Below are 266,391 nucleotides of genomic sequence, written 5' to 3' on the forward strand. Positions count from 1 at the left end.
TCTCATTTTCTGCCTCCACTTTCCACCGCTCAATTGTCAAAAAGCCGTTAAATTCAAATCTGAAATACCAGGCGAACAGAAATAAACAGAAGGTCGCTAGTTTTTTTTAATTTCTCGTTTTTTCTTGTTTCTCTTTGTATTTCGTTGCTCTCTGCTTTCGATCTAATTTCTCTCATTTTCCGCTTTGTTTTTCCACCGCTCAAATGGCAGAAAACCGTTAAATTCAAATCTGAGATACCAGGCGAACAGAAATAAGCAGAAGGTCGCTGGTTTTTTTAATTTCTCGTTTTTTCTTGTTTCTCTTTGTATTTCGTTGCTCTCTGTTTTCGATCTAATTTCTCTCATTTTCTGCCTCCACTTTCCACCGCTCAATTGGCAGAAAGCCGTTAAATTCAAATCTGAGATACCAGGCGAACAGAAATCAGCAGAAGGTCGCTAGTTTTTTTAATTTCTCGTTTTTTCTTGTTTCTCTTTGTATTTCGTTGCTCTCTGTTTTCGATCTAATTTCTCTCATTTTCTGCCTCCACTTTCCACCGCTCAATTGTCAAAAGCCGTTAAATTCATATCTGAAATACCAGGCGAACAGAAATAAGCAGAAGGTCGCTAGTTTTTTTTAATTTCTCGTTTTTTCTTGTTTCTCTTTGTATTTCGTTGCTCTCTGCTTTCGATCTAATTTCTCTCATTTTCTGCCTCCACTTTCCACCGCTCAATTGTCAGAAAGCCGTTAAATTCAAATCTGAGATACCAGGCGCACAGAAATCAGCAGAAGGTCGCTAGTTTTTTTTTTTAATTTCTCGTTTTTTCTTGTTTCTCTTTGTATTTCGTTGCTCTCTGCTTTCGATCTAATTTCTCTCATTTTCTGCCTCCACTTTCCACCGCTCAATTGTCAGAAAGCCGTTAAATTCAAATCTGAGATACCAGGCGCACAGAAATCAGCAGAAGGTCGCTAGTTTTTTTTTTAATTTCTCGTTTTTTCTTGTTTCTCTTTGTATTTCGTTGCTCTCTTTTTTCGATCTAATTTCTCTCATTTTCTGCTTTGTTTTTCCACCGCTCAAATGGCAGAAAACCGTTAAATTCAAATCTGAGATACCAGGCGAACAGAAATAAGCAGAAGGTCGCTGGTTTTTTTAATTTCTCGTTTTTTCTTGTTTCTCTTTGTATTTCGTTGCTCTCTGTTTTCGATCTAATTTCTCTCATTTTCTGCCTCCACTTTCCACCGCTCAATTGTCAGAAAGCCGTTAAATTCAAATCTGAAATACCAGGCGAACAGAAATAAGCAGAAGGTCGCTAGTTTTTTTTAATTTCTCGTTTTTTCTTGTTTCTCTTTGTATTTCGTTGCTCTCTGCTTTCGATCTAATTTCTCTCATTTTCTGCCTCCACTTTCCACCGCTCAATTGGCAGAAAGCCGTTAAATTCAAATCTGAGATACCAGGCGCACAGAAATCAGCAGAAGGTCGCTAGTTTTTTTTTAATTTCTCGTTTTTTCTTGTTTCTCTTTGTATTTCGTTGCTCTCTGTTTTCGATCTAATTTCTCTCATTTTCTGCCTCCACTTTCCACCGCTCAATTGTCAGAAAGCCGTTAAATTCAAATCTGAGATACCAGGCGAACAGAAATAAGCAGAAGGTCGCTGGTTTTTTTTAATTTCTCGTTTTTTCTTGTTTCTCTTTGTATTTCGTTGCTCTCTTTTTTCGATCTAATTTCTCTCATTTTCTGCCTCCACTTTCCACCGCTCAATTGTCAGAAAGCCGTTAAATTCAAATCTGAAATACCAGGCGAACAGAAATAAGCAGAAGGTCGCTAGTTTTTTTTAATTTCTCGTTTTTTCTTGTTTCTCTTTGTATTTCGTTGCTCTCTGCTTTCGATCTAATTTCTCTCATTTTCTGCCTCCACTTTCCACCGCTCAATTGGCAGAAAGCCGTTAAATTCAAATCTGAGATACCAGGCGCACAGAAATCAGCAGAAGGTCGCTAGTTTTTTTAATTTCTCGTTTTTTCTTGTTTCTCTTTGTATTTCGTTGCTCTCTGTTTTCGATCTAATTTCTCTCATTTTCTGCCTCCACTTTCCACCGCTCAATTGTCAGAAAGCCGTTAAATTCAAATCTGAGATACCAGGCGAACAGAAATAAGCAGAAGGTCGCTGGTTTTTTTAATTTCTCGTTTTTTCTTGTTTCTCTTTGTATTTCGTTGCTCTCTGCTTTCGATCTAATTTCTCTCATTTTCTGCCTCCACTTTCCACCGCTCAATTGTCAGAAAGCCGTTAAATTCAAATCTGAGATACCAGGCGCACAGAAATCAGCAGAAGGTCGCTAGTTTTTTTTTTAATTTCTCGTTTTTTCTTGTTTCTCTTTGTATTTCGTTGCTCTCTTTTTTCGATCTAATTTCTCTCATTTTCCGCTTTGTTTTTCCACCGCTCAATTGTCAGAAAGCCGTTAAATTGAAATCTGAGATACCAGGCGCACAGAAATCAGCAGAAGGTCGCTAGTTTTTTTAATTTCTCGTTTTTTCTTGTTTCTCTTTGTATTTCGTTGCTCTCTGCTTTCGATCTAGTTTCTCTCATTTTCTGCCTCCACTTTCCACCGCTCAATTGTCAGAAAGCCGTTAAATTCAAATCTGAGATACCAGGCGAACAGAAATAAGCAGAAGGTCGCTGGTTTTTTTAATTTCTCGTTTTTTCTTGTTTCTCTTTGTATTTCGTTGCTCTCTTTTTTCGATCTAATTTCTCTCATTTTCTGCCTCCACTTTCCACCGCTCAATTGTCAGAAAGCCGTTAAATTCAAATCTGAGATACCAGGCGCACAGAAATCAGCAGAAGGTCGCTAGTTTTTTTTTTAATTTCTCGTTTTTTCTTGTTTCTCTTTGTATTTCGTTGCTCTCTTTTTTCGATCTAATTTCTCTCATTTTCTGCCTCCACTTTCCACCGCTCAATTGTCAGAAAGCCGTTAAATTCAAATCTGAGATACCAGGCGAACAGAAATAAGCAGAAGGTCGCTAGTTTTTTTTAATTTCTCGTTTTTTCTTGTTTCTCTTTGTATTTCGTTGCTCTCTTTTTTCGATCTAATTTCTCTCATTTTCTGCTTCCACTTTCCACCGCTCAATTGGCAGAAAGCCGTTAATTTCAAATCTGAGATACCAGGCGAACAGAAATAAGCAGAAGGTCGCTGGTTTTTTTAATTTCTCGTTTTTTCTTGTTTCTCTTTGTATTTCGTTGCTCTCTGCTTTCGATCTAATTTCTCTCATTTTCTGCCTCCACTTTCCACCGCTCAATTGTCAGAAAGCCGTTAAATTCAAATCTGAGATACCAGGCGAACAGAAATAAGCAGAAGGTCGCTAGTTTTTTTTAATTTCTCGTTTTTTCTTGTTTCTCTTTGTATTTCGTTGCTCTCTGCTTTCGATCTAATTTCTCTCATTTTCTGCCTCCACTTTCCACCGCTCAATTGTCAGAAAGCCGTTAATTTCAAATCTGAGATACCAGGCGCACAGAAATCAGCAGAAGGTCGCTAGTTCTTTTTTTAATTTCTCGTTTTTTCTTGTTTCTCTTTGTATTTCGTTGCTCTCTTTTTATACCCGTACTCAAAAAAGAGTTAAGGGGTATTAGATTTGTATAAAAGTGGATGTGACAGAAACAGCAGAAGGGAAACGTTTCGCCCCATAAAGTATATATATTCTTGATCAGCATCAATAGCCGAGTCTATATAGCCGCGTCCTCCGTTTTTCGTTTGTTCCGTCCGTCTGATGAGCGCCTGATCCTCAGAGACTATAAGAGCTAGAGAAACCAAATTTGGTTTCCAGACTCATGTGTTATCACACTGCTACAAGTGTTTTTCAAAATTTCGCCCCGCCCCCTTCCGCCCACACAAAGGATGAAAATCTGTGGCAGGCACAGTTTTAAAGATACGTAAAACTAAAACGCAGTATCGTAGAAATGCCCATACACCAGATTGCCGAATCTGAATCAGATCGGATCATAATTATAGCCAGAATGAAGAAATTAATTTTCAGTTGCTTCCCCCCCCCTCCCGCCAACAATAACACAACTCATTTTCCTTCTCGCTCGCACACTCTGCCGCGTTCAGTGCGCAGCAACCTAGCGGAGGGAGAATCTAATTGGAACATGTAAAGTTACATGTTAGATGTAGAATATACATTGTATATGTAGATGTAGACATAGCAAAAAAATGTAAAATGTAAATTTTTTTTTTTTCTAAAATTCTTAAAAATCATAAGCTCAAAAATGTATATACTGACTGAGTACGGGTAAGTTCTCGTCCCCAGAAGCTCTTCGTTCCTTCTCGTTTCGATCTAATTTCTCTCATTTTCTGCCTCCACTTTCCACCGCTCAATTGTCAGAAAGCCGTTAAATTCAAATCTGAGATACCAGGCGAACAGAAATAAGCAGAAGGTCGCTGGTTTTTTTAATTTCTCGTTTTTTCTTGTTTCTCTTTGTATTTCGTTGCTCTCTGTTTTCGATCTAATTTTTTTCATTTTCTGCCTCCACTATCCACCGCTCAATTGTCAAAAAGCCGTTAAATTCAAATCTGAAATACCAGGCGAACAGAAATAAGGAGAAGGTCGCTAGTTTTTTTTAATTTCTCGTTTTTTCTTGTTTCTCTTTGTATTTCGTTGCTCTCTGCTTTCGATCTAATTTCTCTCATTTTCTGCCTCCACTTTCCACCGCTCAATTGTCAGAAAGCCGTTAAATTCAAATCTGAGATACCAGGCGCACAGAAATCAGCAGAAGGTCGCTAGTTTTTTTAATTTCTCGTTTTTTCTTGTTTCTCTTTGTATTTCGTTGCTCTCTGTTTTCGATCTAATTTCTCTCATTTTCTGCCTCCACTTTCCACCGCTCAATTGTCAAAAAGCCGTTAAATTCAAATCTGAAATACCAGGCGAACAGAAATAAGCAGAAGGTCGCTAGTTTTTTTAATTTCTCGTTTTTTCTTGTTTCTCTTTGTATTTCGTTGCTCTCTGCTTTCGATCTAATTTCTCTCATTTTCCGCTTTGTTTTTCCACCGCTCAAATGGCAGAAAACCGTTAAATTCAAATCTGAGATACCAGGCGAACAGAAATAAGCAGAAGGTCGCTGGTTTTTTTAATTTCTCGTTTTTTCTTGTTTCTCTTTGTATTTCGTTGCTCTCTGTTTTCGATCTAATTTCTCTCATTTTCTGCCTCCACTTTCCACCGCTCAATTGTCAAAAAGCCGTTAAATTCATATCTGAAATACCAGGCGAACAGAAATCAGCAGAAGGTCGCTAGTTTTTTTTTTAATTTCTCGTTTTTTCTTGTTTCTCTTTGTATTTCGTTGCTCTCTGTTTTCGATCTAATTTCTCTCATTTTCTTCCTCCACTTTCCACCGCTCAATTGTCAAAAAGCCGTTAAATTCATATCTGAAATACCAGGCGAACAGAAATAAGCAGGAGGTCGCTAGTTTTTTTTAATTTCTCGTTTTTTCTTGTTTCTTTTTGTATTTCGTTGCTCTCTGTTTTCGATCTAATTTCTCTCATTTTCTGCCTCCACTTTCCACCGCTCAATTGTCAGAAAGCCGTTAAATTCAAATCTGAAATACCAGGCGAACAGAAATAAGCAGAAGGTCGCTAGTTTTTTTTAATTTCTCGTTTTTTCTTGTTTCTCTTTGTATTTCGTTGCTCTCTGCTTTCGATCTAATTTCTCTCATTTTCTGCCTCCACTTTCCACCGCTCAATTGGCAGAAAGCCGTTAAATTCAAATCTGAGATACCAGGCGCACAGAAATCAGCAGAAGGTCGCTAGTTTTTTTAATTTCTCGTTTTTTCTTGTTTCTCTTTGTATTTCGTTGCTCTCTGTTTTCGATCTAATTTCTCTCATTTTCTGCCTCCACTTTCCACCGCTCAATTGTCAAAAAGCCGTTAAATTCATATCTGAAATACCAGGCGAACAGAAATAAGCAGAAGGTCGCTAGTTTTTTTTAATTTCTCGTTTTTTCTTGTTTCTCTTTGTATTTCGTTGCTCTCTTCTTTCGATCTAATTTCTCTCATTTTCTGCCTCCACTTTCCACCGCTCAATTGTCAGAAAGCCGTTAAATTCAAATCTGAGATACCAGGCGCACAGAAATCAGCAGAAGGTCGCTAGTTTTTTTTTAATTTCTCGTTTTTTCTTGTTTCTCTTTGTATTTCGTTGCTCTCTGTTTTCGATCTAATTTCTCTCATTTTCTGCCTCCACTTTCCACCGCTCAATTGTCAGAAAGCCGTTAAATTCAAATCTGAGATACCAGGCGCACAGAAATCAGCAGAAGGTCGCTAGTTTTTTTTTTAATTTCTCGTTTTTTCTTGTTTCTCTTTGTATTTCGTTGCTCTCTGTTTTCGATCTAATTTCTCTCATTTTCTGCCTCCACTTTCCACCGCTCAATTGTCAGAAAGCCGTTAAATTCAAATCTGAAATACCAGGCGAACAGAAATAAGCAGAAGGTCGCTAGTTTTTTTTAATTTCTCGTTTTTTCTTGTTTCTCTTTGTATTTCGTTGCTCTCTGCTTTCGATCTAATTTCTCTCATTTTCTGCCTCCACTTTCCACCGCTCAATTGGCAGAAAGCCGTTAAATTCAAATCTGAGATACCAGGCGCACAGAAATCAGCAGAAGGTCGCTAGTTTTTTTTAATTTCTCGTTTTTTCTTGTTTCTCTTTGTATTTCGTTGCTCTCTTTTTTCGATCTAATTTCTCTCATTTTCTGCCTCCACTTTCCACCGCTCAATTGTCAGAAAGCCGTTAAATTCAAATCTGAGATACCAGGCGAACAGAAATAAGCAGAAGGTCGCTGGTTTTTTTAATTTCTCGTTTTTTCTTGTTTCTCTTTGTATTTCGTTGCTCTCTGTTTTCGATCTAATTTCTCTCATTTTCTGCCTCCACTTTCCACCGCTCAATTGTCAGAAAGCCGTTAAATTCAAATCTGAAATACCAGGCGAACAGAAATAAGCAGAAGGTCGCTAGTTTTTTTTAATTTCTCGTTTTTTCTTGTTTCTCTTTGTATTTCGTTGCTCTCTGCTTTCGATCTAATTTCTCTCATTTTCTGCCTCCACTTTCCACCGCTCAATTGGCAGAAAGCCGTTAAATTCAAATCTGAGATACCAGGCGCACAGAAATCAGCAGAAGGTCGCTAGTTTTTTTTAATTTCTCGTTTTTTCTTGTTTCTCTTTGTATTTCGTTGCTCTCTGTTTTCGATCTAATTTCTCTCATTTTCTGCCTCCACTTTCCACCGCTCAATTGTCAGAAAGCCGTTAAATTCAAATCTGAGATACCAGGCGAACAGAAATAAGCAGAAGGTCGCTGGTTTTTTTAATTTCTCGTTTTTTCTTGTTTCTCTTTGTATTTCGTTGCTCTCTGCTTTCGATCTAATTTCTCTCATTTTCTGCCTCCACTTTCCACCGCTCAATTGTCAGAAAGCCGTTAAATTCAAATCTGAGATACCAGGCGCACAGAAATCAGCAGAAGGTCGCTAGTTTTTTTTTTAATTTCTCGTTTTTTCTTGTTTCTCTTTGTATTTCGTTGCTCTCTTTTTTCGATCTAATTTCTCTCATTTTCTGCTTTGTTTTTCCACCGCTCAAATGGCAGAAAACCGTTAAATTCAAATCTGAGATACCAGGCGAACAGAAATAAGCAGAAGGTCGCTGGTTTTTTTAATTTCTCGTTTTTTCTTGTTTCTCTTTGTATTTCGTTGCTCTCTGCTTTCGATCTAATTTCTCTCATTTTCTGCCTCCACTTTCCACCGCTCAATTGTCAGAAAGCCGTTAAATTCAAATCTGAGATACCAGGCGCACAGAAATCAGCAGAAGGTCGCTAGTTTTTTTTTTAATTTCTCGTTTTTTCTTGTTTCTCTTTGTATTTCGTTGCTCTCTGCTTTCGATCTAGTTTCTCTCATTTTCTGCCTCCACTTTCCACCGCTCAATTGTCAGAAAGCCGTTAAATTCAAATCTGAGATACCAGGCGCACAGAAATCAGCAGAAGGTCGCTAGTTTTTTTTTAATTTCTCGTTTTTTCTTGTTTCTCTTTGTATTTCGTTGCTCTCTGTTTTCGATCTAATTTCTCTCATTTTCTGCCTCCACTTTCCACCGCTCAATTGTCAGAAAGCCGTTAAATTCAAATCTGAAATACCAGGCGAACAGAAATAAGCAGAAGGTCGCTAGTTTTTTTTAATTTCTCGTTTTTTCTTGTTTCTCTTTGTATTTCGTTGCTCTCTGCTTTCGATCTAATTTCTCTCATTTTCTGCCTCCACTTTCCACCGCTCAATTGGCAGAAAGCCGTTAAATTCAAATCTGAGATACCAGGCGCACAGAAATCAGCAGAAGGTCGCTAGTTTTTTTAATTTCTCGTTTTTTCTTGTTTCTCTTTGTATTTCGTTGCTCTCTGTTTTCGATCTAATTTCTCTCATTTTCTGCCTCCACTTTCCACCGCTCAATTGTCAAAAAGCCGTTAAATTCATATCTGAAATACCAGGCGAACAGAAATAAGCAGAAGGTCGCTAGTTTTTTTTAATTTCTCGTTTTTTCTTGTTCGCTTTGTATTTCGTTGCTCTCTGCTTTCGATCTAATTTCTCTCATTTTCTGCCTCCACTTTCCACCGCTCAATTGTCAGAAAGCCGTTAAATTCAAATCTGAGATACCAGGCGCACAGAAATCAGCAGAAGGTCGCTAGTTTTTTTTTTAATTTCTCGTTTTTTCTTGTTTCTCTTTGTATTTCGTTGCTCTCTTTTTTCGATCTAATTTCTCTCATTTTCTGCCTCCACTTTCCACCGCTCAATTGTCAGAAAGCCGTTAAATTCAAATCTGAGATACCAGGCGAACAGAAATAAGCAGAAGGTCGCTGGTTTTTTTAATTTCTCGTTTTTTCTTGTTTCTCTTTGTATTTCGTTGCTCTCTTTTTTCGATCTAATTTCTCTCATTTTCTGCCTCCACTTTCCACCGCTCAATTGTCAGAAAGCCGTTAAATTCAAATCTGAGATACCAGGCGAACAGAAATAAGCAGAAGGTCGCTAGTTTTTTTTAATTTCTCGTTTTTTCTTGTTTCTCTTTGTATTTCGTTGCTCTCTTTTTTCGATCTAATTTCTCTCATTTTCTGCTTCCACTTTCCACCGCTCAATTGGCAGAAAGCCGTTAATTTCAAATCTGAGATACCAGGCGAACAGAAATAAGCAGAAGGTCGCTGGTTTTTTTAATTTCTCGTTTTTTCTTGTTTCTCTTTGTATTTCGTTGCTCTCTGCTTTCGATCTAATTTCTCTCATTTTCTGCCTCCACTTTCCACCGCTCAATTGTCAGAAAGCCGTTAAATTCAAATCTGAGATACCAGGCGAACAGAAATAAGCAGAAGGTCGCTAGTTTTTTTTAATTTCTCGTTTTTTCTTGTTTCTCTTTGTATTTCGTTGCTCTCTGCTTTCGATCTAATTTCTCTCATTTTCTGCCTCCACTTTCCACCGCTCAATTGTCAGAAAGCCGTTAATTTCAAATCTGAGATACCAGGCGCACAGAAATCAGCAGAAGGTCGCTAGTTCTTTTTTTAATTTCTCGTTTTTTCTTGTTTCTCTTTGTATTTCGTTGCTCTCTTTTTTCGATCTAATTTCTCTCATTTTCTGCCTCCACTTTCCACCGCTCAATTGTCAGAAAGCCGTTAAATTCAAATCTGAGATACCAGGCGAACAGAAATAAGCAGAAGGTCGCTGGTTTTTTTAATTTCTCGTTTTTTCTTGTTTCTCTTTGTATTTCGTTGCTCTCTGTTTTCGATCTAATTTATTTCATTTTCTGCCTCCACTATCCACCGCTCAATTGTCAAAAAGCCGTTAAATTCAAATCTGAAATACCAGGCGAACAGAAATAAGGAGAAGGTCGCTAGTTTTTTTTAATTTCTCGTTTTTTCTTGTTTCTCTTTGTATTTCGTTGCTCTCTGCTTTCGATCTAATTTCTCTCATTTTCTGCCTCCACTTTCCACCGCTCAATTGGCAGAAAGCCGTTAATTTCAAATCTGAGATACCAGGCGAACAGAAATAAGCAGAAGGTCGCTGGTTTTTTTAATTTCTCGTTTTTTCTTGTTTCTCTTTGTATTTCGTTGCTCTCTGTTTTCGATCTAATTTCTTTCATTTTCTGCCTCCACTATCCACCGCTCAATTGTCAAAAAGCCGTTAAATTCAAATCTGAAATACCAGGCGAACAGAAATCAGCAGAAGGTCGCTAGTTTTTTTTTTAATTTCTCGTTTTTTCTTGTTTCTCTTTGTATTTCGTTGCTCTCTGCTTTCGATCTAATTTCTCTCATTTTCTGCCTCCACTTTCCACCGCTCAATTGTCAGAAAGCCGTTAAATTCAAATCTGAGATACCAGGCGAACAGAAATAAGCAGAAGGTCGCTGGTTTTTTTAATTTCTCGTTTTTTCTTGTTTCTCTTTGTATTTCGTTGCTCTCTGCTTTCGATCTAATTTCTCTCATTTTCTGCCTCCACTTTCCACCGCTCAATTGTCAGAAAGCCGTTAAATTCAAATCTGAGATACCAGGCGAACAGAAATAAGCAGAAGGTCGCTGGTTTTTTTAATTTCTCGTTTTTTCTTGTTTCTCTTTGTATTTCGTTGCTCTCTTTTTTCGATCTAATTTCTTTCATTTTCTGCCTCCACTTTCCACCGCTCAATTGTCAAAAAGCCGTTAAATTCAAATCTGAGATACCAGGCGAACAGAAATAAGCAGAAGGTCGCTGGTTTTTTTAATTTCTCGTTTTTTCTTGTTTCTCTTTGTATTTCGTTGCTCTCTGTTTTCGATCTAATTTCTCTCATTTTCTGCCTCCACTTTCCACCGCTCAATTGTCAGAAAGCCGTTAAATTCAAATCTGAGATACCAGGCGAACAGAAATAAGCAGAAGGTCGCTAGTTTTTTTTAATTTCTCGTTTTTTCTTGTTTCTCTTTGTATTTCGTTGCTCTCTTTTTTCGATCTAATTTCTCTCATTTTCTGCTTCCACTTTCCACCGCTCAATTGGCAGAAAGCCGTTAATTTCAAATCTGAGATACCAGGCGAACAGAAATAAGCAGAAGGTCGCTGGTTTTTTTAATTTCTCGTTTTTTCTTGTTTCTCTTTGTATTTCGTTGCTCTCTGCTTTCGATCTAATTTCTCTCATTTTCTGCCTCCACTTTCCACCGCTCAATTGTCAGAAAGCCGTTAAATTCAAATCTGAGATACCAGGCGCACAGAAATCAGCAGAAGGTCGCTAGTTCTTTTTTTAATTTCTCGTTTTTTCTTGTTTCTCTTTGTATTTCGTTGCTCTCTTTTTTCGATCTAATTTCTCTCATTTTCTGCCTCCACTTTCCACCGCTTAAATGGCAGAAAACCGTTAAATTCAAATCTGAGATACCAGGCGCACAGAAATCAGCAGAAGGTCGCTAGTTTTTTTTTTAATTTCTCGTTTTTTCTTGTTTCTCTTTGTATTTCGTTGCTCTCTGCTTTCGATCTAATTTCTCTCATTTTCTGCCTCCACTTTCCACCGCTCAATTGGCAGAAAGCCGTTAATTTCAAATCTGAGATACCAGGCGAACAGAAATAAGCAGAAGGTCGCTGGTTTTTTTAATTTCTCGTTTTTTCTTGTTTCTCTTTGTATTTCGTTGCTCTCTGTTTTCGATCTAATTTCTTTCATTTTCTGCCTCCACTATCCACCGCTCAATTGTCAAAAAGCCGTTAAATTCAAATCTGAAATACCAGGCGAACAGAAATAAGGAGAAGGTCGCTAGTTTTTTTTTAATTTCTCGTTTTTTCTTGTTTCTCTTTGTATTTCGTTGCTCTCTGCTTTCGATCTAATTTCTCTCATTTTCTGCCTCCACTTTCCACCGCTCAATTGTCAGAAAGCCGTTAAATTCAAATCTGAGATACCAGGCGAACAGAAATAAGCAGAAGGTCGCTGGTTTTTTTAATTTCTCGTTTTTTCTTGTTTCTCTTTGTATTTCGTTGCTCTCTGCTTTCGATCTAATTTCTCTCATTTTCTGCCTCCACTTTCCACCGCTCAATTGTCAGAAAGCCGTTAAATTCAAATCTGAGATACCAGGCGAACAGAAATAAGCAGAAGGTCGCTAGTTTTTTTTAATTTCTCGTTTTTTCTTGTTTCTCTTTGTATTTCGTTGCTCTCTTTTTTCGATCTAATTTCTCTCATTTTCTGCTTCCACTTTCCACCGCTCAATTGGCAGAAAGCCGTTAATTTCAAATCTGAGATACCAGGCGAACAGAAATCAGCAGAAGTCGCTAGTTTTTTTTAATTTCTCGTTTTTTCTTGTTTCTCTTTGTATTTCGTTGCTCTCTTTTTTCGATCTAATTTCTCTCATTTTCTGCTTCCACTTTCCACCGCTCAATTGGCAGAAAGCCGTTAATTTCAAATCTGAGATACCAGGCGAACAGAAATCAGCAGAAAGTCGCTAGTTTTTTTAATTTCTCGTTTTTTCGGTGATCGGTCGTTGATATGATCGTTGGCGAAAGCATGAGAGCATTTTTTTTTTTTTATTATTATTACCGGGTTTTATTAACGAATCTTCCCTATTAGAGACTTACGACAAGTATACAAATCTTAGCCCAATATATTTATTTAATTATTTATTTATTTATTTATTATTTTTTATTATTTATTATTATTTTATTATTTATTATTTATTTATTTTTATTTATTTATTTATTTATTATTTTATTATTTATTTATTTAAGACTGCGCAGGTCTATTAGGATGGGCTTGAAGCTTGGCCTGGTACTTTGCTTTCACTTTGGCAATTTCATCTTTAACTGATCCTACATTTAAGTCTTTATGGATATTTTCATTTCTGTTTTTCCATGGGTGCCCAGTGAGTTGTATCTTCGATTGGCTCGACCGCTTCCTGCGGGCCGTATGTCCGATGGGTTTGCCTTGTACAAAAGTCGCCCAGGGGTTCCGTACGCCCGCCCCACCCGGCCGTGGGGTGATAGTTCAGACATAATGGAGGGCAAGTTTGTCTGTTTAACGTGAAGGTGACATGCTTGCACTTTTGCTCATTTACATGTATCCGCCAGTCTGCTAGCCATTTTTCTAAGGCCACGAGATGAGATGATAAGTGATCCGTGGCCCTTCTTGGGCACTTGGAGCGACTTAATATGGCAGTATCATCAGCAAATGTCGAAGTTGTTGTTAGGCTGTTTGTCGGTAGATCTGCTGTGAATATGATATACAGTGTCGGTCCAAGCACGCTGCCTTGCGGTACACCAGCTTCAACTGGATGATATTCAGAGAGGAAATCTTTGCATCGTACTGCGAAACTTCTTTGCTGTAGGTATGACTCCATTATTCCATGGATGTTCTGTGGAAGTAATATTTTGATTTTGTGGATTAAGCCATCTAACCAAACGCGGTCGAAAGCCTGTGCGACATCCAGAAAAACAGCGGAGCAATACTCCCGTCTTTCAAATGCATTTCGTATCTCAGAGTTTATACGGTTTACTTGTTCAATGGTTCCGTGTTTTTCGCGAAATCCAAATTGGTGAGTCGGGATGGCACCGTTGATGTGTAGGTGTTGTTTGATACGATTCAGGAGCAGCTTTTCAAATATCTTTGATAGGCAAGGCAGTAGGCTGATAGGTCTATATGATGATGGGTTGGACTTGTCTTTTCCGGCTTTATGAATCATTGTGATGACTGATTTCCTCCATTCTTGAGGATAATAGCCCCATTTCATCATGCTGTTGAATATCATAGTAAGGAAATACACTGCACAGCTCGGCAATTCTATGATCATTTTAGGAGAGATGAAATCGTGGCCCGGAGCTTTCTTTTGCTTTGAGATTTGGTCTTTAATGACCCTTGTGACTTCTCCTGATTGGAATATGATAGGCGGAGTAGCTTCGGGATTGTTGGTTGGTGGGAGCACAAAGCTATTCGTTGCTGGGTGCGGTTTGAAGACGTTTTCTAGATGGACGGCAAATGTATTTGCCTTCTCTTTGTTGCTGCGAGCCCACTCGTTTGCTAGTTGGGGAGAGTTGCTCCATATAGGATATTTGAGCTCGGTTTTTTTCATCTTCTAGGGCTCTGCGTAGTAGATGGTTGGCTATTTTTAGCCGCTCTTTCGATGCAGGTGATCTGTGTGCTTGCCACTCTCGGCGAAGCCTTCTTTTATCGCGTAGCAGCACTTCAATGTGCCTAGAAATACGACTGCTGTTGGAAAGTTTATTAGATGCTAATATTGGTGTTGAGTGTTTTGCCGCCAGTGACATTGAGGAAACCAATGCTTCGACTGACCTATCAATGTCATCTTTACAATTAATGTTTGGGCAGCTATCAATATGAGAGCTTATGTACTTCCTGTATTTGAGCCAATCTGTTTTGCTAGAAGTTAGAAAGTGTGGGCGTTCCGAAAGCTGTGGATGGTCGTAAAGGTGAAGTAGAATGGGCGAGTGATCCGATGATAGATCTGTTAAGTGATCTACATTAATCTGAGCTTGCAGCACCCTTCGTGTAACTGCAAAATCAATCAAGTCGGGTTGCTTGTTTGGATCTGTGGGCCAATATGTGGGCTTGCCCGGAGAGATAAAGTCTAGCTTGTTTCGTGGGGTTATTATAGCGTTATATAGTTGTCTTCCTTTCGGGTTGGTAAGTCTAGATCCCCAATGGGTGTGCTTGGCATTGTAGTCACCAGCTGCTATAAATCGGTCACCTAGTAGGTCGAAGTATGTTACAAATTCTGTTTCGGAAATGCAGAAACGTGGTGGGCAGTATACTGCGGCTATGTTTAGGTAGCCGCTCTGAATTTCAATATGAATTGCTGTTGCCTGTAGATAAGGTGTAGCAAATGAAGGCAATGGATAATGCCTAATGCGATTCTTGATCAGAACGCCAGTACCTCCATGTGCCTTACCATCGGGATGATTTGTCGCATAGAAGTTATAGCCATCGAGGTGAAAATAGTTTTTATTTGTTAGGTGAGTCTCTGATATGAGCATGGCGTCAATGTCGTGTTGAGCGAGGAACTGTAAGAGCTCGCATTTGTGCTGAGAAATGCCATTTGCATTCCAGAAACATATATTTAGACAGGACATTTAAACAGATTTCTGTTTGATTAGGAGCTCCAGGAGGAGATTTTGGTTGCGCATAAGCTCCTGCATCGTTTGTTGTATTGCTACCATTGTATTTGTTATAGTTACCAGCATTGACTCAATTCCACTAGGCAATTGGGATGGATTAGCAGGGGTATGTTGGGCAGAGATTTCTGGGATCTGATTTGATGCCTGATTCTGCATTATTCCAGCTGTGGTTGGTTGAAGTGTCGGCTTAGAGACTGAGGCGTACGACCCGTTGTTGTAACTTAACGCCTGAGCAAAAGAAACTCCTGGAGTCGTAGTTGATGGTATATATGTTAAGTTTTGTCGGACGACCGGGTTTCGAGCTGCAGTTATTTGTTGGTTTAGGCGATTTTTCAATTCTTTATAGACAGGACAACCTCTATAGTTGGCAGTATGGTTGTGGGGGAGTTGCTACATTTTTTGGCAGATGGGTCCTCCTTATTTACGGGGCAGGCCTCAGTGAGATGAACATCACCACAGGCAACGCAGACTGCCCGTAGAGTGCAATAGGTTTTCGTGTGTCCATATTCCTGGCAATTTGTGCATTGGACCGGTCCATTTCGTTTGTGTGGTTCCTCAACGGTAACGGTGCAGTAGGCTTAAGCTTGTATATTGGGTGACTTTAGCCCAAACTTTCAGGTGTCAGTTCTACTTTGAACATTGGCTGGGGAATTTTATTTCTATTAATGTATGCATTGCCATTTTGACTTCGAAGCCCTTATCGTTAAGTCCATCTATTACCTCATTGATTGGGACTGTTGGTTCGATTCCTTTGATAACCACTTGTAATCCTTTGCTACTTTTAAGTTGGTAGGTGTAGAATTCATTTTTTCATTTTCAGGTATTTCACAGATTGATAAGTTTTGTTCGTCATTGACATATTTAATTTTTTGCATTACCCCTTTATTACGTGACATAGAATGTGTTTGCGACAATTGTACAATAAATTTTTTGACCAGTTCAGCACAATTTGCGTGTAGAACAAAAATGGTGGCGGCCTTAATTTTTTGGCCTTGGGTGTTCCGGGTGATCCCCCATTTAGGATACTAGACCGCGCCCTATTGTTTGCTAGTTCCTTATGGGACAGGTTCGCGGTTATTTTAGTTATTTTAGCTGCATTGTTGTTCTTCACATTTTGTGGGCTCAATTTTCTTTTGATTTGAGAGCTAAACGCTGGTTTTCCATAACCAATAAGACTATTTTTAGTCCAAACGGTTCAACGAAACCGAGACATTTACGAATGACTTGCATCTGTAAGGATTGTATGGATGCCCGTTTGGCTATCCTGCCTTGAATTTATTACTTTACTGAAAAGAAAAACCAAATCCCGTTCACGTGCAAACATTACAGTTTGATAAACTTTAATTTTCATTTAATATTAATTTTTTGCATGTATCTTTGCCAAAATAAGCCTAAAGGCAACTAAAAATGAAAAAAAAAATTAAAAACGAAACGAAAAAGCGGTAAAAGGCAAAAAGTTGGTGACGAAGCCAACAACACGCGGTGTTCCCAAGCGGTCCCCCATCTAAGTACTAACCGCGCCCGACGCTGCTTAATTTCGGTGATCGGACGAGAACCGATGTATTCAGCGTAGTATGGTCGTTGGCGAAAGCATGAGAGCTAAACGCTGGTTTTCCATAACCAATAAGACTATTTTTAGTCCAAACGGTTCAACGAAACCGAGACATTTACGAATGACTTGCATCTGTAAGGATTGTATGGATGCCCGTTTGGCTATCCTGCCTTTAATTTATTACTTTACTGAAAAGAAAAACCAAATGCCGTTCACGTGCAAACATTGCAGTTTGATAAACTTTAATTTTCATTTAATGTTAATTTTTTGCATGTATCTTTGCCAAAATAAGCCTAAAGGCAACTAAAAATGAAAAAAAAAATTAAAAACGAAACGAAAAAGCGGTAAAAGGCAAAAAGTTGGTGACGAAGCCAACAACACGCGGTGTTCCCAAGCGGTCCCCCATCTAAGTACTAACCGCGCCCGACGCTGCTTAATTTCGGTGATCGGACGAGAACCGATGTATTCAGCGTAGTATGGTCGTTGGCGAAAGCATGAGAGCTAAACGTTGGTTTTCCATAACTAACAAGACTATTTTTAGCCCAAACGGTTCAACGAAACCGAGACATTTACGAATGACTTGCATCTGTAAGGATTGTATGGATGCCCGTTTGGCTATCCTGCCTTTAATTTATTACTTTACTGAAAAGAAAAACCAAATGCCGTTCACGTGCAAACATTACAGTTTGATAAACTTTAATTTTCATTTAATGTTAATTTTTTGCATGTAGCTTTGCCAAAATAAGCCTAAGGGCAACTAAAAATGAAAAAAAAAAAATTAAAAACGAAACGAAAAAGCGGTAAAAGGCAAAAAGTTGGTGACGAAGCCAACAACACGCGGTGTTCCCAAGCGGTCCCCCATCTAAGTACTAACCGCGCCCGACGCTGCTTAATTTCGGTGATCGGACGAGAACCGATGTATTCAGCGTAGTATGGTCGTTGGCGAAAGCATGAGAGCTAAACGTTGGTTTTCCAAAACTGACAAGACTATTTTTAGCCCAAACGGTTCAACGAAACCGAGACATTTACGAATGACTTGCATCTGTAAGGATTGTATGGATGCCCGTTTGGCTATCCTGCCTTTAATTTATTACTTTACTGAAAAGAAAAACCAAATGCCGTTCACGTGCAAACATTACAGTTTGATAAACTTTAATTTTCATTTAATATTAATTTTTTGCATGTAGCTTTGCCAAAATAAGCCTAAGGGCAACTAAAAATGAAAAAAAAAAAATTAAAAACGAAACGAAAAAGCGGTAAAAGGCAAAAAGTTGGTGACGAAGCCAACAACACGCGGTGTTCCCAAGCGGTCCCCCATCTAAGTACTAACCGCGCCCGACGCTGCTTAATTTCGGTGATCGGACGAGAACCGATGTATTCAGCGTAGTATGGTCGTTGGCGAAAGCATGAGAGCTAAACGTTGGTTTTCCATAACCAATAAGACTATTTTTAGTCCAAACGGTTCAACGGAAACCGAGACATTTACGAATTACTTGCATCTGTAAGGATTGTATGGATGCCCGTTTGGCTATCCTGCCTTTAATTTATTACTTTACTGAAAAGAAAAACCAAATGCCGTTCACGTGCAAACATTACAGTTTGATAAACTTTAATTTTCATTTAATATTAATTTTTTGCATGTAGCTTTGCCAAAATAAGCCTAAGGGCAACTAAAAATGAAAAAAAAAATTAAAAACGAAACGAAAAAGCGGTAAAAGGCAAAAAGTTGGTGACGAAGCCAACAACACGCGGTGTTCCCAAGCGGTCCCCCATCTAAGTACTAACCGCGCCCGACGCTGCTTAATTTCGGTGATCGGACGAGAACCGATGTATTCAGCGTAGTATGGTCGTTGGCGAAAGCCTGAGAGCTTAACGTTGGTTTTCCAAAACTGACAAGACTATTTTTAGTCCAAACGGTTCAACGAAACCGAGACATTTACGAATGACTTGCATCTGTAAGGATTGTATGGATGCCCGTTTGGCTATCCTGCCTTTAATTTATTACTTTACTGAAAAGAAAAACCAAATGCCGTTCACGTGCAAACATTACAGTTTGATAAACTTTAATTTTCATTTAATATTAATTTTTTGCATGTAGCTTTGCCAAAATAAGCCTAAGGGCAACTAAAAATGAAAAAAAAAAATTAAAAACGAAACGAAAAAGCGGTAAAAGGCAAAAAGTTGGTGACGAAGCCAACAACACGCGGTGTTCCCAAGCGGTCCCCCATCTAAGTACTAACCGCGCCCGACGCTGCTTAATTTCGGTGATCGGACGAGAACCGATGTATTCAGCGTAGTATGGTCGTTGGCGAAAGCATGAGAGCTTAACGTTGGTTTTCCAAAACTGACAAGACTATTTTTAGCCCAAACGGCTCTACGAAACCGAGACATTTACGAATTACTTGCATCTGTAAGGATTGTATGGATGCCCGTTTGGCTATCCTGCCTTTAATTTATTACTTTACTGAAAAGAAAAACCAAATGCCGTTCACGTGCAAACATTACAGTTTGATAAACTTTAATTTTCATTTAATATTAATTTTTTGCATGTAGCTTTGCCAAAATAAGCCTAAGGGCAACTAAAAATGAAAAAAAAAATTAAAAACGAAACGAAAAAGCGGTAAAAGGCAAAAAGTTGGTGACGAAGCCAACAACACGCGGTGTTCCCAAGCGGTCCCCCATCTAAGTACTAACCGCGCCCGACGCTGCTTAATTTCGGTGATCGGACGAGAACCGATGTATTCAGCGTAGTATGGTCGTTGGCGAAAGCATGAGAGCTTAACGTTGGTTTTCCAAAACTGACAAGACTATTTTTAGCCCAAACGGCTCTACGAAACCGAGACATTTACGAATTACTTGCATCTGTAAGGATTGTATGGATGCCCGTTTGGCTATCCTGCCTTTAATTTATTACTTTACTGAAAAGAAAAACCAAATGCCGTTCACGTGCAAACATTACAGTTTGATAAACTTTAATTTTCATTTAATATTAATTTTTTGCATGTAGCTTTGCCAAAATAAGCCTAAGGGCAACTAAAAATGAAAAAAAAAAATTAAAAACGAAACGAAAAAGCGGTAAAAGGCAAAAAGTTGGTGACGAAGCCAACAACACGCGGTGTTCCCAAGCGGTCCCCCATCTAAGTACTAACCGCGCCCGACGCTGCTTAATTTCGGTGATCGGACGAGAACCGATGTATTCAGCGTAGTATGGTCGTTGGCGAAAGCATGAGAGCTAAACGCTGGTTTTCCATAACCAATAAGACTATTTTTAGTCCAAACGGTTCAACGAAACCGAGACATTTACGAATGACTTGCATCTGTAAGGATTGTATGGATGCCCGTTTGGCTATCCTGCCTTTAATTTATTACTTTACTGAAAAGAAAAACCAAATGCCGTTCACGTGCAAACATTACAGTTTGATAAACTTTAATTTTCATTTAATATTAATTTTTTGCATGTAGCTTTGCCAAAATAAGCCTAAGGGCAACTAAAAATGAAAAAAAAAAATTAAAAACGAAACGAAAAAGCGGTAAAAGGCAAAAAGTTGGTGACGAAGCCAACAACACGCGGTGTTCCCAAGCGGTCCCCCATCTAAGTACTAACCGCGCCCGACGCTGCTTAATTTCGGTGATCGGACGAGAACCGATGTATTCAGCGTAGTATGGTCGTTGGCGAAAGCATGAGAGCTAACGTTGGTTTTCCAAAACTGACAAGACTATTTTTAGCCCAAACGGTTCAACGAAACCGAGACATTTACGAATGACTTGCATCTGTAAGGATTGTATGGATGCCCGTTTGGCTATCCTGCCTTTAATTTATTACTTTACTGAAAAGAAAAACCAAATGCCGTTCACGTGCAAACATTACAGTTTGATAAACTTTAATTTTCATTTAATATTAATTTTTTGCATGTAGCTTTGCCAAAATAAGCCTAAGGGCAACTAAAAATGAAAAAAAAAAATTAAAAACGAAACGAAAAAGCGGTAAAAGGCAAAAAGTTGGTGACGAAGCCAACAACACGCGGTGTTCCCAAGCGGTCCCCCATCTAAGTACTAACCGCGCCCGACGCTGCTTAATTTCGGTGATCGGACGAGAACCGATGTATTCAGCGTAGTATGGTCGTTGGCGAAAGCATGAGAGCTAAACGCTGGTTTTCCATAACCAATAAGACTATTTTTAGTCCAAACGGTTCAACGAAACCGAGACATTTACGAATGACTTGCATCTGTAAGGATTGTATGGATGCCCGTTTGGCTATCCTGCCTTTAATTTATTACTTTACTGAAAAGAAAAACCAAATGCCGTTCACGTGCAAACATTACAGTTTGATAAACTTTAATTTTCATTTAATATTAATTTTTTGCATGTAGCTTTGCCAAAATAAGCCTAAAGGGCAACTAAAAATGAAAAAAAAAAATTAAAAACGAAACGAAAAAGCGGTAAAAGGCAAAAAGTTGGTGACGAAGCCAACAACACGCGGTGTTCCCAAGCGGTCCCCCATCTAAGTACTAACCGCGCCCGACGCTGCTTAATTTCGGTGATCGGACGAGAACCGATGTATTCAGCGTAGTATGGTCGTTGGCGAAAGCATGAGAGCTAAACGCTGGTTTTCCATAACCAATAAGACTATTTTTAGTCCAAACGGTTCAACGAAACCGAGACATTTACGAATGACTTGCATCTGTAAGGATTGTATGGATGCCCGTTTGGCTATCCTGCCTTTAATTTATTACTTTACTGAAAAGAAAAACCAAATGCCGTTCACGTGCAAACATTACAGTTTGATAAACTTTAATTTTCATTTAATATTAATTTTTTGCATGTAGCTTTGCCAAAATAAGCCTAAGGGCAACTAAAAATGAAAAAAAAAATTAAAAACGAAACGAAAAAGCGGTAAAAGGCAAAAAGTTGGTGACGAAGCCAACAACACGCGGTGTTCCCAAGCGGTCCCCCATCTAAGTACTAACCGCGCCCGACGCTGCTTAATTTCGGTGATCGGACGAGAACCGATGTATTCAGCGTAGTATGGTCGTTGGCGAAAGCATGAGAGCTTAACGTTGGTTTTCCAAAACTGACAAGACTATTTTTAGCCCAAACGGTTCTACGAAACCGAGACATTTACGAATGACTTGCATCTGTAAGGATTGTATGGATGCCCGTTTGGCTATCCTGCCTTTAATTTATTACTTTACTGAAAAGAAAAACCAAATGCCGTTCACGTGCAAACATTACAGTTTGATAAACTTTAATTTTCATTTAATATTAATTTTTTGCATGTAGCTTTGCCAAAATAAGCCTAAGGGCAACTAAAAATGAAAAAAAAAAATTAAAAACGAAACGAAAAAGCGGTAAAAGGCAAAAAGTTGGTGACGAAGCCAACAACACGCGGTGTTCCCAAGCGGTCCCCCATCTAAGTACTAACCGCGCCCGACGCTGCTTAATTTCGGTGATCGGACGAGAACCGATGTATTCAGCGTAGTATGGTCGTTGGCGAAAGCATGAGAGCTAAACGCTGGTTTTCCATAACCAATAAGACTATTTTTAGTCCAAACGGTTCAACGAAACCGAGACATTTACGAATGACTTGCATCTGTAAGGATTGTATGGATGCCCGTTTGGCTATCCTGCCTTTAATTTATTACTTTACTGAAAAGAAAAACCAAATGCCGTTCACGTGCAAACATTACAGTTTGATAAACTTTAATTTTCATTTAATATTAATTTTTTGCATGTAGCTTTGCCAAAATAAGCCTAAGGGCAACTAAAAATGAAAAAAAAAAATTAAAAACGAAACGAAAAAGCGGTAAAAGGCAAAAAGTTGGTGACGAAGCCAACAACACGCGGTGTTCCCAAGCGGTCCCCCATCTAAGTACTAACCGCGCCCGACGCTGCTTAATTTCGGTGATCGGACGAGAACCGATGTATTCAGCGTAGTATGGTCGTTGGCGAAAGCCTGAGAGCTTAACGTTGGTTTTCCAAAACTGACAAGACTATTTTTAGCCCAAACGGCTCTACGAAACCGAGACATTTACGAATGACTTGCATCTGTAAGGATTGTATGGATGCCCGTTTGGCTATCCTGCCTTTAATTTATTACTTTACTGAAAAAAAAAACCAAATGCCGTTCACGTGCAAACATTACAGTTTGATAAACTTTAATTTTCATTTAATATTAATTTTTTGCATGTAGCTTTGCCAAAATAAGCCTAAGGGCAACTAAAAATGAAAAAAAAAAATTAAAAACGAAACGAAAAAGCGGTAAAAGGCAAAAAGTTGGTGACGAAGCCAACAACACGCGGTGTTCCCAAGCGGTCCCCCATCTAAGTACTAACCGCGCCCGACGCTGCTTAATTTCGGTGATCGGACGAGAACCGATGTATTCAGCGTAGTATGGTCGTTGGCGAAAGCCTGAGAGCTAAACGTTGGTTTTCCAATAACCGACAAGACTATTTTTAGCCCAAACGGCTCTACGAAACCGAGACATTTACGAATGACTTGCATCTGTAAGGATTGTATGGATGCCCGTTTGGCTATCCTGCCTTTAATTTATTACTTTACTGAAAAGAAAAACCAAATGCCGTTCACGTGCAAACATTACAGTTTGATAAACTTTAATTTTCATTTAATATTAATTTTTTGCATGTAGCTTTGCCAAAATAAGCCTAAGGGCAACTAAAAATGAAAAAAAAAAATTAAAAACGAAACGAAAAAGCGGTAAAAGGCAAAAAGTTGGTGACGAAGCCAACAACACGCGGTGTTCCCAAGCGGTCCCCCATCTAAGTACTAACCGCGCCCGACGCTGCTTAATTTCGGTGATCGGACGAGAACCGATGTATTCAGCGTAGTATGGTCGTTGGCGAAAGCATGAGAGCTAAACGTTGGTTTTCCATAACCAATAAGACTATTTTTAGTCCAAACGGTTCAACGAAACCGAGACATTTACGAATGACTTGCATCTGTAAGGATTGTATGGATGCCCGTTTGGCTATCCTGCCTTTAATTTATTACTTTACTGAAAAGAAAAACCAAATGCCGTTCACGTGCAAACATTACAGTTTGATAAACTTTAATTTTCATTTAATATTAATTTTTTGCATGTAGCTTTGCCAAAATAAGCCTAAGGGCAACTAAAAATGAAAAAAAAAATTAAAAACGAAACGAAAAAGCGGTAAAAGGCAAAAAGTTGGTGACGAAGCCAACAACACGCGGTGTTCCCAAGCGGTCCCCCATCTAAGTACTAACCGCGCCCGACGCTGCTTAATTTCGGTGATCGGACGAGAACCGATGTATTCAGCGTAGTATGGTCGTTGGCGAAAGCATGAGAGCTAAACGCTGGTTTTCCATAACCAATAAGACTATTTTTAGTCCAAACGGTTCAACGAAACCGAGACATTTACGAATGACTTGCATCTGTAAGGATTGTATGGATGCCCGTTTGGCTATCCTGCCTTTAATTTATTACTTTACTGAAAAGAAAAACCAAATGCCGTTCACGTGCAAACATTACAGTTTGATAAACTTTAATTTTCATTTAATATTAATTTTTTGCATGTAGCTTTGCCAAAATAAGCCTAAGGGCAACTAAAAATGAAAAAAAAAATTAAAAACGAAACGAAAAAGCGGTAAAAGGCAAAAAGTTGGTGACGAAGCCAACAACACGCGGTGTTCCCAAGCGGTCCCCCATCTAAGTACTAACCGCGCCCGACGCTGCTTAATTTCGGTGATCGGACGAGAACCGATGTATTCAGCGTAGTATGGTCGTTGGCGAAAGCATGAGAGCTTAACGTTGGTTTTCCAAAACTGACAAGACTATTTTTAGCCCAAACGGTTCAACGAAACCGAGACATTTACGAATGACTTGCATCTGTAAGGATTGTATGGATGCCCGTTTGGCTATCCTGCCTTTAATTTATTACTTTACTGAAAAGAAAAACCAAATGCCGTTCACGTGCAAACATTACAGTTTGATAAACTTTAATTTTCATTTAATATTAATTTTTTGCATGTAGCTTTGCCAAAATAAGCCTAAGGGCAACTAAAAATGAAAAAAAAAATTAAAAACGAAACGAAAAAGCGGTAAAAGGCAAAAAGTTGGTGACGAAGCCAACAACACGCGGTGTTCCCAAGCGGTCCCCCATCTAAGTACTAACCGCGCCCGACGCTGCTTAATTTCGGTGATCGGACGAGAACCGATGTATTCAGCGTAGTATGGTCGTTGGCGAAAGCATGAGAGCTAAACGCTGGTTTTCCATAACCAATAAGACTATTTTTAGTCCAAACGGTTCAACGAAACCGAGACATTTACGAATGACTTGCATCTGTAAGGATTGTATGGATGCCCGTTTGGCTATCCTGCCTTTAATTTATTACTTTACTGAAAAGAAAAACCAAATGCCGTTCACGTGCAAACATTACAGTTTGATAAACTTTAATTTTCATTTAATATTAATTTTTTGCATGTAGCTTTGCCAAAATAAGCCTAAGGGCAACTAAAAATGAAAAAAAAAAATTAAAAACGAAACGAAAAAGCGGTAAAAGGCAAAAAGTTGGTGACGAAGCCAACAACACGCGGTGTTCCCAAGCGGTCCCCCATCTAAGTACTAACCGCGCCCGACGCTGCTTAATTTCGGTGATCGGACGAGAACCGATGTATTCAGCGTAGTATGGTCGTTGGCGAAAGCCTGAGAGCTTAACGTTGGTTTTCCAAAACTGACAAGACTATTTTTAGCCCAAACGGTTCTACGAAACCGAGACATTTACGAATGACTTGCATCTGTAAGGATTGTATGGATGCCCTTTTGGCTATCCTGCCTTTAATTTATTACTTTACTGAAAAAAAAAACCAAATGCCGTTCACGTGCAAACATTACAGTTTGATAAACTTTAATTTTCATTTAATATTAATTTTTTGCATGTAGCTTTGCCAAAATAAGCCTAAGGGCAACTAAAAATGAAAAAAAAATTAAAAACGAAACGAAAAAGCGGTAAAAGGCAAAAAGTTGGTGACGAAGCCAACAACACGCGGTGTTCCCAAGCGGTCCCCCATCTAAGTACTAACCGCGCCCGACGCTGCTTAATTTCGGTGATCGGACGAGAACCGATGTATTCAGCGTAGTATGGTCGTTGGCGAAAGCCTGAGAGCTAAACGTTGGTTTTCCAAAACTGACAAGACTATTTTTAGCCCAAACGGTTCAACGAAACCGAGACATTTACGAATGACTTGCATCTGTAAGGATTGTATGGATGCCCGTTTGGCTATCCTGCCTTTAATTTATTACTTTACTGAAAAGAAAAACCAAATGCCGTTCACGTGCAAACATTACAGTTTGATAAACTTTAATTTTCATTTAATATTAATTTTTTGCATGTAGCTTTGCCAAAATAAGCCTAAGGGCAACTAAAAATGAAAAAAAAATTAAAAACGAAACGAAAAAGCGGTAAAAGGCAAAAAGTTGGTGACGAAGCCAACAACACGCGGTGTTCCCAAGCGGTCCCCCATCTAAGTACTAACCGCGCCCGACGCTGCTTAATTTCGGTGATCGGACGAGAACCGATGTATTCAGCGTAGTATGGTCGTTGGCGAAAGCATGAGAGCTTAACGTTGGTTTTCCAAAACTGACAAGACTATTTTTAGTCCAAACGGTTCAACGAAACCGAGACATTTACGAATGACTTGCATCTGTAAGGATTGTATGGATGCCCGTTTGGCTATCCTGCCTTTAATTTATTACTTTACTGAAAAGAAAAACCAAATGCCGTTCACGTGCAAACATTACAGTTTGATAAACTTTAATTTTCATTTAATATTAATTTTTTGCATGTAGCTTTGCCAAAATAAGCCTAAGGCCAACTAAAAATAAAAAAAAAAATTAAAAACGAAACGAAAAAGCGGTAAAAGGCAAAAAGTTGGTGACGAAGCCAACAACACGCGGTGTTCCCAAGCGGTCCCCCATCTAAGTACTAACCGCGCCCGACGCTGCTTAATTTCGGTGATCGGACGAGAACCGATGTATTCAGCGTAGTATGGTCGTTGGCGAAAGCCTGAGAGCTTAACGTTGGTTTTCCAAAACTGACAAGACTATTTTTAGCCCAAACGGCTCTACGAAACCGAGACATTTACGAATGACTTGCATCTGTAAGGATTGTATGGATGCCCGTTTGGCTATCCTGCCTTTAATTTATTACTTTACTGAAAAAAAAAACCAAATGCCGTTCACGTGCAAACATTACAGTTTGATAAACTTTAATTTTCATTTAATATTAATTTTTTGCATGTAGCTTTGCCAAAATAAGCCTAAGGGCAACTAAAAATGAAAAAAAAATTAAAAACGAAACGAAAAAGCGGTAAAAGGCAAAAAGTTGGTGACGAAGCCAACAACACGCGGTGTTCCCAAGCGGTCCCCATCTAAGTACTAACCGCGCCCGACGCTGCTTAATTTCGGTGATCGGACGAGAACCGATGTATTCAGCGTAGTATGGTCGTTGGCGAAAGCCTGAGAGCTTAACGTTGGTTTTCCAAAACTGACAAGACTATTTTTAGCCCAAACGGCTCTACGAAACCGAGACATTTACGAATGACTTGCATCTGTAAGGATTGTATGGATGCCCGTTTGGCTATCCTGCCTTTAATTTATTACTTTACTGAAAAAAAAAACCAAATGCCGTTCACGTGCAAACATTACAGTTTGATAAACTTTAATTTTCATTTAATATTAATTTTTTGCATGTAGCTTTGCCAAAATAAGCCTAAGGGCAACTAAAAATGAAAAAAAAATTAAAAACGAAACGAAAAAGCGGTAAAAGGCAAAAAGTTGGTGACGAAGCCAACAACACGCGGTGTTCCCAAGCGGTCCCCCATCTAAGTACTAACCGCGCCCGACGCTGCTTAATTTCGGTGATCGGACGAGAACCGATGTATTCAGCGTAGTATGGTCGTTGGCGAAAGCATGAGAGCTAAACGCTGGTTTTCCATAACCAATAAGACTATTTTTAGTCCAAACGGTTCAACGAAACCGAGACATTTACGAATGACTTGCATCTGTAAGGATTGTATGGATGCCCGTTTGGCTATCCTGCCTTTAATTTATTACTTTACTGAAAAGAAAAACCAAATGCCGTTCACGTGCAAACATTACAGTTTGATAAACTTTAATTTTCATTTAATATTAATTTTTTGCATGTAGCTTTGCCAAAATAAGCCTAAGGGCAACTAAAAATGAAAAAAAAATTAAAAACGAAACGAAAAAGCGGTAAAAGGCAAAAAGTTGGTGACGAAGCCAACAACACGCGGTGTTCCCAAGCGGTCCCCCATCTAAGTACTAACCGCGCCCGACGCTGCTTAATTTCGGTGATCGGACGAGAACCGATGTATTCAGCGTAGTATGGTCGTTGGCGAAAGCCTGAGAGCTTAACGTTGGTTTTCCAAAACTGACAAGACTATTTTTAGCCCAAACGGTTCAACGAAACCGAGACATTTACGAATGACTTGCATCTGTAAGGATTGTATGGATGCCCGTTTGGCTATCCTGCCTTTAATTTATTACTTTACTGAAAAAAAAAACCAAATGCCGTTCACGTGCAAACATTACAGTTTGATAAACTTTAATTTTCATTTAATATTAATTTTTTGCATGTAGCTTTGCCAAAATAAGCCTAAGGGCAACTAAAAATGAAAAAAAAATTAAAAACGAAACGAAAAAGCGGTAAAAGGCAAAAAGTTGGTGACGAAGCCAACAACACGCGGTGTTCCCAAGCGGTCCCCCATCTAAGTACTAACCGCGCCCGACGCTGCTTAATTTCGGTGATCGGACGAGAACCGATGTATTCAGCGTAGTATGGTCGTTGGCGAAAGCATGAGAGCTTAACGTTGGTTTTCCAAAACTGACAAGACTATTTTTAGCCCAAACGGCTCTACGAAACCGAGACATTTACGAATTACTTGCATCTGTAAGGATTGTATGGATGCCCGTTTGGCTATCCTGCCTTTAATTTATTACTTTACTGAAAAGAAAAACCAAATGCCGTTCACGTGCAAACATTACAGTTTGATAAACTTTAATTTTCATTTAATATTAATTTTTTGCATGTAGCTTTGCCAAAATAAGCCTAAGGGCAACTAAAAATGAAAAAAAAAAATTAAAAACGAAACGAAAAAGCGGTAAAAGGCAAAAAGTTGGTGACGAAGCCAACAACACGCGGTGTTCCCAAGCGGTCCCCCATCTAAGTACTAACCGCGCCCGACGCTGCTTAATTTCGGTGATCGGACGAGAACCGATGTATTCAGCGTAGTATGGTCGTTGGCGAAAGCATGAGAGCTAAACGTTGGTTTTCCATAACCAATAAGACTATTTTTAGTCCAAACGGTTCAACGAAACCGAGACATTTACGAATGACTTGCATCTGTAAGGATTGTATGGATGCCCGTTTGGCTATCCTGCCTTTAATTTATTACTTTACTGAAAAGAAAAACCAAATGCCGTTCACGTGCAAACATTACAGTTTGGTAAACTTTAATTTTCATTTAATATTAATTTTTTGCATGTAGCTTTGCCAAAATAAGCCTAAGGGCAACTAAAAATGAAAAAAAAAATTAAAAACGAAACGAAAAAGCGGTAAAAGGCAAAAAGTTGGTGACGAAGCCAACAACACGCGGTGTTCCCAAGCGGTCCCCCATCTAAGTACTAACCGCGCCCGACGCTGCTTAATTTCGGTGATCGGACGAGAACCGATGTATTCAGCGTAGTATGGTCGTTGGCGAAAGCCTGAGAGCTTAACGTTGGTTTTCCAAAACTGACAAGACTATTTTTAGCCCAAACGGCTCTACGAAACCGAGACATTTACGAATGACTTGCATCTGTAAGGATTGTATGGATGCCCGTTTGGCTATCCTGCCTTTAATTTATTACTTTACTGAAAAGAAAAACCAAATGCCGTTCACGTGCAAACATTACAGTTTGGTAAACTTTAATTTTCATTTAATATTAATTTTTTGCATGTAGCTTTGCCAAAATAAGCCTAAGGGCAACTAAAAATGAAAAAAAAAAATTAAAAACGAAACGAAAAAGCGGTAAAAGGCAAAAAGTTGGTGACGAAGCCAACAACACGCGGTGTTCCCAAGCGGTCCCCCATCTAAGTACTAACCGCGCCCGACGCTGCTTAATTTCGGTGATCGGACGAGAACCGATGTATTCAGCGTAGTATGGTCGTTGGCGAAAGCATGAGAGCTAAACGCTGGTTTTCCAAAACTAACAAGACTATTTTTAGCCCAAACGGTTCAACGAAACCGAGACATTTACGAATGACTTGCATCTGTAAGGATTGTATGGATGCCCGTTTGGCTATCCTGCCTTTAATTTATTACTTTACTGAAAAGAAAAACCAAATGCCGTTCACGTGCAAACATTACAGTTTGATAAACTTTAATTTTCATTTAATATTAATTTTTTGCATGTAGCTTTGCCAAAATAAGCCTAAGGGCAACTAAAAATGAAAAAAAAAATTAAAAACGAAACGAAAAAGCGGTAAAAGGCAAAAAGTTGGTGACGAAGCCAACAACACGCGGTGTTCCCAAGCGGTCCCCATCTAAGTACTAACCGCGCCCGACGCTGCTTAATTTCGGTGATCGGACGAGAACCGATGTATTCAGCGTAGTATGGTCGTTGGCGAAAGCATGAGAGCTAAACGTTGGTTTTCCAAAACCGACAAGACTATTTTTAGTCCAAACGGTTCAACGAAACCGAGACATTTACGAATGACTTGCATCTGTAAGGATTGTATGGATGCCCGTTTGGCTATCCTGCCTTTAATTTATTACTTTACTGAAAAGAAAAACCAAATGCCGTTCACGTGCAAACATTACAGTTTGATAAACTTTAATTTTCATTTAATATTAATTTTTTGCATGTAGCTTTGCCAAAATAAGCCTAAGGGCAACTAAAAATGAAAAAAAAATTAAAAACGAAACGAAAAAGCGGTAAAAGGCAAAAAGTTGGTGACGAAGCCAACAACACGCGGTGTTCCCAAGCGGTCCCCCATCTAAGTACTAACCGCGCCCGACGCTGCTTAATTTCGGTGATCGGACGAGAACCGATGTATTCAGCGTAGTATGGTCGTTGGCGAAAGCATGAGAGCTTAACGTTGGTTTTCCAAAACTGACAAGACTATTTTTAGCCCAAACGGCTCTACGAAACCGAGACATTTACGAATGACTTGCATCTGTAAGGATTGTATGGATGCCCGTTTGGCTATCCTGCCTTTAATTTATTACTTTACTGAAAAGAAAAACCAAATGCCGTTCACGTGCAAACATTACAGTTTGATAAACTTTAATTTTCATTTAATATTAATTTTTTGCATGTAGCTTTGCCAAAATAAGCCTAAGGGCAACTAAAAATGAAAAAAAAAAATTAAAAACGAAACGAAAAAGCGGTAAAAGGCAAAAAGTTGGTGACGAAGCCAACAACACGCGGTGTTCCCAAGCGGTCCCCCATCTAAGTACTAACCGCGCCCGACGCTGCTTAATTTCGGTGATCGGACGAGAACCGATGTATTCAGCGTAGTATGGTCGTTGGCGAAAGCATGAGAGCTAAACGCTGGTTTTCCATAACCGATAAGACTATTTTTAGTCCAAACGGTTCAACGAAACCGAGACATTTACGAATGACTTGCATCTGTAAGGATTGTATGGATGCCCGTTTGGCTATCCTGCCTTTAATTTATTACTTTACTGAAAAGAAAAACCAAATGCCGTTCACGTGCAAACATTACAGTTTGATAAACTTTAATTTTCATTTAATATTAATTTTTTGCATGTAGCTTTGCCAAAATAAGCCTAAGGGCAACTAAAAATGAAAAAAAAAAATTAAAAACGAAACGAAAAAGCGGTAAAAGGCAAAAAGTTGGTGACGAAGCCAACAACACGCGGTGTTCCCAAGCGGTCCCCATCTAAGTACTAACCGCGCCCGACGCTGCTTAATTTCGGTGATCGGACGAGAACCGATGTATTCAGCGTAGTATGGTCGTTGGCGAAAGCCTGAGAGCTTAACGTTGGTTTTCCAAAACTGACAAGACTATTTTTAGCCCAAACGGCTCTACGAAACCGAGACATTTACGAATGACTTGCATCTGTAAGGATTGTATGGATGCCCGTTTGGCTATCCTGCCTTTAATTTATTACTTTACTGAAAAAAAAAACCAAATGCCGTTCACGTGCAAACATTACAGTTTGATAAACTTTAATTTTCATTTAATATTAATTTTTTGCATGTAGCTTTGCCAAAATAAGCCTAAGGGCAACTAAAAATGAAAAAAAAAATTAAAAACGAAACGAAAAAGCGGTAAAAGGCAAAAAGTTGGTGACGAAGCCAACAACACGCGGTGTTCCCAAGCGGTCCCCCATCTAAGTACTAACCGCGCCCGACGCTGCTTAATTTCGGTGATCGGACGAGAACCGATGTATTCAGCGTAGTATGGTCGTTGGCGAAAGCCTGAGAGCTTAACGTTGGTTTTCCAAAACTGACAAGACTATTTTTAGCCCAAACGGCTCTACGAAACCGAGACATTTACGAATGACTTGCATCTGTAAGGATTGTATGGATGCCCGTTTGGCTATCCTGCCTTTAATTTATTACTTTACTGAAAAGAAAAACCAAATGCCGTTCACGTGCAAACATTACAGTTTGATAAACTTTAATTTTCATTTAATATTAATTTTTTGCATGTAGCTTTGCCAAAATAAGCCTAAGGGCAACTAAAAATGAAAAAAAAAAATTAAAAACGAAACGAAAAAGCGGTAAAAGGCAAAAAGTTGGTGACGAAGCCAACAACACGCGGTGTTCCCAAGCGGTCCCCCATCTAAGTACTAACCGCGCCCGACGCTGCTTAATTTCGGTGATCGGACGAGAACCGATGTATTCAGCGTAGTATGGTCGTTGGCGAAAGCATGAGAGCTAAACGCTGGTTTTCCATAACCAATAAGACTATTTTTAGTCCAAACGGTTCAACGAAACCGAGACATTTACGAATGACTTGCATCTGTAAGGATTGTATGGATGCCCGTTTGGCTATCCTGCCTTTAATTTATTACTTTACTGAAAAAAAAAACCAAATGCCGTTCACGTGCAAACATTACAGTTTGGTAAACTTTAATTTTCATTTAATATTAATTTTTTGCATGTAGCTTTGCCAAAATAAGCCTAAGGGCAACTAAAAATGAAAAAAAAAAATTAAAAACGAAACGAAAAAGCGGTAAAAGGCAAAAAGTTGGTGACGAAGCCAACAACACGCGGTGTTCCCAAGCGGTCCCCCATCTAAGTACTAACCGCGCCCGACGCTGCTTAATTTCGGTGATCGGACGAGAACCGATGTATTCAGCGTAGTATGGTCGTTGGCGAAAGCCTGAGAGCTAAACGCTGGTTTTCCAAAACTGACAAGACTATTTTTAGCCCAAACGGTTCAACGAAACCGAGACATTTACGAATGACTTGCATCTGTAAGGATTGTATGGATGCCCGTTTGGCTATCCTGCCTTTAATTTATTACTTTACTGAAAAGAAAAACCAAATGCCGTTCACGTGCAAACATTACAGTTTGATAAACTTTAATTTTCATTTAATATTAATTTTTTGCATGTAGCTTTGCCAAAATAAGCCTAAGGGCAACTAAAAATGAAAAAAAAAATTAAAAACGAAACGAAAAAGCGGTAAAAGGCAAAAAGTTGGTGACGAAGCCAACAACACGCGGTGTTCCCAAGCGGTCCCCCTTTAAGTACTAACCGCGCCCGACGCTGCTTAATTTCGGTGATCGGACGAGAACCGATGTATTCAGCGTAGTATGGTCGTTGGCGAAAGCCAAGAAAGCTTAACGTTGGTTTTCCAAAACTGACAAGACTATTTTTAGCCCAAACGGTTCTAACGAAACCGAGACATTTACGAATGACTTGCATCTGTAAGGATTGTATGGATGCCCGTTTGGCTATCCTGCCTTTAATTTATTACTTTACTGAAAAGAAAAACCAAATGCCGTTCACGTGCAAACATTACAGTTTGTAAACTTTAATTTTCATTTAAAAAGCTGACCACTTACAAATAAGCTAAGGGCAACTAAAAATGAAAAAAAAATTAAAAACGAAACGAAAAAGCGGTAAAAGGCAAAAAGTTGGTGACGAAGCCAACAACACGCGGTGGTCCCCATTTAACCGCGCCCGACGCTGCTTAATTTCGGTGATCGGAACGAGAACCGATGTATTCAGCGTAGTATGGTCGTTGGCGAAAGCATGAGAGCTTAACGTTGGTTTTCCAAAACCAATAAGACTTTTTAGCCCAAACGGTTCTAAACCGAGACATTTACGAATGACTTGCATCTGTAAGGATTGTATGGATGCCCGTTTGGCTATCCTGCCTTTAATTTATTACTTTACTGAAAAGAAAAACCAAATGCCGTTCACGTGCAAACATTACAGTTTGATAAACTTTAATTTTCATTTAATATTAATTTTTTGCATGTAGCTTTGCCAAAATAAGCCTAAGGGCAACTAAAAATGAAAAAAAAAATTAAAAACGAAACGAAAAAGCGGTAAAAGGCAAAAAGTTGGTGACGAAGCCAACAACACGCGGTGTTCCCAAGCGGTCCCCCATCTAAGTACTAACCGCGCCCGACGCTGCTTAATTTCGGTGATCGGACGAGAACCGATGTATTCAGCGTAGTATGGTCGTTGGCGAAAGCTTAATTAACGTTGGTTTTCCAAAACCGATAAGACTATTTTTAGCCCAAACGGCTCAACGAAACCGAGACATTTACGAATGACTTGCAACTGTAAGGATTGTATGGATGCCCGTTTGGCTATCCTGCCTTTAATTTATTACTTTACTGAAAAGAAAAACCAAATGCCGTTCACGTGCAAACATTACAGTTTGGTAAACTTTAATTTTCATTTAATATTAATTTTTTGCATGTAGCTTTGCCAAAATAAGCCTAAGGGCAACTAAAAATGAAAAAAAAAATTAAAAACGAAACGAAAAAGCGGTAAAAGGCAAAAAGTTGGTGACGAAGCCAACAACACGCGGTGTTCCCAAGCGGTCCCCATCTAAGTACTAACCGCGCCCGACGCTGCTTAATTTCGGTGATCGGACGAGAACCGATGTATTCAGCGTAGTATGGTCGTTGGCGAAAGCCTGAGAGCTTAACGTTGGTTTTCCAAAACTGACAAGACTATTTTTAGCCCAAACGGTTCAACGAAACCGAGACATTTACGAATGACTTGCATCTGTAAGGATTGTATGGATGCCCGTTTGGCTATCCTGCCTTTAATTTATTACTTTACTGAAAAGAAAAACCAAATGCCGTTCACGTGCAAACATTACAGTTTGGTAAACTTTAATTTTCATTTAATATTAATTTTTTGCATGTAGCTTTGCCAAAATAAGCCTAAGGGCAACTAAAAATGAAAAAAAAAAATTAAAAACGAAACGAAAAAGCGGTAAAAGGCAAAAAGTTGGTGACGAAGCCAACAACACGCGGTGTTCCCAAGCGGTCCCCCATCTAAGTACTAACCGCGCCCGACGCTGCTTAATTTCGGTGATCGGACGAGAACCGATGTATTCAGCGTAGTATGGTCGTTGGCGAAAGCCTGAGAGCTTAACGTTGGTTTTCCAAAACTGACAAGACTATTTTTAGCCCAAACGGTTCTACGAAACCGAGACATTTACGAATGACTTGCATCTGTAAGGATTGTATGGATGCCCGTTTGGCTATCCTGCCTTTAATTTATTACTTTACTGAAAAAAAAAACCAAATGCCGTTCACGTGCAAACATTACAGTTTGATAAACTTTAATTTTCATTTAATATTAATTTTTTGCATGTAGCTTTGCCAAAATAAGCCTAAGGGCAACTAAAAATGAAAAAAAAAATTAAAAACGAAACGAAAAAGCGGTAAAAGGCAAAAAGTTGGTGACGAAGCCAACAACACGCGGTGTTCCCAAGCGGTCCCCCATCTAAGTACTAACCGCGCCCGACGCTGCTTAATTTCGGTGATCGGACGAGAACCGATGTATTCAGCGTAGTATGGTCGTTGGCGAAAGCCTGAGAGCTTAACGTTGGTTTTCCAAAACTGACAAGACTATTTTTAGCCCAAACGGCTCTACGAAACCGAGACATTTACGAATGACTTGCATCTGTAAGGATTGTATGGATGCCCGTTTGGCTATCCTGCCTTTAATTTATTACTTTACTGAAAAGAAAAACCAAATGCCGTTCACGTGCAAACATTACAGTTTGATAAACTTTAATTTTCATTTAATATTAATTTTTTGCATGTAGCTTTGCCAAAATAAGCCTAAGGGCAACTAAAAATGAAAAAAAAAATTAAAAACGAAACGAAAAAGCGGTAAAAGGCAAAAAGTTGGTGACGAAGCCAACAACACGCGGTGTTCCCAAGCGGTCCCCCATCTAAGTACTAACCGCGCCCGACGCTGCTTAATTTCGGTGATCGGACGAGAACCGATGTATTCAGCGTAGTATGGTCGTTGGCGAAAGCATGAGAGCTAAACGCTGGTTTTCCATAACCAATAAGACTATTTTTAGTCCAAACGGTTCAACGAAACCGAGACATTTACGAATGACTTGCATCTGTAAGGATTGTATGGATGCCCGTTTGGCTATCCTGCCTTTAATTTATTACTTTACTGAAAAGAAAAACCAAATGCCGTTCACGTGCAAACATTACAGTTTGATAAACTTTAATTTTCATTTAATATTAATTTTTTGCATGTAGCTTTGCCAAAATAAGCCTAAGGGCAACTAAAAATGAAAAAAAAAATTAAAAACGAAACGAAAAAGCGGTAAAAGGCAAAAAGTTGGTGACGAAGCCAACAACACGCGGTGTTCCCAAGCGGTCCCCCATCTAAGTACTAACCGCGCCCGACGCTGCTTAATTTCGGTGATCGGACGAGAACCGATGTATTCAGCGTAGTATGGTCGTTGGCGAAAGCCTGAGAGCTTAACGTTGGTTTTCCATAACCAATAAGACTATTTTTAGTCCAAACGGTTCAACGAAACCGAGACATTTACGAATGACTTGCATCTGTAAGGATTGTATGGATGCCCGTTTGGCTATCCTGCCTTTAATTTATTACTTTACTGAAAAGAAAAACCAAATGCCGTTCACGTGCAAACATTACAGTTTGGTAAACTTTAATTTTCATTTAATATTAATTTTTTGCATGTAGCTTTGCCAAAATAAGCCTAAGGGCAACTAAAAATGAAAAAAAAAATTAAAAACGAAACGAAAAAGCGGTAAAAGGCAAAAAGTTGGTGACGAAGCCAACAACACGCGGTGTTCCCAAGCGGTCCCCCATCTAAGTACTAACCGCGCCCGACGCTGCTTAATTTCGGTGATCGGACGAGAACCGATGTATTCAGCGTAGTATGGTCGTTGGCGAAAGCCTGAGAGCTTAACGTTGGTTTTCCAAAACTGACAAGACTATTTTTAGCCCAAACGGCTCTACGAAACCGAGACATTTACGAATGACTTGCATCTGTAAGGATTGTATGGATGCCCTTTTGGCTATCCTGCCTTTAATTTATTACTTTACTGAAAAAAAAACCAAATGCCGTTCACGTGCAAACATTACAGTTTGATAAACTTTAATTTTCATTTAATATTAATTTTTTGCATGTAGCTTTGCCAAAATAAGCCTAAGGGCAACTAAAAATGAAAAAAAAATTAAAAACGAAACGAAAAAGCGGTAAAAGGCAAAAAGTTGGTGACGAAGCCAACAACACGCGGTGTTCCCAAGCGGTCCCCCATCTAAGTACTAACCGCGCCCGACGCTGCTTAATTTCGGTGATCGGACGAGAACCGATGTATTCAGCGTAGTATGGTCGTTGGCGAAAGCCTGAGAGCTTAACGTTGGTTTTCCAAAACTGACAAGACTATTTTTAGCCCAAACGGCTCTACGAAACCGAGACATTTACGAATGACTTGCATCTGTAAGGATTGTATGGATGCCCGTTTGGCTATCCTGCCTTTAATTTATTACTTTACTGAAAAGAAAAACCAAATGCCGTTCACGTGCAAACATTACAGTTTGATAAACTTTAATTTTCATTTAATATTAATTTTTTGCATGTAGCTTTGCCAAAATAAGCCTAAGGGCAACTAAAAATGAAAAAAAAAATTAAAAACGAAACGAAAAAGCGGTAAAAGGCAAAAAGTTGGTGACGAAGCCAACAACACGCGGTGTTCCCAAGCGGTCCCCCATCTAAGTACTAACCGCGCCCGACGCTGCTTAATTTCGGTGATCGGACGAGAACCGATGTATTCAGCGTAGTATGGTCGTTGGCGAAAGCCTTGAGAGCTTAACGTTGGTTTTCCAAAACTGACAAGACTATTTTTAGCCCAAACGGTTCAACGAAACCGAGACATTTACGAATGACTTGCATCTGTAAGGATTGTATGGATGCCCGTTTGGCTATCCTGCCTTTAATTTATTACTTTACTGAAAAGAAAAACCAAATGCCGTTCACGTGCAAACATTACAGTTTGATAAACTTTAATTTTCATTTAATATTAATTTTTTGCATGTAGCTTTGCCAAAATAAGCCTAAGGGCAACTAAAAATGAAAAAAAAAATTAAAAACGAAACGAAAAAGCGGTAAAAGGCAAAAAGTTGGTGACGAAGCCAACAACACGCGGTGTTCCCAAGCGGTCCCCCATCTAAGTACTAACCGCGCCCGACGCTGCTTAATTTCGGTGATCGGACGAGAACCGATGTATTCAGCGTAGTATGGTCGTTGGCGAAAGCTTGAGAGCTTAACGTTGGTTTTCCATAACCAATAAGACTATTTTTAGTCCAAACGGTTCAACGAAACCGAGACATTTACGAATGACTTGCATCTGTAAGGATTGTATGGATGCCCGTTTGGCTATCCTGCCTTTAATTTATTACTTTACTGAAAAGAAAAACCAAATGCCGTTCACGTGCAAACATTACAGTTTGATAAACTTTAATTTTCATTTAATATTAATTTTTTGCATGTAGCTTTGCCAAAATAAGCCTAAGGGCAACTAAAAATGAAAAAAAAAAATTAAAAACGAAACGAAAAAGCGGTAAAAGGCAAAAAGTTGGTGACGAAGCCAACAACACGCGGTGTTCCCAAGCGGTCCCCCATCTAAGTACTAACCGCGCCCGACGCTGCTTAATTTCGGTGATCGGACGAGAACCGATGTATTCAGCGTAGTATGGTCGTTGGCGAAAGCATGAGAGCTAAACGCTGGTTTTCCATAACCAATAAGACTATTTTTAGTCCAAACGGTTCAACGAAACCGAGACATTTACGAATGACTTGCATCTGTAAGGATTGTATGGATGCCCGTTTGGCTATCCTGCCTTTAATTTATTACTTTACTGAAAAGAAAAACCAAATGCCGTTCACGTGCAAACATTACAGTTTGGTAAACTTTAATTTTCATTTAATATTAATTTTTTGCATGTAGCTTTGCCAAAATAAGCCTAAGGGCAACTAAAAATGAAAAAAAAAATTAAAAACGAAACGAAAAAGCGGTAAAAGGCAAAAAGTTGGTGACGAAGCCAACAACACGCGGTGTTCCCAAGCGGTCCCCCATCTAAGTACTAACCGCGCCCGACGCTGCTTAATTTCGGTGATCGGACGAGAACCGATGTATTCAGCGTAGTATGGTCGTTGGCGAAAGCCTGAGAGCTTAACGTTGGTTTTCCAAAACTGACAAGACTATTTTTAGCCCAAACGGCTCTACGAAACCGAGACATTTACGAATGACTTGCATCTGTAAGGATTGTATGGATGCCCTTTTGGCTATCCTGCCTTTAATTTATTACTTTACTGAAAAAAAAAACCAAATGCCGTTCACGTGCAAACATTACAGTTTGATAAACTTTAATTTTCATTTAATATTAATTTTTTGCATGTAGCTTTGCCAAAATAAGCCTAAGGGCAACTAAAAATGAAAAAAAAAATTAAAAACGAAACGAAAAAGCGGTAAAAGGCAAAAAGTTGGTGACGAAGCCAACAACACGCGGTGTTCCCAAGCGGTCCCCCATCTAAGTACTAACCGCGCCCGACGCTGCTTAATTTCGGTGATCGGACGAGAACCGATGTATTCAGCGTAGTATGGTCGTTGGCGAAAGCATGAGAGCTTAACGTTGGTTTTCCAAAACTGACAAGACTATTTTTAGCCCAAACGGCTCTACGAAACCGAGACATTTACGAATGACTTGCATCTGTAAGGATTGTATGGATGCCCGTTTGGCTATCCTGCCTTTAATTTATTACTTTACTGAAAAGAAAAACCAAATGCCGTTCACGTGCAAACATTACAGTTTGATAAACTTTAATTTTCATTTAATATTAATTTTTTGCATGTAGCTTTGCCAAAATAAGCCTAAGGGCAACTAAAAATGAAAAAAAAAATTAAAAACGAAACGAAAAAGCGGTAAAAGGCAAAAAGTTGGTGACGAAGCCAACAACACGCGGTGTTCCCAAGCGGTCCCCCATCTAAGTACTAACCGCGCCCGACGCTGCTTAATTTCGGTGATCGGACGAGAACCGATGTATTCAGCGTAGTATGGTCGTTGGCGAAAGCCTGAGAGCTTAACGTTGGTTTTCCAAAACTGACAAGACTATGTTTAGTCCAAACGGTTCAACGAAACCGATACACTTACAATCGACTTGCATCCGTAAGGATTGTATGGATGCCCGTTTGGCTATCCTGCCTTTAATTTATTACTTTACTGAAAAGAAAAACCAAATGCCGTTCACGTGCAAACATTACAGTTTGATAAACTTTAATTTTCATTTAATATTAATTTTTTGCATGTAGCTTTGCCAAAATAAGCCTAAGGGCAACTAAAAATGAAAAAAAAATTAAAAACGAAACGAAAAAGCGGTAAAAGGCAAAAAGTTGGTGACGAAGCCAACAACACGCGGTGTTCCCAAGCGGTCCCCCATCTAAGTACTAACCGCGCCCGACGCTGCTTAATTTCGGTGATCGGACGAGAACCGATGTATTCAGCGTAGTATGGTCGTTGGCGAAAGCCTGAGAGCTTAACGTTGGTTTTCCAAAACTGACAAGACTATTTTTAGTCCAAACGGTTCAACGAAACCGAGACATTTACGAATGACTTGCATCTGTAAGGATTGTATGGATGCCCGTTTGGCTATCCTGCCTTTAATTTATTACTTTACTGAAAAGAAAAACCAAATGCCGTTCACGTGCAAACATTACAGTTTGATAAACTTTAATTTTCATTTAATATTAATTTTTTGCATGTAGCTTTGCCAAAATAAGCCTAAGGGCAACTAAAAATGAAAAAAAAAATTAAAAACGAAACGAAAAAGCGGTAAAAGGCAAAAAGTTGGTGACGAAGCCAACAACACGCGGTGTTCCCAAGCGGTCCCCCATCTAAGTACTAACCGCGCCCGACGCTGCTTAATTTCGGTGATCGGACGAGAACCGATGTATTCAGCGTAGTATGGTCGTTGGCGAAAGCCTGAGAGCTTAACGTTGGTTTTCCATAACCAATAAGACTATTTTTAGTCCAAACGGTTCAACGAAACCGAGACATTTACGAATGACTTGCATCTGTAAGGATTGTATGGATGCCCGTTTGGCTATCCTGCCTTTAATTTATTACTTTACTGAAAAGAAAAACCAAATGCCGTTCACGTGCAAACATTACAGTTTGATAAACTTTAATTTTCATTTAATATTAATTTTTTGCATGTAGCTTTGCCAAAATAAGCCTAAGGGCAACTAAAAATGAAAAAAAAAATTAAAAACGAAACGAAAAAGCGGTAAAAGGCAAAAAGTTGGTGACGAAGCCAACAACACGCGGTGTTCCCAAGCGGTCCCCCATCTAAGTACTAACCGCGCCCGACGCTGCTTAATTTCGGTGATCGGACGAGAACCGATGTATTCAGCGTAGTATGGTCGTTGGCGAAAGCCTGAGAGCTTAACGTTGGTTTTCCATAACCAATAAGACTATTTTTAGTCCAAACGGTTCAACGAAACCGAGACATTTACGAATGACTTGCATCTGTAAGGATTGTATGGATGCCCGTTTGGCTATCCTGCCTTTAATTTATTACTTTACTGAAAAGAAAAACCAAATGCCGTTCACGTGCAAACATTACAGTTTGGTAAACTTTAATTTTCATTTAATATTAATTTTTTGCATGTAGCTTTGCCAAAATAAGCCTAAGGGCAACTAAAAATGAAAAAAAAAATTAAAAACGAAACGAAAAAGCGGTAAAAGGCAAAAAGTTGGTGACGAAGCCAACAACACGCGGTGTTCCCAAGCGGTCCCCCATCTAAGTACTAACCGCGCCCGACGCTGCTTAATTTCGGTGATCGGACGAGAACCGATGTATTCAGCGTAGTATGGTCGTTGGCGAAAGCCTGAGAGCTTAACGTTGGTTTTGCAAAACTGACAAGACTATTTTTAGCCCAAACGGCTCTACGAAACCGAGACATTTACGAATGACTTGCATCTGTAAGGATTGTATGGATGCCCTTTTGGCTATCCTGCCTTTAATTTATTACTTTACTGAAAAAAAAAACCAAATGCCGTTCACGTGCAAACATTACAGTTTGATAAACTTTAATTTTCATTTAATATTAATTTTTTGCATGTAGCTTTGCCAAAATAAGCCTAAGGGCAACTAAAAATGAAAAAAAAAATTAAAAACGAAACGAAAAAGCGGTAAAAGGCAAAAAGTTGGTGACGAAGCCAACAACACGCGGTGTTCCCAAGCGGTCCCCCATCTAAGTACTAACCGCGCCCGACGCTGCTTAATTTCGGTGATCGGACGAGAACCGATGTATTCAGCGTAGTATGGTCGTTGGCGAAAGCATGAGAGCTTAACGTTGGTTTTGCAAAACTGACAAGACTATTTTTAGCCCAAACGGCTCTACGAAACCGAGACATTTACGAATGACTTGCATCTGTAAGGATTGTATGGATGCCCGTTTGGCTATCCTGCCTTTAATTTATTACTTTACTGAAAAGAAAAACCAAATGCCGTTCACGTGCAAACATTACAGTTTGATAAACTTTAATTTTCATTTAATATTAATTTTTTGCATGTAGCTTTGCCAAAATAAGCCTAAGGGCAACTAAAAATGAAAAAAAAAAATTAAAAACGAAACGAAAAAGCGGTAAAAGGCAAAAAGTTGGTGACGAAGCCAACAACACGCGGTGTTCCCAAGCGGTCCCCCATCTAAGTACTAACCGCGCCCGACGCTGCTTAATTTCGGTGATCGGACGAGAACCGATGTATTCAGCGTAGTATGGTCGTTGGCGAAAGCATGAGAGCTAAACGCTGGTTTTCCATAACCAATAAGACTATTTTTAGTCCAAACGGTTCAACGAAACCGAGACATTTACGAATGACTTGCATCTGTAAGGATTGTATGGATGCCCGTTTGGCTATCCTGCCTTTAATTTATTACTTTACTGAAAAGAAAAACCAAATGCCGTTCACGTGCAAACATTACAGTTTGGTAAACTTTAATTTTCATTTAATATTAATTTTTTGCATGTAGCTTTGCCAAAATAAGCCTAAGGGCAACTAAAAATGAAAAAAAAAATTAAAAACGAAACGAAAAAGCGGTAAAAGGCAAAAAGTTGGTGACGAAGCCAACAACACGCGGTGTTCCCAAGCGGTCCCCCATCTAAGTACTAACCGCGCCCGACGCTGCTTAATTTCGGTGATCGGACGAGAACCGATGTATTCAGCGTAGTATGGTCGTTGGCGAAAGCCTGAGAGCTTAACGTTGGTTTTCCATAACCAATAAGACTATTTTTAGTCCAAACGGTTCAACGAAACCGAGACATTTACGAATGACTTGCATCTGTAAGGATTGTATGGATGCCCGTTTGGCTATCCTGCCTTTAATTTATTACTTTACTGAAAAGAAAAACCAAATGCCGTTCACGTGCAAACATTACAGTTTGGTAAACTTTAATTTTCATTTAATATTAATTTTTTGCATGTAGCTTTGCCAAAATAAGCCTAAGGGCAACTAAAAATGAAAAAAAAAATTAAAAACGAAACGAAAAAGCGGTAAAAGGCAAAAAGTTGGTGACGAAGCCAACAACACGCGGTGTTCCCAAGCGGTCCCCCATCTAAGTACTAACCGCGCCCGACGCTGCTTAATTTCGGTGATCGGACGAGAACCGATGTATTCAGCGTAGTATGGTCGTTGGCGAAAGCCTGAGAGCTTAACGTTGGTTTTCCAAAACTGACAAGACTATTTTTAGCCCAAACGGTTCAACGAAACCGAGACATTTACGAATGACTTGCATCTGTAAGGATTGTATGGATGCCCTTTTGGCTATCCTGCCTTTAATTTATTACTTTACTGAAAAAAAAAACCAAATGCCGTTCACGTGCAAACATTACAGTTTGATAAACTTTAATTTTCATTTAATATTAATTTTTTGCATGTAGCTTTGCCAAAATAAGCCTAAGGGCAACTAAAAATGAAAAAAAAAAATTAAAAACGAAACGAAAAAGCGGTAAAAGGCAAAAAGTTGGTGACGAAGCCAACAACACGCGGTGTTCCCAAGCGGTCCCCCATCTAAGTACTAACCGCGCCCGACGCTGCTTAATTTCGGTGATCGGACGAGAACCGATGTATTCAGCGTAGTATGGTCGTTGGCGAAAGCATGAGAGCTAAACGTTGGTTTTCCAAAACCAACAAGACTATTTTTAGTCCAAACGGTTCAACGAAACCGAGACATTTACGAATGACTTGCATCTGTAAGGATTGTATGGATGCCCGTTTGGCTATCCTGCCTTTAATTTATTACTTTACTGAAAAGAAAAACCAAATGCCGTTCACGTGCAAACATTACAGTTTGATAAACTTTAATTTTCATTTAATATTAATTTTTTGCATGTAGCTTTGCCAAAATAAGCCTAAGGGCAACTAAAAATGAAAAAAAAAATTAAAAACGAAACGAAAAAGCGGTAAAAGGCAAAAAGTTGGTGACGAAGCCAACAACACGCGGTGTTCCCAAGCGGTCCCCCATCTAAGTACTAAAAGCGCCCGACGCTGCTTAATTTCGGTGATCGGACGAGAACCGATGTATTCAGCGTAGTATGGTCGTTGGCGAAAGCTTGAGAGCTTAACGTTGGTTTTGCAAAACTGACAAGACTATTTTTAGCCCAAACGGCTCTACGAAACCGAGACATTTACGAATGACTTGCATCTGTAAGGATTGTATGGATGCCCGTTTGGCTATCCTGCCTTTAATTTATTACTTTACTGAAAAGAAAAACCAAATGCCGTTCACGTGCAAACATTACAGTTTGATAAACTTTAATTTTCATTTAATATTAATTTTTTGCATGTAGCTTTGCCAAAATAAGCCTAAGGGCAACTAAAAATGAAAAAAAAAATTAAAAACGAAACGAAAAAGCGGTAAAAGGCAAAAAGTTGGTGACGAAGCCAACAACACGCGGTGTTCCCAAGCGGTCCCCCATCTAAGTACTAACCGCGCCCGACGCTGCTTAATTTCGGTGATCGGACGAGAACCGATGTATTCAGCGTAGTATGGTCGTTGGCGAAAGCATGAGAGCTAAACGCTGGTTTTCCATAACCAATAAGACTATTTTTAGTCCAAACGGTTCAACGAAACCGAGACATTTACGAATGACTTGCATCTGTAAGGATTGTATGGATGCCCGTTTGGCTATCCTGCCTTTAATTTATTACTTTACTGAAAAGAAAAACCAAATGCCGTTCACGTGCAAACATTACAGTTTGGTAAACTTTAATTTTCATTTAATATTAATTTTTTGCATGTAGCTTTGCCAAAATAAGCCTAAGGGCAACTAAAAATGAAAAAAAAAAATTAAAAACGAAACGAAAAAGCGGTAAAAGGCAAAAAGTTGGTGACGAAGCCAACAACACGCGGTGTTCCCAAGCGGTCCCCCATCTAAGTACTAACCGCGCCCGACGCTGCTTAATTTCGGTGATCGGACGAGAACCGATGTATTCAGCGTAGTATGGTCGTTGGCGAAAGCCTGAGAGCTTAACGTTGGTTTTCCAAAACTGACAAGACTATTTTTAGCCCAAACGGCTCTACGAAACCGAGACATTTACGAATGACTTGCATCTGTAAGGATTGTATGGATGCCCTTTTGGCTATCCTGCCTTTAATTTATTACTTTACTGAAAAAAAAAACCAAATGCCGTTCACGTGCAAACATTACAGTTTGATAAACTTTAATTTTCATTTAATATTAATTTTTTGCATGTAGCTTTGCCAAAATAAGCCTAAGGGCAACTAAAAATGAAAAAAAAAATTAAAAACGAAACGAAAAAGCGGTAAAAGGCAAAAAGTTGGTGACGAAGCCAACAACACGCGGTGTTCCCAAGCGGTCCCCCATCTAAGTACTAACCGCGCCCGACGCTGCTTAATTTCGGTGATCGGACGAGAACCGATGTATTCAGCGTAGTATGGTCGTTGGCGAAAGCCTGAGAGCTTAACGTTGGTTTTCCAAAACTGACAAGACTATTTTTAGCCCAAACGGCTCTACGAAACCGAGACATTTACGAATGACTTGCATCTGTAAGGATTGTATGGATGCCCTTTTGGCTATCCTGCCTTTAATTTATTACTTTACTGAAAAAAAAAACCAAATGCCGTTCACGTGCAAACATTACAGTTTGGTAAACTTTAATTTTCATTTAATATTAATTTTTTGCATGTAGCTTTGCCAAAATAAGCCTAAGGGCAACTAAAAATGAAAAAAAAATTAAAAACGAAACGAAAAAGCGGTAAAAGGCAAAAAGTTGGTGACGAAGCCAACAACACGCGGTGTTCCCAAGCGGTCCCCCATCTAAGTACTAACCGCGCCCGACGCTGCTTAATTTCGGTGATCGGACGAGAACCGATGTATTCAGCGTAGTATGGTCGTTGGCGAAAGCCTGAGAGCTTAACGTTGGTTTTCCAAAACTGACAAGACTATTTTTAGCCCAAACGGTTCAACGAAACCGAGACATTTACGAATGACTTGCATCTGTAAGGATTGTATGGATGCCCGTTTGGCTATCCTGCCTTTAATTTATTACTTTACTGAAAAGAAAAACCAAATGCCGTTCACGTGCAAACATTACAGTTTGATAAACTTTAATTTTCATTTAATATTAATTTTTTGCATGTAGCTTTGCCAAAATAAGCCTAAGGGCAACTAAAAATGAAAAAAAAAATTAAAAACGAAACGAAAAAGCGGTAAAAGGCAAAAAGTTGGTGACGAAGCCAACAACACGCGGTGTTCCCAAGCGGTCCCCCATCTAAGTACTAACCGCGCCCGACGCTGCTTAATTTCGGTGATCGGACGAGAACCGATGTATTCAGCGTAGTATGGTCGTTGGCGAAAGCTTGAGAGCTAAACGTTGGTTTTCCAAAACCAACAAGACTATTTTTAGCCCAAACGGTTCAACGAAACCGAGACATTTACGAATGACTTGCATCTGTAAGGATTGTATGGATGCCCGTTTGGCTATCCTGCCTTTAATTTATTACTTTACTGAAAAGAAAAACCAAATGCCGTTCACGTGCAAACATTACAGTTTGGTAAACTTTAATTTTCATTTAATATTAATTTTTTGCATGTAGCTTTGCCAAAATAAGCCTAAGGGCAACTAAAAATGAAAAAAAAAATTAAAAACGAAACGAAAAAGCGGTAAAAGGCAAAAAGTTGGTGACGAAGCCAACAACACGCGGTGTTCCCAAGCGGTCCCCCATCTAAGTACTAACCGCGCCCGACGCTGCTTAATTTCGGTGATCGGACGAGAACCGATGTATTCAGCGTAGTATGGTCGTTGGCGAAAGCCTGAGAGCTAAACGTTGGTTTTCCATAACCAATAAGACTATTTTTAGTCCAAACGGTTCAACGAAACCGAGACATTTACGAATGACTTGCATCTGTAAGGATTGTATGGATGCCCGTTTGGCTATCCTGCCTTTAATTTATTACTTTACTGAAAAGAAAAACCAAATGCCGTTCACGTGCAAACATTACAGTTTGGTAAACTTTAATTTTCATTTAATATTAATTTTTTGCATGTAGCTTTGCCAAAATAAGCCTAAGGGCAACTAAAAATGAAAAAAAAAAATTAAAAACGAAACGAAAAAGCGGTAAAAGGCAAAAAGTTGGTGACGAAGCCAACAACACGCGGTGTTCCCAAGCGGTCCCCCATCTAAGTACTAACCGCGCCCGACGCTGCTTAATTTCGGTGATCGGACGAGAACCGATGTATTCAGCGTAGTATGGTCGTTGGCGAAAGCCTGAGAGCTTAACGTTGGTTTTCCAAAACTGACAAGACTATTTTTAGCCCAAACGGCTCTACGAAACCGAGACATTTACGAATGACTTGCATCTGTAAGGATTGTATGGATGCCCTTTTGGCTATCCTGCCTTTAATTTATTACTTTACTGAAAAAAAAAACCAAATGCCGTTCACGTGCAAACACTACAGTTTGATAAACTTTAATTTTCATTTAATATTAATTTTTTGCATGTAGCTTTGCCAAAATAAGCCTAAGGGCAACTAAAAATGAAAAAAAAATTAAAAACGAAACGAAAAAGCGGTAAAAGGCAAAAAGTTGGTGACGAAGCCAACAACACGCGGTGTTCCCAAGCGGTCCCCCATCTAAGTACTAACCGCGCCCGACGCTGCTTAATTTCGGTGATCGGACGAGAACCGATGTATTCAGCGTAGTATGGTCGTTGGCGAAAGCATGAGAGCTAAACGTTGGTTTTCCATAACCAACAAGACTATTTTTAGTCCAAACGGTTCAACGAAACCGAGACATTTACGAATGACTTGCATCTGTAAGGATTGTATGGATGCCCGTTTGGCTATCCTGCCTTTAATTTATTACTTTACTGAAAAGAAAAACCAAATGCCGTTCACGTGCAAACATTACAGTTTGGTAAACTTTAATTTTCATTTAATATTAATTTTTTGTATGTAGCTTTGCCAAAATAAGCCTAAGGGCAACTAAAAATGAAAAAAAAATTAAAAACGAAACGAAAAAGCGGTAAAAGGCAAAAAGTTGGTGACGAAGCCAACAACACGCGGTGTTCCCAAGCGGTCCCCCATCTAAGTACTAACCGCGCCCGACGCTGCTTAATTTCGGTGATCGGACGAGAACCGATGTATTCAGCGTAGTATGGTCGTTGGCGAAAGCCTGAGAGCTTAACGTTGGTTTTCCAAAACCAATAAGACTATTTTTAGCCCAAACGGTTCAACGAAACCGAGACATTTACGAATGACTTGCATCTGTAAGGATTGTATGGATGCCCGTTTGGCTATCCTGCCTTTAATTTATTACTTTACTGAAAAAAAAAACCAAATGCCGTTCACGTGCAAACATTACAGTTTGATAAACTTTAATTTTCATTTAATATTAATTTTTTGCATGTAGCTTTGCCAAAATAAGCCTAAGGGCAACTAAAAATGAAAAAAAAAAATTAAAAACGAAACGAAAAAGCGGTAAAAGGCAAAAAGTTGGTGACGAAGCCAACAACACGCGGTGTTCCCAAGCGGTCCCCCATCTAAGTACTAACCGCGCCCGACGCTGCTTAATTTCGGTGATCGGACGAGAACCGATGTATTCAGCGTAGTATGGTCGTTGGCGAAAGCATGAGAGCTTAACGTTGGTTTTGCAAAACTGACAAGACTATTTTTAGCCCAAACGGCTCTACGAAACCGAGACATTTACGAATGACTTGCATCTGTAAGGATTGTATGGATGCCCGTTTGGCTATCCTGCCTTTAATTTATTACTTTACTGAAAAGAAAAACCAAATGCCAAAATAAGCCTAAGGGCAACTAAAAATGAAAAAAAAAATTAAAAACGAAACGAAAAAGCGGTAAAAGGCAAAAATTTGGTGACGAAGCCAACAACAAGCGGTGTTCCCAAGCGGTCCACCATCTAAGTACTAACCGCGCCCGACGCTGCTTAATTTCGGTGATCGGACGAGAACCGATGTATTCAGCGTAGTATGGTCGTTGGCGAAAGCATGAGAGCTAAACGCTGGTTTTCCATAACCAATAAGACTATTTTTAGTCCAAACGGTTCAACGAAACCGAGACATTTACGAATGACTTGCATCTGTAAGGATTGTATGGATGCCCGTTTGGCTATCCTGCCTTTAATTTATTACTTTACTGAAAAGAAAAACCAAATGCCAAAATAAGCCTAAGGGCAACTAAAAATGAAAAAAAAAATTAAAAACGAAACGAAAAAGCGGTAAAAGGCAAAAATTTGGTGACGAAGCCAACAACAAGCGGTGTTCCCAAGCGGTCCACCATCTAAGTACTAACCGCGCCCGACGCTGCTTAATTTCGGTGATCGGACGAGAACCGATGTATTCATCGTAGTATGGTCGTTGGCGAAAGCATGAGAGCTAAACGCTGGTTTTCCATAACCAATAGGACTATTTTTAGTCCAAACGGTTCAACGAAACCGATACACTTACAAATGACTTGCATCTACTGGCAAGGATTTTATGATCGCCTGTATGGCTATCCTGCTTCAAATTTATTAATCTATTGAAAAGAAAATAATTTCATGTTGTCATTAGTCAGCCAAGAAGGCGAGGACAACATTCACCTTTCTGAGGTCTTTGGCAGTGGTATCACAGTTTAGCCTGAGCTCTGGTTTTTTCTCCAGGATGACTGTGGAAATCGTAAAGGCTCTTTTAACGGAGAGTCACCTCATTAATTTTTCGATTAAAAAAAACGAGAAGGAACGTGCGAGTCGCTTCTGGGAACGTCAGTCAGTATGAACATTTTTGAGCTTATGATATTTTAGAATTTTTGAATTTAAAATAAAATTTTAAATTTGTTTGCTACATCTGTTATCTACATCTACGTCTACAATGCAGATTCTACATCTAACATGTAGATTCTACATGTACCATTTAGATTCTACATCTTTTTCGCTAGAGGGCGCTCGCGCACTGAACGCGGCAGAGTTTGCGAGCCAGGAAGAGAATGAGTAGCTGGTCTCTTGCAGGAGGAGGCGGGGGAAGTAACTGAAAATTATTTTCTTCATTCTGGCTATACGATACTGCGATACTGCGTTTTTAGTTTTATCGTATCTTTAAAATTGTGCATGCCACAGATTTTCGTCTTTTGTTTAAGCGGAAGGGCGAAATTTTGAAATACACTTGTAGCAGTGTGATATCACATGAGCCTGGAAACCAAATTTGGTTACCCTACCTCTTATAGTCTCTGAGATCTAGGCGCTCAACAAGACGTACAGACACACAGACAGACAGACGGACAGACAGACATGGCTTTATCGACTCGGCTATTGATGCTGATCAAGAATATATATACTTTATGGGGTCGGAAACGTTTCCTTCTCTGCGCTACACACATCCACTTTTACCACAAATCTAATATACCCCTTAACTCTTTTTTGAGTACGGGTATAACAAGAAATAAAAAAACCAGCGACCTTCAGCTGATTTCTGTTCGCCTGTTATCTCCGTTTTGAATTTAACGGTTTTCTGTCAATTGAGCGGGGGAAAAAGGAGGCAGAAAGTGAGAGAAATTAGATCAAAAACAGAGAGCAAAGAAATACAAAGAGAACCAAGAAAAAACGAGAAATTAAAAAACCAGCGACCTTCTGCTGATTTCTGTTCGCCTGGTATCTCAGATTTGAATTTAACGGTTTTCTGCCAATTGAGCGGTGGAAATTGGAGGCAGAAAATGAGAGAAATTATATCGAAAAAAGAGAGCAAAGAAATACAAAGAGAAACAAGAAAAAACGAGAAATTAAAAAAACCAGCGACTTCCTGCTGATTTCTGTTCGCCTGGTATCTCAGATTTGAATTTAACGGCTTTCTGCCAATTGAGCGGCGGAAAGTGGTGGCAGAAAATGAGAGAAATTATATCGAAACGAGAAGGAACGTGTGAGTCGCTTCTGGGGACGCGACTCTACTTATACCCGTACTCAGTCAGTATATACATTTTTGAGCTTATGATTTTTTTAGAATTTAAAAATTAAGAAAAAAATTTTACATTTTAAATTTTTTTGCTACATTTGTTATCTACATCTACATCTACAATGTATATTCCACATCTAACAGGTAGATTGTACATGTACCATTTATATTCTACATCTCCTCCGCTAGGGGTTGCTCGCGCACTGAACGCGGCAGAGTGTGCGAGCGAGAAAGAGAATCAGTAGCGTCAGCAGCGCTGGAGAAGGAGAGGGAACCAACAGAAAATTAATTTCTTCATTCTGGCTATAATTATGATCCGATCTAGTTCAGATTCGGCAATCTGGTAGATATGGGCATTCTCTACGATACTGCGTTTTTAGTTTTATCGTATCTTTAAAAATGTGCCTGCCACAGATTTTCGTCCTTTGTGGGGGCGGAAGGGGGCAGGGCGAAATTTTGAAATACACTTGTAGCAGTGTGATATCACATGAGTCTGGAAACCAAATTTGGTTTCTCTAGCTTTTATAGTCTCTCAGATCTAGGCGCTCATCAAGACGGACAGACGGACAGACGGACGGACGGACGGACAGACGGACATGGCTATATCGACTCGGCTATTGATGCTGATCAAGAATATATATACTTTATGGGGTCGGAAACGTTTCCTTCTCTGCGTTGCACACATCCACTTTTACCACAAATCTAATATACCCCTTAACTCTTTTTTGAGTACGGGTATAAAAAGAGAGCAACGAAATACAAAGAGAAACAAGAAAAAAGGAGAAATTAAAAAAACCAGCGACCTCCTGCTGATTTCTGTTCGCCTGGTATCTCAGATTTGAATTTAACGGCTTTCTGCCAATTGAGCGGTGGAAAGTGGAGGCAGAAAATGAGAGAAATTAGATCGATAAAAGAGAGCAACGAAATACAAAGAGAAACAAGAAAAAACGAGAAATTAAAAAAACCAGCGACCTTCTGCTGATTTCTGTTCGCCTGGTATCTCAGATTTGAATTTAACGGTTTTCTGCCAATTGAGTGGTGGAAGTTGGAGGCACAAAATGAGAGAAATTAGATCGATAAAAGAGAGCAAAGAAATACAAAGAGAAACAAGAAAAAACGAGAAATTAAAAAAACCAGCGACCTCCTGCTGATTTCTGTTCGCCTGGTATCTCAGATTTTAATTTAACGGCTTTCTGCCAATTGAGCGGTGGAAAGTGGAGGCAGAAAATGAGAGAAACTAGATCGAAAAAAGAGAGCAACGAAATACAAAAGAAAAACAAGAAATAAAAAAACCAGCGACCTTCAGCTGATTTCTGTTCGCCTGTTATCTCCGTTTTGAATTTAACGGTTTTCTTCCATTTGAGCTGTGGAAAGTGGAGGCACAAAATGAGAGAAATTAGATCAAAAAAGAGAGCAACGAAATACAAAGAGAAACAAGAAAAAACGAGAAATTAAAAAAGCCAGCGACTTCCTGCTGATTTCTGTTCGCCTGGTATCTCAGATTTGAATTTAACGGCTTTCTGCCAATTGAGCGGTGGAAAGTGGAGGCAGAAAATGAGAGAAATTAGATCGAAAAAAGAACAACCAAATACAAAGAGAAACAAGAAACGAGAAGGAACGTGTGGGTCGCTTCTGGGGACGCGACTCTACTTATACCCGTACTCAGTCAGTATATACATTGTTGAGCTTATAATTTTGTAGAACTTTTGAATTAAAAAAAAAAGTTTTACATTTTTTATTATACCCGTACTCAAAATAGAGTTAAGGGGTATATTAGATTTGTGGTAAAAGTGGATGTGTGTAACGCAGAGAAGGAAACGTTTCCGACCCCATGAAGTATATATATTCTTGATCAGCATCAATAGCCGAGTCGATATAGCCATGTCTGTCTGTCCGTCTGTCTGTCTGTCTGTCTGTCTGTCCGTCTGTCTGTCTGTCTGTCTGTCTGTCTGTCTGTCTGTCTGTCCGTCTTGTTGAGCGCCTAGATCTCAGAGACTATAAGAGCTAGGGCAACCAAATTTGGTTTCCAGACTCATGTGATATCACACTGCTACAAGTGTATTTCAAAATTTCGCCCCGCCCCCTTCCGCCCCCACAAAGGACGAAAATCTGTGGCAGGCACATTTTTAAAGATACGATAAAACTAAAAACGCATTATCGTAGAAAATGCTCATATCTACCAGACTGCCGAATCTGAATCAGATCGGATCATAATTATAGCCAGAATGAAGAAATTAATTTTCAGATGCTTCCCGTGCCCCCTACCGCAAACGACAACGCAACTCATTTTCCTTCTCGCTCGCACACTTGCCGCGTTCAGTGCGCGAGCAACCCCTAGCGTAGGAGATGTAGAATCTAAATGGAACATGTACATTTTACAATCTACATGTTAGATGTAGAATATACATTGTAGATGTAGATGTAGATATCAGATTTAGGAAAAAAATTTAAAATGTAAAATATTTTTTTTAATTCTAAAATTCTAAAAAATCATATGCTCAAAAATGTATATACTGACTGAGTACGGGTATAAGTAGAGTCGCGTCCCCAGAAGCGACTCGCACGTTCCTTCTCGTTTTTTTGCTCCATCTGGTATTTACATATACAGTTGTGTTCAATGAAATAGTAGTGCCGCACCTCATCACTTTCCAAACCCTTTTTGAGCTATTTCTAGTTCTTCAAATTGAACAAGTGATACCTTTACGGAAAGCTTGAAGAAACCCCGTTACATTTGCATTCCATATTCTTGTTTTTCATGACTTTAGACAACTACCCATGATATCTGCTGTTCAATGAAATAGTAGTGCTGGGTTAATTTAATTTTAAAAAATGAAAAAACTAACAAATTAAATTAAATTAGACGGTTGATTTCACATTATTTGAATGCAAGAAGTCCCAGAAAACTCCGCGTTTGGGTCTGAGAGTACATGGGTGCACGACTTCAGTTTGGAAAAACGCATGTGGAGTGGCCTGTGTCGCAGTGACAAAAATACTTTTGACTGATGATAGTAAAGTTGTATTATATGGTAAGATAGACTCAAAAGAATATGTTTGGCATTCACAGAAATCCGATTACCACCCAAAATCATGAAAAAAATATCATTGGGCATGCTAGGCTGAGCCTTATGGGACTCAGCTCATATGAGCTAGTACTTTTTAGCCTGGCGTTTGAGTATAGGAAGGGTTTGGACGAAACTGTGAATGTAGGCATACTTTAGAATATATTACATCCATATTACAGTTGAAAAATTCCTGCTAAAAGGAAATTTGAACCGGATAATGACTTGAAACACCCATAAAAGCTCGCTAGGAATTAATTGTTATCGGAAAAGATCGGCGTTTTGCCATGGCCAACTGTCTAGCAGGATATTAATCTCATCGAAATCTTATGGTAGAATACCAAATACATTGTTGCAACTGAAAATCCGTCAACCAGAGCCAAGTTTTAGCAAGTGGTTTAAGGATTATTGTCTCAAATCCTATTGAAGCGTTGGCAAGAGACTAATGACCCATGTTCGGCCGGTCAAAGTTCGCAATGAAAACCAAATTGATTAAAAACTAAATTTGAAAGCTCAGGAAACATGAAGAACATGAAATATATGTTTTTAATTGAGATTCGTTCTTTTTTTCAATGATCTAAAAAAACACTACTATTTCATTGAACAGCAAATTTCATGGGTATTCGGCTTATGTCATGTAAAACAAGAAAATGGAATTCAAATGTATTGATATTTCTTCGGTTTTCTAATGCTAACAGTCCAGTCTATTTAAAAAGATATCATTTGTTCAATTTGGATAACTGCAAGTGTCTCAAAAAGAGTTTTGTACGTGATGAGGTGCGGCACTACTATTTCATTGAACACAACTGTACATCTGCAATGTAAATTTTACATCTAACATGTAGATTATAGATGTACCATTCATATTCTACATCTCCTCCTCTAGGGGTTGTTCGCGCACTGAACGCGGCAGAGTTTGCGAGCGAGAAAGAGATAGGTAGCGGGTCTCTGTCAGGAGGGGGCGGAAGAACCAACAGAAAATAATCTTCATTCTGGCTATAATTATGATCCGATCTGATTCAGATTCGGCAGTCTGGTAGATATGGTCATTCTCTACGATAGTTTTATCGTATCTTTAAACATGTGCCTGCCACAGAGGACGAAAGTCCTTTGTGGGGCGGAAGGGGGCGGAGCGAAATTTTGAAATACACTTGTAGCAGTGTGAGTCACATGAGTCTGGAAACCAAAGCTCTTATTCTGGTTGCCCTAGCTCTTATAGTCTCTGAGATCCAGCCGACAAACAAGACGGACAGACAGACATGGCTATATCGACTCGGCTATTGATGCTGATATATACTTTATGGGGTCGGAAACGTTTCCTTCTCTGCATTACACACATCCACTTTTACCATAAATCTAATATACCCCTTAACTCTTTTTTGAGTACGGGTATAAAAAACCCCTAAAAGATACTTGCATACATATTTCACAGCTCAGCCTGAAGTATGCCATAGTAGTTTTTAAATAAATCTGACTAGCTTGGACATAACTCCTCCTTTTCACATCCGAACTGGGCGTGTCACGCCTTTTTATGACGGGGAGAGTCCTTTTACTCGACGCCATATCTCGGCTATTTGGCAGATCTACAGCTTTGCCCAACTCAGTGGAACAACAAGGAAACACTCATAATTTTAGATTTTTCTTATATAGGTATATTCTTGGTCTTTCATTTTCACAATCTTGCCGACACTTACACATAAAATACATATCAACATACATCAATCAAACAATCATTCATACTCGTACAATTTTATTGTCCACACATTATTCAGAATTCAAGCTCGTGTTTTTGAAACAGTTTACACTTTGTTTAAAAATTTCCATTATCTATTATCAGTGGATGTTCAACAATTATAATGGGGTAAAAGGGAATTCAGAATTCCGTTCGTATCATTTCACTTTCATTTCATTTTGTGTATGTATATGTAGTAGGTAAATATTATTTATTTATGTATAATGAGCTTTATAAACATTTTTCTAGTGGGCTAAGCTTACGAGGAAGTTGCAGCATTTTGGTTTCTGTGTCTCACATCGTTCTCTGCGGTAATATCAATGTTGTTTAGCTTAATTATAGTAAATTCAATACAACTAAAGCTATCATCAACGTAAATCATTCATCATCATCATTGGGCTATACATAGTACAATCGGGTTAGTTCTTTGGGAAGCAATCAAATTGCCTCCGCTTCAGCATGGGATGGGAGTCCGGGGTTAGGGGAAAGTTTCACAGCTGCAGCAGCTCTATGGCTTTGACGGGAATCATCTCGCTTAACCTATCTACTTTGAGTTAGAGTTAGAGGAGCCTACACTTAAATAGAATACAACATCGGGGGAGGGAGAGAGGCATGGGAAAGAGCTCTCCTTCCTCACTTCCCAATCTACTTGTAATAATATCAACATATGGAATCGATGGGCAGCTGATCCTGCTTGATGCTCAGGCGACGCGGATTCGACTTGCGGATGCTGCCATTGCTGGGACTCGTGACTGGGGCACTGCCACTGCCAGAGCCCGACCCTATGGCCATTGTGCTGAGGCTGTTGTTGTTGCTGTAGTTGCTGCTGTTTATGGAATTACCAGAATTGGTCTTCTCGTTAATACTTGAGAGGTTTGGTATGCTGGGCGCCGTCGTCGTTATGGTCAGTCCGCCCATGGTGAAGGAGGCCCCATGCTTGTTGTTGTTCAGCGGCTCCAGCTCGCTGGCCGCCAGCACGCCGTTGGGAATGGAATGGGAGCGTATCTGCAGGCGGCCCGAGTCCAGCGATTCGTCGCTCGCCGGATCCAGATGGTCCACCGATGCCGCGGAGGCAATGCGCTGGAATATGCTGGCGGAGAGGGCGCGATCCGGGAACGGAGCCGCGCCCAGACAGCTCTTGGCGCTCTTCGAGTACTCCGACTTGAGCTCGTCCAGCTGCTTGGCGCTGCACAGGGGCGTGTCCACGTCGTAGGTGTTGTTGAAGAGCGTGTAGTCCACCTCGTACTCGCCGGTCTCCTTGCGAAAGGACACCACATTGACGAACCGATGGCCCCACAGCACCTCCGAGGGCAGATAGCTGCTGCGCGCCTGCGTGGTCATGCCAGTGGACTCGATGACCCCCTCTGCAAGCGAATACGGATTAGTTTACTTTACGGCGAGACCAGATGAATGATCGACTTACCCAGCATAACGACCACTTCAAAGCGTTCCTTCAGCATATCCGAGGCGGAGAGCATGTACAGTGGGCTGTTCCGATCGATCTTGTGCACAATGGTGGTGGGCCAGATGAACATCAACCGATCCTCGCCACCATCGGCGCCTATGTGCAGCTCCTGCTGGTAGAACGGCAGCACTTCGCCCTCTTTGGTCACCTTCTTGCGGATGATCTGCGCCCGGATGTGCGCCTCGATGATGTGGGACTTGCGCATATCGCCCACGCGGAACATCAGACAGGGCACACCGTCCCGATGACAGATGACGGCATTCCGCGAGAAGAGCAGCGTCTGGGCGCGCTTCTTGGGGCGCGACAGCTTGGCAAACACAATGCCCACCATGAAGGCCTGAATGAAGACGCCCGTGATGCACTGGATGCACATGGTGAAGATGGCCTCCGGGCACTCTTCCGTCACGTAGCGATTGCCATAGCCAATGGTCGTCTGCGTCTCCACCGAGTAGAGGAAGGCAGTCATAATGCTCTTCACTTCTGTCACGCAAACCGTGTGCGTCATATTGGCCACCAGATCGGGTTGCTTGTTCCTCAGATTGATGTACTCCAGGTCGTTGTGGGCATAGGCGATGATCCACCAGATGAATCCAAAGAAGGCCCACGAAAAGACAAAGCTGGCGGCGAAAACGAGCAGCGTCCAGCGCCACTGAGCATCCACCAATGTCGTGAAGATGTCCTGTCGAAAGGAACAAACGAATACCATTGTCAATCACTGCTCAGTGAAAATCCCTTTACATAAGAAGTATTCTACTGTCCCTCCCTCTCTCTTTCTCGCTCTCTTCATCTGTTTGAGTTATGCAAACGGAAATGCAAGAGAAAGACCTGCTATATATAGACCCCACACACGAGTGGTACACGGCCAGATATAGCCACGCACTTGCCACACGCCTCCTCTCAGCCACTCACCTGCAGATATCGACGACGTCTTTTGGCCACATTGCCTTGCACCACGTTGCATTCGCCATGCTTGAACACCACACGTTTGCGGACACGCCGCGAGCTGAAACGTGTCTGCCGGTACCTGAAAGCAAACAACAGAGCAGATGTTAGAATCAGATTTAAATGTATATTTATATTCGGGGGGAAGTCTTAGATAAGAGTGGAATGGGGGACGGGGCTTTGTCTGGAAGAGGCAAAGCGCCTGCTTATCAGCAGAGCATTTACACAACGTTTCCCCCGAAACCCGAATGCTTTTGGAATGATTCTATTTTTGTCTTCCGCTTGATGTTTCAATTGAACAGTGAAAGCCCTTCTCAATAAATGTGTACGTCTTGTGGGCATAGAGCTGTCGCAAGTCTTAAAATTTATGAAAAAAAGGGTATTTATTTCCATATGGAGCGCTATCAGTGGGGAAGACGAAACACAAGGAATACACCATATAGCAACCGATTATAGCCGCTCTTTGTTCGGGAACTGAATAAATCGTGGCATAAACAGGAAATCACATCACAAAAGAGATTGTTTTTGAATGACACTCAACCATAAACACATTTCCAGATGGAACATCAATGGGAATGCTCGTATATATTATTATAGGATACTTTTTTCTGTTACCAAATCATGGCCTGTATCACAATGCTGGAGAAGCAGAGAACAAACACCAGACCGATAACGAACAGCATTAGGAGTCTTGAGTCCAAGAGGAAGCCCATTGGTTATTAATATTTTGGTTGTGTTCGAGGGATCTACAATTGGATCACTGCGATCATCACTGAAGTTTAATTAGCACTGAGGAGGAGGGCGACCCACTCCGGAGGTCTTTGAATGCTTCGCTTAGCTTTTTGCCGAAGTAACTGTAAGTGGAATCGCATTCGCATTCGCTAACTGTAAGTGCTCTCTCCTCCCTCAATTTCCAACTGGCACAGAAACAGAAATCAGTGCAGTTTCTGTTTTACTTTGCCATACATTTTCATTCCATTTGTCTTTTTCATTTGCACTCTTTATCAGCGCCCTCCCTCTCCTACACTCCCTCTCTCTTTCTCACCTCTTTGTACAGTCGATTCCATTCCAGTGGAATGCTCAAAACGCACGACAACGACTACTTAATGAAATTCTCTCTCGTTCTCTCTCTCCTAAGAACCGAAGCTTACAAATGGATCCCGGGGCGCGCTGATTATGGGTATTATTTATGTCATTCATAATTGTCTTTATATTGAAATTAATTAATTGAGAAAAGTTGGATTACAGAATAAACATTTATTACATTTATAATTTTCATAATGAATCATTTTCATTTGTTCAAATTTAAATATAGACAAATGCTTTAAGAACATCAGAGGAACATTCAGACAACTCAATAGAAATATTTGATGGTATGTATTAAAGGTTTTTAAAGGGAGCATTTACTCTACCTCTAATAAATATCACTATAAGATGTTCCATTCCATCTTTAAAATATTTAATTTATAAAAAAGTGGAATCCCAATCATGCCATATAATAAACCTTTTTAATGATAGAATTTCTGAGAATAAAGCATGATGATTCTCTTGATTTTAGAGCTGCGAATCAGGTACGCAGCTCCATCAAAATTCGCAGAATTTTCAGTGGGGGGGGATACGAGTAGCCGTGGCGTGGAGACGTCAAACTCAGATGCTGTTTGTTGCTGTGTTCTCATGCAAATAAACCGGCTTTAAGTTGTTTATTATTTCGATATGATTTTTTGGTTTGTTTGCCAAATGCAACAACAATACAATAATAATATTATAGGTAGTTTGTGTAAGTCTTCTGGGTGGTATCAGCTGATATCAGCTGGCATTTTAGATTCCAGTTTTCCAGAGATACGAAGAAAACACCTATCCTATGTACTACAATGCAGATTATATAATAGAGATAAGCCCCTGGGCCTTGGGATAATGGCTGGGATAATGACCTGCAATTAAAGCTCTGCCTTAGAGATAAACCTCTGAAATATACTAATAGAACCGAGCAACCGTAGAACGTTTGAAATCATAACAGAACTAACCTTCGACAAGACGAACTCAGCGCAATCGAAGGTGCAATTCTAGAGGTGCTTTTGAGGTTTTTTCGCTATGGAATTTCCCGACTCATTCCTCAGCTGCTGGCCAGGGGCCAACAAATTGTACGAGTAAGCAGCACTCTCTATTTCTCTCCTTGTCGATCGTGAAAATGCACTTTTAAAGGTGCAAATAAGTTGACCATGGTCGTGATCATAATCTACTATTGGGTTTGCTTTGGTTTGACGTCACTGACCCGAGGTTTTTGTTGCTTTTATGGTCGTTGGGGAATGTAAAATAATTGTTTCCTCTGTGGAGTGTTTTATGGCCATTGCATGTACCATAATATCTCTCTTATAAGATATTGTAAATCGGTGGCAAGTGCTGGCCATAAATCAAAGCCAAATCCAAATGTGAATACGAACAGAGTGCACAGAATAGTGCCAGACGTTTTTACAGCACGTTTCGAAATACTATCTATGATACATATGTATGTGTATTTTGAAGTGATCGATCATTTGTTGTGGATGTGGAAGTTTTGCAATAAATAAAGGCATGATGGGTCATAATAGCACGAATGGAAGGAAGCAAAGTGTTTTTAAAAGTAAGGGAGAGGGCCCGGTTGTGGCCATAGTTTTGTTTTTGCCTCATAACTTTTGACCGGTGCAGAAGGAGATAGAAAGGTGTGAGTTAGACAGAGAGATGGTGCTACATTGTCTTTATATATTCATACAGAGTTGCCTATAATTTTGAAACGTGCTGCACTTTAATGGGATATGTACAACCATTCCGTTTTCATTGCCAAAAATGTAAATGGCAAAAGCGAAAGATAATTATGGATCTGAATATAGCCACTCATAAGTTGTCAACATACATATAATGGACATTCGCAGAAACCGTGCACAAAGCTGCATAGAAAGAGGCACAAATTGTGGCACTGATGGGTATAAATGCTAGATAAAACAATCAGCTTGCATACATTTCAAATTAAATGAACTTTGAACTTAAAGGTGGATAGAAAACAATTTCAAAATACATACATAGACATATGTATATGCATGTACTACAAATGTACATTTCCTTTCAGTTAAAATCCAGATAAATATTTATGCGGCATTCAATTAAAAATAAATTTATAATTTCCAATTCTGAATACACAGATGCATATTCGTATTGTGCGAGTACGAGTATTTATGTGTGGTAAATATGGTATGTTTAGCAATGAGATCGAAGCTGTTTAAACAGACTTCAAGGGTGACTAGCGGCGCGACTATTGAGCATTCTACAACTATTATGAAACATCGTCTACCGTTAAGCTAACTAATACTGAAATTTGCACAACAAACTGCTTATAGAACCGGAATCGTAAGTAGATTGGTTATCATGTGCATTGCGCATAAAATGTGAGAAAAATCTACTAAGAAGTTGCTTTATAGAGCGGTTATGAACAGTACTAAATATATTTTACTGAGCTAAGCTCAGTAATGCTGTAATTTGTGTATAAATGTTTTTAATGGTATTTATTATGAAGTAAATAAATTTAAAAGTTGGTGAAGAAGTCTATTTAGATGTTGTAAAAATGGTGCTCATAGGATCTTCCAAGATGCTCAACATCTAAGCTGACCCACTCAACTGATCATTCCATCATGGATTGGATCATTAATCGTTCTCCATTTACCTTAGCAACTCCTCTGCCCAGGACTGCTCGCTGGAATGTGTGGCACGATACATGATCATCGACAAGCGACTGAGACTGCGGCGTATCTCTGACATTTTGAGTGCGTTGATCAATCCTTGATTTTTATCGAATCACAAGAGTGCGGAACGGAAAATACAGAATCTCTGTAGAGCAGAGAGCTTCTTGCTGCTTGTTTTTTATTCTTTTTTTGGCAAACAAAAGAACACTCAGATAAAACGTTTCTTCTTGTTCTAGTTTGTCATTGATATAAAAATAAAACACGGACAGTGTTTCAGCACGAGGCAACGATGGGCCGCCGCCGATGTCGAACTAGATGTCAGCATTTCAATGGGCAAACTCTCTTTGTGGGGTGACGGTAACTCTTCACTTCAGTCTTCACTTCATTTGTGGATCGCGTAAAATATATCGTATATCTTTTTTAATGGGCGAACTGTGCGGTCGCACAACTTTTGGCCAACTGTCGGGCGAGCAAAATTGAAAAGTTCGCCTTCGTCGCGTTGTTGATATTCATAGCCGAGGAGAGGCCCCGCCGTAATCCCCCAACCAACCGATCATACCAACGAATGCCACACACCACACACACACACAAAACAAAATGTTTTATCGAATATATTGTTGCTGTTGTTGTCTGACGCCTCATTTGCTCATTTCACCTAATTACACATGTACTCTGTTTGTACTGCTTGTAGGGGTATGTCTATATCGTCGTTTATACTTATATCTATCATATACACAAACACACACGTGAGGAGAGTATCTGTTTGGCTCATTAACTTGGGGGTTTTCTTGGGGATTGACACACGGCCCAGGTGCCAGGTGCCAGGTGCCAGATGCCAGGTATGGGGGAGAAGGTTCAAGGAATATGCTTTATTCCAGTAGATATATTTGCGGATTGACTGAGTCAATTATTATTTGTTTTGCTGCAGCAAGAACGAAAGACACAAAAATTATATTTATCTGCGATCTATATTATCTCTAGCATATCCCCCTCTAACCGGTTCATGCTGCCTTCTATCTGCCAGATATGTAGATTTTCCTCGAACTTTGGTCGTGTAAAAATAGACAGAATTTCCCTGTTGGCAGTATGTACCAGTTGTCTACCGAATTTTACAGTTGAATGACCCCCAGCCCGATCTAGAGCTACATTTTTTATGGGCCCATGATAATCCATCAACTATAAAAACTGACGCTTGGGGGTTTCCTATCTCAAGTGGCAGTCTCTCTGATCACGTCGCAGAAACTACTCAGAAAAATAACCAAACAAACAAACAGATTGTTGGCCCATAAAGCTTTTTGCAGCGGGAAGAACTGAAAAACTCGGCGGGACATGTCTGAGCCCATAATTCGCATTCCCATGAGTAATGTTACATATAAAGAGTGCAGACTAATACCTAGAGAGGAGCCAATACGTTTGATAACCCAAACATTGTGTGTGACGTCAACGCTGTGACGCATGAGCAGCAACAGCAGCAGAAGGTAATAATCAGGGCATTTGTAGTCAAGCATTGATATCTGTGTAAAGATATGGCAATCTTATGCCAATGATAATGTTATGCCCACTAAACACTATGACTAAACGTTTGACAGTCCAAAGACGGCCCTGATTACTAAGACGGTGGAAACGGACAGTAGTCAGAGGAAGATTTCAGAATAAGAGCTCATAAAAGTCCAACTGACTGCTTGGTTAATTTTAAGCCAACGAAAGATGAGATAGTAACTAAAAGCCTTGTACTTTGAACCAAAGTTTAGTGAACTTCAGAAGTTGTGTACAGGAGAAAATCTCTTAGATGATATACTATAGCTTCAGATTCTTCAAGCTTCTTTGATCGCCGGTCAATAATTGTCCCATAAATAAAGCTTTTGCTTAAACAATCTTCAAACATTTATAAACTTCATTACTCGCCGAATTTTCCCCTCATTTAAATTGCAAATGAATATATTAAAATTCGAGAGATATTATTAGCTTTGTAGTCACGCTGCGAACGTGTGTCGCTGGGGAAACCGGAGCACACAGAGCACACAAATTGAGCAACCAACCACTTAGCATGTCCGAGTATTTATCATCGATGTTTGCCGGAGATGTTAGAGCCGTTACCGATTGTGTCTAGGAAGTTTCCACCTTGAATTGCGATCGCAATTAGTGTGCGAATAAAGAAATTATAACCATAAATACCAGGCGGATGGCTCAATCCCCAAAATGAAATGGAGACGCGCCGATATTTGCATATGAAATTATCAGCGACAGCGACAGAGCTCTCGCCAGTTCGTCATTAACTGGAAAAGTATCTACAAACAAGCGGAGCGAATGTATCTGTATCTCTCATCTCGTGAGTCATTCCACACATCCGGAGATATGTACAGCCCCCAAAGCCAAAGCCAAGCCCAAGCCCAAGTTGGAACCCCGTTTCCAAGTGCTAACAAATGCGCAGTGTCTGTGGGGCCGCGGGACAGACTTTATCAACAGCGATTCGGTTTATCTGTCTTAATCGCGAACCGCTTGCGGCACACTTGTAAATAATACTCGCACTCGCACCAAGAAAGGTACACAGAGGAACAGGGGAGGAGCACTGGCAACGGCAGAAATAAACAGGGCAAATATTATGACCATGTGACAGTCGCCTGCGTCTTGTCAGCAGGTACGCAAAGGGTTGCACAAGAAGCATAAATCGCCCAGAGAGAGTGAGAGACAGAGAGGAAGGAGGCCAGGTCAACAGCTAGAGCTGAGGAGCATGCGCCGCTTGTTGAGCTAATGACTACACGCTTTCTGCACCCAAAAATTGAGTCTGAAGTACAGTCTCCACAAAAGTGTGCTGATCTTCAGCTTATGGCAGTGGAAAGTCATTTTTATTATGGTTAAAATGCGAAATTGGTAAAAGTTGTATTGCCAAGTTCAGTGGCATTTACTTTCTTTTAGGTACAGTGTTTACAAAAGGGTTACTTTTCTTGTAGATTGCTTGAAACAGGTACAGTGCTAACAAAATGTGTGAAGCAGAAGATACTTTTCCTAGGTACAGTCTGCTCAAAAGGTTGCCTCCTGCTTAAAGCTCTTAGAGCAAGTACAGTCTCAACAAAAAGTAGCACGTAAAATGGAAGCAAAAGATACTCTTTCTGATATTTAAACACTCTTGAAAGGCAATGGCTGCAGAAGACACTTTTCCTAGGTACAGCCTGCTCAAAAGGTTGCCTCTGGCTGAAAGCTGTTAGAGCAAGTACAGTCTCAACAAAAAGTAGCATGTAAAATGGAAGCAAAAGATACCCTTTCTGACATTTGAACACTCTTGAAAGGCAATGTTTACTTTGCTTACTTCCATCCAGGTAAGGTCTCAACCATTTTTCTGCCACTGCCACAAGGTTATCCTTAGTTTAATATTTGATCAGTAAATACGAACAGTAGCCGTCCTAAAACCTTGACCCTCTTTTCATTTTACAATTAAAAATCCCCAGATAAACACGCTATATACCCGTGCTGCTATCTCTTCCCGAATGTTGCTTATCTTTGAAATGGAAGCTCTAATAGTTGTAGAGCTATGGAAAATGCAAATATCGCCAGAGCTTTATGAGCCGCAAAGCAAATAAAAAAGCGTGCTGGCGATCGTTGATATCTTAAACTTGAGAAAATCCTTTCCAAAGCCTTAACGGTTTTTGTTTGATGCGTGCGTTGGTGGCATATCGCCAACATGGTAAGGCATTTCTCACCGGCCTCTAAATTATTTATAAAGGTAAAGGTGCCGGCATTTAAATTCAACCAATGTTCAACGATTGCTCTCTCTCTCTCTCTTTCTCTCTTTCGAAGAAGATCGAATGCGTTTCTCTTATACGCCAGCTGATGCATCTGGTATAAGAGTTGTTTTGCTGCTTTCTATGCTGCTGTTGCCATGCTCTCGTACATATTATATTTTATTTTGGCTTGATGAAACGGTACAGTGTACGCTCTTCAAAGGGATCACTATATGCTTCACTGTACCTAAGTCCCCAGTGTAATGTTCACTTTTGTTGCCCCGAGTTCATTGGAATTTAAACAAGTTTGAGGCAAGCACGTGACGCCGAGAGATGCCGATGCCTCTGCTCTTCAAAACAATGCAATTGAAAACCTGAACTACTTGAATGTTATCCACTGTACGAGTACGAGTACGAGTATATACATAATGCTTATATGATTGATGAAATCGTTTTGTCTTTCCCACTTACTCATACATGGCATCCACCAGATCACGCTCCCAGGTCATCAGACGCTTCATGTTGCCCACAAGGAATTGCGTACAAATGTTGAGGCGTTCAAATATTTCAGTCCAAACACGTGTGTGTGGCTGCCCTCTCCCTTACAGTTGTGTAACACAATGTATATAAATTTTTAGGTAATGTAACGGATCAGTAGCAAAATTTGCGGCGTTTGACAGCCACAACAAAAGCTCTCGCTTTCTGTTAGAGCTGCTCCTGTGGGGTAGCGTTGTTCTTGTTCTTTCAGTTGGAACAGTGGTAACAGCAGAGCGTTGAAATTTGCCTTTAGAAAACAATTGTAGATTCGAGCACTAGTTTTGAATAATACTTTTAATACTGTCGGATGTCGCAGCGGATGACGTTATCGTTGGATTATGTTATTTGCTGGTGTGTGAGGCTGGTTTCTCCACCGATAAACTTGAACCCACAAAACGGAACTTTTTTTTTTTGTATTTGTATTTTGATTATTAATGGTACACTTTTTGCTCGCTCTGGCGGCTCTGGATCAGAAATGCGTTCTTTTTGTGGTGGGAAAGGCAAAAATGGTTTTTATTTTGAAATAAAAAAAAGCGCGCATTATATTCACAGCGAGATCGGCGCGTCGCGGCGGCGGCAACGGGTCGGATGGACTACGTAAAAATATGCAAGCGTGGCACGTTCCACTTGGCTAAAGTTTCTCCTATGACTCTTTCAGCGATGTTGTCGCATTCACAACTGAGCGCCGTGTGGCACAGAAGTGCGCTTAAATAGAGAAACAGATTGTCGTTTGTGCAACGGGAGAGAGAGAAAGAGAAGGAGAGAGCGATCACGCGAGAGAGTGGGCAGCTCTCAGAGCGGCGGCACAGCACAGGTGTATAACTTGCTGCGAAGACGACTAAAACAGAAATGCTCGGTTGACGGCTTTGTTGCTTTTTATTTTGAGTTTTAAGTGGAAGAAGCGATAGCAGATGTAGAAGCAAAGGCAAAGGCAAAGCAAAGCAAACACAAACAGATTGACAAAAACACACACACGCACACACACATAGCGCGAGAGAGCAACAGCTGATAATTGTCGCTCAATAATTCGGCAGAGAAACAAATACGGCGGATGGATGGCAGATCTCTCTCCTTCCCTGATGGGTTGTTTTTGGTGGCAGCGCAGCAGGAAGCTGGCAGCCAGACAGGCAGCGGCCCCCAGGCTTAATTCGCCCTTAAATCAAGGCAATTCGCCGCACATTATGGCACTCAAACATGTAATCGCCTTAAGCTTTAACAGTTACATTCGCCTGACAGGCGGCAAAGATTGTCGTTTCGATAAATTGTTGACAAATGAAAAGAAAACAAAACAAAAGCAAAACAAAAACAAAACAAAAGACAATTAAAGCCGTTTTCTGTGTGTGGGGAGGGGCGGGAAAGGAGTGCGAATCAAGATTTAAGATATTTCGCCAATTAGCGCCACATAAAACTCAATTTATAACTGAAATTTCCCTTAGTGCCATTAAAGCAATATACAGTTACATATATATACATGCATATGTATAAATAGTAAGTAAGTAGCCATATGAATATCTGTATTGGTATATCCACGATATTCGATAATCAAATCAGGCACGTCTGCTTAGTGGGGGGAAACAAATCAAACAATTAAATCACGATTCGTTAGCTGATTAGCGTCTCGACGGGACGGGGCTTGGACTATGGAATCTATGAAAAATTCTTCATAAATATATCTGCCATCCCCCAAAAATATAAATCGCAGAAGTGCATGTGACTCCCGATCGACACACATCCTACGCATTCAGAAATGACGACTCTTTCCTTTGCACTACGAACAATTTATAGCCACCTTTCAATCGCAGCTGATACTCGTATTGTTTGCAGTTATCAATTTTGCACACGCCTAACTTATTATACTTCTAAGGTTCTCTTCAGTCACATGGTGGACACATGGACAGGGCCCCTGGGGATCATTCAATCTATCGAGTGGGAGGGACAAGTGACGTTCTAGCATTAAGGTATTATAATTGTGGATTAGGTATTTGCAATATTAAACCAATTTTGAAGGGTTTTCCAGTACACACTTAAAGCTTCACGGCGATCATTACTGGAAAGGAATAGCTTTTCCCTGGTGATAAGATCCTTAAAATATATTATTCCATATGTTTACGAGCAAAAACATCTACCGATCTCAATATTTCTCTGTGATTATTATATGATCCCTTCATTTTAATTCTTTTCTTACAATTAAATAGCCTAAAGATGCAGTCGCAGATCTTTAAAGTGTCATAGAGATCACCTAAATGCAATGACCAATATTGAGATCTGTTTGGCCAATAACCAAAATTCGTAGAAGATCATGTTAAGAAATCCTGTCGTGCATTTGTACCCCAGAAACCCACTTGTTCAGCCTTAAATGTCACAATATCTATTACCTTTCACTAGTTTTAATTCACTTAATGTTCTTGTGGATCGATTTGATCAATTGCTAATGTCTAGATCTTGCACAATCGAAAGTAATACTTCTGTTTCTCTGTAAATTATTATTATCGCCGCCAAGTCAACAACCAAGCGGTTATTCCACTGGCGAGCGAGGGAATTATCAAATGAATCTATCACAATAAAAATAATTAATTTCGCTGAATCGTGAGCAACAGGTCGAATCGGACAAGCTATTGGCGTTAACTCGTTGGCTTTCGAGTGCCGTCGCGTCTCCGAATATTGGCCAAATCAATGCTCAGCGGAAATGAAAGGGGGGGAGGGAACGACTGACGACTGTTTGAACGGCTGCAAATTAATCATACGCACAGCAGACAATCGAAGATTGCGATTCTCCGAAGAAAGTGTGCCGCATCGGGCCATAAAGGCCATGTAAATATTGGTATTGGATCCCAGTCCCACAGTGACAGGCTGCTATATATAGCCCTGTGTGGGATCTTGACCATTGCCAAGCATAATTCTCGCTTCGAACCGCATAGGAAATCCCCTACGATACGAGTACCCCTGGCATTCGGCCAGAGCGAGCCGCAATGAGCTGTCGGGGCGTTTAACACGTTTTTAATTGACTTATGGGCCGCAAAAGTGGATTCTGAAATGCGAGACACTTCATTCCGATTCCGAATTGCGGCGGCTCTTTCGCATTATGCAAATTCGTGTCAAGGCGGAGAGCGCCAGAATGCGATCACGGCGCGGCACTGGCAGGTGCGATCATTGACTCTAGGTAGCTCTTCTACCTACCCTACCCTCCCGGTAGAATGTTCTCATTAAACATGCCCCAGCAGACTCGGTCAACAGTGTGGCGGAGAGAGAGAGAGAGAGAGAGAGAGAGCTGTTTACTTTCAAAATATGTATTGCGATTCTGTAAACACATACGCACGCCTAATGTCAGGGCCGTTCATAAGGCATGGATTCTAAGCCCAATTAAGGCAGCATCAGAATCTGAAACACAGTCATGTCGTAGCTCCAGCTCTGGATCTGGCTCTGGCTCTAGCTCTGGCTGAACAGCAGGCGGAAATAATATTTAATTGTCCACCCACTGTCGCGGCATTTAAATCAAAAATAATTCAATTTTGTCATTTCAGGCAATCAACTCAAAAGGTTTATCTCGCTCGACTGCCTCCCATCCGATCCGACCCGCTCTATCGTTCTCGCTCTCTTTCTCAGTGTATGGTCCCACTCTTTGGATCATGATTGCATTATCTTTCTCGGGCATTATCTGGCGCTGGGCAGACGTCAGACGACCAGACATACATTTGCATATCAAAGCGATGAAACGGATACGCCCGGACTATCGGTGGCACGGACACGTGCGTGTGAGGAGGCGTTCTGTTTATTTGCAGGCGAATTTGTAAGGCGTTGGTTTATGCGGCTATATTTAATAGAACGAATACAGTCGCTTAGGTGGGGGCGGAGGAGCGCGTGAATTTTCTCGAAATCTGATGCAAAATTGCGCGCCAAATACTGCAAAATTACATGTTTATAAAACATTGTATTCATTGTATTTAAACTGCGATGCTGAAATGATTGAATATTCTTTTTCTTATGCTACAGAATATTCGAACTATATAAAGGATGCTAAGACATTTTCGTGCAGTTTTAAGTGGGATTTTTCGTAATTAATAGATGTGGCTTCTCCTCCTTTTTTTGTTTTTGTTTATTTCTGCTATACAAACAAGAAACTAAAATTTTGAAACACGTTATTTTATTAAAGCAGGCCGTAAATGAAATCCCACTTCGAAGAAGACTTTCAACAGAATTTGCCTACAGTTTTTTCCCATATCTATTCCCTGTTTTGCCACAGCATCTTTTTATAAGCCACAAACAGTACCCAACCCTCAGGGAAATCTTCAACAAGTCATTACATCATCTAGCCATTTACCTATACAATGACCTACTAAGATTTAAATCTTCCGAGGGACCATCTAAATGAATGTTCATTGTTTTCTTTTTACGCCAACTGATTAGAGGCTCACCCTGGCGTATGAGTAATATTATTGAAGCACAAACAGGAAGCTCTCTTTTCATAATCTATCTTTTTAGGTGAGAGGGGTTACTCACCTGTTTAGTTGTCCGGGGGATTCGCTGACGGCTTTGATGGATCGCCTGATCTGTCTGTGGAAAGTGCCCAGGATGGACTCCTTGCGGGAGAGCTGTGTGCCACTGCCACTGGACTCGCCCCCGGTGCTGTTGATGTTCGAGGCATAGGTGGCACTGCGCTTGTAGCTCTCCTCGAGAACGGGTCCTCCAGATGCCGTCTCCGAGACGCCATCCGGTTTGGTGGCCACCACCAGCTGGTCCACGCTGAGCTGCGTGGTCACCGGAAGGACACAGGTCTCGTTGTTGTTGCTGTTGCTTATCTTCGCAATGATGGGGGCCTTGCCCTTGTCGCCCTCCGGCAGCAGCTTCGTCCAGGCATTCTCGCCCACCAGATCCGACTTGTCGACTATCATATTTGGCATTGACTAATTACGGCTACGGTAAGTGAGTGATAGTCGGTAGGTAGACGCACACTCTCTGTGCGTGCGTGTGTTCACTTTGGTCTCGTTTGGTCCTGCTCAGCGGGGAGTATTCGTTATAAGGGAAAGTTGTTGGGCGTGCTCTGCTTCTGCTGCGGTACGGGTATGCTCGAGGAGCCGTTCATGGAGAGTGATTTGAGTGGTGTTGGGTCCACAGGTAGTTCTGCAAAGAGCAGCACACAAAAGCCGATTAGAAATGCATTTCATTATCATCCACCTCCGCCAGCTGACGATCGTATCGTACCCACACCACCCACACCCACTCTATTCTCTATCATTCTTCCCATTTGCGGTAAAATAAATCTGTTTAACACACTTAACAAAGTCTTAAAGTTCGTTTCGTTTGCCAGACAATTTTAAACAATGTTGCTAATTCTGTTGAAACTGCGGTTTTGATTTTATTGTCATTATCCGTGTCTGGCTTTAAGTGCTTGTCTGGGCTGGACCCACGCCACATAGTGGTCTTCAAGGGTAGAAGCACTAAATACATATATAACTTAAAACTTTCCACCAAACTTATCTCAACTGAATCATTAAAAGTAATTCCATATTTGCAGGGAACAAACTAATCACACACAAACATAGAAACTAACATATTATTGATTGCATTCAAAGGATTTCTATTTATAGGAATTAAACAGACAATTAAATATATTTTTCTTCATTTTTTATTGTATTTTTTCAGTTATTTTTTTTTTTAGTCTTTCCTGAGTTCTAAAGCTTATTTTTCTTCACTTTTCAAGAACTTTTAGACTTTTTTAAATAGTCAATTTTATTTATGGCATGAAATTACTTTTGCAATTAACTCTCACTTTTTAACAGACTTTTTCAGTTATTTGCACCAAATATGGAACATTATTATTTCAAAAGTATTTAACTTTCTCTTGGACTCAAACATTTTGAAGCACTGACTCACTCAAACTGAACATACAAATGGATGCCTTTTCCCCCTGATATTTTCAGTACATTTGAATTTTTGGGCAACAAACAATGTGATATCCTGTGGCTGTGGCGCAGTTGGATCATTATTTTTGGCTCCCGATTCGCCTTCAATATTTTTGATAAATAAATATTTACGGAATATGTATACTGTCCCGTAATAAACTGTTTGCCCCATTTGTTTATAATAATTCACCAAAAACAACGGGAGACAGAGACATACAGAGAGAGAGACAGAGAGGGAGAGATAACTAGAGCGAGAGCAAGTTTATGCTCGTGAAACGTATGAGCGATAATTTCATGTGTTTGTTTTTGTTGCTGTTGTTGTTGTTGGAATATTTCCATAATTTCATTGTTTTTTTTTTATGCAAATTAAATGCCGTCAACATTTTATTTTGAGAATCTCGTCTACGTATGGCCAATGGCCATACACGGGGGGCGTAAGGGGAACATATCGAACAGCAACAGAAATACTAAACTAAACGGTTTTCACTTGTGGAAGGTGAAATTCGCAAACACAAAAAAACAGCTTCCACAATTGGAGTTTGTGATGGATTTGATTTTGTGTAAACTGTACAGTAACTACAACTTATTCCCGTACAATATGTAGATTTTCTGATTCACTGGCGGGGCTGCTGCTCTTGCCGCTGTCTCGTATTCCGCGAACGCCGTTATCTGGGCAACGCAACCAACGCGCGGTCGCGACTCTTGTCGCCGTATTTTGTCCGTTACGTTTCGAACTGGACTTGCTAGGGACGACACGAGATGAAGACTGTCGTGGGGAGCACTGCTGGGGCTCTGCTCCGCTGCGGGTGTCTGCTCTCTGCCGTCGGACACGTAGCAGAGTACGCACGCGCACAGTTAACGTGGAAAACGAGCGGGATGAGAGAAGGTGATTGTGGGTGAAGGTGACTGTAGACTGTGGGCTGTGGGCTGTGGGACTGAGGACCGGGCCAAGTATTACCGTATTGCCTTGCCGTCGCCTGGCGCGCTTTAGTATTTATTTGAATTCTTTTATTTTCCGCCACCGCCGCCGCGTATGAGCAGCATTTGCAAATTGACTTGGCGCTCGAGTGCGCGTTGCCAGTTTTATTATCCAAAAGTGAGCAGCAGCAGGCAGCAGGCGGCAGCAGCGCCAGTAGCAGCAGCAAGCAAAAAGCTGCTTAAGCGTCATCCAAGGTGTGTGTCATACAAGGTGAAACATGCCCAGACCAACACTCTTGCGGTGGTGGCATATTTTAATTCAGTTTCACAGTCTGACCACTTGGTATTCAGCCACCCAAATTGGCCATCCACTTGACTAGCAGTAATGCCCCCTCACCTGGCATCAATACACCTTGGCATCAACTAGCCGCACACTTTTATCGAGTTGAGCAAACGAGGCTAGGCACGGAGAGGCGAAGCGAGGCGAGGCGGCGGGTGTGTGTGTGTGTGTCGCTTCGGCGTTCAGTTCGGCTCCCATTCTGCCAGCTTATTGTTTTTGTCACTCTTTACAGCACTCTGACAAATCTGTCAAAAGCAGAGACCCAGCAGAGGGGGGCGGAACCGTGCCAAAAACAAATCCATTTCGTTCCTGCCCGAAGGAAACAGATGGCCATCAGTGTAGTCGTACAACCTTTCAGCCCGGTTTCCAGTTGCATTTCCTCCAAAATTGTAGCCAGAGTGCGGATATATTTATAGCTCTAGAGTCTAGAAAAAAGGACCTTCAGCTATGAACATTTGTTCGAAAGTGTTCCCGGAACAGGCTCCAAATTTTTGCTTGCCATTTTGATGATAATCCTATTTTGGATCACAACATTTTTATCATGAGTGCTTGAAGCATCTCATTTCTCATTTACTGTGTCAGCTTGGTTTCGTGATTGTAACACCTGTCACGCGCTCATCTCTAGCCAGAAGGTCGCTGGCGTTGCTGGCGTCTCTGCTGCTTCTGCTGCTGACTAACAGATGTGGGCGCCATGTGACTCCAACCGGCAAAAGCTATGCCCACAGCAGAGGGAAAGCGAAAGTGTACGAGTGAGTGCCACCGTTTGGGTATCCTTTCTGTCCCTCACATGCCAGGAATGACATTTGTCATCCTCCTTCGGGTGCGAGCAGTGCGCAAAAGATTCCTATCGATGGACAGAATATCCATCAAAAGTCGACAGTAATAAATAGACAACTTAGTTAGCAGCACACCCCGAAAAAATATGCTACCCCTGATATATGGCTGCATTGTGAGCAGATAAAGGCACGGCACTGTCAGTTGATAGTGTCAACTACAATTTGCATCATAAATCTCTCACATATGTCGGTGCTCTTCTCCAGTTCGGGACTCTCCACTCCACTCAGTCCAGCTCTGTTAGCTCTGTTAGGCTACTGAAAAGCACACCTCCCACACATCGGAAATCTCTTGGAAGCCCTGCCCCGTGTTCACACTGTTACGAGAGTACTTCTGACGTTTCCACCTCGGGTAATTGCCTTCCCCGTTGTCGTGGAGCGTGGAGCGCAGTGCAAACACAATCAGTGCAAAGTGCAAGGTGTCACATGTTTCAATGGAAATACATTCTAGTATGTAGTGTAGTAGAAATGTAAATGGAAATATCTGACAAATGCTGCTGCTGCTGCTGCTACTGTGGCTGTGCGGTGTGATTCACTTTGTATTCACGACTCAATAATAGGTAATAACCCATTGAAACCGCTATGCAAAGGGGTCCATGTAATGCGCCTATTACCTTAAATGAATGGCTAATTGAATAGGCTCCCTCCTACGTATCGGTGGACGGTGGAGAGTCGGTGTCGAATCACGTTTTCAATTTGCTGAAGAATGGGATAATATAATCTGTTCGGCGTACTCAAATTTCTCGACTACTTATTCCCATATAGTATTTGATTTATGGCCACTTTTGGATAATCAGGTTTTACACGACGGCACGTGGTGGCACTGAGAATCATTAGCTTTTCAATGTAAGCAAAATTTGGCGATAATATTCATTGAAACTGGTGACTCTTGGATTTATTGGATGATGCTTAAGTTTTGCTCAATTGTGAGATTTCTGGGAATTATTATTCCATATTCTTTCTTTTTCTATGAATCTTTATTATATTTGAATAGTTTTCGCTGCTTTGCAGTGTTTCATTTACTTGGAAATATAATTTTGTTAGAAAAAAATGGAAACTACTCGTATTTTATATTTATTTCATATATTCCTTTGATTTTTGTACGTTAAAATATCAAGATGAACCCTATTGGGTGTTCTTTTACATCACAAATAAAGTGCAACTATTTCTACAGTTTTCAAGTTATCAATTTCCAAGATCTACACATATCCATGCATATATGTATGCATGCAGTCTACCCCAACTGACGTCAATTGCATGTTGTTCCCATACAAATATTTACCCCGAATATTGCTGGCACGCGTGGCGTGCCTTTGGAAATATTTATAAAATCAGCTCCGATTACGGTGTGCTCTTAATTGTCTTAGATTTATATAATTGCCAAGAAGAAAGAGAACACAACACACGCTTCATCCATCCATCCATCCACCCGCTCTCTGGATTATCTTCAAGTATGTGCGTGTGTGTAAGCGAGAGCCAATTAGGTATTCCTCAAGCTCAAGCTTTGGTCCCGTCCGTACTCCAAATACCCCTCTTCCATCAGTGACTTTTCGGCATGTGTGCGCTCAAGTGGGGGCCACTGTACTTCGTTACAGCACAGTGTCTGATAACTGTTAGTGTAATCCAGAGTTTTCATGGGATGGGAAACGTATGCATCCGCTTAGCTGTCAAGGTCGCCTCCACTTTGGGGGCGGGTGGGAATCGGAATCTTTAAGCAGCTCTTGACAAAAGCTATCATCCGGATTGAATCATTTGCATGAGCAGGGGACAAGGATCGGGAACCACTCACACGTGTGTGTCTCTTACACAAGCAGACAATTGCAGGCACGTGCTGTCGCTTAACGGTACCGAAAGCTCTCTTCATATGAATATAATCCTCTCTGGGTTTGCCTTCCTCATGGCTCCCATGGGAGTGCAGGTTTCCACTGGAGAGATTTATCGAATTTCGCATTGTTTAAGCATTTCCTTTTTTAATAAGAAACACAAAGAGTGTTGCATACTTTCGGCGACCTACTTGAGGAAGGTGGAAGGGGCTGCAACTATTTTTAGCTGGAAGAATGCAGGCCTTGGCTGGGTAAGGAGGTGCAAGTGAGAATAAATGGACGCCGTCGCCACCGCAAGCCAATAAATAGTAGTGGCACGTAGAGCGGATCAGGCAGCAGGTGCATATGGCGGTAGCTTCATTAGAAAGTGTTGAGGCCGCAAGGATGGGTGCACTGCGCCAACGCACGTCAATGTCATCGTCTTCGTCGCCTTCGCGTGCTCCGCATCGCAATGGAGCAGTGATGTGGTGGCTTAGGAGAAGTCTCGAGTAGTCCTTGCAGTTGGCTCCCTGCTGACGTCCTTCTACGACCTTCCACGACTGCGCTGGGCCATTGAACTCCGTCTCCGAGACGGCATTGCATGCCTCAAAGTGGGCCAAACCAAAACCACCGCCATTTGCATGCTATCCTGTCCAGCGCTGCCCAAGGTCTCCACGTTGAACCCACAATAACCGAGAATGAATCCTTCTGCAATTAGTACGTGCCGTGGCTTCAAGTCAGAGTGCAAATCAAGGCTATCCTCGGATGGATGTAATTGACATCCTTAACCCATGCGATTTGTTGGCCAAACAGACGTCAGCACAGAGCACTGAACGAAGCTAATTTGGTCCATAAAAATTAATTACTTGTACATTGAATGTACACACAAAATTAGAGGTGCATCCTGCTGACACGAGTAGAGGATTGCTGATAGGATGGCAATGCTCTCAATGAAGATAGATCACATGGGGTCTCCCAAATGTCAAGGTTAATTACCATTTCAAGTACTTATTCTTCAGAGTAAGATAAAGATAAATAAGGACAAGACTAGAGCAGCTCCGAAGACGATAACGAGAAGCAGAACTAAAAGTAGAACGAGAAGGAACGTGTGAGTGGCTTCTGTGCAAGCGACTCTACTTTTAGACCCGTACTCAGTCAGTATACAAATTTGTGAGCTTATGATTTATGTAGAATTATCTACATCTACAATGTAGATTCCAAATCTGAAATTTAGATTTTACATCTTCTCCGCAAAGGTCGCGCATTGCACGGGGCAGAGTGTGTGCGAGCGAGAAAGAGAATAAGTAGCGTCAAAAGCGCTGGAGGAGGTTGGGGGGGGGGGAGCAACTAAAAATGAATTTCTTTACTCTGGCTTATAATGCGATCTGATTCAGATTCAGCAGTCTGGTAGATATGGTCATTTTCTACGATACTGCGTTTTGAGTTGTATCGTATCTTTAAAATTGTGCCTGCCACAGATTTTTGTGGGTGGGGTGTCCTTTGTGGTGGCGGAAGGGGTCGGGGCGAAGTTTTGAAATGGGGATATCACATGAGTATGGAAACGAAATTTGGTTGCTCTAGCTCTTATAGTCTCTGAGATCTAGGCGCTGATTAAGACGGACGGAGAGACAGAAAGACGGACAGACAGACTTTTACCACAAATACAATATACATACCTCTTAACTCTTTTTGAGTACGGGTATAAAAATGAAATCGTTCCCCAATTGAATTAAATACAAACATCAATTTAAAGAGACAATTTACACAAGACAGACGAGTTCAAAAGTCAGTAAAGAACTAGGCAGACTATAAAGAGAGAGCATCAACAATTTCAATAAACTTTTTAAGACTTTCCATGCTCTCTTCTGTTCGTGCAGTGTTTCAGAATACTTAATCTACGAGTACGCTCTGTTCCCATTGGGCTTACCCCATTTGATACTCAAATCTTAAGTCTTTCCTGTTGATACGTTTCAATTGCTGTTATTGTTGCAATAGCCAACGATAATTGAGGTTTAATCAATTCTTTTCAAGTCCTAATTAGTTTTGAATGGGCCACGTCAAATCCCCCTAATCCAGAGTCTATCTTAAGTGTAAAATTCCGCCTTGTGACATGTGCTCCAACCACTAATCAGAATGGGAATACGTAGAACTCCTTAGTGCTATGCTTTATGGACACATTCCTTTCAAAGGAATGAATAAATCTCTCCTCTGCAGATGAAAAAATATTCCAAAGAAATCTCAGAGAATGTTCAAATAATGATGACTTGGACAATGTTTGGAGTTTTGGGAAAACGGGCAAATGGGCAAATGGGCAAATGGGAGATAGTCTCTGGGTCTTCCTTGTCAGGCTGGTCAACAAAGCTTCCCATAAATTCAGACTCGTGCCTGTCCACGGGGTCTTTTGCTATCAGACCCGTATCTACATATATCTTTATTTGTATCTGTATCTGATTCTGCTGCTTTCAGCGGTCGCATGACCGTTGTTGACTCTACTCAAAGCGACTCTTGCTGGATTTTTGCACAAATATTTGAGGCAAATGCAGGCGAAAATATACGACAGGTGACTTTTGATTGTGTTTGCTTTCGCTGAGTTCTATTGTGTTTCAAGTACCTGACTCTCAGCATGTTTAGGCACTGATTGGAGGGCAAACTAAATATGTTTGATTAGGTCTAGCCTCTGATTGTTTAACTGTTTCGGATGGGTGGGGTTCTTCGAAGAAAGTTCTTCTACTCGTAACAAGGAGATCTATTTCCGTAAAATGTAGCCATCAATTGAACTTCTACGTATATCTGCCAAATTATATTTAATTAATTTCCCATTTAATCTGCTCTGAAAGTCCGAACCGGCAGCAGTTTGGTCCTGCTATTTTGGGACTCATTAGGGCGTTCATTACTGCTCGTATCCTGTTGTTTTACGGCTGCCCCCACATCCACATTGGCCCCGCAGAGCGAACAATGGCCATCAAGGCAATCATCCATCAGATGTCATCGAAAATTCAATTGTGCGACGACTTCTGGAGATGTGGAGGTTATCTAAGGTTCAATCCTTAGGGTCAGCAAATAGTTAAGAACTGTTTTCGGTTCAGTATCAGTTCAAAGTTGAGCGCTCCCACATGGCCAATAAATTTATGTTGAGCGCCCGAAAATTGATATAACCGACCTGCCCCAAGCATCCAGCGATAAGAGGATACACAGAGGGATACACAAAGATGTAGGCAGAAGGATACACAATCGAAAGTGCGTTAAACTTGTTCAGTGTCTATGACCGGGCCTGGCTACTGCCTGCTTGATGGATGTACTTTTCTCTGAAAGGGGGGGAATGCATGGGTGAGTGCTCCATGGAAACACAAATCCCGATTTCGAGCTGTTTGTTTTGTATTGTATGCAAATCTGGTAGAGATGATGGATAAAGGACCTCAAGCGACAGAATTATTGTATCAACAGTTGGTTTAGCATTTAAGTGTTTCTGTGCCTTGACTAAGGTTCTGGGAACGCGTGTTCCCCCTCTGGCTGTGGCTCTTTGAGAGCTCTAGAAGGAATGCAACTTTGCAACTGGCGATGGCTGAGGCGATGCCAACAAAGGGGTCCTTGGCCATTGTCGCAGCTCTTCCTGTTAACGCTTGAAGCTGCCAGCAAAGCGGTTTAAGGACTGAACAATGGTCCCTGAACATGTGTTCCGGCCAGGTCAAGTGGCAACCGGCAGACACTGATGGTGGGGAACTTGGGGGAAGAAATTTTCCACAGCAGGCATTCCATTCGATGGAGCATACACACTCGAAGGAAACCAATAAAGCTTGGTCAACTTTCAATTGACGGTCAATGGTTCTGTCAAGGCCAAGAAGGGAGGACACGGACAGGGACAGAGGGCTCTGCTGAAGCCAAGGCCAGTCTAGAGGGAGTCGAGGGGGTGGAGCGAGCGTGGAGTGTGGCTTGGCTTGGGTGGAGAACAGAGCAAACAAATGGACGCAAACGAAGTGCCGGGACTGCCCAGGAAGTGTCTCAGGACTGGGGACCAACCCAAGACGAGGCAATTACCATAATTGCAGTCATATAAGTAGAAGCAAACACAGATGCATGAATAAATAGCTCGATGCATGCAAATAGCTTTGCTCTGGTTCAAGGGCACATTTCTAATGCTGTCCCGGATGGAGTGGCTGCAGTGGATGCAGTGGAGCGGAGCGCAGTCTCCCGCCAGGAGTTGAATTTCAAATAGTTTTGCCATTAGTTGTCATTAAATTTGCAGCATCTGCTGTGGCCATCGAGCCATAACGAGCAATGAGCAATGAGCAATACCCTGTCTTGCCAGCATCGCCAGTCCCTCATCTCAGGTGTCCGATTTTGACCCAATTCATGTGTGAACTTGGCATAATTCTCATTATTTTCATGCCTCTTCCGCTGCTGCCGCCAGCTGTTGCGCATTTGGCTGAGGGCCAACTCTTCAGCAGACCAGAAAGTGTGGCTAAAAGAAGACGTGAACCCAACCTGGCAACAAAACAAACTGAATCGGCATAAAAATACTCAAATTCAAATTATTCTTAACTCATTATCGTTGCGGGAATATTAATAGAAATTCAGACAATTTCGATTGATAAAAGGTCCCATGAAATTCCCCTAAACTGTTTTGGATAAATGGGATATACCAGTGGCCCAACCCACACTTTGTACTCTATTAGATAAACGATTTATTTTTAGTCTGCTCTGCGACTGCTCTGGCGCCAAGCCTCTGCAGAGGCAAACAAAAATCAATTGCCCACACGGCGTATGAGTAATGCCAGCCAATGCGAGATAACGAACATTAATTGGAATTATTGTTCATGGAATAGTAGATATAGGAGTAGATATGCTAACCTTTAGGCTAATTAAACGTACATCAAATGCTCTTTATACTAGTATTTATATTTGCGCGAAAAATAACAGATGATGGGATGTTAGCTCTCATTTTCTTTATTCTACAGAATTTCGAGGAAAAGTATTAGTAAAAAATACAAGCACAAAGAATTAACTCAAAAAATTGTCAAAGTTTCTTTTTAATTTATTACTTTGGTCTGTTTAAATTCGTTTAAAAAGTTTCTTCTCCTGTTTATTGCAAAAGTATCCTATTGATCCAAGAGAAAACCAAATGCTAAGCTATCTTCGATATCTTTCATCTTTGCAGTTTCGATAACACGACCCGACAACATTTTTCCGCTTCGAACCAAACCAAGTTTTTTTATAGATTTTTTTGTTATGATGTTTTCAAAGGTAGTTTTTTCACATAACTAATGTTTCTTTGGCTGTAACTTACGAAATATTAAGCTTTCAAATGCAAAATTGATGATTTTTGTGAGGTGTTTTTTTTCAAAGTTTTGAATTTAAAAACTTAGGAAAAGTAAAAAAATATATATCCTGTGTCCTTATGTTTTTTATGTATGGGTACCTTTATTGGGAGTCGCTTAAAGTATTGTTCATTAAAATATATGGAGAGATGTCGGATCTAAAATTGGTTGATTAACCCTCCGAAAATTAAATTTTACAGTTTGGATCGTTTATGGCCCTTTCATAATTTTTACTCCGAATCTGAAGCTCATATATCAACAAAAAATATAATGTTGACAAGAAAATTGTACCACCTTTCATATGATTTAAGATTCGCGGTGATAGAAAGGATATACCTGAAGTTATAGCGAATCGAAGTTGAGTGAAGTTCCCTAGAATGCCTCATCATATCTGATTTATGGCTATTTTACAATCAAAAGTGAAAAGTGACAAATGAAATTCGAGAAAACGAAAGAAGCTCCCATAATTTATGGATCATTTATGAAGAAGTTTACTCATAATTTCGCCTGGGGAAACACCGTACCCGTACCCCAAAGGAAGAGTCAGCTGACCAGACCAGAAGCTCGAGCAAATAATCTTTTGGTTGTAAATTTAGGGGCTGGGAATTTGACTCGAGTGAGCCCATAAAAATCACGACGTTGATTTGAGTTTGAGAACTTTATCGGACAGCTAGTTCGATTCCGATTCCGATTCCTTTCTACTCTCCCGAATTCCAGTGTCTGGCTAATTAACTCTTCTGAGAGCTATCTAATCTCTGCCCCGAAACGGGGGTTTATAATCACATACTATATAGTACTAGTACTTATATTTATACTTAGTTATGTCGCGTGGTCATGGGACCAGATATTTCTGCCTCGAGTCGTGCCAATCTTTTAATGCCGAGCCAAAATTTGGATGTTTTGTCACTTCAAAGTTAATACCTTAATTGCGCCAACGTTTTTTATGGCCAAGGGGATGTCTGTCTGTCTCATCAGAGTTGGCCTTAAGGCACATGCCAATGCCAAGGCTGTAATACGATTTGCTGATTCAAAATGCTTGCCAGGCTACGCAGGCTTGGTCCGGCCTCCCCGCTGGATCTTCCCAGCCTGGAAAAAGCCACTTCCATAGAGGTTAGCACTTGGAATGGTTACCCCCTCAAACCTGATTGATTTACCTCTCCCCACCAGAAATGCCATGCGAAAGTCCTGCTGAATGGACTGCAGCAGCTGCTCTACTTCCTGGTCGTGTTCTTGCTCTGCCCAGTGCTGATCTTCTGCGGCTTCAAGTATGTCATCCTGGGCACCAGCGACCTGAATGCAGATATTGGCTCGGGTGTGGCCACTGTGATTGTGATGCATATCCTCATCGCCGTCTACATCTTCCGCCTGGTCTTCCAGCAGGAGTTCTCGCGCATGGAAAGGATCGAAACGTTGTCCGAGTGGGAGATCATTCTGCATCCGCAGGCCCACAAGCAACATCCCGTTATCGTTGTTCTGCTGCTGATCTTCTACTGCTCTTTGATCATCGGCTTCCCCGTTGTCACCTTCTTTGCTCTGAAGTTTGTGGTGCTAAAGAATTTCTTTCTCATCGCCCACATGGATGCCGATATCATATCGGCTATTGTGACCGTCATCGCCGTTCATCTGGCCGTCGGGCTCTTCATCTACAGGGTGTACTCCACCACTCCCACCCCCACCACTTCGGTTAAGAGTGCCAATGCCAAGAAATTTTGATTGAATCCCCCTGCCCCATTCCTCTAATGACTGCACGATGTATCACAGCTCTCCTCCAATTAAAGTACATTGTACAATTTCCTCATCTGGTCATAATGTTGACCGAAAATCTTTCCGTACAAAGTGTTTATTAATAGTTTTAGCATTTCCTGCTTTCATAGAGATCCCCTCCGTATGTGTTTCCCCCTTCTGAAACCATGAAAATGTTTTCGCAAAATGCCATAAACACTTCCCACACTGTGCACAAATGATTTGTGATTTGTGGATATGTGCAAAGTGTTCTCCGGTGCAAAGACATTTCGAAAGTGTTCTCTGGTGCAAAGTCATTTCAGTTGTCACATGTCGTCGACAATCCCCTGATATTTGGACTACTCCTTGACGGGCACATGACACCACAACAGTCTGTTCAGGGACTTTAATGTGGAACAAAGAGCAGAGTGGTGTCGTCTAAGACTTTTCGCATGCAAAGTTTATCAAAGTGACGAGCCCCTGACATGACAAGTGCAGGAATTAAATTCTTTCGCCCCTCAATTATTTATTGCCCATAGCTGGTGACGCCTGTCGGGGGCCCGTGACTTTTTCCAGCTGTTTAACGGTCGCAATGGCTTTGCCTTTGCCTGCCACGCAACAGGTGGCAGTCATGGGTTTGCAGCTGCCAAAAGTCTGCTCTGTTTTATTCGGTTCTGTTACCATGAGAAATGCTTTCTTCCCCTTCGGCAGTGACCTGGAAATCAATTTTGTAAATCACAAGGGAACAACCCCGCACCACACTCGTATTTAAAAATATTTGACCCAGAACTTTTGATGAAGGCTTGGATTTCCAAATAAATGAAAAGTATTTAGAAAGTGAAAGCTCTCTTAGCTGAATTTTAATTATCGATTCACAATATTTGTGTATTATATTCCTCACCATTATTTCCCACTGTGATATATATCTTTCTGATTTCGAGTCACGCAGAAGATCAGATCAGGCTGTTCCACACCTCATTGGGCCAATGGAATTTGCATTACTCGGAGTGTAGGCGAATGTATTCGCTAATGTTTTGTCTCTGTGCACAGTGACGCCTCTGTGATGGGCAATTACACACGTTAGTGGCAATTATTATTTGATTAACATTTTATTACAACATTTATGCGATGCACACGCGGCGACACAAATGAAACGCGACGCAGTTTGGAAACTAAATAGAGAACATTTCACATTGACGATGAACGGAAGAAAAACGTTTACATTGCTGCAGATTTACTGTAATACTTGTAATGCTGTTTGCACGAAAGCAGCGGGCTGACTGAGTAAACAAAATGCAAGTAAGCTGCGGGCCAAGAGCAACAGGTCGCGTCATTTGGACGTCCAGCATCTCTCCAGGCGCATGTGCAAGACACAGAGAAACGAAGCTAATAAGCTATGCGATATTTCGTTTCTCTCTCTAAATATATGATCTGGGGTATTGTAATAGCTCTCAATTAAATCAGTTTGGCACACTTTATATAATTCGCCCTCTCAAAATTCAAATTTAACGCACCCCGACAGAGCTGCCACATCGTTGAAAAAAGGTTGACGGGAAACTACAACTGCTTGGTACCCACAATAACGCGTGCGTCAAGCAGTGATTTGGCGGAATATTTGAATATGAGGAACACGTTTTGAAATTAAAGCAATTCATATGTTTAATTGCACTTTCTCTTTGTAGTGATGAACACCAATCCCGTACTCGCATTTTACTTCAACTAAATTGCTACACAGTCAATGAAATGCATTTAAATTTAATTAAGAATTTCCCAGTTCTAACAGAGTTGCCACACCGTTGAGAAAAGGTTATTTACCAGTGACAGTATCGGGAGTGCCCACAATATGCCGCGCGCCTTGTCAAGCAAGAAATTTTCAAATGCTTTTCAACTGCAAATTTTTAAATTTTTCTGCGTATAGAGGGATATCTTGAGAGACAACATTATTGTTCGTAGCCGTCTCTAGACATGTCTAATGCTTTTTAGTCGAATAACTAATGCACTGCTTGATACAAAATTATGTTTTATAGCAAAACACAGCCACTAATTGCCATTAGACTTTGACAGTGCCTAATGCCTCCTAAAGCCCACATTCATATGTGAGAAAACGTTGTAATGAACTTACAACGCGTATCCGTCCACTGTGTGGGCCGCAATGGCCAAAAATTTCAAAAATTGGATTTTTAAAAATACGTTAACGGCAAATTTTGGAAATCCGAACATCTTCGGAATGCGTTTATGTTTGATGCGTGTTTGGAAAATAAAAATGGTGAATCACGTGTACATTCAAAAGCCGGAGACAAACGAGGACGTGATCATCCATGTGATGCAGGCTCCCAGCAACACATCTGATTCCGCGGTGCAATTCTGTATGCCGTATGCAATTGATTAATTCTGCCGCAGCTCAACTGGACAGCCAGCTGGACGCATATGTATATATTGTTCTCGCTCTGACTGCAGGCATTTTCCATAAGGCCATCTCTGTTTTTCCTGCTAGTCAGCTAACACAGTCTAATGTCATAATACCATTAACAATTGACGCATTTGTAGAGTTTTTTATATTATTTAATGTTAGTATATATGCGAAGATTTGAGGATATATTAAAAACCTCAGGATCAGTAGAATACACAGCTGTGACGTGAAACTCAATATATTTAGAATAAACAAAAACAATACCAGAGTAATATTAATATCTGTTCAGAGAAAGTTGTAAAAAAAACAGAGCTACAAATGTCGTTACTCTTCAACACCGAATGGGGCTTTTTGGAGGGCATTGCGCGGGGCTTCAAGAACGGGATGCTGAAGCACTCCGACTACCTCGCCCTGACGCAGTGCGAGTCCCTCGAAGACGTAATGATGAACATCCAGGGCACCGACTACGGCAACATCTTTTCGAACGATCGCAAGTTCAATGTGGATCTGATCGAGAAGCGGCTGGGGGAGAAGCTTCTCCATGAGTTCAACTACATCCGGGCCCACTCCACGGAGCCATTGAGCTCGTTCCTCGAGTACATCCGCTATCCGTACATGATCGACAACGTTGCGCTGCTGATCGCGGGCCTGAACAATAACAGGCCCATGAAGAGGCTGCTCGAGATGTGCAATCCGCTGGGCTACTTCGACCAACTGGCGGCCATTGAGGTGGCCGTCAGCTCGGTGGAGCTCTTCAACGCCGTGCTCATCGATACGCCGCTGGCCAAGTTCATTCCGTCCGAGTTCCACGAGGAGACCTTTGTTGAAATCGACGTGGAGATTGTCCGGGGCGTGCTCTACCGCGCCTATCTGGAGAGTTACTACTCCTTCTGCGAGGGCCTGGGCGGGACCACGTCTGATGTAATGTGCAATCTACTGCGCTTCGAGGCGGATCGTCGGGCCATCACCATCACCGTGAACGCCCTGCCCACCAACCTGACACCCGACGACCGCCTGAAGCTGTACCCCACCTGCGGCCATCTGCCCGATCTCGCCTTGCGGACCCTCTCCGAGATCTTGGACTACGACCGTGTGCGCGATATCTGCAACTTTGCGGGCTATGGCGACATGTTCGAGAACATCGAGCGGGACACCGACGGACTGATCGGCCTTGAGGATCGCTTTCTGATGCTCGAGGCCAAGAACAACGTGTACTCGTATCTACAGCAATTCCACTACGGCGTCTTCTACTCCTACGTGAAGCTGAAGCAGCTGGAGTGCCGCAACATCATCTGGATCTGTGAGTGCATCTCGCAGCGTCAGACGGATAAGGTTAATGCGTACATTCCCATACCTTTGGATTGACTTCTTGAACAATTTAGTTTATTTTTCATTCAGCTTTGCGTTGTGTTTGGTATAAATCTATATAAAAAGATAATGATTAATATTAATAATTAAATCGAGTTAATATTATGAAAGAAGTGTCAAAGCAGTTAGAGTATTGATTGTTACTAATAAGGGGATTTCCCAGCAGATGTAGCTTCCTTTACGCTTATCTCATTTGGTTTTGTGCTTTACCAAGAATGAATGAATTGGATTACATCATACACCTTTAAGAACTCCAATTTTAAATAGAATATTGGCGGTAATCAGCGCTATGAGTAGAGATATGTAGATACCATACCCCCATAGCTACCACCAGTGTATATGTACATATACACATATGTACATGTGTATGCACGTTGTACGAGTATTCAAAATAAGTTAGTCGAAAGTCGATTTCATGGCTAAGCTTCCCGAACCGAGCCCCAAGCGGGTATGGCATCGCGAAATCAGATTCTGGTTTTCCTGCCACTTCCTCCGTTGGTTTGGGGCCAACTCTCAGTTGGAATTCGCGATTCTAGCCCGACAGTTCGAGTACGAAAATAAGGCCAAACAAAAAAAAAAAAGAAAACCAAGAAGAAGAAAAACAGAGCCAGCAAGTGCCCGAATCCGACGAATGAATCATCTTCGGATTTTTTTATGGTCGTCGTGAGTGTGTTTTTCATTTTGATTTTGTTTTTTTTTTCATTTTACGTAGATATTTTTCCAGCCGCTCTCGAGTCGAATCGAGTCTCGTCTCTCGGGCCACCTCCCGAGTGGCTCCCACCCACCCCCTCCCTCGTATGTGTGTGACAGTTTTTTATCAACAAAACTATTTATTCGAAGCTCAATATTATATAGTCGCAGGCAGTAATAAGTCTGCAGTGACAGACATCTGTGTGCGGGTGTGTTGTGTTCCACATTATGTACTCGTAGTACACATGCACACAGAGTCCACACACAGTACACATTACTGCCAGACACATGCCAGAATTTTCATTCAGCGACATTATACTCGTACATTATATTCGGACTCGTGGAGCAGATAAATCGTCTCTCTGTGATGCGTAATTCATGCAAATATGAGAAAGGTTTTCCGCATTTTCCCAGACACGCCGCCTCTGCCGGCTCGGGTCTGTCCATGGAGTGGAGTGGAGTTCAAGTTTCCTGTTCTGTGGCTCCTCTGCCGCACTCTACGCTGTACTCTCCACCCCGCAATAGTTGTAAATCTAGTTTCGACTTGAGACTTCAGGCAATCAGATAGCCCCTTCCCATACATACCCATACACAGCATATGCAACCCTAAGACTACAATAAAATCCAAGGAAGCTCCTCTCAGCAGAATGCGAACCGAACCAAACCGAACCGTTGAGAAATCTAAACAAGAATTCAAGCCCGAAAAATACGTAGCCATCGGGGCACAGTGAAACCCACAAAAGGCTGCTCACCTGTGGATGAATTGGTTCTTGAAACATGATCTTCCAGGAATCTTTCACAGAAACCTTGTTTTCTGTCAGCTGGGTGTATCGGCATGTACATACAGGCAATTCTCGACTGAAAACTTTCTTTCAAATTAGGTGAAATTTTCTGAAATTCTGAATATGGGGGGAAACATCTTACAAGACTTTACAGTAATTGTAATTTAAAGATTTAAGTTGTAAAGCTACGAAAGTAGATAAGAAGAATGTAAATATTTTGTAATACAAAAATAAACAGAAACAAGAAACGAAATATTTCAGATTTAACTTTTATACCCAGAGTGAACACACAATTTCCCATCCCAACCCAACCCTCATATTATGTCATCATAAAAATAAATTGAAAGAATATGTAAACAAAAATCGATAGGGTTTGATACATGGAATTTACTGAATTTTTTAACATACATACATATGTACACACATAACTACAAATGTGGCGAAATTCCGAATCATCTAACCATAAAACATACATTCTGTGCATGTATGTATGTATGTATATATCTGTCAATTTGCATACTGTTGTTTTTTTTCGAATAACCCCGTTCTTGAAATAAGAGAAAAATAAAATACATAATATGAAAAAAAAAAAAAAAAATGCCGACAGCCACGAAAAATACATATAACAACCGACTGTCTCTCGCAATCTCTCACAATCTCAAAAACAACTAGCAACCATAACCATTTATTTGTGCCTTTCTGAAAAGGCACATATGTACAAATACATATATATACGCGTATATATAGTTTGGATTTTGTAGGCCCGTTCGTCGCTTTCGAGTTTTCAAATTTAGTATTGAAATAGTCGTTAACGACGGTGGTTGGTTGGTTGCTTCAATTTCGTTGCTTGTTCGTTCGCCGTTTTCTGAGCTCTCTCTCTCTCTTGCTCGCGCTGGTAAGTGCAAGTGTATGTGTGTGCTGCCTGGCAAGCAAGTCATTTGCTGAATAATAGTTGAATCTTAAAAATTGTTTTAAAACTATTGAACTATCTGCCTCAAAATATCTTGAAATGGCAAGGAGGGGCTCTAGAACACACCGAAGGGGCTGCCATGTCAGTTGTCAATTGGCTTTTATTTAAATTCGATATGGATGTAATTGGGAAATTGAATTCAGTTGTTCTTTTTCTTGAAAAACTTCTCAGCACTCACATAATAAGCGTAAATTTGTGCTCGCGAGTGTGTGTGTGTGTGTGTTTTCGTGAGCAGAAGAGCGCAGCTTGTTCTCGTTTTGTGCTGCGCTGGTTCAAGGTGTATTGATACAAGGTGACGAATTTCCGTTCATTGAGGGACTTATTTACCTGTAGTGCGTACCTGCCTGCAGGAGAGAACAGAAAAATATGCCAATGTGGAAGAATTCAGAGGAACACTTCACTCTTTATTATTATACCATGCGGCTTATTGTCAACGTTCAGTTGTATCTCTGCTCATTACAGTGGACACAATCAATTTAAATTGAATTGGAAATTACATATCCGCTCTGTGTCCAGTGTGAGTTTAGAGTACACATGCGCCCGCCCCTCGTCTAAAGCCCCTAATAAAGCCTATCCAAATCGAATGCAATGGCTTTATCCAATTAAATGTGCTAAACAGGACCAACAGGCCATGCGGTCTGACAACCCGTTTCGTTTTCCATGACCCCGTGACCACTGTGCCATTTGCAAATCTCAAGCCGCTCGTTTTATTCGCAAAAAATGCCACAGAAAGCTGGAAAATGACGCAAAAACGCTTGGGATTTTTTCAAATATTGTCCCTTGCCAATATCCCCTGTTCCCTATCGCTGACATTGACAGGAAGAAAGTCTTCTTCTTGCCACATTTTGGCATATTCTTTTGTGCTTCTTCGCATAATTTCGTATTTCTTTTGAATTTTTTGCGATTGAGATTACGCATAAGTAAAAAGAGAAGCAGCTGTGTGCGCTTGCCCTTAATTTCTTCAGAATTTATATTATTTATTCATTAGCCCGTATCATATTTACGAAAACACTATCTGAAAAAAGAGTTCAGTTCTATTATTGAGCGTCTGACTTCTTGATTGTTATTTGGCATGTGTGTGGTGCGAGGGGTGTGTGTGTGTGTGTGTGTGTGTGTGGGTTGTATGTTCGTATTTGACGTGTTTTTTCGGACCATTATTCGTTTTGAAATTCGTAATCAAAATCGATAAAAATATATACTTCCTCAGTACTAGATTTGTATGCTTTTTTCTTTAGTTTTCTAGTGGTATGTGTGCACGATTGGGGAATGAGTGTGTTGGGGTCCGGTCCGCTCTGTTGATGGGTTTTGGAATGTGTTAAACAGTTGGAAACACGTCACATCCATCCATATTTCACATTTGTGCTCTCAAACTGAAAACATACAAACGTTTCTATGGAAGTTGCTCAAAGGTGGTGGATTTCCAAAGTAGAATTTAAATATGGACTTCACTTCAAATATACTTACAGACATGCGTATAAAATATTTTCCAAACAATTTTGAAAGTCACATGTACAAAGGTTTTCAATATTTTCAAATCTAATCGAAATATTTTTTCTTTTAGATACCGCAGAGTGATTAAATATCACTCATAGAACAATGTTAATGCCACGATATATGGGCCTGAACGACAGCACTTCGTCGTCGGTCAAAAATGCATCCAGCTCGTCCTCGAGCAGCGGGAGCCCAGCCACCACGGTGGGCGCCCACACCACGGTGGCCGCCCACACGAAGATGCGTCTGCTGAACAAAGTGGAGCACAACATGCGTCAGAGCCAAGGTCAGAGCCAGAACATCAACAGCCTCATCAGCACGGCCGCAAGCGGTAATGGAGTTGTGGGCGATGTGGACGGCCTACTGATGCCCATGCGCATTACAGAGCACCATTCGCCGCCACCAGCAGACATGCTGACGGGCCCAGGGGTTGGTGTGGGTGGGGCCGGGGCCAAGAACGATGTTGTTGTCCACACAAACTCGCGGCCCGAGCGCAACCTGTGGAGCCGGCCCGAGATGCTGGAAATGCTGAGCATCATGCAGAACATTAATGCACTAGAGAGGCTGCACGATCGGAATACGAAGAGCGAGCACGTGTTCCGGCAGGTCGAGATGATAATGCGCAGCAAGGGCTACGTGAAAAAGTCGAGCATTCAGATCTGGACCAAGTGGAAGTTCCTCAAGTCCACCTACAACACAACGACGCGGTATGGCACTGGAGTGCCCAAGGTTGTGCCCGAGGAGGTCTATCGCGTCCTCTGCCGCATGTTGGGCGGCGGCGATGGTCACAATGTCAGTGGCAGCATCAGCGAATGCGGCAACTCCATGGACAGCTCCAAGACGATGGGCGAAGAGGATGAAATGGGCGTGGAACACCCCATATTTGGTTTTCGTCTGGGCCTCGTCAAACCGGAGCCAATCGATACAGGTAGGCGGCAACCCTTTTTACAGAACAGAAGTGGCAACTCTGGCTTAAAACGGCGATCGACGAGTTACGTCAAAAAGACGCTTTGACATTTCACTTTTTTTTTGCGCTCCCACCAGACAGACGCTTTTCTGCAGCAACCTCGCCTCGTGTAGGATTTTCATATAATTTGTAGTTGTTCTTAATTTAATAAATTGATCTTCCATTGCAGGCTACGAAACAGCGCCGAAGGACGTGATATCCGAGCCAGACTTGGAAGCTTTCAACCACGAGGCGCTTGATTGCGGGGATCCCGACTACGTGCCCCACATGCCCATCATTGTGTCGGTTAAGCACGAGCCCGATATGGACTTGGGCATGGACGACACAAACACCCCGCCGCCAACGGCGCCAGCGTCGCCCACTCCGCCGCCAGTTAGCGTGGAACTAAACGCTGATGAGGATTCCAATCACGTGTACACATCCACGCCAACAATGCCACCGCTGCGGGTGGCTTCATTTGCCAAGGATGAGCTGAAGAGGCCCACACGCGGCATTCTGCAGATCGATCGTCCGCCGCCGTCCCTAACCCAAATGGGACCGCTTCCAGGGCAACACGACAAGTTGACTCGCTCGATGGCACTCCAGAGCACGAGCAGCATCAACTTTGTGCATCCCACCAGCAAGCTAATGCTGCCCCGGAAGCAGCCCGGGCGCCTGCCACGTGAGATCAGTGTCCAGCCGGCGGGCATGCGCCTCAAGTCGGTACCCATGCGAGAGACAGGCTATTCGCTGCGCCCCGAGCGCATGATTCCCGATCTGGGGCATTCGATCTCGCCGCCCCATTCGCCGACGCCATCGCCCCCCATCTACTCGCAAAGCACGTTGCGTGGGCCGCCTCCTAGGTACCCCATGCCACCACAGGCGGAATCCATCAGCCGCCAGTCCCAATTTCAGTCGCAGCAGCAGCCACAGCAGCGGAAGCGGCGCATGGGCCAGAGCCAGGGCCTGGCCGCACCCCCAGTGCCTGTCAAGCTGCAGCGGAGCTCTAATGTCATCGAGTCAACGCCCAAGAATTCCCGTGCTGCACCCCAGCCCGAAGCTCGGTCCATGCCAGAGGACGTTCGCAACTCAAAGGAGGAGCAGAAGGAGCGGCGCAAGCGGCAGCATGAGGATCTGTTCACCAAGGAGCTCACCCACCTGGCCAATGGCATGCGGAATGCGCAGAAGGAAATGCTCGAGGACTTCTTCAAGCAGCAGAGGAAGTTCGCCCGGAGCGAGCACCTTTTCCAGATGAAGCAGGACTCGATGGTGATGACGGCACTGCGCAAGCAGACTGATGCTCTGCTGCAAGTCGCCAACGAGCTGATAGGGGACAACGCCCCGCCCAAGATGGAGAAGGTCAATCGTGAGACTATTACCGAGGAAAAAACTGAAAAGAAAGAAGATAAAACTGAGGCAAGCGAAGACAAAGCTGAGGAGAACGAAGATGGCGATGGTGGGGATTCGGAGAACGAAGAGGATGAGGAAAATGAAGATGAAGAGGATGAGGAAGAGTATGATGATGAGGAAAACATGAACTTTGAGAGCGAGTTGGACATGTGCACAATGGCCATGTCCGAATCGGCCAAGAGCCACAGCCTGGATGAATCCAGCCATGGCGACGCTCACAGCGAGGCCGAGTAGTAGTATATCCACCCCCCGTAGATTCCTAGTATTACCCCCAAAAATGATATATAGTTTAGTAGAAACCGATTCATTCCAATCGCATTCCTTAAGTTTACACCCACCCCCTCCTAAACACTATATACATATTCCTAGAGCCAGGCCCGCGCATTGTTAAAAGACTTGATAATATTTAAGCATAAAGAAATAATGAAACGAGAAGTAATTATAATTTAAATGTATTTATTGTTCACCGATTGTCCGTGCCACAAGCATGGATCATCCAAAGTGCTGTAAGGTTATTGAAACAACAAACACATACACGCCACACATAAACGATACACCACATAAGTATGATAAAGAATACATTATGAATGATATGATATTATCAACAGAAGGAAACAAACCAATCTTTGTTTATAATTTGTTGTGGGTTTCTGATGGGTTACAGATAAAAGATTCAATTTAAAATTTCCTAACAAGAAAAATACATACATATATATATTCAAATATTGCATTAGCTTGACAAAACAAGTTGAAAAAAAAAAAGAAAACGCGAAATTAATTGCTCTTAGTATCTAGAAAGTTTCCCAAAAATTTGTTTAAACTAAATATTAGATATTACTAGGCTTAAAATGACAATCTGCGAATGCACTAAACTAGTTAATGCTCCCCCTTTGTGCTCTCTCTGTTTCGACTGATTGCGGGTTAGTTTACAATTCTGGTTAGGCCTACAGCAATGTGTGTTAGCAGCTAGTTAGTATTTTATTTTACAATTACCATTACGTTTACAATTACGTGTGCCCCCCGCTACCATGACTCTGCCTCTCTGTGTGTGTGTGCTTAATGTGGGGCAGAGAGAGAGTGGAGCCCTATCTAGTCCGGCCTATAGATGGGCGTTTTGGGTATAAATTCAATTAAAATAACATACTCCATCATGGAATTGGAATCACATTGTTGCTTATGCAGTCGCCAGTGCAGGCCCAGCTTATGATATAGATGATTATTCTCCCATTCGAACAGTTTGTCCAGAGTGAGTTGTGTCTGTGTGCATACAAAGAAGGGGCAACAGGTTAGAGCATGTGGATATTTTATATATTTACTATATTGAATCTATGCTTACGCGTTTGCTGAGACAGATGACGGGCCAGAGGGAGCAGCCGAGGGTGCAACAGCAGCAGACGCAGCCACAGAAGAGCCACTTAACATTGACGGGCAGGGATTTCTTCAGTACGCCATTAATGCGACCCACAGTCGCCTTAAACTCCTCGGGTGCCACGCGCGACAGCAGGCCGCATGGAAACTCCACATTGAAGCGATTGCTCAGACCAAATCTGTAAATAGAGGAGTGAGAATTTTAGTATGGGTAACGTAACAGACTCTCCTCCTCTGCACCTATGTATGGAATGCGTCACATTTATTACGAATGTTGCACCTCAACTAAGTAGCTAACGTTTCTCTTATGCAACCTGCTGGCAATTGACAGCTGGGGCAACAGAAAAATGCACCCAGCAACATGAGCGACCACCACCCCAAAATTGAGGTCAAGCCGTATCAATAAAGCCGCTCGACAAAACAAAGCCTATGACGAAATTAGGTGGGAAAGACCTTGAACTACTTTTTCAATTTCAAACAGAGAAAATACGAGTCGAGTCTGTCTTCTATCAATGATATATAATATTCTTGAGTATTCTTTATCGATCACTTACACAGTCATATTGCCAGCGCCTCGAATTATGATGGGCTCGGGCACCGGCGCCACCGATTGATCCTGAAAGTGCTCCAACTCCTCGAGCTGCTCATCCTCGTAGATGGCATCGAAATCGGAGAAAGACATAGTTTTGGTTATAATTGCTCGTTGATAGGCCTCACAGGCGGCTAAGAGGAAGGCGAAGGCGTCACAGCAGACGGCGGCAGGCGGCAGGTCAAAACATGTTTGGGATATGTTCGTGCCTGCTTTTGTTTAAAATCAAATCGTTGCAGTGCGCCTTCAGATTTCGTTGGAGGAGCAGCCACTGCCTTTGTTATTGGCTGCTGCTTCCGCCATACGCTTTGCCGTCGATTGCGTTCTTTTCTGATGTGAGATGACGTCTTCTCCAGGAGGGGGTTGGCAGCATGGAGGGGCGAGAGCAAAGTTTAAAATAAAATGCATATTAAAATTTGAAAACAATGATATTAGCAGAATTGACGCTGTACAACACTGTCCGACGTCTGCTTTGTTGTTGCTGCTGCTGCTGGCGCTGTCGTATGAGGAAGGGGGAGAGACCTGTGAGGGTCGTATTGTCTCCAATACAAAGACGATTTCAATACTATAAGTTTGTTTTTCCACTTGCAACATGATAACACGCAATATATAGGCCAACAGCAGCTGCAAAAAGCACAAACGTACTACAAACCTCCTCCTATTACACGACAGACTCCCTCCACTGCTATTACACCTTTCCTTTCTTTCCCACGCAGCGTATTTCGCAATCACTTTTTTTTCAAACAGACGTAGCAGGCAGTGGCGCACCTGGGGTATTTACGAGTATTTTATCTGTACCATTTGACAGGTATTTTTGATTATTCGAGCACAGGGGTTACAACTTTTACACGCTTTCTACGTTTTGTAATACGAAAATAGCTGCTCCTCTGCTCTCGTGCTGCTGAATATTTGTTGTTTGAGACACGAACAGCTGTTGGCAGCGCAGGGTTGATATTCATATATTGATTTATTTATTAAACTATATAAAATAAATACGTTGTATGTATAAAATACATAGCCAGCTAATATTAAGCTTAAACGATAAACAAAGACAATGGTGTTGTGCACAAATTCGAAAAGTTAGCAACTCAAAAAATATTGCAGCATTAGACTAGGCTAGGTTAAAATTATTAAATATAGTTATAGACGAGTATGATTTCGCAATAGCATGAACGACAAGGCATATTTGAGAGGTACAGGCTTCCTTCCGGTAGTTTGGTATCTTTTCTACTTCTTTTTCGCCGCACTGGGGCTGGTCGATTGGAACACCGAGGAGGCGGACATCAGATTCTCGATGTACTGGCCCAGAACCTGGTTCTCGGAGCGCAATTTGAGATTCTCCTCCTTCACAGAGTCCACACGCTGCGACAGATCATCCAGGGTGTTCTGCAGCTCCAGCACCTGGGTGATTAGGCGTGCCTTCTCTTCGCGATCATCCTGCGCCATTTCCAGCGTGTCCAGCGAATGCTGGGAAGAGTCTGGCGTCGAGCTTCTGTTGGTGAACGACGACCGCAACGAATCCATGGACTGGCCACTGGGCATGTGTGGTGCTGTCGAGGGCTCATCCTCCTGGATGACAACTGCTCAAAGAGAAATTAAGGTTTGAAATGAAATGAAATCATCATCATGGGACGGGTCTCGCCCATTCCCACACTCTCTCACCCTGCGGATCTTCGTCTATGGCCAGTATGCTGTCATCGTTGTTAAGCAGTGACATGGTTAGGTTCTGGGTGACGCCGTTCCCTTCAATTTTGCTGCTATTTTTATTAAATGTTCGGTTGAAATTTTGCAAACGTTGGCTCAATTGTTTTGTCACGGAAAACGAAAACTACCACTTTGGCTGTGCGATGCTTGCCACACTGGCCTATATGACCTGGTGTGGCACGTTGTCCAACACCCACCGAAGTTCAACCGGAAGAAGAAGCACGCGGTCAATTTTGTGTTTTTTAACAAACTTTTCAAACAATTAAGGCGCCTTAACTTCTGCGAAAGTACTTGAAGTGTTTAAGAAAGTCATTCAATTCAGTTACCTATATTAAGTCGTTAACATAAGAACAATACCTGCTGATGCGATTCAGTGAACTGTTTTTTTCCACCTCTTTTGAGATTGAAATATAAAGACGCGAATTGTTTTGCGTATTACAAAGTATGTGACCTATTTTCCGTTAATATTGGTAAATTTCAATGCGTACAAAATATATTATATATTATTATATTATATTTCAAAATAACTGACACCAGCCACAATCCAAACAGACAGAGTTGCCACCTGACATATTTCGATCATAGAATCATAAAGTACACACATGCGAAATTAAAATTCACACGTGAATAAGCGTCCCAACCGACAGGCTGTCCCAGCATCCTGATCACAGGCAAAGTCATATTAATAACCATCAAAAGCAACAACATCAACATCAACAGCAGATCCAACAGCAGTTGCAACGCAATCGCATCGCATGCTTTTGCTCCGCAGGCTGCTCTGGCTGAATAGTTTTTAATATCGCCCTGGAGCGTCAACTGCGTGTAACGTAATTTCATCTAGTTTGTTGTTTTTCGGTGAATAAAAAGCTTTAGCACCCACCTCACAGTCAACCATAACAACAGTTAGTCGCGTACACAAGTACACAACAATTTCGTGCGGTGCGCGAGGTCGTAGCATAACACCCTCGCAATCCAATAACTGAGTCAGGTAAGGGTTATCCCGTGCACAGCATAAAGACAATTGTACTGATGTTTGGCACGTTCTGTGTGTCTACCCGTCCACAGGTCATCCTGGTTCTTGTCCTTTGATGCTGTAATTTTCGATTCGCTCTGAGTGTCTCTCTCTCTCTATCTCTGTGCATCTGAACGGTAAGTAAACAGTTATGTTTCTAAGAATAAGAGGTTAGCATTTTTTAAAACCGAAAGCTTAAGAGCATAGTTTGTGCAGTTTTGGCAAACTCAATCACAAATCAGCGAAAACCAAACCCAGATAAGAAGGTATTGGGGCATTGTAATTGGACTGTCAAGCGGCTACATACGTAACAGAAAGAAGACAACAGAAAGATTCTGCTGCAAGTTTATCTAAAGCGGATTGGCATAAGCTGTGCATGGATTCTTTCATGTCTATAAATAAATTTATGTTATTTCGGAGATAACAAAAACCTTCAAAAACCTAAAAATGGTATCAAAATTCAATATATGCTTGGTGTGACCGCATGCACAGCATAAAATATACTAGACAGCTCAAAAATTACCTAAAAAAAGCCGTTGTGTCACACTGAAATTATGCGTACATAAATTTCGACCAAATTTCATATCAATATCATTTCAATTTGAAAATATATTACAATGTTAATTTACTATTCCTAATCTTAAATGAAAAAATAAAGTGACGAAGTTTTTTGCCGGGCCTTAGTAAATTTATATGATACGCCCACATGGTAAATGCTGCGCCATTGTCCCAAATATGTTAATATACACATTTTCCTAGCCGTCTCTTATTTATTTTTATTATCACAACTGTAAATTAACCTTAATCGTTTCCAGGCAACTGTGCTCGTGGGCAGCATAACTGTAAACCATTTTAAACATTGCAAACGGCAACGGAACTGCCCACCAATTAAATAATTGAAAATACCACCAGAAAATACTGAAAATGAGTGCAAATAAACGCGCGAAAGTAATAACTGCGATTACAAATGTTTAAATGTATATATAAAAAAAGAACAAAGGTGGCAGGAAGTGAAAACAGATGCAAAACAACAAACAATATAGGCATTGCAGCAACATAAGTATCGATTCTCAGACGAGAAAAGCAAAAACCCAAAGCAGAAAAATACCAAACGCTGCTCTGTAAAATGCCCAAAACTTTGTTGTAGGAGGGAGAGGGCACAACGTTCAATAGCGAAGAAGCGTTGAAACGAGACGCGAGGAGTTGTGATTAGTGAATTAAGAATATTAATCACTTTTAAGTACAAATACAAAAGTAAACGTCCCGGTACAGTGACAAGTGGGCAACACGAGACAAGATGTTGCCTGCCAACCCCCCGGTGTCCCCACCTGACCCGAACCAGGTGAAACGCAAAATGTCCATTCCGAACATTACAATCATACCGCGCAAGGGTGCTGAGGAAATGCGTTTCCTGCCCATCGCCGCCATGCCCACGAAGTCCTCCAGCATAACAATTGGCAACGTTCAATCGGTTAAGAGCAACAACAATAATAACATCCAAACGGCATTGAAATCCAAACTGACGACCATGAACATTGTACAGGCGAGTGGAGTGAAAACCACCAGCCTGAAGCCAGGAGCAGTGCCTGCCACTGGTCCCATGATACAGCTGGTGCCCATGTCTGCTGTGTCTTCTGTCACAGGCGGCGCCACAAATCATCATCAGAATCTCATGGCCATTCTGACGCCATCCGGCAAGACCGCGATGATAAGTGCTGCCCCACCGCATGCCCAGCCAATCGTGATACGTCCCACTCCAACTGTCTCCCGGCTGTCGCATCCGGGCAAAGGAACTTTCACCATCAACAGTAGCAATGGCACGGCCTCTGTTACAGCCTCAGCCCTCGCCAGCGGCTCCAAGGCAGCCGCCAGCAGAACATCAACAGTGATTCCCAATACAATGGCCGCCATGACGGCGGGCCCACCAGCACCAGGTGAGTGTCGTTTTCGTTTATTTCTCCAAAGTTATATAATGCAGGAGGAGATCATCTCCATTCGAGAGATCTAGGAGCTTCGCGATATTCCGCTTTCGGTTTAAGTCTCTGTTTGGGTTCGTTTCGGTTTAGTTTCGGTTTTTGGTTTCAGTTTCGATTTTGGTTTCCAGCCAGCAGCAGCAGTCGCCGCTCTCGCGCGTCCATTTGACGGAGCGAGCGACCGACAACAACAACAGCAGCAGCAAACGGGAACGACAACGACAACGACGTGTGTGCGTAGATTTTATTGTGTGTTTTTACATGTTCTGTGGGCTGGTTTATCTGTCATTTTGTTGCACATTTCATAATCGTTTGAGAAACAAATGCAAAAATTAATGGAATTTCGCGTGCGTGCGTGTGTGTACAGTTTTTATTTTGGAGGAATACTCTACCCTGCCGTACCGTAAATAGTATATATTTATACCCCGTCGAGGGAGTCGGGGAATCGATTGTCGGATCAAAGATTGGCTTCTGAGGAGTGTAAGATAAAATACTCGTAGAAGCAAACAGCAGGAAATTCTCGTGTTGTATTTTAATAATACTCGTACATATTTTCTTTTTATCAATATCACAATTGTAGAGTGAAGAAAAGCGGGGCAGGGGTAGGGTTCGGGTAGCAACAACAACAGCTAGAGAGTGACGATGGTGATGATGACGATCAGGTTTTTAGCAGCTGCAATAAGCAGGCAAGCCAGGGGCAGGGCAGGCAGCGGCGGATGAGGTGGGGGGGAAAACACACACAATATTCGATTCGATTTCGCGAGGATCGACACAGGCACAGGCACAGTCCCACTTACAACATTTGTGTAATAAAAATTAAAATTTGTGCTTATATTTGCAGCAGCAGCACCTGTACCTGCTTCTGTATCGGCATCTGCATCCGCAACTGTAGCAGCTCTACCTGTACCTGCCTCTGGATCCGTCACAGCTGCGGCAGCACCAATCCCGTCGCAGCAGCAAGTCTCACTGATCGGCGGGCAGGCATTGAAACCACGTGCCCCGCTTATACTCAGCAAGGTGGCGGTCGATAAGCTGCGCATTAAATTCAATCAGGCGAGGGCCAATCCCAATGCCATCATTGTCAGCAAGGCGCTTCAGCAGAGCAGTGCCCAAGCCATAGGCAAAAATAATAATTTCACTCCCATTACCGTGAACGACATGACCAGGACATGCTCGACGCAGGCAGCATCAGTTGAGAGTAGCAGCAGCAACAATCAGTGCATATTCCCGAAAAAAGCGTTGCCACTATCCCCAGGCAAGGACACAGCCACACCCAAGACCTCCACTCTAACAACAGCCATTGAAAGCAGCAGCAGCAACAACAAAGAGAAAGACATCAAGAAAAAGTCTCCCATAAAGGCCCTGCCCCTAGTGCCGGAATCCATTCCCAAGGACATGCCCAAGGTGCCTCCAACCAGCAGCAAGATGAGCCCCAATCCAAATCCCAGAGAGATCACCATCCAGGCCGCTGTCAATGGCCCCCAGAAGAAAACAGAATCCAAGCCCAAACCCAAGCCTATGGCCATGGCCGAGCCGCCAGCACCGGTCAAGGTGAAGCGCTCTAAGTCGTTTGTGTCGACCGAGGAGGTGGCCCTAATGCGAGCCATAGAGCGACGCCGCTTCTCCGTGGCCGTTGGGCATGTAAAGGAACCTCAAGCACCTACAAAGGAGCACCATGAAGTGGCAAAGAAGCCACAACATGCCGCAAAGCAGCACCAGGCAGCCGCAACGGTGCCAGTAGCACCCGCAAAGAAGCCTGTTGCACCCGCAAAGGAGCCTCAAGAACCAGCAAAGGAGTCTGTTGCACCCGCAAAGGAACCCGTTGTATCCGATAAGGAAGACGACGCTGTTGTGATGCTGGCCGATCCGCCCATCGAGACAATCACAATCGACACCGATGATAGCGACGATGACGGGGAGAAGGATCAGTCGGCAAAGTTTCCACCGATTCTCTCCACAGCTGCACTGACAGTCACAGCCATACCGGGATCACCCAGACGCACATCCACACCGACCAGCAGCAGCACCAGCACCAGCACCAGCACTGGGACCGCACCGAGAGGCATCTTGGGCAGAAAGAGCTCCAACAGTGGAGTCTCTTTGGGCATGCTGGAGTCTCGCAAGGGCTCCCGAAAGAACTCTTCGACCAGTGGCAGCGGAACTACGCAGTCTTCCTCGAGAAAGAGCTCCCATGGTAGCATCAGCATCTCGAGCAGCAGCTGCTCGGTCAACAGCGATGTGGAGGAGGTTGTGGTGTCCGCTAAGAGGCTAAAGGAAGAGCCAGAGACGCACACACCACACACGCAGACGATAAGCATTGTCAAGGCGGAGTCTGTGTCCAACGAGGACTTTGAACGGTCGCTGCGATGCGAGGAGACGCTTGCCCAGTCGCCAGAGTCCTCTACCCCCAGTTCCTCCTCGTCCACGGGTCCTTCGAGGCGGTCTGTCCCTCTCCCCACGCAGAACGGCGAGCACCAGTCCACGAAGCACAAAACGCCCTTCGTGCTGGTTCCCACGCCCCCGGCTGGAGCCAAGGCCACCTCCATGAAGATGGCGATGCTAAACCACCTGCAGATGTTGCGTTGGCGACCCCAGCAGCCGGGCAGCCTGCACAACTCCTCGCTGCGCTTCGACCTCAATCGCTACAGCCTGCTGCAGCTGAACGAGAGATGCGAGCCGCGCCAGGGTCCCGCCAGCTACTTTGAGCGAGCCCTCTTCGACCGTCCCGGCCGCCGGCCCACCGAGAGCCTCCATCCGCTGCTGTATCTGTGCCAGCGATGCAATTGCCATGGCCCTGCCGCCGATTTTCTGGCGCCACGTGAGTAATAGGGTTCCAAGGGGTGTCACGTTGGAGGGAATCATCAATCAATCTAATCGTCTCTCTTTATCCACAGATTACTGCTCCGTGGGCTGTGTGCGACGAGCGCAGAAGAGACGCATGCCCGCCATAACCATTTCCCAGAGCAAGGTGCCGAAGAAGGCGACAACGCAGCAGCAGCAGCAGCAACAGCAGCTACAGCAGCACCAGCGGGAGCGGGAGCAACAGCGGGAGCGGGAGCAACACCAGCAGCAGCGGGCCAGCCGGCTCCAGGTGGAGTGGACGCAGAGCAGGGGCCCCAAGAATCCCTTCCGCTGGACCGAGTACATGGAGGCGCATGGCCCCGAGCTGACGGCGCCCATCCACCTGTTCCTCAATCCTTTTCCACGCAACGCCAACTGCTTCGAGCGTGGCATGAAGCTGGAGGCCATCGATCCGGAGAACTGTTCCCTCTTCTGCGTGTGCACCGTGGCGGAGGTGCGGGGCTATCGGCTGAAGCTCAGCTTCGATGGCTACTCCAGCATGTACGACTTCTGGGTGAACGCCGACTCGCTGGACATCTTTCCGCCCGGCTGGTGCGAGAGCACAAATCGCATACTGCAGGCCCCCAGGGGCTACTGCTCGCTGCGTTGGAACTGGAGCCGCTACCTGGTAAAGACCAACGCCAAGGCGGCACCCCGAGTGCTCTTCACGCACTTGAACCATACGCCGTATAAGCGCGAGAATCGATTCCGACGTGGCATGCATCTGGAGGCGGAGGACCTCAACGACACAGGCAAGATCTGTGTGGCCACGGTGGCGGACATACTGGACGAGCGAATACGCGTCCACTTCAATGGCTGGGACGACTGCTACGACTTCTGGGTGCACATCAGCTCCCCGTACATCCATCCGTGCGGCTGGCATGCCGGCCGCCAGCAGCTGATTGTGCCCCCCAGCTACCACAACACCGTCTTCAGCTGGGAGGACTTCATGCGCCGCAAGGGTGGGATCGCCGCTTCCGAGGATCTGTTCTCGCCGCGGCAGCCCATGGACTTTCAGGCGCGCATGAAGCTCGAGGTGGTGGATCAGAGGAATCCCTGTCTCATCCGTCCGGCCACGGTGGTCATCCGAAAGGGGTACCGGGTGCAGCTGCATCTGGACTGCTGGCCCAGCGAGTACTATTTCTGGCTGGAGGACGACAGCCCCGACCTGCATCCCATTGGCTGGTGCGAGGCCACCCAGCACGAGCTGGAGGCGCCGCCCGGCTTCCTCCAGGCCCCGGCCCAGATGCCCTGCGATCTGGACGGCTGTCGCGGCTTCGGCAATGCCAAGCGCTTCAACCTCAACGTCCACGCGCTGCCCGACTGCTGTCCTTATGCACCCGTGAACTGGCGCCAGTGGCGCTCCAAAACGGTGAAGCCTCCACGCGTGGCCCCCGATCAGATTAGTCGGGCACCGCTCCGCGAGCCAAAGAAGATATCGGCTGGGAATATGCTCACGATGCCGCTGCCGATCTTTGGGAACGGGTTCAGGCGGGAGGGACTGCCGGAGCTGGTCATCGAAGCGCAGCTGGAGGAGCAGGACGACGCTCAGATGGTCATCGAGGACGAGTGCATGCTGGAGGACGACGTTCAGATGGTCATCAAGGAAGAACGCATCGAGAATGAGCGGCCACAGCTGGTCGTCAAGTTGGAGCCCAAAATTGAAGCCAAGCCAGAGACCAAGCCCAAACGCAGGGAGACGATACCCAGGGCCAATGAGATAATCAAAGAGGAGTCCAAGGCGATCAAAGAGGAACAAAAGCCCAAGCCCAAGGAGAGGATACTCAAACGAAAGGATGAAACGACAGCCAAAGCCAAGGATACAATGCCCAAACAGAAGGATATCCAGACGATATCCAAAGCTAAGGAGACGATACCCAAAGCTAAGGAGACGATACCCAAAGCTAAAGAGACGATACCCAAAGCCAAAGAGGTAAAGTCCACAGTCAAGGAAGCAAAGTCCACTCCAAAGGAGACAAAGATCGTTCCCAAGGATCCAAAACCCAATCGCAAGGAGCCCAAACCCACTCCCAAAGAGACAAAACCCACGGCCAGGGAGAAAGAAGCGAAATCCACTCCCAAAGAGAAGGAAACAAAACCCACTGCTCCCAAGGGAAAGGAGACGAAAGGACCTGCTGTCTCTGTCCGTAAAGTGCAAGTGGAGGAGCCGGTGGATCCTCGCTGCATCACCATTGCCATGCCCATTGTGAAGGACTATGGGCCCCAGTTCGTGCGTAACTATCGTCTCTGGCAGAAGAACAGCGCGTTTGCTTTGAGCAAGATCAAGAGCAATCCACTCTACTGGACCAACTGGGATGTGTACGAGTACGTGGAGCGTGCCCTCGACTCCCGCCGCATTGCGCAGACCGATCTTCGACCAGGACATCGATGGACGGGCGCTGCTCATGCTGGGACGCGAGGATATGAGCAATCATCTGCTGCTAAAGAAGGGCCCCGCCGTGAAGCTATTCTCGCACATTATCAACCTTCGCATTGCGGTGGTCTGCAAGTTCAACATGTCCTGCACGGGCATGGACATTGGCAACATCGATGCTGTCGACGCCCAAAAGCAGAAAAAGGACAAGAAGGAACGGGTCGAACCCAAACAGATGCCCAGGGAGAAGCAGCCACAGAAGCCAAGGGAGAAACAGCCACAGATACAGCAACAGCCACAGCGGAAGAATCCTCAGCAGAATATGAGCAGCAGCAGCTATGAGCTGTTAGACGAGTCGTCGGACAATGATTTTGATGAGGATGATGACAGCGACGCTGTATGCGACAGCTTAAACGAACTGGAAGTGGAGGAAGAACAGCATGTCGATGATAATGAGGATGAGGAGGACGATGAGTTGGACAACGAGGATTTTCAGAGCATCAATCCCAGCAGCTTGGCCCACGATGACAATGACGATGATTCGGATTTGGTGATGCTGCCGCCGCTCAAGGCGCGGCGTTGCATGACCACAGCATCGTAGGCGTCCCGCCACTCCCCTCCGTTCCGTTGATTAATTTTTTGTAAGATTTTTGTTGTTGCATCTTGGCATATTTGCATATTGGCACACGTTTGCGGGTATTAATATTATGTAATATTATAAAATAGTATTTAAATGTTTAAGCCAATTCGTAAAGCGATAATTTTGATTTATCAAATATATATATATCCAAATCTCAATAAAGAACCGACGCCCCCACGTCAAAGCTTGTTAACGGCTGTCGTTCTTGCTGGGCTTCTGCTTCTCCACATCCACACCACAACCACAGCCAGCGCTGGTTGACTTTCCGCCTCGAGAGCCTTTCGAGTGGCTTCGAATGGAGGAACTGGGTCCACAACCACAATCCAGGTTGTAATGTTGCTTCACCACGACTATGGAGTTGTTTTCTGCCTTCTGACAGGCTCCACAACCACAATCGATGTTAATATCTTGCTTCACCACGGCTTTAGAGCCGTTCGAGGGATTCGATTGCTTGGAAGAACTAGCCATACGATCGTTCTCCTGCTTCACCACGACTCTAGGACCGATCTCTGCCTTCTGCACGACTCCACAGCCACAATCCAAGTTGCTGTTTTGCTTCACCACGGCTCTAGAGCCGTTCGATTGATTCGATTGCTTGGAAGAACTGGCCATAGTCGCGTTCTCCTGTGGCACTACTCCACAGCCACAGCCACAATCCAAGTTGCTATTTTGCTTCAAAACGACTCGAGAGCCGTTCGGGTGATTCGATTGCTTGGAAGAACTGGCCATAGTCGCGTTCTCCTGTGGCACTTCTCCACAGCCACAATCCAAGTTGCTATTTTGCTTCAAAACGACTCGAGAGCCGTTCGAGTGATTCGATTGCTTGGAAGAACTGGCCATTGGATCGCGTTCTCCTGTGGCACTACTCCACAGCCACAGCCACAATCCAAGTTGCTATTTTGCTTCAAATCGACTCGAGAGCCGTTCGAGTGATTCGATTGCTTGGAAGAACTGGCCATAGTCGCGTTCTCCTGTGGCACTACTCCACAGCCACAGCCACAGCCACTGACCATTGGATCGTTCTCTGGCTGCACCACGACACTAGGGCAGCTCTCTAGATTCTGGACGACTCCACAACCACAATCCATGTTGCCATCTTGCTCCAAAACGACTCGAGAGCAGTTCGAGTGATTTGAATGGTTCGACTGCTTGGACGATCTGGCCATAGGATCTTTCTCCTGTTTCGCCTCCTCCTGCAGTTCAATTGGAGAGCAATCAACGAACAGTTGGTTGGAGCCACAGCAACACAGATCGTTTGGTTCCTTCTGCTCGGGTGAACAAGCACAATCCAGGTTGTTCTGCTCCTCCGCCTGGTCTGCATCGTTTTCTTTCGTTTCGTTCGCACCTCTTCGGATGGCTAGAGAACCATCCACCGCGAAATAGACATTTTCAAAGAGTCGGGCCACCTCAACGAACTGCTGGAAGCGCTCCATGTCACAGTAGCGCAGGTGGTTAGCCACTTGGTACTTCTTGAGGGCCACCAGCAGTTCCGAGTCGGGCACGATCTCCTCGGCCTTCAGGATGATCATCAGAGCCTTAAGCTCGCGCACGTTCAGTCGCAGGAATACATTTTCGTTCAACACTCTGGTGGCAATGGGGAGGATTTTCTGGCAGAAAGGATCAAGGTTATGAAGGATATGAAAGAGGATATAGCTAGAGGGAGTTAGTTACCTTTGCCACCAGATCCATTATGACAGGGCTGTTGTGTTGATTGGCCAGATGAAATATCTGCAGCACCACCTCCATGGGCCACTCCTGGGCGGACAGCTTGGTGAGGTAGCAGTCGATGAAGTCGTACATCTTGTGCTTCATGGCCAGGCGCATCAGTTCGCCGCACATCTCCAGGTTGATGGCGTTACACACCTCGTACGTGTAGATGTACAGGATGAGCGCCTCGTACGCCTGCGGCGAGGCATCGTCCAAGTCGATCACTCGATGGTTCCGCTCAAAGCACGGCGATCTGCACAGCCGCCCAAACTCCTCCGAGGCGGAGACAAGCAGGAACTGATGGCATCTGAACACGCGATGGCACCTGCTGCTCCTGTCCGAATACCAGACGCGCACCTCGCAGTCAGACAGCTGTCCCGACCGCAGCATATCCAAACGACGCAATTTGCAGTTCATTCTAGAATCTTTGAATTTCGAAATGCCAAAAAATGTGAAAGACAAAATTTTGATGAACAGAAATGAAAGTGTTTATTGGTGTGGAAACAGACACATTGAATAAAGGGAATTTTCGGAAATGGGAATGGCAGAATGCAGCAGGCCAGGAGATAAAGCTCCAGCTCGACTGTTACAAGATTTTCATTTGTTTGTTTCTGGCAGGCAGTTTGTTCAAACGTTTTGGCAACACAAATCAAAATTAATTCCAATGTCTCAGCATCAGCATACCAGCAACCACGAACATGTGGGCAGCAGTGCTGCGGTGCCGTTCAACTGTTTAAATCAGCCATCGATGGACGTGATGGTGCAGGATCCGACGGCCGATGAAATGAGCATGAACTCGAGCCGAATCCGGAGACTCGAGTACTTGCGCCGGGCCATCGACAGCGACTGCCAGATCCATGTGCAGAACATGACCGTGGCGCCAAACGGACAGGCGGGCAGCGTGTGCTACAGGACGTTCGACTGTCATCGCATATTCCTGGCCACATCCTCGGAGAAGATGGAGACGGATGTGTTCAAGAACGCGCAGTACAACGGCGTGCTGCAGATGAACGGCGTCTCGCCGGAGAGCGTGCAGATCTTCCTCGAGTACATCTACACTTTCGAAGTGGACTCGCCGCATGTCGCGCTGAAAATCATTGGGGACATATTCATTCTATCGAATGCCTACAACATGCCCGAGCTGATGGCCGCCTTCTTTGAGAAAGTTAAGCAGCAGGATTGGCCTCTGGTGGATGTAATCCCAGCCTTCGATTTGGCGTTTCGGCAATGCGGCATGGCAGAGCTGGAGCAGCTATGCCTGGATGTAAGTGGAGCATCACAATATATTTGTACATTCTATACACCCCATTCTATCTTAGATAATTATACCCAACGCAATGCTGCTGATCAACGAACGGAGCCTCATGAATCTACAGCTGTACGCCATCAACTACTTGATTCAACTATGGATGGCGGCGGATGCAGTGCCAAGGGAACGACTGATCAAGCTGCTTCAGGACTACCAGGCGGCGAATGGTCTCAATTTCAACAATGTTGTGAAATTTCCTCATTTCACAAAGATCATTCAGCACTTTCCAGGCATCCTGCTAGGTGCTGAGGGGTCCATAATACAGTAAATAAATTTGGCAGTGCCAAAGGAACGACTGATGGCATCTAATTTTTACAATGGACAAGTTCCTAAAAGGTTTCAATGGTTTTTTAATTGTTTTTCATTCAAAGTTTATATTCCTCGATTTTGATATTCCGTTTAATATTACTAGCTAGCTGGGACTCTCAGCCCTAAACAAATAATTTTATCCAATTCCTCAATGAATTTTGTTCAGGATTTGGCTAGTTTTCAGATCTATTTTAGTGGATTGTTTACATAAAAAGGTTCAAACAAAAACGGCCAAAGCATAAAACGTAAATGTTGACTAAATGTGACGTCAGTGTTGTTGGTCAAACCCATACCTTATTTCTTGTTATTGATGTTAAATGTTTTGTTCCAAGCTCTATTGAAACATTATTTATGATTTTGTCCTAGATTGACATGTTTTTTACCTATTACCTACCTATTTACCTATTACCTAGTTTCTGCATTAATTGGAGCCTGAAATTACAAACAATATCTCAAGTCCATAATATCCATTTTCCCAAGGTATGCAGATTGTTGCTCATTCCGTGCCAAAGTTGCACAACAATGCTGCTACTTCATTTCCCCTTGTTGCTGAATTTTTTCCCATACAAATCAAATGTATCTTACGGGAACGTCGCAGCAATGAATCTACGTTTCATACGGTTCTCGTTAAGAACATGCGGCTCACACCACGAAAAGGAGGCGAAAGTCACCACGAAAACGCTCTCTTCACCTCAAAAAAGATAGCAAATTTTTTAAAACCCACCACGAATTGAGAGCGAATATCGATATTTTTGTACGCTAAATGGAGGTTGGCGGTCATTTTGAAAATTATCTTAAAATATTGAAAAATAAATATTTTATTTGATTTGTTTTGTCGGGGCTGTCCAGTGTGACTGGAACCTCAGATATATTGTATATGCCACCATGATATTTTGCTACCCGTTTCATTACCGATTCGCTTTGAACCGATCTGGCGGCCCTAAAGACAAAAGTAGGCAACAAAGAAGAAGAAGATACATTTTCCGCAAATAGGAAGAAGAAGAAAAAAATATTTTCCGCAAAAAGGAAGAAGAGCCTCTGCGGAAAATTTTGATAATAAATTATTTTGATTTTTATTGGCGCTGCCAACTCCTTCCATTTGCGGTATTTTATAGGCAGTTGGTATTTTTTTTGCGTCAGTTTGCATCGTGTGCGCCGCATCAGTGATGCCAGAATTACGCAGTCAGCACAAGCTAGAATCGAAACAAGATGCCCAAAATAGCTAAACTGAAAAAAATAGGCTACAAATTATACTATTATATACACCCAAAACAAAATTTTTTGTGGTTTTGAGTTTTTGCATTTGAATATGTACTAAAAAGCATTTTGAAAATTTTATAATCAGTTCCACTTAAAAAAAAGGTGCTAGATACAGCTTGAAATATGCTGAACGAGCAGCACTGTTGTGGTGCGCCGCATTGGATTTGGATACACTGGTGCGCCATTTTCCTTGTTTGACATATGAAGCCGAGTTACAGTGGCCAGAAAAAGTTATAAATTGCACATTGCAAAAAGTGTAGATAATTAATTAAAAGTGCCAAGCGAGCCGTTTAGCAGACCCAAGTGATGTGCGTTCTTATTGTAGCAATGAAAGGCAGTTAATTGTTGTATAAAACGTGATTTAGATTGTCGTGTGCCCAACGTCGGGTCCGGGGGCAGCAGATTCCGAATAAATATAACAAAAGAGGCGCCATTCCTGAGAACCCAAAGGCCCATCCAGTGCATCAGATAAAAAGTAATGCAAACGCATAAACCACATGTTTCATGGGGTATTATATTGCCCGTTTACACGAGTATTAAACAGTTTTTTGTGGCGCATGTTTTGTTTTTTCGTGCACTGTACACCAGTGTGTAGTCAGTGCGTTTTGTGTTTGTGTGTGTGTGTACACATTTTAGGCGGTAATGGTATGAGGCCCTGGCCGCCAGCCGATACCGCGATAACTATCGCCATCGATAAGCGCACGCTAACGTCTGTTTTGTTTTTATTTTTCAGTTCATGTCGATATAAAAAAGCGCACACATCATTTGTCCATTGAATAAAGTATAAAATGGAGGAAATATCCAGTTTAGACTCTTTCGGGCCAGACTCCAATGCCCGGCCAGAGACAGAAACGCCCCGACCCGAGGAGCAGAGCCCCCGCGGAGAAGTCCTCGGGGAGGAGGAGCAAGCGCCCATTGTGGCCGAACAGGACACCCCCGCCTCACCGCCTGCGGAAGATGCTGCTGGAAGTGTCGGGCACGTGGCGGTGGAAGTGCCCAATCCCAACGAAGACTCTGAGGAGGCACCCGCCGCCGCCGCCGTTGGGTCAGTCGAAAAGGATGCCGCGGAGCCAGATGAAGACTTTGATCAAATATCGGAGGGCTCCCTGGACGCGTACGATAATCAGTCGCAAGAGAAAGCAGAAAAACCCGCCACTCCACCTCCCCCCCAGCAAGACACAGCAGCAGAGGGAGCGGCAGAGCCAGAGGCAGACGCGGAAGCGCCAGAGGCAGACACGGACGCGGCAACACCATTATCAGCCGAGCCAGCAGCCGATGATGCTGACCCTCCGGAGGCCGAAGTACAGCCCGAAGCTGAAGCACAGCCCGAAGCTGAGGCTGGCGATGAAGAGGAGCAGGATGATTGCGAGGAAGCTAGCATGGCGGAGGCAACCGATGAAGCCGATGCCCTGAAGCTCACGGATGCTGCGAGCGAACAGGAGGCAGATGCAGTCGACGGTGCTCCGGCCTCCAATGAAGCCATGGACGTGGATGAAGGCGAAGCGGCCACCACTGTAGATTCGCCGCACGAGACAGAGGTCGCAGACGATGTGGAAATGCGCTCCCCGGGTGAGGACGACTCTCACCCGGCTGACGATACTGAGCCGCCCGAGGGTCGGGACGAGGTAGACGACAGCTTTGAGGATCATGATGACGCTGCCGATCCGGACGAGGCAGAGGGCGAAGTTCCTGCAGAAGATGAGGACAATGCAGATGCCGACGCGGACGCGGAACCCGAAGAAGCAGCAGAAGATGCCGGCGAGGCTGAGCATGGCGATGGTAGGCCGAAAAATGAGTTTTATCCAATGAAATGAAATTCAAAGGTGCTTTGAAATATTCCAGATACCGTCGAGAATGTGCTGGAACCCGAGGAATCGGATGTGTGCCTCATTCCCGATGACAACGAGACGGAGGTGACCGAAGCGGAGAAGGAATGGGCCCGGGAGAACGCCGAGAAGGCTGCCGAGGAGGAGATAGCCGCCGAGCAGGCCAGCTCCAAGACGCCAGAGAGCGATGGGCAAACAGCCAATGCCGATCCTGCTGACCCAGAGGATGGCGACACTGCCGCTGCAGCAGCAGAGCCCACAGAAGACGCGACAGCTGCCCCTCCGAATGGTATGTAATCCGACGAAGCTTTGATTTCTATCTGTCCCCCTGCACCTTGTCTTTCCATTGTCCAGATGCTCAGGCTGATGCACCAGCTGGGACTCAGCCGACGGCATCAGAGGGTGCTGAAGGTGAGTTGAGGATTAGAATGGGATACGCACTGTCCATGGCGCCTGCTAATGCTTATCTACTCTCCTCGCTCTTTTAGATGACGTGCAGGACTCGCTGGCCAACGACGAGGAGGGTGCTGGCGATGCCCCTGACGCTGATGAGCCGACGGCCGAGGAGGCGGCCAGTGCCACAGCGGGCGAGGCAGGAGCCCCGCCCAAGATCATCATCAGCTGGGTGGTGGGCAGCGTGCAGACTTGTCGGCAGTGTGGCATCGAGAAGAGCTGCGGCTTTCGGTACAAGCGGCCAGAGGAGCCCAAGGAGGACGAGCAGGAGGTACCCGAGGAGTCGGCGGCATCTGTGAATGAGTATCTGTGCGACCAGACCTGCTGCACGGCGCTGTTGGGCGAGCAGCCGGGAAAATATTTCGTTAGACGCAAGAAATTCCTAGTCGAGGAGGTTGCCGGGTCCGGTGCGGATAGCAGTGAGGAGACCCCAGTGGAGGTGGAAGCAGAAGGGAGCGAGACGACGGCAGAGGGAGAGGCAACAAGGACGGAGCTACAGCAACGCGACTGCCTGCAGTGCAAGGAGCAGACAAAATGCAAATACCTCATCAGGCAGGACCAGGACACGTACTACATATGCAACGACGACTGCTTCAATCTGCTGAATGCCGAGGAGCCTGACAAGTACAAGCTGAAGCGGCACTCGATCCGAGTGCGCAACATCGGCGCCACCACCATACAGGCCTCCGCCAAGAGGCCAGAGAGCAGCGTGGTGGCCCGCACGAACGTCGAGGCGGAGGCCACCCGACTGGATCGCATTGAGAGCTTCCGGCGGCGCTGTGCCGACTGCACGACTGAGATAGACGTGAGCGAACGCCAGCTTATGTGGGAGACGATGGACTTCTGCAACGAGGTGTGCCTGCGCAGCTACCAACTGAGCATTGGCTCCAAGTGCGAGACGTGCAAGCAGGATGTGAGCTCCATAGCCCTGGGCAAGTACTGCGTGAGGTTCGGGTTCGAGGTGAGGCAGTTCTGCTGCGCCGCATGCCTGAACACCTTCAAGAAGGGCCTGAAGACGTGCTCCTGCTGCCAGAAGGACATCAGCAGCGGGCAGGAGGGCTTCCTGGCGCCGGTGGGCGACAAGGATCAGTTCAAGGACTTCTGCTCGCAGGTGTGCCTGCGCCGTTACGACTGCATGTGCAATCCCAAGAAGAAGCTGCGCACGGACATGTGCGGCGTGTGCAACAACGAGAAGCAGGTGCGCGTGGAGATGCTGCTCGACGACAAGGAGCACTACTTCTGCTCGAATCCGTGCTTCTCGGCCTTCAAGTTTGTGAGCAACGTGAACGCCGACCCCTGCGCCATGTGCTCCAAGTACTTTGAGCGCAAGAGCGCCGAGGCCTACACCATCTACAGCGACCAGCAGGCACCAAAAGTGTTCTGCTCGCGCATCTGCATCAACGTGTACATCATCGTGAATCGGCACATCGTCTCCTGTCAGTGGTGCAAGGTCAAGAAATACAATTTCGATATGATCTACCAGCTGGCCAGCGACCAGGAGACCCTCACTTGCTCCATCAACTGCCTCACCATGCACGGCGTCAGCTGCAACATCTCCGCCCGTGCTGTGACCAAATGCGACAACTGTAGCCAGTTCAATACGCCCCAGTACCACCTTACCATGTCCGATGCCTCCATGCGCAACTTTTGTACATATCAGTGCGTGATGCAGTTCCAGAATCAGTTCTCCCGCACACCCCTCACTTTGGACAGCGACACCCAGCCGAGCAGCAGCAGCAAATCGCAGCAGTCAGCGTCCACCGGACTGCTGCGCGGCGGCAACAAGAATTCCACGGCACCCTTTCCCACGGGTCTGCCCAAGCGCGTCAAGTTAAAGCTGTCGGTAAGTGATCCTATTCCTCCCACTCGAAACCCCTCCCCGCCCATTGGCTACGGAAACGCGAGAAGTTACGTTTTCTTTTTTAGCGACGTCACTTAGCGATTTTCCGAATCCCTAAATTCAAATTCAAATTCAAATAGCAGGTCGCAAGTGTACACACACTGCTTGAATATAACAATTATTTCCGCCTATGGAGAGGGCAGTGTGCAAAAACACCCAAATGCAGAACCGATAACAACAGTGAAAAATCATACCTGGAGATGACCAACGTCTTCTTAATTCTGCGCACCAAAAGGCAGCTACATATTTCTGATCCGATCTCTGTACTTCTGCTTGTAGAACGCCAAAAACAATTCGATGCCCGCCAACAAGAAATCCATCGGAAGCGGCACCGTGGTGCCAGTCATAGCAAATGTCACATCGCTGGCCACCGAGAACGACGCGCGCGGAGCTATGCGTCGCAAGCGTGGTCGCAAGCTAGACTCTCCGCCGCCGCTGGCCATGATTTCGAGTAGCCAAGGATCCACCCAAGTGGGCTCGGTGGGTCGTGGGCGACCACGCAAGCACGTAGACTATGGGACGCGCTCGCCGTCGCCAGGACTGGCAGGCGGCTCAACAGGCGGGCTGATCGCTGCCCGTCGAAACACGGCCACAGGCAGCAGCATCATTGATTTTGCGGCCCCCATCACTGAGACGAAGATCATCACGGTGCCGCCGTACCCAAAGGCCGTGCGCAATGTAAACATCAGCTGCAAGCCCATGATGGTGTCCACGGGCGAGCAGTGCACGCCGTCGATGCGAGACTGCGCAACGCAGACGGACAAGGACTATTCCAACAAGGTGTTGATTCCAGTGCCAGTGCCGATATTTGTGCCACAGCCCATGTACATGTACTCGGCACCGTTTCCCGTGCCGGTGCCCATACCGCTGCCCATACCCGTGCCGATCTTCATACCCACCACTCGCAACACCGCCCAGGGTATCCTCAAGGAGATCAAGAAGATCCAGGACAAGATGCCCGAGGATCCGCTCGAGGCCGAGTTGCTTATGATGGCCGAAATGGTGGCCGAGGAGAAGCACGACTCGGACTCTGATTCGGACAACGAAATCAAGCCGGATCCGGGCCTGGTCAACCTGCAGTACCAGAACAGCCTCGAGTCCGTCAACCAGCAGCAGCAGCAGCAGGTCGTCGATGTCAGCGGCGCCGGTCACAATCCCTATGGCGACGACATGCTCCAGATTGCCCTCAAAATGGCCACGGCCGACTACGATAATCATCACCAATCGTCAACTGTCGACCTGGAGTCGTCAATGACGGCCAACACGATCACCAATCAATCCCCCATGGGACACGACGCAATGGGACAAATGAGTGTCCACCATTTGGATCAGCAGCACCACATGCTGGATGCTTCAAGCCGGTAAGTCATACATAAAATCCGATCGCTAAAGGAGAGTTGTAACTAAATTGTACTCTCGTTTCAGTTCTCCCCGTGGCCGCAAGCGAGGCGGTGGCTCTGTCATGGACTCACCGAATCGGAACAGCCGTTCGCCAGTGAAGAGACCGCGCGGAAACGAAATGGATCACTCGGCACTGCAGCTGCAGTCACAGCAGGCCCAGCAGCCGCAGGAGAAGCCCGATGCCCAGATGTTCCTCAAGTACACGTTCGGCGTGAATGCGTGGAAGCAGTGGGTGATGACCAAGAATGCGGATATCGAGAAGAGTTCGATGCGCAGGCGACCCTTCAAAACGGAACTGCTGCAAATGACTGCCGACGAGCTGAACTACTCCCTCTGTCTCTTTGTGAAGGAGGTGCGCAAGCCAAATGGCACGGAATATGCACCCGATACAATCTATTATCTTGTTTTGGGTAAGCTAACGACTCATACATTGCCAAATGGTCTCTATAACCTGTACGCTCTGCTCTTGCAGGAATTCAGCAATATTTATATGTCAATGGACGTATTGACAACATCTTTTATGATGCATATTATGAACGATTCACGGAGTGCCTGGATGAGGTGGCCCGCAAGTTCTCTGTACTCTACAATGATTCCCGTAAGTCCAACATGAAGTTGTCTCTCTATGTGCAGAGTATTTATTAGCATTTTTCTTCATGCACAGAATATATTGTTACTCGCGTGGAGGAAGAGCATCTGTGGGAGTGCAAACAATTGGGAGCCCATTCGCCGCACGTGCTGCTCAGCACACTGATGTTTTTCAACACAAAGCACTTTAATCTGACGGTAAGGCCCGGCCTACGCTTAAGCCTATTTTTGAGCCATTCTTAATACCCTGTGATGTTTTTTTTAGACCGTGGAGGAGCACATGCAGTTATCCTTCTCGCACATAATGAAGCACTGGAAGCGCTCATCGCAGAATTCTAAAGTTCCTGGGTCACGAAATGTGCTCTTACGTTTTTATCCACCGCAGGCGGGTCTGGGTAAGTCACATATCATAATCGAAATCATAACCAGAATGATTACTAATGGTTTCACGTATTAGATGCTAATCCGCGGAAGAAGAAGGTATACGAGCAGCAGGAGAACGAGGAGAATCCCCTGCGCTGTCCCGTCCGTCTTTACGAATTTTATCTATCAAAATGGTAAGTGGATTGGATCGTATAGTCCTGCTCAAGATCATTCCTCTAACGAAAATTTTGTTCTCTGTTTACAGTCCGGAGAGCGTGAAGACACGCAACGATGTGTTTTATCTGCAGCCCGAGCGTTCGTGTGTGCCCGATTCGCCCGTTTGGTACTCGACGCAGGCTCTCGGCCAGGACGCTCTACAGCGCATGCTGCATCGCGTGAAAATGGTGAAGGAGATCAACATAGCGCTATTGACGACTTAATGTTTAGTTGGGCGGCAGCAGCAGATAAGATGCATCAGCATCAGCAGCATATATCAATGTGTATGTGCGAGGATTATTATTGCCTGGCAAATGAGGTCTGAATCGGAGGAGTACTTTTCAGCTTCGTGCTTAGCACGAGCTTGTTTGCGGGCAAAACCAATTAGAGCTAAACGACAGAGAGAAAGAGAGAGGATAGGCCTAGGCCCTCGCGCCAAGGGAGCTTGAAAGTGCTATACCATAAATTCTGTTTTTAATTTACTTTTATATTTTAATTTCCTTTTATATTTTAATTTTCTTTTTGTATTCATTTTGGACAGCGTCGAGAGAGGGCGTCATAAGGAGTGGAGTTGTATAAATTTTAAACGATAACCAAGTCCCATCCTAATCTCAATTGAAATAATTCGAAAATAATACGATTAACAATTCATTGACACGAAGACACGCAACAATTTCATTAGTTTTAGGTTCTCTGAAGGCAGAAAGTACACACACACACACACAACCACACATTTTTAGTCATTAATTAGATTGTGTTTAGCGTTAAGCAGATGAAGGCAGTATGTATGATGCGCCCCGTCAGAGGAGGAAGGGGATAGCTATCCAGCTGGATAGACAGGATAGCCCCTACCCTACCCAACCCTTACCTAGCACCTAGTAGCACTAGCCCCTTCAATTTTAAGTGCATGTATGTATGTACATAAACATAAATAGACCCATAAACGACTATAAATAGGATACAAAACAGTAACAATTTAGCTGCTTAGCTGTTGTTGTAAGTGTTTACTTTTAAAATGCTGTACTGTACTCTCCTTAATTGCAACAACATCCATATATCCAACAAATACATACATACTTTGAAATGAAACTAAATGCTACCGGGAGATCCATTCCATCACCTTCTAGCGCTGGCACACATGCTTGCAAAAAGTTTAATTGATGAGCACTGATGACAACTGGTACGTTTAATGGCCACAAGTGGGTGCTCGGAATTTATTCATACAAAAATTAATGCGATTCTTTATCCTGCGTGTAATACATGTGAATCGTGAATCGGATTGGTTTAGATTGGGGCCACTCTTCTTGGGGGGGCTCTTCGGCTAGCGTATACAAAACAGATGGATCTAATAGTATATATATATATAATATTTAAAGATATCTTCGCTTGGTCATGCTCTCTGTGTGTCTGTGTCGTGCGGATGAGGCTCTTTGTTTTCTTGTCTTTTTTTTTTGTAGTATCAACACTGCTGCTGCCGCCGGTTTTAGATCAGCGTCTCCTCCATTCCGTTTACCACTCGGCGTCTCCATTGGACTTCTGGAACACATAGTCCTTGCCCCGCATGTTCATGATGCCATCTTTGAGATAGAATTTCCATTTGTTGCGGGACCGAGTGATCTTAAAGAAAGGAGAGAATGTTTATAATAAATATGATTATAAATCTAGATCAATCCATACCTTGTCGTACTGGCAAACGATGACGTTATCTGTGTCAAACGTTTCTGTAGAATCTTCATCGGTGACATCGTCCTCGCTGTTGAGGGGCTCCTCCTCGGCGGCATCCTCGTGCTCCACATCCTCGTCATCGTCCTTGTCCAGATCATCGTCATCATCGTTGTCGATGTTGTCGTCACTCTCCTCGCTCTCATCCTCATCGGACGAGTCCAGGGCGCCATCCAGCTGCTTTGAAGCACCCATATTTTCTAGTTTTTGCATCACATTTGATTAGCACTAGCTATGGGATAGGATATATATGGACTCACTCTGGATATTGGCACTGGTGAGTGCCGCATTCACGTGTTGCTGCAGCACTGAGGAGGCCAGGGTGGTGGGCAACGTCATGATGGATGAAATCAGATGGGCTGTAAGTATTTGGGTGAGCTGATTCTCCTGCAGCGCCGATGCGGGCACTTGTATGGTGAGAACACGAGATTCCGAGCTGCCCGAACCGGCCGTCGAAGGCAGTGTAATCTGAAATCGAACCATAAGTCGTACCATAGCCAAACATCATGTCATTTAGGTCTCTCACATTCACGGGCATAATGCGGTTGGGGTCCAGCGAGGCCACAATTGGAATGGGTGTCTGTCCACCGCCGGATGCTTGTTGTCTCTGGGGCATGGATCCCCCCGACGTGGGATGCAGTGGCGGAGGATTCTGTGACGTGACTTCCTGTTTGATGGGCATCTGTCCGTTCTTTAGGCCACTCCCAGCAGCAGCAGCAGCTGCGGGCGACTTTGCCGCCATCGCCGACGCCGAGGAGCTGCTCTGTGAAGTGGCTGCGGCGGCCTTCTTGGCCTTGGCATTGGCAGCCTGCAAGTGTTTCGAAGATTAGTCAAGGGGTGTGTTCTGTGGGGGAGGACTCTCACTGGCAGACAAAAGGCATTTAGCATTACCTTGGTGCTCTGCAGTTGAGGCATGTGCGTATGCGTATGGGTGTAGATAGATAAATAGATAGATAGACAGATGTGTGTGGCATGTAGTGGGGGGTGCGTTCATGATCATGTTGATGGGGGCAGCAGGTAAGAAAAGCAGCGCATTAGTCGATGGCGGTGTCGATGTAGCATTGTTGTTTGTAGTTGTTGTTGTTGGAGGACATGGGGAAGATAAATCAAGAGAGATCTTAGTTTTGAAATCTTTCTACCCAGACAGAGTGCAGCAATTGACGACACAAAAAATTAACATACAGAATACGGTTACACATACGAACGAGAATGTCGGGAATGGACGCACAGAATCAACATCGGCGGTGGAGAGGCAACGATCACACACCTTGCTTACCTTTGGATTGTTGGCCACTATTGGCGGCGGATGGGAGCCACCCTCGCTCGGGTCCGGGGTCAATTCAACGGCCTTACTTGCCAGCAGCTTGTTGCGCCAAATCTGCTTCATCTCCTGCAGCACCTGCTCGTCAACGCCCTCGTCCAGGAAGGCATCCCTCACATTTGTGATGACATCCTCGATCACGGCGTGATAGACCTTCAGCTGTTGTGGAAAGGGAGTGGAGTGGCAATGCATTGGGCATGTTAAATTAAATTCGAAATACATAAACAAATATTTATATGAACACACAGCACACACACACACACATACTGCCAGACCAGAGAGTGGAACATTCATATTAATGTGTATTTTCGTACCGGTATCGCAGAGGAGCATTGGACTGACTGTATTTATTATTTTTGCTACAGGCTGCGGCATTGCCTCATTCGTACCCGCTTAATAGAGAAACATACGCAAGTTGTACCTTAGTACCTTATCAGGGCGATAAGAGGGGGCCGCCCCAGTCCGATAGTGTGGCAGGAGAATTAATTCTTTGGGGGAGCTCTCCGATGTGTGCCGAAAACCATAAGAAACACCTACGCCTTTCTTTACGTGGGCGGGGGGTGGAGCGCCTAAAAAAAGTGCAAGGCACTGACACCTACCCACACCACTACACCTACAGCAGACTGACACATGCACGCACACAGGCATGGGATCGACATGGCATACCATTGCATTGGCGCTGCACTAACGGTCCGGTCGTGCTCATGCTCAGGAGAAAACTTTCACTTTCATGAGGATAGGAGGGAGGGGCTCCCCAATCCTCCTTGCCGCTTTTCTTCCATATGGCGGCAGCCAAATTCGAGTGGGCGCCCCCAAAAGGTCTGCCGACAAGAATTCTTACTGGCACATCGCAGCTATCTCTGCAGTCTTTCCACTCACCACAGAGGTTTGGCATAAAGCCATTTGGACCTTTTTCTCCGCCAGCTTGATTCTGTTCTCTTGATTTTGGTACGTAAATTAGGTTTAAGTGAATACAAATTAGCAGAGAAATTAAATACGATGCGCCCGAGACAGTAGTATTTCAGTGTGACTGGCGACTTATCTGGAAAATATACCGCCTGACCCTCGAAAATATACCAAAATATACTGAAATATACATTGTCAATAGTAAAATATACCAAAAATATACTGACGGGTGCGTTGATATTCCTTAATTTTGATGTTCGGTTTAATATTACCAGCTAATTAGCCCTTTTAAACCAAAACAAATAGTTTTATACAACTTCTCAATAAATTTTGTTCAGGATTGGCTAGTTTTCAGAACTCCTTTTCATTGGATTGCTTATATAAAAAGGTTCAAACAAAAGCGGCCAAAGCATAAAACGTAAATGTTGACTAAATGTGACGTCAGTGTTGGTGGTCAACCAAGTTTCTTCTATGCGTATGGACATTTGTATACCTTATTTCTTTAATTGCTGTTAAATTTGTTTTTCCAAGCTCCACTGAAACATAAATAATGATTTTATCCTAGATTGACATGTTTTTTACCTATTAATGCACATGTTTGTGTTTTAAAAATACATTTATCCCGGTTCTGATACCTATTATTGGAACCCGTGAGCTGCAAAATTTCGTTAATTTCTTTCAAAACAGAGACTGAGTAGTTTCTGCATTAATTGGAGACTGAAATTACAAACAATATCTCAAGTCCATAATATCCATTTTCCCAAGGTTTGCAGATTGTTGCTCATTCCGTGTCAAAGTTGCACAACAATGCTGGAACGTCGCAGTAATGAATCTACGTTCCATACGGTCCCGTTAGGAACATGCGGCTCACACCACGAAATGGAGGGGAAACAAAAATTTGCAATGGAAATTCCGATATATCGATGTTTCAAACCATCGATGGTTTTGCAGCCCTAGTCTAGTGTGACCGCGGATTTGTCAATCAAATATACCGCCTGACAACTAGAAATATACCGAACTATACCTTATTATCAAAATATACCGTAAATTAACGAACGGATACGACAAGATGCGGCGTTGATTTTGATATTCGGTTTAAAATTACTAGCTAGTTAGCCCTCTAAGCCCTAAAAAAATAGTTTTACCAAGTCGATTAATCTATTTTCCATAAGGTTGGGTCGTTTTCAGGACTTCTTTTCATTGGATGGCTTATAAAATAAGGTTTAAACAAACTAAGGCAAAGCTTAAAACGTATGTGTAAGTTAGTGTTTTGCAGCACTGTCCTATTGCCAAGAGTTTGTTTTTAATCGACGCCCAACCTCCCCCTCCACAGTGTGCAACAGGTTATCCCGGAATTTCCCCCTTTTGCATCGTGCGAACGCAGCCAGCCCACTATTGCATGAATCAGAGACGGCCAGTTATCCCGCCCCCAAGTGCATGATGAGCGGCTCAGAGACCGCCGAGGCCCAGGGAAACGCCAACAGGACCAGGTCCAGGTCGCACCAAGACGACACCCTGCTGATTAGGCTACTGCCAGTGTCCGCGCGCCATCAGCTCTGTGTCCACTTGGACTCCCTAGATGTGTGGCAGCAGCTGGCCACGGCCGTCAAGCTCTATCCGGAGCAGGTGGATCAGATAAGACACCAGAAAGACCGCGGCCGTTCCCCAGCAAACGAGTTCATGAATATCTGGGGGGGCCAATACAATCACACAGTCCAGAGCCTGTTTGCCCTGTTCAAAAAGTGAGTGCCAATCCGGTGGAGAGAAAGCTATAATAATCCTCACGTCTACCCCTCCTCCAGGCTGAAGCTCCATAACGCCATGCGAATGGTAAAAGACTACGTGAGCGAGGACCTGCACAAGTACATCCCCAGGAGCTTGCCCACCATCAGCGACCTGCGTGCTCCGCCCGACTCCAACTCGAAAATAGACAATGGCCCGCCCTTTCCCTCCTCCTCGGGCGTCAGCAACTCAAACAACAATCGCACAGCGACATCGACGATGAGCGAGGAGATTCCCAGCCTAGAATCTCTAGGAAACATCCACATCAGCACCGTGCAGCGTGCGGCCGAGTCCCTGCTAAAGATCGACTACTCGGAGCTGGAGCGCGCCACGGACAGCTGGTGTCCGGAGAACCGCCTCGGCCAGGGCGGATTCGGCGAGGTCTACAAGGGCGAGTGGAAGCAGCTGGACGTGGCCATCAAGGTGATGAACTACCGCAGTCCCAACATCGACAAAAACCAGGTGGAGCTGCAGCAGAGCTACAACGAGCTCAAGTACCTGAACACCATTCGGCACGACAACATCCTGGCCCTCTACGGCTACAGCATCAACGGCGACAAGCCCTGCCTTGTCTATCAGCTGATGAAGGGCGGATCGCTGGAGAACCGCCTGCGGGCGCACAAATCGCAGCAACCGCTGCCGGCGTTGACATGGATGCAGCGTTTCAGCATTTGCCACGGCACGGCCAAGTAAGTGCAGGCAGCCCCTTCCGCTTCCAGTTGATTAAACCCGAATCCCCTTTTCTAGAGGCATCTACTTTCTGCATACGGCACGCAATACGCCGCTCATCCATGGTGATATTAAGCCCGCCAACATTCTGCTGGATCAGTGCCTGCAGCCCAAGATCGGAGACTTTGGGCTGGCCCGCGAGGGACCCAAGTCCATAAACGCAGTGATGCAGGTGAAGAAGGTGTTTGGCACTAGGATCTACCTGCCGCCAGAGTTCCGCAACTCCAAGCAGCTCAGCACCGGCGTGGATGTGTACAGCTTTGGGATTGTGCTGCTGGAGGTGTTCACCGGGCGCCAGGTGACGGATCGCCTGCCCAAGAACGACCAGCACCATGACCTGCTGCATTATGTCAAGCAGAACTGGGCCCAGTCGCAGCAAAATCGGCTGGAGCTGCTCGACAAACACCTACTCAGGCCGTTGGGCGAGGAGCTGGACATGTGCCTGTGCGCCATCGAGGTGGGCCTCCAGTGCACGGCCCTCGAGACACAGGACAGGCCCTCGATGAACGGTGTGCTCAACAGATTCAAGCCATTTCGCATTGACTTTTGATCCAAGATCTGATAATGTGCCTCTCCCTTATTGTTAATCGTATATTATACATATTCGTTTTATATGCCTCGTGTTTTACGTAGAGCATTGATTCTAGCGTCATTTGTTGGTCCCCTCCTACAATCATTTATAATTCAGCAACACATCACAAAATACTCAAAGTAATTCCATTTTTATTTGTGAGGGAACTCCGGGCTGGTCCATCCATCGATAGAGACCTCATTTTACCTTTTTTACCATTTTACATTAGTAGATTTAGCCCCAGAAATTCTCCATTCCATTCCATAAAGTTCAAGCGATTCGGGCGATGAATTTGAAAAATTCCAAGTTTTATAAACGCATCCAGGAGCTGCGACGCTTCTCGAAGGAGAAGATCCGCAAGGACCGCGAGATGCGCACCAGCGTACGCCTGGACATGGCCCTCAGCGAGCAACGGCCCGGCCGTGACTCTGACCTTGAGTGGTCCAGTTCCCCACGCCGTCAGATCACACCACGGCGCCGCCTCAAGAAGATCAAGGGCAAGAAGAAGGCGCCCGCCCGGCTGGCGGGTGGCAAGGACACCGTCTGCTCCAGTCCCGCGGACGGGGAGCTGCAGCCGGAGGCTGATGGTGAAATCCAGAGCTTCATTCAGCTGAACGAGAAGTGCTATCGGCTGTCCTGCTCGAGGCAGGTGGCTGCTAAATCCTCGCGCGATGATGCGAACTCCATTAGCGAGGCCAAGAGCGCCATTTGCGTGTCCAACTCCCGCTACGCGATGATCGGCAAGATATCCAAGACGCTGGGCTACAAGTTGGTCAAGGAGACCAAGCTGTGGAACATTCTCTGGTCGGACTCGTTCCCCGGCGTGGAGCTCTTCAAGAACATGAAGCGGTTCCAGCAGATCAACCACTTTCCCGGCATGATCGAGATCTGTCGCAAGGATCTGCTGTCGAGGAATCTCAATCGCATGTTCAAGGTGTATCCGCACGACTACAAGATCTTCCCCAAGACTTGGATGCTGCCAGCGGAGTAAGTGAAGGTATATACCCTCATATTGAATCATTTAGTAGCCTCCACTCTGTGTCCAGCTATGGGGATGCGATGAACTATGCTCTGACCCACAAGCGCACCTTCATTCTGAAGCCAGACTCGGGCGCCCAGGGACGCGGCATCTGGCTGACCAACGATCTGAAGACCATCGGGGCCAACGAGCGCCTCATCTGCCAGACCTACGTCCATCGGGTGGGTAACCCGTTCGATTCGTCTATAGATCGCCCGCATGCCTAACCCGCTAATCCTCTCCCAGCCGCTGCTCATCGATGGCTACAAGTTCGATCTGCGGGTGTATACCCTCATCACATCGGTGGACCCGCTGCGCATCTTTGTGTACAACGAGGGCCTGGCCCGGTTCGCCACGAACAAGTACGTTGAGCCCACGCCGGGCAACTCCACTGACCTGTACATGCACCTGACGAACTACTCGGTGAACAAGCGGAACAGTCACTACGAGCTGTGCGACAACGACGACTGCGGCAGCAAGCGGAAGCTGAGCGCCATCAACAATTGGATGAGAAGGCACAACTACGATGTGGAGGAGTTCTGGACGAACGTAGACGATGTGATCATCAAGACGGTGCTCAGTGCGTGGCCCGTGCTGAAGCACAACTACCACGCCTGCTTCCCGGGCCACGACAAGATCCAAGCCTGCTTCGAGATTCTCGGATTCGACATTCTGGTGGACTGGAAGCTGAAGCCCTACATCCTGGAGGTGAATCACTCGCCCAGCTTCCACACCAGCGAGCAGGTGGATCGCGAGGTCAAGCGTCCACTCATCCGGGACACCCTCAGTCTGGTCAGCGCTGTGCTGGCGGACAAGAAGCAGATCATGCGCGAGGATCGCAAGCGGGTCAAGCAGCGTCTGCTCAAGACAAAGGGCGAGACGTAGGAAATCTTTGAAAGCCTATGTTGGTTGATCCTTCTACTATTCCTCCTCCTCCCTTTTTAGATTGCAGCGTCCCCGCGCTAGCGTTGTACCCTCGATTGCCAAGCCAAAGACGGACGGGAGCCGCACAAAGGTGGAGCCCGAGGAGGAGGTGGACCCGCTGGGCCAACAGATTGCCTGGGAGGACGGTCACATGGGCAACTTCCGCAGGATCATGCCTCCCACTGACGGCACCAAGGCCGAGTACTACAGCCAGTTCTATGGCCAGACCAATCAGGTGTCCATCTTCGCCGAGACGGCGGCCAGCAAGAAGCGGGAGGATCTTGCCCGCAAGATGCGCCTCCAGATAGAGGAGAAGAAGGCCAAGCAGGACCTGATGCTGAATGGACGCAACAAGCCCGATAAGCGCAAGCGTCCACTCGTCCTCCTGCCGCGGGCTGTGCGCGAGAAGAACCGCGTCCAGCTCTACCGACTACAGGAGCACTGGGTGCCGGGGTTCATCTCCGAGGCGGAGGAACGACTGCGTCACACCTGGCTCCAGATGCGCACCGAGGCGATTAAGACGCTGAGGATCACCGAGAATGTAAGTGGATATCTTTACTTTCCTCTGGCTATTGCCAATCCTCCCTCTTAGGTCTATGCAACGCTGTACGAGGCGGGCAATCTGACCAACACGGACATGGTCGTGTATCCGCATCTGTACCAGCATATGCAGAACGGCTATGATATCAAGCATCACGCATAAGATGCCGCCTTCCCATTTGGATTCGTATTCCCACATGTGTTGTTAAATTTGTTATATGTTAAATTTTACTTGCTGATTAAAATATGAAAAAATGAATCCATAAGGGAAGGAAGTCAATTCCCTCCTCTGTGCTCCTCTGCTGATGTGTTACGTTGACCATTTAAATTGGGCTTTATTTTAGGATGGGAACAATACAGAATTACTGACAGAAACATTTAAGTATGAGTATGAGGTACATGGTATATTTCGAAGGCAATCGATCTCTACATCTTCAGTTATATGCTTGAAGAAGAATGTCAAAATTAAACCTAAGATAAAGAGGGATTGCAAATCATATTTCCATTCTCTTAAGTAGTCCATATTGCAATATAAAGCTTGTACCTTTGTTTATTTTGTTGGGTGTTGGTTCACATTTATAGTATGAGTAGGAGTATATCCTCATCTACTCATCCATCCAGGTTGGCCTACAGCCTAACCATTGTCAATATTTCCCATCTTCCTATCCCTTGGAGAGTAGGATAAATGAAATGGGATAATTTCTTGATGGGAAGATACTCTTTAGCATAACTCTCTCCAATCCGAATTAGTGCAATTATTTCAGCGGTAATTCCTCTCAAATTAATCTCTTCCCTTTCGCGTGCTATCTAGATTTCATATGAGGTCTATGATTGGGTATCCCAGCAGTGTTACTAGCTTGCTCTCCGACTTCCTATAGACTTGGCAGCCTGCCCGGAAAAAAAACATTTGCATTTTGGCGCGTGTTCTGTTCGAAAGAACCATTAGATCAGAGACGAGAGAGAGAGAGTTCTGTTTTGAGATGAGCATCGAATATTGAGAATCTTGAGAGCAATTCCATTGCGATTGTGGGAGGAGGAGACGGGGACTCTTCCATGCTGTGTGTTCGAATTGGGAGGGAGAGCGCACTGAAATCAGTCGCGCCAAGGAGCAGTCACAGGGCAGTCCACACGCCAATTACAATCCGGAAAATATTTAGAAAGCCGTAAAAAAAATATATTCGCCCCAGAGATCTGCCCCAGAGTCAATTGCGGCATGTTCAAAGCGTCGCAGGAGATGCGTCTGAATACCAATTCAGCTGCCTCCGCCTCTCTGGGTCTGAGTGGGAGTGGTGGGCTCGAGGGGCCGAGTGCGGAGAAAGATGGTATTTTTGGGCGCTACCAGCGCACGCCCGACGCTGGTGAGTCGACGATGAGGAAGTAAACATCGAAGCGAGGCGTCTATTTATATACTCCCAACCGATACGATCCGCAGATGCGTATCCCACAGAGCCGCCGCGGGTCTACATAGCCCCAGAACTGACCGACGCGAGCAGGGTGCAATTGCTGCACTTTCCCAGCGGCGCTGTCCGCACCAACAGCTCCGTCAGCTTCGTCCTCAAGCGGAATGGGGTCAAGGGAAACTTTGATGTGCGGGTGGAGGGTCCTAGCGGCCAGCTGGAGACCGTGCAGCAGCAGCAGTTGGACCCGGAGCGCTTCCAAATCGACAGTCAACTGTCCTCCGGCGCAGGACTCTACAAAGTGCACGTCAAATGCAACTCCGTGAATCTGTCTCGGTCTCCCTTCATCATTGTGGCCATAGCGGGGGCTCCCGAGATCCCAGAAATGAAATCCAGCAGTGCAGAAGGTGGGTCCCCATCCGAGTGTGTTCCTTCATTACAGTAAACCTTGCTCTGATTTTCAGCAGAGCCCACCGTTCAGTCGGATGCCAGCAAGGTGCTGAGCCGCGGACTGGGACTCTCTCATGTGAGCTACCTAGAACGGAATGAGTTCACCGTGGACTGCAGCCAGGCCGGCAGCAACATGCTCTTTGTGGGCATCCTGGGACCACGGGGTCCCTGCGATGAGGTGCTAGTAAAGCATCTAGGCCGCAACATTCATCGCGTCACGTACCGAGTGTCGGATCCAGGGGATTACATTCTAGTGGCCAAGTGGGGGGAGCAGCACATACCAGGCTCTCCCTTCAGCCTGGCCACCGAATAGGAATCGTGGGAGTATATATGTACATATATCTATGTATGTAGGAGGAGTAGAATAAATGTGAATAGACGAAAATCAGATTGTGACCTTGTTCTTGCCTCTGCTTTTCCTCTTCCTACCCTCTGCTTCTGCGGGACGATGTGCAATTTAATGATGATTACACTGTGGCAGCAGCAGCAGCGGCAGCAGCGGCAACGGCAACGGCAGCAACATTATCATTTTTTGTTATTTAGCCCGGCGCTAATGACGTTCGCATTTGGGGGCTGCCTGCTGCTGTTGCTGCCGTCGCTCCAACCTAATGATGATGACCGGCAAATACAGGCGTGTGTTGGTGTGTGTGTGTGTGTTATGCTCCAACAAAAGCAGTTGCGCATCATCACATCACTGATGGTGCCAGAGAGATGGGGAGCAGGGGGGCACATAGCCAAAGTTGATGATGATGATAATGCGTTTGCTTTGTAGCCCGCCAGCCTTAACGAGCTGAGGTTGTATGGTGGCGAAGGAGGAGAGCAGACAGCTGCCGACTGAGCCACAAGATAAATTGCGCTTGGCCAGGCCTTAAAATCCAGCCAGATAAATCACACATGGCCCAGCGGAGTGCGGGAGGTGACCATTATCTACTATTCCAAACAGAATAATTCCCTATTCATGCAATAAATGTTGTCTTTTCCACGGGCCGGGCCCTTTCAATTTCCAACGTATTGTTTTGCCGCTGCCTGGCCACACTGGCGCGAAAACCCTACACACCATCAGTGTTGCCAATTTAGCTTTTTTTTCCAAAAGATCTACCGTTTTCAGTTGGAAAATGCTGGATAAATTGAAATAGCGGATACAGGAAATTATGGCTATTTCTAAAGAAAAATTGCATTGTTTTTAGCTATGAAAACAATTGAATCGAGCTCAATACCATCACTAACAAGGTATTTCACAATTTATGATTCGATCGCGAGTGTAAGGTAAAAATGGGCACGTATTGCAACACCTTCATCCGCCAGTCCCAATTGACCATTTGAGATTGTTGTGCGGAAACAAATTTCAAAATGCAAGTGCTATGAAGAGAATCAGACCTACATAAGATCAGCTACAGAAGACGACATGTTTGACGAACTTGAAAGGTTCGAAAATACTTGACTAAATCAATACAAATATCATTAAGCCACTCTACGTTTATTTTAGCTACCGTCAAAATTTTCTGGCTATTTATAGCTTTTTTTTAAAAGACTAGTTTAGCTTTTTTATGACCCGAAGAGTTGGCAACACTGCACACCATGTTGCTTGCTCTGCTGCTGTCTCGCTTGTGCAGAGAACATCATTATTTGTTGGTGTGTTGGTGGCGAGAGCTGCGCGTACTACCAGATACGTTTTTCGTGTGTTTCCCTCTCGAAGACAATTAAAATTTAATTATTTGCCTTATAATCAAGTTGTGTTCTGTGCTGCCTGCCTGTTGTTGTGTTGGTGTTGTCGCATCCTCCCCCCCCATTACCCGGCAATCGGCAGCTCATGGAGAATAAGTAAAGAATATACGACTCATAAAAAAAAATTGGATGTTGTGTGTGTGTGTGTGTATCTCTGCAAAGGGAAAAGTTGTGCGTGTGTGTATTCAAGAAAAGTAACCATCGAATTGCGCCCCTGCCCCCTCCCCCGCTCTGCTTGCAGTGGCGGCTCCAAGCCAAAGCAAGTGCCAGGGCAGGCCGCGGCGTCGGCGTCAAAGTTGTGTGGCATGTAGCATCTTCATCTCTTCTCTGGTAGCAGTAGTATACTGGAATAACCGCGTCAGTTCGCTTTTAGCCAACGTCGCGTCAACTTCATATCTTGTGTCTGGTGGATGCAATTTACAGCTAGTTTCTCTCTAATTCGTATATTTGCATTTGTTTACGGATTGCGTATTATGTCTGTGTGCTGTGTGTGGGCCTGTGTGCGGGCCTCATCTGTGTGAATGTGTGTGTGCCGGCTTAATGATAATTAAAAATCTGTTATTACTATAGTGCTGCGCAGGCAAGTCCCGTTCGTTCGTTGGGGGAGGCGTAGATGTCCTCGTCCTCCCGTAACCTTTAAAGATTCACCTTAAAAACGGTGTTGCATGAGATTTCCCCGCAATTATATAAATATAAATAAATACAGTGTGGAATGCTTTGTTAATTTATGGATATTTTTGTTGTTTTTGTTGTTGTTGCAGGAGTGGATGCGCGTGTCCAATATGCCAGCCTACTAGATAAGTCCTGCTTCATGTCCTGCTCCAGCTGGCAGACGCAGTTTGTTGGGCAATCCCATTTGTCGGCAGCGAGACCCATGTGAAATGCCTGTGAGTAATCCTTCCATCTGAATCTTCTTCTGGGTATTCCCATCTTTACCTGTAACTGTTGCAGTATGAAAAATTCAACAAAAAGCGTCGACAATGGGAGGATAGTGGGGTACTAGAGCTAATCAAACTATGGAAAGTCTGCGCCTATGAGCTGCGCACCATCAAACGCAATGGCCATCTGTATGTGGCTATGGCCAAGCAGCTAACGTCCCTGGGCGTACCTGTTACCGCACTGGAGGTGCACTTCAAAGTCAACAATCTCACGCAGCGATATCGCCAGGAACAGAAGACCTTCGAGACCACAGGCATAATCAGCACCTGGAAATTTTACAGTCAAGTGGATGATGTTTTCAAGAGTCTGGCCGCTCACACGGGTTACAAGTAAATATGATAAATGATAATCCCACAGCAGTGTCCAATGGGAACTAATGGGAATACGATATGATCATCTTCCACAGAGACAAACGCATGACTAGTGCCTCGAATACTAGTAGCCTACCATCCACATCCGAGTCACCAGTTTGGAAGAATCCAATGTCTCAGCAAGAGTTTAATAGTAACAACACGGAGGGGTTCTATAAGTAAGTGGAGTCCATACTCCATCCCTCATCTTCTGTTCTGCAATCTTATACTGATCTTCTGTACTATTACAGGACCGAGTACGGCATGCATCGGCACTTTATGGACCACTCCCAGCCACCGCCGAATACGGGCAGCGTGGACAATTTCATGGCCTCCTCGGCGGCCGTGGCGGCGGTGGCTGCTGCTGCATCCGCTCGCCTCGCGGACAACAACATGGAGCAGCAGATGAATGCAGCGGGCGGCAGTGGGGCCAGCGGCGGTGGGGGCAACACCAACGGCGGTGTGGCCAACTACAACAAGATCAAGAAATCCCACGAGGACTACGACAAGTTCGTGGATATTGTGAAGAACATTGTGGACACGCACAAGAGCACACCGGACAAGGTGGACACGTTCAGCGACTTTATCAAGTCGTACATGAAGCGCTGGCCGGAGCGGCTCCAGGACGAGGCAATCAATCACATCACCAATTACGTGATTGTCAAGAACATGGAGCACAGCATGGTTAGCGGCGGCGGCGGCGTCCACAATCCGGAGGGGGTCAACAATCGACAATAACAATACAAGCAGGAGCCCAACAACTAAACGCAGCCAAGGTCAGTGCAGATAGTTGTTGGACGGCCGCCCAACAGCCCATGCGGTCGGTCGTAGGCGGCCGTAGTAGCAGCTCCAGGAACTCCAAACCCAATTATGGAACCGCAGTACGAAACACGAGAGACACGAGGAGCAGGGCGAGGATTACTTAACGGCAGTTACTTAACAGCTATCCACCCCCGCTACACACACTCATGCCGCTAGATCGGCTGGGGTATGGTCTGGTTTATATTGGAGCGATGTGTTTGGTGGCATACAGTATTTTTTGTATAGGTAAAATATACAATGTCGGAGTTTTTAGTTTTTATTTTCTGTGCGATGCCGATACCGAAAGTTCGGGATTGAGTTGTCTGTTGTAGGGGCAAGACAGGACAGGGGACTCTATCTCGAATAAACATAGAGATCAGATCCTAGCGAGTACTTTTACGTTTAGACATCATTTCCTACTGTTAGCTGTAAACTATTATACATAAAATATATATAAATTACAAATTAATAAATGCTTTAACGACTAACGACGATCTGTACGATCGATCAGATACGTTGGATTTGACAGGCAACGCTATTGAACAGGCTGGTGGTCTTGCCCGTGGCCGTTGGGGCTGTGGGCGTCACCAGGAAGCGGGCAAAGGTGCCGCCCTTTTTGTCCGACAGGCGTCCGGGATTGATCACCAGGCAGTCGCTGACCAGCCGTATGAAGTGCCTCTGGTCGCCGGGCAGCAGCAGGATATTGGGCAGTTGCCGTAGCTGGGCGTACTTTAGGGCCAGCTGCGAGTCGTAGGCCATGTCCTCATCCGCTGGCGGGTACAAGGGATAGAAGGAGCCCTGATTGAACAGGTGGTTGATTGCCCGATGCATCCGTTCTCCGGCATTCACCGCAAACTCGTGGCTGAGCAAATGGTCCACGATGTCGGTGGAGGTGACGCCCACAGTGATACCGTCTAGGTCCACCATCGAGGGATCAGGCAGAAGGTGCAGATTGGGGTATGTCTTGCGCAGAGTGGGTGGCGGGGTGGGGTAGACCGCGTGGGACATCGCATCCTTCTGGCTGCTGACCATCAATACTGTCGTGTGACCACCCACTACCTCCATGATGCCTGCAATCATCTTCTCGAAGAACGAGTCGAAGGTCTCTGCCATCTGGACGACGAGCTTGTGATTCGCGTCCACAAAGGGACCCACCAGAACGAGGACATCTGGTCTGTGGTCCTTCAGGTACTTGAGCAGATCGTGTAGCGGATCGTAGAACAGGTCCGTACTGTGAGTATACGGACCGGCGGCCACCACGAACTGCAGCTCCCTATCCACCTTCAATGGCGAGGGCGGCGTCAGTTTTCGCTCCGTGTGGATCTCCTCCACCACAAAGGTGGTGCCTTTGGGTATAAATCCTTTGGCCAGCACCACCTGGCCCGGAAAGATGCTGGCCGACTTGATGCGATTGAAATTCATTTCGAGATAGCTGCACTGCTCTCCATCGTTCACGGCCATGAAAGTGGAGAAGGCGTCCAGGGGCCCATCGTCTTCGGAATGTATCATGCCCACGGCATAGAGCATGTGCAGCGCCTGCAGCGTCTCCCCGTCCTGCGGATACCAACTGCTCTCGGCCACTTCCTTCGCGGAAAGCTTCTTCTCCACCAGCGCTCGTCCCGTGTTGTCCAGGCGGTCGTCCAGGTCATCACACTTTTCGCACAGCAAGTCGTTCATGTAGCTTAGGTTGCCGAGCGTCAGCGGAGCCTCCTTATGCAGTAGTTTCTGCGACACGGACAAGGAATGCTCTAGTTTGGCTAGCCATGTGGTTCCAGCCAGCAGTCTGGGGTGTCCGAAGGTGTCAACAATGTCCCCTGGTCGTCCGGCCACTGTTGTTGTCGATGGTGTTCCTGTTCCTGTATCTGCCGCTGGGGTACGTTTGGCCGATTGCGGCGTGTAGCTGACGGGGCTGAAGAGAACGCCGCCCTTGAGGGCAGAGGAGCGTGACGAAGGATCCTTCTTGGACTTGGGCGTGTGCATCACCGAGGAGTCTGTCACCGACTCGCTCATATAGTCATCCATCATTGGATCATCTTCGATAAGGCCATAAGTGGAGAGAGAGCTCGTGTCGGCCACAGTCGCTGGGGCATACGATTTCGATTTCTGTGTGGATGTCTTAAAGCCCACCTTGTCCTTTTTCAGCTGGAGTACCTTGCGCTCGAACTCGCCCAGATTCTCGGGCGTTGGGCCATCTCCGCCCAGGTGGGACAAGCTAAAGGCCATCCACTGCTCCACGAACTCGGTGGCATCCTCAATGCTGTACGTGATGGCCAGTTCCATACACTTGTCCAGCACCGCATCGCTGGGCTCCACGCCTATCTCGTCGAATTGCTGCTTTATTTCCATATCCATGCTGCGTCTCGCGTCTTTTACCAAATTTGTTATAGAAATTTACTTTTGGCGGCAAAAAACACACTAAAACGATTCAAAGCTATCGATATCTAAAAAATATACTACAAATTTTTTTTCTCGGTATATTTATGGTATATTATGAAAATGAGAAAGTATCTTTATGAGTTCAGGCGGTATATTTGAAAGATAAGTCCGCGGTCACACTGGTTCCGTGCAATAACAAAACAATAACAAATAACTTATTTAATTAACAAAAGTATAGCATAGCTCCAGTTAAATAATTTATGTGGAAAAGTGCGTGTTAAAGTGCAAGTAAAGTGTATGTGCTAGAGGGTGAAATGAGTACGGACGATTTGCTGGTGGCTCGCCATGCTAGAAGCAACGAATCCTCGCCAACTGCGTCGTCAACAACGCCGCTTCCGCCCCCAGTAGCGCCTGCGCCCAGCTCCTCGTTTGATCGCTTGCGCAACACGTTTCGGCGAACAGAGAGCATGTCCTCGCAGATCTTCAGCCACATCTCGACGCAGTTTACGAATGCTGCGGCAGCGGCGGCTGCGTCTGAAGTGATTGATGGGACCACTCCCTATCCGAGTTCAGAGGAACCTACAACACCAACTGCACCACCAACCGCTGCTCCTGCTCCTCCTGAAGCGTCAGCCTCTCCATCGCCATCCAAAATAATCTCGAAAAGGGCAAAGCGTGGTAAGTTGCAAGCACATGAAATTTGATTAGCCTTTGAGTTCTTTTGTATTTCTACACCATTAAAATACCCCAATAAAGTGTGTGAACATCCTGTTAATATATGAATGTATAATTAAAAAAGTGTAAGCTGGTTTGAGGATTTAAATCCTAAAAGTGTTGCACACAACACAGCTGTTGCAGATGCAGGAGAACCCTCAACGATGAGGCCAGCATTTTTAACAGAGCCGAAAGTGCAACTTAACAGAGTGTTAACAGTTGCCGATTTTAACATTACTTTCGTGCTTTTGACAAATCAATATCGAACGGTACACAATACAGGATAACATAACGGTATAGTTTAAGTGGCTGCGTAAAAGAATAGTTGTTCAGAGTTTGATTTAATAAAAGAAGCCATTTGATCCAGTGGTGGTTGCCACAGCAAACACACATCAATTAAAAGGTAACAATAATTGCAATCATTTCCTTTCCTCCAGCAGCCTAGCTGCGGGGGGTAGGAAATGTGTGTGGCAGCTTTGAGATGTTGCAACTCTCCTAATATCGATATGTATATGTATTTTTATGACACACACACACGAATGAACGAACGAACTCGTGCAGCAGGCAGTAAATCGAAGCCTGAATAAAATAAAACAAAATGCGTGGACTCGTCGAGGATACAAAAAGGACAAAATTGTCACAAAACAACAACAACAATGTGGCCACCAGTGCGACCAGTGGGAGTCGTCTCAAGGCATCCTCGACTGCAGCCAGCAGCACATCCGCCAAGCCGTTGAGGAGTGTCGTTAAAACGCCAACTACACCGTCATCGGTGGGATTGGGAGGCGGAGCCAAGAAAACGCCACCGAGTATGCAGCAAAAACAACAAGAAGTTGGCAAGTCCGCCAAGTCGTCATCAGGGGCAGCAGCTGCCACAACGAGGGCGGCAACAGTCACACAGGCAAGTGCAAAAACACAAAAGGGTCAGAATCCACCCCAACAATCGCCCCAGCCACAGGTCGTCCAAGGCGCCACAGAAAGAAGCACAACCACAGCAGCAGCAGCAACAGCCGCAGGCACAGGCTCAGGCTCAGGCGCAGCCAACAAAACTTCAGGCGAGCAACAACAGCAGCAGCGGCAGCACCACAATCGCCCTGCCAAAGGCCTCGCATGCCAACCACACCAACGAGGAGCTGGCCAACGGCGTGCAGGACACCATTTACCTGTGCAACTTTCGGGTATCCGTGGACGGCGAATGGCTGTGCCTCAAGGAGCTGCAGGACATCGATGTGGGTGACGGCCAGCAGTCGAGAGGAGGCGTCGGCGTCAACGAGCCAAACACTGGAAACTCTAGCTCCAGCTATGCTGCTGCTGGGACACATGCCAGTGGCAGTGGCTCTCAGTTTGGGAAGCGGAACAGCAAACGCTTCTCCGGATTGTCAGCGGCTGGAAGTGCCGCTGGGGCTCTCGAGGATAACGGTATTATGGCACTTGAAAATCTAATCGGTCGTCGTCTGTGCGACATGGTCGGCTCCAATGCACTCAATGCCTCCCAGTCGCACTCCCAGACGCAGTCGCAGCACAAGAATGTGGGCCTCTTCGCAGAGTGGTCGCATCTCTGTAGGTTGCTTCTTTCTGTTGCCTCTTCAGTTGCATCTTCCGTTTGCCAGTTTATATTTATTAACCCTTATCCTTTGTAGTTTGTTTCTCTTTTGTTATCCAATCTATTCGGATGCTGATTCCGATTGATATCTTTTCATTTGGCATGTTTACGTTGCACCTTCTCTCCCTCGCTGGCACATAGACTAGTTTAGTGGGGAATTAATCATTGAACCCTTAGAGTGTGTAGAAATGCAGATTCTTTCGATGAGCTATAGTTGAAAGGTCCCAAAATATCAGATTCGTGTAGTGTGGGAATGATCTATGATCTACTACAGTGGTCGGCACGCACACACTCACATGGTTTGCAATGCGCTTGTGTGCGTAGACCGCATGCAAAACGGAACATTGTATTGGGTACAACCACTGGACCTGCAGCAGTGCCTTATCCTATATCCATTAAATAGGGCCGTGCCTAGCCCTTCCCAGGTTCACGTGTGACTAACTTTTCAGTCAAATAATTTTCTGTTTTCAACGAATCGCTCGTGGCGAATGCTGTCTGTTTGTGTATCCGTTCACCTTTGGGGAAAATTCCTACGAATTGTGCAGGCGATAAATAACTCAACTCAATTTAATTGTTAAAATAGAAAACAAAACTCGAAAAAATAACTATAAAAAAAAAATCACAGGGAATCTTCAAAGGTCGTCTCCCAGCCTGGCGAGTCCTTCGGCGACTGTGGGGTATTTCAATTAATTGGATCTATCCTCACAAGATTTCAGTCTGACAATTCGCTTACATCGCTCACAATACAGCCTCCACCTGTCAGCCTTTTCTCCTTGGCATCTGAGTTCATGGGCTCTGCTTTTGGATCGGACTTCTTTCGTGACTTTCGTGGCTCATCCTGGCCCTTGTCCGTCTCTGTAGGGGATTACATGGGGTAATTTGATGGGAATTAGTGTTCCAATGGATATGGAAATCTCACCCAACTTTTTGTCTTTTCTCTTGGGCTTCTCCGGAGGTGGCTCCTTTGATTTTTTCGTGGCCCCTGTGGCGTCGTTGGTTTTCAGCACCGAGGGTGCCGCCTTTGGGTCCTCCTCCCCACACCTGTTGATCTCCTTGATGGCCTCACACCGTTTGATCTCTTTGAGCTCCTCCTCGCACCGCCTGCGTATCTTCTGCTTCTCCAGGTCCCTGTCTCTGGCACGCTCAGTTTCTGTAGTCACCTCCGTAATGGATCGGTACGAGTCCAGTGTGGGCATTCTTTGAGGATCCTCTGCCTCCTCTCTAGCGGCAGGAGGAAGAGGTTTCCTTCGGGGCGCGGGTCTGGGGGATGCTTCTTCCGTGTGCTGCTCGGACTCAGTGTCCAGGAGATGGAACGGCTTTGAGAGCTTTTGCTTGACCCTGGACAGGCGCCTCTTCCTGGTGTAGTACTCGTCCGGGGAGCTGCGCGCGAACTTCATGGGCATGCATTTCCGGTTGAACTGGCAGGCCAGCGAGGAGGTGGAGGTGTGCGTGTCATCGAGGAATCTTCGAAAGTCTGCAAAGAAAAATGAAAAGGGAAGAATAGAATAGAATAGATAGGGACACATCTTTAGATACCTGGCTTACCATTGCCATTGCTTTGGGGGGACTTCTCCGAGTGGCTGACCTCAATGGGTGACGAGTAGTAGGACCCTTGGAAGGCCATTCTCCTGGGCATGGAGGGTTTCGTTTCGGTGACTACTTTTGCCTTCGTGGGCGGCGGCACTTCCGGATCCCTCTTGTGGGGTATCCTCGGGCCCACCTGCGGCTTGCGGCCCTTCCGCATGCAGCAGTAGATGATCAGCAGAAGGAGCAGCAGGAGCGAAGCCAGAAACAGTGCCACCCAGGCCACATATGCGGATGAGGCATCATCATCGCACTCCCGACACTCCTCCCCCTCCTGGTTCTGCGCTTGTGTCTCCCGCTCCTTTTTGGAGTTTGGTGAACGGCTCTGCTTGCGGCCCTTGCTGCCACCTGCTGCCACGTGCCCAGTGTCTGTGACATCATCCGACGTTTCCTGGTAGTCCATGAAGCACTGCTCCTCCTGGCACTCGCCCTCTGGCTGCGTCGCCTTGCCATGGTATTCATTCTGGAGCAGCTCGTAGACCTGCAAGATGCCGCCCAGGCCGGGATAGAAGACCTCGTCCTTGTAGTGCAGCTGCAGGCTCTCGCGGATCCAGTTGCGCAGCTTCCTGTTGTACGCCTTCTGGCACATGCCCTGGAAGCGGTAGCACTGGGTCACCGTCTGGAAGAACTTCACCAGCACGAAGGCCGAGTGGGGCGAGCGCAGGTTGTAGATGCGCCGCTGCTTCAGCGGCAGGTAGATGTTCGTGAGGTACCCATACCCATCGACGGGCTCCAGGCGGGGCAGCGGGACGATCATCTGGTCGTTCGGCGCCTCCTTGCAGCCAGAGGTCTGCTCGAGCAGCGCACAGCTGGAGGCATCTTCCTCCCCCTGCTTTCTGGCTGGCAGCTTCACGGGGCTGATCCGCACGCTCTTCAGCTGGCTGAGAATGTCCCCCACGGGCGTCCGCCAGCCGTTGCCGTTCGTATTCAGCACGACCAGGCACTGATGGTAGAGGGCCACCAGCCGCTCCATCGTGCACAGCTTGAGGCGACCGGCGTAGAAAGAGACTTGGGCCACGGGCAACAGGTAGTAGTGCAGGTATCCGCCGAGCGCATCGTAGAAGGCTCGCTGCAGCACCAGTTTCGCCTCGTCCTCGGCCATGCCCTTGACGATCCGGTTGACCGTGTGGAAGTACTTCATCAGCATCTGGACGACGCTGTCGCAGAGCATGCTGCTGGGGAAGGACTTGGGCAGCAGCGTCTCGAAGTCCCGGCGGGCGGCTATCAGCGCAATGTCCTCCATGGAGAAGCACTTCCTCGTGCTGCTGCCAAAAAGATTGGTGCCCAGAAAGAGGTCCGCGTTCTCGTCCTTGCTGGCCGCACTGCGCGATACCTTTGGGAGGAGCATTCTGGGTGCCACTGTTGTGGCCCTGTGACTGCCGGGTGGGTCATCCCATACGGACCTCTGCATCTGCATCCGCTGCTCATGGTTGGCGTTCAGGTCGTTCCGGGACTGCTCCAGCTCCGAGCTGAGCATCGACTGGAGGGTCAGGTCGTTCTGGAAGTCATTAGGCACCTCCAGAGTGGACAGGTCGATGCTGTACATGGGACAGCCTCCCGGTGTCAGAAAAAACAGCAACAAGAGCAGCACATGAATGTTCATTACTATATGTCATTGCAGTTGTCACAAATCTCATTCGAAACGCCTACTAGCAGCTGTCACCTTTCTCGCTAATCCCTAATCCGTAATCCGTAATCCGTAGTCGTTGTCTCGTTGCTACCTTGCCGCCAATCCTCAGAATCGACGACTCAGAATCCACTCTGCCGTGTGGCTACCCTCTTCTTGCAGCACGCGACACCGCTGAGATCGAGCGGAGTAATTTGGTGAACATCTGCAAGCTGGTGGTCAAGGAGCTGCTGGAGCAGTCGCTGCGCTATGGCCGGATGCTGGACTCGGACCATCTGCCGCTGCAGCACTTCTTCATCGTGATCGAGCACGTGCTGGGGCATGGACTGCGGCCCAAGAAGGGGCTGCTCGGACCACGGAAGGAGCTGTGGGACCTGCTGCAGAGCGTCGAGCACTACTGCCCCGAGGCGCAGGACATCACGGCCAGTGTGCGGGACCTGCCCACCGTTCGGACGCACATCGGACGGGCACGGGCCTGGCTAAGGATCGCTCTCATGCAGAAGAAGCTGTCGGACTACCTTCAGGCGCTGATCGAGCACCGCGATGACTCGCTCTACGACTACTACGAGCCGCATGCCCTGATGATGAGCGACGAGGTGAAGTCCACAGTCTAGTTGCCATCTGTTATATCCAGGATAACCTTATCACCCTCTCCTCCCGCCCCCTCTCAGATCGTTGTGATAATGGGGATTCTGGTGGGACTGAATGTGATCGACTGCAATCTGTGCGTGAAGGAGGAGGACCTGGACTCGCAGCAGGGCGTCATCGATTTCTCTCTCTATCTGCGCTCCAGTTCGCGCAGTCCCGACGCCCCCGATGACAGTGCCCCAGCGCCTGCGGTGCTGGATGCCACCGGGCAGGGCAACATGATAGCCGTGCTCGACCAGAAGAACTACATCGAGGAGCTGAATCGCCATTTAAAGTGGGTCATCTGAAGCAGCCACAGTCCGGAGTGCAGACTAAACCTAAGCCCCCTCCTCTTAACGCCTCTTTCAGTGCCACCGTTGGCAATCTGCAGGCCAAGGTCGAATCGCTGACCACAACCAATGCCCTGATGAAGGAGGATCTGGCCATCGCACGCAACAGTCTGTTGGCTCTGCAGGCCGAGAACCAGGCCATGCGACAGTCCAGCCAAACGCAGCAGCAGCAGCAGCAACAGAAGGACTCGGACAACAGCTCTGGCAGTGGCTCCGATAAGGAAAAGAGCGAAGCTGTAAGCACGGATCTGTCGGAGGAGCGGCGCAAGAACGGGGAGCTGGAGAAGGAGCTGAAGCTGCAGGTGTCGCTCAAGGCGGAGTCGGACATGGCCATGAAGCTGCTGGAGAAGGACATACACGAGAAGCAGGACACGATAGTCTCGCTGCGACGCCAGCTGGACGACATCAAGCAGATCAATCTGGAGATGTATCGCAAGCTACAGGTGAGTATTTCCACACAACCGAGACACACTCCACACACTCCACACACTCATCGTTTCACATTCATCCTCCCATCAACTGGTCGCCAGAGTTTTGGTTTATTTGTGTTTGGTTTCTCTTTGGTTTGAGTTTATGATTTAGTCAAGCAATCAGACATATCCCCGCAATCGAATCGGTCTAATCGCCTATCAATTCCGAGAAAGAAATCCAAAGTCAAATGTACTCCTCCTTCGTTTTGCCACCATTTAACCAGGAATGTGAAGATGAACTCACACAGAAGGGCGAGATGGTCTCGCGCTTGCAAACGAAAGCCTCACAAATTGGTAACATTTTACAATCGCTAGAAAAGAAGTACGAGTCGAAGCTGAACGATCAGCACGGTGGAGGAGCGTTCGGCGGAGCTTTCGGCGGGGAGCGTTCGCCCAGCACCAGACGCCAGCAGAATCTGGAGAAGTTCGAGGCCCTCACCAAGAAGCACAAACATGACGGGCCACCCATGAAGCGGATGCATCTCAAGATGGATGCCTTTCCGCCGTTCGATCCCAACAAGTATCGCAAGTCCCCATCGAGTGCGGCTGCTGTTGCTGCTGCACCTCTGCCCCTGGAGCCGCAGGAAGACGACAGCAAGCACCCAAAGACGCCCACATCCGCCAAGTCTCTCAACGATGAGCTGGCCGAGGCAGCAGCAGATATAACTCAACCCTTTGGCGGCGATGGATCACGCAGCGACTACACATTGTCCGGTATTGTGGAAGCCGCCGCAGCTGGCGACTCCTAGACTCGTATTAATTGTAGATAAAAAAGAACAGAACGGCATCCCATTATAAATCTTTGTATTGCGAGAAATACTGCGCATAGTTGTTGCCTCCTTACTCCTGTTCTCCCATAATATATGATATATTTATGTATCCAAGGCCTTGGCGTGTACTCAAAGTCCATGTCCATGTACGGGTCCCTATTAAGCAGCACCCCTCCCCCCATGTTAGTGTATAGGATGCCTACACAGAGGAATATCTATGTATATGTAGACTTTGTTAAAGGTTTGACTAATAATATGCAACCTGATAGCTTAATTATATGCCCCCCTGAGACCCAAAAGGAACCCCCTGATAAATGGAATACTCATAAATGATGTATGATAATCTAGCAGCGTATATGCATGTAAATATGTAAAAGAGGCTTTAGATTCAGATACAGATACAGTCGAGAACTGTATACACATACACTCAGAGAAAAAGAGCATAATAAAAAGGAAACCCATATTCAAAATTTAAAATATTCGATTTTTAAATACAAAAAAAGAGAAATTAAATAGAATTCGATATGATGTAAACATAAATGTACTAAGAATTCTTTTCTATACAGCCAATAATTAATCTAAATAATAAAATTAATATATATAAATTCTAGGAAATATATTCATATTAATATTTAATTTAAATATGAAATATATTTATTTTAAATATTTGCATTTTAATATCAAGAAACACTTTGTTTTTCCATTTTCCGTATTTGGTATAAATTTAAAAATGTAAGTTTAAATATTGAAATTGCATTGCTTTTATTCTCTGAGTGTGTGTATGGATATATACTCTCCCCAACCGCTGCTTCTATCGCTTATATTATTGTAATACTGTATGTACTATATGTAATCCCAACCCTCTAATACTAGTCGAACAATAGAGTACACGAGTATTGTAATTATAACTAAATGTAACTGTATAATCGTACGCCTTGAAAGCAACCTGCATATAGTACTACATACAAATATGTTCCACTCCACTATTGTACTTCTACTTCTAAACTAAACCCAAAGAGAAACCCAAACAAATAAACCTTAACCGACAGTCAGTCAGTCTTTCATTTGCCACCTAAATTCTCTTCCACTGAGCTGGTCCAACGATGGTACAAACGCTTCTTCTCTCTTCTTTCCTTTCCGTTGGCAGGACTGCAAGGCCTCGCTAACGCATAAAACGGAGCTGATGGACAAGCTGGAGGTCCAAAAGGAGGACATGGCCAGCACGATTGAGCAGCTGGAGAAGAAGTAAGATCCCATACGGGGTGGGGTGGGGTGCGGAGGTCTCCTGGTTCTTATCACAATCATCGATATCATCGATGTTTGCTTTCCCTTCAACAGGTGGACCCATGACAAGAGCAACTTGGGCGAGAAACTGAAGAGCACGTCACAAACGCTGACCACCCAGGTGACGGCCAGCGAGGAGCGGGCTGCCCGGGCCGAGGCCGAGTCGCGCATCGAGCGCGAGTGGCGCATTTCGCTGCAGGAAAAGGAGGTCAAACTAAAGGAGAAGATAGCCACGCTTCAGGGCTGCCTCAAGGAGCTGGCCGAGGAGAAGGACAGGAATGAGAAGCTAAAGCTGGACCTGGAGAAGGCGCGCGCCCAGTGGGCCGAGGCGCAGACCACATTGGAGGAGCTGGGCATCCAGTTGAGTGAGAGCAAGCTGAAGGTGTCGGAGATGCAGGACAACGAGAAGCGGCAGCGCCAGCTTATGTCCGGATCCTCGCAGTCGCTGCAGACGATGCCGGAGAGCCTCAGTAGTCCCGGCATCTGGGCGCCCGACTCGATTGCCTCCCACTGCACAGCCTGCGAGCGGGAGTTCAATCTGACGCGGCGCAAGCACCACTGCCGCAGCTGTGGCGAGATCTTCTGCAAGGCCTGCTCCGAGCACACGCTGCCGCTGCTCAATGCCCAGGGGCAGACGGGCAAGCCGGTGCGTGTGTGCAATGCCTGCTATGCAGCAAAATGATGCATATACATATATATCTATAGATATCTGAGAATTATTGCAATTTGTAATTTGTATTTGTATGTAGTTGAACACAATTAGCCTGTGCTAAGCATTCCTAGCTGCCATGGCAACTCACTGACGTTATACATTGAATTTTGTAATCCAATTATATAAAACAATGTCGTGACATTTGTGTGAATCGTTGAATAAAATATATATATAATATAATAATTTGAATTTCCGTTTAGCGCCCACATCGATACACATATCGTTGCAGCCCTGGGATGTCATTGATTCAACACTTATGTTTTAAGCCTTGGCCTTTTTAGTTTAAACCTTCTTTCATACACAATTAAACAAAAGAGACTCTTTAAAATTTGTAAGTCTTGTAGAGAATTGATTCATCAATCGGATTAAATTATATATTAGTTAGTTAGCTAAAAATATTGAACCGAATACCAAAATCGAAAAATATTTCCAATTATGGACAGAGAACGATTAACCCAATGCCGACCAGGGGGGTATTTGAGTACTCCCACGAAATAATGAAATTTAAAACATTTTAGCGCAGTTCAGGTGGTCATATCATAATGCGTGCCACCGCTCACCCATATGATATCTCGTGATATTTTTTTTTGTAAGTAAAGAGGAAGCATGTATACAAGGAGAACATACAAGCAATATTATTTTTCGCCGCTTAACTCAGGTTGTTCAACGGTTTAAATAGAGGGGGCTTAAGTGTGTTAAGTTCGATACTCACTCATGATGTATGGTATATCGGTCTTTAATATAATATATTTCATCAATTTTCATTCGGACTGTTAGAAAATATGGATATTCCCTATTCACGTGCTGGGTTATAAATGATTTCGATGTGAATTAGCCAAGTAGCGCGACCAGCCCATTGGTTAGTTAGCAGAAACCACCCCCCTCCCGCACTGCTGGCGGCAGTCACTGTGGCATCGATTTTTATTTGAAGCGAATGCAGCGGAATTTGACGAGACTTTTCCACTCGAAACCCAAGTGAATCCAGTCGCAGCGGAGTCAGAAGACGGGCCGGACGGAGATGAAAGAGACCGGACACATCACACTCACGCTCTCCTCGGGGGCGGTAGCCAGCACTGATGAGCGGTCACGGAAGAGTCTGCGGCGGGTAAGAGGCGGAATGAATGGGCCCAAACAAACAATGAATATTCATATTTGCACATTTGCATGGTTCAAGGCTTGGAATCAGCTGCCGCGTTGTCAACGCAATCTCATTATACTCGGCGTAACGGCCTTCTGCGTGACGGTCTTGCTCTGTTTAACCGGCGATCAACTGATTGCGGCGAGCATCAAGGATGTCGAGGAGAAGGCTATCGCCTCCCCCTACCACCTGCGACGCGAGCTCCCACAGCAAAACCCCCACCACCATCCCGACAAGGATAAGGATCTGACCGCTGCCGCTGCTGCCACACCGCTAGCCGCATTAGATAGGCGCCTGCCCAATCCAGAGCCCGCTGATGATAAGGTAATTGTCTACTTTTCGCTGACAACTGCGGCGGCACGCAGTATGATAAGAGCCCCGAGCCCCATCTTCTTAATGAGTTGAATTGGTTATTGTTGTCTGATTGAATAATGATAATTGATTTGCTTTCAGGTTGACGGAAATTTGGCCTATGAAGATACGAACTCAGCTGAAAATGTGGTTCGAGTGCCAGATACCGCAGGAGTCGCACTGCCTGCGCTGCTGGACAAGAGGACGGACAACGAGGGCAGCATCGACATACTGAACAATGTTGAGGAGCCCATCGAGCGTCTGCCCATTGAGCAGTTGGACGAACGCGAACAGCTTAACGAAGCCATACGGAGTCCCTTGCACTTGGGCGGCATCAGCATTAAGCGGCACCTGAAGAAGATTCAGCCGATGTTGGCCAAGGGGCAGCACTTCCATGGCGCCACAAACGAGCGACAATCGGCGGTGGTGGCTGCCTTCAAGCACTCCTGGGCCGGCTACCAGAAGTACGCCTGGGGTCACGACAACCTAAAGCCCGTCTCGCAGTTCTCCCACGAATGGTTCGGCCTGGGCCTGACCATTGTCGATGCTCTGGACACCATGTACATAATGGGGCTCGATGAGGGTGAGTGTCGTCTGTTGTGCAGGTTATCCCTTGGGTGCTAATATGATTTGTATCCGCAGAGTTCAAGGAGGCACGTGATTGGGTGGATCTTTCCCTGCGCTTTGCCACTAAGCGCGATGTGAATCTCTTTGAAGTGACAATACGTGTCCTGGGCGGCCTGCTGTCTGCTTACCATTTGAGTGGCGATACAATGTTCCTCACCAAGTCGGCGGAATTGGGCAATCGCCTGTTGCCGGCCTTCCTCTCGCCCTCGGGCATTCCGTATTCGGATGTGAATCTCGGCGATCTGTCCGCCCACTCGCCGAAATGGTCACCGGACAGCTCCACCAGCGAGGTAACCACAATCCAATTGGAGTTCCGTGACTTGAGTAGGTCCACTAATATTTCCATTTATGAAAACGTAAGGCGAAGCATCTTTATCTGTTGTTTTCCCAAGAAACAAGAGCTAATCAGGGGGTGCATGTATATTTTAGGTCGTAAATAAGGTAAATGAGAAGGTCCACGAGCTGGACAAGACCGATGGACTGGTGCCCATATTCATCAATGCCAACACAGGCACCTTCCGCAACTATGCCACCATTTCGCTGGGTGCCCGTGGCGACTCCTACTACGAGTATCTGCTTAAGCAGTGGATTCAGACGGGCCGAAATGATAACGACAAGTAAGTAGGCCACTCGGGGGAGAAATTCAAAGATTGCACGGGCTCTCACACTCGATTCGTTGCAGTCTCATTCTGGATTATATGCAGGCCATTGATGGAGTGCTGACCAAGCTGATGCGCCGCACTCCGCGTGAGCACTGGGTTTACATTGGCGAGCTGATCAATGGTAAGGACTTTAAGCCCAAAATGGACCATCTGACGTGCTATCTGCCGGGCACCTTGATACTGGGGCACCAGAACGGCATGCCCGACTCTCACCTGATACTCGCCAGAGATTTGCTGGACACCTGCTATCAGACGTATATGCAGCACCCCACCCATTTGGCGGCCGAGATCTCGTACTTTGCACTGACGGACAAGGAGGAGAACGACATTTATGTGAAGCCAAACGATGCGCACAATCTGCTGAGGCCCGAGTTTATCGAGAGTCTGTACTATTTCTATGCGATCACCGGCAATCGCACATATCAGGACATGGGCTGGACCATCTTCCAGGCGTTCGAGACGCACGCCAAAGTGAATGCGGGCTACACGTCGCTGGGGAATGTTAGGAATACGCAGAATACGCGCATGCGCGATTTGATGGAGAGCTTCTGGCTGAGCGAGACATTGAAGTACTTCTATCTGCTGTTCAGCGACAACCGCAAGGAGATTGATCTGGACCAATGGGTCTTCAACTCGGAGGGTCATCCACTGCCAGTCTATCCGCCTAAGACATAAGTATCATCTAAGCACAAAACTACTAGAAGTTTGCTAATCAGAAGCAACTGTGCAGCATGTGAGCCGATGGCAGCTTTAAGGCTGCAACAATCGTATCGTTTTTACTCGTACTTTAGCGCAAATGCCAAATACTATGCTAAGCTATGCAATGCAATGGGTGGACAGCCAGCCGCCTGACTAGCCTGGCCTGGCTGAAGGGTGTATGTAGAAAAAATCGAATACAAGTTTATACTAACACCAATATCAGAGCAGTGAGCGAGCAGTCGGCAATCTACAGTCGATTCTGTATCATATTATTTGTACTGATACCTGTTATTTCGTAATAATTTATTTCTCTCGTATAAGCACCTACCACCCGACTACTCTAATTAGATATGACTCCCTACCCGGGCAGTCCTCTCATTAGTTGTAGCACCACCAATCAATCGAATCAATCTGCAGGTTTTACTTTTGTAATATCCCTCCCCCTGTAGTCGAATATGTATCTATATAGTAGTAGTACGTTTATGTTTGCGGATATTTTAGCAACTGTGTGTGCGGCACAAAGTCGATATTTGTGTTGAAAATATGAAGAAAGAAGCAGGCATGTAATGTAAGGATTTTGAATCTCATAGAAACTCGAATCCAAATCCCCAAACTAGGAGCAACGCAAAGCCAATATACCATAACTAATAATAAAATGCAAATAGTTTTAAAATTGTATGGAATTTTCTTTATTTTCCTAAGAACGTTGTCACCCAGTACAAACGTGCATGAAATGCATGAACTTTGATTGCATTTCCCTTTCACTTTTCTTTCATTCTTTTTATTTAGCTTGTGTTTTTCTCTGATTTCTCTGTTACTTGTTGCGTTTCGTTTCGTTTTCAGTGAGATTTTATGTGTTGTATTTTGTTTCCACTTTCGTTATACCCGATACTCAAAGAGTATTGGGATATATTAGTTTAGTTTTTTATGTACTTAATGTTTATGACGACTATGAATGGATGGGCTTAATAAACTATGAAATATTAAACTGTTTTTATTACTTTCTGGTTTCACTTTTTTTTTTGTTCTCTCTCCCTATGCTGATGAAGATGATGCTGTTTTGTTTAAAAATCTTTAGTTTTTCTCTTTATGTTTTTAAATTACATTTAGACACATTTTTAGCTGAACAATTCTTATGATGAACGGGTGAAAGGGTGGGTGGGGTCTGGGTGGCGAGTGTCGGTTGTGGGGGAATCTGAGTTTCTTGATCTTGTTCTAAATACAACTTAAAACAATTCGCATTAATAATCTAGCAATAGATTTAAATTTATTCAGTTTTTGAGGTTTTTCCAAACTTAAATTATTCTATTACATGTACATTTTTTACACGAAAGTTATTTGTCTTTGAATAATAACTAGAAAGTGGTGGAAGTTCCAGTTGAAGCAACACATAAAGGGACATAGTATGGGAGGGATAGGGGATGTGGATCATTGGGGGTCATGGAGGCCCGAATATATTGAAGCACATCTTAGAATAATGATACCTCTTGAAAGTAGTTCCCTTACTGACTATACGTAATACAAGCATTCCATTCCATTTCATTCCTTCCCTTCCGTTCCATTCTGTCCGTCTGGAAGTACGTATCGTAGTAGGTGTTTTTTTTTTTAATTTATTTTTTAGTGGTGGTATTAAAGTAGTAGTTAGTATTGTAATTGCTTTGAAACATTTACAACTGCTTTGCTCTTTCATTGATTCGTTTTTGTTTTGTTTGTTTTTGGATAAACTTCGTAGTTGCTTACTGTGTTTAAGACTTTTAATTGTAGTTATTATTAATGTTTTACAAGCTAATCAGACATCTATATTTAAAACGTGGCACAAATCACAATTCAGATTTGTCGCAAGATCAAGATACAATTGATACGATTCGTTAAATTTCCATTTTGTTTCTTCCTCCTCTCTCATCATCGATCATCGATCCATCATCGTTTCGTTCCATTGAGGTGTAGAAAGATAGTATGTATTATTACATTATAGATTCAATAATTTATAAATGTTTAAACTAAATTGGCTAAAATTGTGATTTTTGAACTGCTTTTGGTTTGCTTCGTAGTTTGCCAGAGCTGCTGTACGTTTATTTACTCGTTTAAATCCCTAAGATCTTTCCATAGCATTGCCGAAATATTATACTCCTATGCTCCATCTCCTTCCTACTTTTCATTTCATTCAAATTGAGCACACTGCCATACGTTTTGTATTTTGTTTTGTTTGTTTAAGTGGTAATATCAGAAGCAGTCATATGGAAAGCGCTTTACGTATCTGCATTCTCCTGTTAAAATTCCTATAAACATATATTCCTGAAACTGCTGAAACTATATACACAATCTCTTTAGTAATACTCGTAATACAAGGGAAGGATTTATTTGGAGTGGTTGATTGATTGATTGATTTGATTGCTCCTCTGTCTCTGATATATGTATGAACACTGGCATTGGCGACTTCATTTTCGATTTGCAATTGTTCCACAGAATTGCTTCAAGTTCAACTTAATTACGGAATTAATTATACAACCAATTCAGTTTTTCCTTTCTTTTCATTTCATTCTTTGCGCGTATCGTTTCCCTCCTTCTCCTTTCTCCTATCCGGTTTCCCGTTTCTCTTGGATTTATTTGAATATAAATTGTCTAGTGTAACTATATAATTCATTATATTTTAGGGATGTTTTTCCGTGAGAGCATTGGATGCTATTCGTCGTTTAATTTGCATTTCAATTCACCGCGTCAATTGCTTTCTTTTCAATCTTTCTCTCTTGGCCTTGTATTTGGGTGGGGAGGGGTACTACTTTTCTCTCCTCCTTCTCTCGTTTCTTTAAGTAGTCAATAATCAGCAAGTGGTTCAGAATTTGTACAGAATATTGGACTAAACAATACAAACAGAATAAGTATAAATAATTTAAGCTACAATTTAAAAACTTAGGCTCTAAAATAAAAGCGGACAAAACTCGAAACAGATTAAAATTGGGTTTTTGTAACGGTTATTTTGGGGTATTGGGGGTTGGGTTTTTTCTATACAATCATTAAGTCGCTGTCAGCCCACGCTCACAAGGTGGTGGCATTGAACTCGAGGATCAGGCTGTTGGCCAGCTCCGCTGCCGATGTTGGGGCCGCTGCTGTTCCGCCTCCTCCGCTGGCGCTGGAAGTGAGCCCAAGTCAAGAGGTCATTATCGACTTGACGGGGTCGTCGAGGCTGGCGGCCACGCAGCTGAAGTCATTCAGCTGCCCAACCAAGTGCTGCGAGGGGGCCTGTCCGATGCTCTGGTGGTGCTGGTGCTGCAGATGCGGCGGCTGGCCAACGGTGTGGCTCTGCATCTGCAGCTGGTGCTGGTGGTGGTGCTCCAGCAGGATGTTGCTGCTGTTATCCGCCACGGCATTGGCCGCCGATCCCCCGCCGCTGATCAGGCAGTCGTTCATCTCCTCGCCCAGCTGGCGGCGACGCTGGTGGGCCAGCTGTAGTTGCTCCTGCTGGCAGCTCGGAAGATTGGCCTGGGCTCCCTGCCGCTGATCCTCCAGCATGCTGTCGCCCAGGATCGAGCCCAGCGAGAACTGCAACGAGTCGGCGCTGTTCTGCAGGTTCAGTATGCTGTCAATGGCACTGGCCACATGCCGGCTAATGTCGTCGTCGTACTCCCCCGTCACTACAGGCTGTCCGCCCAAGTGGTTCACGTGCATCTGCTGGGGATGCTGCTGCTGCTGCTGCAGTTGCTGTTGCATGTTGTGCTGGTAATGTTGTTGTTGTTGTTGCTGTTGCTGGGTGCTCATCATGCTGGCGTAGGCCTGATGATTGGCAAAGTTGTGTGGTGGCTGCTGTTGCTGCTGCGGCTGCTGGTGCAACATCTGAGAGAATCCCGCGGGTCCATTGGCCGGCTCCACGCCCATGCCATCGTGTAGCAGCATCTCCGGATCGATTAGGCCATGCGGCGCCACCACCAACTGCTGCTGCGAGGACATGGGCGATGACGACGAGGAGGAGCCCGTGCACAGTCGCTTGCTGCTGTTGTCGTCCTCCAGTTCGCTGCTGGAGCCCATCATCTGGCTGTCCCAGTGCCGCTTGCGCGACTCTACCCCATTCACCAGTAGTCCGCCCTGTGTGCTGGGGCCATCGCCATTGCTGGTGCTTGTGTTGGACATAAAGTCGCTGTAGTGGGCCTCCATGCTCTGCATCCACCTCGGATTATTGTTGCAGTTCAATTCGATGTGATGTTGCTGCTGTGATGGTTGCTGCTGCTGCTGTGGTCCTGCATATTGCTGTTGGGTCTGTGGCTGTGGCTGCTGCTGCGGTTGCTGCTGCATGAAGCTGGCATCTGGCACCCACATGTTCAATTTACTCTTGACCTCTGGGGATTTTGAATCGCCAAAGATCTCGTCCAGATTCGATTCAATGTCGTGGTCATCGCTGCTGTTCTTCACATCCAAATGCACCGGCGACTCACCGAACATTGCCTCAAGGCGCGTCTCCACCGACTTTTGCACATCCGAGTCGCTGCTGAAGAACTCACTGATAGCCGGATGCTGGTTCTGTTCCGCTGCATCCATGGCCACTGGCTGCTGGCGTTGTCCGCTGCACGAGGAGTTACCAATGCTCGAATTGTGCTTGCTGGGATCGACGCTGGCGCTGGGCGCATTGTTTTCGCTGCCGCAGGTGCTGCTGTTGCTGCTGCTCGTCGAGCTCTGGTTGCTCTTGTCGATGCAACCATTAGGGAATAGATCGCCCATTTGATTGCTGCTGCTGTTCATCATTCCGCTGCCATTGGAGGTGTCCAGGAAATGTTGCTGCTGCTGCTGCTGGCGATTAATGGGACAATGCTGTTGCTGTCCACCATTCATCTGCGGCTGCTGCTGCTGTGGCGGCAATCCCTCGCTGTTCATCAGATTGAGTTCATTTTGAAGGCAATACCAGCCATCCTCCTGCTCCACATTGTGATCCACGCCATTGCCTTTGATATGTTGCTGCTGCTGCTGTTGCAGGGACTGCTGTTGCTGCTGTTGTGTCTGTGGCTGCTGCTGCTGCTCCCCATAGGGCGTCTGGTTGGCCCTTGCCTTGGCTTCGATCTTCTTCAGAATGAAGCTGGTCTGCAGCTCCGACTCAATATCAAAGTGTCCGTAATCCTTTTTGATATATCTGCCACTCGAATCCTCTCTTTTCACCTCGCCATTGGTGGTGGGCTGCTGTTGCTCCTCCTCCACCGCCTCCTGCTTTACAGTTGCTGATGCTGCTGCCGCGGGCCCCTGTGGATGGGACTGCAACTGCGTCTGCGACTTGCTGAAGGCCTTGTTCACATCGGCGCTGTTCTTGAGCATATCAAATGTATCCACAACTGCAGCTGCCTCGGTTTGTGGCTCCAGTTTGATCTTCTCCTTTATCTCTGGCGTGGCCAATCGCTCGCTGGTCTGCTCCTCCTTCAGCTGCTGCTCCAGCTCCTTTTCCGCGGTGCGTATGTCATTGATTTCCCCCTTGAGGTCATCGATCATCAGCTGTTGCATTTGCAGGAACTCTGAGGTGCGATGCGGCAGCTAAAAAAGTCCAACAATAAATAATCAATTAAAGTTCTTTACTCTCCTCCGATTTTGAAGCCTTACAGTGGACTCCTGCATGAGGATCTCCTGGAACTTTCCATTCAATTGACGAAACTTGTCCTGGAAACCCAGAGCAGTGGCCTCAAACTCCTCCTCCTCGTCGGAGGGCAGCTCCATATCATTCTCGTGCATGCAGTGGTACCTTCAAAAAAAAAACAAACGCAGAGAGAAATGTAAGCACAGGTCTGGGGGTAATCCTTCGGGAGTGGTTCGGTTCGGTTCGGTGTCCCCTACCTAATCAATCGCTTGACAGCCTCATCTTTGGTGCGGAATGGCTTCACATAGTCCGGCTTCAGGCAGCTCTCCTGATCCACCTCCAGTTGGCGCACGAACCTGCGAAGGAGGGGAAGAATTGGAAAGATTAATCTCTGGCTCGGGCATTGTTTGGGTGTGCAAAATCCATTTGTTGGCCGCTTTTCCCTTAAGAATCGGCATTGTTTCAACCAACTACTCACAAGGAGAGGCGTGCAATTTTCGGCTTCAGCGGCGGCAGCTCATCCAGTTTTGGTGGCATAAACAGGGGCAGGCTGGGCAACACGGGTGTCGGCAGAGTGGGCATCAGATTTCCAATTCCTGGTACTGGTACTCCCATGCCCACTCCCACTCCCACTGGGGGCACAGTTGGTGCTGTCACAGGTGCTGGCAGGACTGGAATTGGAAGAGCCGTTGATGGTGGTGGCTGTTGCTGTTGCTGTTGCATTAGCTGTGGTTGTGGCTGATGTGGCTGTTGTGGCTGCAATTGTGGCACCTGCTGTGGCTGTGTCTGTGGCTGCGGCTGCGTCTGTTGCTGTTGAGGCTGCAATGGTGGCATTGGCAGCATATTTGCCACATGCATCATGTTGCTGCCACTGTGGTTGCTATTGCTGTTGCTGTTGCTACTGTTGCTGTTGCTTATGCTGCTGTTGTTATTGCTGCTGCTGCTGCTGCTACTGCTGGCCAATAGATTTGTGGAGCTTGCAAAGATCAGCGGAGGCGGACCACTCTTTATGAGCGGCGGCTGCTGTTGCTGCTGTGGCAACATGGTGATGCTTTTCTGTGGCAGCATATTGATGGCTCCGTTCGGTGGATGCTGCTGTTGTTGTTGTTGTTGTTGCTGCTGCTGTTGAGTGGACGCATTGGAATTCCCTTTGTTTCGAATGACAGGCGGCTCCTTGAGCTTCAGCTGTAGAGATTGAGGAGGCTGCTGCTGCTCCTGTTGTGCCACCTGCTGTGGCATGCTGCTGTTTGTGGCTACTGCCTTTTGCTGACCCTGAGCCTGCTGCTGCTGTTGTTGCTTCTGCTTGTTGGCCTGCTGCTGCTGCTGTTGGTGCTGCATCGGATAGATGTGTATGCGTTGGGTAATGTTCTGTGGCTGCTGCTGCGCAGCTGCCACTGATCCTCCTGTTGCTCCTGTTGTTCCTGTTGTGGTGGACGAGTGGTTGTTCGGTTGCACCACATTGGCCGGAATAGAGAGGGAGGCGGACGTCTTCAGGGGCTCAGCGGCTGCCTGCTGCAACTGTTGTTGTTGCTGCTGCTGCTGCGACTGCTGCACCGCCTGTGGAATCAGACTAAAGCTTCCGTTGGCTGTCGGTAGCATTACCTCGGGTGTGGGCACCTCCTTGCCGGAGGACAGGATGCGGTGCTGATCCGCAAAGAGTCGCTGCAATGCCAGATTGATCTCCGCATCGCTCATCGGTTTGTTGTAGGCGGCTATCGTGGCCGTGTCCATCTCCTGCGAGAGATGCATCGTGGGCAGAAAGGACTTGTTCTGCAGCTTGAAGGTGAGGAACTGTATCTGCATCTGCACCTGCTTGAAGACCTGCTGCATCTGTGGCGTCAGTTGGATCGTCTGCACACGGGACACGGTGTTCGCTTGAGGCTGTTTCGGTGCCTGTGCCGGCGGCTGTTGCTGTTGTTGGATCTGAGCCGGCTGCTGCTGTTGCTGCTGCTGTTGGGGTTGCTGCTGCTGCTGCTGTTGTTGTTGCATTTGCAATAGATTTCCCACCGGAGCTGCTGCTGCTACTGCTGCAATAGTGGCTCCTGCATTGACAGCTCCTGTGCTGGCCGTCAGGCTAAAGCCCGTCGTCCGCTGCTGCTGTTGTTGCAGGATCGTCGCCACTGGCTGCTGCTGCTGCATGGGCGCTGTGACGCCCACCAGCTTCGTCCCACTTGTGGTCTGAAACGGCTGGATGCTGGTGCTCATCGTCGTAGTTGTTGTCGTTGTGGTCTGTCCACCTCCGGAGCTTCCGATGACAATCATCTGCTTGCCGCTGGCCACATTCGGCTGCACGATCTGCACCGGATTGTTGTTCGGTTTCTGCGACAACGGATCCAGCTTCGGCATGGGCTTCACCACACCCGCATTCTTCAGGATCGCCAGCTCTGCAGCGGTGGGCGTTGCCTTGGGCTTGCGCACAGGCTTCTTCTTCACGATGGCCCCCGTGCTGGTCGCCGGACCCGGTCCCCCCGTTTTGGCCGGCTCTAGCTTTGCCTTGCTCTGGTCAATGATGGGCGCCACATTGGCCACTTGCTTGGTCACCGTGGTGGTGGTCGAGGTGCTGCTCGTGGTCGTAGTCAGCGTGCAGCTGGCTGTCGTTGTGATGGCCAGTCCATTGGTGATAGGTTGGATCGGATGGACGATCTGTTGCTGCGGTGGCTGTGGCCTCAGTGGAAGCGTTGCTCCTGCTGCTCCTGCCTGCTGTGCTGGCATCGGATTCACATCGTTAAAGTGGAGCTGCCCCAGTTGGAGGCACTGCGCCAGCTGCTGGGCATTGATGCCCGCGGGTGCAATCAGCAGCCGCTCTGTGGGTCCAATCGAGGCTGCCGTCTGTCCGGCACTCATGGCCGTGATGTGATTCGTGACGCTGTTCAGGCAGAACAGCTGTTGCGTGGAGGGATCAATGGGCGGCAGGGCAATGTATCGCTGTTGTCCATTGTTCGTAGCGGCAGGGGGAGGAGCTGCTGCTGGAGGAGCAGCAGGAACAGGCGCTTGCTGGGGCTGGGGCTGGGGCTGTTGCTGTTGCTGCTGCTGCTGCTGCTGGATGAGCACTTGACTGTTGAGCGGCATCTGGGGAAAGGACAGCACTTCGTGGTTTGTCTTTGTGGCTGCCGCCGCCGCCGGAGGAGGAGGCAATGTCGGTGGTGGTTTCATGGTGGTTGTCGTCGTATTTGTGCTCGTCATGCTGTTGTTGTGCTTCCGATTGTTGGCCACTGCAGTAAACAAAAGAGGATTAGAGGATCTGTTTCCCATCTCAGGCACGGTTTGGCACTCACCTTTGACCTCTATTTTGGGTGCTGCTGCTGCTGTTACTTTGATCAAGTGTTGCTGCTGCTGTTGTTGCTGTGGGTGCTGCTGCTGCTGCATCTGTGGCTGTTGCTGCTGCTGCTGCTGCTTGCCGCCATCCATCGGCATCCTTGCTGGCTCATTGATGATCGTCACATTGGGCAGGGCCCCCTTGAGCAGGGCCTGCAGTATTAGCTGCGACTGATGATCCTGCGGATTGTTGGGATCGTGCCGCAGTATCAGACGTTCGCACTGCTCCGAAACGGCCAGCGTGAGGCTGCCCGTCAGCTGCGGCACCAGAGCGGCAGCCGCCGAGGCTGTCGATCCACCCGTCAGCTGTGGCGCCATAATGGTGGCTCCACCAGCCGTCATCACGGCCGTCGGTGTCGTCGTCTGCGACGAGGCACTGCCAGTGCCGGCAGGCGGTGTGGCCTGTGGTATGGCCACCAGCTGCATGTGCCGCCCATCGTTGGACATCTTGATGGCCGTGTGGGAGGTTTCTGCATTTGCCATCGAAGAAGTTCCCTGAAAGACCAACTGCGTCGCATGATGATGATTGCCGGTGGCTTGTGCTGGATGCTGGCTGTGCTGCTGCTGCTGCTGCTGTGGTGTTCCCCCCATCACAGTGGCTCCTGGCGGCATAATGGGCATAATCTGTATCTTGTTCTCCACCACTGCAGTGTTCAAGGGAACCCCCGACTGCTGATGGTTCTGCACCTGCGAGATCTGAATGTTTCCAATCTGACTTGGCACTGTCGTTGTGGTGCTGCCCCCTAGGCTATGGGAGAGCATCAAAGTGGAGGTACTTCCGCTGCTCCCGCTACTGCTGCTGCTGTGGACTGGCAGAGGCAGCGACAATGACACGGGCACTGGCCCAGGTGTCGTTGCTGTGGGTGTCGTCAGTGTGATGGTGTTGACGGTGGTGGACATGCTGCTGTTGCTGCTCAGGCTGCTGCTGCTCAGACTGCTGCTTATCGTTGTGGTGCTGCTGCTCGTCGAGTGGTTGCTGCTGCTCATGGATATGGTGGCAGGCGCAGCCTCTGGTTTCTTGGTGTTACGCCGCACCGCGGGCTTCCTGCGTGGCTTCACCGCTGCCGTGGCCGAGCCAGAGGAGCTAAGCGACGCAGCAATGGACTGGGCCGTCTGTGTGGGCGTGGGCGTACGCGCTGGTGCGGGCGTTGGCTGCAACGGCAGACTTATGCTAATGGTGGGCGCTGTTCCCGTGCCCGTTCCCGCGGTTGCTGCTGCTGCAACTGTCGTGGCTGATGCTGCTCCTGCTGGGGGTATGCTACTCTTTGCTGCAGCAGCGGCTGCTGCTGCCTGCTGCGCCAGATGCTGCTGGGCCTGCCTCTGGATCTCTTCGGCCGTTGGCAGACGTGGCGTGGACAGGGTATACGGTGTGGCGGAGGAGAGTGCTCCTCCAGCTCCTGCGGAAGCGGCTGAGGGATCGCTGGGATCAATCTTAATGAGGATATTTGGTATTTCGGTGGCTTCGTTCGACGGCAGCGACTGTCCGTGTGGCTGTGGCGCGGGTATTGTCAGCGTAAAGGGCATGCCATCGCTGCCGTTTTGGTTCGGTATAGAGATCATGATATCATTGGAGCCAGACTGCTGCTGCTGCTGTTGCTGTTGTTCCGGCTGCTGCTGCTGCTGTTCGCTGCCCGTGTCCATGCCCATGCCATAGTCCTCGTCATCGTCGTCGTCTCCCGTTATGCCGCAGAACTTCATCACATCCCCGAGGTCCAGTTTCCCGTTGCTGCTCCTCTGAATGTGGGTGGGCGGTGGCGACGGTGACTTGCAGCGCACTGCAGTCTGTGGAGCGGAGGCTGTCGGCGTGGGCGTGGTGGCTATGGCTATCTTCTGCGGCTGTGGATCTGCCGCTGCCGCCGCTGCGGCTGCCACCGCTGCCGCCGCTACTGCTGCCGCTGTGGGCTTCTTTTTGCGTGGTCGCGGCTTTTTCTTGGGCTCTGCCGGAGTTGGAGTCGGAGTTGGAGTCGCTGCCACAACCACTGTGGCGGTGCTGGTGGTGTTGGCGTGCTGGTGCTGCTGCTGGGCTTGCTGCACCTGCGACTGCGTCTGCTGCAACTGATGCTGCAGCTGCTGGATCTGGGCTTGCTGCTGCTGTTGTTGCTGCTGCTGCAACTGAATGGTGGCCATGGCCGCCTGCTGCTGGTGCTGCATGACCGGCACGGGGGTGCCCTGCCGCATGGGCTCGGGTGTGACGGCTACCGGGACGTGGGCAGGCGAGGATTGGGTGAAGATGTCGCCCTGGCCAGCGGTGTTGCTGCCGCCATTGGTGGGGCCATTGGAAGCCGGTGGCTGGGGCTGCTGGAAGGCGGTGGCTATCTGCTGGATGTGCGCTCCGTTCAGCTGATTCAGGTTGATGGTGGCCCCGCCCAGGCTCTGCTGCAGGTGGGCGGGCAGCTGAGAGATGGCCGTCAGGCCGTTGGGCATCTGAATTTGGGCGGCGGCCGCCAGCTGGAGGTTCTGCAGTTGTTGGGCCACACTCTGGCCCAGCAGCTGTGTGTTCAGGGTGGCCGTCGTGGCAAAGGGCTGAGATCGTGGCGCCTGCGCCTGTGCTTGCGCCTGGGCCTGGGCCAGAGCCGCATGGAGGCCCGACAGCTGTGTGCCCGTCTTGATGGCGCTCTGGAAGTGACCGCCCGTCGCCGTCTGCTGGATGAGGTTCGCCTGCGAGGACACGATGAAGGTGGGCGCCGCAGCCAGCTGCATGGTGGCGCCATTCGTTCCGACTATGCGCAGCAGCTGCTGCTGAGCCGGCTGCGACAGTTGCGGCTGTCCGCGTCCATTCTGCTGGATGACCAGCGAGGGGGTCCCCGTCAGCTGGGGCGTGGGCGGGCGCAGGATGAGCTGCACCCCTTGGGGGTTCTGCTGCACTAGGACGGGCATCTGGTTGAGGAGCAGCTGCTGATGCTGGTTCCCAGCAGCAGGCAAAAGGATCTGCTGTTGCTGCTGCTGGCCGGGATTCGTGGACTGGTGCTGCTGTTGCGGCGACTGCGAGATCTGCCCTCCATTGGAGCCCTTGGCCTTGCCCTGATGCTGCTGCTGCTGCAGGAGCTCCTGTTGCGGCTTGGGCAGGATCTGCTGGGGCGCCTTCCCCGACTTTGTGGACAGCCCAATCCCTGCATTGCTGCTCACAAACCGCTGCTGTTGCTGTTGGTGCTGCTGGTGGTGTTGCTGCAGCTGCTGCGGCTGTGGCTGCTGCTGCTGCTGGGTGGTGGTGGTGGCTATCAGCTGGCCCTGCGGCCCCTGGATGAACTGGAACACTTGCTGAGTGGCCTGCTGCGCGTGCGGATGATGCTGGGCGCCGCCCGTGATGGTAAACTGCTGGGGCAGCATCTGCATGGACTGCGGATGCGGTTGTGGCTGGGGCGTTGGCGGCTTAATGGAGGCCGCAGCGATGGCGTTGCTCGGACTCGGGATGGGGCTGTCCGCTATCAGGGGACTGCTGCTCTGGTAGTGCTGGAACTGCTGATGCTGCTGCTGCTGATGGCTCACCACCGTGGTCTGGGCGGCCTTCTTCGCCTGATTCTTGGACCCGCTACTGACCACGTTTGCCGTCGCAAACGAAGTGGGCGTGCTGCTGATGCTGATGGCCGTGGCATTGAGTTGTTGCCCATAGCCGCCGGCTACTGTCCCTACGCTGCTGATGGAGGTGGGCGCAACGGCCTGGCTGCTGAAGATCTGGTGTCCCAGCTGCTGCTGATGCTGGCTGAGACGTTTATTGCCCTTCTACGAATGCAAATGGAAAGGTTTGTTCAGATTGATCTTTAGAAAGGGATATTCCAATGTGGATTAAGCCTACCTTATTAAGCTGGATATTGTTGGAGCCGACGAGGGTGGCATTAAGCTCGTTTCCTATGGCATTGCCTGCTCCCGCTCCCACTCCAGAGGCGGCGATGAGGCCACCACTCGTCACGCCAATGACCGTCGTGGCAGCGGCCGCCGGTGACTGCGAGGGGCTCGGCTGGAAGACAACGGTTCCAGCATTCGGGCTGCCATTTGCGAACTGATGAATGGACTGTCGCCTGCCAGGCGTCGCCGCCTTGCGCTCCTATTTCAAGAGAGATTCGAGGGTTTAGTGGGGGCGAATCCTATTTTATGTTTATTCCATGTACTTACGTGGTCCTGCTGATTGCTGTTGGCGTTTACTTGACTGCCACCGGCTACGAGCACCACATCCTGTGGGAACGGCGATAGCGATGGCGATGGCTGCAGACGTGGGCTAGCTGAGATCGATGGCGATGGACTGGGCGTCAGAAACGGACCCGGAGGAGACAATATTCCTGCAAGAAAATAAGAGCAACAAACCAAAAATTAATATTTACTCAGCTCAAAAGTTGACCCAAATTTATATGCAAATGGAATGTAATATACACATGTACATATGCATGTACACACGTAAATGGTAATGCTGTTATATCTGGGATCTGCTGCAATTCTTTGGTACGTGACCAAAGTGCCAACGGTCCTACCTCTCCCCTCTGCTTTGGCGCAGAGCAGCTTAAACGCATTCATAATTGTCCGCCATTTCACAAAGTTGTGTATTTTACCCTTGCACAAGGTATAGTTCAAAATGAAGGTAGGGCAGTGTACAAGTGCAACTCCTATTCGAAAGCATGCGATGCATTGGCCTTAACTTTCAATTAATATACCTTGGCCTCTTCTCTCACTCTCTCAGGCACTCTTATGTTCGTTCCCTTCTCACCTAACTCTTGTGTTTTGAATCCCTTTGTGCAGGGCACATTTAGCACATTTTCAAACACCAGCTGAAAGCCACTCACACTCCACACTCCTCTCTCTCTAACACACACACACACTCGCTTATTCCAGAACCAGTTTCCTATGTGTGTGTGTTCTTGTTTTTTTTGTTGTTGAAGAGTTCTTTGCACTTCTTCATTTTCGAGTCTTTTTTTCACTCACTTCTTTTGTTACGACCGACTTTTTTTTGGCCACGGGGGGCACACAAGGGGGTACGGTATTCACAAAATATTAGCCAAAGGCATAGGCAATGGCAATGGCAATCTTGGGGTAGCATTTAATTCAATTTGAGGCAGCGTCGGCTAAGCAGCGATTAAAATAATGCTAATGCTGTTCGTTTATTCTCTCGAGTGGAATGGAATGAGTGGGAATCGCAACTACCGTTGTAATGAGCAAGCAGTGTTATTTCTTTTAGGTGATTTGCTCTTACAATTATTATTTTGGGTATATTTTCGGCCTCATTCCGTGGTAAGACATTTGTGGCCTTCCACCATATTGCGCAATAATTTGCGACTTTGTGAAACTAAATGGAATTAAACTCGCCCGCCACCAGCAAAAGGGGCAGCAGGCAGGCAGACTACTACTACTGCTTCGCCAGCAATTTATCCTTTGCTCAGTTTCCCAGGAATAATTTGCATTTGCCGCCGCCACAGCTGGAACCCAGGAAGGAGGATGTGGCAGCAGATGCAGAAGCAAAGGAACCGCAGCAGCACAAAATTGAATATAATACGCAAACAGAAGAGCTTTAACATAGAAATCAGGTCGAATGCGGAAATACCCTCCACATAAACGTTATGAAAATAGCTTAAAGTAAACGGTTAAGAAAATATTTCCTCTTTTTGGAGAGGGTAGTGGAACAAGACGGAGGAAAAAACGAACATAAGCATGCATCAAAATCGACATCATCTCGTTTCGTTGTGGGGGAAGGGAAAGGGAATGAAATACGGAGAAGGATTGGATTGGATTGGAAAGGGCTATAGGGGGGAGCCATCATCCATCGGCAGAATCATTATCGACAGCAAAACTAAATGCAAAAGAATTTAACAAGCGCCCGTCTCTCTCTCTCTCTCTCTGTTTTCTGTGTGTGTGCATCTGCCTACACGGCTGCCACTGCAACTGCGCTCCATTCCCCTCTGCTCCGCCACCAGTCGTTTAATGCATGACTGCCCTCCCGCTGGCAGCCGCTATTCAATCCTCATTCAACCTCGTCTCGAGGAGCAAGAGATTGTGTTCTCTGTGATATATTCCTGGCCTGGCCCGGCCCTTTGTTTGTTGCCTTGGTAATACGCCAGAGTATGTAGGATGGGGAAGGAAATTCAAATCAAAAGCAACAGCAGCAGCAGCAGCACACCAGTGCGCGCGGTGGCACCTCGGAGGAACTCTCACTCGACGGGCTGAATGGAGGAGTTGCTGGCGGCTAAAGGGGTGTGGATAATACCGGCACCAACTTGACTTTGGCAAGCAGTTTTTCGTTTATTTTTTATGTCAGAGTATTTTAATTTCAATTACGTAATTAGACAACAAGCAACTCTGAATCGGGAGTGGAGATCAATTACGACTACGATAATAAGACACCTGTAAAGCTGTTGCAAGTCATCTATCGATTTAACAATCGACTTGAGATAAAACTCAGCTTAAACTTAAGAGAAACTTGGAGACTTAAGCCTCTATTTATTCAAAAACCATTTCAAAGATTACCCTAGAGTCTAGACTGCAATTTAATTAAAAGGATGGTCTAAAAACGAATCGTTATTATAATTATAGCATGGCATACACCCCTGCCCAACTAGTTTATAGCATTCAATAGTCTCTTAATTATGGCAGACAACCGTTCCGTTAATGGCAGCCTTCGCTTACACTTGCTAACAGAGATGCGCCATCGATATCTTTGACACAAAAAGAGTCCCTTTTGTATACCCCTCTAATTAAACAGTTAGCCAAAGAGTGAAAGCACCAGAGGAAGGAAGGAAGGGAGTTGGGTTTAAGCAAAAAGAGAGATATACACAAAGAGTGAAAGGAGGTGATGGGGAGATGGAAAGGAGAGACGAGACGAGACGAGACGACAGACAGACCCAATGTAATTTCCCACAAAGGCAGACCACAAACGCAACTAGCGCAGCAAGAGCGGAACGAGGCGGAGCACACAAAAAAGAAAAAACTAAACTAAAGCGCAACTAAAGGATAAATCGACAAACAGATACACACACAGATACAGATACAGATACACTCTTGATGTGCACAGAGATACTTGAAAAACTTTTGGGCCGAGCAGCAGAGCCACAGATGAGCGCACTTTTGGCTGCCTAACATGGATAGACGCCGACTAAAATGGTTGTGTGTGTGTGTGTGTATGTGTGTGTGGGGGGATCCATGGATCCATGGATGGATGGTTACTGGATGCTACAAGGGAATGAGAGAATGGAGACTGCTTGCTTTTTGGTAGCCATTTGCTTGAGTGTCTGAGTGCCGCCCGCCTTTGAAGGAGAACTTCTGCCGGGACAGAGCGAGAGCCGCGTAATATTTTGCATTTCATTCCAGTGAGCACAGGGAGGAGTGGGGTGAGACGAGTGGGTCGCAAGTCGTCGCGAGATGAATTCTATTTACACACACACAGACACACTGACAGACCACTCACAGTTACTGGAGTGCAAGAGCGAAAGAGAGGGCAAACGACTCTGTGGGGCCTGTCAAAGTCAGTAAAATTTGAGTGCTGGATAAAAGGAGATGCAGCAGCAAAGGTAAAGAGAGCAAGCAAAAAATACAAAGTGCAAGCAAAAGTTAGTTCACTCAATCTTTCTTGCACTTCTGGAAGGTAATTGGATTTGATGGAATACTGAAATGTATTCCAATAGTCCCAATTGAGCGCATTTGTATTTTAGTTAATTTTCATTGAAATGAAGCGGAATTATGCGTTGATGAGATCTATCCACATTCATAACCATTCACAATCCCTCCGCACTCTCTGCTGTTCCCCCTCCCTCACTCTGCCACCTACTTCTCTGCTCCAGTAAATCTCATTTCACAGAGAGCACAAAAAACAGTTTATTTATATGCAAGCTTCGGACTACCACTACTTCACTCCACCCCCCTACACATAGGAGGACACTCTCCAGAGAGGCTCTACATCGTTGCCGTTGGCTACCAAAGGGGGGACACGGGCGACACGGGCACCGTATGCTCTCGCATATTTTATGCGGTGGCAAGTGTGTGTGTATGCGTGTGTTTCGTTGTGTATGCGTTTGTCTTTGTTGTTTCATTTATTTGGTTGACTGGCAACTCCTTTTCACCTTCTCCCTACCACCCATAATCCCTCCCAGCCTCCCTCTCCCACTCACTCTCTTACTAAGTAGGAGATGCTGCAGCAGCAACGGCGCCGCCATCGTTGGGTTTTAATACCCTTTGGGAGTAGGGCACTATGAAATTTCGATGGAGATGCAACTAAATAAATGTGTTTCTCCATATGTTACAAATATTTTTCTTGGCTAATAATAAACATAATCGAAATAAGCCCATTACAAAATTAAATCCTATTAAACCATTTAGCAAGTACACGGAAAGGGTATATAAGCTTCGTTGCTTGGGTTTTACTTTTTTCTGCATTCTACTTTTTTTTTGCCTGAAATTTTCATTCTGCGATTGTTGTTGTTGAATCTGTTTCTGGCTGGCTGCTTCTTCTCCTTCTGCACCTCCCCCCTCTCCCACTTACATTTTCTTCTGCTTTTGCTCCTACTGATTCTGTTGCTGTTGTTGTAGTTGTTGTTGCTGCTGTTTCAGCTTCTGCCCCGTTCGTTCTATTGTCACATTTTGTAACAATGGCAGCCGTGCGCGCGAATCGGACTCGAAAAAGGACCCCGAGTAAACGACAGGCCAGAGCCAGGAGCAGCGCAGTGTAGTATGTAGCAGAATCATCATCATAGCAATAACAGCAAGAAGCAAATTTGAGTGCCGAAGAATTTGATACCCTTGCAGATACATACATTATTCCTATGTGAATATACTCATCCGATTTATTGTGTACACAAAAACTCAACAGATTGTTCCTAGGGCAGTCATTTAATATACGCATAAGCTGATCCGATCTTTGAGGTTCCTATATAACGGATGGACACAAGGACTCGCAATATGAATACTTTTTGGGTTCGAAATTCTAACATGCTTCAAGCATTTAGTGAAACCAATATAGCCGGCCCAAAGAGGAGAGTAGTGAGTGTAGGTTGAGGACTACACCGACTTTACTTTGGCGTATGAACTGTTGATGGTGTTATGGCGATATGTCGTCCCAGCATCCTCTCCTCCTACAACGTCTCGCGCGTTTATAAGTAGAAGCATAAAAAAAATGTTTGTGCAGAAAAAAAACAATGAGCAGAGGCAGTAGAGAAAAGAAGAGAACAGGACAGGATAGGGCCGAGACCAAGGTATATTCGTACATGGAGCATGAAAGGACGATAAGGGGAGGAAGATCTATAGAGGAGAAGGCACTGTGACAGTGACAGTGGGTGGAGTGGTGTGGAGAGGCGCGGGGCTGATGGCTGGCTCCTCATGGAGCGGATAAAAATGGAATAAAAATCGATAAGCAGAGGCACGTTTGAATGCTACCCCCACCCCTACCCCTACATACATGTGACAATGTTCACGTGGAACAGAGAGAGGGGGGTAGACGTGTATGTGAGTGTGTACATACACATTTGTGTATTGTTTGGCAAATTCCTGGAAACGTGATCCACCCTCTAAACTCCACCTCGTGGCCCTTCCGTTCTTATTTTAATTCTCTGTTCTATTTTGTATATTTTTTCCATCTCTGCTCATCTCTTCCTCTCTCTTGCACATGTTTGGACGTCATTAAATGCTTAATAATTCGTTGAGCAGGATCCATCTCTTTCCACATTGCGAATAATTGCAATTAAAATTTGACAAGACAGGACAGACTCTCTCCCTGATGTCTATGATAGTGTGGGAGTGGGAGGGAGTCAGTAGGTGAATCATCATCATTAAACGTAACAAACTACTAAGTTATAGATAATAACTTAAAGAGAGTGAAAACAAAAAAGCATTTGTGCTCATAGTTAATTTATTGTTATTTTAGTTATTCCTTTTTACTTGTTTAATGCGCTTAAATTGTTCAATAATTATCACTACTTTATAGATAATTAATCAGTTATTAGATATACCTCCGGAGACTTATCAATTTTCTTTGCATTTATTGAGGACAAACTCTCAGATTCGATGAAAAACCATTAACCAAATAAAAACCGCTCCAGAAAATGTAACCCTAAATGTTACCTCGAAGTGAGTTATTTTTTGTGTGCTTCCATCTTTGTACTTTACTCCATTAATTACTGTAGTTCTTTAATTACCCTTTTTGGATATCTCTCCGAGAGGCGAACAAATATCCTGAGAAACGACAAGTGTCTGCCCCATTAATAGTTGACTGTCTAACAATGGGCAGCATTTCGTATAAAACTGCCCTCAATTGAAGACGTGTCACAGACCTGTCAAGGGCCGCCATTGCCAATTACCTAAGTGGAGTTGTTATCGCCTTAATTGATCCAATTTAAGTGCCCTACCACCTCCACCTCCACTTGGGCAGTCTCTCGTCTTTCTGTCTATCGCAATTACGGAAAATGCAGCAAAATGATTAAATATTCATTAAATGACAGCCATGACGACGAAATCAATCGATAGCAGGTATTGCTCCGGACATCGAATCAAAGTTTGCCCTCTTCCCACACTTGACAGTAGATCAAGGCTCAAACTCCACACTGCACAAGGTTTCTCAATGGCTAATGAAACCAGTTTGATGGAAAAGTTGTAAATGAATTGTTCATTCGGTGTTCCAATGGGTGCTCCAACCGCAATCTGAGATGTGCGACAGGTTTTTACTCGCTATTCCGTCCATTCCGTCTGTCCGACAATCATTAACACTTCTCTGTGGATAGTCCAACAATAGGATAGGGGGTTTCCTGTGCATGTTTTTCATTTGTTGCGCCTAAGTTTAAAGCCATTTTCAGATGCTTCTATTTTCATCAAAATGCCCGCAAAATTCAAGGCAAATCATCATCGTAAAGACCTTTTATGTCGTGTGGCATTGTAAAGGGTGGCTGTGGCTGTGGTTGGTGGTGTGGCTGGTGTGTTGCAGTGTCGCTGCACTTTCTGCGGTGGCTGTGTGTTGCTGCGGTTTGGCGTTTGCTGCGGTTTGGGGACCGAGCAGCAGCAGCAGCAGCAGCACAAACGACAGGTCCTTTCCTGACTCCGGGGTCTAATCAAAGTCGAGTTCTAACCGCAGACAATTGAAAATCCATTATTTAGCGTAATGAACACTTTCTCAACCATAAAACCGAAGTCGGGTTCCACTTGAGCCGCTGCCACTCTCTTCCTTCCACTTCACATGTCACACCACCCGCAATAAAAGGCAATCCCTGAAATCACACCAGCAACAAGAACAACAACAGCCAAATGTATCTAATGGATACCACACCAGTCCCAGTGCCAGTACCCGTCGACAGCTGTGGCCAAGTATCTAATGGTTACCTACTACCACTACTTGCCCTGGGGCTACATCCAGAGACCCAAAAGGTGCCACACAGTATCTGTCTGTCTGTCTCTCTCTCTTTCTCTCTATCTCAAATGGGAGCGTGTAAGCCCACCAACGTTGAAACACACACGAAAAAATTTGTATCTATATCCTATTTGTTTTTGCCTGCGAAAGAAGTGGGAAAGTGGGGAAGTGAGGGGGAGGTGGGCTTTTATAGGGTCACACGAGCGCGCATTTCTTCACAATTTACGTCGTCGTCATCGTCATTCTCTTTCATTCTTATAGTGTTGTTGTTTCTGTTGCTCTTCCCACCGTTTTGATATCTGTATCTGTGTGTATGTGTGTGTGTGTATCTCTGCGTGTGTGTATATTGACGTATCTCTGCGAGTGTTTTGTGTGTGTGTGTGCCCCAAAGACGTGCGCTTTACACTTCTGGAGCCCCAAAACATCATTTGCACGCGTGCTCTTTCCGCTCTTCTCTTGATGAGGTTATGAGAGGGGGCAGGCAGGCTGTGTTTTGGGGGTGTGTATGTATGGTGGTGTGGTGGGGGGGAGGCACAAGCCCAGAGGCATCTTCTTGGGGATACTCACTAAATATTTGCGGATAAATGGTGAAAATTTTGACTGCTTTTTATGCACTGCACTACGTAAAGAAGGAGACGAAGGGTACAACAAATTGATGCAAATTAAACTTGAGGCGCGTTCCGCTGTTGAGGGATTTGACTTTGAATTTTCTTTATGGCCCATTAGCCAGTGGAAACTGCACTTCTCCTCTCACTTATCTCTCTTTATCTTCTCTTTATTTTACTTTCACACACACACACACACAATACTACTTTATATTCCCGTAATTCCCGTTGACACCAGAAAAACAGTCCATTAATTCGATTCACGTTAATAAGAGCGTGCGAGCGAGCGAGCGAGATGACAAGTTAATTGCAGACGACGGGAGGAAGGACATTCGACGACGACAACGACAATCATCATTCAGGGCGACCCCGGCACGTACGTAAGACTAGTCGCGCTTCGCACTGCACTCGGCATTTTTATATCCCGTTAGCATTTTTTGGGGCTCTTCTGGTAGTGGCTCTCGCTGTCTTCGGGGCATGCACCACTCACTCGCTTTTTGCGTCCTCGTGGCTGTGCTTCGCGCGCGCGACTCCAAGAATGAGAACAACAAAACTCGGCGGGCGCTCAAACCGAAAGAAACGACACAGAAAAAAAATAAAACCAAAAACAACAGAGCGGCGGTCACACTGGCAGAATACAATAATAACAAGCTGACAGAGAGAGCGAGCGCGAGGAGAGAGCACAAAGAGAGAGAGAGAGCATGTCGGAAGCGCAGAGCAGCCACAGCGAGAGGAGCTTCAAGTACAAAACCATCACAAAAAAATCGAAACTAAAAACGAATCGGAAAGGAAAGGAAGAAGGCGACGTGTGCGGTGCACCAAACACATAAAATCACTTAGAGACCCAGAACAAATAGCTGGGCGCTCTCTGGGGGGCGAACGGAAGCGAGGGGGCGGCAACAAAGCAAAGTGACAGCGTTGCCAGATAGATTCCTTCCCGATTGACAGGACATTTGTGATAACAGGTGGTAGCACTGTGCCCTGATAAGGGTACAACTGTAACAGCGGATGGAAGGATACCCATGGAGGGGGAGGGAGATGCCAGCAATGCAATCTATTTAATGTGACCAGCGTTTGGGAAGGGGGAAAATGTTCTGATTAATTTATGCAGCGCAAATCAAAGAAGAAGAGAAATAAATCAACCGAAAAGGGGTCTAAAATAATTAGCAATTTGAGAGTTTACAAAAGATCAAATGTTAGAACTCCCCCCTGCCGTCTAGCAATATTTTTTTACATACAGACCCCCGCAGGCGGTAGCTTTTCCCATCAAAGTTCATCAACTTAATTTCCGTGCTCTCTCTCTCACCCTTTTACCACTCTTTTCGACGCCTCCTGTCACGACTATTTCCTGCGCCACCTAGCGGGCTCTTTATGGCGCTATAAGCTATAATAATAATCAACAACAACAACAGCAACATAAAGGTTAGCCGACAAAAAACTACTCCCCCCACCTCCTGCAGCACGTGAGCGTCGTGAGAAAAGAGACGGAGCCGAATTCAAGTCAGAGAGCAGAGCGGCTCTCTTATGCGCAGCCACCAACTGCAGCAGCAAGCAGCAACAACTAGCGTGAGAGAGAGAGAATCCACACACAAAAAAGCAACCCTGGATTTTCGTCGTATAGTACAGCAATAACAAAAATACAGGCAGCAAGCAGTGCAAACAATGGACATGAATCAAAATATGGATATGGATTATATTATGAGGGTAAAAATGGGGCACACACTCCCAACAACACACACATACAAGCACAGGGGAAAAAAGTATGAGGATACCCCAGAGTGTAGCATATTTTTTCCGCCGGAAAAACTGCAGCCGCATTTTTTACAATTTTCTGACAAAAGCAATTTCCATTCTATCCCACCAAAAAGGAAAGGGGGTGGGTGGGGGAGAAATCAATTTGGAAAAACATGTTACCACCTAAAGATGGGGAATGGGGGGTGTACAAAAATTTATCTTTTTTGGTTCTTTTTGCTAATAAAATAGCTAACTAACCATTCGATTCGATTTGATTCCCCCCATATGCACACACACTCTTCTGTGATTGTTGAGTAAATAAATATTTCCCCATTCAATCAAAATACAATGAACATTCAAGCATTTGTTTACAGGGGTAGTCCCCCACTACGAGTGTTCTAATAAACAAAAACTATTCGCAACAAAGACCATACAGAAGTAGTGTTAGGGGAGAGTGTCAAAGAAACAGCGATGTAAATCACGCACCTTGATTTCTTTTATTTTACACCCTTGTTTGAATTTTTCCCAACAACGAGTAGTAACCCATAAGAGTAAGTATATAAAAAATATGTTTTTGTTTGGGCTTTTATTGAATATGATTTCGAATAAAAATTCCCTTAGTCTTGATTTTTGACGAATTATCTTGATGCTCTGCGTAGACTATTTATCCTATCTTAAAATATAAAAAAATCAACTACATATTCTGACAAATGTAGAACAATTGTCTCTGCAACAGCATCAACAGATTCTCGAACCCAAAATCAAGTTTTCCTTCCTTTTCGTTGAGGTATTTGCTCAGCTAAAAAGAAGTATCCGTAACTCTCAAGCGTCAACCTATACTTGTATGTCCCAGGTAGATACACATGTATCTTGTATCTTTTAACATGAACATTAACATCGGATGACAAACCGCATATCAAAAGGAAACATCTCTCGCGTGAGAGTCAGCAAATCAAAGCACAAGATGATGCTGCAGAAAGACTAGGGAGGCCGAAAGAATAGAGGGAAAGAGTGGAAAGACCATGACATTAAAAATTTGTATCTTTTGTTTTGTTTTTCTTTCAATCGATACGAAATTTTAGAAACAAGAGTGACATACGTAGTTGCTCTTTATTTGAAGAGGAAGTCCCTGTAGAATTGAAAGGCGGAATAATGATATATATATCACGACTATGTGATAGATACATACCCTCTAAACGGTTACTTTTATTTGTTACGATTATCTTTGAGCCATTCTAACTCTTATATTTATTCCATATTTATCAATTTTCGATTTAATCCCTTCAAAAATTAGGTATACGTAAAAGAAAATAAATGTTCACTTCTTCTGCTACATGAATACCCTTTGGAGGTCGCTACTACAATGTGTAAAATCGAGTGTAAAATCTGGTTATCTGTCAATCAATTGATATACAAGTATTGCACTCTCTCAACTCTTGCTCTGCCTCCATACTACAGAAGTTCTTTCGCTATTTTTGCATCAATATTCCATATATCCGACAGCCACCGAATCGTAATTGAGTTAATAACAGACGAGTGGTGATATGCCCCAGAATTTGATAACAGAGCCATCAAAATTCACTTTTTGTAGCAGGAAAATGTTTGTTATTTTTGTTGTCGGGTGGGGGGATTTGCTTTTTGAATGAATTGAAAAACTGGAAGAGGAATATCAGTCATTCATTCGCTGTAAGGCTCATTCTAATTCCTACCCCATTCGTTGCACTCATTCAAATCGGACATCAAAATCCATTCAAATAAACATCATCATCATATTCGTTGGTTTGTTCATATAGTGCTGAGGGGCAGGGCAATTAATGCGATGGAAAAATTGCACTCGAAAACACGATTGAGGCGGTCTCGCTGCTGATGCTGCTGCGAAATTGCTGTGAAATTGAGATTTCCTACTTACTGCAATTAAAATTAACTTTCAAATGAAATCGTTAAAAATTGACGGGGCATTAGGGGTGACCCCAGGGAGACAGGGGATTGACCAACGCAACACACAACTCCGTGTGGCATATACTCGTAATAAAATTAAGGGCAGACCTCTATAAAATCCAAACCATTCCACACACACACACACACACACTATGCAAGCCGCCTCAAGCCTCTGCTATGCTCTCAAGTAGTCCTCTCCTCCCTTCAGAGTGCGGCGCAATCAATTTGTCGACTAATTGACATACATCAGAGCAGTGAAGTGTGCTTAAAGCGCAATGAGAAATTATATTTTTAGCCTGGCAACGAGACTACCAGCGCACCACCCCCCCACCCCAGAAGCAGTGCCAGCCAGCAGCAGTGCCAGCAGGGCGCTGGTTAGTAGTTCACTGGAATGGCAACGGCGGATGGAAAATGGAATTAACATGCAAACACTTTATTAAAGTGAGAAAGAAGGGAGACATATCCAGACAGACAGGCAGAAAAAGAGGGAGAGGGGGGGATAGAATTAAACAAAATCATAAGTTAAGTTCAAAAACTTATCATAAATTAACCACAAACAAAGAGCTGAGAATCACAGACGAGAAGTTCGCTAATTGGCAACATAAAAGTGTAACATTTTCTCTGTTATTAACTAAATGAAGTGGTATATATTATAATTAGGGAAAATGGTTATGTACTGCGACCTTAGAGAAGTTCAACTCTGTATACATACATATATTTCTACATGATTCCTTAAATTCCTTCCTTGGGAATTATATCCTGTGTTCGTTTCACTAAGTCACTAAATGCACATTTTAAGAGCAGCATCTATTTTTAGTTTACGTGAGAGTTTGATGTACTCATTTTTATTGAGCCGTAGATCCCATTGCCACTTGCCCCTTCCCCACTCTCCGTTTCCAGCTTCCATTTACACTCTTCCACTCCACTTCCCCCATCCGGATGGATGGATGGATGGATGGTTCGGTAGGTTGGATATTCCCTGGACTGTCTGTCTGTCTCTCTGTCACTCAACATATGGCGGAGATAATTAGTTTGCTTCTCACTCCTGTCCGCCTGCTCGCCCGCTCTTCTCTTCTTGTTCTCACTCTCTTTGAGCAATGAGCACAATTGCAGTTTGTTTCACATTTCCACAATCGCGGCGGTGGCAGCGCCGGCGTCGTTCATTTGGATTGCATTTGAGTCTGCAGCTGCCGTCTCCATTAATTAATTCCTTTGAATGCATGCACACATACACACCTACACATGCACATAATCTCTCCCACACTCTGGCGCTCTCTCTCTCTCTCTTTCGAAGCAGACACCGAGTCTGGGCTGCCGTGTGCGTGAATCATACAGTGGGGGACAACGAAATGGGATACTAAAATCGGTGTTTACATTTAGGCATCAGGTCGTTGATTTTCTGCTCGAATTTTCCCCCATAAGGAAATGACATCATTCGCATTAAAGTTTTTAGCGTCAATTTATTTCCTGTTGGAATTCTCTATGGAATGAATTTACTTCGCGTTTGAGCGTAAGAAATAAGAGTGCCATCAAATCGGTATCCTATTTCTCTGTCCGCCACTGTGTGTGGTTTACTCATGAGACTGTCCGTCTGTCGGGTTTATTTGTTTTATGTTGTGTAATATATCAAAATGGAAGATAGAGAGATGTTGGCCAGCAAATGCGAATTGTATTCAATAAATAAATACATACAATGTGCATGTTAAGAGACAAAACCACAGAAGTATCACAACATCAACCCTGATAATACATTGACATTTATGAGTGCTTATGATTGGGCTCTCTTCCATCTCCTGGAGTTTCAGCAGAGCTTTACTCTCATTAAACAATTTGGTAATAATCGCTTAGATCGTTTAGTCACTCTCTATCCATCTATCGTTAAAGTAACTGCAATTGGGATTATACATTTTATCTTCCCATTCTTTGCTTTGTTTTAATTTATTCTAAATTATTTATGACATTTTGTACGTGTGTTTGCGTTTGTATTGCAGCCTCTTCAAAGCATCATTATACAACAAACACAGACACAGGGACACAAACACACTCTTCAGTCAAGTGGGAGAGTGAGAGAGCGATACGAGACTAGACAGCATACAGATGAGCTGCAAGGATGGAAGGACAGATAAGGATGGAGAGCGGAAGGGAGAGAGGACGACTCTGCTTGTGGTTTCCCGTTTCATCTTCAAGCACCTGCTTGACATGCAATAACTTGACACTTGAGACCGAAACTGAAACATATTTGCTGTTTCACACACCTTTCCCTCACACTCCCCCCCTCGCACTGTGGTGTGATTATCTGTCCACAAAACTCCCTGTCTCACTCTCTCGCTTTCTGCTCTGAATTTAGTTTATTTTGATTATGCTGATTACAACAAAATGTTATGAAACTTTTTTTGTTGATTGCACTTTCTCGTACAGCTTCATCTCTCGTTCTCCCATACTGCTTTTTCTTGGTCACTGCTTTCCGTTTTTGTTGCATACTGCTTGATCTTTCTCATTGCATACTGCGTGCTTTCTCCCGCTGCTCTCTTCCTGCTTCTTTCTGCTACTGTTCTCTCTCACCCGTTCAGACGCAGTCTTCTTTCTTTCTTCTTCTCTTTCGACTGCTGGTTTAACATTTGTTTGCACTTGACATTAGCAAAGTCATAACAAAAATTTTCCTGCACTGCACACGACCAGCCACACCACCAACAACAATAATAATAAAAGAGGGGAAAAAAGAGAGGAGTAACTGTAGAAAAGAGTGCATCAATATACCAAACAAAAATATACCCTTTAAGCTATCTTTCCGAAAACATTTTTCAACGAAAGTTTTTGAGAAAACACCAAAATACATTGTCAAAATTTCATTGACAAAATCAAGCCAAACTAACTTTAAGAGAGCGTCGCTTCTGTGCCCCAAAATCATACTACTCTCTCGTGAAACGGTAGGGTATCCAGATACATTGAAGCGGCTTAAACAAATTGCTGCACCAGCACTTGCCACTGTCTAAAGCACTTCAGACAGAAACAGACAGCGAGACAGCAATAGGGACGGACAGACAGACGGAGGCCTACAACAAAACGGTAAAATTGTCATTTACAAACGCCAAACGCGTGCAACACACACACACACAGACACACAGGTACAATGTAGAGGAGTAGGCAGTGGAATAGAACTCGTAAAAAGCAGCGAAAAAAACGTACACGTGAGAGTCAACGAACTGGAACACCCCACACACACACACACACACGCGAAACCTGGAACGACATGGAGAGCAGCAGAGCCCCTGGCCCTCGGTATCCCCTCTAAAGCTTACAGCCATCCATCCACTGACTTTTGACGGCGACTGTCTGGCCGACAAAAGCCACAAAAAGGGTCTAAATTGCATGAACAACAGGTCGTCCGGCAAAGAGAGGGATGGAGAAACGGTAAACGGTAATACCCATGACCATCCAGCAATCGCCCCATCCCACTCCCACGAGTAACCCATGTGGCGGTTTCCACACATTCCCGTTAATTTGTTATTGTCGCACAATTTGCGACAGCCAAAAGGCTGAAAAGGCAGAGCCAAGAGCTCCTCGGAAATGCCCCGAAATGGCCATTCAATATAATCAACTCTCCGATTACTGCTCGCTCCCTCTGCCACCCACGAAAAGGAGATCAAATGCCAATGTTCTGGAGAATTTTGGCCAATTGAATTTGGGGCTTTAGGCCCGCTCAACCCCTGGAAAATGGCTGGATTTTATGGCTCCACCAAAAAGAAAAAAAGGGTCAAAGTGCATAAAAAGGTTTAAAAGGATATAATATCTGATATACGATTTCCAATTGAATGAATTTTTGAAGGGAACAAAAATGGTAGATTTTTCATCGATTTGCCTGTGGAAACTCCAGGAGAAGTTGTGAAATATTTCCATAGATTTATTTGATTATTTTTTTGACAGAGAATGTCTTGTAGGTTTAATAGTGATTCAATTAGCTTGTGGAACTATCATTCATTGGAGTTATCATCCACTGAACTTTTCATTCATTGGCTTATCACTCATTGAATTATCATTTATTGAAGTATCATTTCCATTCATTGACTTATCATCCATTGAATATGTTCTGTCATTGAATTATCAATTTTTCAATTATCTTTTGATTGAATTATTCTTCATTAAATGACAAACACCTTATGATTCGATAATAAAGCCTTACAATCGATAAGTGGATCAATTAAATGAGTGAACCGGTCTCTGATTCGATAACACAAGGGAACAAGGGTTTTGTTTTGGGTTTTGGGTTTTGGGTTGATTAAGAACTGAATGTTGTTTTAAAAGTTAATTGGGGTCGCTGAATTGGATTGGATTTTTCCTATCAGATACTATCTCCTACATATAGTAAACTAACTTAAAAACGGTTTACCGTATTCAGCTAAAAGAAAATCCAAAACTCGCAAACAATACTATCTTCAAGCCGTGCATACATTGGTAGCGAAAAAAATTTAGATCGGTTCGTTTTGCTCATGACCTTTACATTGACATCGATTAACAGCTCTAACTATCTGAAGGAAAAAAATGGAAATCAGATTTGAAATCAGCGACCTTATTAGTAAAAAAAAAATAATAATACTTCAATCAGTTTTCAATCATCACACGAAAATTTAAATTTTGTTCCCTTGGGATGGCATGTTGATGCGTTCGATTAATGCTCATAATTATTGAAATATAGAGAAGAAACAACCTAAATCCTATGAAATATCTAAGTCCATTATGCGATCGGATTTTCATTGATAATATAATCGATCATAATACCAATAAAATTTTGTTTAATGTTTAAAGAAGTATTTTATTTTGTATATTGGGAGCTCCTGTTAGAATTCCTCCATTCATTTCTTATGACTTTTAAAGAAAAGACTCCCTGTGCAGTCCATGGCTTATTCTATATCCATTACACAGCAAACCCCGCCAAGCTTTTCGTTTCCAAGAAATGAAGAACAGAATTTAATGGACAATTTTATTTTGGGTTTATTCTTTGGACAGATTGGCCCTCTCTCTGCCTCAGCAGCATTTCGGGGGCGGCCTTTTGGTACGTGTACGCTTTATGGCCAATACGTGCTCCGCCCGACAATGAGGAATGAATTTGTTTGGCGGCTTTTTTTTCTTCTTCAGAGCTTCTGAATCGCCATCGACAGAACCTTTCGAGTGTTGGGGGAGTAGTAGTAGCTGCTGTAGCCCTTTCAACAATCATTCAATCATTCACTCAATTGATGGGGCAGGCAGGCTGTATAGTATGCCCCAGACATCAAAGGAGGTTTTAGAGAATGAGGAGCAGGGTATTGCCCGATGGGCTGGCCGGTTGGTTAGTTGCCACTCCGTTACTCCTCACCTCAAAGCACATCGAGCCGTGTAATTAGATTGTCACACTGAAGTGGCCCTCGGTCTGGGGTACATCTTTTCCATAGGCAATCTCCATTTCCAGTTGCCAGTGTTCCCCCCGCCCTAGAATTCCGACTATTATGCTCGCTTGAGAGGATTCCATTCCCTGTCTCTCCCTGCCTTCTGCCTGTCGATTCCACACAGATACATTTTTTGTTTATTTTTTGTTCTCTCACATTTCAGAAAAAAAGGGTTTCGATTGAGTCGCGTGTCTTGGGCTTTTTCATATTTATTTGTGTATCTTTTTTCTGTTGTTGTTGTTGGTTCGAGTGTCATATGTCCAATGTATCTGCATGTGCGAGTGTGCGAGAGGGGGCAGATGGGGATTGTCCGCTTGGTTATTAATTAAATGTTGGCTCTCCAAATAAATGCAAATAATTTGAATTTTCAGCTCTCTTTGTGGACACGAACCGCAGACAGTCCTCGGGGCTCGGGGCAACAGGCAAAGGGGGAATGAATGAACTGGATGAACTTCTATCTGGCCAGTCCTTTATCCTGTATCCTACAGCCGTATCTGGGTGTGTGTGTGTGTGTGTTTGCTTTTATAGGTGTGTGGTCTGTGTGTGTCTCTGTATCTATGTATCTGCTGTTCTGTGCATCTTTCATAGGTGCGTAATCTGTGTGTATCTTTATCTGAGCGTATGTGGATTCTTGTTGTATATTTTGCAATCCGTATGCATATCCGTATCTGTGCTGTGGACACACGGAGTAATTGCAAAATGCCATACGCCAAACGCACAAAGATACAGATGCAGAATACAAGATACATATTTTCGTGAACAAACAATAAGAGCAATTGCATATCCTTTACATATACGAGTACAAAATATGCCCTGCAGAATATATGCCACAAAAAGATTCAGATTCAGACACTCGTAGATACGAAAAGAGATGGAACAAGAGAGAGTGGGAGTGTAGCAAGGGATAAAGACATTCCATTGCCAAAGCTTACGTGTTTCCCAAATTTAATTAAAAAGGTTCACAGAGGAATTTTATTTATGAACTCCAGAACTTAAAGATGGATTACAGAAATGAAAAATGATAATATAATATCAAAGATCTTGCAAGAAAATGCTCTCTTCTGGTCCATTATTTAAAAAAACAAAAAAATTTCATATATTAAATTTCTATGGCCCATCACACTCATAGAAGGAACCAAATACTGTTTATGATTTTTGTGTCAATATCCTTATGCTGCTTTAGAAATCTTCGGTAGGTAAAGTTAAAAGTTATCCTTAAAAGAAAGCTATATTCAACGAAAATCTACAGTTCTGACATGTTTACTAAATCACTTTTAAATTTCCAAATTCTAATTAAGAATTCATGTAAATCTACTAAAAACAAAACAAACTCTCTGCTGTTCGAATGCCTTTGGCAAAAGTACGAGCATAATAATTGACAATCTTTGAATTTTCTGCCTGTGATTGCTGATTTCTATGCATTTTGCATTTGAAACTGCCATAAAATGTTGTGCCTTGTTGTTGTTTCTGTCTGCCACACTTTGATTTTATCGTCTAGAATTTATTTTCATATCCTTTCTGGCTTTCATTTGTCTCCGTCTACGTCTCCTCAAGCATTTCATATTTGATGTCGGACAGAAAGGAAGAAGGTGGAAAATTCCTTAAGACTTTTGCACGTTTCTCAATCTCAGCAGCAGTGAGACAGAAATAGAGGAGGAGGCTGTGAGTAGGAGGAGAAGGAGGTGTCTGCCCCACAGACAGACGCGTGGACAGTCGAAATGTTTGTCAATTTTATGTTTAGTTAAAAGACGAGACATTCGGCAGGGAAAATTGGATGATTCAGCAGCAGTTGAGGGAGCAAATAAAAGAGAAAATTCATAATTTGAGCAATAAATTATTTCCCAGAAAACCTCACGAAGGGGGAGTGAGGTCCTGTGTGTGGAAAGGACCTGATGACGCGGTTTCCAGTGGAGATACAAATTTCGTTGCGAGCGAAGAAAACAACGAAAATTCAGAATTATATCTTTAAAGGGAGAAAACACCCAAAATATTACTTTAGATCGAATAAATATTAAAACTCCAATGAAGAAAATTGCTTGTGCTGTCCACGTATCTGAAGATACAAGACTCTGGTTTAAATTGGCTTAAATTTCATAATTTATCAGAATCGGATTATCATGAATCTGAATATCCAAATTAAAATGCAACAACTTTTGATGGAGCCTGTCGATACTGCGACTGGGAGGGAAGCAGAGAATTTTCGCTGAAAATTCTTAGAAATTTAGCAGAAACATTAGGCGGAAAGCTGGCTTCCTTTCGAGGGATACATATCTCTCAATGCTTCATTTTTATGCGTATATTTTCCATTGGAAGTTATCTAACTTTAACCTTTTTTATTTATTAAGTATTCATTGGTCTCTGTGACAGCTTTTTCTACAATTTTTCTACAAGCCAAAATCAAGAGATTCACATGAAAATAAGGGCGTTTATTGTATTTAAAACTTTTGAAAACAAAACAGAACCAAATCCATTGAATCTGAAAAGCAAAAAGCTGCATTGGCAGCTGTTTACAAAAATCTGTTTGTTTTAGCCCAACATTTCAGATACAAATCAGTGGATGTGAAAGTAAAAGAACAACGGATGGATATGCCACAAACAAAAGACAACAAAATGTAAAATTTTGTTATCTATTTGTTTGCCACAACAACACGAATCTGGATAACATTTCTGTCTGCTGTTCAATTTATGGCCATCAAACATAAAAATCAAAAGCGAGAACCAATCAAAATTCGATCGAGAGAAATATGTATTTCCACTGACCATTCTGTCGAGTGACCAATTAGGGAGCAAAATATCTACTAATCCGATTAGTAGGAGATGGAATGGACATTCAATGAATGGGGTGGGAAACATACACATACATACATATGTATATCCACGTATCCCTTTTATGTATAGCTCCCTACAGACAGTACATTTATTTTAATTGATATACCGGGGTATCTATGACTACATTTTATGGAAATTTGAAAGGCAATTCTGTGTCCAGTCCAGGACTCTAGCAGAGCTCAAACGCTGCCTTTAAATTCGTGAGTTAACCTTTGAATTGGAAGAATACTTGGAAATCAATATTTAAACATATTTACACACAAGTTACAAGCTAAAAGCAGCTCCTCCTACAACAGGAAAAGCTTTCACATCCTTCCTTCCGGTCCTTAAATTGGAGACCCGTAAATGAACTTAAAAGGGTTCCCCCTAGAAGGGTTTATATATCTTTTAATCTACGCCCCAAACAATCTATGCAAATCTTCATTTCATACCATTTCAAAGCCATGACCAAACCTTAACAAACAAATTGCTGGCACACACCCAAAACACAAAAAAAAATACACAAAACGAAGCAAAATCTGGGCAGATTTTTAGCAATTAATTCCCCTACCCTGCTCAATGGGTCGTCAGGTCGAGTGGGTGGCAAGGGCAGAGGAGCAGGAGGAGGCAGAAGAGTAGAAATGCTGACAGCCATGAAAAAACAAAGTTGTAGTTGGCCTATTAAAAGTCAGCAAAAATAGAACGGGCCGCAAGCGTAAGAGCCAAAAACCCCAAAAATAAAAACAATTTACAAATTTATTATTTATCATTATTCAGTTTCTTTCTTTTTCGCAGAAAAAGTTAAAAATACATTGTGCTTCAGGCCCATTCATGAGGGGGCGGCAAAAGCACCCAACAACACATATTACATTGGTTCGAATAAATATACAAATATACAAAATCCAATGAAGAAAATTCACTGTGGGGTTACACAATTTTGAAGAGACATCACTCTGATTTTCTTTGATTTAAAGTTTGATGTACTTAAATTTCCAAATTCATTAAAAATCGGTGGTCATTCAGAATAATGAAGTACAACCTCCTACCTCTCCATCGAATCTACGCTAATTGTCCGTATTCAGCTTGTAGAACCAGAGCGGGGGAAGGGTAACTGATGATGGTTTCTAGTGTGGGTTCATTGCCACGACATGCAAAGTAATCATTTATTTCGGGGCCACAATCAAAATGCTAAATTATATTAGCCAAAAAAAAAAAATGAAACAACAGAGACAGAGAACACACACAACAAATCCAAAGCAGAAAGTGGGAAACCCGAAAGCAGAAAGTTAACGGGGGGAAATCCACTCCGTGTGGCATTTTTGTTTTGTTGTAACTAAAGTACCAGCTGAGGAGCAAGAGGTTTCGACCGCGTATATAACTGTTTTTGGTTTCGGAAGGGGGCCCTATAAATATTAGGGTAATTATTTTTTTTTTTTTTTGTAACCCACAAATGTCAAAGCACTATACGGGTGTATGTACATGCAATGAATGTGTGTGTGCGTGTGTGTGTGTGTGTACTCGAAGCAATTTCTCAAAGCTCTCCCTCTCTCTTCCTAAACTCCACAAAGCCCAACGTTCCACCACATGTACCTGTCGTCTCTCTCTCTCTCTCTTATGCCTTTCTGTTATAGGTTTATACAGTAGACACTCGATATTTGAGCACGTAAGTTACCATTTAAGGAGAATTATTGCAAAAATCAAAATCAATTTGTATAACCATTCGTCAATTTATGACCCATCAAATTTGACAATTTATACCGAATCGAAATGGCTTCGAATAAACAATCAATAGTCCATTGGCATTTTAATTATTTTATGATTCAGTTAAAAGGAAATCCCGGCAAAGGGGTTCCATATTAGCAGACACTGCTTCTACATATTTATCTAGCATTCACTGTAGTAGTAATTCCATTTGATGGCTATTTGTTGCCGTTGTGCTTGCTCTTTTCACTGCCTGCCTGCTGCTCTGTGGCGGGAGGAGACGGAGCTTACGACGAAGGTTCTGCTTGGTTGACCGACCCACCGGCAGAGTAGAGAGCGAGCAAAGGGTATGTATGGGAGAGAGAGAGAGAGAGAGAGTTTGGCCGGTGGTTCGCCCTGTTGGTTGCGCTTTGATTGCTTTGTGTCATTCCGTTCTCCAAGGGGGCCAAACGGTTCAGTTGAGCCGAGTTTTAGTTTGAGTTCGAGTTTAGTTCAGTGACAATTCTCCACCCTCCCCACTCTTTCTCTCTCTCTCTCCTGTGTGAATGTGTGTGTGGGTTCCTTTGGGTGGCCATTCCTTTCGTATTACGTAGGAAATTAGTTTTAATCCACTTCCTCCTCAACCCAACATTTCTATCGTTCGTTCTTTTGACATCTTCTTAGATTTTGTGCACTTGGTTTTTATGAAGACATTTTCTGTTATGATGGCGGGGACCCTTAAAAAATTGCATCATAAATAAATAAAAAGTCATCTTATCGTAGCTATCGTAGGGACAAGGGATGGATAAGAGATTGTGACCCGAAGAGTATCCCTTTCCGGTTTTGGTTTTCCAGTTGTCAATTAGTCTGTCACGTGCACAAGTTGTACATCATTTGGAAATCTCTTTCTGAAGCAGGAACAGAATCTACCCATAATTACGTGCCCCCCCCCCCCGCGCCACTCTTGTCTTTTCCATCCAATTAAATGTTGAGTAAGTTTCGTGAAGGTCGTTAAACCCGTGAGCTACTTGGGGAGATTGTGGAGATTAAGAATTATGATTTGGTTTTACCATTTTCCATAAGCACAACACTCTATACATCCAGCAATTAATTCGGTTCTCGTTTTGGGGGATATTTATGAAAATTATGTACCTGAAAGAAAAAAAAAGAAAAATGAAATTAGTTTAATCATGAGTTTTTTCAACTGGAATTGTTATGGCAATAAATAAAAATATTTAGATTACAGCTTTTATTAATTATTTGCAGATTATTTGCATCAATTATGGCATGAAAAAACCATCGCCTTTCGATGATCACATTTGTCTCCACACAAGCTGAAATTTCCCACATTAAATGGGAAATAATTGTGCCCATCAAAGCACATAAACAAGAGCGCTGCTGCCGCTTGACATAAGGCTTGACGAGTGGTCAAAAGAGAAGAGGCAGAGAGGTTAAGAGCAGAGCAGCAGGTAGACAGAAGAGCACAACAACAACACCAACAACAAACACAATAAGAAACAGAAACAAAGAGATAGACGAAGACGAAGACAGACACTAACGATTCTTTTCGTAACGAATGAAATATCCTCAAAAGTGAAGCAAATTACCTTTTTAGATGCGCTTCAGTGGCAAAGGCAAACGGCAAAAGGCGGCCGGCGGTGGGGAGACAGAGAGTGCGGGGAGAACGAACCTGCGAAGGTGGTCCAGTCCAGCAAATGTGTATAACCTCATCGCTGGTTTATCTGTCAATCTTTCTCTCTGTCCCCCTCTCTCTCTCTCTCTCGCTCTCCACGCACCCTCCCGCCACCCACCCGCTTCGCTTTCTTTGCCTATGCAAACACAATGAGCGGCTAAATGACAGATACACACACACACACACATGCAAACATAGACCAAAGATGCAGAAGAGGAGAATGAAGAAGATCCAACAACAACAGCAAACAATGGGAAATATGTTTCAGGTTATGTGTGCGTGTGTGTGTATGTGACGTCAGCTAATGGATGAGCTTTGCTCTCCGCTGGTCTTTGCTCTTCTTTTTGGTCTGCTTTCGCCTCCCTACCCATCCCGTCACTCGCATGCAAGAGAGATGATGGCCATCGGCAAAATTCAGTTTGAAATTCCAACGCAAAGCGCAATATGCAGAGCGAGATGAATATATGTATGTATGTACATATGTGTGCATGTGTGTGTGTGTGGACAGACATGTACACAATCAAATGGCAATGTTTTGATGCCCTTTCTGATGGGAGAGTATAAATCTACTGAGTGAGTAACCAAATAGCTTCTTACCATACAGAACAAAAATAATAATTAAAACTCCAATTAAGTTCCAACTCTTTTATACATACATATATGCATTTTAATAATAATAGACAGTTAACTGGTATCTCATGGGTCGAATACATCTTTCTTTTTTCTTTTTGTATTTCAGCTGCAGTTGGCTATGCTTTGATGGCTGTAAATTGGCCAAATCTTGAGTATGTAGAGATGGAGAATGTAATCTCCAATCTCCACTCGCATCATATTCTCGCTCTTCTTCCGCATCCCCATGTACAAGTACACATCCCACAATTAAAACTTTTTCTTGGTTGCATTCAGGCTCGGCTCTTCTGCTCTCGGACGTCAACCCCATCAATCTCCTCATTTTTTGGGCTAGTGGAAGACAGGCAACAGGGCAACGCGACGAGGGAACCATCAATCTGCTGATGGACAGCATTGGCCACATTCTTACAACAGGTAATAGAGTTTTGCTTCTACCAAATGCCTGAAAATTGCCCGGCTCAAAGGAGCATCTAACACACAGCACGCAGCATGGGTGCATGGTGCACGCAAGAGGAGGGGGACAGGGTAGGGGGGTGTAAGTGGTTCGGGCCAATTTTTGTAGCCTGCAATTTTTGTTGTTGCGGCAGACAGACAAAGACAAGAGAAGACTATGCGATGCGATGCGATGATGCTACCTGCATATCCCCTACCTGTAAATGTATGTGTGTGTGTGAATGAGACAAAGCCAGTTATCCTTTTACGTGTGTGTTGTTCCAGAAGTGTGTGGCTTTCGTCTTCTCTCTTTCTCTCTTTGAGTTCTGTGCTTGTGTGTGTGTGTGCACTTGGCTTTTGTTTGGTTCATTGTTCTCGATTGAACTGCTTGGAAGATTAGGAAGACAGAGAGAGAGACGAGTGCGAGTCCGGGAGTCTTTTCTGGCTGTGTGGCGGCGGCTGCTGCTGCTGATGCTGTCTGATATGCCCAGCAGGTATTGTTTAGATTACATAAAACTCCCAAGAACAGCAACTACGATGCCAGATGAGCAGATGAGCAGATGGTTTCGGATTCTCCTTTGCTTCTCCTCTCCACTCTTTTTTGTGTGTGTGTGTGTGTGTTTCCCTTGTTTTTGTAATCATTATCGACCATTACACGTTTTGTTTTGCTGCAGCTGTCTGTCTACCATTATTATGATCTTTGCTATTTTTGCACTTTCGTTAATTTGCTAATTAAGGAGTCCCCGCTTAGCGGTAATTGATTGATGTGGCTGGCTACCTGATCTAAAAAGGGCTAAAACGTAACTTACAGATGATTACTCACACTTAAAGCACATTCCTAGATGGGGAGGACGAGAGACGCACACATTGAGTTTGACACCCACTCAAGAGAGTGTGTGTGTGTGTGCTTTGAGTGACCTCGAAATAGATTACTCGTTAAACGATTTCATGGATGAGTGGAGTCCAATCATCACCACGCTCTCCTCTCCTCTGAGATCCTCCTACGGCCAACCCTTGACAACGTGTCCGATTTCCACAAAATGAAAAGTGACTGTAATTGGATTATGAAACAAACTGTTGCACCCAGCCAGCAATGAGAATATCAAATGAGCAAAAGAAAAAGGGGAAATAGCACACTCCATTCAGGCATATACCCCACCCACCACCATTTCCATTCCCATTCCCGTCTTTCAGTGGGACACAGAGGATGAGAGAAGGAGGCGCACACATTTACCCAAGGGCTATGCAAATGCCTTTTGGGAATGAATGTCAGTGTGTGTGTGTGTGTGTGTGTGTGTGTGCGTGGAGGAACAGGTCCCTCTTCCAGGCCCACCAACAGTTGCTCACTTTCAAAGTCTGGGAAAGGCCCTCCTCTCCTGCCTCTTGAAATATGCAAAGTTTTCTCCAACATTGCACACACAAAAGTTAACCCTGGCTCCCTGCCACTGCCACTGCCACTCTTCCACTTCCACTTTTACTAGGGTCTGGCCAGCATTAAGGTCATCCATCCAGTTCTTTGTGAATTGGGTCAGCTGTTGGGAGCTGTTGCTGTTGCTGCTGCCGTCCATTCGTGCCTGCTTCAGTTTGTTGCACTTGCCGCTGCACTAAACCCTTTTTGTGTGTGGCACGCGATCACAATTAACCAACATGTACTAGACGCTCCGTAAAGTGCTCCCCATATCCAACCATCTGGTATACCCACCCACCCACTCAATAATTGTGGCTGAAATAAACTCCGCACTTTCCAACGATCCGTACCCCGTGTACCCCGGACACTTGTGTAAATGTTTACCCTTTGAATTCATAATGAAGCATCCACTAAAAAAGAATTAACCGCAACCAGAGGGCGAGGTGTTGCCTTGGGGGCTCAGAAATTATCCAGCGTAGCGTAAGGCAGAAAAACAAACTCAAATTTGGCTTTCATCATAATATCTTTGGGGCAGACATACAAAACGAGCAATGCCGAAACGACCGGCGGCAGCAGGTACCACACATAACCACACATCGATATAAATAAAACAGAAACAGTGCATGTCACCGGTTTAAGTCGGCTAAATAAAGTTAAATGTATTAAAAGCATCTATCAGTATTTTATAAACAAAAAAATAAGTTTAAATTTAGAGTTCTTGAAACTGTTTTTAAATTATCCAAAATTGTACGTCAATTACTTATTTACCCCACTGTGTGCCCGAGAGAGAGCATTAGACCATTAACTTAATCCTTTATTCGACACACTGCACTGTGCGTTCTCTCCTTCCCACCCTCTCTATCCTGTTAATGCGAATGCGTATGTCAAGTGCCGTTGTACGGGAATGGCAGAGTGCACCCCCAGGGGGCGACTGGTAGGGGTGGGGGGACAGGCAGCCAGAGTGAATGACATGCAAAATGCATCCGCTGAAGTGTAATAAGATGATACTTTTCCCTCTGTCTCTGTCTCTTCCTCTCCTTATTCCCTCCCGCCTACACATCGAAAGCTTGACAGGCGGCAAAATTTTGTTAATAATGCAACATGTGCGACAGAGACAGAGCATAGGAAGTGCATTTTCTATTGTCTATCATTTGTGTGTGTGCGTGTGTGTGTGCTCAAGTTTTGCAAAAGGAAACAGGAAACAAGTCGAGTCCTGGCAAATAGCAACGGTAGTATTATGCGACTGTTAACCCATCTCTAGAGAGGAAGAGGGAGAGGGAGACAGAGGGGGGTTCCCAAACGGATATGCCATCAAACGGGGGGGACTGGTAATCGCTCAGGGCAACAGGATTAATCTTGAGCTTACATTTTGCCGCCATATGTTACGGATGATGATGATGATGGTTGTTATAAAGTCATACATGGAGCAAATTCACATTAAACGAGTATTATTAGGATTATGATGAATAAATCCTGTTTCCATGCGGATAACTTCAACTCACTCAAGATTCATTTTAAAATTTCAACTTTATGTTCTTATGAAATGTTTTTTTGATATTATTATTATGATAATCAAACTAAAGAGTTTTTCTTGCTTTAGATAATAAACTATCCTATAAATATTTCTAATCGGTTGGGATTAGAAGCTACTTTGAACATAGATTGAGTCCACTACCGCTATATGTAGATCCTACATATATACTTTTAATTATCCTTTCTTTCTCATAAATATTTTAACATTGCAATAAACAATATTTCCAATTATTTTCGCTTTGATTTATACTCCGTTTCTCTGTTATGAAAAATACCTCAAATAATTTTCGCTTTTCTCTTTTCAGCCCCCCTTTCGCATTAATCACAATTAAAATACACAATTTCCCCCCCCCCACTTAGCCCATTTGGTGTCCCGCTCTAATGTACAGAACTTTTTGCGGTTGATATCCAATGTTGCCAGACTTCAAACGCCAACACTCGAAAGCAAATGTCGAAAATTAATTATGGCTCCCCCCATACACACACACACACGCAAACACAAAAGGAAGAGCCGAAAGGGAGGAAGCAACACAAAAACAACACCACACAGCATCCAACATATGCAGACAGGACGACGACAACGACAACGAAGAGAAGGAGGAAGAGAAGCAGCGACAGAGGTGGAGTCTTCTCCACCTCCTGGTGAAGAGTCGTCAAGTTGGGAGTTTGCGCGGCAGCCGCAAAAAACCTGTACACAAATTATCTATAATAAAAATGCAAAACTTTACACGCATACACACACACACACAGAGGCGCGCATATGTATTGTACATGCATATGAATACATTGAAAAAAGGGTTGCAGGAGCGGACATGTCGAATCAAAAACTCTCCTGAGAGCCAAAACAGCAAAAACAACAGAAAGAACAAGAGCGGGACAACAGCATCCCGGCCGCAGAGACGCAACGAATAAGCAACGGTACAAAAGGACAGATGAAACGCACGATGAGGTTAGGTTTTCTTTGAAGGTAAGGCAGTTCAAGCTTTGATAGCAGGGATTGTCCCACCTTCTATACCGATATACCCTGTGCTCGTTCAACTCGTCCTGGCAAGACGATTGTTCTCTGTGGCTCCAGATCAAACCAGAATATAACCCCTAATGAAAACAACGGCGGCAACTGTTACCAAATCGATTAAAAGAGAGTGAGATGAGAACACACACAGCATGCTAGATAGAGAGAGAGAGAGAGTTAATGTGTGAGAGAGCGGCAAGCTAACCGCCATATTAGACATTCGGGCGGCAAAAATAATTTATGCCACTAGAAAATACAAAACATTCCACATGTCGCCAGGTTCCGGGATACATCACAGCACTGAGGAGCATAGGAAATGGGGTTGGGGGGAATATTCAGCAGTGTTGGTAAATGCAGCATCAAAATAGCATTGCCTACTATTCTGCGTCCCCAAAGGGGAGAACGCACAGCACATTGTTAGTACCGTTAATTTCTCAGTGTATGTGTGTGTCTGTGTGCTCCCCACAAAAACAATTTCCTGAGAGAGCGTAAGCGTCAGCGTCAGGGACACGTCGTGGAATCGAGGAGTCGTCTCGTCTCGTCTCCTCGCGATTGTCGTCGTCTTTTGGCCACATTTCGACTCGCCCTCGATTTTTTAATAGATAGATACACATCGCAGCTGCCCAGAGCGTAGTTTGGTGGGGCACGGGGCACACACCAACCAGATTAACCCCCAAAAAGGGAGAAGTGTAAACTTTCAACCTAACCACAAAGATTCAAGTAATTTCCCTGCCTCTCACTCACTCTTTGCCGTCTTCCTCTTCTTCTGTCACAAATGAGAAAACTTTCTCAGTCTCAAAATCAAAGCAATTTCATTAGGTGGGAATGAGACAGACAGAACAACGACACTTGCAGAAACAGAAGCCAAAAAGAGAGAGGGAGAGTGCGGTGTGTGTGTGTTGCTTTGGCAACTTTTGACAACTTTTTTCATCTCTCTTTTGTGAGCCAAGATTAATGATGTGCCAAAGCAGTCGGGCAGCCACTTGAGGATGATGACTCGCTCGAATGCTCGACTTTTTCCCCATTAGGAGGGGGCGACGGCATTAGGCCTGGTCATGGGCCTGTGGGGTTTCTATGGTTTTCCTATGCTAATCAAATTCCACTGACATTGTTCTTGGCCTCGCTGTTACTTTGTGGGCGAATTAGCGTCTGGCTGCTGCTTATAAATCATTACACAAAAGAACGAAATTAAAAAGAATGTACGTATTTACATACATACATATATGTACATATCTATGTATGCAAGTGCATATGTATAAAACCCAACGGCAATTAGGCGCAACGAAGCAACAATGCATTGATAAGAAAACGTGGGCGCGAGAGAGCCAAGCAAGGCAGAGAGAGAGATAGAGAGAGAGCGCGGGAGAGAGCATTGCCCAAGCAAGGTGTATAAATACACAAAGGTGAGTCATTCCTGCACGTTTTACGTCCCCCTCTCTCGCTCTATCACTTTCTTTGTTTAGTTTTTTGTCAGGCCGCAACTATCGTTTTCGAGCGCTCTCTGGCAATGTCGCACCTTGTGTAAATACACCTTGTGCCCAAGTAGCCTTGGTTTCTTATACCGTTCCCTCTCAGTCTGTCTCTGTCTTTGACTGACTGATAAGAAAATCAAATATGTACAGTGTGTATATTACAGAGTATAAATTCTAATAAAACTCTGCCAACGCACACATTTAATACCTATAGAGGTGTACATATGTATGTACATACATATATGTATTTTTGTGGGAATTTAACATGTATGTAATTTGTACGAGTCATCAAATGACAGAGAGGAAGGGGGAGAGAGAGAATGATAGTCATGGGTACTAATCGCTTCATAATCGAAAATCAAACAGGAAGCTTTTATACTAATGATGCACATGAAAGGGTTGAGAGAATATCGAAATAAATGGATGGTAAGGTATTCAACTTTATTCAACATTTGTACAGGTTCCAATAGATCAATCCGCACAGATCTACCCATCAGAAGTGTGTGACATTCCCCATAATAAAGCACAGTAAAGTATTAAATATTCACCCCGTTGAGGGCATATTCTAACAAAATCGAAAGTTCCAGATACATTTTCACTTTTACAATGCATTTATCCATAAATAATTTAATTCAAAGTATATAAATAGCAATACAAACAATTTGAATTGCGCCTAATGGCCTGTAAAATCGATTTAACCTTAAAAATTGCCTAATGAGGACTTGTCACGTGAAAATCGAAACAATAACAACACAAATCGAATCCAATTGACGGCAACGCCCACACAATGCAATCAAAATATGATATTATGTAAAGGTGGCTTCATCATTCCCCATATAAGCCCCGAATTAAAGTCCGCAAAGGAATATAATAAATCATTTTCTGTGTAAACATTGCCGATATAATTCACGATCGAAATCAGAATATACTTTGTAGTCATATATCATGTATCGACATTTCATTCAATTAGAAAAGGAAACTCAACCCAGGGACACATTGGAGTCCACTTTTGTGGATCATTGACCATTAACCGGTTATTATCGGCAATTTCAATTAAATATGCACGGGCTTCTGTTTATTTACTGTATTCCATGTTTTTTTGGATTAATTTCAGCTTTGTTGTGATACTCGAATGTCGGGAAATTGCCGGGAATAATTGTTAATGGTTTTGTTGCAGTTGCAATATAATATAATATGGATATGATATGGGATATGGGCGGTGCAGTCAGCCACGCTTATTCATTCAATTTGCTGCTGGCACGTTTTGCATTACACACGACAACCCTGACCTACAAAGCGGCAAATAATAAAAAAAAAAAAAAAAACGCCAAGCAAACGCGACTCCCTGCCTGCCTGCCTGACTGACTGCTGCCCCTTGCTTACTGCCCGTGTTGTATGGTGTGTTGTGGCTTCGTGTTGCGTTTTGCTATTATGGTACTTGTTACTAGACTAGCATCTAGGAGGGTACATGTTTTCTGGTAGACAGTATCATCAACATCATTAATCAATCAAAAATCGTCTCATTTTCTGCTTTGCCATCCCTCTTCCTCTCATTTCTTACTTTTTAAAAATTATTGTAGAGGGTATCCTTTAGTCGGTAGCATCTGGTTGCTGCCTTTGCGCGCGGGAATGCTTTGCATCGGAAATTGTTTGCTGTTCTTGCTGGCGCTTTAGCCATAGTTTACATTGAATGTTATAAATAAATTAAAGACTACAGACACGCAAAAGCAGGTGTAAGTATTTTAGGGGGCGGTGTTGGGTGGCCAGACAGTTGTACGGAAAGCGGCATTCAATGCTAATTGCAGTTTATACTCGTAACTAGACAACATTCCTGCCGCAGTATTTATTTATTTTTAATTTTTTATTAGTGGGTTAACAATATTTACAACCTTAGCGAAACAGAGAAACTGCAAAAGCAAAATGTTGGTGATTTTTTTAGTGTTTTTTTTTATGGTTATTGGCCATTACGTCCACTGCTTGCTTTCTTTCTTTTCTTTCTCACACAAACACAGATACATACATAGACAGTGCACATTTACATGTGCTCAAGAGACAGTGACAGTAGTGGCCCAGCCAGACATACTTTCTCTTTTCCTCGCTCGAGATTTTACCTCTAAAAATAGAATTGCCAGCTAGCAAGCGAGCGAGTGAGGAAGAGCGACACAGGCACAAAAGGGGGCGCGGTATCGTCCCATTCATATTTCAGGATTCTTTTTGTGTTGAAAGATTGTAATTATACAGTTATTTTGTTACTGCTTGGCGATTATTCTAATTCTTCTGGCTGATGTTTACAAAACCAGCAGTTCAAGTGTCTGAGCAGCTGCGCATCACACAGAGAGAGAGAGAGAGAGCTGTTATTTTTAGCCGCAAGACTCCAAGAGAGAGAGAGGAGAACGAGAGCAGGCGCGGAAAGTGCACATCGTGTGCAGCAGCAACATCTCTCGCTCTCTCCCCCACTCAGCATCAGCATTTCCGTTGATTGTTCTCTCTATCTCTCTTCTCTGCCAAGAGAGAGGAGCACTAAGCATTATTTTTTTGTATACACTCACCTGGTCGATCCAATGACTGTCTGCGACTCATTGGCAAAAGATTTATGCTCCCTGTGCTGTTGTTGTTGTTTTTTTGTGGGGTGGTGGTGGTGGGGGGGTACAGACAAATGTCGACTTTGTGCAAAAATTATACAAAATTTGATTGCTTCATTTGTGCGGCGCGGCGGTTTTTGGCGCCCGCTACTGCTTCTTCTTAATCTTCGTATTTTACAGTTCCGTTCCTCTTGTTGCTGCTTGGACTAAGCTACTGCTTTGCTTGCCTATTTCCTCTTGCTGTGTGCCCCTGCTTATTCAATTCTATACACTCAACACACACACACTCAAACGAGAGAGACATTTTGCACTGCACGCGACTGTTGGCTTTCTTTTCCTTTGGCCAACTTGTTGTTGTTATTAAATAATTTATGCTTATTTTTGTATTGCTTTTTCTGCTGTGTTGTGGTGTTTTGTTTGTTGCTGCTTCCACGCTGGCTCTTGTTGTATGTATATTTTTGGTTTAACAACAATTCGCAGCCACATTCACCCACACACACACTGGCCCACGCGCCAACACACACCAAAACACACACACACACACTCGCGCGTCACGTCAATGAACGCAGCAGCAGCAGCACGTCGTCGTCACAAGATTGGGCCTTTTCCATACATTTTGATCAAACGAATTACACTGAAACACGCGTTGCTCATTCGAATTTCGTTTATTTACATTTCCGCACACTCTCTGTGCATTTTCCGCGATTTTTTGGCAATTTTATTTGTTACGCACGGCCCATACAACGAAACGAGCGCCGCCGCCGACGACGAGAGAAGAAGCACGAATGAAGATGTAAACTGCTTAAAATATATGTTGTATTTTTTGGTTGCACGCACAATGTAACCACGATTTTAGCACGATGTACACACAATTGTTGGATTTTTTTTAAACAATGTCGACTCCGCGCATGGGGATTTTTCCATGTTCTCGCAGAAATTTTCTCATTTATTTTTTTTCACGACGATTTTGGCGTTGCCAGAGCCACGCTACAGCCAGGGCTGAAAAGTAAAGTCGTGCTATGCTATCGGTGCTCCAGGGCTGGCAAAAACATCGGCTGCCAGTGGCAGCGCTGGCAGTAACAAAGTCTGGTAGTACCACAGGTGCTGCCAGACAGCTTTTTTTCTCCCGACTTGGCAGCTCCTTTTTATTCGATATAACTAATAGAGTACTCGATATCACTTCCCAGTATTAATCGAATATATTTGATATATCATTATGGTTTCAGAAAACAGCGCCAGCTGGCGGCTTTCGTTGGAAAAATGGCAATTTTCGTAATCGCAAAAGCAGGTCGCAAGGTGGCGTCTTAGCTCATCTTAAAACTAAATACTAAAAAGCTAAATATTAAATTCTAAATATTAATTGAATCAATTCAAAAAAATTAAATTTTTATTATGATAATTTGATTTATTAATCTTATCCCTGTGACGGGAAAACATTTCAAAATTTTCTTTAAAATAACAAGGGAAAGAGGATCAAGAGCAAACATGCAAACAAGCGACCTCTTGCGACCACAAGGACTCTGGACTTTGGACATTTACTTTATATATACAACAGCTCATCAGCTCACCAAGCTCTCTCAATGCGACTTCTCAACTTGAATAGGTACGACATTCGACTTTAAGCACTGTCACCTGAGATATCCCTAAAAGAAATTTCTAAATAGTTCACATAGACTCCAGTAGATACTCGTATTCTGAAATGTAGCAGGACACACCCGGCATATCACAGAGATCTTACACAAAATCCCACTGGTTCGTACAAAAAATCAATATTTGTTTGAAAAAAAAAACACATAGCACAAATTGTAAAGACAATAAAGAATATATAAGAGTTTTGAAATACACTTGGAACAGTGTGATATCACATGACTCTGGAAACAAAATTTAGTTGCTCTAGCTCTTATAGTCTCTGAAAACTAGGCGCTCATCAACTCTTCGAGTACGGGAATAAAAAATTACCTGAAATTGTATCCCAAAAGAAATTGTTTTCAGCAATATTTTGACATTAATATGAAAATATTTGATTTACAAATATTTCATATTCAAAATAAATATACGTTAGGTTGAGCCAAAAAAAATGTTTTCTTTTTAAATTTAAACGGGACACTATTCAAATTTGTATTTAACATTTTTTTAAAATTTTATTTCATTTTTATTTTTGCTACCGAATTTAACAAAATATTTTAAGCAAGCAAAATTTAAAAAAATAAATTTTTCCCGAATGAATTGGATAATGCTTGGAAATCTATTTCACATATCATTAATCAGTTTTTGCGAACAAGTTTTCCTAATATTCGCCAATCAATAATTTTTTAACAGTTACTAAAAAAAAAAATTAAAAATAACTTATCAATATGACCTAGTTTCTAAGTTTCAATATTATTTGAAAAAACCGACGAATTCAATTTTGTTTAATATATATTTAAACAAAAATTTTTATTTTCTTTTCGTGGTAGCAATCCCCAAACAAACTAAAAATTTGAAAGAAAATCGTATAATTTTATTTACTAACAAAGAACGCTTGAAAAAAGAATTGATCAAATGATCAATTGGCCATATTGATTTCCATACAGATTTAATATAACAAATTAATTTAAAAGTGTTTTAAATTTTATTAATGAATTTATGTGTAAATCGAAGTGAATTTTATTTTATTTTTTCTGGAAATACTTTGAAACCAAATCGAAACAGAAAAAAAAGTTCTTAAATTTTTTACAAATTTTACTCCGAGAGTAGAAATTAGCCAAAAGAAAGTGTTTTCACATACATTTTGACAATAATATGAAATTAATTGATTTCATATTTAAAATACATTTTTTAGATTTTGATTAAATAAATTCCATACTCATTTAATATAACAGATTATTATTCTAAAGTGTTTTATATTTAGTTTCAATTAAAAAATATATTAGAAGAACTTTTTTTGATGAATTTATGTGCAAGTCAAATAGAATTTTTTAATTTATTTTCATATCAAATACATTATGATATGATATGATAAGATCCTCACATTGTATTCTTCAATAAAGGCTGTTGTTCAGGTTTTTACGAGTACACAACAAAAGATGCCACAAAATTTCCCAAAGATTTTCCCATTTCTGTTAATTGTTGGTGTTCTGCTGTGGTCGTGTCCTAAAGAAGTGTTGGTTGAGAAAGACTTTTGAGCCTAATCGAAAAATGATAGTTAAATGATGGCTGGCTGGCCAATCGTCTAATCTAATAGATGGCCAAGCACGAGCCTCCAAAAGCTTTGGCAGAACACGTTTGCTGTCAGCCCCAGTCCCAGCAGCAGCACCTCCACCATCAAATCATCAAGGGGAAAGAGCGCAAAGCAAAGCAAAGCGAAAGCCAAGCGAAGCAAACGTGCTGCAGAGCCAAACGAAAGACTTGAGACACGAACTAAGCAGCAACAGAAACAGAAGTAGAATGAGAAAAGCAAAAAGCCACAGCAGAGCTTGAAAAAGAAAGTGCAAGTGGACGCGGATGCTTAAGTATTCCGTCAGCGGTGTCTTGTGTCTGTGTATGGGTTTATTTTTGTTCTCCTTGTGCCTGTGTGGGCTCCCCGCAGTTCCAAGAGCAAGACCAAGACCAAGACCGAGACCCAGTGCCAGTGCCAGGCAGAGCGAACGTCAAAGCCAAAGCCACAGCCAAAGCCAAATCCAAGAGCGCGTTGGCGATGACGGAGACAGCAGCAGCAGCAGCAGCAGCAGCAGAGGCAGAGGCAGCTGAAGCAGTGACGGAGACGGCAACTGCGCTGCTTGACCTACTTCCATGCGGGGCTCTCCATACAATCAGAATGTTTCATGTTTCGATTTTATTATTTTATTTTCTGTTTCTCTTTTCGTGTATCTTTTTCGATTTGGCTGGTCAGCAACGGACTCTGCTCATTGTATCGGTGTGCAAGAGTATCTGTGTGTGTGTGTGTGTGCGTGTATTCTGTTGGTGTGAAGTTACTTTTTCTTTTCTTGCGGCTTTGTTGCTCTTAATTGTTCGTGCTGGCTGGCTGGTACTGGTACTGGTACTGCCACTGTTAGGCCTATGAAAAGATACTCCGTACAAGAACCATTTATTTTCGTTGTCATGACTTTCGAAAAAATTGTTTTATATTTCACTCGCTTGTGGCTGGCAGGCAGGGGGGAGGGAAACAGAAAGGCAGATCTCACAAAACCATCTTGTGTATCATTTACTTTCAGATTCTTGATCCCCGAAAAAGAACTATCCAGCCACGGCTAACAAGAGCTGCTCCTTCACGGCTGTCGGATTTGCCTCAGATATATGTCTGTCTGTCTGTCTTTCTGTACGATATATCTTCAGGCTGCATCAGGCTTCATTTCTACCGCTGCTACTGCTACAGCCACTGTCACTGCCACTGCCACTGCCACACCGTTGCTCCGTTGCTGTCGGCAGCATGACATAAACTTTCGATTGTCTGCCCGTCACATAACTGTTACTTACTCGACTTGTGCCTCTCCATCTCCATCTCCATCTCCACTCCATCTCCATCTGCAACCATCTCTTCTCATTCTTTTTGGTTATTTCGTTTTGGTCTCTGGTTGGGCTTAAATGGGTAATTGGGTCAGATGGCCCCACGATGGCCGCTTTCGGGAAATCTTTTTTCAAAACTCATTTCACTTAAAATTCTTGTGGCCTGGGCCTGGGTCTGGGCCTGGGCTTAATGTTCGAGTGTATTTAGTCTTCTCGGCGTGGCTTAGTCATGCGAGTTCTTTACGAGACTTTATGAAATCACACACAGAGATCTCTCCTCTCGTCTGGTTTGAAAATTTACAACTTTCATGGCTTATTCTTTTCGTTGGCTGGCTTTCTGGGGGTGCCTCGAGATTCTCTCTCTGGCTTAATGCGTTTGGCATCGTTTTTATTTTTATTTGTGTATTTTTCTTTGTATTTTTGGTGTGGTTTTTGGAGCCTTCTTTTGGTTCTTCGGGCGTTTGTGTCTTCTTCGTCTTGTTAATAATTTTATGTTAATTATTAAAAAGTGAAAATACGATTTCTGGGTCTTTTTAGGTCTCGGCTTTTGGCTGCATTAATCATTTGCCCCGCAATACAGCTACAGATACATCTTTCTTTCGTATCTTTGTTGAGAGTTTTCGTTGCTGTTTCTCCACGCAGGGGGGGGGGGGGGGGTATTGGGGCACGCGGTTCTGGCTCTGCTCTCAGGTTTATATAACGAACCGGGCTTCCAATTAAATCTATTAGCTCTTCCATTGTTGTTGCTGGTCCCCATCATTTGGCAATCAAAAATCCAAAATGCGTTTTCGTTTTTCGATGAGAAACAAAAAAAATATTCCGTTTCACATTAGCATGTAAATACAACAAATTTTGTTGGTTGCTTGGTTGGTTGGTTGGTTGGGCCTATTAGATGGATGGAAAGTCTGGAAGTTGGTGGCTGGTTGTCGATTGTGACACATCTGATGATCAGGCAGATATATTTTCTGCCTGCATCATTCTAAGTAGCACGTAATGAAGTGATTTACATCGCTCCATATGTAACAGTCCAGTCAGTCCAGTCAGTCCCTTGAGGTTTAGCATAAAACTTTCACCCAGCAGCAGAATTACCATCAATCGATGGAGCCCATAGAATTGGAATCGCATTGGTAGCGCTTTTACAGCTTTACAACATTCAACAATTCTTCGACAATTTCTCAAGCTGTGAGAAAAGTCTCAACGAAAAAAAAGAAGTAAAAGAAAAAGCAGAAAAGCAGAATAAACAGAGGCCTACCAGAGATTCAAACTACTGTGTGAGCAGGCAATTCAATCGCAGCACAATGGCGTTGTAGCAGGCAGGGAAAACGCGGTACGCGGTGTGTAGCAGACATCTTCTACATTAGAAAGTTTTTCTACAACTACAACTGCAAGCATCCGCAGCAGAAGAGGGCAGTAGCAGCAGCAGCAGCAACAAGAGGCGTAGAGGCAGGCAGCAAGAGTTAAGACAAAAGAAACAACTGTAAGTGCACAGAGAGCGCCCAAAAACATCGAGCAAGATACTTAAAATGGAGCCTGGCTGAAGTCAGAGCTTGCAACGCTCACTGAGCATGCAGCAGCAGCAGCAACAGGCAGCAACAGCCAACAAAGATACTAAATGCAGCAGTGAAAGATTTCCAAATGCAACTCCAGACACTGCAGACTGCAAACTGCACTCAAAGATACTGAAAGATAATTTCTGCTTTGCTGACTGGCTCCAACTCCAACTCCAGTTCCAGCTCCATCTCCATATTATATTGCTCCGCTCCGGGGCAATTAAAGTATAATTAAGAATCTAATGGAGTTTCACTCTCCTTGTGCGTAATTAGCCACAAAGAAAAGTAAAAACTGAAGCGGCACAATGGTTGGAAAGGCAAGCGAACAAGCGAAATAAAATTGTGTCTGGGCTGGGCTCGCGGCTCGCACAAGTTACAAGCGAAACAAAGGCCAAAATCCAAAACTCTGTGGCCAGCAAAAAAAAAAATGGTTTAAATTATATAATTATAAAAAAAAATCTTGACAAAAATAGACGAAAGTTGTAATTTGCACAAGCACAAGAAACGGATGGGAAACGAAACGAAATGAAATGAAACGAAAGGAAAGGAAAGGAAAGGTATGGAAAGAAGAGAAAGAAGCAGCCGAAAGCTTAGAAGGCAGCGATGAAAGTTAAAGTTATAAAAGTTTTGGGGGAACGTCTTGGAACTGAAACTGTAAATAATTAGGCAGCACACACACACACACACACATGAGTGTGTATGCATGTGTGTGCTGGCTCCCAAGGCGAAAACTCTTACTCGAAGCGAAGCGAAGCACATGGCAAGCAAGCAAACTACAAACCAAAACAAAAGACTTCAACGAAGAACCAAACTTGAACGGAGGCGCCCGAGCCGAAGCTCTGGCTGTGTGTGTGTGTGTGTGTGTAAAGATGGAGAGAGAAAGAAATGGTAAAAGCACAGACCGTCGAAGCTTAACAGCGAACAGAACGCATACCAGTGTGTTCTGTGTGTGTGTGTGTGTGTGTGTGTGTGTGGTAAGCGAAAGCGTCGCTGTTGCTTGCTGCTTGCTGCTGTCTCTGCCAATGAGAAACGAAATGGAATGGGCATGAAATTTCTTAGGCGATCTTTGAGGATAAGCGCTGGTTTCACTGTGCGCTGCCGCACAGACGTCGACAGTGGTTCGAGGCAGACGTTACGTTCAATACGTTCGGCGCGCAAGAATCTCCAACGACGACAGGCTGCCAGCAAGCAAGCCAGCAAGCCAGCCAGCAAGCAACCAAGCAAGCAACATCCAAGCAACATAACATCTCTCTGCGTGGAAGAACTTACACTACTCCAGTCCACTCCACTCTACTCTACTCACAGCACTCGTAGAAAGTCCGCCTCAGTAGCGTCGCGCCTGCGCAGTGAACATCATCTCAATCCAACAAACAGCGGACCCAAAACGAATAAATATATATATTTATACATACATATATAAAGAAAAAAGTGTGTGCTCCCTCAGTCTCAGTGCAAAAAAAGGTGCATCTGCATCGGCATCATGCAGCCCATTTAAATGCAATCAAAATGTTGACTTCTCTTGACTTTGCGGATGGAATTTAGGCTTTCTACCAGCCCCCGCACCCCACCGTCAGTCACAGTTTTTTATTGACCTAACCACCTGATCTGATCCAACCAACCATCCGTCGTCTCTTGTGTTCTCCGCATATCAAAACGGAAAAGTGAAAGTGATTTTTCGTACACATTATCGGGGCGCTCCGTGTGCGTGAGTGCCACTTGAATTATAAATAAATAAAAATATATATTGCCCACACACCGCACACCACATCGTACAATGACAACCAGGCACACAACCAAATAAGCCTCAAGAGAAAACAATTAAACTATCGAAATATTTGGATTAACACCACAAGGCCAGCGAGCAGCCAGCAAGCAGAGCAGCCAGCAGCCAGCAAGGATACCCATTGGCATTTTTGGACTAACTATCAGCGAGAATCTGTGGCAATTGAAATTGGATATGGCTGCCAACGAGATAATGGCACCAACAGTCAATGCTAATTGCCAGTACTCGACCAGATATTGTTGTAAGTTGCACACAGAACAGATTTCGGGGGGTGGGGTGGCTACCAGGCTGGCGTATACTTAATGCTGCACTTAACCATTTCTAACTTCTAACATCTTCTCGACTTTTACTGTCTACTAACCAAAAGATAACCAAAAAAAAAACTTGCTTTAAGCTCTAACTGAAACTTATATCGCCCACACCTAGGGTTAGGGTTAGGGGCTGCTTGATTAGATGCCCCTGCCCTTTGCCCCCCTGGAGGCTGCTGCGCAGAATGCACAGCGAAAGCAACAAACAAACAATCCATGCTGCGGAGCCGCTGTGCCGCTCAGCCAGGCAACCTGCAGAGCAAGAAAGAAATTTACAAAACAAAAACAAAAAGCAAAAACAACTTTTTTATAGAAAGTTTTATGCCAGAGGAAGGGGCTGCTCAAGCTCATCCAGTGGCAGTCGCAATCGAAGTTGGAGTTGCAGCCAGTTTGGAGTTGGAGTCTCAGCGTCTCACCCAACCAAGCGGCGGCGGCGATGCGATGCGATGCGATGTGGCTTTTGTCGAGCATCGCCAGTGACTAGCAGCCAGTCGTTTCTTCTGCTGCTTCTACACGCTGTCTGTTGTCTGTCCCTGTCTCTGCCTGCTCTCCCTGTCTCTTTCTCTGCCTGCTCTCCCTGTCTCTTTCTCTGCCTGACTTTGGCTCTGTGGCTCTGGCTTCTGCCGTTTGTACGACACGAATATTAATAGGTGAAAGTTGTTGCTTCGTTGCTTCGTTTTTTTTTTTTCTTTCTTTCTTTCTCGCCAAAGCCGACGCTGCCGTCTGCTTGCTGCTTGCTGCCTTCTGCCTGCTGTCTCTTCCTCTCTGCTGCTTCTGCTGCTTCTGTGAGTGAGTCCCTTTCCAGCTGCAGAATTTATGTTTCCTTTGTGCGCCGTTCATTAATTTCTCTTCTTGGCTATTAAAAGTCGGTTTGTTGGCCAATATATTTGCACTTCTCTTTGCTCTCTCTCTCTCTCTCTCATCCCTCTGGGGGTGTCCTGTCAAGAGTTGACCCAGTTTTCAGGGCTGTTTTCATGGCCATGCAAATGGGATTTTGATTTGATGGCTAAGCAGAAATGAGTGGCAGTATCTTCGTATCCCTTACCAATTCTCAACACTTCGACTTAGCCTTCAATTTTTGTTTTCGAATAAACAACAGAGGCAACAGGCAGCAGGCAGCAGAGTCAGACTCAGAGTCAGAGTCAAAGTAACAGCCAACTGCAAGTTGGCATTTCCATTTCCATTATAATTAAGGCCCTCTTGCATAATCGAGTTTTGTTTACAAACTTTTGCTGTTTCGAGTTCAATGTCCCAGCCAGCAAGCAAGCAGACAGCAGAAACACCGAAAGGCGCTTTGGATTGCAACAGTTCCTGTTGAGACGCGACGCGACGCGTGTGGATCTATCTCGAAGCCAAAGCAAAATAGTGCTGGTCGATGCTGGCCCATGTTGCGTATACGCAATGTTGTTTCCCTAGGTTTGGTGTCTCTCTGTTTCTGCTCAATTTCGTTTTCGATTTTACTTATTGCTTATCGAAAAATAGCCGCACAATTACCTAGAATGACTCATCGGGTTTTCTGTTGGCCAAATTTCGTTGCCAAAAATGCGCACATAACAAGAAAATAGTTTAAATGTTGGCGTTGGCCAAGTATCGCAGGGGTTGGGTGTAGGGAGGGGGTAGGGTAGGTAGATTGTGGAGTGGAGTGTGGAGTGGCGTGGCGGTGGAATGGAGTGGAGGTTGCCCCATTAATACCGTTGGCTGATAAACCGCTACAAATGATATTACTGACAGACATACATCAATTTCTTTAGTTTTGTTTCTTATATCTCTTTTCGATTGTTGTCGATGTTTCTTGTTTCTGTTTTCTGTTTTCTGTTTTCGGTTTTCTATTTTCGTATGCCATTATGCAATATCGGCATAAGGTTGCCCCTCCACCCCCCCTCCGTCAGTCTGTCTGTCTTGTCATTCGTCTCGAAATTTGTAGGAAAGTTACCGCAAAGCATCTCTGGCCAGAGATCTGCTGCTGCCAATGTCATTAGCCACTTGTAGCATCTGTGGCTGAAATCTATGCGATTATATCAGTCTTGCCACCTGCGTGAGTTTTCTTACTGCAGGGAACTACTTAGCTTGCTAGTCCAACCCTTCCCTCCTACTCCTCCTCCATTCGTATCGCATTATGCAATTGCTTATTATTAATTCTTTTATAATGTTTGCGTTTCTTTTTTTTTGTTTTTTTGGGTTAGTGCTGACGTTTAATTGCCCCGCTCAAACGTGCGAGCGGCCAGAAGCGTTGCTGCCACAATTAAATGTGGCAGAAGCAGCCACGCAAAATTATGTTTTATGCAATCAGCACTCAGCAGGGTGTAGGGGCGGAGGGTTATGCTTTCCAGCGCTTGGCAACAAACTTAAATGGCTCAAAGAGCAAAAGAAATTTAAAGCACACACACAAAAAGACTCTGGGTTGATCGATGGCCAATGCGCAATGCGCAATGGTTACATTTCACTGGGTTGAAGCTTTGCAATTAATTCGGAATTACCCAAAGGAAATGTACAAAGATACAGAAAGAATCGCAGACATTATTGTTCGCTAAGAGAGCAAAAAGAAGCAAAGAAAGATAAATATAAATGAGCCATTTGTATCTTTCACGAACAGAGCGAACGACGAACAGAAATGCTTAATTTTATTTTAACATCCTCCATTCATCTTCGGTTTCTTTTGCTCTTTCCATTTCTGCGTTTTTGCCTTTCTTTTGCACACACTCCACACTCCATGGCGGACTACCACAACAGTGGCTCTGCCCCTGCTCCAGCTTACCATTGCCTTTCCTTCCCCTTTCCCACCTTTAACACCTCTGCGCTCTGTTGCATATTTTGATTGTTCGGAGTTCGCTGGCACTCGGCGGCTCGTTCCCTGCTGCTTTATTAGAACTTTCACTTTAGGTTTTTGCTTCAATTGGGGGGCCTCCTACAGCGGAAGAGTGCCTCCTCCTTAACGCCACCAGGCAGCCACGCCACCTTTTGTGGTCGTTTTTTTATCGTGTTCGAATTGAATAATAGGCAAAAAGAAGTGACCCAGAAATTGAAGAGATGCTGAGAGATTCGATCGGGACAGCTACAGCTACAGCTGCAGATGAGTAATAGTAATAGTTGTGGGGGGTTCGCTTGCTTGTCCCTCAATAGAAAGTTACCAAACTAATTTCCAAGCTACACTGCGCTACACATACGAGTATTTATGATTAAGTACCAAGTCATCTTATTTCGAGTGCATAATTATGGTAGGCGAGGGCGCAAAATGATCAAGAAACAAGAAAAAAAAACCACAGGAAAAAAACCATTTTATTTTATTTCATTTTTTTTTCTCGGTATTTTTGCTTTCGTGTGGGGAAGGTTAAGTTTTTTTTTTTTGTTTTTTTATGTAAGATGGCGCAATTTTTAATTTGATTTTTATTATTATTGTATTTCTCTTGCATTATATTATGAACAAGATATCTTGAAGTTGGACCAACAATAGTTTTTAAATGATTTGGCATTTGAATGCATATCTGGGGGGGTTTCTTTTCTTTTTCTTTTGTTTCAACTCTGCGCGAGGAGTATCTATCTGCTCTGATGTATCTAAAGCACGTAATGCTATGCGTACGTATGTGTTTGTGTGTGTGTGTATGGGTGTACGGCTTGGCGGCTCTTACCGCTATTTACATTAACATTAGAGCTTTGGGTTTCTTATTGTTGTTGCTGTGGCTTTTGCTTTTGCTTTTGCTTCTGACGCGGCGGCGCAAAGTGAAAGTTTTCATGTTGTGAGACAAACGCGCAGCCGAACCCGACCCGAACCCGAACGGTAAGCCGAGCTCTTGAATCGGGTATACTACTATATATATATATATACGAGTATACAGTTAGCAGCTAGCTTGCTCCGTGCCAATGATAATCGTATGCCCCAGCCGCGATAAGAATATTCAATGGGTTGCTTGGGTGGGTTGCTATCAAAATTGCTGAAACCAAAAGTGAATTTTCCTATGCCACATGCTCAGACGAGTAAATCCTCTCTAGTACGAGTACGAGTACGAGTATTCCGCTCATTAGCAAGGCGTTAAAATCATAGCAGAAATTAGAAAATGCAAACAGACAAATTGTTGTTGTTTATTGTTGAATGGGTAAATGTAAATGTTCGCTCTGCCGCCTCGCCTCAGTATTGCACTTTCGAAAAAGTCAGAGACTTTGTAGAAAATATGCAGCATGCAGCACCAAGTGCATGACAAACAAGAGAGTGGAGAGTGGAGCGTGGAGGGGGAAAGAAAGGAAAATCTGTGCGCAAAAGTTCAAAAAACCTTCTCGCAAACAATGAGATTATCACAATAACAGCGGGCACATAATTTTTGGTGGGCAGGAGGGGGTACTGCTACCCTACCCCCCCAAAAGACTCGACTCGCGACGCCTGCATGCATGAAAAGTTCAACGAAAAATTTTCCCAAAGCCATAAGCAGCGGAAAAGCAGCAAGCAGAAAGCTGGCAGCAGCAAAATGCACACAAAAAAAAAAAAGAAATATTTCTCCTAAATTACTTCTGACGATGTCCATGATGTCCATGATAATGACGATGATTGCCAGCCATGATGATGCTCGTTATGATGATCATGACGTTGCTGGTCATGATTATATGTGGTACGGTACGGAATTTCCACAGTCGGTTAGCGTACATTCAACTGCAACAGCAACAGCAGCAACAGCAGCAACAGCAATGGAAAAGCAGCAGCCAACACAAAGAGAAAAGTCCGCCTGGCTAAAAGAAAAATTCCCCAACAACAAGTTACTCCGCTCCAATGCTCCATCGCTGCACAGTTTTCGTTCGGTTTTATATCATCTATTTTTCAGCGTTGGCAGCGTTTTTCCACCGATTTTCCAAGCCTATTAGCAACTTTTGACTTTTGTCTTTTGTGGGGTTTTTGGCTCTGCTCTCGGCTCCGCTCTGACTTTCTTCTAGATTGTTTTCTTTGGAAAAAATCATAACAAACAAGACGGGTGCGGTGCGATACGAGTATTTATTTTCTTTTGCCGTTTCGCTTTGCTTTGCTTCGACTCCAGACTCATTTGTGCATCATTTGGGAGAAAGTAAAAGCCAAGAATTAAATGGTACTCCGGCTGGTTGGCGTTGCCGTTGGCTTGCCTGCCTGTGCCTGTGCCTGGTCGATGACTTGCATGGTAAGTGCAGCTGAGAGCTGGGAACTGCGAGCTGTAGCTGTGGCTGTGGCTGGTGCTGGCATATGGGGCGTATGCGCATTTTCAATGCTGCTGCTGCTGCTGCTGTTGCTGGAGAAAACACCGAACCGAAAGGAAATGCAGCAGCAGCAGCAGTAAAAGAAAACTGAGCTGGGAAAGCCGCTCGCCTCATGCTCGGCTGCAATTTCTTTGGATTCGGCGTGAAGATCTGGTTACCATATTAAAGCTCAGGTTGGGGCATACCCCCATCCCCCCTCCCAACATACCTCATACACATACCCAGAGGATTTCTTGCATTCGTTTTTGGATGGGATTCATTTCGGGCAGATTCAGATGTAGTTCAGGGTGAATTTTCAAAGGTAAATGGAGAACAGAACGTGAACGAGAACTGTCTGCCATCCATCAATGTCGCACGATTAGCCCATATCTCAATCCCAATCTAAAGTCGAATACAATTCCATTAAAGCAAGCCCCAGTTACATTCTACACAGCTTCTTGTGCTCCCCCCACCCCACAATCACTTTCAGTACCCGCTGATCGAGAGTAGGGCACGTCAAATGCTTCATTAATTTCCAGCCTGCAACGCTGTGTGGCGGCATGCAGGCAGCTGTACACAGAGAGAGAGAGAAAGAGCCAAGAAGAACCAAGAAGAAACCCACACAAATCCTGACCCAATTAGAAATTCTCACGCAAAGAAGAGAGATGCAAAAGACCAAAAGAAAAAGAAGAAAAGAAAAGAAGAAAAAAAAACCGAAAAGTCACGGTTAACAATTCCATTCCACGTTTAATCAAACAAACAAAGAATTAAGCAAGAAGAGAAGAAAACTTTTCTATCGTATCGCCTTCACAGTTTTGTCGTTTCTACGGGCCCAGTCTCAGTCCGTGCCTCAGACTGTGCCTCAGCCTGTGTCTGTGCCTGAGTGAAAGAAAAAGAAAAGTGCAAGAAGCCAAATAAGCGTGGCAAAAAGAAAGCAAGCGAAACGAAACAAACCGCAACAGAGTGCCAGCACAATGGAAACCGGGCCCCAAAGAAGCTTACCAACTATCCACAGCCAATAACAAAATAAACAACCAACCAACCCAAGCAGCAGCAGCAGCAATAAGCCATCAGACATTCTAAGTAGTCATAGTCCTCTCCTCCAACATAACACAAAAAAAAAAGAGTTGCAGAATTATGTTTGAAGATCCCAAGAAAAAGTGTAGAAGCCTCTGCGCAGCAACCTTTCTTCTACGAATAAATATGTGGGCGATGCAATCATGAAGATACCCAAAAAAAAGCGTAGCATATCCAGGTGTGTCCATGTGTGTGTGTGTGTGTGTGTGTGTGTGTGTGGTGTGTGCGTTGGGGGCATGCAGTTCCGTCGCTTTAAAGTAGAACCGAACCGGTTCTCGAGCCACGAAAGTGCTCTGCTCTGCTCTGCTCCTCCAAAACGGAAGTGGACACAGAGCACACACAACAGACACTGTAACATAGAAATGGAGATGGAAAGAGAGAGGAAGAGAGAGAGAGAGAGAGAGACAGATAAAGAATCTCATCAGCATGCAAGCAGACAACAAGAACAACAACAACAGCGCCTCAAGAAGCATTCAACGTTGACTGCTACGTCGACTGCGGCAGTGACGGCACTGGTGACGGTGACGGTGACTGTGTGGCTTCGTCCAAATATAGGCCAAAAGAGAAACTAACGGTAAACGTTGTTTCTTCTGCTGCTCTAGAGCCAAGAGACAAGACAGACCCATTGGGTTGTTGTCTGCAAAAGAAGCAAAGCAAAGCAAAGCAAAGCAAAGCAAAGCGTTGGGGCTACCATACAGCATCGCATAGCAAGAGCTGCTGCTGCTGGTGCTGCTGCTGGTGCTGCTGCTGTCGAGGATTTGGGTTACATAAAAGGGCGCAAACGGAAAGTAGAAACCGAAAGAAGCGAGAAGAGAAGGCAGCCCAACCACTCTACGACTCGACTCGACTCGACTCGTTCACTCACTCACGCACACATGTGAGCCTGTGAGCATGAAGCATGAGCATGTGTATGGGTGTACGAACGCTGCGCAGACGCACAAAACTTGTTGCAAAGAAAGTGAAACTTTTCGTGAGCGCTGCCACGTTCCCCCTGGCCCACACCACGCTTCCACTTATGGCTGCTCTATGTGGCGGGGATAGCTGCGAAAAGGGGTAAACGGGGAACGTGGATCTTGGAACCTGAGCATGTCACGATCATGCGCAAACGCAAACGCAGAAGGTTGAGGTTGTTTGGCAAGCCAAAGCGTTGTTTGCCTGCTTTTGGCTTTGCCTGCGAATATTTTTTTTTTTGGTTTTGGCTTGTTATGCTTTTTTTTTTTTCGTTTTCTTGCTGAATTTTTTGTTTTGTTTCTCGTTTGTTTGTTAACGATCGCATCGCTCTTTTTGGGGTTGGGCTAGGTTATAAGACTGTTAAACGAATCGAATGGGGGCTTGGGAATTGCTCAACCAGCCGCAAGATTGATGCCAATCTAAATCTAAGGCCCTTGCCTTGACATAAACCAGACAGACCCACAGGCTGGTGACGAATCATCAAGTCTGATCCCCCTCCGCGATGACCCAGGTACAGGGGCAGGGCCAGGGGCAGGGCATATCTCTCCAAAAAAAATTAGAAAGTACCCAACCGCTGGCATCTCTGGCCAGCATTCTTTAGCTCTGTCTATAGAATCTGAAATGACCAAAAATGTTGATAGTTTTGTCGGTGGGCAGCAGGGAAAATCAAATCAAATGAAATCAAATCAAAGCAGTGCCGCCTTTCGGTGTTGCTTGGGGATCGTAGATCCGGCTTCGACTTTAGACAATTTTCTCTCCACATCTGCAAATCGAAGGCCCAGGCAAGGTAGCAGGCAAGGCGCTGCTTGTGCGACTTCTTGGACGAAGACGCAGTGCAGCCAGGCACACAAAAACCAGAAATCAACCGCAGCCAAAGTCAAGAAACGTGAACAAGAAATACCAAAGAGCCAAGAGCCCGAAAGCAACGAAAGCCAAGAAAGCCCGAGCAGCCAAAGACGAGTGGAAAAAAAAGTGAACGAGTAGAAATTACGGTAAATAAATAAAGAAAGACGGGCTGGCAAAGAGAGAGAGGCGGAGGGAGAGAAATAAGCGAACGTCGTCGTCGTCGTCGTCGTAGTCGTCATGAGCGAAAGTGAAATCTGCTAATGAATTCTTCAACGTTGAATAGTTTTCAGTCATTATGGACATTGTTGTTGCTGCTGCTACAATACATACATACGTACATACATACTATATATATAATTATAAGCCATGTAACCAGGCAGAGTCCCCCCGCCCACTCGAGCCAGTGCCAGTGCCAGTGCCAGTGCCATGCTCATCTGCAACTGAAGATGGATGAGAGAGCCAAGAGCCTGCTGCTGCTGTTGCTGCTGGTTTTAGGCTTAACTTTTGGCTACATTTTCAGTTTCAGTTTCGATTTTTGGTCTTTGGGTAAAAGTTGCTAGATACGTTATAGCAAGCAATTAGCCATCAGGCATCAGGCATCAGGCATACGGTTACAGGTACGGGTACGGGTACGGGTACGGTTAGTCGCGAATGGCCAAACAGGCCGAACGTCCATCGATCCGCTGTCAGATGATTGCTGTGTGATTATTATCCACCCGATTCCGATGGCTGCCACTGCCAGTGGCAGTGCCAGTGCCAGTGCCGACTTTGGACTCTCCTCTCGGGTTCATTGAAACCTTGGCGCAGTTTTCTATAATTTGTTGCCGCTGCTATATGGCCAGAGGTCTTAAGCGGCGGCCTAAACTTGAATTGCATTTGGCAGCAGGTGGAAAGTTGCAGCAGCCGCTCAGATCATTGCACCCAGTCCCTGCCTGGCCCATTAGGCCCATTTTATCCTACAGCCTACATTCTTGTTCAATAATGGAAAACCAATTTCTGATCTGTTTTCATTTTCTTTTCACTTGCAGGGGAAGCAGAAAAAGTCAAATCTTTGATCAGATTACGGGCGGAACTGTCGCCCCTATTTACGGGCAAGCGCAATGCCTCCAAATATGCCTGGGCGTAAGTAGACAGACAGACAGATCCCCTCAGATCCGTATCTGATTGCATAACTCCCCATTTCTGTTTCTCTTTGGCTGGTCTGATCTTTAGCGTGGTCGAACGGGAGCTCAATGTGCCGCTGCCTCTGTCGAAGATCATCAAGAAATGGAACAATCTGCTGCAGGAGTACAAGGCAATCAAAATGTCGGAGGAGCCCAAGCGGCGCGAGTGGCCCTTCTTCACCCTGATGGATGTCTACTTCAGCGACCAGGTGAACGATCCCTCGCTGCGTCTCTTCTCGTCCACCAAGACCCTGAAGGAGACACTCGACGACAGCGTCTTCGAGGATGATCCAATCATCGCCTCGGCCATTGCCGCGGCCACCAGCGGTGCCTACATGGACATCGATGAGCTGATCAGGCGGCAGAAGGAGCGTGCCGCCCAGGCTGCCGAACGGAAACTGGCGGCAGCTGCCAGCGGAGCCGCCGGCGACTACAAATACGAGCTGAAGCCGATGCTGCCGAACAGCAAGTTCAACAGCAACAGCGAGATGGTGAAGCTGTCCAAGAGCGTCGACGATCTGTCCATGCAGCAGTACAAGATCAAGCAGGAGCTGATGCGCCAGCGCGAACAGGAGCAGCAGGAGAACATGGTCAAGATCAAGCAGCATGCACGTCAGCAGCAGCAGCAACAGCAGCAGCAGCAGGCACAGCAGCAGCACCATCAGGCCCAGCAGCAGGCACAGCAGCAGCGATTCATGAGCCACCAGCCGGCCTTGTCGCCGCATCCACACCGCATGTCGTCCTCGTCGACGCCACCAGGTCTGCAGCATGCCCTGCAACAGCAGCAGCAGCACTTGCTGCAACAGCAACATCTGCAGCATCAGCTGCAGCAGCAGCAGCAACAGCATCAGCAACAGCAGCAACAGCAGCAGCAGCAGCAGCAGCATCACCATCAGCTCGCTCATCCCCATCAAACGTCCACGCCGCGTCCCAGCTCGCCGCCCACCACGGCGCAGCAGATTCACATTACGGCCACACAGCATCAGGCTGCACAGCAGCAGCTCCACCAGCAGCACCAGCAGCAGCACCAGCACCAGCAGACGCACAAGCAGCAGCAACAGCAGCAGCCGTACACAGATCCCAACACCATCGACCAGTATCTGCTGTCGTGGAACAACTTCCATGGCAACATGTGCCGCGGCTTCCACTCCCTGCAGAAGGACGAGAAAATGGTGGATGTGACCATTGCAGCCGGCGGCAAGATATTCAAGGCCCACAAACTGGTAAACAGGCGGCGCACTCCCAAGAACTCCCGCACTCACACATGCCCTTCCCTTCTCTCTCTTTCTTTCTCCCCCTTTCTCCCCCTTTATTTCTGTTCTCTTGTCGTTGCAGGTTCTGTCCGTTTGCAGTCCGTACTTCCAGCAAATCTTCCTGGAGAATCCATCGAGTCATCCCATTCTGCTGATGGCCGACGTGGAGGCCAGTCATATGGCTGGACTGCTCGACTTTATGTACAGCGGCCAGGTGAACGTTAAATACGAGGATCTGCCGGTGTTCCTCAAGGTGGCCGAGGCCATGAAGATCAAGGGTCTGCACACAGAGGTAGGTATGGGGTTTGGTTATCCGGGGGTCTGGGACCATCATTATCTGTATCTTGTATCTAAATGTAAATGCAAATGAAACTTTCACTTGCAGAAGAACCTGGACAGCGATGCCAGTGACATTAGTTCGCCGCATGAGAGCGACGGCACCGAGTGCCGGTATGAGCGGGGCACACACAGCGTCAATATAACCAGCGGCCATGCTGCTGGCTATGGCGGACAGCCGCAGCATCAGTCGTCGTCGTCGTCGCCGTCACCGTCCCTCAATGGCCCCAACCGCTGCCCCACACCACTGTCCAGCGGCGGCGGTGGGGGAGGTGGTGCAGCCAGCTATGCCGGCTTCCGGGAGCACATCAAATCGAAGGCAACGCTGGCGGAGACCTTCATCAAGAATCTCAATCGCAACAACAACAACAACAGCGGCAGCAGCAACTTCAACAGCCTGGGAGGCGGCAGCGGCAACAGCAGCAACGGGGGCAGCATCAATCTGACGGAATCCGAGGGCAACTCCTTTGCCATCCTGCAGGCGAACAGCAAGAAGATGCTGGACTCGGCCCGCAAGCAGCACAAGTATCTGGCCAAGCGCAAGATTCTGATGCACTACAGCACGGAGCTGGGTGGGGAGAAGCGACTGAAGGAGATGGAGCGGGAGCGGTATCCGAGTGCCGAGCAGCATGACGATGCGCTCAACAATAATCACAGCCACGCCCACGCCCACGCCCACAGCCAGCAGGACAGCAGCAACATTATGGAGCCCATTACGACAATCGTGCCACAGACACCGCCGCCAGCCACGCACAACAATAGTTTCAAGATACGCCTCGTGGAGAGTCATCATTTGACCAACAGTGGCAGCAACAACAACAGCAACAACAACAACAACAACACCAGCAGTGGCAGTGGCAGCAACAACTGCCACAATAATAATGATGATGATGATGATGAAGAAGCCTTGAATCTCGTACAAATCCCGAATGCAAATGGCAGCCGGGCCCGCCCACAAACCCCCACAACACGCTCAACGCCCACACCCACAGCAACAGCAACACCCATACCAACGCCCACACACACGCCCACGCCGGACATACAGCTGATAAAACGCGAAGTGGAGCACGACCTATCGGGCGAGGCCACCCAGAACAATGGCCATGACGAGGAGCTCTCCGGCTATGAGCGCAAGTACGACGACAACAACAACAGCCGCGCTATGAACATGGAAACGGATTCGAACAACAACAACAGCAGCAGCGGCGGCGGGGAGGCGGAAGCGGTGGCAAGCTTTGTGGCGACACCGGCAGCAACAACAATGGCATAGCTTTGGCTCTGGGCAAGCACAAGCTGCTCAGTGCGATCAATCGTAGCCTGGAACTGGAGCAGCAGCAACAGCAGCAGCAGCAACATGCGGAGGAGCAGGAAGCGGAACATCACAAGAAGAACAGCAACAGCAACAGCCATGGGGAGCACGACAACGATGACAACAACAACAACAATCATAGCCAGCATCTGGACCTGAGCACCATCAAGAACATAGCCACCGCTGAGATTTTATGTGGTCTGAAGAGCAAGGTCCTCAAACTGGAGGAGGAGCAGCGCGAGCGGGAAAGGGAACGTGAACGGGAGCGAGAGCGTGAAGCCTGCCGCAATCTCAGCTCAGAGATCAAAAATGCTGAATGACAGTCGCTAATCAGCAGCAGCAGCAGCAGCAGCAGCAGCAGCAGCGGCGGAATATAGTTAGGCTTTTACACAGCCCCAGGCATCAGCTGGGGATATATAGTAGGAGGGATCTTCCCAGGAGGGAAGATGGAGTATGCATTTGATTAAACATTAAACATAGAGGGAGACCACACATCCACACATCCATACAAATACATATATCGATATATAGAGAGGGATCTATGTATTGTATGCTAATTATAGTTATTTATTATACCATTTAATATCGTTAATGTAATTATAATGACACCCCACGCCCCTCGACCCACATCCCACATACATAAATACAATACAATACATTGGTTAGTTTTTTGGTAGGCCTAGCACTTCCCCTCCTCCCCTCAACCAACAGCCCCAGCACACCATTTTCAAATCCCCTTAGCAGCTAAGACTCACGGAATCATCATCGTATATCGTATCGTATATCGTATCGTATCGTAGTAGCTCCCAAAAAGAAACGCTGATGAAATTACAAATTTATTGTTAGCACTTTTGGAAACTCTGGCCCTGTTGCAATACGTGTTAAGCTCATGTTAAACATATATTAATATCGATGATTACTCTTACGATATGTGTAGAGAGGCAGTGTATGTTGTTGTATATGCCTTTCGATTTTCAGCTTCAGTTCTTACATTATTTATACATATTTACATATATATGTATATCGTACTATGAATGTATCTCAACACCAATCACACGCATGCATACCCATACCCCACACACACACACACACACACACACAAACACACACACACATTCGCATAACTGCATCTAATCTGCACCATAATTTATATACTATAAAAGAATGACATCCATCGGCAGTGTTCAGACCCAATTCACCATTTGAACATGCGATGCCATCTACAAAGGAAAAAAAACATCAACTAAAGAAAAAGGAACAATATGTGTATCTCGTTTTTAGTTTTAACTTGCCAAGACCTTTTTGAAGTACAGCCCAGACTTGATTCAGAGTTACCAGCGAGTAACCTTCACCTGGAAACGGTTCCCGCATCTTGTTAATTGTTTTACATGTGCCCCAAATGTGGCTGAAACGGAACCTTCCCTTACCTTTGCTCGAACAAATGCACGACGTCCCCATACATATGTATATGTCCCATTTGGCAGGCACATCCAACGCATCCATCGATTAGGGAAATAATCGCGCTGCCCCTTCTGCCTGCCACCTCACAGAATCAGAATCAGAACCAACTCGACCGTGCACCGTGCACAGCGTAATTCGTACAATATTTATTCAATTTATTTACATTTTAAAAATTTGTGTAATATTTTTTGCTGTTGAACATTTTTTTATTGTAAAAGAATGAATGAATGAATAAAGAAACCCGACACATTCAATTTGATTTGTGATGATTTTGGCTGGGTTTTGTCCGATTAGGGTCATGATATGGTAAGCATTTAGCCACGTGGATATTTAATTAATTTTACTCCACCTGCATCAAAACAAATAAATACATACTTTAAAAAATACCTAACCATACGAACACACATTTTTGTAATAAATTATTGTGTTTTTTTTTTTAGTGTTTAAGCAAGATACTCTTGTGTACTGTTACTCTCATAAGTATCAAATATTAAAAGCGACTTCGATTAAAAGAATTAATACCGATCAGAAGATAAGAGAAGAGAGCTAACCGAAGTCTCGGGGAGAAAGAGAGTGAGAGCGAGAGAGAAATGAGGAAGTTCCTTCCGTTACATTGTGACTTTCTAGAGGTTGAACGAATCCTGTCCGTGCATTGATCTCCTTCGGCATTGTACAGTTCCCATACGCGCTCTCTGCGAACACTGATGTGTGTGTGTGTGTGTGGTGTGCCTCTGCTGGTATGAGTGAGAGGCTCCCTGGCACTCTCTCAATGCGTCAGCGCAGTTCTGTCGAAAGTGAAAATGGAAGAAACAAAAACGGAATACATTTTGTGTATTTCGTCGGTCGGAGGGCGGGGGCGCGCCTTTTTTTGCCCTTTTTTCGCGCGCGCACCCATTCGGGCAGTTGTAATTGAAAACTACACACGAAGGACGAAGGCAGGGCCGAGAGAGCACCGAAAAAGAGGGAAAGGTCCTGGCGCGGCAGTTGGCCGCAAGGTAGAATAAATGATTGGGTGCATATATCTCTGCCTTTACTTTTAGTTACCATCAATTCAGCTCCTAGTAAATTATCCTTGCATATTTATATTTGTGTATGCTCTTGGTGGTACATAAATATCCGAAATAAGCATTGATGTAATTATATCCTGCAAAATGAGGCCGCGCCGCTTACCAATAATGTTATACCTTGCGCTCCCAAGTGCATTTTACGCCGAGGAGAGAGTGCGAAGCGAGAGAGAGAGGGTGGAAAACAACCAAACCATCCTTTTGAATATTTCCACGATGGTTGGTCCCGTCGTTCCGTTCTCTGTGTGGTTGTAAAAAGGCGAAAACGTCACGAGAAAAACCGGTTAATAAATTATTGCTAATCGAACGGTAAAATGCACAATAAATAAATAAATAATTATGCCAAAAATCGAAAAGGTCGCAGCGTTCCAAGAAGTGTGCACGAAAATGGCGTAGGAATTGGCTTAAGCTGTGAAAAACTCGAGTGAAATGGTGAAAATTTCTGCGATAGAGCGTTTTTTTTCCACGACTTTCCTTTCTCCATTGTTTTGCGGCCCTTCGAAACTGCGCAAAAGGCTGGCCCGGCCCTGGCGTGCTGTCCGGTGGATCCAGCATACATGGAGCGGATGTGAAAAGTTTGTATATGGCACAATATGCGTGTCCACAGGATACAGAAGAGATGCCCAGGAAATCGGATACAGGAGGAACGTTTTGGCCATGGCAGGACACGCTGCCACATTGTCCATAGGAGCACCCCATGGGATGGTGGTAGGAAGGAGCCTGTATTCGAAAGAGAGTAGAGTTCAATGATTCCCTCAATTAAAAGCGCATTAAATCTATCTTGAAATTGGGCGGAACACCCCAAAAAAAAAAAGTCTGCGGCAGTGAAGGTGAAGACGGCGTCGGCGGCCGTCGCCCTGAAACAGGAACAAAGCAAAAGCAGAGGCAGAGGCAGCGACAGAGGCAGCAGCAGCGTCAGCCGTGGCAGAGGCAGCAGCAACAACAATCAGCCCTAGCCATAAATGAATTTTACGAATTTCGGTATACACACGACAAATGCCGACTAGCAGCAGGACGAGGACGATAAAAGAGAGAGAGAGCCAGGAAGGACCCGTACCGTACCGTACGATGATGATGATGATGAGGTTGCTGTTTGGTAGAAGGGTGGCTGGCATCGGCAACGGCAACGGCAAGCCCAAAAGTCCGTCTGCGATTGTAGTAATACACACGCACACACAGGCATGGCATAAGGACACACATAGCAGATGGCGTGTAGAGAAAGAGTGCCAGGAAGAAGGAAAATAAGGGATGGTCGGTCGTTCGCCTGCTTACATACATATGTATGTACATACATATTTATATTTGTCTGTATGTGTACGAGGAGTATTGTACTATTTGGACGACTGCAAAAACTGCAGCAGACGCGGCAACAACAAACCCGACTCTGGCCACAAATCAATCAGCCCGACTGGGGAAACACCCTTGCTGTACATAGGGATACAGATACATAAATGCGCAGCAAATCAAGTACTATCGAATGGAATAACAGTGAATACTCCTCATAGTAGAAATGTTACCAAATATTTTGGATAATGAACATGCCCCGCGGCTCCTTTCCTCACTCTGCCCAAATTGAATTTTGAAAAATTCTTCGTTCTTCCCCCGTCATACTCTCCGCATGGGGAACGGACTGAGAGAGAGAGAGAGAGTGAGTGGAGTGGTGGTTGTTGCCGTCGTCTGGTCCTGGGAAGGGCATGTTAAGGGTGAACACTCCGTGCCGTACACGCACACACACACACACACACATCATATGGACGCACTCCGGCAAACGTACGGTACACCAGACATCGTAGAGACGTACAGACAACAGGCAATACAGCAGTTAGACTGGATGGCAGACATTATAGCGGCCGGCAGCAGAGGGCGGTGGTCGCAGTCGCAGTCAACGCTGGCGTTGCACTCACTTACGCACACACACACACACACATGGGAGAGCATGCATGCGTACACACATCGCGGGCAGCATGTGCAACATGCAACGTACATATTTCGGCTACTTAACCTACAGAACACAAAGAAGGATACAGAAAAAATAAAACTGAAACGTAAGAAATATCGCGAGAAGCAAGCCGGAGCGGAGAAGGATAACGCCAGGAGTCCTGCGCGAGCCGCGCATTCGGACACGCGCGCATACATACACACGCTACACACACACACACACACAGACACAGACTAATTTAATCCTGTAGTTCACTCGAATTCAGGCTCCAGTTCCCCCCGGGCAACCTCCCCCGACGAATAAGACGAATAATTTGAAAGGCCGGAAATAGGAAAAACTACAGCAGGATACAACCCACACACACACCCACAGCCACTCCGCATGCATGCATAGCATACACATATACAAAGGAAAGCCGCTTATGTGTTACGTTATTTACTTTACGTAGTGCGTTATGCCGTATGTAAATGGCGTTATTACGCCCAAAATCGCCTTTACGTAGCCGCAGATTGCCGCCGCCGCCGCCACAGTTACGTGAATTGCATTGAAGTCCGGCTCCGCTCCGCTCGGTGAAATGATGCCAACATTCAGGCGCGTGTGCGTGTGTGTGTGTGTGTGCGTGTCGGCACTTGGTATCCTTACTTTCAGTGTCATCAAAAATGGCTGAAGAAAGATATATTTGCATTTGAAGCGTATCACAGCCAGCTTTGATGGGCATTGCAATGAGCATCGATTGCAGTTTCGCGTCACAAAAATATATCTATTTGTATCCTGCCTAAGTGCGGATACGGCCCAGCCCCAGCCCCAGCCCCAGAGCCCCATGTGCCCAACAAGTGTTCGGTTCATACATTCAGAGAAGAGAAACTCGTCATCCCATACTTACGTAACCCATCAAACGGTTGTGAAATGTTGCATTATCAAATCATATCACAGCCATTTTGATGAGTTTCGTGTGTATGGGCAGCGACGACGCAGCATCGATCGGGGCAGGGCAGAGGGCAGAGTGCAGAGAGCAGGTCAACACACAGTGAATGGAAAGCATCTTTCTTATACCATGTCGTTAAAATGTTTGTGACCTTATGTACACTTAATCATATCACAGCCATTTTGACGAGTTTGGGTAAAGAAATCTCAACATGAAATGCCCTCCATGACAAAATCATTATTTTCAGATCCACTCCACTTCTCTGGAGGATGAGGGTCCCCCACAGCTAAAAATAACCGGCCAAAATGGATACATACACACATCTTTTATATTTTTTGGTTTTTTTTTTGTTTTTTCTCGTTTTTTTTTTTTAGTTTTTGTTTTTATTTAAATTTATAATAATTGTTACTTTTTATAATCTTGTTTTTTTTTTCATTTAAGGAAACTTGAAGGTTTACAAAACAAAAAACAGACCACAACAGATGCTTATTGATCATACGAATTATAATCGAACTGTTTGTTGGATGAAGGGCAAAGGATTTTAATACGGTTTGTTCTTATTCCTGTTTTTAAAAAGGACAACGGAGGCACTCAAAACCCAGAAAGAAGCCAGAGACACAAGATCCTATATCCTGCCCCCCCTCTACATACATACACTGTAAAAGTGGCCAAGGAAAATTGTATCCAAAATTATAATTGAAACACACTTTTCAAAATATGACCAATAAATGCTATAGAATTAAGTGCAAAACAAAGGCCAAAAAATATGTGAAAAACAAAATTCAATTTCTATCAAATTAATTAGTTTTACAGAAAATATGTGGGGAAGGGGGAAAAATAAAAATGTATTGCTCTTTTTTTTTTTTAGAAAATTCACATTCGTTTTTTTTTTCATTTCCCGCAGTGCAAGCAAAAGGGTTTTTCGACTTCCATCCATTCATCTACGGGGGGTGTGGGACTGGACTGCTCAGGTCAGTCGCCACCTGCCTGCACATTTGGATAACTCAACTTGGAATGATGACTTTTGGGTTTTTGTGTGACTGCATGTCGCTTTGTTTCTTCTTCCGTGGGGCGAATTTTGTGGCGTGTGTGTGTGCATGGGGGGTGTGTGTGTTGTATATGTATTGTGAGGCTTGCCAAATCGGATAAAACTATTGGATAGCAAAAGGTGGAATCTAAGGATAATGTTTAAAACAATGTTTACAAAATGTAGCTCCTCCTCCGTCCTAATTCGACTTTTTTTTTGCTTCTAATTTTCACTTTGCACAACTTTTGATTTGACTTCTTTTCGCTTTGCTAATCGATTTTCGATTTATTTTTCTTATTATTATTTTTTGATAGCCAATCATCAGATTTGGAAGTTGCCTAAGGGCGGGGGCGGGGCTGGGAAACGCTCCTTACAAAACGTTCGCTCATTGCTTTCATTATACACTTGTTGTTAAATAATAATTTTGGGGTTCTTCGAATGCTGCTTTTAGCTTTTACTTTTTTCCTCTCTATTACTTTGTTTTTTTTTTTGTTTTGTTTTTTGTAGTTTCTATACGTTTGGTGTTTGTTGTTGTTCATTGATGTTCTTGTTGTTGTTTGTTGGCTTCCGTGCGCTGTAGAAGTCTTGCAATTTCAAAATTTACTAGTTTCCTTTTTTGTTTTAATTGTATTTTATAATTTCCTAGTTGTTGTTGTTTTTGTTGTCTGTCTGTGAGATGTGCTACAGAATGAACCGCTCCTGCACATGGCATATAATTGTGTTGTATGGGATGGGTGGATGGGTGAATGGGGGATGTGTTGTGTGTGTGGGGATCGCTTGGAGCGACTACAAAAGCCGCGCGCGCGCCTACTCAAATGTTGAATGCGGTTATGATGGTGGTTTAGCGATTTTTTTATGCTGGTGTGGCTATGTGGTGTGTAAATGTGGCTTGTTGATGACTGGATGTGGCTGCCCGTACAGTGCAGATTCCGTTCCTTACAGCGACAATGCCTGCCGCCCCCCATTACCACTGCTGCTACTGCTGCTGTTGTTGTTGCTGTTGGGGTGGCATCCTCACTGTGCATGATGCTGCTGCATCACGATCTGATACTGTGGATTTTGCTGCGCATGCTGTGGCGTTGGCTGCGTTGGGAAATATGGATTGGGTATGACATGTGGGGAATGCAGGCACATAAACTGGTATGTGTGCGGTGTGGTCGGCGTGTATGCCTGCTGTGGTCCCCCGCCGGCAGGGGAGGGCTGTGGTGGCGGATGGAACGGCTGATGCGGCTGTCCTGGCGATGGCGTGGTCGACTGTGGCGTCTGTGTCAGGAACTGCAGCTGCTGTTGCTCCGGATACAATCGCATCGGCATGTGCGTATATCCCTGTGATTGGAAATGTGTTTGTGGTGCGTGCGGGTATTGGATGAACTGCGGCATGGGACCGGCGGCCATCAGTGGCTGTCCAGTGGCCGTAGTTGCCGAGACATGCATCTGCGATGCGCTCATTGGGGCTGCGTAATAAGATTATGGATTCGTTTCGATTATTATTCCAAGAAAACTCAGCATCCAGGCCGTAGGCCGTAGCCGTGGCTGTACTCACCATAATTATTGCGACGAAGGCGCGGTGGCTGTCCGGCCTGTGGGTGTGTGGGTTGCGGGAATGGATGCTGCTGCTGCACAACGTAAATGGACTGATTGGCCGCCGGCGGTACATGTGCGCCCGTGGTCGTATAAATGCCCTGCATCGGCACCGGCGTCTGTGGGGTATGGGGTCGCGAGGGATTGGGCGTGCCGGCCCCAGCCCTGGGAGTAAACGGCTTGGCCGAAGGATTGAGCACATGCGGTTTCTTCACCACAGGCGTACTTCCGCTGGCACCAGCAGCCCCACCAGCTGCCCCAACAGCAGGGGCTGCGGTTCCACTAGTGGCACCACTCGATGCAGCAGCAGGCGTGGACTTCTCGGACCCAGCACTGGAGGCAGCCGCCGTCGTGGGCGTACTGGCTATGCCAGTGGGAGTTGTCGTGTTGCTGCCAGGTGCCGGCGAGGCATCTGGCTTGGGTGTGGCCGCCAGTTGGGGCTGCTGCGGCTGTTGGGCCGTCAGAATCTGTGGCGGCGGCGCCTCCAGCAGGACCGGCGAGGTGATCACCACCGGAGACGTCTGTGGCGGTGGCATTGGATGGTATATAGGCTGCGGCTGAGATGGCTCCGGCGCCAGCTGTGGCTGCTGCTGTTGCGCTGGTGGCTGTTGATGCTGTTTAGGCACAAGCTGGTGCTGGGCCTCCACCAGCTGCTGCTGCTGCTGCTGTGGCGGCTGCTGAGCTTTCTGTTGCAAGTGCAACGGTACATGCTGCTGCGGCTGCTGCTGTTGGGGAGGCGGCGGCTGTTGCTGCTGTTGAGGCACATAGTGTGGCTGTGATAGAGGCGCCTGATGCAGATGAGCCGGTGGCACTTGGTGCTGCATGGGCACGTGTTGCTGTTGTTGCTGCTGCTGCTGCTGTGGCGGCGAGGCCGATTGCAGAAGAGCACGCTGTTGCTGCTGCTGCACCTGAACCTGCACCTGCTGCTGTTGCTGCTGCTGCGGCGGCTGCTGTGGCGGTGAATTATTTGTTGGAGCCAGCTGGAAGTCCTGGCTAAACTGTCGCAGATCCTGTCGCACATCCTGTAGCTGATTATCGCGAGACCGCATCTGACGTTGCGGCTGGGGTTGCGGCTGGGGTTGCGGCTGCCCCTGTGGCGCCATATTCTGGTGCTGCTGTTGCGGCGGTTGCTGCTGCTGCTGTTGTTGCTGTTGTTGCGGCTGCCCACCCGTCTGCAGCGGCGGTGAGTTGCTATTTTGGCCAGGATGACCGCCATGGGAGCTATGCATGGGCTTGCCCATCGGCTGCGGATCTCCTCCATAGTTGAGCGAATTGCTTTGAGAGCCTTGGTACTGGCGTATCTGTCGCTGGGGCAGCGGCTTATTGGTATTGGCGTTCGAGTCGCCGTTCAACTTGGAGGGGCCGCCGCTCATGTGAGATGGGTTGCGGTATTGAGAGGACCTGTCGCGGGCCAAAATAATACATTAATATTGATGTGGGGCCATGTTGCTGCCGTTGCTTACCCGTGAATTATTTGCGAGTTGCCCTGATAGGCATACTGGTTCTGCATGACCATGGTGGGCTGATAGCCGCCCTTGCTCTGGCCCACAGGATTGCCGTTGCCGCCGCCACCTTGGACACCAGAGATATTGCCGCCACTGCTGGGGGGCACATTTCCGCGCATTACTTTGCCCCCTTGGGGTACAGTCTTGCGCTTAACCATCGAATACTTGCCGGAGGCATCCATGCCGGCCGCATTGGCGGACGAGGCTGGCCCAGAGGTCTTCAGGCCGCCTGCAAGCAATAGAACTGCAGCCGACTGCGTAGCGCCGCCCTGGCCAGCCCCGCCGCCAGTAATGACTCCGGGCATCATAAGACCATTATCACGATCGCGACCACCACCGCCGCCGCCGCCACCCTGCGAGGACATGCCCACATGCGACATCTGCGGTCCGCGCGTCTGCTTGGTAATGTACCGATCGCTGCTCATGGTCTCGCGCAGCTGGAAGTCAGAAGCGCCACGCGTCGTCTTGTTGCCACGATCACGGTCACGGTCCCTGTCGCGCTCCTCACGCTCCCTGTCGCGATCATTGCGCTCGCGCTGCTCCCTGTCACCATCGCGGCGATGGTCCTGCTCCGGGCGCTCGACAGCAGCAAAGAGCGCCTCCTCGTCACCATTCTCCAAGTCCAGACGGTCGCGGCACGTCGGATTGTTTTCAATTTCGGCTGCCAGCTTTTCAGCCTTTGCTTCGGCCTCCTTGAACTCCAGCGTATCCCCCTTGTCCAATGGGATCGTGTACGTGGCCAGAGAGTCGTCGAAAGTGGAAGTTACCCCGAATGTATGCTCATTTTTGCGGAACATCTCATTGGCATCCCAGCCATTGGCAGCGCCATCCAGCTCTATATCAACGTCTCCATTGGCGCCAGAGTCCCATGGCTCCAGCTCCTTCTCGTCCAAACGCGCACCTGCACCAAAGATCATAAGATGATAAGTACTGGAGAGGGGGAAATTTTAAAGATCCAACTGGACATTACCATTGCACTTGTCAGAGATGGCTCCATCGGTCTGAAAAGCGCCAGCGGTGGCGTACTGCGAATCAAAGTCCTTCGCCACGATTTTAACCACAGTGTCGGCCGGGAATATAATGTGTTTTGGCACCTTGCCCTCTTCCGGAAGATTCTTGGACTTAATGCACGCCGGTAGCTCCAGTGCGATGTCAAAATTGCCCGAGAATGTACGGAATACGCCTTCGTAGATATTACCCGAACGCAGGACCACCTCCACAACGCTGCCCACCAGCGCCGTAGCCGAGTGCATGAAAAACGTGTTATTATAGACGCCCTGCGCCACCGGTCGAATTGTTGCTGGTCCTCCTGCTCCTGCACCGTTTCCACCCGCACCTGACTTATTGTTCGCTGGTCTCAGACTGTTGTCGTTGGCGTTGTATCTGGAATGGAACGGAATGATAGGTATGGAATGGCATGGAACAAATTATTCACAAGCATCAACGTCTCCCGGCTCGGGCTGCCAATATGCGAGAGTGATAGCCAATAGCCAGGCCAAAGACAAAGCGAAAAGCGTTTCAGGGACGTCAGCGATATCGATTCGTTTGTTTCGTTGTAGGAAAACTCCAACGACCCTCGCGCCCCTTGCGAAGACCCACCCCCACAATGGTGCGGTAAGTGTATGTGGTATGTGTGTGTGTGCATTTTAGTTCGCTTTTTTAGAACTTACCGATACGCGCTATTGGGACTAAACGAATTATGGAATTCACCGAGAGGGTTTCCAACAAATTAAAAACGCTCGTAGTGCTTCTTAAATTGATTTTTATTACGAATTAAATGGATTTCTCACAAGAATTTGCAACCAGCTGCTGCCGTACGAAACTGCAGTGTGGCCAAAGAATCAAAATGGAATCACCTCTGGGACTGATTCCGATTTTGGGGGTTCAGAGTATCTGGTTCTCCGCTCTTTGTTTACGTTTTGCTTGTGGCTTGTGTTTGAAAAAGTGAGTAATTACTGTAAAATTCTCAGAAAAATTTATGATTTTTTTTTTAAGCGAGGCGTTTTGCTGACTCTGCCTCTGTCTCGGACCTATTTAATTACGGTTCAGCTCTGTTTTCAGTGGCGTTCGGATGGACGTTTGTTTTTTTTTTTGGGGGGGGGGATGGACTTGGTTGTGTTGGTGTTGGTTGCGTGCAGGATCGACGACCGTGAAATGCGCAACGAAACGCACAATGAACCCGGCCACGCACACAACAACAGCAACAGCAACGGGCGTGGGTGTGCAGTCGCAGGGAAGGGATGGGGAGGGAGGGAGGCTGATTCACAGAGCGTGCATTGTGCACATTTTCGTGAATGAATACAAATAATTGATTGCGTTTAAAGAGTGAATCATGCGTGGCGATAAGGTGAGCGAGAGAACAGTTAAGAGCAAGAGCTGCTCTCAGAAATAGGCTGAAGCGAAACGAAGGCACAGAGGCACACACTCGAAAGGCAAGTGTGCATGGCAGAATAGCGGATAAATATGCATAGAAGTAGAATGGAAAACAAGAGCGATGTATCGTTCGGTCAGCAAATTGTAAAGTGACCCAAATTTTGAGCGCCCAGCGGAACACACCATCAGGGAGGGGCTGGGGCAGAGGCTGGCCGAAGGGGGAGACGAAGTGTGCCAAAAGAAACTCGGCGCAGCGCAGCCGCTGCACGTCACAGCAATGGCAACGGGCAAAACTGCAAAATGCTGACTATGCAAGAAAATGCAGTCGAAAAAAAAAAGAGGCAAACTATGAAAAAATAAAAAATAAACCATAGTACAATACGTGCGCTCGTGTGCGTGCATCACTGGCGGCCCTCGCCAGGCCGCACAGTGGGACGACTGAGGCCCAGGCCCCACCACAGTGCTCACAATTATACATATGCATGTGTGTTGGTGAATAAATAAATAATGATGGTGTACCATAAACAGTTATGGCGATAAGTATTGGCACGACTGAAAATGTTTAACTCTGTGAATCCCATTCTTTCAGCTTTAAACATTTATTCATGTTCCAGAGAAGAGCGAGAGAGAGAGCTATAGAGCCGTGCCAATACTTAAGCCCGGAACTGTGCACAAATGCGGATGTGTGTGGTTGTGTGCGCGCCGAGCTGCAGTCATATTTCAATTGAAAAATTTTAAGGGCGCAGCAGTGTCGGGCGCGGCACGAGGAGGAACTGGGTCCAACTGTTTGGGGGTGCGAGCAAGCGAGCAGGCGAGGCAACATGAGCCACTAATGCGACAACGGAAACCTTTAAACAAATTATGTTTTTGTACTCATTTTTTCTGGCGAAAGGGAAATGTAAACAAAGCATAAAAATCTGATGCTGAAACCACACATACCATACACGCAGTCTAACACCGATAAACGCACACCAATGAACAACACACACACACACTGATTGACGCACACACAAGCACACAGCTGGGCCTCTTATATAAGCGCCATTTGCATTTACGATTTGGTCTCCAAAAATTCAGAATGATTTCAGACAATACGGAACGGGAATGGAATTCCTCGATTTGAGTTGCTTTGATTTAGCTGCAGCCACTAGAATAACAAAAACAAAAGCAGCCACCACGAAACAGACACGAGACGCGCTTTCACCTTTCTCGACCGGACCGGGAGAGCGCTCTTTCTTTCAGTGGCGTTTTTAGTCGTCGCGGGTTTTCAATTTGTCAGGGCAACGGCAAGCAAGCAGCAGCAGCGAAACGCAAACCAGCCCCACACAACCGACCGATTACACTTGCTAGTGTGAGTGTATGTGTGTGTGTTTTTTTTCTTGCGCTTCGTATCGTTTTTTTTTTTTTCCTTGTCTTGTGTCTGTCGCTTGGCTTTTGTCTTTTTTTGCATTCGCTTTTCCACTGTAGCTGGTGCTTCTTCTTACCTTGAGATGCCGCCGCTGGCTCCGCCACCGCCACCTCCTCCACTAGGTCGAGTTTTCCGCTTACTATTGTTGTTCATAATAGATTGGGGAGCGCAAGCCAATTGCCAGCACCAAGACTCCTGGTCGACGAACGATGATACGCACGAAACTTTGCCTTTTTCCTTTGCTTGGGCTAATTTATTGATATATTCGCGCACTTTTAACACGTTTTCTGGCCAAAAAAAGCAATATTGTCGGCGTTCAGCACGGTTACTTGGCTGCTAAATATGCTTTTGTTGCTAAATTTATTTTTTCCCTGCGTACGAGAGCGATAACGTTGACAAGGTTGGATTTCGATGTCGATATTTTACCATCCCTAGTTACCATTGCTTATTTCAACCACTTGCGAACACCGACCACTGCGACGAGAACAATTAACGTTGAATTTAGTTTAATTGAAAAAGTATTTAATTAATTTATTAACTTTTTATTCGAAGAGGGGGGTGTTTTGTACGACCGAAATGGCGAATACTCGATATGCTCGATAAGCAGCTGTGCGATAGAGTTAATATCGATAAAGGCGATACTGCAGCGCTGCTCAACACAGAGCTATAGCACATTCGAATACTCAGTAAAAAAACGAACTTAGCCCACTCAACCCCCTATATTTCGACAGCTGAACAACTTTAGTTCGACCGCAGAAAATAATGCTGATTGTAAATGTTCCTTGTTTCATTTCCTTACAAGAAAAAAATTACCACAATATCTTTCAGCTGAACTGCGTTAAAATACTTTCAGTTTCATCATTTTGGTGTTTGTATATAAATACCCACTGGTCAACAATAGGCTAATCGTTCTCTGTCGATGATCGGAAATCATATTACTGGATTTGATATTCATACAACTGTCAACAGTAAAAAACGTAAGTGGGAATGTAGGAACATTGCTGCGATGAAAATCCCAACCACGAAAACGTGAGAGACTCTAAACGGTAGCCCTGGTCGAAGCGGCTCCTGTTGGGATATACTCGATATATTCGATACACATCTGTGCCATAGACTATCTATCGGCAGAATTAATATCGATATGGCGATATGGCGGCGATACTGCAGCGCTGCTCAACACCTGAAATAATTGCAACACTTTCGAATTCCCGCGCACTCATATTTCTTGAAATGGATCAATGCCAAAGACAAATTCTTGGAAAACTAAGTTACGCTGTCAGACGGCACACAAATATTTGTTTCAAGTCTAGTTCACAAACATGACAGTACCTATTAATAGCTCAGACTGCCTGCTGTGGCCTGTCTAGATACAAAAACGCCGCATATTTACCCTACACTCAGATAAGCGACTGACGTCCAACGACCTTGGGGCCGCCAAACTCCTTTTTACCGCCACTTTTGCACTTTAAACAATTCAAAGTCAGCGCGATGACATGCATATGAGATAAGTACGTGTATACTAATTACGACGCCATCTCGCCGACAGGCTGTAGCTGTATATCTGCCCAGACAGACCCACGCGCCCCATGTAGTCGTGTAATATATGCCCTCTAGGCTGGGGGTATTTAACACCTAGCTGGAGGCTGGGGCCAAAAATCTAATCATAGTCAAAGCTGGGAGCTATTTTCTCACCCAATACAAAGAGCTTTACAAAAGACTGTCACTAGGCGTTGCCGTTTGATTAAGATGAACGTGAACCTATCTAAACTCAAAACCAAATATTGCATGCCTGGAAAATTACTTGGGGTCCACAGATCCACAGATCAGATTCGCAGTGAGGCAGAAATTTTTATCAATCCAAGATCCAGTGTGGAGACTACTAGAATCGCCCTTGCCTGCCCCCTCTACGTACTTGGACCGCGACATCGTCGTAGTTTCCTCCCCATTGCGACGCTGCTGCCGTTGACATATCCATTTATATATGTATTAATTTGTGGGCCCAGCCTCCGCCGCAATGTTTGTGTGCCCATCTGCCTGCCGAATGGGGCGTTAAGTATGCCATTGTTGCGCTGATCTCGAGCAGAAAGAAAGAGGATTGCTTGTCGTCGTTTTCTTGACTTTTTTCATTTTTTTGTGTGTTATCAGAAAAATCTACCCATCCCATCTCAGCTTATTTATCGTTCAGAAATTCGCCTATTCGGTAGTTTTCATTAGATTGCGGAACGGTGCACTTGGGTACCACACGGGTGTTACAGAACATCCCACGTACGCGTCTATCCTTTAGATAAATAACTTGAATGTCCTTTGATCGTACGCTGTTAGTGGATATACGGCTACGTGCAGCATGTCGATCGTAAAGAAGTTATCCTTTGATGGTAGGTAGAAGTGATTTCACCCAATTGGAAGGCCCCTATGGATTTACAGAAGTGTTCTCTTGGATTAAACACATTTTTGGACTGGTTAATTTATTGTGTTTTTGCAAGTGAAATGTGAAGAAGAAAAGGAAATCCTTTTTAAGAGTCTATAATTTATCAGAATTTATTTCCATGTCCTCTATTGGTGGGCATAGCTTTTTCGCAAGCTTACGAGGGCGGGATGAAAAGTAATCGGCCTTACCAAAAGAAAACATTTCTAGTCACCCATAAATATTTTATTCGATTAGTGTTTTCTATCAGATGATTACTGAGAAAGTTTCTGTCGGTTTGGTCAACCGTGGTAATTTTGGCGGTAGGTTTAGCATGGTCACTTTTGCATTTCAAGACAAAATGGAAAAATTTTGAATTTCTTGTTAAGCATTTAGTTTTGCGGAACCAAGCTTGATAAGTACTATATGAGCTCTGAACCAAATTTCAAGGAAGCTAGATGGAACGGAAACCCGTACCTATACCTCCCCCCCGGGTTGGTGTGGCAGGGGAGCACTGAAATTAATTCCATGGCTAGCGCGGCCCGCGGCCCGGGGCTTTGATCATCAAATATATATACTTTAAAAAGTGGTTTACTCGATTTCGTTGTGCCCGTACAAGCACAATGCCACACGTCCTGGACGCCCAGTAGAGTTGTGCGGGCCGATCGCTGCTTGAAATTGCAAGATATTCTGGAAGCCATAGGCTACCACATGGCCACGTGGTTTCAATTTTGAATGATCACTTGGGTCTGGAAAAGCTGTCCGCTTCGAATTGCTCCCTCACCCACCCTATTCCCTGAATTTAGTCCCTAGTGACTATTTTTTATACCCGTACTCAACCAGATTTAAGGGGTATATTAGATTTGTGGTAAAAGTGGATGTGTGTAACGCAGAGAAGGAAACGTTTCCGACCCCATAACGTATATATATTCTTGATCAGGATCAATAGCCGAGCATCAATAGTCTGTCTGTCCGTCTGTCCGTCTATCCGTTCGTCCGTCTTGTTTTGTCGCCTGGATCTCAGAGACTATTAGAGCAAGGGCAACCAAATTTAGTTTCCAGACTCATGTGATATCACACTGCTACAAGTGTATTTCAAAATTTCACACCGCCTCCTTTCGCCCCACAAAGGACGAAAATCTTGGGCAGGCACAATTTTAGAGATACGATAAAACTGAAAGCGCAGTATCGTAGAGAATGACAATATCTACCAGACTGAATCAGATCGGATCATAATTATAGCCAGAATGAAGAAATTCATTTTCAGTTGCTTCTCCCGCCTCCTACAGCAAGAGAACCGCTGCTCATTCTCTTTCTCGCTCGCACACTCTGCCTCGTTATGTACGAGAGCGCCATCTAGCGGAGGAGATGTAGAATATACATAGTATATGTAGATGTAGATATCAGATGTAGCAAAAAAATTCTAAAATTTAAAAAAATCATAAGCTCAAAAATGTATATACTGACTGAGTATGTGTACAAGTAGAGCCGCGTCCCCAAAAGCGACTCACACGTTCCTTCTCGTTTTTTTTAAAGCTGAAGAAATGACTCGGCGGAAAAAGATTTGAGTCCAATAAGGAAGTCATCTCTCAAAAAAAGGGCCATTTTAACGACATCAACAAATACTATTTTTTGGAAGGGTTTTCGTGTGGTAGACCGACTATTTATCAGCCCGCCCTCGTATATCAGACATCCAATACTTTGGAGCATCAGTTGCTCCTTCATCAGTAAAATAAATTGTTTTCTCCAGACCTCCAGGGCATGGAGTGTAGTTTCCTGCAGTGCAAAGTGCAACAGGTACATTGACCTATACATCGTTTCTTTACATTTGGCTTTTCTTCTAAGAACTTTACAAGTGCAATTTATATATAACTGTTGCCTAGAACGCCCGTATTAATTAGCAGCCAGAGAACAGCTGTTGCAAAATTTGGCCAACTAAAGCTGTTAAAAATATTGGCCTGATGTTACAAATTAACATTAATTTTTGGTTTTTTTTAAATTTTGGTTTCAACATGACCGATAATATTGCGGCTTTGACAAACAAATATTTAGAATATACAAACAGATCGACCACAATAATAACAAATCATATAATTGTTTGATTAAATTACAAATTAAATTGGAAATTAAGTTACAGATTAAATTGGAAATTAAATTACAGCTTAAATTGGAAATTAATAATTTAATAAGCAGTTGCTTGAGTCCGATGGCAGGTCAGGCCATGCCATGTCCATGCGTTGGATGCGTGATAAATGTATCTCCCATTGCAAGTTTATTCGGACATGTCGTGTGATTTGATTATTAGATGAATGAAGAAAGGGTAATCTATTTTTTCCCAATAAACTTACACAACCGATTTAACTTTGATGTACTGACACACAGGGGTACGTGAGATATTCATCCGTGATGTACGCTTAAAACTATTGAAAAATATTTGCGTAAACTTTTAGCGCAATTTGTGGCAAAGCTAACTAACAGCTACTTTGCATCAATTGTTCCTATAGTCAGCGGTGACTCACAAGTCTCCAAAAAGGGAGTCAATCGGTCTTTTTGATACTCGTAGCACCAAAAATGTGCTAATTTTCAGCTTGCAATTTTTCTAGTTAATTTTAATCACGTATCTACTGGTTATGTTTGCTCTATTTGATTTGTGTGCACAATCTAAAATAAGCTGCAAAAATCAGGGCTACGATATGAATATTTACATAACAACTCGGTACACGTGGAGGAAGGGAAGCGAAAACTGGTTCCCGTGTCATCCGGAACAAACAACTGACTAGACTGATAGATAATTCCATTCCCTCTCTCAATCGAAGTAAAGAATCTCGATTGTTATTTATAACTATTAGATGAGTACACCCATCCATGCATGTATACTCGCACGAGTATGTGCTTTAATACGTTTTCACACAATTAAATTGTTTATTTTGTTATTTTTATTCGCTTTGTTTCGACTTGACTCGGCTCGGGGCTCTGCTTCGGGGCGGCAAGCCGGACTGCTCGTTCCGTGTTAAAATGCTAAAAAAAAATCCCCTTGCCTTAAGCAAAAAATCAAACAAAATTCGGCTGGTACTTGGCCCATTGGCGAATCTGAAACCTAAACTGAAACAGACAAATCAGTACAAAATGCGTTGGCCGCGAAAGCACACGTTCGGCTTGTGGCGGAGTAGCAATGGAGCATCTAAGGCATCCAATAACCAGCCTGGGGGTGCTACAGTGGCCACCATTTACGATCGTAGGATCCGCTAATCAATCCAACTGCCACGGAAAATTGCACTGATTAGCACTCCACTTGTCTCTGCATTTCAGCCAACTGCGAGGAGAAGGAAAAGTATACGCTGCAGAATGGTGACGAGTTTTACGACCAGGGAAACGGCCAAGGCCACACCGTCGATGTGGAGGGGAAGTATTCGAAGCCCAAGCAGGCCCACTGGCTGCTGCGTCGCATCTACATTCTCAGCTGGATACGGAGCTACGATCGGGAGCGAGCCTTTGCCGATCTGATAGCAGGCATCACCCTGGGCCTGACGATCATACCACAAAGTATTGCCTACGCGGCGCTGGCTGGCCTCTCCTCCGAGTACGGCCTGTACTCGGCATTTATTGGATCCATCATCTATGTGTTCTTCGGCACGATACCGCAGGTCTCCATTGGACCCACCAGCCTGATGGCCATTCTCACACTTCAGTTCTGTGCGGATAAGCCCGTTCAGGTGGTCATCGTGCTGGCCTTTCTCGCAGGACTAGTGGAGCTGGCCATGGGTGTGTTTCAGCTGGGCTTCATAGTGAGCTTTATTCCGGATCCGGTGACCAAAGCATTCACTTCCGGCACGGCTGTGATTGTTGTGTTTGCTCAGATCAAGAATCTCTTGGGTGTTCGCATGAAAGGATTCCCCTCGCTTGGGGAGTTCTTTGGCAGCATTAAACCCTCGGATGCGGCCATGGGCATCTCTTGCATGGTTGTTCTGCTGTCGTTGCGTGTAAGTTTTGTACAGGTTTGGAGAGTTCACTTAATCCTTTTATTTCGCTCTGCAGCTACTTTCGCAAGTGAAATTCAAGCAGGACACCCCGCTGACGCGTCGCCTGAAGAAGGTCCTGTGGTACATTAGCATCTCGCGCAACGCCTTGGTTGTCTTCTTCACCGGTTTGATTGTCTTCATCTGGGTGAAGAATAGCTCCATGGCAGCGGTGCCCTTTGCCCTCTCCTCAAAGGTGTCCTCGGCCATGCCCTCGTTCAAGCTGCCGCCCTTTGCCTTTGAATACCAGAATCGTACCTATGTCTTCACGGATATACTCCACGAGCTGGGCAGCGGCATCGTTGTTGTGCCCATTGTGGCCGTGCTGGCCAATGTGGCAATTGCGAAGGCTTTCGGTATGTATCCGGAATATTCGATGGCTATCGAACTTCGTCTCATTTGATTGGTTCTATGCAGTGACTGATGGCAATCTGGATGCCTCACAGGAGATGCTGACGCTGGGCCTGTGCAACATAGCTGGCTCCTTTTTCAGTGCAATGCCCACGTGTGGCGCATTCACGCGCTCGGCTGTTAGTCAGGCCTCGGGCGTACGCACACCTATGGCTGGCATCTACACGGGAATGATTGTCCTCTCCGCTTTGAGCATACTGACGCCGTACTTCCAGTACATACCGAAGGCTTCGCTGTCTGCTGTACTCATTGCAGCGGTGATATTTATGGTGGGTTGTCTGGCATTGTATAGTCCCCAATTCCCCTTATTTATTTTATAAATATATATTTACCCTAGATTGATCTGGCGCCTGTGAAGGAGCTGTGGCAGACCAACAAAAAGGATTTCTTCAGCTGGATGGGCAGCTTCATCATCTGCCTGGTGGCTGGTGTGGAGTTGGGCCTGCTCTTTGGCATTGTCCTGAGCATGGTGTTCATTCTGCTGCGCCTGGGTAATCCCAAAATAGAAGTGTCCCTTAAAAAGGTAGCCTATTGTAGCTAAGGAAATGTTTTATTTACCTCATGCTAAAGACACGTTCTGTCTTTACAGCATGAATCCCTAACTTATGTGCATGTTGTGCCCCACTCGGACATTTATTACACGGGCGTGGACACGCTCCGCGGCGAGTTGAGAGGTGCCTGTTCGCTTTACCGCAACGACTTTCCCGTGGTGCTGGACTGTGGCCGCTTCATGCAGTTCGATGCCACCTTTACTGAGATGCTGAAGGCCGTCAGCAAGGAGATGGCCGAGAACGATGTACTGTTGATACTGCAGAACATGAGCCTGAAGGTGCAGGAAATGCTGCCCGTGATTGGCAATGTTCGCTTCTGCCAGGAGGACAGTCAGCTGGTTAGTCACCTGCAGCAGGAAAAAGAGTCTGGCGCGACGCTCGATGCGAAACTCTAAAAGTTGGCTCCTACTATCTGATGATACCCCCCGACAGCCTGTCAGTCTGTTTGTTTTTGTTTGTTTGTCCAGATGAAGGTTCTGTTTAAATGCCACCGTTTGATGTTTGCATGCGACGGCGGGGCATTGCGCAGCTCTTTAGATTAAGTTATTTATTAAGCGGCTCTGTAAATACTTAATTGCATTATTAAAATATATTGTATGCTCTGTCGGGCTGTAAAGATAATGAAGGCACTCGCCACCGAAACGGAGAGCTCGCTCCCCCAAGAGTCATGTGTCGCTGTACCACACGGCGTGTGAGTAATACTTTATGATTTCAGCACCCGAATTATCTGAATGAAATATACATACCCATTAAGTCCATTAATAGTCATCATTGTTTTCTTTGAAATTGTTGTTTAATTATTATGTTCTTTTTTTTCGCTTTTTTGTTTGTTCAATAAGGAAATTATAATTTATAGAAAAAGTATAATAATACAGTATAACAATTTAGTTGGTTTTTTCATGTTTTTTTTTTCTTTCTTTCTTTTTGTTTTTTACTTGTTGTTGCTTTCATAGTATTTTTTGTCGCTATTATCTTCCTCATTGTCTGTGTGGGGAGGGGGTTTGTCATTTTTATGGGGTTTTTATTTATCTCTGGTATTCCATTGAAATTAAATAAATTGTTGTATATACTCGTATGTACTTGTATGTATGTATGTATGTATGTATGTGGGGTGATTATATAGTGTATCTGTGTAATTGTGTATATATCTGTGTAGCCATTGCATATCCCTGCAGTTGAGATGCAAAGATATGGCCACTCCGGTGGTGGATGCCGAAGCTGTTGTTGGGGGCTTTCTTCTGGTTAAGATTGTTACTTGTAATTTGTATTTTCTGATCTGTCGATTGCGCTGGTTGTCCCCTCGGAAGTGTCTAAATAATACAATGGTATTTCTCTTTGATTGTATTTAAGTTATAAATCATTTACGTGGGAAAAGTTAACACTTGTTTCGGTAAACTCCCATTTGCTGGCTGGGTCGTTCACATTTCTCAACATTTCTTAGCTATCGTTTCGACTAGTTCCGATTCTGATGCTGATATCTGCCAAAAACTACATACAATATTTGCCAGTGTCGTTTATCGTACAATGTACAGTGTCAACCTGCAGTTGAGTTTTAGTTTTGCATTTCTGTGTGGGTGTGTGTTTGTATCTATGTATGTGTATCTGTACGTGTGTATGTAAAGTAATCCTTTGCTCACAATTCATTGCCATCCAAGCACATATATCGTATGTACATAGGCAACTCTGTATGCGCTCTCTTTAAATATGTTTTAATATACTCGTATTTGTTTTTTTTTGGTAAATTTTGTTCGTTTAATATATGTACTTTTTCTTTTTATTTTTATTTTTATTTTTTTGTAAAGCAAGAGGTACGCATGTATGTATGTGTGTTGTGTGTGTTTTTGTGAGAGTTAAAGCAATCTTTGGAACATTAGGAAACAGTTTAACTTCCGGTAACTCTCTCGCTCTCTCCTCGAACAGAATAAAGCAAAGCCCTCGGAGAGAAAAAAAAAACATAGGCAAGTAATGGGCTAACTACATATCTGGTGTAGCTAAAGTATGTGGTTGGTGTAGTTATTGTTAGTATGCATTGTTTTTTTTTTTATTAAGGATAATAGATAGCAATAGGAAGTACGCATTACGTGTACGCATAGTAGCAAGGGGATGGGCGAAAAAGTAAAATTACGAAATGTTTCTCCATCTTTTAGGGAATTTTCCTGTGGTCTAATGCTAAGTTCTTGTGCTTGTTAAGTACTTTTATATTTATATATGCCACATGGGGCGGGCCCCCCCATATACGCAAAATATGTAGGAGTAGATCTCTCTTGGTCTTTGGTTTGCTTTAAGTTTACACTGATATTTATCGCATATATGCTTCTATGGACATCAAAACACTGAAAGAAATGGGACAATCGAATAGTAGATAGTAGCTAGTAGAACAGTCGAAAGATGGTTAACGGCATAGAGTCTATCACTGGAAATGTGGGAATGTGGAAGGGTGGCGTGTGGGAATTTTAGCTGGAACTGGAAGTATATGGTCGCCCAGGAGGATTGGCTTGAATGCGAATTTTGTTGTATATAGTCTATGCGTATATATATGTATGTATGTATGTAAATATGTATCATATCATATTTAATCATTAGTTAAATGTACTCGTATGTATGTATATTTGTTCCTGCCTCTCTCCACAGGGGAGCCTCTTCTTCTTCAACTCAACTTGCGGTTCTTCTTCACTTTGATTTATAAACGTAATTTTAATGTATCTCATTTTTAGTTTTCAATATAGTTTAAATATATACATATAATATATGTATGTATCTTTATGTTGGGTTTTTAGTTTACCTTATGTGTTTGCCTTTTCTTTGTATCATTTATTCTCGTCTTTTGGGTTTCTTCTTTTTCTTTTTCTTTGTTTTTAATATTTATAAACTGGTCAGCAACAGTAGCAAATTTAACAATGTGCGTTAACAAATAATTGTAAATATAATATGTATGTATATGTATAATATATATATATATATTTATATATATATTTATGTATTTTTCTCCGTCTCGCATACCCATCCCCACATCCCCATCCTCCTCTGTATATATGTATTTAGTATATTGTATGTGTGTGTGTGTGTATGTGGGGTGTCCATGGGGAGTGCTCTTTTCCGTGGAAATGCTTTTTGAATCGGTTTTTTTTCTCTCCTGTTTCGGTTTAATAATATTACAACAATTCATTTTCATTTTTCGGTTCTTTGTGGCTGCCCCTGGGATGCTGCTGCTGCTGTTGTCTGTCACTCATAATATTTCTATCAATTTAATTAATAAAAAATATTACCATTAGTACTATTAGTTGCAGTTTATCCATATCATTTTTTCTTTTGTTTGTTTGTTATCATTATCAACAACAACAGCAACAACTTTCACATTAGCCAACTGTGGACCGGGGATTGGGTTTCATTTTTTTATTTTTGTTTTTATTTTTCATTTTATTTTATTTGATTTGATTTTTTTGGTTTGTTTGGTATCATTCTTAGCATTTTTGTTTTGTTTTCTCATTTATATATTAGCTTAGTAATCGTAGTCATAATTAATAGCAATAATCATAATCCATAATCCATAATCATAGTAGTAATAATAGGTCTAATCTACGAATAATATAACAGGACCCTATGGAATGACCGGGGTTATTTGCCAAAGCCGAACCCAAATTTGCCAAATAGATCTTTGCCTTTCGAGAGGACATCGCCGCCGGGCGCCGCTGCTGCAATGCCCTTGAGGCCGCCCAGCAGACCGCCGCCTTGTGGCGGTGGCTGGGCTTGGGGTGGCACTTGTTGTTGTTGCTGCTGTTGCGGTTGTTGCATGCCCTGTTGCATGCCCTGTTGCATACCCGGTTGCATGCCCTGTTGCATGCCCTGTTGCATGCCCTGTTGCATGCCCTGTTGCATGCCTTGTTGCATACCCGGTTGCATGCCCTGTTGCATTCCCGGTTGCATGCCCTGTTGCATACCGGGCTGTGCACCAAAGGCATTTGCTTGTTGCTGCGTTGGCTGCACACCGCCAGGTGGTTGCATTGGATCCGTTTTGGGCGGTTGCTTCGACCCAAATAGACCACCGGTGGCAGCCGAAGTAGCACCAGAGAGCAGGCTAGTCGCGCCGGAGAACAGGCCACCCGTTTGCGCCTGCGTCGTAACCGGCGGCTGTTGCTGCTGCTGCTGTCCTCCTCCCATTTGGCCCATCTGCCCCATTTGTCCCATGCCGCCCATTTGCTGCTGTCCCATCTGTTGTTGTCCCATCTGCTGTTGCGGCTGCTGACCCATTCCCATCATTCCAGGTTGTCCCATTTGCTGTTGTTGCTGTTGCTGCTGCTGCTGTCCCATTTGCGCCTGTTGCTGACCGTACGGCTGCTGCTGCTGTTGCTGCTGCTGCTGTTGTTGCTGCTGCTGCTGTTGCAGGCCAACATTACCAACGCGGCCGATCATCCCCTGCAAGTTGGCGATTATCGAATATACCAAACAGAACGAGTTAGTCGAATGGCTCCAATCAGGGTTACACGATAGGGTAATCTCGTCAAAACGAATGGCAAACTAATTGTTCAAATATTTCATATATAGTATTGTACGGTTAGTAGTAGTTATGGGTTAAATTTCTTGCTCAATATTTTCAGATAATTTTCTTTTTTTCTCTCAAGTGGTTACTCGAAATGGCCATGGGGTTTGGTTAGTTTGGTTTAGCGTTATTTTCGTAGCAGTGAGAAACAATCTAGGTTATTGGGTGTTGGTCGTCCACGAGCAGTAGTTGCTGAGTTACTTGAGATGATTGAGTTGTTGTTTGTTGTTTTGGTTATGTCAGTAAATGGCAACTACATGCTTTAACTACTAAATTGGCAAAGGGCTACACTGAAGAACCGAATCGAACCGGCAGCGGATCCTGTGCAGCAGAAATCAAAGATCTGAATGATCCGGAGACTTCAATCAAAAACGAATACCAGTAGCAATACGCTATTCGGCGCATGTAAAATGTACACACAGCTGTCGATGGGATCGACAGGTTTTTATTTTTGTTTGTTTGGTTTGGAAAAATAACTCAAAAACTATGTAGAACTAGCAACGTTTCTTAATAGTTTTCAACGCAAAATCAAGTGGGGCCTAGGGCCAAAGGTGGAACACAAAAATTCGCATTACAAAATTAAAAAAGAAACAAAAAAAAAATAAACGTTTCGACAACAAATTTGCAACATTTTCTTTTTTCAGGTGTGGCATTCTGTGTGGAAGAGACAAACTCTAGTCAAAAAACACTCTCGATGCTGGACCCAGGGTGGCACGGACTTCGCTACGTTACTACGTAGTAGAAGGAGATCTAATCGCTATATACGAGTATTTACACTACCTTGATGAGGCGTGAGACGATATGTGGGGGGTATAAGTTGTTGTGTATTTTGTGATCGATTGTGTCATATAATCATAATCCATCTATGGAGAGATTGACTAGTCGATGAACAAAATCAAATTAAATTTAAAGTTAAAATTAAATTTAAATTGTTTCATTTCCGTTTTCGTATCGCTGTTTTTTCTTGTCTAAACTTAAAGCAAAATGCAGTTCTAAAAATTAAATGCTTACACAAAAAGTTAGCCAAAAATAAAATAATATGAGAGGGGGAAGGTTATAGTATGTTTATGTAGAGTGAAAAGCATAATAATTCAGGGGCACAACTTAGAAGGTGGAGGAGAAAGAACAGAACTCAAGACACCAGTTGACGAAACCAAACGAAATGAAATGAAACAAAAAAACGTCAATAAGTTACACATACAGTGAATCACATAGAAATTTGTACACATTACATCCAATATTCCAATAGTAGTAGTAGCAATTAATTAATATAATTAGTAGCGTTTACCAGTAAAGAAACTAAAATTATACATATATAGATCGATATATATATATATGCGTATTTATGTATGTATATTTATGGGGGATTCTTATCAGCAATAAGTTTTACTTGAGTGTGTTTTGTATCTGGTATCTGGTTTTTAGCGTTACTTAGATAAGGTGATTTTTTGTTTTTATTGTTTCTGTACATATTTTGGTTTTTTCTTTTTTGGGGGATTTATCTCAATTTCTGGGAACTTGTTTTTGTTTGCTCTGGAAGACGTTTAGAAGTACACCAGACCTACCTACAATTTCGTTTCGGATTATTGTTAATTGTGTATCTTAGAGTAGTATTCATGTGGTTGTGTATACATTAAGCAAAATAATTCTCTTTTTGTCCCATTAATAAACAACAAATAAAACTCTCAAATGAAAAGAACTAAAAGCTGCCCTGCAGTAGCTTTTTGCCCAAAAAGCCCAAAAAGTGTATTAAAATACAGGATTGGAGCAGCAATTAAAATGGCTATCAGAATGAAATAAACAACCAAAATAAAAGATCAAAGTTCGAAAGCAAAGTTTCCTTAAAAATCGAATATATACATATATATTCACATGTATAAAAATTAAAAGCTTATGAAATGGACTGTTTCGGATGAGTTGGAGCTGCAAAATAGAGAAGGAAACTTGGTCGTAGATGAAGCAGAAAGTAAGACCTATTTTAGGGCCGTTTTTTTGAAAAAAAATTTCATCCCGAAGTTGTATTAATTTTAAAATTATCAGAATTATTTCCAATTGACGTTCCAAAAACGATTCCAAATAATACATATAGTACTTTAAGGATTCTTAATCGGTTCATCCAGTCACACTCCAACTACGCTCTGCATACTCGTAAGTAAATTCTACAAGCCATCGACTAGGCCTTGAAGCTGACCAAATCATTGGGCAGAAAAACAGGATAGACAGGATAAGGAAAACTCATAACAAAAGAAAATGCATAACCATACAAAGAACTCAAAACTCCGTTACGCAAGTGAAGAACAGAACTGAAGGGAAATTGATGTGAGAATGACTGTGGTGGGGTGGCTGTGGAAATTGTTGCTGAAGCTCCTTGGGGAACTCCCACTATATACAGGCTATACACACAAGCACGATATCTGGATTAATATACTAATTCCTATCAAGTATATCGAGTACATTTATTTATGGTACACCAACATGAAGTGCGGCATTTGCAGTCTAATTATATGGATGCTCTCAACGATACGATCTTTACACGGACGAGCCTGGTGGCTGATGCTGAATGTTGTTTCTGTTATTTTTTGGGATGTTTTGTGGGTATATATAATAATGTCTTTTTGTTTTTTGTCTTCGGATGTTAACTACAAGATAAACATGTTGCTAGCTATACATATGTATGTACTATTAATCGGTTGTTTGATTGGTATCGTTAAGTTAATTGGCATGTTCATGTATAGTACTGTACTGTAAGCGTTTGACTTGGGGGTTTGAGAGAGAGAGCGTTACTGGATATACGTTATGGTACAGACACATATAGAGTTTATATAGACAGAGTAAGATTAGGATTAGGATTAGTAGTAGTAGTTGTATGCGTACAATAGTTATAGACATAGAGAGAGAGGAGAGAGAGAAATAGGACGAAACAATGGACAATCGAATCGAATATTGGCGAGTATGAAAGAGAGAGACCAACACAACAACACGACACTACTGGAGAGTGTGTATGTGTGTGTGTGTGTGTGCACGAAAAGCGACAGCAGTATGTCATAGGGAAAGATATAGATAGATAGCGTGTTTGTACTGTTCTGTCGGTGTCAGGGACTGAGTTGGGGGTTGGGGGGTGATGAATGATTTTGGACTTGTCCGACAATTTTAACCGAAAATTAAATGAGTGACAGATATAGCAAAAGGTGGAGAAGAGATATAGCTAGAAGATTAGGTACAGGTACAGGTACACAGGTATAGGTACAGGTATAGGCTATAGTTGAGTAATTGTTGTTTGTGGCTTCTGTTGTTGTTGTTTGTTGTAATAATAATCTTTGTAAGTAGTAAGTAGGGTTGTAGCGTTTTTTTTTTGGTTGTTGCTGGGTATTTTTAGTGAACAATTGCGGATACATTTTGGCGTATACGTAACACTCTTTTTGCTTGTTAATTTAGTTTAAGCAGTTAGTTTTTTTTTTATTTTCGAAAAACAACAACAAAATATATTTTTTATTTCGTTGGTTCTTTCTATGTTTTTTTTTTTGGTTTTTTTTTCGTACTTTCTTTATAACGAATATATCGGAACAAAAAAGAGGAAACAAAAGAGAGAAAGAGTATTTACCTGCGTTTGGTGATCGGGGGCAGGATGGCCCGTGTTGTCTAACAGTGTAGGGGAAGCAGGGCGAGCATCTATAGCAACGAATATAACATAAAGACTTCACATTTACCACAGCAGACCATTACAAAAAATTATTCGAAAGAAGTTTGTAGTAGTCGAACGAAAGAGTTGGAAACCCAAACGTAAATCAAAACCAAACATCGAAAACCAAAAACAAAACCAAAACTTTATATCGAAATATATTGGAATTTAGTCGCGTTCAATTTTTCAGAATATTTTTGGAGATTTCGATTTAGAGTTAAAGTGGAGTAAGAGGACTGCTGAAGCTGCCTGTTCGGGGAACTGTGATTAAATGTGGGTTGGAAAGATCCTATACAGGATATAATTTTTTTTGGTTGGTCTCCTCCGCGTGGGTAAAAGTTTGAGTAAGTTACATGAGTCTTGTTCTCTATAATTTCACCGCAGTTCACACAAAAAAAAAAACAAACCAATTGAAAAATGATAATGAAAAGGGTAGAATCGAACTAAAAAGAACAGTTTAAAAATGTTTAATTTCACATCACTTTCAAATAAAATACGGGCTTCATTCTGTTGAAATTTTTGAGTTTTGCAAAAACGAGAGGAAGAAGCGCCAAATGGATTCAGATCGAATTGGATTTAATTGCTTTGCTGTCCAGACATATGTAGATTAAAATTGTTTTAAATATTACCTTTCAGATCTAAGGATAGCGCTTGATATTTCTGAATGGTGGATGGAATTCGATATTATGGTTCTTTGGTTGTAAGCATTTTGGTATGCACTTTACAAAAGTTATTTTGAGAGGGGTAAGTATAGGGTATAAATAGTAGTAGTAGTAGTTGGACGGGCACTTAGTTGTATATTTAGTATATTTTGTATTTTGTAGGTATATATTTGGAAATAAGTTAAAGTTTAAATTTAAATTTAGTATTTTACAAAAAGATGTACATTAGATACAAAGAGACGACTGCGCTCGTATTTATTTGAAATTGAAATTTTTGTAATGGTTTTTGGATTGATTTTTCGGGTGCTTTTTGTTAGCCCTTTTTCTGATGTTGTTGTTGTTTTTGTTGTTATATATCTTGAACAAAAATGAACGAATAGTAAATATATATATATCGAAGAAGCTAATTCGCAAACAAACAAGACCAACATTCAGAAAAACCAGGAAGGAAAACATTTAACGCAAAAAAGGAAATAAAAATGTAAATCGAAAAATCAACGAGAGGAAAAACATCGCTAAAAGAAATAGTTTTGATTCGAGAAGCAGATACTTGAGATACTCGAGTACTTAAAGTACTCAACAATGTTGTATGGTATTTGTGGGATAAATTGGGTTGGATCTGTGGGGGTCCCAGGGGATTACAATTCGGAAGAACCAGAGATTGCTTTTGCTTGCTAGTCGGGTTTCGAAACTGTCTTGGTCTGTCAGAGAGAAGCATTTACCAACAGTATTTACAGATACATATGTACGATGATCATTCACATGATCGATCACTATGTCTGGTTTGAGGGTTCACACACAAGAGTAGAGAGGCTAGTTGGTTGGTTGTCTTTTTGTTTACTTCTATGTCTCATTGGTGGATTATCTACTGGTAGGCAATTCAAGTTCATTCGGCAATCAGGTGCAGGTAATTAGTATTGTTAATGCAAACACTTGGCCTTACTCTTAAAAAATAAAAACCCATAACGAGCGAAACAAAAAGAGTATAATCTGTTTCAAACTGTTTCAAAAACAAAATACAATATTCAATTGACATGCAAGACCAACTATAATTTGTACACGGCTAGAGAAAGGCACGCAAGACAAAGAGAGACAGGAGACCAGTTTAAAATAGGAAATTCAACTTAAAAAATTGTTATAGACAAGAAGAAGAAAAAGCTAGGTGAAAAATATATATATACAAAGTTAGAAATGAAACTGAGTAATGGGCGTGAGTGGGAATGATGATCCTATATTTTTATACCGAAAATTCCAATCGTTTGAGACAGATTTGTGATCTGTTTGATTTTTATTACTGATTATTTTTGAATTCTTTTGAAGGGAATATGATTATGAATGGATCGATGGATGCTTAAGAAATATAAAGATATATATATATATATATATAGTGTGTGTACAACAACAAGAACAACAACTATCTATTGTATATTTGTATTTGATTTGAATTAAATATCACTTGAATCCAAATAAAACGTAAACAGAAACAAACAACGTACAAAACAATGAGGGAAATATATAATTTAATATAGAATATTGAATATATATATATATAGTAAATATATAATTGGAAATATCGAACTGATTGGTGCTGGAAATCATTTAATTTGTACATCAACCAAAATCGCATATTAATTCAATAATTTAATAAAGAATGGGAGAAAAAGAGAGAGAGTTGCACATAAGAAGTTTCGCACGGAATCGTAATGGAAATCAAATTTGGCGGCGTTCAAAAATCAGAATTTGTATTCAACTTGTAACTGTTTTCTTATATTTTTTTTTATTTTATTTCATTTCGAAGTATTTTTTTTTTTTGCGATAGAGAGTCGAGACAGAAATAGTAGAGAGAAAGAGTGGAAAATATTCTCGGTGTTTGTTCGGCTGATCGTATTTTGTTTTTCTCTTCTTTTTTTTTAGTTTGGGAAGATTTGGAAAGACAGAAAACAAAAAAACGAAGGAAGGGAAGAACCAAGAATATGAAACTCAAAACTTTTGGGCGGGGGGTATCGGGTATCGGTATCAGAAATGGCTTTGCTATAGTAATAGTAGTAGTAGTTGTAGGGATACATTATCCTGCTTGTGGAATTGGAATTATTGTTTATGTAGTCTGGAAGAACCTGCATAACGTAGTTATTCATCTTATAAAGAGTGATTTCGAGATAAAAGTATATGTTTTTGTATTATTTTGTGATATATATATATTTTTTTTTTTGATTTCAAACTCAATCGTACGAATCGAAGAACAACCAAACATAAAATATGAAAAATAAAATTGAAATCTCTTGAAATGCCGGATAATTAATTGGTTTTTCGATTTGGATCATTTGATCATTTGGATTGGATTGGTTTTAATTCGTATTCAACTCAAACGAAGAAAATACATGAAAGAAACGAAAGAAACACAAAACGTAAAAATCAAAATGTGACAATAAATTGCATTTGTAGTTTATCGTTATCGTTATGTTCTGCACAAAGCCTACTTACTTTTACCTGGTTGACCACGCCCGGCCGCGCCAGGCATCATATTATCCCGCGGCGGCGGCGGTGGTCCTCTCGCACCGGGTCCCTGGCCCCTGCCCCGCTGACTGAGACCGCCACGGCCGGCCGCACCGCCCGGACCCATCTGGTTGTTGTACTGATCGGGCGCATCGGCCAGGAAATTCGACGGCACCAGGCCGCGCACTCCGTCCAGTTCGCCCATGTAGAAACCATCTTCATCCATCTCACCATACACCAATATGATCTCGCCCGTCTTAAAGCACAATTCCACCTGCTGGATATGGGGCAAAGTCAAAGAAGGTCAACGAAAGACGTTAGCTGGTTCGGATAAAAGTGTAGATCGGAGCAGCAGGAGGATCGGAAAAGCAGTGTTAGCAGTAAGTAGTTGCGGTTCTATGGAGGTGTGGCTGAGGGCTGAGATACGACACTCACTTCACTGGACATGGGATCAATCAAGTCCTGGCGGAAGCCTGGCAGAAAACTGCCCAATAGACCACCCATAAGACCACTCCCCGCACGGCTTTCCCTGCGCTAAGTAGGAGACAACATTTCGGATCAAACAAGAGACGCAAAAACCCAAAGGAGGCCCAAGCACAAAGTCCTTTTCTACTTGCAAGCAATCAATAATTCCCTTTTGACCTACCTCGGCATCCACATTGGGACTCAACTCTTGGGGATCGTAGTCGTAGAGGGCAATCATCCGCTTCACCGGCATATTCGCATAGATGTCGCCCCAGCGATCGCGGCTCACGTTGCGCATGCTCTGCTGGGGCACCACCTGGCCCGGCATCACCTGCGCCTGGCCACCCACGCCAACGCCAACGCCAGCGCCCTGCATGGCACCTGGCATTTGACCGCCGGCCGCCATCGATGCGGTCGTATCCTCCACCTCAGAGACCATGTTGTGCGGCACATAGCCGCGACGACCGGCCAGCTCGCCCCAGTAGAAGCCATCCGAATCCTTATCACCAAAGACCTACGGCCGGAACCGAGAGAGATGGAGAGAGAGAGAGAGAGAGAGAGCGGAAGAGTGGAAGAGCCAGAGATGGGGTAGACATGAGTACAGATCGGGCAGAGATGGGCTGCGGGGGACGGGGGGCTTTAGTGTATTCGCATGGAGATTATTGTGGGTAAAAGTGTGTATTGGGGGTGCATAACGCTAACTTAACGATTATTTATGGAACTATTAGAAGAGAGAGAGAGAGAGAGAGCAACGTCTACTTAGTGGGTAGTATTGATTACTGTATGGGTTGATAGTTGTTATTGGTAGAGGGGGTAGATAACGGTACGGTACGGTACGATACGGATCGGGTTCTCAAACCAGTCTGGATGGGTCATTGAGTCGGTGAGAGTCAGTGAGGTGGGAGTCGAGTGGTGGGTGGGGCGAAGGAAAAACATGCACTGATCATTCAATTAGCGCAACAAGCAAGCGCAGCCAATATCAATATCGGATATGGAGATCGAGTTCGAGTTCGCATCCAATTGCATCCAATTTGTGGCTGTGGCTGGTTCATATCTGGTTCTGTTCGGATAAGATAGCTTTACCGTTTGCTCGTACCGAGGGCTCGGATGGATCGTCACATCACACCGCCATCTGATCTCTGCGTGGGGCCTACGTATCATTTGTCGGCAGCTGGAAAGTGTTTTGGTGGTTCTGTGTGTGTTGGAAGGGATCAGCGAGCTTACCTTGATCGTATCACCCTCTTGGAACGGCAGCTCTTCGTCGCAGCCATCGGGATTGGGACTCATGGTCGATGGATCGTAGTCGAACATGGCCACAAAGTAGCGGGGTTTCTTCTGCTGTTGCTGCTGCTGCTGTTGTCCGGGCTGCTGCTGGCCGCCAGGCTGATGCTGGCCCTGTTGCTGCTGGTTGAGGGGTCCGCGTGGGCCCATCATTTGATTGGGCATCTGACCAGGCATCTGACCTGGCATCTGACCTGGCATCTGACCTGGCATCTGCCCTGGCATCTGCCCTGGCATCTGACCTGGCATCTGACCAGGCATCTGCCCTGGCATTTGGCCAGGCATTTGACCCTGCATTTGACCCTGCATCTGTCCTGGCATCTGTCCCTGCATCTGTCCTTGCATTTGTCCTGGCATCTGTCCTTGCATTTGCTGACCCTGCATGTTCATCTGCCCGGGTACTGGTCCTCGGAAGCGTGGCCCCCCTCTGGGGCCCTGGGGACCGTACTGCTGCTGCTGTTGCTGTTGCTGCTGCTGCTGCTGCTGTAGCTGTTGCTGCTGCTGCTGTGGCCCCTGCGGTCTGCCTGGGACTGGCGCCATGCCACGCTGTGCTCCTGCTGGCCCCGGCTGCTGATATCCCTGCATATATTTGATTCGAATTCCCCAGGATCGTCGATCGTGTTTGCACGCGCATGAATTTGAATTAATTTGATTGAAATTTAAAATTTTGTTAGCATTTTTTGAGATTCTTTTGAGGATGTTTGCAGGTTCTTAATCTGTACTCTGTTTTTCATTCACATTGTCTTTAGAGAGGTTTTCTTTAATTCGGTTTAGTAGCAAAGGTGGAGGCGTCTGCGTTTAGCTGTTGTTTTATTTTACTTTAAAGTATTTTTCTCTTTTGTTTTTTTTTTTAGGCAAAACTAAGGAAGTACGAAAGCTGAATGTGTATGTATATATGTACTGTATGTATATATATATATATGTATGTATATGTGTATGTGTGTGTGTTACGATCTATATACGAAGAACTGAAAAATCAATTATCTATAGAGCTTGATAGTCGAGTACGAAGCTAGACGAGTACAGAGAGAGAGGTATGCAGTAAGTGGCAGTAGGTTGAGGCTGGTTTAATATCGGTAGTAAGAAAGCACACGGATTCGAGTTCGTAGTTATCTATGTGGATGGATGGGCACAGTTACAGTAGCGGTATCTGCGGCGAGTGGCGAGTGGCGAGTGGTATGTGTGTTTGTTTGTGTGTGTATATTTTCTAGCAGCAACTGCTAATTTACATAGGATATATGTATGTGTATAGGTTGGGTACTGGTATTTATCAGTCGAAAAACACAACACTGACTGGTCGACGCTTTGTACAAATGATCGCACCCATCAAGTTCAATCTGTATCGATGGTAGCTTAGCTTATGGTACTGAGTATTTTCCCAACACCCGATTAAGCATGCAAGAATGTTCTCCATCCTGTTTTTTTTTTTTTGGTACTTACAAGCCGTCTAAGCCGTATGATTTTAGGTTCTAAATCACTTCCCTAGAGGCATGGCATACAAAGATACTTAGTAAGGTAACAGAAAAAAGGATAAGAAATCTAAAAGGAACTCAACACACAAAATCAAAGGGCAATAAATGCTGCAAATTACTCATTTTTCGACTTCAATATACAGCTTCAATTATCCAGATTTGTTTTGGTTTTTTGTTTTCGAGTTGAAAGCAAGTTCTAGGACTAGAGTTTAACTGACCAAATAAATATTGTATGCATTGAACACTTAACGTAGTTTTAGTTCTATAGAGTACTATAAAGTTACGTTTACAATTACGTTTAGCTTACGTTCTATAGTGTGTGTGTGTGTGTGGGTGAGTGTGTGTGGTGTGTGTGTGTGTGTGTGGCAATATGTGAGAGATGTTGTGGGTATAACTTACATTCTGGTTCACTTGACTCTGTGTGGGTTTCGAGAAGAGGCCACCGAGCAGGCCACCTAACAAGCCGGAGCCTCCGTCGGGCTGTTATGTCGGATCGGTTCGGATCGGATCAGATCAGATATCGTATAACGATCGTATCAGTTTTTGGGTTTCATATAATGAAAATGAATATGTAACTTGTTTTGTTTAAAATTGTTCGTTGCATTGCGTATATTCCTTAATAAAATCGATCGGCATTATATCGCTTCCGCTCAAATATAGTACTTAGATAATAAAACTCTATTTGAAATCTGAATAACTCAACAATGTTCAAATATATATTGCAAATATATTTTTGTTTTTTTTTTTGGGTTGTTTTGCTTATTATTATTATTGTTAATCTTTTTTTTGCAATTTGAATTGCAATTAAATTCAAGACATGCTACAATAATTGTGAATTTTACTCGGCACGAACTTAAAGATCGAAATGATATGGGGGAAAAAGTACTAGCAAAAGTTGGCATACCATACTCTGGGGGGCAAATATCTCTTCAAACCAAAATTCAAAATCCAAAATAAAATTCCAAAATTTAACTTAAAAGTAAAAGGAATCAAAATAAATTTACATACATACAAGTTCCGTTTTGTTTTTTGTAGGGGTGGGGAGTAGGAGGTCTTTGTTCAATTGGTTTTGGTTCTTATCACATATAGCATAGTGGATATCGAGGACTTCAATGGCAAGTGCCCCAGTAAGTACTTTGTTTTGTGTGAATTTGGTGCGATTGTTTCAGAATTTATCACAGTGTACGAGTATGTATGTAGGTATATATATATTTATATAATGTGGTACATTTGCAAAACAAATCGACCGAAAGTAGTAGTAGTGGTAGTGGTAAGAAATAAAGGCAGTCCAATAAATAGATCTCAAGTTAGGAGCAGAAAACAGAGAGTGGCAGAGAGAGAGAGAAGGTGTAAAATAAAACTTAAGACAACACAGGACACACTCCTTCCAGAAAGAGTTCGGCAAAGGATAGATGTTAATGCATTCGGTTAGGATATACTTTTTGGGGAAGTGTGTGAGGTTTTAAGATTTCTTATTCTTATCTGGGTCTGATGGTGCAAAGGGGAATTGCGGGGGCTATGCAAGCAGTTGGTAGGAATGAAATTTCATTGTTTTTCATTGGATGATTCGATCGTGTGGCATTCGGACTGGGAGTATACGTATATATAGTACAGTATAGTATAGTATAGTATAGTATAGTATAGTATAGTAGAGTATGGGTAGAGTAAATGGAGTATAGTATATGCATCTACAATCCGTAAAGTAGATCTTTATGGTATGTACATTCTTCAATGTTGTGTTGGCTTTAAAGTTTAGTTAATAGAATTTAGTAGGTATATTTTTCAGAGCCAATTGCATCGAAATGATCAAAACAAAAACGAAGTTCATAGAACATTATTTACAGTGTATATACGGACTACCAGCACTCCGCCGGACACTCACCTGATGACCCGGCTGACCGGGCTGCTGTCCCTGCTGCATGCCCTGCTGCATGCCCTGTTGCATGCCCTGCTGTTGCTGCTGCTGCATGTGGCTGGGATCGTACTGCCCATGTTGATCCTGTTGGCCCATCATCATTGGCTGCTGCTGCTGCCCCACCTGTCCGGGCATGCCGCCCATCTGCTGCTGCATGCCGTGTGGCCCCTGCGGCAGCTGCGGACCCATGCCCATTTGATTTGGTCCCCGTCGAGCAACGGCATTGCGCACAGTGTCTGCAAGCGATCAGATACGGTTATAGATATACGTAGAGAGGTCTTCCTTCCCTCTCCATCCTTGCACTCACTTGGTATCAAGATGGGCGCACTGTCCGCCGACTGTGAGTCCCGTGACTTGGTGCGTATGGTCACGGCACGGGGATTGAAGACGCCCAGCTTGCCGATATCGATGAGGGCATGGTCGCCGGTGGGCGAATTGATGTCGGTGACCTTCTTACCATCGGCGTACACAGCATAGCCGGTAACAGGCCCAGTCGCGGTGGGCCTGGCGACCGGCTGCCATGTCACCAGAATGGTGCCATCCTGTGGCCCAGCCTCAAGCTGGATCTCCTGCGGCGGATCGGGCAGGCCCTTGGTGAGGGTACGGAAATCTGCATAGGCACCGGGTGCCTCCTCCTGTCCGGGCCTGCCCGGCGTCTGCTGGGGCGTCTGTTGCCCAACCGCGCGCAGATGCTTGGCCCGCACGGTCACCCGATATTGTGTGCTCGGCGCCAGCCCAGTGATGGTGTGCCTATACATGCCCGGCTTGACGGTGCGCACCTCCACATTGTTCACACACACCACGTGCTGGTGGTTCGAATTGGCCGGCTGCCACGAGATGACCGCCGAGGAACACGTTATGTGCGAGGCGCGCACCGCCGAGGGGCCCAGATGCGACGTGTCCCGCCCAATGATCATGGTGCAGGCGGCGTCCCGGGACGTCTGCCGATTCTGGGTCACGCTCCGCACGCTAATGCGATGCGGCTGTAAAAGGATAGGCAGAGTCAGTAGTCAGGTAGCTTTACGCTGAAGGATCTTGAAGCTTACCCGTGTGGAGTCAACGCCCTCGATTAATGCGCGTGTGCGTTCATTGGCCTTCACAGAGACCTTCAGCACACGATCCACATAGACATGATAGCTCTCGATGAGATTGTAGCCCACTGGCTCCGGTGGGGACCAGCCAATGAGCACGCTCTTATTCAGCTGCCGTTCCAGCGTCAAGTGTTTGGGTGCTGGAACTGTGTCACATAAGGCAATACAAAGCCATTAGATGGAGTGTAAAATCTGTAGCTTGTAGCTGAACTGAGACTGGGACTTGGACTGCTAGTGGTACTGTTAATGGGAGTGTCTCTGTCTCTACTGCTCTCAAGGAGTCAAGGAGTCTCAATGCTCACATGCAGGCCATGCAAAAGCGATGCATTCGTGGATCGCCACAAAAACCAAAGAGATTAAAACATACAGTTTGGGGCGTGGGGAGGGGCTGGGCAATAGTTACCATTATCGCTAATGTCATCCTGGTCGTGCTCCAGATCGGTGTGCGTCTCACTCAAACGTGCCAAATCCTCGTGGGTGTGTGTGAGCAATGGGTTGTGCGGCGGCAAGGAGGGCAGCGACGTTGTGTCGCACTGCATCGAACCATCCTCGGCGTCGCGCAGTGTCGATAGTACCGCCTGATGGAACTCCAGCAAATCGTCGCCTGTTCGCGAAAGAAAGTTGAAGATTAAGCAAGCACAGAGAGCACAGAGGGGGTTAAGAGTGGAAACCTACCCACTAAACGCTGTACAAAGGAGGCGGGCACTAGGCCGCGTCTTCCATCCAGTAGCTCCGCATCCAGATAGCCACCCTGGGGCTCGCCGCTGGTCCACACCAGCAGATAGTCGCCGGTGCAGAGAGACAGTTCGCCCTCAGCCTCCCTGCAAACGGATGCAACAAAAAACGGAGCAAGTCGAATTAATTTTGATAATGCAGGGATTGCGATTCAAATGATATTCTTGGCCAGTTTGGCATGAAATTTTAACTTGTTTTGTGAACAAATCGAATTAATAACGGAAAATCAATTTGTAGCTGTTCCAAATCCAAAATCAATTTGAGTTTGTCGCGCTTATAAACGGTTTTATTTCTAATTTTAAGTGCCAGTTCATCATGAAGTTCCACCTCATTCTGGTTGTTGTTCTGTGTATTTTCACCGCATCGATGCAGATCAAGTTGCCCTGGATAAAAATTAGTTGGAACCAGAAAGAGCCTACACCAGCGCCTGCGCCAGCTCCTGCGCCAGCTCCTGCGCCAGCGCCTACGCCAGCGCCTACGCCAGCGCCTACGCCAGCGCCTACACCAGCGCCTACGCCAGCTCCTGCGCCATCGCCAGCTCCAGCGCCTGCGCCAGCGCCAGCCCCAGCGGCAGAGGAATGTAAGCCAGAGGGGGGACCAAGTTCCGAGAAAATGTCAGCGATTAGCATAGCCAAGAAATTGCTGTCTTTGGAAAAACTCAAGTGTTTCTTGCATTGGATGGCCAAGCTGGTCAAGAATTCAGCTTCAATATCGCTTGACTTAGCCGAGTGCAGCGTCGGACCTCAGGCAAGGTGCCTCCCCAATTTCCATCACTACTTCAAAAAGAGTTGTAAAGTGGCTGAGCCCATTGTTGACTCCTGTACGGGCATAATCGTGAATGCAGTTGTTGGTGGGATGTACTGTTTGAAAGCAGCTGGCAAGTACACTCTGGCTCTGATTAAAGCACTGATAGACTTCCATAAAGCGTGGAAAAGCGAAGAGCCAAGTGCGGCCAAATGCATAAAGGGATCGTTTAAGAAATTTATCAATGCTACATCTGTCTACGATGTCTTCGATCGCTGCTTATTCCCGAGCAAACCCATTGAAGATTGCGAAGACGAGAAGATGAGTCCCGAGGAAAAGAAGAGTCCCAACGAAAAGAACAGTCCCGAGGAAAACAAGGGTCCCGAGAAAAACAAGAGTCCCGAGGAAAACAAGAGTCCCGGGGAAAAGAAGAATTCCGAGGAAAAGAAGAATTCCGAGGAAAAGAAGAATTCCAAGGAAAAGAAGAATTCCAAGGGACTGATAATAGAAATCTCGTGTGTCGGTGATTGTGATTAAACTCTACAAACGGCTCGATTTTTACTTTCGTAAAAAAATTTAGGTGAAAGCCGGAGCCTGTCTGATAAAGAATAGATGGAATTAATTATATGCATCATTCCAAAATAAATCAATTCGCTTACGGCACACAAATAGTTTTCATTTATGGATTTTGGAACACCATTTAACCATGAAGTTCCACCTTGTGCTGGCCGTCGTGCTGTGCTCCATCACCGCATCATTGGTAAAGGAAGAGCAAAAACGAGACTTTACTTTGATCTTAGCTAATCCCCCGATGCGTTGCAGTGTTCAGAGGAAGAACAAATAAGTTCCGCAAACATGTCGAGCATTGCGATTGCCAAAAAATTGATAGAGAAAAGCAGCATTCAGTGTTTCCTGAATTGGCTGTCGAGGCTGGGGAAAAATGCAGGTACATTTACTACTGATTTGGCTGCTTGTACCACAGGATATGGCGATAAATCGGCGAGCATCTTGACGGCCTTCGTATCGATTGCCACCAAAGTCCAGCCCATTGTGACAGCCTGTGCGGGCATAATCGCAAATGCAGTTATTGGTGGGCTATTTTGTATCAAAGAAATATCATTTAAGGCCTTGCCTTTGGTTCGAGCACTGAAACAGTTTCACGATGCGTGCTCCGGTGAGCCACGAAATGCGACGCAGTGCGCGAAAAACTCGTTCAAGAAATTCTTTTCAGTTACAAGTGTCTACGAAATCATCGATAGCTGCTTATACCCGGAGAAATGCGCTGAAAATTGCGAAGTTAACAAATTGAAATGAATAAAATCGACATTAGATTGTCTACAGGATACTTTCTTTGCTTTATTAACCCCTTAAAATCCATTTCATTTGCAGTTCTCGCACAACAAATCAATGTGGTAATGGTTTATAAAATGGTTTAATTTATGCCCCGTGGAGTGCCAATTCACCATGAAGATCCAACTCGTTCTGGCCTGTGTTTTTCTTTGTTTTTACATCACTGAATCGGTAGAGGCAAATCGGTAAAAGTCTTTATAATGATCCATAGCTTATTCCTGATCCTTTGCAGTTGGCAGATGAGGAGCGAATAAATGACAACCCTTGAAATTGCCACGAAAAATGGCGAATGTGGGCAGTATGAAGTGTTTCCTGTATTGGGTGGGCAGTCTGGTCAAGATTTGTTCGAATGTGCCAAATCGGTTCGAATCCTGAATGCCTTCAATGCGCTTATCTTAGCCCGGTGGACCAAAAGACGATAGAAAGCGGAACTATCGCAAAATGTTCGTAAACGGACTTAGAAATGATAAAAATCCGTGAGCGATTACTGAAGCCTCGCTCAATGTCCGCAAGCCGACTCAAAAAAGAGCATTTAGCGGACAAAAACCATGTGACGTTTAAGTCTTGCTAAATTTTCGCAAGCGGACTTAAAAACGAAAAGGATCGTTTGAGTCACTTCTGGGGCCGCGACTCTACTTTTATACTCGTACTCAGTCAGTATATAAAACTTTGAGCTTATGATTTTTAGAATTTAAAAAAATGTTATACTTTACATTTTTTTGCTACATCTGTTGTCTACATATACAATGTATATTATACATCTAACATGTATATTCTACATGTACCATTTATATTCTACATGTACCATTTATATTCTACATCTTCTCCGCTGGCGAGCACTCGCGCACTGAACAAGGCAGAGTGTGCGAGCGAGAAAGAGAATGAGTAGCGGGTCTCTTGCTGGAGGAGGTGGGGGAAGCAACTGAAAATTAATTTCTTCATTCTGGCTATAATTATGATCCGATCTGATTCAGATTCGGCAATACAGATATGGTAGATATGGTCATTTTCTACGATACTACGTTTTTAGTTCTATCGTATCTTTAAAATTGTGCCTGCCACAGGCACGCCTCTTTTGTAGAGGCGGAAGGGGGCGAAGCGAAATTTTGAAATAAACTTGTAGTAGTGTGATATCACATGAGTCTAGAAACAAAATTGGGTTGCTCTAGCTCTTATAGTCTAGGCGCTCATCAAGACGGACAGACGGCCAAACGGACGGACAGACGGACAGGGCTATATCGACTCGGCTATTGATGCTGATCAAGAATATATATGTATACTTTATGGGGTCGCAAACGATTCCTGCTCTGCGTTGCACACATACACTTTTACCACAAATACAATACCCCTTAACACTTTTTTGAGAACGGGTATAAAAAGTGGCAAGCTGAACTGAAAACCGATCCAACAACTAAAGCGAAGTGCTCTAAGGATTCGTTTTAGAAATATTTCACAGGTTTTAGTCTCTACAATATTATCGATAGCAGCTAATTCGACCTATTAAAATTCCGAAGTATGTCATTTAATTCAATTAGCGTGGCAAATTAGTTTGTATCCGTACCAAAACAAGTCAATTTGGGTATTTCTGGTTCATAACAGCTTCATTGATCGCCTGAGTGTTCACCATGAGAATCCATATCGTTCTGGCCTTCGTGCTTTGTCTTTTCATCATTAAATCGGTAAAGATCTCAGACTTAAAAGACCATATAAAGATCTCAGCTTATTCCTGATCCTTTTCAGTTGGCAGATGCTAAACCCAAAAGTTCCGCGAAAATGTCGAGCATGGAAATCGCCAAAAAAATTACGAATATGGGGAGCATAAAGTGTTTCGTGTCTTGGCTGTCCAGTCTGGTCAAGAATTCTGGAAAAATCCATCTTGATTTGGTTATATGTGGCAAAAAACATGGCGACAAAGCGTTGCGAATCCTGGCAGCCTTCGAAGAGCTTATGGTAGTTGCGAAGCCCATTGTTCTCAGCTGCATGACCATAATTTTGGATGCATATGTTGGTGGGATAGCTTGTGTGAAAAAGGTAACCCTTAAGTCTTTCTCTTTGGTTTTTGCATTGAAAAAGTTGCACAATGAGATGAACAGCGAACCAACAACTAAAACGGAATGCCCGAGGGAGGCGTTGAAGGAATATTTCGGAGGTTCCAGTGCCTACGATGTCATCGATGGTTGCATATAAGCGGATAATAAGAAAACTATAACTAAACTAATCCATTGAAACAAATCTGTTTAGATGCAATAAATCGAAATAATGTGGCAAATTCCTTAGCGTCCGTTCCAAACCAAATCGATTTAGTTGTTGCTGGTGTATAAACTGTTACATTGATGGCTTAAATGTCTATTCACCATGAAGATCCCCATCGTGCTGGTGCTGGCGTCCGTGCTCTGTTTTTTCACCACAAAATCGGTAAAAACTGGCTATAAAAGTCTTTATAAGAATCCATAGGTTATTACCGATCCTTTGCAGTTGGCAGATGAAGTACAAATAAGTTCCGCGAACATGTCAACCTCTGGCATTGCCAGACAAATTATTAATGCAAGCAGTTTGAAGTGTATCTTGTGGTGGATGTCCAGGCTGGCTAAGGATTCAACAAATCTCAATTTTGCTTTGGTCCATTGTGCCAAAGAATATGGCGAAAGAACTTTTCGAATCCTGGAAATCTTCAAAGAGCTTGTCGAAATATCCAAGCCAATTGTTGCCACCTGTTCGGGCATAATCGTGGATATAGTTGTTGGTGGGTCATCTTGTATGAAAAAAGTTGAAACAAGTTCTATCGGTTTGGTTACAAAATTGAGAGCGATGCACAATGAGACCAACAGAAAACCAAAAACTCAAACGAGGTGCGCGAGGGACGCGTTTCATAATTATTTCAGAGCTTCCAGTATCTACCGTATCCTCGACGGCTGCATGAACCCGCATAAAAGGAAAACTACTAAAAACACAACTATTAAGAAGACAACTAAAAAGGAGACAACTATTAAGGAGACAACTAATAAGGAGACAACGAACGAGGAGACAACTAATAAGGAGACAACTAATAAGGAGACAACTAACGAGGAGACAACTAACAAGGAGACAACTAACGAGGAGACAACTAATAAGGAGACAACTAATAAGGAGACAACTATTAAGGAGACAACAAACGAGGAGACAACTAATAAGGAGACAACTAACGAGGAGACAACTAATAAGGAGACAACTAATAAGGAGACAACTAATAAGGAGACAACTAACGAGGAGACAACTAACAAGGAGACAACTAACGAGGAGACAACTAACGAGGGGACAACTACTGAGCCCGCTGAAATTTCCAAACCTCCGGAGTGAGTGACAATCATGGCAAGTGTTTGACTTAAAGATTCCTTTAAAGGGATATATAAATCATATATAAATGTAAAAAGTCGAACTAATATAGCAAATCAATTTGCATCCGTTCCAAATAAATCAATTTGGTTATGTCTGGTTCTTAAACTGTTTCGTTGATGGCCTAAATGTCTGTTCACCATGAAGATCCACATCGGTCTGGTGCTGGCATTCGTGCTCTGTTTTTTCACCCTTAAATCGGTAAGAGCAGGCTTGAAAAGTCTTTATAAACATCTATAGGTTATTCCGATCCTTTGCAGTTGGCAGATGAAGAACGAATAAGTTCCGCGAACATGTCAACATTTACAATTGCCAGAAAAATTACGAATGTAAGCAGTTTGAAGTGTATCTTGTGGTGGATGTCCAGGCTGGTTAAGGATTCAGGAAATATCACTCTTGATTTGTACACCTGTGGCAAAACATATAGTGACAAAATTATTCGAATAGTGAAAGCCTTCAGAGAGCTTGTAGAATTAGTCGCGCCAATTGTTAAGACCTGTTCGGGCATAATCGTGAATGCATTTGTTGGTGGTGTTTCTTGTGTCACAAAAGTTGCCTCAAACTCTTACTCTTTGATTAAAGCACTGAGAAAGTTGCACAATGAGAACAACAGCGGACCAAAAATTGAAACCAAGTGCGCGAGGGAAGCGTTTCAGTTTTATTCCGGAGCTCCCAGCGTTTACGTTATCCTCGATGGCTGCATATACAATCCGAATAATAAGACAACTAATACGGAGGCAACTAATAAGGAGACAACTAACGAGGAGACAACTAACGAGGAAACAACTAACGAGGGGACAACTACTGAGCCCGCTGAAATTTCCAAACCTCCCGAGTGAGTGATAATCATAGCAAGTGTTTGACTTAAAGATTCCTTTAAAGGGATATATAAATAATATATAAATGTAATAAGTCGAACTAATATGGCAAATCAATTTTCATCCGTTCCAAATAAATCAATTTGGTTATGTCTGGTTCTTAAACTGTTTCGTTGATGGCCTAAATGTCTGTTCACCATGAAGATCCACATCGGTCTGGTGCTAGCATTCGTGCTCTGTTTTTTCACCCTTAAATCGGTAAGAGCAGGCTTGAAAAGTATTTATAAACATCTAAAGATTATTCCGATCCTTTGCAGTTGGCAGATGAAGAACGAATAAGTTCCGCGAACATGTCAACATTTACAATTGCCAGAAAAATTACGAATGTAAGCAGTTTGAAGTGTATCTTGTGGTGGATGTCCAGACTGGTTAAGGATTCAGGAAATATCACTCTTGATTTGTACACCTGTGGCAAAACATATAGTGACAAAATTATTCGAATAGTGAAAGCCTTAGAGAGCTTGTAGAATTAGTCACGCCAATTGTTAAGATCTGTTCGGGCATAATCGTGAATGCATTTGTTGGTGGTGTTGCTTGTGTCACAAAAGTTACCTCGAACTCTTACTCTTTGATTAAAGCACTGAGAAAGTTGCACAATGAGAACAACAGCGGACCAAAAATTGAAACCAAGTGCGCGAGGGAAGAGTTTCAGATTTATTCCGGAGCTCCCAGCGTTTACGATATCCTCGATGGCTGCATATACAATCCGAATAATAAGACAACTAATACGGAGGAAACTAATAAGGAGACAACTAACGAGGAGACAACTAACAAGGATACAACTAACGAGGAGACAACTAACGAGGAGACAACTAACGAGGGGACAACTACTGAACCCGCTGAAATTTCCAAACCTCCCGAGTGAGTGATAATCATAGCAAGTGTTTGACTTAAAGATTCCTTTAAAGGGATATATAAATAATATATAAATGTAATAAGTCGAACTAATATGGCAAATCAATTTGCATCCGTTCCAAATAAATCAATTTGGTTATGTCTGGTTCTTAAACTGCTTCGTTGATGGCCTAAATGTCTGTTCACCATGAAGATCCACATCGGTCTGGTACTGGCGTTCGTGCTTTGTTTTTTCATCACTAAATCGGTAAAAGCAGGCTTCAAAAGTCTTTATAAACATCTATAGGTTATTCCCGATCCTTTGCAGTTGGCAGATGAAGAACGAATAAGTTCCGCGAAAATGTCAACATTTACCATTGCCAGAAAAATTACGAATGTAAGCAGTTTGAAGTGTATCTTGTGGTGGATGGCCAGGCTGGTTAAGGATTCAGGAAAAATCACTTTTGCTTTGGTCACCTGTGCCGAAACATATGGTGAAAAAATGTTTCGAATACTGAAAGCCTTCAGAGAGCTTGTAGAATTAGTCGCGCCAATTGTTAAGACCTGTTCGGGCATAATCGTGGATGCAATTGTTGGTGGGACTTCTTGAATGAAAAAAGTCATCTCAAACTCTTTCTCTTTGGTTAAATCACTGGAAAAGTTGCACAGTTTGAGCTACAGCGAACCAATAATTGGAACCAAGTGCGCGAGGGATGCGTTTAAGATTTATTTCGGAGCTCCCAGCATTTACGAACTCCTCGATGGCTGCATATATAATCCGAATAATAAGACAACTAATACGAAGGCAACTTCTAAGGCCCCTGAAATTCCCGAATATTTCGTGTGGTAATCATAGCAAATATTTCTCTTAAAGATTCCTTGAAAGGGATATACATATCATATGTAAATGTAATACGTCAAACTAATGTGGCAAATTAATTTGCATCCGTTCCAAAACAAATCCATTTCAGTATTTCTGATTCTTAAACTGTTTCATTGATGGCCTAAATGTATGTTCACCATGAAGATCCACCTTGTACTGGCCGTTGCGCTGGGTTGGCTCCCACTATTATAGGTAAAAAGTCTTCAGCTAGAAATATTTTAGCCTAATCCCCGATACCTTGCAGTTGGTAGAGGGACAAGCAATAGGTTCCGTGATGAATATGATGCCCATTCCCATCGCTTTAAGATTGCTGGATCCCAGGAATCTACTGTGTTTCCAATTTTTGCTGGCCAAGCTAGTCGTGAAAGCACCAACATTGACCCTTCAGTTGTTCGCGTGTACCAAAGGATATGCGGCAATGGCGATGCAAGTCCTGGACTCCTTATCGCCATAGCCTCTCCCATTGTTAGCGCCTGTGCGAACATGGTCCTAAATGAGCCGCTATTGGTGGCGTCAATTGTGTCAAGGAAGTTGGAACACGGACCTTTAATCTGGTTCCATTGATGAAACGGTTCCATGATCAACTGATCGGCATGCCCCAAAACGCGACACAATGCGATATGGAATCGTTTAAAAAAATGTTCGGCGTTTCTAATGCTTATTCCCCACAAATTAGACCTCCAAAAAGTGTTTTAATATCAATAAATGTGTCTAGCCTTGAGCAAGGGGTTCCCTTAGCCTTGATGTTTAAAGGATGTATAAGGTATATATAATTTACAACCATAGAAAGCAGTCCTGATTTTTTAATATTTTCACTTAGAATTAAATATTTATGCCATTAGTTTTCAAGAGTGGTTGAATTACAATTGAACATTTTTCACTTTAATTATATTACTATGAAAATATTTGTTTTAAATTGAATATGTCTCATATTTAAATTTATGTTTCATATTTAATTTAAAAATATTTCATATTAAAATTATTAAGTTATTATTTTGCCGTAGCGGACGACATTTCATGTCCTCATGGCGTGAATTGGTTAAAGTTTTCAATTAGAAATAATCGCCACCTGAGTAGAACTGTATTGGTTGTGATATTGCCTCATGCGCAAAGATAATTTAACTGCCCCTGAGATTTGTATTCAGGGCGGCATCAGCTTAAGCCAGTAATTCGAGGGATATCAAAAGTATATATAAACATATAGTAAAAACAGATACAAAACTATTTAAAATAAACAGTTTTTCCCTTTGATTTCAAAATTAATATTTTCAAATTAGGTAATAATAATATTTAATATAAATTATGAAACTATAAAATTTTATATATTATAGTTATTTTAAAGTGTTTTGGATTTTAGACTAAAAATGACCGTATTAAAAAAACCGTTTTAATACCTTTATTTTTGAGTCAAAGGGAATTTTATTTAATTTTACTATGCTTGCATTTAAAAATCATATATTTAATTCAAATATGCCTTTTTTCTATCAGTGTATGTATATTTTTGTAGGACTTACTCGGGTGGATCGTACGGAAAACGGGCTATGAACACGCAGCAGCGGCCCTTTCCAGGAATGTCCAGCATATCCACTTGCGGTTCGCTGGCTCCATTCAAGCCATGATTGCGTGCTATGTATATATAACGATTATTATCATATCAGATATAATCCCATGGGGTCCCCATAGAACTACTTACTGTCCAGATCCAGGGCACCCAGCGCCAGGCCGCCGCGATTGTGCATCATGCAGAGGCTCAGGCCATCTGCGAATTCGTCCAGACCCCAATTGCTGGGCGGTATTGGGGAGCAGGGTGAGCTCCGGTTGCCATACCGAGTCAGTGGTATATCGATCTCGTCCAGCATCTTCATCTTGGAGGCCTGGCGCAGGGCGGCCGATGTGAACGGATACGAGGAACTCGAGGCCACATCTAGAAACGGTGGACCGTACGAGCTGCCCAATCCCCCGGCGGCACCGGCACTCAGGCCATACAGCGATGTGGCGCCCGAGATGCCACTGCCACTTGGGCCGGCGCCCAGGCCGCCCAGGCCGGCTGCGCCCAATAGGGCGCTGGTATCGAGCATGCTGAGGTTGCCCATGGTGGGATGCGTCAGCGAGGAGCCGGCGGCACCACTGCCGCCGCCGCCCAGCCCCAGGCCTGAGTAGCTGCTCGATCCAACGGGCGGCAGGTTATGCGAGTTGAGTGACAGGAGGGGCATGGTTGTGCTCTGTAAATTGTACAGTTGTATTGTTCCGCGCTACTCGATTCAGTTTCAGATTCAGTTTTTGGTTTCAATATTCAAATTCAGTGTGTCGATTGCAGGTGTGTGTTTGTTCAATTTTAGAATTTTGGTTATTCGGTGGGTCGGTGGGTGGGTGTTTTGTTGTTGTTTGTTGTTTTTTTTTTTTTTTTCGAATTTACAATGCGATTTTTGTTAGTTTTGGTTTTGGTTTTTGTGTGTTTTGTTGTTCGGTTTTTTGTTGTTAGTTTTGTTGGGTTATTTGTACAGGTTTAAGGCATTATAAAGGATATACAGACACGACACGGGTTTGTTTGTATGTACACGCACACACACACATAGACAGAAAAAGAGAGAGAGAAAGATATACATAGATACAGATGCAGACATACATATACATATGTTGATTGATTGCAGAACGAATTGATTGGCGTTAGACGGTGTGCAATTTGCGATCGAACGAACCGCAGAGCAGAGTCAAAGTACGCGGGTATATAACACACGTGGAGTGGAGTGGAAGAACACGCCGTGGAGTGAGTGCGAGAAAGAGAGCAGAGGGAAGACAAGAAACAAGAGAGAGAGAGAGAGAGAGAGCACATAAAATGGGGAATAGAGAGATCACAGAGAGATTCACGTTTATTCGGCTGTAGAGGCAAACGCAATTTCTAGAAGAAACATCATAAAAACGATGGGTTTCGGTATGGGTAATGGGTAATAGGTAATGGGTATGGTTATGGGTAATACACTGATCTAATCTGATGTGGGTCATGAATGGGTTAACGAGTAGTACGAGAGTAGTTGTTTCTGCTATGAACTGAAGCCGTTTCCAAGCATTCTATAGTATTGTATATGCACGGGTAAGCATCGTCATCATCATCATCAGCATCATCATCATCATCAACATCATCATCATCATCAAAAAACTTTAATCAACAACGAACGGGAAGCTTTCAAATGAAATTCTTATTTATATTATGGTTCATAGTAAGGTTTTTGGTATGGTATGTACAGATATATGTATGTATGTATGTATGTACATATGTAAGTATCGATTAATGTATAATTAAATGAAGAAAAGTTGGAAATGTGAAATGAATGCACGAGTCTGTATGGCAGATTGTCAGGAAAGTGCTTTAAGCAATAGGCTTGATGATTATTTGAGGAATCAAATCATATCTTTTAAAACACTTTCCTGAAAAACTTTATATGTATATACTTTTAAGACAGTTTCCAATAATGTTTGAATGAGTGTGCGCGAATGAGATGCATTTTCTAGCATGCCAGCAAAAGCTTGAATGGTTCCAAGAGCTCAACAAGTGCTAATGACTAAATGGAGTTTAAGAAAATCAATCAATAATTGGAATTGAATATATTTATGTACAATATGTGTGTGTGTGTAGATTTTGTGGCTGTATATGTCGAACTTCCGAGTGATGTATGTGTGTGTGTTTGTGTGTGTGTGTGTGAATGTATATTTTCATCACTAATGCAACTACAACAAAACTCAATTTGTGAGATTTACACTGAGACAACACAGACGCCATTTCTTATTGTCGATCAAAAGCTGCAGCCTCATCGACGATGAACGATCAACGGATCAAAAAACGAACGAATGAAAGCAGTTACATAAGTAGTTATGATAATCGCTATGGGTACAAAGAATTAAATATGTAGTTATCATAATATATGTATGTATGATACAGTGATGCTCAAGTTATTATTGCAAGCCAAAACATGAACCTAATGCCGTGGCGATGCCCAAAAAAGCTTCAAAGCATTATCGATCGGTTCGGGAGGATTACGCGATTACAAATACGAAATTATTGGATATTGCAAATTGCAGCTGTTTGTACTTGGTTGTTGTTGTTGTAGTTGGATGCATTGCGATTGAAAATAGTTGGTTTACCTGACTTAATGCCGATGGCATAGCCTTCATCGTGTGAATATTTACCGGCAATGGTGGGATGCCAGTGATGCCACTAGTACCGCTCAACAGCTTCTCCACGGAGCTCTGTCCGACACCGCCATAGGCGGCCGCATTCAGTGATTGTATGGCATGGCTGCTTAGACTCGTGGATATGCCGCTGATTGAGTTGGGCACCAGGGCCGATATGGATTGGAGGCCACTGCACCCAGCCCCAGCACCGATGGCGGCGGCCATGCTCTGCGAGCCAATGCTGGCGCCGCTTAAACTGGTGCTGGCACCATTGGGCAGCGTGGAGGCCAGGGAGTGGGGCAGACTCGAATAGCCGGAGGATAAAGCCGAGACGCAGCCGCTCGAGGTGCCGCCTAGTACGGCCCTTTTATAACGATTCAGTTCTTCTTCGAGTTCTGCAATACGAATTTTTGATTTAATTTGGTTACGTATTTAAAGCAGAGCAGATGGAAGATTCAAGGCATTGGACACTTACCACTCTTTGATATGGTTCTAAATTCGCTATTTACCGTGCTCAACATGGAACTGGGCGGCAATGCTGACATGCTGGCGCTGGCGCTGGCCGAGGTGCGAGGCTGTTCCAGCTCGGCCAGCACGCGATTATCCTGAATCCAACAAAGAAAAAAAGATAGTAATTAGTTTTAAATGAACAAATGCAAGATAAAGGGCACGAGTCACAGATAGCAGACGACATTTTATATTAGCTTCTAAAACTAATTGCGCAGTTCGCAGGCAGCGGCAGCGTATGCGAGAAGAGAGCCGTGTGCTCTCAGAGAGTGGCTTATGCTCAAAGCTAGAGATGGCACTATTGGTAGGTAGGTAGGTACATCGCTGCCGTGAGGTGAGCCGAAGACGAAATCTAAGTAGGTCTTTCCCCTTCCACTTTCCTTTCCTTTTCTAAGTGACTCCCCCCAATTCGTCGGATCAAAGTAGTCCCTTACATTATAGCCCTAGGAACGCCTGGCGGAACAGTATACAAAACTAGTAAAGAAATCAAAGAAGTAGCAGAGTACAAGAATTCCAAATTCAACGTTAGCAATAAATCAAACTGGATATCCACGTCGCAATGAACTACGCCGTGGATTCTGCGGCTATGAGTAGCCTCATTGAAGATGCCAGCGATCTGGTCGACAGCTTTGGCGAACTGATCGTCCAGATCGATGCGCTGTTGCAGGATGCCCACATACTCGATTCCGAAATTGTACACTCGTTCAAGTACCGGAACGAGCAGCTCATCAAGCATCTGGCTGAGCACAGCAAGGACGAGACGACGGCGCTGGTGCTGCGCGAGAACCTGGACCTGAAGGCCACTGTGGAGGAGTACCATGACAGCATTCAGATGATCGTCGACAAGTACAAGGAGCACTGCCAGGGCGACATGCTGTTGGAGAGCTACAACATTCGTGAGAAGTACATGGCGGGTCTCAAGCTGATTGTCAACGGGCAGGGAGAGCGCATCGAGAGCATGTTCGATGTGATCAAGGCCCTT

The 266,391-nt window shown here is 44.2% G+C and overlaps 27 protein-coding genes, 1 long non-coding RNA gene, 67 other non-coding genes and 8 pseudogenes across 133 annotated transcripts in view; 17 read left to right on the forward strand and 86 right to left on the reverse strand.

Annotated features, from left to right (window-relative positions):
• Positions 1–16,543: 16,543 nt before the first annotated feature.
• LOC121404278 lies at positions 16,544–16,662 on the reverse strand. The gene has a single exon (XR_005967859.1). It is a non-coding gene; the product is annotated as a 5S ribosomal RNA (ribosomal RNA).
• A 335-nt stretch (positions 16,663–16,997) lies between these two features.
• On the reverse strand, positions 16,998–17,116 carry LOC121404314. Its single transcript, XR_005967887.1, has one exon. It is a non-coding gene; the product is annotated as a 5S ribosomal RNA (ribosomal RNA).
• A 337-nt stretch (positions 17,117–17,453) lies between these two features.
• LOC121404325 lies at positions 17,454–17,572 on the reverse strand. Its single transcript, XR_005967898.1, has one exon. It is a non-coding gene; the product is annotated as a 5S ribosomal RNA (ribosomal RNA).
• A 337-nt stretch (positions 17,573–17,909) lies between these two features.
• On the reverse strand, positions 17,910–18,028 carry LOC121404336. The gene has a single exon (XR_005967909.1). It is a non-coding gene; the product is annotated as a 5S ribosomal RNA (ribosomal RNA).
• A 336-nt stretch (positions 18,029–18,364) lies between these two features.
• Positions 18,365–18,483, reverse strand: LOC121404347. Its single transcript, XR_005967920.1, has one exon. It is a non-coding gene; the product is annotated as a 5S ribosomal RNA (ribosomal RNA).
• Positions 18,484–18,819: 336 nt separating this feature from the next.
• Positions 18,820–18,938, reverse strand: LOC121404284. The gene has a single exon (XR_005967865.1). It is a non-coding gene; the product is annotated as a 5S ribosomal RNA (ribosomal RNA).
• A 335-nt stretch (positions 18,939–19,273) lies between these two features.
• Positions 19,274–19,392, reverse strand: LOC121404295. The gene has a single exon (XR_005967876.1). It is a non-coding gene; the product is annotated as a 5S ribosomal RNA (ribosomal RNA).
• Positions 19,393–19,728: 336 nt separating this feature from the next.
• LOC121404305 lies at positions 19,729–19,847 on the reverse strand. The gene has a single exon (XR_005967878.1). It is a non-coding gene; the product is annotated as a 5S ribosomal RNA (ribosomal RNA).
• Positions 19,848–20,183: 336 nt separating this feature from the next.
• LOC121404307 lies at positions 20,184–20,302 on the reverse strand. The gene has a single exon (XR_005967880.1). It is a non-coding gene; the product is annotated as a 5S ribosomal RNA (ribosomal RNA).
• A 335-nt stretch (positions 20,303–20,637) lies between these two features.
• LOC121404308 lies at positions 20,638–20,756 on the reverse strand. The gene has a single exon (XR_005967881.1). It is a non-coding gene; the product is annotated as a 5S ribosomal RNA (ribosomal RNA).
• A 337-nt stretch (positions 20,757–21,093) lies between these two features.
• On the reverse strand, positions 21,094–21,212 carry LOC121404309. Its single transcript, XR_005967882.1, has one exon. It is a non-coding gene; the product is annotated as a 5S ribosomal RNA (ribosomal RNA).
• A 335-nt stretch (positions 21,213–21,547) lies between these two features.
• On the reverse strand, positions 21,548–21,666 carry LOC121404310. Its single transcript, XR_005967883.1, has one exon. It is a non-coding gene; the product is annotated as a 5S ribosomal RNA (ribosomal RNA).
• A 336-nt stretch (positions 21,667–22,002) lies between these two features.
• On the reverse strand, positions 22,003–22,121 carry LOC121404311. Its single transcript, XR_005967884.1, has one exon. It is a non-coding gene; the product is annotated as a 5S ribosomal RNA (ribosomal RNA).
• A 336-nt stretch (positions 22,122–22,457) lies between these two features.
• On the reverse strand, positions 22,458–22,576 carry LOC121404312. Its single transcript, XR_005967885.1, has one exon. It is a non-coding gene; the product is annotated as a 5S ribosomal RNA (ribosomal RNA).
• Positions 22,577–22,912: 336 nt separating this feature from the next.
• LOC121404313 lies at positions 22,913–23,031 on the reverse strand. Its single transcript, XR_005967886.1, has one exon. It is a non-coding gene; the product is annotated as a 5S ribosomal RNA (ribosomal RNA).
• Positions 23,032–23,368: 337 nt separating this feature from the next.
• On the reverse strand, positions 23,369–23,487 carry LOC121404315. The gene has a single exon (XR_005967888.1). It is a non-coding gene; the product is annotated as a 5S ribosomal RNA (ribosomal RNA).
• Positions 23,488–23,822: 335 nt separating this feature from the next.
• Positions 23,823–23,941, reverse strand: LOC121404316. The gene has a single exon (XR_005967889.1). It is a non-coding gene; the product is annotated as a 5S ribosomal RNA (ribosomal RNA).
• Positions 23,942–24,276: 335 nt separating this feature from the next.
• LOC121404317 lies at positions 24,277–24,395 on the reverse strand. Its single transcript, XR_005967890.1, has one exon. It is a non-coding gene; the product is annotated as a 5S ribosomal RNA (ribosomal RNA).
• A 335-nt stretch (positions 24,396–24,730) lies between these two features.
• On the reverse strand, positions 24,731–24,849 carry LOC121404318. The gene has a single exon (XR_005967891.1). It is a non-coding gene; the product is annotated as a 5S ribosomal RNA (ribosomal RNA).
• A 336-nt stretch (positions 24,850–25,185) lies between these two features.
• On the reverse strand, positions 25,186–25,304 carry LOC121404319. The gene has a single exon (XR_005967892.1). It is a non-coding gene; the product is annotated as a 5S ribosomal RNA (ribosomal RNA).
• A 334-nt stretch (positions 25,305–25,638) lies between these two features.
• Positions 25,639–25,757, reverse strand: LOC121404320. Its single transcript, XR_005967893.1, has one exon. It is a non-coding gene; the product is annotated as a 5S ribosomal RNA (ribosomal RNA).
• A 334-nt stretch (positions 25,758–26,091) lies between these two features.
• LOC121404321 lies at positions 26,092–26,210 on the reverse strand. Its single transcript, XR_005967894.1, has one exon. It is a non-coding gene; the product is annotated as a 5S ribosomal RNA (ribosomal RNA).
• Positions 26,211–26,545: 335 nt separating this feature from the next.
• On the reverse strand, positions 26,546–26,664 carry LOC121404322. The gene has a single exon (XR_005967895.1). It is a non-coding gene; the product is annotated as a 5S ribosomal RNA (ribosomal RNA).
• A 334-nt stretch (positions 26,665–26,998) lies between these two features.
• On the reverse strand, positions 26,999–27,116 carry LOC121404298 (annotated as a pseudogene).
• Positions 27,117–27,450: 334 nt separating this feature from the next.
• LOC121404323 lies at positions 27,451–27,569 on the reverse strand. Its single transcript, XR_005967896.1, has one exon. It is a non-coding gene; the product is annotated as a 5S ribosomal RNA (ribosomal RNA).
• A 334-nt stretch (positions 27,570–27,903) lies between these two features.
• Positions 27,904–28,022, reverse strand: LOC121404324. Its single transcript, XR_005967897.1, has one exon. It is a non-coding gene; the product is annotated as a 5S ribosomal RNA (ribosomal RNA).
• A 334-nt stretch (positions 28,023–28,356) lies between these two features.
• LOC121404326 lies at positions 28,357–28,475 on the reverse strand. Its single transcript, XR_005967899.1, has one exon. It is a non-coding gene; the product is annotated as a 5S ribosomal RNA (ribosomal RNA).
• A 336-nt stretch (positions 28,476–28,811) lies between these two features.
• On the reverse strand, positions 28,812–28,930 carry LOC121404327. The gene has a single exon (XR_005967900.1). It is a non-coding gene; the product is annotated as a 5S ribosomal RNA (ribosomal RNA).
• Positions 28,931–29,265: 335 nt separating this feature from the next.
• LOC121404328 lies at positions 29,266–29,384 on the reverse strand. The gene has a single exon (XR_005967901.1). It is a non-coding gene; the product is annotated as a 5S ribosomal RNA (ribosomal RNA).
• Positions 29,385–29,720: 336 nt separating this feature from the next.
• Positions 29,721–29,839, reverse strand: LOC121404329. The gene has a single exon (XR_005967902.1). It is a non-coding gene; the product is annotated as a 5S ribosomal RNA (ribosomal RNA).
• Positions 29,840–30,174: 335 nt separating this feature from the next.
• LOC121404299 lies at positions 30,175–30,292 on the reverse strand (annotated as a pseudogene).
• Positions 30,293–30,626: 334 nt separating this feature from the next.
• LOC121404330 lies at positions 30,627–30,745 on the reverse strand. The gene has a single exon (XR_005967903.1). It is a non-coding gene; the product is annotated as a 5S ribosomal RNA (ribosomal RNA).
• Positions 30,746–31,081: 336 nt separating this feature from the next.
• On the reverse strand, positions 31,082–31,200 carry LOC121404331. The gene has a single exon (XR_005967904.1). It is a non-coding gene; the product is annotated as a 5S ribosomal RNA (ribosomal RNA).
• Positions 31,201–31,536: 336 nt separating this feature from the next.
• LOC121404300 lies at positions 31,537–31,654 on the reverse strand (annotated as a pseudogene).
• Positions 31,655–31,989: 335 nt separating this feature from the next.
• On the reverse strand, positions 31,990–32,108 carry LOC121404332. The gene has a single exon (XR_005967905.1). It is a non-coding gene; the product is annotated as a 5S ribosomal RNA (ribosomal RNA).
• Positions 32,109–32,444: 336 nt separating this feature from the next.
• LOC121404333 lies at positions 32,445–32,563 on the reverse strand. The gene has a single exon (XR_005967906.1). It is a non-coding gene; the product is annotated as a 5S ribosomal RNA (ribosomal RNA).
• A 336-nt stretch (positions 32,564–32,899) lies between these two features.
• LOC121404334 lies at positions 32,900–33,018 on the reverse strand. Its single transcript, XR_005967907.1, has one exon. It is a non-coding gene; the product is annotated as a 5S ribosomal RNA (ribosomal RNA).
• A 335-nt stretch (positions 33,019–33,353) lies between these two features.
• On the reverse strand, positions 33,354–33,471 carry LOC121404297 (annotated as a pseudogene).
• A 754-nt stretch (positions 33,472–34,225) lies between these two features.
• On the reverse strand, positions 34,226–34,344 carry LOC121404335. The gene has a single exon (XR_005967908.1). It is a non-coding gene; the product is annotated as a 5S ribosomal RNA (ribosomal RNA).
• Positions 34,345–34,675: 331 nt separating this feature from the next.
• Positions 34,676–34,793, reverse strand: LOC121404301 (annotated as a pseudogene).
• Positions 34,794–35,129: 336 nt separating this feature from the next.
• Positions 35,130–35,248, reverse strand: LOC121404337. Its single transcript, XR_005967910.1, has one exon. It is a non-coding gene; the product is annotated as a 5S ribosomal RNA (ribosomal RNA).
• A 335-nt stretch (positions 35,249–35,583) lies between these two features.
• On the reverse strand, positions 35,584–35,702 carry LOC121404338. Its single transcript, XR_005967911.1, has one exon. It is a non-coding gene; the product is annotated as a 5S ribosomal RNA (ribosomal RNA).
• Positions 35,703–36,037: 335 nt separating this feature from the next.
• On the reverse strand, positions 36,038–36,156 carry LOC121404339. The gene has a single exon (XR_005967912.1). It is a non-coding gene; the product is annotated as a 5S ribosomal RNA (ribosomal RNA).
• Positions 36,157–36,491: 335 nt separating this feature from the next.
• LOC121404340 lies at positions 36,492–36,610 on the reverse strand. Its single transcript, XR_005967913.1, has one exon. It is a non-coding gene; the product is annotated as a 5S ribosomal RNA (ribosomal RNA).
• Positions 36,611–36,945: 335 nt separating this feature from the next.
• On the reverse strand, positions 36,946–37,064 carry LOC121404341. The gene has a single exon (XR_005967914.1). It is a non-coding gene; the product is annotated as a 5S ribosomal RNA (ribosomal RNA).
• Positions 37,065–37,397: 333 nt separating this feature from the next.
• Positions 37,398–37,516, reverse strand: LOC121404342. The gene has a single exon (XR_005967915.1). It is a non-coding gene; the product is annotated as a 5S ribosomal RNA (ribosomal RNA).
• Positions 37,517–37,851: 335 nt separating this feature from the next.
• Positions 37,852–37,970, reverse strand: LOC121404343. Its single transcript, XR_005967916.1, has one exon. It is a non-coding gene; the product is annotated as a 5S ribosomal RNA (ribosomal RNA).
• Positions 37,971–38,306: 336 nt separating this feature from the next.
• LOC121404344 lies at positions 38,307–38,425 on the reverse strand. The gene has a single exon (XR_005967917.1). It is a non-coding gene; the product is annotated as a 5S ribosomal RNA (ribosomal RNA).
• A 336-nt stretch (positions 38,426–38,761) lies between these two features.
• On the reverse strand, positions 38,762–38,880 carry LOC121404345. The gene has a single exon (XR_005967918.1). It is a non-coding gene; the product is annotated as a 5S ribosomal RNA (ribosomal RNA).
• Positions 38,881–39,215: 335 nt separating this feature from the next.
• LOC121404346 lies at positions 39,216–39,334 on the reverse strand. The gene has a single exon (XR_005967919.1). It is a non-coding gene; the product is annotated as a 5S ribosomal RNA (ribosomal RNA).
• A 335-nt stretch (positions 39,335–39,669) lies between these two features.
• LOC121404348 lies at positions 39,670–39,788 on the reverse strand. The gene has a single exon (XR_005967921.1). It is a non-coding gene; the product is annotated as a 5S ribosomal RNA (ribosomal RNA).
• A 335-nt stretch (positions 39,789–40,123) lies between these two features.
• On the reverse strand, positions 40,124–40,242 carry LOC121404349. Its single transcript, XR_005967922.1, has one exon. It is a non-coding gene; the product is annotated as a 5S ribosomal RNA (ribosomal RNA).
• A 334-nt stretch (positions 40,243–40,576) lies between these two features.
• On the reverse strand, positions 40,577–40,695 carry LOC121404350. The gene has a single exon (XR_005967923.1). It is a non-coding gene; the product is annotated as a 5S ribosomal RNA (ribosomal RNA).
• Positions 40,696–41,030: 335 nt separating this feature from the next.
• On the reverse strand, positions 41,031–41,149 carry LOC121404351. Its single transcript, XR_005967924.1, has one exon. It is a non-coding gene; the product is annotated as a 5S ribosomal RNA (ribosomal RNA).
• A 335-nt stretch (positions 41,150–41,484) lies between these two features.
• LOC121404352 lies at positions 41,485–41,603 on the reverse strand. Its single transcript, XR_005967925.1, has one exon. It is a non-coding gene; the product is annotated as a 5S ribosomal RNA (ribosomal RNA).
• Positions 41,604–41,938: 335 nt separating this feature from the next.
• LOC121404279 lies at positions 41,939–42,057 on the reverse strand. Its single transcript, XR_005967860.1, has one exon. It is a non-coding gene; the product is annotated as a 5S ribosomal RNA (ribosomal RNA).
• Positions 42,058–42,392: 335 nt separating this feature from the next.
• Positions 42,393–42,511, reverse strand: LOC121404280. The gene has a single exon (XR_005967861.1). It is a non-coding gene; the product is annotated as a 5S ribosomal RNA (ribosomal RNA).
• Positions 42,512–42,847: 336 nt separating this feature from the next.
• LOC121404281 lies at positions 42,848–42,966 on the reverse strand. Its single transcript, XR_005967862.1, has one exon. It is a non-coding gene; the product is annotated as a 5S ribosomal RNA (ribosomal RNA).
• Positions 42,967–43,301: 335 nt separating this feature from the next.
• Positions 43,302–43,420, reverse strand: LOC121404282. The gene has a single exon (XR_005967863.1). It is a non-coding gene; the product is annotated as a 5S ribosomal RNA (ribosomal RNA).
• A 335-nt stretch (positions 43,421–43,755) lies between these two features.
• On the reverse strand, positions 43,756–43,874 carry LOC121404283. Its single transcript, XR_005967864.1, has one exon. It is a non-coding gene; the product is annotated as a 5S ribosomal RNA (ribosomal RNA).
• A 336-nt stretch (positions 43,875–44,210) lies between these two features.
• LOC121404285 lies at positions 44,211–44,329 on the reverse strand. Its single transcript, XR_005967866.1, has one exon. It is a non-coding gene; the product is annotated as a 5S ribosomal RNA (ribosomal RNA).
• A 335-nt stretch (positions 44,330–44,664) lies between these two features.
• On the reverse strand, positions 44,665–44,783 carry LOC121404302 (annotated as a pseudogene).
• A 335-nt stretch (positions 44,784–45,118) lies between these two features.
• LOC121404286 lies at positions 45,119–45,237 on the reverse strand. Its single transcript, XR_005967867.1, has one exon. It is a non-coding gene; the product is annotated as a 5S ribosomal RNA (ribosomal RNA).
• Positions 45,238–45,573: 336 nt separating this feature from the next.
• LOC121404287 lies at positions 45,574–45,692 on the reverse strand. The gene has a single exon (XR_005967868.1). It is a non-coding gene; the product is annotated as a 5S ribosomal RNA (ribosomal RNA).
• Positions 45,693–46,027: 335 nt separating this feature from the next.
• Positions 46,028–46,146, reverse strand: LOC121404288. The gene has a single exon (XR_005967869.1). It is a non-coding gene; the product is annotated as a 5S ribosomal RNA (ribosomal RNA).
• A 334-nt stretch (positions 46,147–46,480) lies between these two features.
• LOC121404289 lies at positions 46,481–46,599 on the reverse strand. Its single transcript, XR_005967870.1, has one exon. It is a non-coding gene; the product is annotated as a 5S ribosomal RNA (ribosomal RNA).
• A 335-nt stretch (positions 46,600–46,934) lies between these two features.
• On the reverse strand, positions 46,935–47,053 carry LOC121404290. The gene has a single exon (XR_005967871.1). It is a non-coding gene; the product is annotated as a 5S ribosomal RNA (ribosomal RNA).
• A 335-nt stretch (positions 47,054–47,388) lies between these two features.
• LOC121404291 lies at positions 47,389–47,507 on the reverse strand. Its single transcript, XR_005967872.1, has one exon. It is a non-coding gene; the product is annotated as a 5S ribosomal RNA (ribosomal RNA).
• Positions 47,508–47,843: 336 nt separating this feature from the next.
• On the reverse strand, positions 47,844–47,962 carry LOC121404292. The gene has a single exon (XR_005967873.1). It is a non-coding gene; the product is annotated as a 5S ribosomal RNA (ribosomal RNA).
• A 334-nt stretch (positions 47,963–48,296) lies between these two features.
• Positions 48,297–48,415, reverse strand: LOC121404293. Its single transcript, XR_005967874.1, has one exon. It is a non-coding gene; the product is annotated as a 5S ribosomal RNA (ribosomal RNA).
• A 334-nt stretch (positions 48,416–48,749) lies between these two features.
• LOC121404294 lies at positions 48,750–48,868 on the reverse strand. The gene has a single exon (XR_005967875.1). It is a non-coding gene; the product is annotated as a 5S ribosomal RNA (ribosomal RNA).
• A 336-nt stretch (positions 48,869–49,204) lies between these two features.
• LOC121404296 lies at positions 49,205–49,323 on the reverse strand. Its single transcript, XR_005967877.1, has one exon. It is a non-coding gene; the product is annotated as a 5S ribosomal RNA (ribosomal RNA).
• Positions 49,324–49,584: 261 nt separating this feature from the next.
• On the reverse strand, positions 49,585–49,703 carry LOC121404303 (annotated as a pseudogene).
• A 261-nt stretch (positions 49,704–49,964) lies between these two features.
• Positions 49,965–50,083, reverse strand: LOC121404304 (annotated as a pseudogene).
• A 6,353-nt stretch (positions 50,084–56,436) lies between these two features.
• LOC111067636 (G protein-activated inward rectifier potassium channel 3) lies at positions 56,437–84,865 on the reverse strand. Of its 7 annotated transcripts, none has more exons than XM_022356852.2 (5): positions 84,543–84,865; positions 71,309–71,929; positions 58,810–58,924; positions 57,859–58,579; positions 56,437–57,799 (listed from the first exon to the last, which is right to left on the reverse strand). In XM_022356852.2, the coding sequence occupies exons 2-5, from the start codon at positions 71,707–71,709 to the stop codon at positions 57,096–57,098; spliced, it is 1,941 nt and encodes a 646-aa protein (XP_022212544.2). In that variant the 5' UTR covers positions 71,710–71,929; positions 84,543–84,865; the 3' UTR covers positions 56,437–57,095. The 7 variants fall into 7 exon arrangements, with proteins under 7 accessions (XP_022212544.2, XP_022212542.2, XP_022212543.2 ...); XM_022356850.2 differs by lacking the exon at positions 84,543–84,865 and adding an exon at positions 73,670–73,759; XM_022356851.2 differs by lacking the exon at positions 84,543–84,865 and adding an exon at positions 73,307–73,606.
• On the forward strand, positions 82,907–83,745 carry LOC111067638. Its single transcript, XM_022356857.2, has 2 exons — positions 82,907–83,029; positions 83,087–83,745. The coding sequence occupies exons 1-2, from the start codon at positions 82,952–82,954 to the stop codon at positions 83,630–83,632; spliced, it is 624 nt and encodes a 207-aa protein (XP_022212549.1). The 5' UTR covers positions 82,907–82,951; the 3' UTR covers positions 83,633–83,745.
• Positions 84,866–86,266: 1,401 nt separating the features above from the next.
• On the forward strand, positions 86,267–87,488 carry LOC111067715 (probable V-type proton ATPase subunit d 2). Its single transcript, XM_022356983.2, has one exon. The coding sequence runs from the start codon at positions 86,370–86,372 to the stop codon at positions 87,414–87,416; it is 1,047 nt and encodes a 348-aa protein (XP_022212675.1). The 5' UTR covers positions 86,267–86,369; the 3' UTR covers positions 87,417–87,488.
• Positions 87,489–87,950: 462 nt separating this feature from the next.
• Positions 87,951–94,346, forward strand: LOC111067712. 2 transcript variants are annotated; one of them, XM_022356980.2, is made up of 3 exons: positions 87,951–88,082; positions 91,423–92,280; positions 92,489–94,346. In XM_022356980.2, the coding sequence occupies exons 2-3, from the start codon at positions 91,458–91,460 to the stop codon at positions 93,940–93,942; spliced, it is 2,277 nt and encodes a 758-aa protein (XP_022212672.2). In that variant the 5' UTR covers positions 87,951–88,082; positions 91,423–91,457; the 3' UTR covers positions 93,943–94,346. The 2 variants fall into 2 exon arrangements, with proteins under 2 accessions (XP_022212672.2, XP_022212671.2); XM_022356979.2 differs by lacking the exon at positions 87,951–88,082 and adding an exon at positions 89,679–89,786 and having other exon boundaries at positions 92,489–94,344.
• Positions 94,151–96,567, reverse strand: LOC111067717 (cysteine-rich hydrophobic domain-containing protein 2). Of its 3 annotated transcripts, none has more exons than XM_022356985.2 (4): positions 96,318–96,567; positions 95,631–96,012; positions 95,045–95,255; positions 94,151–94,965 (listed from the first exon to the last, which is right to left on the reverse strand). In XM_022356985.2, exons 2-4 carry the CDS (start codon positions 95,756–95,758, stop codon positions 94,798–94,800), a joined length of 507 nt encoding a protein of 168 aa, XP_022212677.1. In that variant the 5' UTR covers positions 95,759–96,012; positions 96,318–96,567; the 3' UTR covers positions 94,151–94,797. The 3 variants fall into 3 exon arrangements, with proteins under 3 accessions (XP_022212677.1, XP_022212678.1, XP_041449561.1); XM_022356986.2 differs by having other exon boundaries at positions 96,311–96,567; XM_041593627.1 differs by lacking the exon at positions 96,318–96,567 and having other exon boundaries at positions 95,631–96,015.
• A 98-nt stretch (positions 96,568–96,665) lies between these two features.
• LOC111067718 (short coiled-coil protein B) lies at positions 96,666–97,853 on the reverse strand. Its single transcript, XM_022356987.2, has 3 exons — positions 97,727–97,853; positions 97,328–97,659; positions 96,666–97,245 (listed from the first exon to the last, which is right to left on the reverse strand). The coding sequence occupies exons 2-3, from the start codon at positions 97,380–97,382 to the stop codon at positions 96,893–96,895; spliced, it is 408 nt and encodes a 135-aa protein (XP_022212679.1). The 5' UTR covers positions 97,383–97,659; positions 97,727–97,853; the 3' UTR covers positions 96,666–96,892.
• A 380-nt stretch (positions 97,854–98,233) lies between these two features.
• On the forward strand, positions 98,234–106,389 carry LOC111067711. The gene is given in 6 exon segments (XM_022356977.2): positions 98,234–98,357; positions 98,435–98,518; positions 99,197–100,315; positions 101,196–103,172; positions 103,249–105,563; positions 105,565–106,389. Coding segments are annotated over 4 exon segments (5,478 nt in total). The 5' UTR covers positions 98,234–98,357; positions 98,435–98,518; positions 99,197–99,735; the 3' UTR covers positions 106,171–106,389.
• LOC111067714 lies at positions 106,320–108,437 on the reverse strand. Of its 3 annotated transcripts, none has more exons than XM_041593625.1 (3): positions 107,881–108,437; positions 107,181–107,816; positions 106,320–106,950 (listed from the first exon to the last, which is right to left on the reverse strand). In XM_041593625.1, the coding sequence occupies exons 1-3, from the start codon at positions 108,331–108,333 to the stop codon at positions 106,399–106,401; spliced, it is 1,641 nt and encodes a 546-aa protein (XP_041449559.1). In that variant the 5' UTR covers positions 108,334–108,437; the 3' UTR covers positions 106,320–106,398. The 3 variants fall into 3 exon arrangements, with proteins under 3 accessions (XP_041449559.1, XP_041449558.1, XP_041449557.1); XM_041593624.1 differs by having other exon boundaries at positions 106,320–107,041; positions 107,161–107,816; XM_041593623.1 differs by having other exon boundaries at positions 107,064–107,816.
• Positions 108,438–108,507: 70 nt separating this feature from the next.
• On the forward strand, positions 108,508–109,517 carry LOC111067716. The gene is made up of 2 exons (XM_022356984.2): positions 108,508–109,180; positions 109,236–109,517. The coding sequence occupies exons 1-2, from the start codon at positions 108,581–108,583 to the stop codon at positions 109,491–109,493; spliced, it is 858 nt and encodes a 285-aa protein (XP_022212676.2). The 5' UTR covers positions 108,508–108,580; the 3' UTR covers positions 109,494–109,517.
• Positions 109,518–110,971: 1,454 nt separating this feature from the next.
• Positions 110,972–118,134, forward strand: LOC111067603 (zinc finger MYM-type protein 4). Of its 3 annotated transcripts, none has more exons than XM_022356774.2 (12): positions 110,972–111,269; positions 111,528–112,573; positions 112,637–112,909; positions 112,975–113,031; positions 113,109–114,916; positions 115,253–116,334; positions 116,399–116,784; positions 116,847–116,972; positions 117,039–117,160; positions 117,228–117,357; positions 117,420–117,519; positions 117,591–118,134. In XM_022356774.2, exons 2-12 carry the CDS (start codon positions 111,583–111,585, stop codon positions 117,763–117,765), a joined length of 5,250 nt encoding a protein of 1,749 aa, XP_022212466.2. In that variant the 5' UTR covers positions 110,972–111,269; positions 111,528–111,582; the 3' UTR covers positions 117,766–118,134. The 3 variants fall into 3 exon arrangements, with proteins under 3 accessions (XP_022212466.2, XP_022212465.2, XP_022212467.2); XM_022356773.2 differs by having other exon boundaries at positions 110,972–111,102; XM_022356775.2 differs by lacking the exon at positions 112,975–113,031.
• Positions 118,135–118,697: 563 nt separating this feature from the next.
• Positions 118,698–121,620, reverse strand: LOC111067605 (transcription initiation factor IIA subunit 1). Of its 4 annotated transcripts, none has more exons than XM_022356777.2 (7): positions 121,464–121,620; positions 120,540–120,743; positions 120,155–120,163; positions 119,790–120,071; positions 119,524–119,731; positions 119,219–119,463; positions 118,698–119,158 (listed from the first exon to the last, which is right to left on the reverse strand). In XM_022356777.2, the coding sequence occupies exons 1-7, from the start codon at positions 121,485–121,487 to the stop codon at positions 119,051–119,053; spliced, it is 1,080 nt and encodes a 359-aa protein (XP_022212469.1). In that variant the 5' UTR covers positions 121,488–121,620; the 3' UTR covers positions 118,698–119,050. The 4 variants fall into 4 exon arrangements, with proteins under 4 accessions (XP_022212469.1, XP_022212468.1, XP_022212470.1 ...); XM_022356776.2 differs by having other exon boundaries at positions 120,531–120,743; XM_022356778.2 differs by lacking the exon at positions 120,155–120,163 and having other exon boundaries at positions 120,531–120,743.
• Positions 121,621–122,786: 1,166 nt separating this feature from the next.
• LOC111067695 (serine/threonine-protein kinase pelle) lies at positions 122,787–124,716 on the forward strand. The gene is made up of 3 exons (XM_022356952.2): positions 122,787–123,232; positions 123,293–123,961; positions 124,020–124,716. Exons 1-3 carry the CDS (start codon positions 122,928–122,930, stop codon positions 124,549–124,551), a joined length of 1,506 nt encoding a protein of 501 aa, XP_022212644.2. The 5' UTR covers positions 122,787–122,927; the 3' UTR covers positions 124,552–124,716.
• Positions 124,684–127,317, forward strand: LOC111067694 (tubulin polyglutamylase TTLL13). Its single transcript, XM_022356951.2, has 5 exons — positions 124,684–125,559; positions 125,619–125,772; positions 125,837–126,471; positions 126,536–127,055; positions 127,107–127,317. Exons 1-5 carry the CDS (start codon positions 124,859–124,861, stop codon positions 127,215–127,217), a joined length of 2,121 nt encoding a protein of 706 aa, XP_022212643.1. The 5' UTR covers positions 124,684–124,858; the 3' UTR covers positions 127,218–127,317.
• An 861-nt stretch (positions 127,318–128,178) lies between these two features.
• On the forward strand, positions 128,179–129,276 carry LOC111067675 (filamin-A). The gene is made up of 3 exons (XM_041593584.1): positions 128,179–128,412; positions 128,487–128,858; positions 128,919–129,276. The coding sequence occupies exons 1-3, from the start codon at positions 128,268–128,270 to the stop codon at positions 129,212–129,214; spliced, it is 813 nt and encodes a 270-aa protein (XP_041449518.1). The 5' UTR covers positions 128,179–128,267; the 3' UTR covers positions 129,215–129,276.
• A 1,264-nt stretch (positions 129,277–130,540) lies between these two features.
• LOC111067677 lies at positions 130,541–133,204 on the forward strand. The gene is made up of 5 exons (XM_022356928.1): positions 130,541–130,722; positions 131,388–131,513; positions 131,578–131,894; positions 131,972–132,094; positions 132,167–133,204. The coding sequence occupies exons 2-5, from the start codon at positions 131,508–131,510 to the stop codon at positions 132,651–132,653; spliced, it is 933 nt and encodes a 310-aa protein (XP_022212620.1). The 5' UTR covers positions 130,541–130,722; positions 131,388–131,507; the 3' UTR covers positions 132,654–133,204.
• LOC111067676 (DNA polymerase alpha subunit B) lies at positions 132,959–135,143 on the reverse strand. The gene has a single exon (XM_022356927.2). It carries the CDS (start codon positions 135,066–135,068, stop codon positions 133,224–133,226), a length of 1,845 nt encoding a protein of 614 aa, XP_022212619.2. The 5' UTR covers positions 135,069–135,143; the 3' UTR covers positions 132,959–133,223.
• A 113-nt stretch (positions 135,144–135,256) lies between these two features.
• LOC111067655 (protein RUFY3) lies at positions 135,257–145,013 on the forward strand. 6 transcript variants are annotated; one of them, XM_041593531.1, is made up of 8 exons: positions 136,056–136,209; positions 136,368–136,764; positions 136,808–137,225; positions 140,783–141,216; positions 141,292–141,542; positions 141,617–142,040; positions 143,985–144,082; positions 144,176–145,013. In XM_041593531.1, the coding sequence occupies exons 2-8, from the start codon at positions 136,405–136,407 to the stop codon at positions 144,801–144,803; spliced, it is 2,613 nt and encodes an 870-aa protein (XP_041449465.1). In that variant the 5' UTR covers positions 136,056–136,209; positions 136,368–136,404; the 3' UTR covers positions 144,804–145,013. The 6 variants fall into 6 exon arrangements, with proteins under 6 accessions (XP_022212575.2, XP_022212574.2, XP_041449464.1 ...); XM_022356882.2 differs by lacking the exons at positions 136,056–136,209; positions 136,368–136,764; positions 136,808–137,225 and adding an exon at positions 135,260–135,770; XM_022356883.2 differs by lacking the exons at positions 136,056–136,209; positions 136,368–136,764; positions 136,808–137,225; positions 143,985–144,082; positions 144,176–145,013 and adding exons at positions 135,257–135,770; positions 142,292–143,264.
• Positions 137,961–140,632, reverse strand: LOC111067656. 2 transcript variants are annotated; one of them, XM_022356886.2, is made up of 4 exons: positions 138,955–140,631; positions 138,329–138,883; positions 138,143–138,264; positions 137,961–138,079 (listed from the first exon to the last, which is right to left on the reverse strand). In XM_022356886.2, the coding sequence occupies exons 1-4, from the start codon at positions 140,594–140,596 to the stop codon at positions 138,029–138,031; spliced, it is 2,370 nt and encodes a 789-aa protein (XP_022212578.2). In that variant the 5' UTR covers positions 140,597–140,631; the 3' UTR covers positions 137,961–138,028. The 2 variants fall into 2 exon arrangements, with proteins under 2 accessions (XP_022212578.2, XP_022212579.2); XM_022356887.2 differs by lacking the exon at positions 137,961–138,079 and having other exon boundaries at positions 138,154–138,264; positions 138,334–138,883; positions 138,955–140,632.
• A 553-nt stretch (positions 145,014–145,566) lies between the features above and the next one.
• On the forward strand, positions 145,567–149,310 carry LOC111067658 (endoplasmic reticulum mannosyl-oligosaccharide 1,2-alpha-mannosidase). The gene is made up of 6 exons (XM_022356888.2): positions 145,567–145,938; positions 146,008–146,295; positions 146,425–146,905; positions 146,965–147,305; positions 147,379–147,566; positions 147,632–149,310. Exons 1-6 carry the CDS (start codon positions 145,852–145,854, stop codon positions 148,284–148,286), a joined length of 2,040 nt encoding a protein of 679 aa, XP_022212580.1. The 5' UTR covers positions 145,567–145,851; the 3' UTR covers positions 148,287–149,310.
• Positions 148,976–194,400, reverse strand: LOC111067654. Its single transcript, XM_022356876.2, has 8 exons — positions 193,393–194,400; positions 161,284–161,447; positions 160,967–161,215; positions 157,134–160,893; positions 154,337–157,070; positions 154,116–154,214; positions 153,885–154,023; positions 148,976–153,818 (listed from the first exon to the last, which is right to left on the reverse strand). The coding sequence occupies exons 1-8, from the start codon at positions 193,421–193,423 to the stop codon at positions 151,458–151,460; spliced, it is 9,537 nt and encodes a 3,178-aa protein (XP_022212568.2). The 5' UTR covers positions 193,424–194,400; the 3' UTR covers positions 148,976–151,457.
• A 16,271-nt stretch (positions 194,401–210,671) lies between these two features.
• LOC111067670 (broad-complex core protein isoforms 1/2/3/4/5) lies at positions 210,672–213,996 on the forward strand. Its single transcript, XM_041593542.1, has 5 exons — positions 210,672–210,737; positions 210,828–212,001; positions 212,114–212,323; positions 212,417–213,573; positions 213,615–213,996. Exons 2-5 carry the CDS (start codon positions 210,919–210,921, stop codon positions 213,994–213,996), a joined length of 2,832 nt encoding a protein of 943 aa, XP_041449476.1. The 5' UTR covers positions 210,672–210,737; positions 210,828–210,918.
• A 643-nt stretch (positions 213,997–214,639) lies between these two features.
• Positions 214,640–215,852, reverse strand: LOC111067651. Its single transcript, XR_002607134.2, has 3 exons — positions 215,104–215,852; positions 214,975–215,028; positions 214,640–214,896 (listed from the first exon to the last, which is right to left on the reverse strand). It is a non-coding gene; the product is annotated as an uncharacterized LOC111067651 (long non-coding RNA).
• Positions 215,853–220,634: 4,782 nt separating this feature from the next.
• Positions 220,635–227,529, reverse strand: LOC111067623 (ataxin-2 homolog). Of its 4 annotated transcripts, XM_022356803.2 has the most exons (6): positions 227,399–227,529; positions 227,036–227,330; positions 224,149–224,561; positions 223,137–224,079; positions 221,636–223,074; positions 220,635–221,546 (listed from the first exon to the last, which is right to left on the reverse strand). In XM_022356803.2, exons 2-6 carry the CDS (start codon positions 227,110–227,112, stop codon positions 221,107–221,109), a joined length of 3,312 nt encoding a protein of 1,103 aa, XP_022212495.2. In that variant the 5' UTR covers positions 227,113–227,330; positions 227,399–227,529; the 3' UTR covers positions 220,635–221,106. The 4 variants fall into 4 exon arrangements, with proteins under 4 accessions (XP_022212495.2, XP_041449475.1, XP_022212496.2 ...); XM_041593541.1 differs by having other exon boundaries at positions 227,036–227,529; XM_022356804.2 differs by lacking the exons at positions 227,036–227,330; positions 227,399–227,529 and adding an exon at positions 226,756–226,862.
• Positions 227,530–229,151: 1,622 nt separating this feature from the next.
• On the forward strand, positions 229,152–235,103 carry LOC111067660 (sodium-independent sulfate anion transporter). 2 transcript variants are annotated; one of them, XM_022356902.2, is made up of 6 exons: positions 229,152–229,334; positions 232,673–233,343; positions 233,399–233,735; positions 233,797–234,059; positions 234,128–234,313; positions 234,380–235,103. In XM_022356902.2, the coding sequence occupies exons 1-6, from the start codon at positions 229,304–229,306 to the stop codon at positions 234,734–234,736; spliced, it is 1,845 nt and encodes a 614-aa protein (XP_022212594.1). In that variant the 5' UTR covers positions 229,152–229,303; the 3' UTR covers positions 234,737–235,103. The 2 variants fall into 2 exon arrangements, with proteins under 2 accessions (XP_022212594.1, XP_022212592.2); XM_022356900.2 differs by lacking the exon at positions 229,152–229,334 and adding an exon at positions 232,475–232,598.
• Positions 235,104–237,480: 2,377 nt separating this feature from the next.
• Positions 237,481–266,391, reverse strand: part of LOC111067659 (peripheral-type benzodiazepine receptor-associated protein 1) — a 36,903-nt gene continuing 7,992 nt past the window's right edge. For 2 of the 11 annotated variants that reach the window (XM_022356889.2, XM_022356896.2), the window contains exons 5-19: positions 265,378–265,507; positions 264,873–265,297; positions 262,426–262,984; positions 262,247–262,358; positions 252,612–252,757; positions 252,340–252,540; positions 251,892–252,082; positions 251,153–251,828; positions 250,813–251,081; positions 249,330–249,410; positions 247,402–248,037; positions 246,359–246,691; positions 245,701–245,989; positions 242,480–242,547; positions 237,481–238,754 (exon numbers count right to left, since the gene is read on the reverse strand). In XM_022356889.2, the coding sequence (XP_022212581.2) occupies positions 237,957–238,754; positions 242,480–242,547; positions 245,701–245,989; positions 246,359–246,691; positions 247,402–248,037; positions 249,330–249,410; positions 250,813–251,081; positions 251,153–251,828; positions 251,892–252,082; positions 252,340–252,540; positions 252,612–252,757; positions 262,247–262,358; positions 262,426–262,984; positions 264,873–265,297; positions 265,378–265,507 (4,914 nt within the window). In that variant the 3' untranslated portion in view covers positions 237,481–237,956. Of the gene's footprint in view, positions 238,755–242,479; positions 242,548–245,449; positions 245,580–245,700; positions 245,990–246,358; positions 246,692–247,401; positions 248,038–249,329; positions 249,411–250,812; positions 251,082–251,152; positions 251,829–251,891; positions 252,083–252,339; positions 252,541–252,611; positions 252,758–262,246; positions 262,359–262,425; positions 262,985–264,872; positions 265,298–265,377; positions 265,508–266,391 lie in introns of those variants that run through there. The other 9 variants (XM_041593575.1, XM_022356892.2, XM_022356891.2 and 6 more) reach the window with 9 other exon arrangements.
• LOC111067667 lies at positions 254,107–255,245 on the forward strand. Of its 2 annotated transcripts, none has more exons than XM_022356912.2 (3): positions 254,107–254,175; positions 254,238–254,361; positions 254,805–255,245. In XM_022356912.2, exons 1-3 carry the CDS (start codon positions 254,122–254,124, stop codon positions 254,849–254,851), a joined length of 225 nt encoding a protein of 74 aa, XP_022212604.1. In that variant the 5' UTR covers positions 254,107–254,121; the 3' UTR covers positions 254,852–255,245. The 2 variants fall into 2 exon arrangements, with proteins under 2 accessions (XP_022212604.1, XP_022212603.2); XM_022356911.2 differs by having other exon boundaries at positions 254,238–254,711; positions 254,805–255,058.
• On the forward strand, positions 256,340–261,395 carry LOC111067662. 2 transcript variants are annotated; one of them, XM_041593577.1, is made up of 8 exons: positions 256,340–256,444; positions 256,506–257,180; positions 257,241–258,338; positions 258,398–259,213; positions 259,273–260,117; positions 260,178–260,695; positions 260,821–260,924; positions 260,977–261,395. In XM_041593577.1, exons 2-3 carry the CDS (start codon positions 257,121–257,123, stop codon positions 258,099–258,101), a joined length of 921 nt encoding a protein of 306 aa, XP_041449511.1. In that variant the 5' UTR covers positions 256,340–256,444; positions 256,506–257,120; the 3' UTR covers positions 258,102–258,338; positions 258,398–259,213; positions 259,273–260,117; positions 260,178–260,695; positions 260,821–260,924; positions 260,977–261,395. The 2 variants fall into 2 exon arrangements, with proteins under 2 accessions (XP_041449511.1, XP_041449510.1); XM_041593576.1 differs by having other exon boundaries at positions 260,178–260,924.
• LOC121404306 lies at positions 261,710–261,847 on the reverse strand. Its single transcript, XR_005967879.1, has one exon. It is a non-coding gene; the product is annotated as a U4 spliceosomal RNA (small nuclear RNA).
• LOC111067664 overlaps positions 265,836–266,391 on the forward strand; it is a 969-nt gene continuing 413 nt past the window's right edge. Inside the window, exon 1 of the mRNA XM_022356907.2 lies at positions 265,836–266,391. This exon is cut by the window's right edge and continues 413 nt beyond it. Coding sequence (XP_022212599.1) covers positions 265,969–266,391 — 423 coding nt within the window. The 5' untranslated portion in view covers positions 265,836–265,968.

This window comes from Drosophila obscura, unplaced genomic scaffold (genome assembly GCF_018151105.1).
Source record: "Drosophila obscura isolate BZ-5 IFL unplaced genomic scaffold, ASM1815110v1 contig_192, whole genome shotgun sequence".
Classification (NCBI taxonomy): Eukaryota; Metazoa; Arthropoda; class Insecta; order Diptera; family Drosophilidae; genus Drosophila; species Drosophila obscura.

Excerpts from the sequence above, each read along its gene's own strand:
- LOC111067636 (XM_022356852.2), bottom strand. The coding sequence starts at position 71,709 with ATGCCAAATATGATAGTCGACAAGTCGGATCTGGTGGGCGAGAATGCC. Across the intron at positions 58,925-71,308 it reads TCCCCCGGACAACTAAACAG|GTACCGGCAGACACGTTTCA; the intron begins GTGAGTAACCCC and ends GTTTGCTTTCAG. Across the intron at positions 58,580-58,809 it reads GACGTCGTCGATATCTGCAG|GACATCTTCACGACATTGGT; the intron begins GTGAGTGGCTGA and ends TCCTTTCGACAG.
- LOC111067638 (XM_022356857.2), top strand. The coding sequence starts at position 82,952 with ATGCTTGCCAGGCTACGCAGGCTTGGTCCGGCCTCCCCGCTGGATCTT. Across the intron at positions 83,030-83,086 it reads AAAAAGCCACTTCCATAGAG|AAATGCCATGCGAAAGTCCT; the intron begins GTTAGCACTTGG and ends TCTCCCCACCAG.
- LOC111067715 (XM_022356983.2), top strand. The coding sequence starts at position 86,370 with ATGTCGTTACTCTTCAACACCGAATGGGGCTTTTTGGAGGGCATTGCG.
- LOC111067712 (XM_022356980.2), top strand. The coding sequence starts at position 91,458 with ATGTTAATGCCACGATATATGGGCCTGAACGACAGCACTTCGTCGTCG. Across the intron at positions 92,281-92,488 it reads ACCGGAGCCAATCGATACAG|GCTACGAAACAGCGCCGAAG; the intron begins GTAGGCGGCAAC and ends CTTCCATTGCAG.
- LOC111067717 (XM_022356985.2), bottom strand. The coding sequence starts at position 95,758 with ATGTCTTTCTCCGATTTCGATGCCATCTACGAGGATGAGCAGCTCGAG. Across the intron at positions 95,256-95,630 it reads GGCGCTGGCAATATGACTGT|ATTTGGTCTGAGCAATCGCT; the intron begins GTAAGTGATCGA and ends CTCTATTTACAG. Across the intron at positions 94,966-95,044 it reads TCATCTGTCTCAGCAAACGC|ACACAACTCACTCTGGACAA; the intron begins GTAAGCATAGAT and ends GTATGCACACAG.
- LOC111067718 (XM_022356987.2), bottom strand. The coding sequence starts at position 97,382 with ATGTCACTGCTTAACAACGATGACAGCATACTGGCCATAGACGAAGAT. Across the intron at positions 97,246-97,327 it reads CATAGACGAAGATCCGCAGG|TTGTCATCCAGGAGGATGAG; the intron begins GTGAGAGAGTGT and ends CTCTTTGAGCAG.
- LOC111067714 (XM_041593623.1), bottom strand. The coding sequence starts at position 108,333 with ATGAACTGCAAATTGCGTCGTTTGGATATGCTGCGGTCGGGACAGCTG. Across the intron at positions 107,817-107,880 it reads TAATGGATCTGGTGGCAAAG|AAAATCCTCCCCATTGCCAC; the intron begins GTAACTAACTCC and ends CCTTTCTGCCAG. Across the intron at positions 106,951-107,063 it reads GCTGTGGAGTAGTGCCACAG|GAGAACGCGACTATGGCCAG; the intron begins GAGAACGCGATC and ends GAAGTGCCACAG.
- LOC111067716 (XM_022356984.2), top strand. The coding sequence starts at position 108,581 with ATGTCTCAGCATCAGCATACCAGCAACCACGAACATGTGGGCAGCAGT. Across the intron at positions 109,181-109,235 it reads TGGAGCAGCTATGCCTGGAT|ATAATTATACCCAACGCAAT; the intron begins GTAAGTGGAGCA and ends ATTCTATCTTAG.
- LOC111067603 (XM_022356774.2), top strand. The coding sequence starts at position 111,583 with ATGGAGGAAATATCCAGTTTAGACTCTTTCGGGCCAGACTCCAATGCC. Across the intron at positions 117,161-117,227 it reads CAAAGCACTTTAATCTGACG|ACCGTGGAGGAGCACATGCA; the intron begins GTAAGGCCCGGC and ends TGTTTTTTTTAG. Across the intron at positions 117,520-117,590 it reads GAATTTTATCTATCAAAATG|TCCGGAGAGCGTGAAGACAC; the intron begins GTAAGTGGATTG and ends CTCTGTTTACAG.
- LOC111067605 (XM_022356776.2), bottom strand. The coding sequence starts at position 121,487 with ATGGCTTTATGCCAAACCTCTGTG. Across the intron at positions 119,732-119,789 it reads ACCGCATTATGCCCGTGAAT|ATTACACTGCCTTCGACGGC; the intron begins GTGAGAGACCTA and ends GTTCGATTTCAG. Across the intron at positions 119,159-119,218 it reads TCGTTTGCCAGTACGACAAG|ATCACTCGGTCCCGCAACAA; the intron begins GTATGGATTGAT and ends CCTTTCTTTAAG.
- LOC111067695 (XM_022356952.2), top strand. The coding sequence starts at position 122,928 with ATGATGAGCGGCTCAGAGACCGCCGAGGCCCAGGGAAACGCCAACAGG. Across the intron at positions 123,233-123,292 it reads CTGTTTGCCCTGTTCAAAAA|GCTGAAGCTCCATAACGCCA; the intron begins GTGAGTGCCAAT and ends CCCCTCCTCCAG. Across the intron at positions 123,962-124,019 it reads ATTTGCCACGGCACGGCCAA|AGGCATCTACTTTCTGCATA; the intron begins GTAAGTGCAGGC and ends CCCCTTTTCTAG.
- LOC111067694 (XM_022356951.2), top strand. The coding sequence starts at position 124,859 with ATGAATTTGAAAAATTCCAAGTTTTATAAACGCATCCAGGAGCTGCGA. Across the intron at positions 125,773-125,836 it reads GCCAGACCTACGTCCATCGG|CCGCTGCTCATCGATGGCTA; the intron begins GTGGGTAACCCG and ends ATCCTCTCCCAG. Across the intron at positions 127,056-127,106 it reads CGCTGAGGATCACCGAGAAT|GTCTATGCAACGCTGTACGA; the intron begins GTAAGTGGATAT and ends CCTCCCTCTTAG.
- LOC111067675 (XM_041593584.1), top strand. The coding sequence starts at position 128,268 with ATGTTCAAAGCGTCGCAGGAGATGCGTCTGAATACCAATTCAGCTGCC. Across the intron at positions 128,413-128,486 it reads CCAGCGCACGCCCGACGCTG|ATGCGTATCCCACAGAGCCG; the intron begins GTGAGTCGACGA and ends TACGATCCGCAG. Across the intron at positions 128,859-128,918 it reads GAAATCCAGCAGTGCAGAAG|AGCCCACCGTTCAGTCGGAT; the intron begins GTGGGTCCCCAT and ends GATTTTCAGCAG.
- LOC111067677 (XM_022356928.1), top strand. Across the intron at positions 131,895-131,971 it reads GCCGCTCACACGGGTTACAA|AGACAAACGCATGACTAGTG; the intron begins GTAAATATGATA and ends CATCTTCCACAG. Across the intron at positions 132,095-132,166 it reads AACACGGAGGGGTTCTATAA|GACCGAGTACGGCATGCATC; the intron begins GTAAGTGGAGTC and ends GTACTATTACAG.
- LOC111067676 (XM_022356927.2), bottom strand. The coding sequence starts at position 135,068 with ATGGATATGGAAATAAAGCAGCAATTCGACGAGATAGGCGTGGAGCCC.
- LOC111067655 (XM_041593531.1), top strand. The coding sequence starts at position 136,405 with ATGCGTGGACTCGTCGAGGATACAAAAAGGACAAAATTGTCACAAAAC. Across the intron at positions 137,226-140,782 it reads TGGGGCTCTCGAGGATAACG|CACGCGACACCGCTGAGATC; the intron begins GTATTATGGCAC and ends CTCTTCTTGCAG. Across the intron at positions 141,543-141,616 it reads GAGCTGAATCGCCATTTAAA|TGCCACCGTTGGCAATCTGC; the intron begins GTGGGTCATCTG and ends CGCCTCTTTCAG.
- LOC111067656 (XM_022356886.2), bottom strand. The coding sequence starts at position 140,596 with ATGAACATTCATGTGCTGCTCTTGTTGCTGTTTTTTCTGACACCGGGA. Across the intron at positions 138,265-138,328 it reads GAGAAAAGACAAAAAGTTGG|AGACGGACAAGGGCCAGGAT; the intron begins GTGAGATTTCCA and ends AATCCCCTACAG. Across the intron at positions 138,080-138,142 it reads GAGGCTGTATTGTGAGCGAT|TCGCCGAAGGACTCGCCAGG; the intron begins GTAAGCGAATTG and ends AATACCCCACAG.
- LOC111067658 (XM_022356888.2), top strand. The coding sequence starts at position 145,852 with ATGAAAGAGACCGGACACATCACACTCACGCTCTCCTCGGGGGCGGTA. Across the intron at positions 145,939-146,007 it reads CACGGAAGAGTCTGCGGCGG|GCTTGGAATCAGCTGCCGCG; the intron begins GTAAGAGGCGGA and ends GCATGGTTCAAG. Across the intron at positions 146,906-146,964 it reads CATAATGGGGCTCGATGAGG|AGTTCAAGGAGGCACGTGAT; the intron begins GTGAGTGTCGTC and ends TTGTATCCGCAG.
- LOC111067654 (XM_022356876.2), bottom strand. The coding sequence starts at position 193,423 with ATGAGTCGCAGACAGTCATTGGATCGACCAG. Across the intron at positions 161,448-193,392 it reads ACAGTCATTGGATCGACCAG|GAATATTGTCTCCTCCGGGT; the intron begins GTGAGTGTATAC and ends ATTTTCTTGCAG. Across the intron at positions 154,215-154,336 it reads AAAATTGCACGCCTCTCCTT|GTTCGTGCGCCAACTGGAGG; the intron begins GTGAGTAGTTGG and ends CCTCCTTCGCAG.
- LOC111067670 (XM_041593542.1), top strand. The coding sequence starts at position 210,919 with ATGTCGGAGGAGCCCAAGCGGCGCGAGTGGCCCTTCTTCACCCTGATG. Across the intron at positions 212,324-212,416 it reads TCAAGGGTCTGCACACAGAG|AAGAACCTGGACAGCGATGC; the intron begins GTAGGTATGGGG and ends TTTCACTTGCAG. Across the intron at positions 213,574-213,614 it reads AACAACAACAGCAGCAGCGG|CGGCAGCAACAACAATGGCA; the intron begins CGGCGGGGAGGC and ends TTGTGGCGACAC.
- LOC111067623 (XM_022356803.2), bottom strand. The coding sequence starts at position 227,112 with ATGAACAACAATAGTAAGCGGAAAACTCGACCTAGTGGAGGAGGTGGC. Across the intron at positions 224,562-227,035 it reads GCCAGCGGCGGCATCTCAAG|ATACAACGCCAACGACAACA; the intron begins GTAAGAAGAAGC and ends GTTCCATTCCAG. Across the intron at positions 223,075-223,136 it reads AACTCGCAAATAATTCACGG|GTCCTCTCAATACCGCAACC; the intron begins GTAAGCAACGGC and ends GGCCCGCGACAG.
- LOC111067660 (XM_022356900.2), top strand. The coding sequence starts at position 232,490 with ATGCGTTGGCCGCGAAAGCACACGTTCGGCTTGTGGCGGAGTAGCAAT. Across the intron at positions 233,344-233,398 it reads TTGTTCTGCTGTCGTTGCGT|CTACTTTCGCAAGTGAAATT; the intron begins GTAAGTTTTGTA and ends TTCGCTCTGCAG. Across the intron at positions 234,314-234,379 it reads TAGAAGTGTCCCTTAAAAAG|CATGAATCCCTAACTTATGT; the intron begins GTAGCCTATTGT and ends CTGTCTTTACAG.
- LOC111067667 (XM_022356911.2), top strand. The coding sequence starts at position 254,122 with ATGAAGTTCCACCTTGTGCTGGCCGTCGTGCTGTGCTCCATCACCGCA. Across the intron at positions 254,176-254,237 it reads GCTCCATCACCGCATCATTG|TGTTCAGAGGAAGAACAAAT; the intron begins GTAAAGGAAGAG and ends GATGCGTTGCAG. Across the intron at positions 254,712-254,804 it reads AATGCGCTGAAAATTGCGAA|TTCTCGCACAACAAATCAAT; the intron begins GTTAACAAATTG and ends TTTCATTTGCAG.
- LOC111067662 (XM_041593576.1), top strand. The coding sequence starts at position 257,121 with ATGAAGATCCCCATCGTGCTGGTGCTGGCGTCCGTGCTCTGTTTTTTC. Across the intron at positions 257,181-257,240 it reads GTTTTTTCACCACAAAATCG|TTGGCAGATGAAGTACAAAT; the intron begins GTAAAAACTGGC and ends GATCCTTTGCAG.